The following is a 262,859-nucleotide window of genomic DNA, read 5'->3' on the forward strand; positions in this document are numbered from 1 at the left end:
TCCAGTTGCAGTGGTGGAGTTTTTAGGTTGGATATTAGGAAAAACTTTTTCACCAGGAGGGTGGTGAAGCACTGGAATGGGTTACCCAGGGAAATGGTGGAATCTCTTTCCTTAGAGTTTTTTAAGGCCCGGCTTGACAAAGCCCTGGCTGGGATGATTTAGTTGGGGATTGGTCCTGCTTTGAGCAGGGGGTTGGACTAGATACCTCCTGAGGTCCCTTCCAACCCTGATATTCTATGATTCTCTCTATATACCAGGAGTCGGCAATTTTTCAGAAATGGTGAGCTGAGTCTTCATTTATTGACTCTAATTTAAGGTTTTGAGTGCCAGTCATATATTTGAACGTTTTTAGAAGGTCTATGTGTATAAGTCTATAATATATAACTAAACTATTGGTGTATGTAAAGTAAATAAGGTTTTTAAAATGTTTATGAAGCTTCATTCAAAATTAAATTAAAATGCAGAGCCTCCTGGACCGGTGGCCAGGACCCGGGCAGTGTGAGTGCCTCTGAAAAGCAGCTCGCATGCCACCTTCAGCACACGTGCCATAGGTTGCCTACCCCTGCTATATACAAACATATAATTTATTAATTATTTAGCAAAGTTAAACACACACTTAAACTCAACAAGGCAGACAGAGAAAAAACAGAAAGTACACATGGACGTCCATACTTACACCCTTATCTTTCATACTTAACCATTATCTTTCTCATCACTGTTATCATCCTCCTCTTCCCCGGTGGCGGTCATCCTGGCCCCTTCCTAGGTCTACATTTCTCCAGCCTATCTGCTGCCCCTGAAATGTTACTTATATAGTAGCTTACACTGCTGCTGCCATGACCAAGGCATATTTAATAAAGGTCCTTATTTGTATGTTCTTCCCTTAAGGGGTCCGTTTTCTATAGGTTAGTATATGTATGATGCTACCCTATTGGCCTACATGTCAATTTGCATTCATGGCAGCTTTCCGGCCAAAAGTTCTGTCTGGAACTTTCCGGATGCTGGTGTCAGCGATGTTCTTTGTGGGGCTGACATCCAGAGCCACCCAGAGGATTCAGGGGCCCTGGGGTCTTTGGCGGCAGGGGGCCCCTGCTTCGGCAGTAATTCGGCAGTGGGAGGTCCTTCCACTCAGGGACCCGCCACCGAAGTGCCACGAAGACCTGTGGTGGGATCCCCCTCCGTCGAATTGCCACCGAAGACCTGGCACTTCAGCGGCAGGTCCCACTTTGGTGGTAATTCAGCGGCGAGGGGTCCTTCCACCCCAGAGCGGAAGGACCCCCCGCCGCTGAATTGCCGCCAAAGATCTGGAGCAGAAGAAGCTCCGGGGGCCCCGGCCTTGCAAGAGTTTTCCGGGGGCCCCAGAGTGAGTGAAAGACCCTGCTGCAGGGGCCCTGAAAAACTCTCATGGGGGCCCCTGCAGGGCCCGAGGCCTGGGGCAAATTGCTTCACTTGTCCCCCGCCCAGGCGGCCCTGCTGACATCAGTATTCTGGACAAAATTCTTCCTCTTGCATGCTACTTTCAGTTCCCTATAACTTATGAGTTACTTACGTTTATCTATACCATAGGTTATAGGCCTCAGGCCTCACACTGTATTCTAAAGCCAAATCTTACAGGATAAAAGCCTGTAGGCTCCTTGTGTTACTACTAAATATAAGAAAGCAGGATAACAAAGCAATAAATATAATACAGGTAAGCTGGCCCACTGCTCTAAGTCATTAGGCCCCATCTCCAGAGCTGAGGATAGAACCCAGGCGTCCTGGCTTCCAGCCCCCCTGCTCTAACTGCTACACCCCACTCCCCTCACAGAGCTGGGGATAGAGCCTGATGAGCAGTTTTAAGTACTGGACCCCACTCACCTTTCTATGGACTGAGGGACCCTGATTTCCAGTCCCAACCCCATGTTGCTCTAACTACTACACCCTACTCTCCCCTCTGCAGAACCCAGGAGTCCTGGCCACCCCATCCCCCAATCCTCTAACCTACAGCTCGCCACTTCTCCCAGGACCCAGAAGACCTGTCCTTAACCCATATGCCCTTAGCAAGCCAGGAATAGGACCAGGAGTCGTCCCACCCCATCCAGGGTGTGACCCACTTCCTCAAGTTGCCCCCCATCACCCATGATTTAAAGAGGAGGCAGTTTCACTCATCTCTGTGGTTTTTGTTTCTCAGCAGGAAGGGTGGCGAATTTGCCAACATGCTCCTGTGTCCAAATTGTGTCACCGGTGGGTGGGGGCAGGGCTGGAGAGGGGTCTAGGAACTTACGGACTCAACCAAACAAAAGTGCATTACATCAGCGCGTGTACCAGAGCCCTGCCATAAAAGGAGGCAAGAGGCAGATATTGGCAAATCGTTTCTGCTTCACTGAACTATCCGTCTGCTCCAGCCCCAGCAAACGTTACTCAGCCTGAAGCCCCCAAGGAGTTTTGGTAAGTCACAGCCCTCTGTTCTGTTGGTGCTCTAACTGCTAGATCTCACTTCCCTCCCAGAGCAGGAATAGAACCAAAATATTAACAATAGGTTCCCTCCTCCTCACCCCACGACGGTGTTGTGGCCCCCTGCCTGGGACTCCTGCCCCATCCAACCCCCCACATTCCTTGACACACACCCCTGGGACCCCTGGCCCATCCACCCCCCTTCCCTGTCCCCTGACTGCCCCCTGCCACCCCATCCAACCCCTCCTCTCATTCCTGATGGCCCCCCAGGACCCCTACCCCATCCAACCACCCCTCCTCTCTGTCCCCTGACTGCCTCTGGAACCCCTGCCCCTGACTGCCCCCCACTGCCCCATTCAACCCCTGCTCCATCCTGACTGCCCCCCCAGGACCCTTTCCCCCATTCAATCCTCCTGTTCCCTGCCCTCTGACAGCCCTGACCCCTATCCACCCCCCTACAACTCTCTAAACTCCCCTGTCCTCTTCCAACACCCCCCCCCTTCTCCCTGCCCCTTACCGTGCTGCCTGGAGCCGCTCGGAAGGGGCCAGCTCAGAGCCGCTCAGCCAGTGCCGGGGCCAACACCTGGCCGGAGCCACTTGGCTGGGACCAGCACCAGCGCCACAAGGCCCGAGCTGGGCCGAGGCCAGAGCCAGGGACGTTCAGTCGGAACCAGGCTGGGGCTGGAGGGCTCGGCCGGCGTCGGGCGTTGTACAGACAAAACTACACGGGATCTTTTTAGGGGGCAAGACAAAGATGCCACATTTATTATGATAACAATCTGATTTATGACCAATAACTAATATCTTAATTCTTATACACACACATTATACCTAATACCTACACACACACACACACACACACACACACCAGATGTTCTGCAGCTGCTGCATAGTTACCAGTCCTGGACATAGCTTGAGTTCGTGGCTTGATTTTGCAGCTTGGGTTCGTAGCTTGTGGCAGTAACTGGCCAGGAAAGCCGGGCACAAGAACGAGCTGGCTCTCTGTCGGGCCTGCACCGATGTCCTTCCATGTTGGCAGCAGAATGTTACCCTCCAAAGTCTCCCATCTCACCCATCCTTTCTGTAGGCTTTAGTTTGAATCTAGGGTCTATAGGTCTTGCTGTGTCACGCTGCCTCTGGGTTTGGTGATTGATCACCCATCAATTGCAGGCCTGACTTTCAGCCTTGAACCTGGCTTTGATCTTCCTTCTGTTGTTCTTTTGTCCTTTTCTTTTTAGGGTGGATGCTTCTTATTTTGTTTAGGGCTGTTTTCTAGGTCTTCAGTCATTGGTATTTGAACTTTATCTCATCAGGACAGGCTGGGGCTGGAGGTTGATTCCATCATCCATGCATGCCTCATTCACACATGTAAACTAAACTAATAAGATTACAGCAGGGTTTGCAAAAATGAAGGTTGGAGGAAGCTTTTACAAAATGGGATGAATGTTTTAAAATGGGGTTTGAATTACAATATGGCAAACAGTGAACAGAAGTTACAGTGTAGGCAAGTGTAGTGTGGATGGTGAACAGAAGTTACATTAATAAAGTGAATAATTAAAAACAATTTCATTTATCAGTTCTACATTGTCCCCCTTTTGACCCTTCAATCCAGGGGTATTGGGGTAATGGGTCACACTTTATGTAATTGTTTTAAAGCAGAACCAACATAACAGGTAGGGTTACTAATAGAACAATGAGGGGATGAAAAATTATATTTAGAACTGCTGGCCAGGTGGGCTGCTCCTACAACACTCTGCCCTTTGATCTATGATTATTACAGTAGCTGTTGACATTGTAGGGCAAGGTGATCTGTTGCAAACAAACCAAACAATTATAACTAGGTGAATATAACTAAAACCATTACAATGGACTAAACACCAGATATAACCTACACACAAATGAAAACAATTATAGTTATAATAATTGGGAATACAATAAAACCATAACCATTATAATTATTGGGTACATTGACAAATAAAATGAGGACCAAGTTTGATGCTGCAATAGCCATCAAACAATAAAAGTTACTGAGGTCGGGACCTCCTAAAGCACACACAGCAAATTAGATTTTGTAGGAGGACCACAGTTGTCATGCAAGGTTAAGCTGATTTGGACTTAAACTAACATTTTCTTGCTAAAATGTTGCAGAATCCCCTATTTTTAACAGTTGTTCTCAAGAAGTTTCTGGGGACCTGAAAGATGGGGCCCTACAATTATGGGCCAAGGTTTTACAAGTTATGAGGGCCCAAGAACTATCCTTTAGGGCTTGAGGGAGTAGAACCAGAGTGCATAGAGGAACGTGTGCAGTTAACAATATAAGCAAATGTAACTAACAATACAAATGTATCAATAACAAAAATTAACAACAAAATGACCATTAGATAACCTAACAAAAAATAAACCTGATGCACTGGGGACCAAAGTTTTTTGGACACAAGTGGTGATTGCTAAGTTGGATGGACTTGGGGGAAGTAGAGAGAGGAAAAGACATTTGTCCTGTCTAGTGTAGTATTTCTTTTTTTCTGGACCCAATGGTAGCACAGGACACCACTAGAGACAGACACAGAACATGCAACACAGAACACTGAACACAGACTTTGTCAGGACACTATAACCATGGGATTTTATAACTCTTCAGCTGGTACCAGCTCTCCTGATATTCTGGTTCAGAGCCTGAAAAATAGAAGCTTAGAAACAAATTAGCACAGTGCTCCCACATGGCAGACCCTGCTCCGTCTCTGCCACAGTGTGTTCGGTACTTGGAGCTGCACATATGCTAATTAAGTGGTGCATTTCTTTGAGTTTAAATGTTTTTATTTTAAAATCCCCAGCCACTTTGCCATGGCCTGGAGGTCTGAGGCAGAAGCAGGCACTGTGGTCACTGTTGCAATGGCATTCTGGCCCTAGGAGGAGGAATCTACCCAAATATTCCCCTTTCCACTCTCCAGAGGTGTCCCAAAAATTTGCCCCTTCTGGGGTCTCAAATGTTCCTTTTTCTGACATTACTGCTGCTGTAAGATGTGAGGGCGCTGTTTTAACTCTCTGTACTCAACCTTAAGGGCATCTAACTAGGTTTGAGTACTACATGCATTTTCATTTCTCTGCTTTTGCAGCAGAGGTTTGTAAATCTTGGTGCAGTTTTTTATTTTTACCTTTAGCCAATTGAAGGAATACCTCATGACAAGTTTTCCATAGAAGCCAAACTGCGGCTGCTTCCTTTTTCATTGGAGTTGAGGGTTTGTATACCTAGGCGATTTGTTGTTTTTAAGAATATCTTTAGACAGTGGTTTGTGTTTTTTAAAAACATTTTCCCCAACAGGTTGTGAGCAACGACCAACCACAACAAAAGCAAATTGATAAATATCAAGCACTATAACCCCCAATTCCTAAAAGAGCAGCTTACAACTTCTGAAAGAGCAGTTCCCTTTTTAACTCCCGGTAGAGCAACTTAACCCTCTCTGGGCCAGAGGCAGAGACACTAGCCTCCCTCTGTATCACTCGGCCTACTACCACCAAGGGTTCATACACCAACTATACAAATCCTTCCCAGGATCAGAGCGAGAAGCACGGAGTTCTCCTCTTTAGCTCAGTCTTGCTACGGCTGAGGGTGTCTGCACCTAGGATTTTTCAGTGTGGAGCGAGGATCTCTAAGTCCTCCTCCGGTTGCCCGACCTTACTACGACCGGGGGTATACCCACCTCCAAATATTTCCCCCCAGCAGTCTGGGGTGGAGAGAGGGATGCTAAATCTCTCCCCTTTTTCTCAGCCCTGCTATGACCGAGGGTGTGTATACCTTTTAATCATCAAAATTCTTAATGCCTAGTATTTTACTATTTGAATAAGATTCAAACCTAAACTCCTATTTCCTTCAGAGTCTGTGGTTAGTTAACTGAAAGTTACAATCTTTTTCCTATAGTGCCAGGCTCACTAGAGCTGACGGGGTGCACACCAGTTTTTATAATAACGGTGGATTCTATGCTTGCTCTTCCTTTGCATTCTCCACCAATAACGTTGTACAGACAAAACTACACGGGATCTTTTTAGGGGGCAAGAGAAAGATGCCACATTTATTATGATAACAATCTGATTTATGACCAATAACTAATATCTTAATTCTTATACACACACATTATACCTAATACCTACACACACACACACATATCAGATGTTCTGCAGTTGCTGCATAGTTACCAGTCCTGAAGGTAGCTTAAGTTCATGGCTTGATTTTGCAGCTTGTGTTCGTAGCTTGTGGCGGCTAACTGGCCAGGAAAGCGGGGCACAAGGACAAGCTGGGTAATGTTACCCAAAGTCTCTCTTCTCACCCTTCTTTTTTATAGGCCTTCTGTTGTTCTTTTGTCCTTTTCTTTTTAGGGTGGATGCTTCTTACTTTATTTAGGGCTGTTGTCTAGGTCTTCAGCCCTTGGTATTTGAACTTTATCTCATCAGGACAGGCTGGGGCTGGAGGTTGATTCCATCATCCATACATGTCTCATTCACACATCTAAACTAAACTAATAAGATTACAGCAGGGTTTGCAAAAATGAAGGTTGGAGGAAGCTTTTACAAAATGGGGTGAGTGTTTTAAAATGGAGTTTGAATTACAATATGGCAAACAGTGAACAGAAGTTACAGTGTAGGCAAGTGTAGTGTGGATGGTAAACAGAAGTTACATTAATAAAGTGAATAATTAAAAACAATTTCATTTATCAGTTCTACACGGGCCAGAGGGAGCCACTTGGCTGGGACCAGACGGGGCCGTGCTGCGCATCTCTGGAGCCCTCCTCATGCCCCCACACCCCAGCTTACCTGCCTGCTGCTTGTTTCAGGCTTCCCGCGGAAATCTGATTTGCGGGAAGTAGGGGAGGGGGAGAAGAAGGGGGGCAGAGTGTTCAGGAGAGGAGGGGGATGTGAGCTGGTGCCAGGGGTGGGGTGGACAGCTGCCTGAGCCTTTGTTAAATACAGCCATTTTAGAACCAGTTGTCCTGGAACAACCGGTTTTAAAAGGGTTTCTAAATTTAACAACCGGTTCCTGCGAACCAGCTCCAGCTCACCACTGACTAGAACCCAGGAACCCCAGCCCTAGCCCCAGCCTTAGCCCTCCCTGCTCCAACCACAAGGTTGCACTCCCTTCCCAGAATGAGGGACACAGCCCAGGAGTCCTGGCTCCTGGCCCTGCTTCTCTAACCACTGGGTTCCAGTCCCCTCTTGGAGTCAGGAAAAGAAGCAGATTGGGCGAGCTGTAGGGAGCAGCCTTCTTTGACACCTTCTGTTTACAGAGTGAACAGCTTTGTCTCTCACCTTCAAACGGAGCAGCCTGTTTTGTCTCTCTCTTGTTTTTGGTTCTTGTGCGTACTTTCACCGTATTCGAGGAGACAAAGTCATGGTATGTGGCAACCTTCCAGCAGGAGTATTTGAGGCTTCCCTCTGACTTCTCCCTGTATGTGCCACAAAAAACCAGCCATGAAGATGTCAGAACTGTCGCTACCCCAGAACTGTGGCAAATATCACTGTGGCTCTCCTCATCCTTTCGGCCCAATCATGCGTATGCAAGTTCCCTTCTGATCTGATTTCAGCTCTCCAAAGATCCCAGGGTGGATCTATTGCTGCCACATCACCATGAAGTCTTTTCTTGCTGTCTGCACCCTCGCTGCTCTCCTGGCTACGGGTGAGTGGGGTCTGTTCCTACAGGGGCTGATTTCCTAACTTCTCCAATGTCCCAACAGCTCAGAGCCAGCTGTTGGGTGAACCTGCTAATGAACGTAACTGAAAAGCAGCCACAGGATAACGGGGGCTGAGCTGGAGCATCTCAGTGACAACGTCCGAGGAGGAGAGGGCTGGAAGTCACAAAGTCCCATGACAGCTAGTGAAGCAATTGTAGAAATGGGAGGAAATATTTACAGTTTAAATCACGAGAACCGAGTCGTGACTGGGCAGGATTCAGAGCTGGCCAGAGGCTAAAGGCATTTCGAATGAGGATTGTCTGTTGTGTGACAGGCAGCGGATCTGAATTTCAGCAGCAGGAGCTCAAGGCAACATGAAGGGCCAGTCAGTGTGATCCCCAGCCAGTGTCAGGGGGGCGCAGCTGCACTGGAGTCAGTGGGGCCAGGGCTCAGCCGGTGTCAGGGGGGCGCAGCTGCACTGGAGTCAGTGGGGCCAGGGCCCAGCTGGTGTCAGGGGGGCGCAGCTGCACTGGAGTCAGTAGGGCAGGGCCCTGCCGGTGTCAGGGGGGCGCAGCTGCACTGGAGTCAGTGGGGCCATGGCCCAGCTGGTGTCAGGGGGGCGCAGCTGCACTGGAGTCAGTAGGGCAGGGCCCAGCCGGTGTCAGGGGGGCGCAGCTGCACTGGAGTCAGTGGGGCAGGGCCCAGCCGGTGTCAGGGAGGTGCAGCTGCACTGGAGTCAGTGGGGCAGGGCCCAGCCGGTGTCAGGGGGGCGCAGCTGCACTGGAGTCAGTGAGGCAGGGCCCAGCCGGTGTCAGGGGGGCGCAGCTGCACTGGAGTCAGTGGGTCAGGGCTCAGCCGGTGTCAGGGGGGCGCAGCTGCACTGGAGTCAGTGGGGCAGGGCCCAGCCGGTGTCAGGGGGGCGCAGCTGCACTGGAGTCAGTGGGGCAAGGCCCAGCCGGTGTCAGGGTGGCGCAGCTGCACTGGAGTCAGTGGGGCAGGGCCCAGCCGGTGTCAGGGGGGCGCAGCTGCACTGGAGTCAGTGGGGCAGGGCTCAGCCGGTGTCAGGGGGGGCGCAGCTGCACTGGAGTCAGTGGGGCAGGGCCCAGCCGGTGTCAGGGGGGCGCAGCTGCAGTGGAGTCAGTGGGGCAGGGCCCAGCCGGTGTCAGGGGGGTGCAGCTGCACTGGAGTCAGTGGGGCAGGGCCCAGCCGGTGTCAGGGAGGTGCAGCTGCACTGGAGTCAGTGGGGTAGGGCCCAGCTGGTGTCAGGGGGGCGCAGCTGCACTGGACTCGATGGGGGCAGGGCCCAGCCGGTGTCAGGGGGGTGCAGCTGCACTGGAGTCAGTGGGGCCAGGGCCCAGCCGGTGTCAGGGAGGTGCAGCTGCACTGGAGTCAATGGGGTAGGGCCCAGCTGGTGTCAGGGGGGTGCAGCTGCACTGGAGTCAGTGGGGCCAGGGCCCAGCCGGTGTCAGGGAGGTGCAGCTGCACTGGAGTCAGTGGGGCAGGGCCCAGCCGGTGTCAGGGAGGTGCAGCTGCACTGGAGTCAATGGGGTAGGGCTCAGCCGGTGTCAGGGGGGTGCAGCTGCACTGGAGTCAGTGGGGCCAGGGCCCAGCTGGTGTCAGGGGGGTGCAGCTGCACTGGAGTCAGTGGGGCCAGGGCCCAGCCGGTGTCAGGGGGGCGCAGCTGCACTGGACTCGATGGCAGGTGTCAGTCAGCTCTTGCTGAGAGCGAGACCAGCTCTCACCCGCTGGGGAATCTCTCTGGGGTTTGTGAGGTGGGAAACCCCCCTGGGGAACTAAAATCTGCAGCAAACCTGGGGAGACGCAGCCTGCGAGCAGCGTGCAATGTCTGTAGCCAGCTGGGACCAGGGATGGAACTGGGGCAGAGCGGTGAATGAGGGACCCCAGGGCGCTGAACCCGGAGCTTCCCCGCCGAGCCAAGGGAGGGACAAATCCAGGTGGCTCCTGTTTTCTCTCCGGCTCCAGGGGCCTGTCTGCAGTGTATGCGTTGTGAAGGAGAAGGAACCAGCTGCACGGGGACCATACAGACCTGCCCTGCTGGGCACAACTCTTGTGGCGTCGTTCTAACAAATTTGACACTTGGTAAGTGAGATGGACCCTACCCAACGTGGGTCAGGGAACAGTCTGGGGAGGCAGGACGCCTGGGTCCTCTCCTAGTCCCAGCTCTGGGAAGGGAGTGGGGTGGGTGGGTCTGAGCAGCGGTCAAGGAGCCAGGACACCTGGATTCTATGCCAGACCCTGTGGCTAGATCCCCGCGGCTCAGCACTGCGATGCCGAACTCCCAGGCAACTCGCCAGCCAGTGGGCCGGGGCCCGGTTCCCCGTATGGTGCATGGGGAGAGGGAGGCATCTGAGACGGGGACGCAGCAGAGACCATTGAGTGGAAGCCACCTGAGCCAGCCAATAGGAAGTGTCGAGGAAAGAGGAGTGACCGAAGCCCTGTCTCTCACCCAAAGTTTGGCCACAAAGTCCCACCTGTGCAGAGACGCCCAGCTCTGCTTGGGGTCCGTAGCCCGGAGCCCCTTGCTGGGAGTCCGGTATCTGAACCGGGTCAGCCCTTTCTTGTCAATGCCAGCAGTTGGGGAGGGGCTGCCAGGGGACCACCAATGGCTTAGTGCCAAGCTGAGCCCTGGGGGAGGCAAGTTTGAATCCACACTTGGCCCGAATTGGGGACTTCATCCCAGATCTCTCCCTCCTACAGTCATGCTAGGCCCCTGGCCTCCGGGCGGGTCTCTGTACATCTCCCCTATTGAAGCCGCCCTACATAGTGTGAAATAGTTAAACATCCCCTGGTGGGCCACTGGGACTATCTGACCCACTGGGCTCCTGGGTATGCGGGGGCAGGAGGGATCAACCTTCCCCCCACTCCCCCGGCCATCTCCTCCCCCCGGCTGTGCATTGTGCAGGGCCTGATCCGGTGGGCGTGCTCCGAGGGCAGCTCCTGTGTCAGGCCCTGCAGGTGAGATCAGCAGGGAAACAATGAGTCTGTGAATCCCACCACGGCTCAGGGGTGAGCTGGACTCCCAGTGGTGGGATTTCAGCAGCCCAGCATGTAGCCACTGGTGGGAACTTTGGCAGGAGATTCGTGGCGGCTGGGTGGGGAGCAGGACGATCTAAGGGCTGGGTTTAGGTGCTGAAATTGCTTTCTTTAGCCCTGGGCAGGACTTTGAATGAGTCACTTCCCCTCCATGTGCCTCAGTTTCCCCATGGGTAGAGGCAGGCTAATGGCACATGGGCATCATTGTGACGTGGGCGTCAATGGGCTGGGAATGGACGGGGGAAAATCTCTGTCTTCTCTGTGCAGCTGGAGAGGAGACCCAGACCATTATCAAGGGCTGTGCGACAGCCAGCCAATGTAACGCTGGCTTCGTCTCGACGAACTTTGGGAGGGGAATGATGACAAGGACGAGCATCTCCTGCTGCCAGACCGACTCCTGCACACCGGCACCTGCTCCAGGTACATCGCCCATCTCCTGCACCTCCCCCATTACCTTCCTGAGCCTGGTCCTCCTGCCCTGCAGGGGCGCCCCATGGAATAACACTGAGTCCCTGGCTGGGTGGAGTTTCGTGGGTGGGGCTCTAGGCTCCCACCAGGTGTGAACCCAGCTGGCCCCACCTGGGGCAGGGTCCAGGGCTCCCTGCTGCAAACCCCTCCCCTGCCCCTGCTGCCCCCGGCGTCCCCGGAGCTACAGCTCCCCCTGCAGGGGGCACCCAGGGCTGAGCTGTGCAGCCCTCAGCTGCTCCCCCTGCCCCGACGCCTCCTGGGGCTCGTCCCCCGAGCTGACTGTGTTTGCTCTGCTTCTTCCCAGTGCCCCCGGCTGACCCCAAACCCAATGGCCGGCGCTGCCGAGCCTGCTACGCTGCGTCCTCTGAGCACTGCCATGAAGAGACCATACAGTGCCGTGGATCCGAGACCCAATGCATGGATATCGCCGGGCCCCTAAAATCTGGTAACTTCCCTTCATTCGTTCTGGAGTTATTTTTCCTTTGCTGTCCCGTCCCCTTCCCACCTCCGTCCTCCGCCCACCCCCAAGGGCAGAAGCGAGATGCTGTTGTGTGTCGCCCACTAAGTAAAGGGGTCGGCTGCAGATCGGGACACCTGGGTTCTTTTCCCAGCGCTGGCCCCCGTGTGACCTTGGGCCAGTGTCTCCCCCTCCCTGGGCCTCTGGTTCTCCTCCCTCCATTGCCTGTCAATAGTTTAGTCTCTAAAGTCTTCAGGGCAGGGACTGGTTTAGTATTGGGAGACCCAGTCATGCTAGGCACTGACCAGACCCCCAGCGAAGATAAGGGACCCATACTCTGCTGGGCGCTAAAGACTTATAGGGAGATATAGTCCATGTCCCAAAGAGCCTGCAACTGTAGCCCACCCATCTCCTGCGTGTGGTGTCCTGTCCCCTGTAGGGGCACCAAGAGCACTTACCAAGAAAGAGTTTGCTCTGCGGCCTTAGCTAACAGCCAGTTGGCTTTTGGCTCATGCGCTAAGCCCCAGAGGCCCCAGGTTCGATCCTGCCTGGCGGCTGTCGGCATTGCACAGTCTCTGTAGGCATAGTGAGGCTCACTCTCCCAGTTTCAGAGACTGGGAAAGTGAGGCACAGAGTGGTGCCATGACTTGCCCAAGGTCACACGGGAAGGCTGTGGCAGAGCTGGGAATTGACTCCAATTTTGCAGGACCCCATCATGGTGCCTTAACTCATTATGAAGCCACCCTTTCTAAAAGATCCCACCGCTCCCACCAACAGGGAGCCGCTGATTTGCAGCATGAGTGGTGTGGCTAAGACAGGCCGAATCCAATCTGGGTATCCTCAGTGTGCTCTAGATCGGGGCTGCAAGTGACTTATTCAAGGACACACAGTGATTCTGTGTCACAGTCAAGGAGAAGGGGGAGACATGTTGGGGCAGCAGGGGTGGGGGGCCTCGGCGGGGCGCAGAGGGGCAGAGCTGAGGAGAGGCAGGGTGTTGTGTCCTGGTCCAGTTCAAGGAATGGAGCTGCACCCCTCACACTGATCACCTCCTTTCCTCCCCCGCATGCAGGTGGATCTGCCACGAAGACCATCATGAAGGGCTGTGGATCTGAGTACGTCTGTACGCAGGTCAATGCGGGTTCTGGGATCTTTGCAGGGATCAATGAAGAGGTAACCACGGCCAGATGCACACTAGCCACCAGCGCGGCCAGCACAGCTCTGGGACCCGCCGGGCTCCTCTTCCCAGCCCTCGCTGGCCTCCTCCTGCTGAAGATTCTCTCCTGATTCCCCACCCAGTGCAGTGGCCTCGCCGCACTCAGCAACACCCCGGCCTCCTGTGTTAGCCCCTGTCGGCAGCCGCTCTCCCCTCCCAGGCGCCCTGGGCTCCCGCCTGGATTCGCTTCCCCTTCATATTGTTCCGCTTAATAAAACAAACTGGAGACCAAAATCCTTAGAAATCTGTGGGGGGCGGGGAATTTCAATTCCCGTGGGTGGGGCTGTCAAGGAGCCAGTTAGTCAGTGACCCCTAGTGGTGAAATGAGACAGCACAGGCCAGGAGCTACAATCCGCCAGGGGGACCACAGGCTCAGTCCGGGTCCAGCAGACACAGTAAAGAACGTCCCTTTATGGTCATCACAGCCAAGTCCTGCCCCTATTGCCCCCGGCAGCGCCCCCTACAGCAGGCCCACCCAAATTACAGGCTACTTTGGAAACTGTTGGCCAAACCTGTGAGGGAGATTGTGTGGCCCAGCTGGGAACAGAAGCCTGGTCTCAAAAGCCCTGATCCAACACACAAGTACATGTTGAACTGTAAGCACATGAGCATCTGGGGCTAAGTCAGGTGCTTAAAATTAAGCACCGTGTTTCAGCGCCTTGCTGAATCGGGGCCTGTGCTGGCAGGAACCACGTGTGGGCTGTGAACGTTGGCATCCCTGCAGAATTCGGGGCATTTGTCAGGGATAAGGAGAAGGACTTGATCGTCCCACACAGTCCCTCAAAACAGCAGAAGGAGGGATAGAGGTGAGGATGAATGGAGAGAAGTGAGGATGCTTCAGAGATGGGTGGGGAAGCAAATCAAATACAATTTGTCCTCGGCCTCTTTATAACAGCCCTGAATGTCTTTGAGGACAGTTCTCAGGTCCCCCCTCATTCTTCTCTCAAGGCTAAACGTGCCCGTTGTTTTTAAACCTTTCCTCACAGGTCGGGTTTTCTAAACCTTTGAGCTTTTCTGCTGATCTCCTCTGGACTCTCTCCAGTTTGTCCCCATCTCTCCTAAAGCGCAGTGCCCAGAACTGGTCCAGCTGGGACCTCCCCAGTGCCGAGCAGAGCAGGACAATGACCCCCTGTGTCTGACCTGCGACACTCCCAGTACTACACCCCAGAATGAGATCAGCCTTTTTTGGAACTGCATCACACTGTCTGCTCCTGGTCAGCTTGTGATCCGCCATCACCCCCAGATCCTTTTCACTGGTACGACTGTCTAGCCAGTTATTCCCCCTTTGGTGGTACTTGTGCATTTGATGTTTTGCCTTCCTGTGTGTCGTAATTTCCACTTGTCTTGATTGAGTTTCATCTTGTTGAATTGAGACCAATTCTCCAATTTGGCAAGGCCATTTTGAATGTTTCTCCTTCCCTCCTGAGTGCTTGCAACCCCTCCCGGCTGGGTGTCATCTGCAAAACACAGTCTCTGCTCCATTACCCAGGTCATTAGTGAAAATATTGAATAACACCAGACCCAGGACTGGCCCCGGGACCCCATACGATACACCCTCTAAGTCTGAGAGCGAACCACTGATAACTACTCTTTGAGGAGGGTTGTAGCAGGGCAGTTACCCTGCTCCTAGGAGAAAAGGTTAAAGGCAGCTGAGGTAGGTGGCATGGGGAGGCAGGCACAGCTGGGGCCACACCCAATCAGGCCACAGCTGGCCTTGATATAAGGGCTAAGGGGTTAGTCTCACTCCAGCCTTGGAGTGGGAAGGGGCTGGCTGTCTGGGAGCAGGGTACCTTGGGCAGGGCCGCCCGGGGGGGGGGCAAGTGGGGCAATTTGCCTCAGGCCCCGGACCCCGCAGTTGCCCCCACGAGAGTTTTTTTGGGGTCCTGTTGCGGGGTCCTTCACTTTCTCTGGGGGCCCTGGAAAACTCTCGCAGGGCCCAGACCCCCGGAGCTTCTTCCGCTCTGGATCTTTGGCGGCAATTCGCCAGCGGGGGGCCCTTCCGCTCTGGGACCTGCCGCCAAAGTGCCGGGTCTTCGGCGGCAATTTGGTGGCAGGGGCCCCTCGCTGCTGAAGACCCCAGGCCCCCTGAATCCTCTGGGCGGCCCTGGTGCTGGGGATGGGCAAGAGGATCTGGGGAGCTCCAGCCTGGAAACTCCCCAGGCTGAGGTCTTGGTAAAGGCCTAAGGAGGTATTGAGGTGCAGAAGTGTAACCCGGGGATTAGGCAGAGGCAGCTGATCCGACCCCCTTGCCAATGATGAGTGGCCATTACAGAGTGCGTCTGCCCCAGGGAGCGGGGACTAGATGATGACTGGCAGTAGTCACTGAGGCAAAGTGGGCATAGAGGGTTGGGGGTTCCTCTGGGATGGGACACCCTGAGTCGGGGGGGGCGCTGCTGTGGTGCAGCACCCCAAGACAAGAGGGCACCAGGGTCTGGGAAAAGTCAGACCAAATCTCTCAGCTGGCTCTCCTCCTACCTCGTCCTGTTTGCCTGCTGCCCCACCGGACCGGGTGAGTCTTTGAATTGAGTCGCTCTGGGACCAGCGAGCAACGTGTCCCCAGGAAGCTGGTTTTCCCTTACCAAAGGTCTCAGCTGATTGTGCTCATGTAAAATTCACCCTTCTCATCACGCAATCGCTTGGCTAACCGTATCGGGGAATCTCCAGGTACCAGGGATAGCTCCAAGAAGAAACCGTAAGCAGGGAAGGGTGGGGGGGCTTGGTTAATGCTGGGTTAAGGCTGCCTGGTGATAGGACCTGCCCTGGCAGAGCTTCCAGTTCAGCAAAACACAAACATCTTTAATACAGGAAATAGCAGTTATGGCAAAGGCCCGCGCAGCACCACTCTGCCCTCTCCCAGTGACACTCCACAACGCCCTGGGGACACCACCTCACCCACTGCCTTTTCACGGCAATGGCCAGGGGCTCCCCGTACTGCCCCTACCTCCCGACACTCAGCTTCTGCCCCGACGTGTGGAAAATGTCACAGCTGCTTCGTCCCCTTTTCCGGCCCCTCCACATACCAACTTGGGAACCCACCTAACCCTCTACCTGCCAACTCCCCTGGGCCCTGCTACGGATATGACCCACCCAATCATGTATTGACACGTGTGACAACGTTGGGGAGTTTTGTAGCTTTTTACACGACTATCGTGCGTGTGCCTCAGTTTCCCTGTGTGCAGCATGTTTCACAAGGTGGTGGGAGAGGGTTTGTTGTTGCAGAGGACCAGGGTGACCTTGCCTGGCAGCAGGGACCCCCAGACAATCACCTGGAGATGGGGAACCCTAACAACTTGTGACCTGGTGACTAGGATTCCCACGCCAGGTTGGCAGCCAGCAGCAGGAAAAAAAATAGCTGTGATCGGACGCACTTTGGCGGCAGGTCCTTCCCTCCAAGAGGGGTTGAGGGACTTCCTGCCAAAGAGCCCTACGTGCTGCCCCTTTCTGTTGGCCGCTCCAAGCACCTGCTTGCTGTGCTGGTGCCTGGAGCCTGCCCTGCACTCGGGCAGAGGGACGAGTGAACCCAGGGGAGGAGCCTGACCACTGGACTAGTGGATCCAAGGGATGCCACCGCTGCCACCAGCTCCTCCTCTGTTGGGCATGGAGCCAGTTCTGAGCACCTCCCGGATTGAGCTCAGCAGGCAAGATCGGGGCTCCTCTGTCTGTCTTCCGCTGGCTCACGGCTCTTGCTGGGATGCAGATGTCAGGCTCTTCTGGGGCATAAACTTGAGGTGTGAACCTTCACGGTACAAATGTCGAGGCTGAATGATGCTACTGCCCAGAGGGCTTGGCAGAAGCCAGAAGCAGGGGAATGTTTGTGAATGCCAGCGGTGCCTAAATCTGTGTGGCCGGGACTTGCGGTAGACGGGAATCTAGACTTAGGCCTGTATGTATTTTGTTGCAGGGCTGTTATTTCCCCCTCTGTGGCCCCATGCAGTTTAACCACCATGTGGGGACACTGCAAGGCTGTTTCCTTTAGGAGGAGAACTCCATGATGCAAGGCAGGTCTCTCTGTAGTGCAAAGACCGCGCACCCCTCAGTGTCCTGCGTCTTGGAGAGCAGCAGGGACAAACAGCAGCAGCCTGTTCCCATGCTCAGAAATCCCCGCACCTGCCTTTCTGGTGGGCTCTATGCCCCAGAAGCTCTCTCTCCCTGCTTCCTCCCTGGGTCCTACCCACCGCTGCTACTCCCACCTTCCCTCCTTGCCCCTGAGTGTGCAACCAGGCAATCCAGTCTGCCCACGCGGCTCGGCTCTGAGCTGCAGGGTCTGTGAGATGGGCGCCATAGCAGGATAGCTAGGGCAGAGTGTAACCACAGGTTGTGGGGTGGTGGTGGTGGGGGAATTCTGTGGCTGTCGGACCTCCTGCTCCCCAAGCAATGGCAGCTTCCATCAGCCTAGCTGCCTCTCCACTGGGGGCAGGTTGGCATAGTGACAGGGCTCAGTCCCTAGCCCCCACTGCTCTAACTCACTAGGCCCCACCCGCACAGCTAGGGATAGAACCCAGGAGTCCTGGTTCCCAGCCATCCCCCTGTAAGCTACTAGCCCCCACTCCCCTCCCAGAACTGTGGATAGAACCCAGGAGTCCTGGTTCCCAGACCTCCCCCAGCTCTAACTCACTAGACCCGACTGCCCTCCCAGAACTGTGGATAGAACCCAGGCACCTGGGCTCCCAGCTCCCCCAGCTCTAACTCACTGGACCCCACTCCCTTCCCAAAGCCTGGAACAGAACCCAGGAGTCCTGACAGCCAGTTTTAACGACTGGACACCACTCAACTTTCTATGGAACCCAGGAATCCTGACTTCCAGTCGCAACCCAACCCTGCTCTAAGTGGTACACCCTAATCCCCACGCTGCAGAACCCAGGAGTCCTGCCCACCCTTTCCTCCTCTAACCACTTCCCCCCACTTCTCCCAGGGGTGGGAAAGAGACCCCAGAATCCTACACTTGATTCACATGCCCTTAGTAAGCCAGTCCTGCCAAGTCATCCATTGTGTGACCTGCTTCCCCATGGCCCCCCAAGATTTAAAGGAGAGGTGCTTTCATGTATCCCTGTGGTTTTTGTTTCTCAGCAGGAAGGGTGGTGAATTTCTCAACATGCTCCTGTGTCCAAATTGTGTCACTGGTGGGCGGGGGCAGGGCTGGCGAGGGGACTAGGAACTGATGGAATGAAGCATGTGGGGATTTTAAAGTTTCCGTATAACATCAGCGCGTGTACCAGAGCCCCTCAATAAGAGAAGGCGAGAGGCAGATATTGGCAAATCATTTCTGCTTCACTGAACTATCGGTCTGCTCCACCCCTGGCAAACGTTACTCAGCCTGAAGCCCCCAAGGAGTTTTGGTAAGTCACAGCCCTCTGGTCTGTTGGTGCTCTAACCACTACACCCCACTTCCCTCCCAGAGTAGGAATAGAACCCAGGAGTCCTGGTCCCAGGCATGCCTGGTCCAACCATGAGACCCCAATCCCCTCACAGAGCTAGTGAGAGAACCCAGGTGTCCTGGCTCTGGGCCCCACTTCTCTAACCACTAGGTCCCAGTCCCCTCCTGGAGCAAGGACTAGAATCAAAGTGGGCAAGCTGTCTCTTCCTGCCGTCGGGAGCAGCCTGCTTTGTCATCCTCTGTCTAGAGAGCCACCGGCTTAGTCTCCCTCTGCCATACAGAGCAGCCTGCTTCGTCTCTCTCTTGTTTTGGGGTCTTGGGTGTAGTTTTGCTGGAGTCTCATAAAGTAAGTCATTTTACACTGCAACTTTCCAGCAGGAGTATTTGATATTTGTCTGTTACTTCTCTGGGTGGGTGCCACGAACATACCAGCCACAAAGGGGTCAGAGGTGCAGCTACCCCAGAACTCTGGCAAATGGCTCCGTGGTTCCACTCACCCTGTCAACTGGCTCGTGCATGGGCAAGTTTCTTTCTGATCTTATTTCAGCCCGTCTATGACAAATTCTCCAACTGGAGAATTGGCTGTATCACAGACCCCAGCGCTGATCTACTGCTTCTCCATCACCATGGAGGCTTCTCTTGCCGCCTGCATCCTCGCTGCTCTCCTGGCTACGGGTGAGTGGGGTCTGTTCCTACAGGGGCTGATTTCCTAACTTCTCCAATGTCCCAACAGCTGTTGGGTGAAACTGTTAACGAACGTAACCGAAAAGCAGCCACAGAATAACAGGGCTGAGTTGGGAGTGTCTGAGTGACAATGTCCGAGGAGGAGAGGGCTGGAAGTCACAAAGTCCCATGACAGCTAGTGAAGCAATTGTAGAAATGGGAAGAAATATTTACAGTTTAAATCACGAGAACCGAGTCATGACTGGGCAGGTTTCAGAGCTGGCCAGAGGCCAAGCGCATTTCGAACGGGGATTGTCTGTTGTGTGACAGGCAGCGGATAGGAATTTCAGCAGCAGGAGCTCAAGGCAACATGAAGGGCCAGTCAGTGTGATCCCCAGCCAGTGTCAGGGGTTGCAGCTGCACTGGAGTCAGTGGGGCAGGGCCCAGCCGGTGTCGGGGGGGCACAGCTGCACTGGAGTCAGTGGGGCAGGGCCCAGTCGGTGTCAGGGGGGCGCAGCTGCACTGGAGTCAGTGGGGCAGGGCCCAGCCGTGTCAGGGGGGTGCAGCTGCACTGGAGTCAGTGGGGCAGGGCCCAGCCGGTGTCGGGGGGGCACAGCTGCACTGGAGTCAGTGGGGCAGGGCCCAGTCGGTGTCAGGGGGGCGCAGCTGCACTGGAGTCAGTGGGGCAGGGCCCAGCCGTGTCAGGGGGGTGCAGCTGCACTGGAGTCAGTGGGGCAGGGCCCAGCCGGTGTCAGGGGGGTGCAGCTGCACTGGAGTCAGTGGGGCAGGGCCCAGCCGTGTCAGGGGGGTGCAGCTGGACTGGAGTCAGTGGGGCAGGGTCCAGCCGGTGTCAGGGGGACGCAGCTGTACTGGAGTCAGTGGTGCAGGGCCTAGCCAGTGTCAGGGGGACGCAGCTGCACTGGAGTCAGTGGGGCAGGGCCCAGCCAGTGTCAGAGGGGTGCAGCCGCACTGGATCCTGTTCTCTCTCCATCTCCAGGGGCCTGTCTGCAGTGTGAGGTTTGCGATGGACCAGGAATCAGCTGCTCGGGTGACTCAGATACCTGCCAAAACACAGAAGACTCTTGTGGCATCACTCTGACAGAAGACACAGTGGGTAGGTGAGAGGGACCCTACCCAACATGGGTCAGTGAAGATGGTGGGGATCCAGGATGCCTGGGTCCTCTCCTAGTCCCAGCTCTGGGAAGGGAGTGGGGTGGGTGGGTCTGAGCAGTGGTTAAGGAGCCAGGATGCCTGGGTTCTATGCCAGACCCTGTGGGTTAGCTCCCCAAAGGGGCCTTCATCTCAGCACTGCGATGCCGAACCCCCAGGCGACTCACCAGCCAGTGGGTCAGGGCCTGGACCCCCCATATGGTGCATGGGGAGAGGGAGGTGTCTGAGGATGGGATCCACAAAAGCTAGCCAATAGGAAATGCTGAGGAGAGGGGTGTGGCCTAAGCCCCGCCCCCTCACCCTAAGTTTGGCCCCTGAGTTTCGGCGGCACCGAGGTGCCCAGCTCTGCTTGGGATCCACAGCTGGGGACCCCTCACCGAGAGTCCAGCGTCTGGACCGGGTCTACCCTTCCTTGCCTATGATGGTGGTGGAGGAGGGGCTGCCAGGAGACCTCAGCGGCTGAGTGCTCAGCTAGGCCATGGGGGAGCCAAGTGGGAGCCGAATTTGGCTGGGGTCTTCAGCCCAGATCTCCCCTCCTTTGGTGGTGCCCAACCCCTTGGCCTCTGGGTGGGTCTCTCAGTCTCCCCTGTTGAAGTTGCCCCACAATGTATGAAAAAGTTAAACATTCTCTGGACCCTGATTCCTCCACATCCATGGGGAGCATCCGACCCACTGGGCTCTTGGGTACATGGGAGCAACCCCCCCGCCATCTCCTGCCCTGGCTGGGCTTTGTTCAGGGCCTGATCTATTGGTTGTGCTCTGAGAGCGTCCCCTGGATCAGGCCCCGCAGGTGATACCATCAGGGGAACACCGAGTTTGTGAATCCCGCCGTGGCTGAGGGGTGAGCAGGATGCATGGTGTTGGATTTGGGTGGCCCTGCACATACCCACTGGTAGAAACTTTGGCATCAAAAGGACTTTATGGGCAGGAGAATCGGGGGGCCCAGAATTAGGCATCAGCTGAGTAGGGAGCTGGAGGATCTAAATGCTGGATTTTGTTCCTGAAATAGCTTTGTCTAGCCCTGCGGCACGCGGGGTGAGTCACTATGTGCCTCAGTTTCCTGATGGGTAGAGGAAGGCTAATGGCACAGGGCCGTCGTGAAAATGGCAGTGATGTGGTGGGAGTGGGAGGGGAATAAATCTCAGACTTCTCCTGTGCAGCGGGAGTGAAGACCCAGAACGTTCTCAAGAGCTGTTTGTCATCCAGCCAATGTAAAGCTGGAGCCATCTCTATGAATTTCGGGACAGCAAAGGCCAGAAGGATGAGCATCGCCTGCTGCCAGAGAGACGACTGCACACCGGACCCTGTTAAATGTACATCTCCCCATCTCCACCTCTCCTTCGCCATCCCGTGCACCTCCTGCTGCCCAGAACCTGCCCCGCATTAACTTCCTCACGTGGTCCTCCCTCCCTGCAGGGGGCGCCCCATCGAATGACACTGAAACCCAGGGTGGGTGGAGGTTAGTGGGTGGAGCTCACCAGATGTGAACCCAGCTGGCCCCACCCAGGGCGGGGTCCAGGGCTCCCTACTGCAAACCCCTCCCCTGCCCCCGGCATCCCCGGAGCTACAGCTCCCCCTGCAGGCGGCACCCAGGGCTGAGCTGTGCAGCCCCCAGCTGCTCCCCCTGCCCCGACGCCTCCTGGGGCTCGTGCCCCGAGCTGACTGCGATTGCTCTGCTTCTTCCCAGTGCCCCCGGCTGACACCAAACCCAACGGCCGGCGCTGCCGCGGCTGCTACGCGTTGAACGCTGATCATTGCAATGAGCAAACCATACATTGTACTGGAGCCGAGACCCAATGTTTGGACGTCGCCGGGCCCCTAAAATCTGGTAACTTCTGTTCATTTATTTTGAGGCTATTTTTCCTCTGCTGCTTTTCCCCCTGTAGGGGAGAAGCGAGACGCTGGGTGGAAGCCACTAGTGAAAGGTGCCGGCTGCAGATCAGAACACCTGGGCTCTGTTCCCAGCACTGGCCCTCAGTGTGACCTTGGGCCAGTGTCTCCCTCTCCCTGGGCCTCTGGTTCTCCTCCGTCCATTGCGTGTCTATAGTTCAGTCTCTAAGCTCTTTGTGGTAGGTCTGACTTAGTATTGGGAGCCCCTGTCATGCTGGGACTGCGCAGACCCCCAGGAAAGAAAAGGGGCCCAGGCTGTTCTGGGTGCTAAAAACTCATAGGGAGATACAGTCTGTGCCCCAAAGAGCCTGCAATCTCTGTAGGCTTAGTGGGGATCATTCTCCCCATTTAACAGATGGGGAAACAGAGGCACTGAGCAGTGCCATGACTTGCCCAAGGTCACACCGGGAGGCTGTGGCAGAGCTCGGATCTGAGCCTAGTTTTGCAGAGTCTGATCATGGTGCCTTAACTCACTATGAAGCCCCACTTCTTAGAGATCCCACTACTGCCACCAACAGGGAGCTGCTGCTTTGTTAGATGAGCTGTGGGGATAAAATGGGTGTGAGTCAATCCAGGTGGTGTTGGCAGGATCTAAGTCGGGACTGCAAGTGATTTGTTCATGGGCACAGTGAGACTGTGTCACATTAAAGGAGAAAGGGGAGGCCATCCAGGGCCAGACATGCTGGGGACAGCAGGAGATGAGGAGAAGGAGGCTGTGGGGAGCCTAGGTGGGGGTCACGGGCAGAGTTGAGGAAGGGGGATGTTATTTCTTAGTCCAGTTAAAGGAATGGAGCTGCACCCCTCACCCCGATGGCCTCCTTCATCCTTCCCCCCATACAGGTGGAAGCACCACTAAGATCATCATGAAGGGCTGCGTTACCGAGTCCGTCTGTGCCCAGGTAAATGCGGGTTCTGGGACCTTCCTGGGGATCAGTGGAGATCTACCCAAGCACAGATGCACACCAGCCACCAGCGCAGCCAGCACAGCTCTGGGACCAGCCGGGCTCCTCCTTCTCGCCCTCACTGGGCTCCACCTGCTGAATTTTTTCTCCTGATTCCTTACTCAGTGCAATGGCCATGCCGCACTCGGTAACACCCCGACCTCTCTCTGCAGCCGCTCTCCCCTCCCAGCGGCCCTGGGCTCCCGCCTGGATTCACTTCCCCTTTATATTGATCTGCTTAATAAAACTAACTGGAGACCAAAGTCTTTGGAAATTTTAAATTGATTTTGTGGGGGAAATTTCAATTCTAGTGGGCGGGGCCATCAAGAAGCCAAATTAGTCTGAGAGTGGCCTCTAGTGGTGAAATGAGGCAGCACAGGCCAGGAGCTACAATCCCCAGGGGGGCCACAGGCTCAGTCTGGGTCCAGCAGACACAGTAAAGAACGTCCCTTTATGGTCATCGCAGCCAAGCCCAGCCCCTATTGCCCCCGGCAGCGCCTCCTACAGCAGGTCCGTCCAAATTACAGGCTACTTTGGAAATTGTTGGCCAAACCTGTGAGGGAGATTGTGTGGTCCAGCTGGAAACAGAAGCCTGGTCTCGAAAGCCCTGACTCAAGATGTAAACACGTGCTTAGCTTTAAGCACATGGGGGCTAAGTCACGTGCTTAACATTAAGCACCATGCTTCAGTGCCTTGCTGAATCAGGACCTGTGGTAGCAGGACCCACCTGTTGGCTCTGCACACTTGCATCCCTGCAGAATTCGGGGCATTTCTCATGGATAAGGAGAAGGACTTGATTCTCCCGGCAGGGTCCCTCGAAGCAACAGAGAGAGGTAGAGGGGGGTGAATGGAGAGAAGTGAGGACACTTCAGGGAAGCAAATCAAATACAATTGATTAATAACAATGTTTGAGGATGGTTCTCAGGTCCCCCCTCGGCCTTCTTCTCTCCAGACCAACTATGCCCAGTTTTTTAACCTTTCCTCACAGGTCGGGTTTTCTAAACCTTTGATCATTTCCGTTGCTCTATCCGGGTCTCTCCAGTTTGTCCCCATCTCTCCTAAAGCGCAGTGCCCAGAACTGGACCCACTTCTCCAGCTGGGGCCTCCCCAGTGCCGAGCAGAGCAGGACAACAACCTTCCATGTCTCATATACGACACACCCATTACTACACTCCAAAATGAGATTAGCCTTTTTTTTCAGTTGCATCATGTTGTTGGCTCATGTTCACTTTGTGATCCACTATCATCCTCAGATCCTTGGCAGCGGTACAACCGTCTAGCCAGTGATGCCCCATTGGGTTGGTGTGCATTTAATTTTTTGCCTTCCTGAGTGTCGTACTTTGCACTTGTCTTGATTGAGTTTCATCTTGTCCAATTCAGACCAATTTTCCAGTTAGGCAAGGCCATTTTGAATCCTCATCCTGCCCTCCAAAGTGCTTCAACCCCTCCCGACTGGGTGTCATCTGCAAAGCACACTCTCCACTCCATTACCCAAGTCATTCATGAAAATATTGGAGAGTACCAGACCCAGGGCTGACCCTGGAACCCCACTAGAGACAGTCTGCAAGTCTGACAGTGAACCAGGGGGGGTCTTTCGACCAGTTGTGCACCCACCTAATATAGTAATTTCATCTCATCCTCATTTGCCTGTTTGCTGGGAGGATGTCATGGGACTGTGTCAAAAACCTTCTTCAGATCAAGATTTCTCATGTCTGCTGCTTCCCTCCGTCCACTAGGCCAGTTGATCTGTCAAAGAAGGAACCCAAGTTGGTTTGACATAATTTGTTCTTGTTAAATCCATGCCGGCTGTTCCTTACAACCTTCCCCCTGACTGAAAAATGGAAAAAGAGAAGGAAGGGGAACGTCAATTTTCAGTTTTCCTTGTGGCTGGAACTGAAAATATTTTCTAAACTCGTGTACGATATAGACTCTGTCCATCCTGTCCCAACTTCCCTGGTGTTAGTAACATCCAGTGTTTCCACTCCGAATTCAGTTCCACCCACAGCAGTTTCCAATATACCGGTGGGGTCCTTCCTATGGATTTTTCCACATACCATAATTTTAACCAGGCTGCCAAGCCCTTATGAAGAGTCTGTACATCTGGGACGCCTTGAGGTACGACCTCAGATACCTTTAACCTGGCGAGGTCCAACTCAACTTGTTTTAGGGATCGTATTGGGGTTACAATAACTTGTTCCCTATAATTCAGTTTTACCACACATCGTCCATTTGATGGGTGTCTTCTTGGGGTTTTCTTTTTTTTTTAATATCAGATTCAGTTGCAAGTACCTTAAAGTTTAATTGTACCCAAATACTTAGCCATGTATATTTACCTAACTGGGTAGGGACAGTATGAAGGAGTGATCAGACACTGATATTGTAAGTGAACTTTAGGCTGAGTCTTAATACATTTACTGCCTTGGGTTTCTCTGATTCGTTCTGGGGGTTCCATTTTTCCTATATTCCTAGGATCTGTTTGCCAATGTCCATTGGTACAATCCCCTAACACTCAAAACACTCCCAGATGGAAACCAATCTTACATTCATTGAATTCCATGACTACCCGGATGTCCGTGTCCCCTCCTGGCTGCCAAGCACATTCAATAACCTTCAGTATTTCCCACTGGGGTTGTACTGGGGCAGTTGTACCTGCAGTGCAGGGGCAGCAGGTTTGTATAATTTTTGGTGGTGCCCAGAATGGGTCCAAGTCCCGCCCCCCCAACACCTGCCTAAGGCTCTGGGACGGGGGTTGTGTGCTGGGTTCAGGCTCCAGGCTGGGACAGGGGGTTAGGGTGCAGGAGGGGGGTTGGAGTGCTGGGGGTGGGCTCTGGGAGGGGGTTAGGGTGCAGGAGGGGGGTTGGAGTGCTGGGGGTGGGCTCTGGGAGGGGTGTTGGGTGCTGGGTTCAGGTTCCAGGCTGGGACAGCAGGTTAGGATGCAGGAGGGGGTTGGAGTGCTGGGGGTGGTCTCTGGGAGGGAGTTAGGGTGCAGGATGGGGGTTGGAGTGCTGGGTGTGGGCTCTGGGAGGGGGTTAGGATGCAGGAGGGGGGTTGGAGATCTGGGGGTGGGCTCTGGGAGGGAGTTAGGGTGCAGGAGGGGGGTTGGAGTGCTGGGGGTGGGCTCTGGGAGCGGGTTAGGATGCAGGAGGGGGGTTGGAGATCTGGGGGTGGGCTCTGGGAGGGAGTTAGGGTGCAGGAGGGGGGTTGGAGTGCTGGGGGTGGGCTATGGGAGGGGGTTAGGGTGCAGGAGGGGGGTTGGAGTGCTGGGGGTGGGCTATGGGAGGGGGTTAGGGTGCAGGAGGGGGTTGGAGTGCTGGGGGTGGGCTCTGGGAGCGGGTTAGGATGCTGGAGGGGGGTTGGAGATCTGGGGGTGGGCTCTGGGAGGGAGTTAGGGTGCAGGAGAGGGGTTGGAGTGCTGGGTGTGGGCTCTGGGAGGGGGTTTGGGTGCAGGAGGGGGGTTGGAGTGCTGGGGGTGGGCTCTGGGAGGGGGTTAGGGTGCAGGAGGGGGGTTGGAGTGCTGGGGGTGGGCTCTGGGAGGGGGTTAGGGTGCAGGAGGGGGGTTGGAGATCTGGGGGTGGGCTCTGGGAGGGGGTTAGAGTGCAGGAGGGGGGTTGGAGTGCTGGGGGTGGGCTCTGGGAGGGGGTTGGGTGCTGGGTTCAGGCTCCAGGCTGGGACAGCAGGTTAGGATGCAGGAGGGGGGTTGGAGATCTGGGGTGGGCTCTGGGAGGGGGTTTGGGTGCAGGAGGGGAGTTGGAGTGCTGGGGGTGGGCTCTGGGAGGGGGTTTGGGTGCAGGCTTCATGCCTATGGTGATGCGTTTTTCATGGCCGTGAATGTGGTAGGGCCCTACACATTGGGTGATGTCCAGCCACCAGGAATAAATCCAAGAATGAAACGTAAGCGGGCGTGGCAGGGCGGGAGGGAACTTGGTTAAGGCTGGGTTAAGGCTGCCTGGTGATAGGTCCTGCCCTGGCAGAGCCTCCAGTTCAGCAAAACACAAACGTCTGAAAAACAGGAATTTGTGAGTTAAGACAAATGCCTGCACCGTCATGGCTGTCTGTGATCTCTCCCAGTGACGCTCCAGAACGCCCTGGGGACACTTCGCCCGCTGCCTTTTCACGGCAATGGCCAGGGGCTCCCCGTACTGCCCCTACCTCCCGACACTCAGCTTCTGCCCCGACGTGTGGAAAATGTCACAGCTGCTTTGTGCCCTTTTCCGGCCCCTCCACATACCAACTTGGGAACCCACCTAACCCTCTACCTGCCAACCCCCCTGGGCCCTGCTGCAGACCTCACCCTGCTCTAAGGGGTGCACGGTCCTCCCCACTCTGCAGAACCCAGGAGTCCTGCCACTCCTCCCCACCCCACTGCTCCCAGGGGCGGGAATGAGACCCAGAAAAACCCCACATGCCTTAGCAAGGCAGAAATAGAACCCAGGAGTCTGAGTCCTGCCCCCCTGCTCCGTCCATTGTGTGACTCGCTTCCCCACATTGCCCCCTCCCACGATTGAAGGGAAGGCGGTTTCACTCATCCCTGTGGGTTTTGTTTCTCAGCAGGAAGGGTGGCGAATTTGCCAACATGCTCCTGGGTCCAAATTGTGACACCGGTGGGTGGGGGCAGGGCTGGCGAGGGGACTAGGAACTTACGGGCTCAACCGAACCAAAGTGCATTACATCAGCGCGTGTACCAGAGCCCTGCCACTCGCCAGCCAGTGGTTCAGGGCCCGGCTCGCCCTAGGGTGCATGGGGAGAGGGAGGCGCCTGAGGATGGGATCCATCAGAGCCAGCACGCAGAGCAGACAGCCACCTAAACCAGCCAATGGGAAATGCCGAGGAAAGGGGTGCGGCTTAAGCCCCGCCCCTCACCCCAAGTTAAGCCTCTAAGTCTGGGCTGAATGTAGGCGCCCAGCTCTGCATGGGATCCAGAGCCGGGAACCCCTCGCCGGGAATGCGGGGCCTGGACCGGGTCGGCCCTGCCTTGCTAATGATGGTGCCGGAGGAGGGGCTGCCAGGAGACCCCAGCAGCTGGGGCTCATCTGGACCCTTAAGGAGACAAGTTCAAATCCCCACTCGGCCCGAATCGGGCTGGGGTCTTCAGCCCAGATCTCTCCCCTCTTACAGTCGTGCCTGGCCCCCTGGATCCAGGTGGGTGTCTCAGGAGATTCGGGGCCCCCTGGGTTAGGCAGCAGCTGAGTGGGGAGCTGGAGGATCTAAATGCTGGATTTAAGTGCTGAAAGCTTAGTCTAGCCCTGTGGGACGTTGGGTAAGTCACGTCCCGTCTCCGTGCCAGGGTGGAGAGAGGGAGGCTAATGACACAGGGGTGTCGTTGTGAAGAGGACGTTGATGGGGTGGGAGTGGAAGGGGACTAAATCTCAGACTTCTGCTCCTGTGCAGCTGGAGAGAAGACCCAGAGCATTATCAAGGGCTGTGCGACATCCAGCCAATGCAACGCCAGCCCCTTCCCTATGAACTTTGGGATGGGAAAGACAAGGAGGACGAGCTTCACCTGCTGCCAGGGGACGCCTGCACACTGTCCTCCATTTCAGGTGCATCGCCCCATCTCCACCTCTTCTCCGCCATCCCCTGCTGCCTGGAACCTGCCCCAAGTTAACTTCCGCAGCCTGGTCCTCCCGCCCTGCAGGAGGCGCCCCATGGAATAACACTGAGTCCCTGGGTGGGTGGAGTTTAGTGGGCGGGGCTCTAGGCTCCCACCAGGTGTGAACCCAGCTGGCCCCACCCAGGGCGGGGTCCAGGGCTCCCTGCTGCAAACCCCTCCCCTGCCCCTGCTGCCCCCGGCGTCCCCAGAGCTACAGCTCCCCCTGCAGGGGGCACCCAGCGCTGAGCTGTGCAGCCCTCAGCTGCTCCCCCTGCCCCGACGCCTCCTGGGGCTCGTGCCCCGAGCTGACTGCGTTTGCTCTGCTTCTTCCCAGTGCCCCTGGCTGACACCAAACCCAGCAGCCGGCGCTGCCGCGGCTGCTACGCTGCGTCCTCTGAGCAATGCTGCGAAGAGACCATACAGTGCACTGGATCCGAGACCCGGTGTGTCGAGATCACCAAGACCCTAAAATCAGGTCACTTCCGTTCATTTATTCTGGGGTTATTTTCCTTTGTTCTGCCCCCGCCTCCCATAGGGCAGAAGTGAGATACTGGGTCGGGGGGCTGCTAGGTAAAGGGATCTGCTGCGGATCAGGACACCCTGGGTCAGTGTCTCCCCCCTCTCTGTGCCTCTGGTTCTCCTCCCATCTGCTGCTTGTGTATAGTTTAGCCTGTAAACTCTTTGTGGTAGGGCCTGGTTTAGTCCTCGGAGCCCCTGTCATGCCGGGCACTGCACAGAACCCCAGGGAAGATCAGGGATCCATGCTGCACTGGGCACTAAAAGTCTCATAGGGAGATTTAGCCCAGACCCCAAAGAGCCTGCAATTTCAATAGGTGTAATGGGGAACTTTCTCCCCATTTTAAAGGTGGGGAAACTGAGGCACAGAGCATTGCCGTGAGCTGTCCAAGGTCACACAGGAAGGCTGTGGCAGGGCTGGGGAACGGACCCCAGTTTTGTGAAGTCCCATCGTGGTTGCTTAACGCACTACGAAGCCACCTTCTTTGAGATCTCACTTCTAGACGAAGAAGGGGGATCAAACAGGCCTGATCCAATCTGGATGCCATGGGTGGGCTCTAGATCGGCCTGCAAGTGACTTGTTCAAGGACACACAGTGAGTCCGTGTCACAGTACAGGAGAAGGGGGAGGCCGTTCAGGGTCACACATGCTGAGCGGAGTGGAGCCGAAGGGGAGATGGAGGGCGGGGGGGGGGGTCCTAGGCGTGGCAGAGCTGAGGAGGGGGCTGGTGGTTGTGTCCTCATCTGGCTCAAGGAGTCGAGCTGCGCCCCTCACACCAGCCACCTCCTTCTCCCCCTCGCCTGCAGGTGGAACTGCCAGTAAGACCGTCATGAAGGGCTGTGCTACTGAATCCGTCTGCGCCCAGATAGAAGCAGGGTCTGTGACCTTCGCAGGGTTCAGTGGAGACCTAACTATGGCCAAATGCACAGCGGCCACCAGCGCGGCCAGCACAGCTCTGGGACCCGCCGGGCTCCTCCCTGCCCTCGCTGGGCTCCACCTGCTGACGCTTCTCTCCTGATTCCCCACCCAGTGCAATGGCCACACCGCACTCGGTAACACCCCGGCCTCCTGTGTCTGCCCCAATCTGCCTCCACGCTCCCCTCCCAGGGGCCCTGGGCTCCCGCCCGGATTCACTTCCCCTTTATATTGTTCTGCTTAATTAAACAAACTGGAGACCAAAGACTTTGGAAAGTTTTAATTGATTTTGTGGAATTTTCAACTCTAGTGGGTGGGGCCGTCAATTAGTCTTAGAGTGGCCTCCAGTGGTGAAATGAGGCAGTGCAGGCCAGGAGCTACAATCCCTGGGGCTGACGTTGAAGCCTGAGCAATTTAGCGTTGCGATGCCACTTCCAACCTGGGGCCCTGAGCAATTGCCCGGCTTGCTGCCCCCTAACGCCGGCCCTGGCTTTTAGATGCCGAAAACCTGTTGTTGTGACACAGCTGGGTTGTGGAGTTTTTATAGCATGCTGGGGGCGGGGGGCTCAGAATGAAAAAGGTTGAGAACCCCTGTCCTATACGACACCCCCATTACTACACCCCAGAAGGAGGTTTGCCTTTTTGGCAGCTGCGTCACATTGTTGGCTCCTGTTCAATTTGTGATCCACAATCACCCCCAGATCCTTGTCAGCGGTACGACCCCCCAGCCAGCGATGCCCCATTAGGTAGGGGTGCATCTGATATTTTTGCCTTCCTGAGTGTCGGACTTTGCACTTGTCTTGACTGAGTTTCAGCTGGTTGAATGGAGACCAATCTGGCACGGCCGTTTTGACTGCTCATCCTGCCCTCCAAAGTGGAAAACCTTCCTTTCCTTGCGCGCGCGCCCGCCCGCACGCACGCACGCACACACACACACACACAGACAGTGTTTTTCCAGCCAGCTTCAGCCCCCATCTCTGCCAGTTCAAAATGTAATAATCAGCAGAGCTTCCTGGGCTCTGAATTATTTGTCCGTTGTCCCAGGTTTTATTTGACTGGAAGCTCGTGTGGGGCAGGGACTGTCTCTTTCTTTGGCTCTACAGCGCCTAGCAGAGTGGGGTCCTGGGCCATGACTGGGGTGCCTGGGGGCTACCGTAATACACCTAATAAATAGCAATCACAATCTACAGCACCTAGCGCTGTGGGGTCCTGGGCCATGACTGGGGTGCTGGGGGCTACCGTAATACACGTAATAAATAGCAATCACAATGTACAGTGCCTAGCGCAGTGGGGTCCTGGGCCATGATTGGGGCACCTGGTGGCTACCATAATACACCCAATAAATAGCAATCACAATCTACAGCACCTAGCGCAGTGGGGTCCTGGGCCATGACTGGGGTGCCTGGGGGCTACTGTAATATACCTAATAAATAGCAATGACAACGTACAGCACCTAGCGCTGTGGGGTCCTGGGCCATGACTGGGGCGCGTGGGGGCTACTATAATACACCTAATAAATAGCAATGACAACATACAGCTCCTGGCACAATGGGATCCTAGCCTGTGTTGCCTGTTTTCCCCACTGGCATCTTTCTGAGCCTAATCTCAGGGCATGGAGCAGTTTCCATATAAGGCGAGACTCTAGCTTAGGGCTGTTCAGGTTGGCAAAGAGACGACTCGGGATGGAGGGGGGTGATAGTGTATAGGAAAGACGACCGTCTGTGTCTCTGCTGCTGCCACGGTTATACAGTTGTAACACATCTTGTCCAAAGGACGTCCAGGCCGGTGTCACTGGAACCGGTGCGATTTGCTACGTATGATTATCCCATTGACGTGCCTGGCTTAGCCTTGTGGCTGAAGTAGAGGACCCTGCACTCTAACAATGGGCCATTGAAGAAACTCCTCCAGCCCTAAGGAGCCAATGGCCAACCCCTGCAATTCAGCAAACCATGTGAAGCCATGTGATAGGCTCACGTGACCCTGGACTCCATCATGGGCCAGTAACTTTCCACAAACAGGGGCCATGGCCTTCATTTGGGTCAGTACATTTCTGTGCACACGATACAAAAAGGCACTTGAGAAATCTCCATACCGTCTTTGCGTCCCTACCTCATTTCTCTGGGCTTGCTTTCTACCATGGAAGCTCTTAACAAGGGCTGGCGACCCCCAAGCTGTTTGGGTGAGTCCAGAGAGACCTGTGACCGCTAGCGGTTTATCCCATCCCTGCTATGATCCTGATCTATGAACACTGAAAATCGAGGAGTCCGGTGGCACCTTAAAGCCTAACAGATTTATTTGGGCACAAGCTTTTGTGGGTAGTGGGATTTTTAACCCATGAAAACTTACGCCCAAATAAATCTGTTAGTCTTTAAGATGCCACTGGCCTCCTGGTTTTTGGTGTGGATACAGGCCCACACAACAACCCCCTGATGCTTGTGGGTATATGATCCACTAACCACTTATAAGTCTCGCCCTATTATTAAACCTGTAGGTTCTAGTTACTATAAGGATCGGCAGACACATGCTTACTGGGTAAGATCTGACTCATATTGAGCTGGCTAAGTGGCTAATCCATTTGGAGCGGAAGGACACTAATTCTGGTGAAATTGGTTTTCAGGAGCAATTCATCATAAAGCCTAAAAAGTATCTGGGTGGTGAGCCAAGGGCTGGCCTGCCTGCGGGGCCTGTGTTTGTGGCTTCTTGTTAACCAGTGTGATGACACACGAGCCCATCTCTGTTACTGGCTTGGTAAGCTCTAATGATAGAATCACCAGGCACGTGGAGCGTGTCTGTCCTAGTTGTCAGCAGTGTGTCCTGAATGTGGTATTCTCAGCCTTGGGGGACAGCGTCAGGGGGATGTGACAGATGGGGAGAAAATCGTGCCAGGCCATTGAAAAAGTGACTGAAAAACTGCTATTTCCCCTGTCCCACAACACCAAAACCAGGGGTCGCCCAATGAAATGAACAAGCAGCAGGTTTCATACAAACAAGAGGCTGTACTTTTCCCTTCGCCACACAATTAGCCTGTGGAACTCCTTGCCAGGGGACCAGCAAAAGTACAGCAGGGTTCAGGAAAGAGCTAGAGCCATTCCTGGAGATTAGGGCCATCCATGGCTATTGGCAAAAACGGTCAGAGACAATGCCACACTCCAGGTGTCCCTACCCCACCAATGGCCACAAGCTGGGAGGGGAAGCCAGGGGTGGGTCTCTCCAAAATCGCAGCGTTCTGTGCACTGCCCATGAAGTTCTGGGGGTGACCCTGTCGGACACCGGGCCACCTGCACCATTCACCTGACCCAGTGCAGCCGCGCTTCTGTTCTTAACTGGCTTCTTGCTGACTCCACCGGTGAGAATGAAAATTTCCTCACTGAAATAAAGAGAGAAATAACAAATCCAGACTTTGCTCTCCCGTGTGTTTTATTCAGTGCAATATAAAGGGAGATGTGAGTCCACGCAGGAGCCGGGAAGCGCTGCGGGAGAAAGGGGCTAACGCAAGCTGCAGGGTGTATTTCAGTGTGATGTCGCTCTTGCACCGGGTCGGAATCAGGAGAGAAGCTTCAGCAGGAGAAGCCCAGTGAGGGCCGGGAGAAGCCTGGCTGGTCCTGGAGCCCCGTCCGCCGCACCAGATTCCACTGTGCATTTGGCCGTGGTTAGACTTTCATTGACACCTGCAACGCTTCCCAAACCCACTTGTAGCTGGTCGCAGATGGACTGGGAGACGCAGCCCTTCATGACCATCTGCATTTGGTTTCGACCTGCAGAGGCGGGAGGGAAGCAGGCGATTGTGGTCAGGAGAGCAGCTCCGCTCCTCAAGCTGGACTAGGACACAACGGCCTCCCCCTCCTCAGGGCCCCGCCAAGCTCCCCCCCAGCCTCCATCTCCCTGTCTGCTCTGCTCCCCGCAGCCTGTCTAGGCCTGGATTGCCTCCCCCTCCTCCAATGTGGCAGACACATTGTGTGTCCTTGAGCATGTCCCTTAGCACCCACCAAGAGTATTCATAATGGATCAGGCCCGTATTAGCCCCGTTACTCATCTACAAAGCAGCAGCCCAGTGCTGGTCGGAGAACTGGGATCTCTAAGCAGGGTGGCTTTGTAGTGAGTTATAGCACCATGGTGGGACTCCACAAACTAGGTTCAATTCCCTGCCACAGCCTTCCTGTGTGACATTGGGCAAGTCATGGCACTGCTCTGTGCCTCGGTTTCCCCATCTTTAAAATGGGGGAGAACGACCATTCTTTTGTCTTTGGCAGCAGGGACTGTTTCTTATGAGTATCTGGCAGAAGAGGGGACTCTGATGTTAGGGGTCAGTCCAGTGCCTGACACAACAGGGCATCCCAGGGCTAAGCTAGGCCCCTGCCATTAAAAGGTTAGAGACTGAACTATAGACACACAATGGAGGGAGGAGAACCAGAGGCACAGGGAGGGGGAGACACTGGCCCAAGGTCACACTGGAGGCCAGCGCTGGAAACAGAACCCAGGTGTCCTGATCTGCAACCGACACCTTTACCTAGCGTAGCAGTTCTCAAACATCATTGCACTGCGACCCCCTTCTGAAAACAGAAATTACTAATGACCCCGGTAGGCCGGGGGTACTGAGGCCTGAGCTCGCCCGAGCCCCACTGCCCTGGGGAGGGGGACATGCAGGGGGGCAAAGCCGAAGCCCAAGGGCTTTAACCCTGGCACGGGGGAGAAGGGGCTGTAAACTGAGCCCCGTCACCCAGGGGTGAAGCCCTCGGGTCCCGGCGACCCCATTAAAACAGGGTCATGACCCACTTTGGGGTCCTGCCCACAGTTTGTGAACCCCTGACCTTGTGGAATCGACACAGCGTCTTGCTTCTGCCCTGGGGGGGCTGGGGAGAGAACCGAAGGAAAAATAACTCCAGAATAAGTGAACTGAAGTTACCAGATGTTATGGTCCCAGTAGCGTCGAGACATCGGGTCTCGGATCCAGTACAATTTATGGTTTGCTCATTGCAGTGATCAGCGTTCAACGCGTAGCAGCCGCGGCAGCGCCGGCCGTTGGGTTTGGTGTCAGCCGGGGGCACTGGGAAGAAGTGGAGCAAACACAGTCAGCTCGGGGGACGAGCCCCAGGAGGCGTCGGGGCAGGGGGAGCAGCTGGGGGCTGCACAGCTCAGCCCTGGGTGCCCCCTGCAGGGGGAGCTGTAGCTCCGGGGACGCCGGGGGCAGCAGGGGCGGGGGAGGGGTTTGCAGCAGGGAGCCCTGGACCCCGCCCTGGGTGGGGCCAGCTGGGTTCACACCTGGCAGGAGCCTAAAACCCCACCCACTAAACTCCACCCAGCCAAGGGCTCAGTATTATTTCATGGGGCGCCCCTGCAGGGCAGGAGGACCAGGCGCAGAAAGGTAACGTGGGGCAGGAGGTGCAGGGGATGGAGGGGGAGAGGCGAGATGGGGATAGGTACCTGCAACTGTGGTTGTTCTGCAGGTGTCTCCCAGGCAGCAGGCGACACTTGTCCTTGTTGTCATTCCATACCCAAAATTCATCGAGATGAGGCCAGCTCTACACTGGCTGGACATCACACAGCCCTTGTGAATGCTCTGGGTGTTCACTCCCGCTGCATAGGAGAAGACAGATTTATTCCCCTTCCACTCCCACCCCATTGACGCCCTCTTTACAATGATGCCCAGGTGCCATTAGCCTTCCTCTAGCCAGGAGGAAACAGAGGCACAGAGAGGGGACGTGACTCACCCGAGGTCCCACAGGGCTAGAGAAAGCCATTTCAGCACCTAAATCCAGCATTTAGCTCCCCCAGCTCCCCATGCAGCTGCCATGTAACACTGGGCACCCCCACACACAACTCTTCTGCCCATAAAACCCTTTCGCTGCCAAAGTTTCCACCAGTGGGTATGTGCAGGGCTGCCCAAATCCTGACGTCATGCATCCTTCTTGCCCCGAGCCATGGTGGGATTCCCAAACTACGTGTTCCCCTGCCAATGTCACCTGCGGGGCCTGATCCAGGAGACGCCCTCGGAGGATACCCACCGGATCAGGCCCTGCATAAAGCCCAGCTGAGGGGGAAATGGGGGCAGGGTGGCCCTCCAGGAGCCCAGTTGGTTGGATGCTCCCTGTGGACATGGATGATCGGATTCCAGGGCATGTTTAACTATTTCAAACAATATGGGGCAGCTTCAACAGGGGAAACAGAGACACACACACACCCCAGAAGCCAGGGAGCCAGGCACCACCATAGGAGGGGAGGGAGCTGGGGGGTGCCCCAGAGGAGGGACTAGTCTAGAACCCAGGCGTCCTGGCTCCCCAGCCTGTTCGCTGACCTGGGTTGGTTAGGGTCCATCTCACGTACCCATTGTGGTTACTGTCACAGCGATGGCACAAGAGTCCTCCCCAGCTGGGCAGGGCCGCATGCTGCCCATGCAGCTGGTTCCTTGGCCTTCGCAAACCTCACACTGCAGAGAGGCTCCTGGGGAAGGAGAGAGAACATGACGTGTCTAGATTTGTCCCTTCCCTTGAATTGAACTGAGCCCAGCTGGGATCTGGCCCCACCGATACCAACAGAGCTATGGCCGACTGACCCCGAGTGGGGATCCTGCCAAAATGCCTTTTATATCGTCTTGAGCTCACGTTACTGAAATTCAGATCTGCCTTTCGGAGCAGAGACAATCCCCTGTCAGAAAAGCCCTTGGCCTCTGGCCACCTCTGAACCATGCCGTCAGGACATTTCAGTGATTTAAAGAATAAAAATTTCCTTCGTTTGTTTCACTCACTGTCATGGGGACTTTGTGACTTCCAGCCCTCTCCTCCTCAGACACAGACGCTCCCAGCTCAGGCCCCGTTATTCTGTGGCTGATGATCAGTTACATTAAATTAACAGTTTCACCCAGCGGGTGGCTCTGAGTTGATGGTACATTGGAGAAGTAAATATCAGCCCTGTAGGAACAGACCCCACTCACCCGTAGCCAGGAGAGCAGCAAGGATGCAGATGACAAGAGAAGCCTCCATGGTGATGGAGAAACAGTAGGTCGGCACTGGGGTCTGTGATGCAGCCAAATCTCCTGCCAGGGGATTTATCACAAGATTGATTTTATTTCAGCCAGAGGAGGGATGGCGCGTGCACGAGCCGGTTGACAGAGTGGGTGGAATTACAGAGCCATTTGCCACAGTTCTGGAGTAACGGCACCTCTGACCTGCTCTGTGGCTGGTATATTCACAGCACCCACCTGGAAAAGTCAGAGACAAACCTCAAATACTCCTGCTGAAGGTTGCAGCCTAAGGTGACTCTGTTTCTGGGGATCCAGAACAATCCTACACAGCAACCACATACAAGAGAGACACAAAGCAGGCTGCTCCCTATGATAGTGAGAGAACTCAGTCCACCTTTCTCTAGGCTGGTTTCTTCCAGGCTGCTTCTGGTCCCATGCTTCCCCATGGAGCCCCCAAGACTGGCAGCAGGACGAGGAAACTCCACTCCCTGCCCCCATTCTTAAAGCGACAGCTTTCCATTGCAATCGGGCCTCGATACACAACGTCCAACTCCCTGCAAAGCAGCTCTCAGCCACGCACAACTTTTAACAGCAGAGGGATCCCTTATCCCTCCTCCAGAGCCAAACTCTTCGTGTGCCCCAGCGCCCGCCTCTTGTGCATGGCCCCTTTTCTCTGGCCGATAGTGCCTGCAAACACAGTTCTTCCTGGGGGTGGGGCACCCACCTCTCGTGGCTGGCCCCCTTTCTCTCAGTTAGGTGTGACCTGCTTTGCTTTTTCAGTCTCACAGCAGGATGGCAGCTGCCTCTTGCAAGCGCCCCCCAGCCACTGGTTCTCTCGGCTGGTCTTCGCAGCTCAGTCTCCAGCCGAGCCACACACGCTGCCGCCCACTTTCAGGATATACAGTCCTGAGTTCTTATCACGGCCCTGCTATGGGGCTGTAGCTCAGAGACTTCTTCCCCGAGGCACTGCCTTCTTCAACCACCCAGCCGGGGTCCAGTCGGTACCCGCAGCCGGTGACCTTTTCGGCAGCCCTCCCTGGGCTCAGTCCACAACCAGAGCAGCAGGGCCCATCTCGGTTCCCTCCTCAAGTCCGGCGAGGTCCTGGGCTCAGTTCCCTGGGCTCAGCCTGCCTGCGCTGACTTTTTCATGGTCCTGCTGCTGCTTTATCCAGCCAGCCGGTCTCTGGCAGCCTTCCCTGGGCTTGGTTCTGCCTGGAGAGCTGCCCATGGCCTGCTGCTCATCTAGCCAGACAGGCACCCAGTCCTCCCCCACTGAGCTCCAGGCAGGAACTGAACTTCTCTGCTCTGCGGCTCGTCTTATATAGGGCCCTTCTGGTCCCGGATTGGCTGCTCCATCAGCCCCTCTGATTGGCCGCGCCTCTGCAACCACTCTAGGCTGCCTGGAGGATTTCTCTCTGCTCTGTTCTCGGGCAGGGTGAGGCAAGGCCACGAGGCCTCCAGCGAGGGACCTCCAGACCTACCCCACCCTGCCACAGCCCCACTCTCCAGAGATCAGGGCCTGGGGGCCCCCGCAGCATCACCCCAGGCTCCCCAGGGGGAGGGGAAATCTACTGACCCTCCCCACAAGGAGGTGGGGTTTTGCTTCCCACACCACACAGCAGCGGTGCCGCCCCCACTTCCTCAGGGTCACTCATGTTGCTACAGACTATCAAGCAGACGGGGGGGGAGACATTCCCTCTCCCTCCTGGTGGCAGCTGCCTCTGCCCTCTGCCCCCCACCCCTGTGCACTGCGCTTGGGCACCTCCCGCCCTTGGAGGGTGTCATGGCATTGCCAGTGCTCTGCAGCTGCCTCAGTTTCCCCCATGTATCTGGGCACTCAGCTGCTCTCATGCTTTGTTCTGCCCCAGGCTCCCTGGCAAGGGCGGGGGCTGTGGTGGGAGGCTAAAGGCAGGTTGCCCACAGGAAGGAGTTTATGACCCACAAACCCAGAGGAGCGGGGAGAGTTAGGAGGTAGCAGAAGGCTCCAGGGGAAAGCAGTGAGGAATGGGATGGTGCCGAACTTGGCTGCTGACTACACGGTCCCTGAGCTGGGAGCTGGCTTAGAGAGTGGGCCTGGGTCCCCCTCCCGGCTGCTGATGCTGAGCGCATTGCTCAAGAGGGAATTTGATACCCTGGAAGAGGGGGGAACATCTACAGTGACCCAGCTGGAGGGCTGAGTCGTGAAGAGGACGCTGCGGTTCCTGGAGAGAAAGACGCTGGAGGAGAACCTGACGCCTGGCAGAGCTAGTCCCCAGGATGGCCAGCAGGAGGCACCACTAGCAGGGACTGAACCTTGTGACGGGGGGACAGAGCAGATCTCCCTGGTCCCAGCTGAAGCAGTCCAAGAACTGACCCGGGAGTAAATTTACCCCGTGCAGCAGCGGGCGGCTCTCTCACCCCCACACCCCAGGCTTAGGCAGCTGTTCGCACTTGCTGGTGCTTTCCCTTTGAGACAACCCCACCACACCCATCAGCTGCAGAACTGCAAGCCGGCTCTTGCCTTCATTACAATGTGTGTGGTGGAGGAGTGGGGCTGGGAGCCAGGACTCCCACCTTCTACCCCTGCCTCTGGGTGGGGAGTGGTGACTCGTGAATAGAGCAGGGGTGGGGCCTGGGAACCAGGACTCTTGGGTTCTATCCTCAGCTCTGGAAAGGGAGTGGGAACTAATGGACAGTGTGGGGAGGGGACACCAGGAGCCAGGACTCCTGGGTTCTCTCCCTGGCTGTGGGAGGAAGTGGGGTCTAGTGTGTTAGAGGAGGGCAGAGCTCCAAGCCAGGACTCCTGAGTTCTATTCCTGGCTCCAGCAAGGGAGTGATTTCTAGTGGTTAGAGCAGGGGTCTAGGAGCCAGGACTGCTGGGTTCTGTCTCTGGCTCTGGGAGGGGAGTGGGGTTTAGTGGTTAGAGGGGGGGGGCTGGGAGGCAAGACTCCTTGATTCTATCCCCAGCTCTGGAAAGGGAGTGTGAGCTAGTGGATAGCATGGGGAGGGGAGGCTGGGAGCCAGGACTCCTGGGTTCTATCACTGGCTACAACAGGGGAGTGATGTCTAGTGGTTAGAGCACCAACAGACCAGCAGGGTATCACTTACCAAAAGCTCCCTGCAGTAAAGTGTGTCTGGCTGAAGTCGGTGGTTAGTTCTGCAGAGTGGAAAAGCTGCACCCGTCTCTCGCTCTGTTCTTTCTCTGTCTCTCTCTTTTTATAGATGGGCTCAGTTAGGTGCTGTGATGGCAATATGAGAACTTTGATTTGCACACTTCTCCCGGGAGAGTCTATAAGATTCTATTCCCCTCGCCAGCCCTGCCCACCCATTGGGCGTCTGTGCACACTGAGAAATCCTCCTCCCTTCCTACTGGAAAATCGAGTTAGAGGGATGAGTGAAACCAACTCCCCTTGGAAGGCTTGGGATGCAACTTAGGAAAGCTGGTCACACCAGGGACAGGGTGGCAGGACTTCTGGAAGACACTCAGACACTACAGTGATAGACATGGTATAAAAACCTATAGAGACTAGAATAATGCCTTTTACACACATTATGCCATCTGGCACACACCTCTCAACTCAACTGTTCAGCTTTGCCTTAGCCAAAGAAAAAGAGATCCACTGAAATAAGAATTACAAAATGCTGTACAGACGATTTACGATCCCAATCCTTTCACAATAGCATTCAGTTGTCTTGCAAAGTTTCCTGAAATAAATTGAACAGCGTGGAAAAACCAACCCACCAGCCAACCAACCAACCAACCAACCAAAATGCTCATCCAAACACTTTACCAAATGCAATTTAAGCCCATCGTAGGCTCGGTATTTGTAACTTGTGAAGAAAATTTTCCATTACAGGGTAAAACCCCCTCATTTACAACTGGGTGGGTTTTTTTACAATTACAAAAGTAAAATGTGAAAAGAGCCGTCATAGCTTTCTAACTACTTGCAGGGCCGAGATAACAGCATCCTCTGACACTTCGAGCTACTGTCTTCAAAAACCATGTCTGCCAAACCTCCTCTCTTTTCCTGACCTTTTTTAGATGGTTCCTAAAACTGCATCTTCTCCAGTGTCTTCTGCTAAACATGAGGTTTCTAGTCAAAGGTCTAATGCAATAAAAAATTACACAAAAAGAAACTTTACAAAAATTATTTATCCTAAACCATCCAATAATAAACTGAAGAACAGATTGCAGTGATTGGTGAAGTGAGGGAAATCGAAAGTTACACAAACACATCCCAAAAGCATGCAAAGAGGCAAAGGAAAAATGGCTAGAACAAAGAGGCCTTGAAATCAAAGAATACCAGATACAATCACAAAGAGATTTACTGAACCACAAAAAGAACCATGAGACAAATAGAAAAGTTAAGAAAAGGAACAAACTATCAAAACTAATGAGTCGGAGGATGCCACAAAGCCAACAACATCCTAGGAAGATGGATGGAATATGTGACAGAATGTTTGATGATCTTGGAAAACTGGAAGATAGAGACATTGAAATCGGAGAAGAAAAAACACTGGCTATTCCAATGTGGAGACTAGAAAGAGCACTAAAAAGTATAAAGTGAGGGGAAGTAGCTGGGGAGGAATGGATCATGGTTGAAATGCTACAATCCCTGAAGGACAATTCAGAAACTTACCTGCCAGAACTTCTCAATCAGATATGCACACCAGGAGAACTTCTGGAGGGCTCCAAGAGGTATTCCTCTGCTGAAGTTTGATAATGCTAGAGACTTTGAAGAACATACAACTATAAACCCAAGAAGCCACTCACTCACAGATCTGTGGAAAGTTGTTGGCACATGGACACATCTTGAGACAAGAATTAGCAGAAGCCAGCAGGGTTTCACCTAGGAGTGGCTATGAGAGAGGCAATTTTTGCCCAGAGGATCTTATGCTAGCGTGGGAAAGAAGTACTTTGTAGAGTATGGGAAGGGATTTCATAAGCTCCAACACAACAAGATGATACATATTCTTGAAGAATGTAGGATTGACTTCCAAGATCTGTAATTAATAACAAGCTCGTCCTGGGGACAGAAAGCAGCAATCCGAACGAAGTGTGAACTGCGTATTACAGCATTACAGAGGTAAATGCCATGGTTGCATTGTATAATTCCAACTATTTAGCATATACGTAGAAGTCAGAATGAGGGACCGTTTAGAAGACACCAACCAGGGCATGCAGGTCAATAGCACAGATATCAACAATGTAAGACACGCCAAGGAACCAATTCATGGCACTGTTTCCTTTTGGGAGCAATGGCAGCAAGAAATACGGAACAAGGATTAACGATATGATTATATCTATGATGAGATAACTGGCTCTGTGGACATGGGAAAAGCAATGGACATGATATATCTTGACTTTAGCGAAGCTTTCAATATGGTGCCTGCATTCGACGAAGTGGGTATTCACCCACGAAAGCTCATGCTCCAAAATGTCTGTTAGCCTATAAGGTGCCACAAGTCTCTTTGCTGCTTTTACCTGAAGAGGTTTCCAAAGAGGATGGAGCTCGGCTGTTCTTAGGGGTGGCAGAAGACAGAACAAGGAGCAATGGTCTTAAGTTGCAGTGGGGGAGGTCGAGGTTGGATATTAGGAAAAACTATTTCCTTAGGAGGGTGGTGAAGCACTGGAATGGGTTCCCTAGGGAGGTGGTGGAATCTCCTTCCTTAGAGGTTTTTAAGCCTGGCTTGACAAAGCCCTGGCTGGGATGATTTAATTGGGGTTAGTCCTGCTTTGAGTAGGGGGGTTGCACTAGATACCTCCTGAGGTCTCTTCCAACCCTTGTCTTCTATGTTTCGATGATAGGATGACAAAAAGTATGGTAATACATAAAATGCACATGGAAGGCAACACCTGTGTCTTGGTGCTCAAGTGGTGAAACAAACGAATAGTTTCCCCTATTTAGGAAGTTAATAACATCCGACTGAAGACGTGAGGAAGAAACCAGGAGAAGGCCACAGCTTGCAAAAACTGCATCCAACAGCTTCCCACAACTTCTGTGTCATTAAAAGGGCAACATCTGCACTAGATTGCACTAGATGTGGTCGACCCTTCTGTCCAGACATCCTTAGAAAGAACATTGAGAGATGACTCCAGAATTAGAGTTTCGGAATGACAGAAGAAGGATAAAAATTAGCTGGATAACCCAAACTATGACTGACGGGGTGACAAGAAGGATGAAATCTACAACAGCACAATCAGTTGAGACGCTTGGTGAGAGAATAACAGCTTTCTGGGGACATCTCACTTGCTGATCCCTGAGTGATTCCATTCAAAGACACCCACGCTCTGGCCGGACAGGAGGCAATCCAGGAAGAGGTGGTAAGGAGAGCCAGGTAGGTCGGAACCATCACTGGATGAGCGGTCTCCAAAGCAAAGGGGAAGTTTTACCCCCATCCCAATAATGGAAGAGATCGTACCATGCTGCCAGGCAGCTGAGTTGGCTTTATCCCTGCCTCCAAGTGGACCTGTGTCCATTCTACCTCCCCCCACCCCAATGCTTACTCAAACAACGTTCAGCAACCCCCCCTCCAGCCCTAATCAGAAAACTCCAAGTCAGGTTCACACCCACATACGTTTTAGCTTGCAATTCACCCCTCCTTGGGTCGGGAGCTGATCTCCTGCCACGCTCTGTCCTGTCCCCGGTTCCCTGCTAAGGGTGCGGCAGAGATCTGACCTCCCGGGTCAAGGACAAAGACATCCAAGAACATTAACTGGAGCCAGGGAGAGTCACATCTCCAGTGCGGGAGCAGGGGACTTTGAAATTCCAGCCCGGTCCAACATTAACCGCAGCTGAACTTTGACTAGCTGCTCAGGCGGGAAAGGGGGAATTGCATCAGCAAAGCCCCTGATCTTGCTGCTCTGCAGCAGCGCTGGCTGGAGGGCCCCCGGGTTCATTTGGAGACTTCAGCGTTGGCGTTCTTGGAGCTGCTGGCATCTGTCCCAGCTGTTTCCAGGAAAGGGCTTTCCCTGCCCCACCCCTGCCATCTGTCAGCAGTTGTTACCTGATGCCCCAGGCCCTGCATTTTGCAGATAAGGAAGTGGCAGTGAGGGCTTGTTGTTGAGCAGCACCTGGGTGAGGGCAGTGGGCATTGTACTGTTCCCCTGGGATCCCCCGTCACAGCCATTGACCCACACTCCTCACCCCATGGCAGGGAGAGAACCCAGCAGCCACAACTCCCCTTTGGAAGTGTAGACACAGTCCCCCACCCACTCCACTTCACTTTCAAACCGCTGCCACCTGCGGTGCTGTTGGGGAAATGGAAGTGGGAGCCAGCTCATACCCTTGGCTGGGCCTCAGTGTGGTCGGATGCAGCAGCCGGGCTGTGGGCATAGTGCTGGGGGAGGGGAAGGGGTGACAGCCACCAGACCCCCAGATCTTTCTGTATGGAAACCAGGAGTCCTGACTCCCAATGCCCCCTCCCCTAACCCAATACACCCCACTGCCCTCCCAGAGCTGGGGATAGAACCCAGGAGTCCTGGCTCCCAGTGCCCGTTGGAGGCTGAACTGATGTTCTCCTGGGCTGTGTAACCCTCAGCCTGTGCTGCCTGATTTCCCCGCTGGGGTCTTTCTGAGCCTAATCTTCAGGCACGGAACGGCTCCCATATGAGGCGAGACTAAACAGATTAGAGCCGTTCAGCTTGGCGAAGAGATGAGTCAGGGGGATGTAGTGGTGTGGTGGTAGTTCCTCCCCCTCTGAGTTGTACGGAGGCCACACCGCCCCGCTACACCGTTGGGACCACCACCGAGTATCAGAGGGGAATTAGCAAATTAACTCGGAGTTAGCGTCCTGACCGGGCTAACAGGGCTGGGCCCCCAAACAGGGAACAGGCTCCGGCCCCGAGGCAGGAGCAGGGTCCCCCAGGAGTCCCTAAGCTCCAGTCCTTGATCTGGGCAGAGCAGCCAACTGTCTCTAGTCCCTGGGCCCATTAAGCACGGGCAGAGCAAACACCGTAGTCAGGCATCCCAGCTCCTGCGGGTGGCCGACAAACCCAGGCCTCTTGACCTGGAGAGGGGAGGCTGCCACCTCGGGGTGGGGTGGCGGGGGGGGCCTGGGCTGACCCAACTCCACTGGGCCCCGATCCAGGGCCCCAGCACTGGTGGAGAAGCCGCCACTGAGTCAGCGGGGAATCCGGCCACAAGACGCCGACTGTGCTTCCGGCAGAGCTATAGCCAGACTGTGCCGTTTACCCCCTGCCGGTGGGAGGGGCGAGGCGGATCTGGCTCCACCCACCTGGGCACAGAGAGTGGTTCCCTCCTCTGGGTCGGGGGGGCCACACCCCCTCACAACAGGGGGGTGCAACAGAGGGCTAGAAAATCATGCCATGGGGTGGAGAAAGTGAACAGAGAACTGCTATTTCCCCTGTGCCACAGCACCGGGACCAGGGGTCACCCAACGAAACGAACAGGCAGCAGGTTTAACACATATAAGGGGCAGTGCCCTTCTGCACACTGCACAATTAACCTGTGGAACTCATGGCCAGGGGATGTGGGCATGGGCAACAGTATAAGTGGGTTCAGGAGAGAATTAGAGAAGTTCCTGGAATAAGGCCAGAAATGGCTGTTAGCCAGGATGAGCAGGGACACAACCCCCTGCTCTGGGCGTCCCTAAACCTCTGACTGCCAGGAGCTGGGAGGGAAAGATAGGGCTGGGTTTCTCCAATATGGCTGTGTTCTGGGCACTGCCTGTGAATTCTGGGTGTGCCACTGTCGGAGACAGGACACTGGACTAGCTGCACCATTCACCTGACCCGGTGAGGCCGTGCTTCTGGTCTTACCTGGCTTCTCACATCCCCACCCACGAGAATGAAATTTTTCCACATTGAAATAAACAGAGACATAACAAAGCCAAAGAGTTTGCTCGCCAGTTTGTTTTATTCAGTGCAACAACATCAAGAGGATGTGAGTCCATCCGAGAGCGGCTAACGCAGGCTGCAGGGTGCATTTCAATGTGGCGTGTCCGTTGCACCCAGTGGGGAATCAGGAGAGAAGCTTCAGCAGAAGCCCAGCGAGGGCCGGGAGGAGGAGCCCGGCTGGTCCCAGAGCCACGCCCGCCACGCCGGAGGCCTCTGTGCATTTGGCCGTGGTTAGATGTACACTGGTATCTGTGAACATCCTCGAGGCCACTTGTGCCATGATGCAGATGGACTCGGAAGCGCAGCCCTTCATGATAGTCTGCATTTCACGCCCATCTGAGTGGGGAAGAGGGGAGGAGGCAATTTTTGTCAGGCTATTCAAGCTGGATTAAGACGAAACACCACTCTCCCTGCCTCAGGTCCCCACCAAGGTGCCCCATAGCCTACATCTCCCCATCTGCTCTGGTCCCCCCGCAGCCTGTCTGGGCCTACATGGCCTCCCTCTCTCCTGTGCTCTCACGCAGGCTTGCAGTGTGTCCGTGAACAAATCATTCACAGCCCCAATCTAGAGCCCACCGACAGAACGAATGAACAGAAGTTACCAATTGTTATGGTCCCGGTGGCATCAATACACTGGGTCTCAGATCCAGTACAATTTATGGTTTGCTCATCGCAATGATCAGCGTTCAACGCGTAGCAGCCACGACAGCGCCGGCCGTTGGGTTTGAGGTCAGCCGGGGGCACTGGGAAGAAGCAGAGCAAACGCAGTCAGCTCGGGGCACGAGCCCCAGGAGGCGTCGGGGCAGGGGGAGCAGCTGGGGGCTGCACAGCTCAGCCCTGGGTGCCCCCTGTAGGGGGAGCTGTAGCTCTGGGGACACCGCGGGCAGCAGGGGCAGGGGAGGGGTTTGCAGCAGGGACCCCTGGACCCCGCCCTGGGTGGGGTCAGCTGGGTTCACATCTGGGGGCAGCCTAGAGCCCCGCCCACTAAACTCCACCCTGCCAGGGACTCAGTGTTATTCAGTCGGGTGCCCCCTGCAGGATGGGAGGACCAGTCTCAGAAGTTAACATAGGTGGGTTCCAGGTAGCAGGAGGTGCCATGGGATGGAGGAGGAGATGCAGAGATGGGAGAGGTACCTGTAATATTGGTGGTCCTGCAGCCGTCTCCCACGCAGCATTTGAAGCTCATCCTTGTCATTGCGTTGCCAAAGTGTGCGAGAAGGGGCTGGCTTTACACACGTCGGAGGACACACAGTTTTTGATAATTGTCTCAGTCTTGCTTCCCACTGCACAGGAGGAGAAGACAGAGATTTATTCCCATTCCACTCACACTCCATCAACGGCCCTGTGCCATTAGCCTTCCTCTACCCATGAGGAAACTGAGGCATGGGGCGGGGAAGCAACTTAGCCAGGTCCCGCAGGGGTAGACAAAGTGATTCCAGCACCTAAGTTCAGTATTTAGATCCTCCAGCTCCCCACTTGGCTGCTGCTTAACCCTGGGGGCCACAGATGTCCTGCCCATAAAGTCCTTTCGTTGCCACAGTTCCCACCAGTGGGTACATGCAGGGCCTCCGAAATCCCAACACTGTGCGTCCTGCTCACCCCTTAGCCACAGGGGGATTCACAGACTAGGAGTTCCCCTGCCGATATCACCTGCGGGGCCTGATTCAGAGGAGGCCCTCGGGGCACGCCTACCAGCTCTCACCCCACACAAAGCCCAGGCACGGGAGGAGGTGGAAGGGTGCCCCCATATACCCAAGAGCCCAGTGGGTTAGAGGCTCCTCACGGATGTAGGAGGCTGAGAGAGACCCACCAGGAGCCAGGGGGGCAGGCACGACTGTAGGAGGGGAGAGACCTGGGCTCCAGTTCCTACTTTGATTCGGAACGAGTGAGCATTTGAACTTGGTTCCCCCACACCCTAGCTGAGTGCCCCAGCCTCTGGGGTCTCCTCCACTGCCATCTTTTGCAAGGAAGGCCTGATCCAGCTCATACGCCAGAGTCCCGGCGAGCAGTTCCTGGCTGTGGATCCCAAGCACACCTGGGTGTCTCCATGCAGCCGGGACTTTGGGCCGAACTAAGGGGGAGGGGTAGGTCTTAGGCCACACCCCTCTCCTCAGCCTTTCCTATTGGCTGGCTTAGGCAGCGGATCACTCAGCCTGCTGCCTCTGGTGGATCCCAGCCTCAGTGGGGCCCCGGCCCCCTGGCTGGCGATTCGCCTGGGGGGTCGGCATTGCAGTGCTGAGCCGAAGGCCCCATTGTGGAGCTAGCCACAGGGTCTGGCATAGAACCCAGGTGTCCTGGCTCCTTAACCGCTGCTCAGACCCACCCACCCCACTCCCTTCCAGAGCTGGGACTAGGAGAGGACCCAGGCGTCCTGGCTCCCCAGCCTGTTTGCTGACCCATGGTGGGTAGAGTCCCTTTCACCTACCCAATGTGGAGTCTGTCCAGGCGATGCCACAAAAGTCCTGCCCAGCAGCGCAGGTCTCTAGGTCGCCCCTGCATCTGATTCCTGGTCCGTTGCAAACCTCGCACTGCAGACAGGCCCCTGGAGCCGGAGAGAGAACAGGAGCCACCTGGATTTGTCCTTCCCTCGCCTTCCCCTGGGCTCGGCGGGGAAGCACCGGGTATGGCGCCCTGGGGTCCCTCATTGACTCTAATGCAGCCGCACCCCCCTGAGACTGACTGGGCCCTGCCCCACTGACTCCAGTGCAGCTGCACCCCCCTGACACCAGCTGGGCCCTGCCCCACTGACTCCAGTGCAGCTGCACCCCCCTGATACCAGCTGGGCCCTGCCCCACTGACTCCAGTGCAGCTGCGCCCCCCTGACACCGGCTGGGCCCTGCCCCACTGACTCCAGTGCAGCTGCACCCCTGTGACACCAGCTGGACCCTGCCCCACTGACTCCAGTGTAGCTGCACCCCCATGACACCGGCTGGGCCCTGCCCCACTGACTCCAGTGTAGCTGCACCCCCATGACACCGGCTGGGCCCTGCCCCACTGACTCCAGTGCAACTGCACTTCCCTGACACCAGCTGGGCCCTGCCCCACTGACTCCAGTGCAGCTGCACTTCCCTGACACCAGCTGGGCCCTGCCCCACTGACTCCAGTGCAGCTGCACCCCCCTGACACCAGCTGGGCCCTGCCCCACTGACTCCAGTGCAGCTGCGCCCCCGTGACACCGGCTGGGCTCTGCCCCACTGACTCCAGTGCAGCTGTGCACCCCTGACACCGGCTGGGCCCTGCCCCACTGACTCCAGTGCAGCTGCACTTCCCTGACACCGGCTGGGTCCTGCCCCACTGACTCCAGTGCAGCTGCACCCCTGTGACACCAGCTGGGCCCTGCCCCACTGACTCCAGTGCAGCTGCACCTCCCTGACACCAGCTGGGCCCTGCCCCACTGACTCCAGTGCAGCTGCGCCCCCGACACCGGCTGGGCCCTGCCCCACTGACTCCAGTGCAGCTGTGCACCCCTGACACCGGCTGGGCCCTGCCCCACTGACTCCAGTGCAGCTGCACTTCCCTGACACCGGCTGGGTCCTGCCCCACTGACTCCAGTGCAGCTGCACCCCTGTGACACCAGCTGGGCCCTGCCCCACTGACTCCAGTGCAGCTGCACCTCCCTGACACCAGCTGGGCCCTGCCCCACTGACTCCAGTGCAGCTGCGCCCCCGACACCGGCTGGGCCCTGCCCCACTGACTCCAGTGCAGCTGCACCTCCCTGACACTGGCTGGGCCCTGCCCCACTGACTCCAGTGCAGCTGCACCTCCCTGACACCAGCTGGGCCCTGCCCCACTGACTCCAGTGCAGCTGCACCCCCCTGACACCAGCTGGGGATCACATATAAATGCCCTTCAAATAGTCTTGAGCTCTTTTTCCGGAAGTTCTGATTTGCTTCCTGTTATAGAATCACAGAATATCAGGACTGGAAGGAACCTCAGGAGGTATCTAGTCCAACCCCCTGCTTGACGCAGGCCCAATCCCCAATGCCAATGCTCAAACCACTGAGCTATCCCTCTCCCCCTCCAGATGACAGGAATGTCCTTGTCCTCGTTTGAAATGTCCTTGTCCTCGGCAGCTCTGAAACGTGCCCAGTCACGACTCCGTTCTAGTGATTTAAAGAATAAATATTTCCTCTCATTTCCACAGTTGTTTCACTCGCTGTCACCGGGACTTTGCGTCTTGCAGCCCTCTCCTCCTCGGACGTTGTCGCTCAGACGCCCCCAGCTCAGCCCCCGTTATTCTGTGGCTGCTTTTCAGTTATGTTCGTTAATAGTTTCCCCCCGGCAGGTGGCTCTGAGCTGTTGGTACATTGGAGAAGTTAGGAAATCAGCCCCTGTAGGAACAGACCCCACTCACCTGTAGTCAGGAGAAAAGCAAGGATGCAAGCAGCAAGAGAAGCCTCCATGGTGATGGGGAAAACAGTAGATCGGTGCCGGGGTCTGTGATGCAGCCAAATCTGCGGCTGGGGGATTTATCACAGATGTGCTGAAATGAGATAAGAAGAGAGATTGCATATGCCACATCCAGTTGATAGGGTGGGTGGATCCTCAGAGCTATTTCCACAGTTCTGGGATAACCACATCACTGAGCCCTTCGTGGTTGGTATGTTCGTAGCGTCCACCTGGAGAAGTCAGAGACAAACTGCAAATGCTCCAGCTGGAAGGTTGCTGTCTTAAAAGACTTTGTTTCTGAGAATCTAGGAAAAATATCAAGAACCCAAAAGAAGAGAGACAAGGCGGACTGCTGCGTATGGCAGAGAGACAGAACTCACCCACTTTGTTCTTGGCTGGTTCTTCACAGATGACCTGTGGTCCCACGCTTCCCTTCTGAGCTCTTTGGCCGTCTGACAGGACCAGAAACCACCCCTGCCCCCATTCTTAAACACGGTCCTCAATACACAACGTCCGGCTTCGTATGAAGTGGCGTGAAGCCACACTCTACTTTTAACGGTGGAGAGGCTGCATCTCAGGAATTGCCCCCATCCCGAAACGATGCTCCTTTAAAGGTGCATGGATTTTCAGGAAGATCCAACCATGAATGTAGAATCTGGAGCACTTGACAAATGCTCGTTTATGCAATTTCCTGGAAACCCGGATCCAGAATTGCATGTGGTAGCTTAAAGTTGCAAAAAGAGACGGGGGGAAACAGCTTTCGCAATTTGTTTTTGAGGAACGAGGCGTTGTTTTCGAGAAGGAGATCCTTTTTCTTTGCCTTTCGGTTTTTTTAACCCCCAAAATTTCACCAAAATATTCCTCAAAAATGTTCTCCACATTTCTCATTTCCTCTCCCAATTATTTTCTTTTCTACGTCCCTCTATCCCCCTCACCCCCAAAATTGGTTTCTGGTTTGGTTGGGGAAAAAAAGGTGGAAAATTTTTTCAACAAGCCCTGATATTTTTTAGAAGAAAACATAATTGCAAGAAAAGCTTTAATTGAAAGCTGGATTTTAAAAGGTCACAGACCTGCCATGAACCAGATGCCAAAAGTAACTTAGCTTCTATTCCTGGCCTGCTAAGGGTATGTTGGATTAAACGAGGTGCCTTGCATTCTACTCCTGGCTCCTGGAGGGAACTGGGACCTAGTGGTTAGAGTAGTGGGGCCAGCAGCAGGTTTCCCGGGTCCTATCCTTGGCTCTGGGAGGGGAGGGGAGTGGAGGGGAGGGAAGGGGAGTCTAGTGGGTAGAAGCTGGGGCACAACTAGAATTTCTTTAAGGAAGGAGCCCAAGATTTCTCTTCACCTAGCGTTAACCAAGTTTTCTGCCATCCCTTAAGTTTCATTCTTGGATGTATATCTGATTCTTGGAGACTCATCCCTCTCCCGGGCGGCAGGGAACCACTCCGTCTCGCTACACTTACCTTGAGTCAATAAATCCTTTAACAGTTTGCACCTTATCCCTTTGTACGTTTTGTTTTGTGGGACTTAACAAACCCGTTGATAGCTGTAGGATCAGGGGGACGGATCTTCTCACTCTCTGCTAGGTACCATGTGGAAGCAGGAATAAAGCCAATGCAGGCACCTGCCAGCATGGTACAGTCTCTTCCACCATTGGGAAAGAAGGGTAAAACTTCCCCTCTGCTTTGGAGACCAGCCCATCTGCTGATGGTTCCAACCTAGCTGGCTCTTTTTCCAACTCTTCTTGGTTTTCCTGACATCTTGTCGAACTGTCCATGCCCTTGAATTGAGCTGATCTGCAATCACCAAGCTACGTGTCCACAGAAAGATGTTATTCTCTGTGGTTCAATGGGGCTGACCGCTTGTAGCACTGCAGCAATCCAGTGCAGATGCACCATTTTAACTTTTGATGACACAGAAGTCTTGGGAAATTGTTGGATGCATTTTTTGCAAGCTGTGTCCTTCTCCTGATTTCTTCCTCACCTCCTCAGGTGGATGTTATTAGACTCCCTAAATTGGGAAAACTATTCATTTGTTTCACCATTTGGCTGTCAAGATACAGGTGTTGCCTTCCATGTGCACTATGACCGTATTTTTTATCTTCCTATCGTTAATCGTCTTTCCATATTTCTTGCTACCATTGCTCCCAAAAGTAAGCATGTTCTGAAATTCCTCAAAGTGAAATGAATTGGCTCCTTGGCATGTCTTACGTTGTTGATGTCTGCGCTATCGACCTGTATGCCCTGCTCGGTGTCTTCTAAACATTCCCTTATTCTAACTTCTATGTATATGCTAAATAGTTGGAATTATACAATGCAACCATGGCATTTACCTCTGTAATGCTGTAATATGCAGTTCACACTTCGTTCGGATTGCTGCTTTCTGTCCCCAGAATGAGCTTGTTACTAATTACAGATCTCGGAAGTCAATCCTACATTCTTCAAGGATATGTATCATCTTGTCATGTTGGATGTTGCCAAATCACTTTCAATAGTCCATTTACAAAGTACTTCTTTCCCATGCTAACATGGGCATGAACTAGGAGCAAAAACTGCCTCCCTTGTACTCACTTCTGGTCGAAACCCATCTGACTTCTGCTAATTCTTGTCTCAAGATGTGTCCATGTGCCAACAGTTTTCCACAGATCTGTGAGTGAGTGGCTTCTTGGGTTTATAGTTCAATGTTCTTCACAGTTTCTAGCATTATCAGGGGGCCTGGGGCAAAGCAATTTCGGGGGCCCCTTCCACACAAAAATTACAATACTGTACAATGCTATATTCTCATGGGGGCCCCTGCAGGGCCCGGGGCAAATTGTCCCACTTGTTCTGCATCCACAGGCAGCCCTGGGAAAAATAAACCTTCTGCACCTTGGCACAAACCCAGTTTTGAGAAAAATTCTTAAAAGGTATCACTGGTTCTCAGCATCAGCTAGTGCTAAAAGGCACTAAAGCCCATTAAAAGGGTTGGACAAATATTTTCCATCAAAACTTTTTTCCATCAAAATATTTTCCATCAAAAACTAGGGGTGTTTAAAAACCAGAAGAAAATCACGGACAATGTCTGCTTTCCTTCAAAATTTGTTGTGTTCTTTTTAATTGAAAAGCTGAAATTAGTCTGCCAAACCCTGAATATAGTTTGAGGTTTCAGAAGTGTGTGACCAAATATTTACTGTGTGCTGTGTTTGGTTGTTTAAAGAAACAATAAAAAAATTCTGCTTAAAAAAAATCCAAAACTTTTGAACCACCTCAGCATGTGGCCAAACGCCTGAGCCCATCCAGTCAGAGATTTTTCCAGGTTCTGGATACTCTGCTGGCTTCCTTGACTCATATCTTTCTCCATAACTTTGGGTTCATTTAGGTTAGAACATAAGGGTCAAACCAAAGGTCCAGCCAGCCTAGTATCCTGTCTACCAACAATGGCCAGTGCCAGGTGCCCCAGAGGGAGTGAACCTAACAGGCAATGATCAAGTGATTTCTCTCCTGCCATCCATCTCCACTCTCTGACAAACAGAGGCTAGGGACACCATTCCTTACCCATCCTGGCTAACAGCCATTAATGGACTTAACCTCCATGCATTTATCTGTTTCCTAGAGACTGGCTCCATGGGGTCCCTCACAAACTGGAGATGGTTACTGTGGGTTTGTCTTTAGTATAGCTTGTGTACATACTCCATGAACTGAGCATTTGAGTTTGGTCCAGAATCTGGGATGAGCCTATGTTGTGAAAACTGAAATGCACAAAATGGCACATGCATGTGAATGGACACAGGGTGCTAAAATTAAATTAACCCAGGGGGTCTCAAATTGGGGGCCAGGACCCCTCAGGGAGTCATAAGCTTATTACTGGGGGTTGCGAACTGTCAGCCTCCATCTCAATCCCTGCCTTGCCTCCAGCATTTATAATAGTGTAAAATATATTTTAAAAAGTGTTTTTAATTTATAAGGGAGTGGGGGGGGGTCTCACTCAGAGGTTTGCTGTGTGAAAGGGGTCACCATAGATACCACTGAATTAACCCCTCTGGACCCTCAGGTAATACAGGGGAGGGGGGTCTCCCTTGGTAGGGTTGGGAAGGAGGTAGGTGGTGTAGGATATTGCTCTTCTCATGTGATCCCTCCCTCAGTAGCTAATTTTAAATGAAGCTACCCTCCCCTGACATGAATCTCCCTATGGCACTGAAATTAAATATAGACTATAACTTGGCATTTGAGACGTGAAAGAGATGGTAGCCCTAATGGAAAAGTAACAGCTTGGTTCTTTTGCAAGCCTCAAACTGCTGAATGAGCTTTAGGGTAGGGAAGGCTGTGCCTCCCAAACAGCCTGGCCCTGCCCCCTATATGACCCCCACTCACTTCCTGTCCCCCAACTGCCGGCCCCCTCTCAGAATCCCCGACCCATCCTGCTCCTTGTCCCCTCACCATCTCCCAGAGACCACACCCACAACCACTACCCTGGGACCCCACCCCTGCTCCCTGTGCCCTGACTGCCCCGACCCCTGTCCACCACCCCGATGAGTCCTGACAGACCCCCGGAACGCTCACAATCCAATCCTGCCATTCCCTGTCCCGTGACCGCACCCCCAACCTCTGCCGCCTCCCTGTGCCCTGACTGCCCCGACCCCTATCCACCCCCTGCTGAGTCCTGACAGACCCCCAGAACGCTCACAATCCAATCCCCCCATTCCCTGTCCCCTGACCGCGCCCCCAACCTCTGCCACCTCCCTGTGCCCTGACTGCCCCGACCCCTATCCACCCCCTGCTGAGTCCTGACAGACCCCCAAAATGCCCACTATCCAAACCCCTCGTTCCCTGTATCCTGACCATGCCCCCAACCTCTGCCACCTCCCTGTGCCCTGACTGCCCCGACCCCTGTCCACCACCCCAATGAGTCCTGACAGACCCCCGGAACGCTCACAATCCAATCCTGCCATTTCCTGTCCCCTGACCATGCCCCCAATTTCTGCCCCCTCCCTGTGCCCTGACTGCCCCAATCCCTATCCACCCTCTGCTGAGTCCTGACAGACCCCTGGAATGCCCACGATCCAAACCCCTCATTCCCTGTATCCTGACCGTGCCCCCAACCTCTGCCGCCTCCCTGTGCCCTTTCTGTCCCTGGGACTCCCTGCCCCTTATCCAAACCCCCGGCTCCCCTTTTTCCTGGAGCCTCAGTGCATCCAGAACCATCCCTCGACAGAGGCAGCGTGGCTTCTGGGCTTTAGCCCTGCCCCACTCAGAGCTGCGTGGGCAGGGGGCAGGGCCAGAGCCTCTCCCCACTCAGAGCCACGTGGTCAGGGGGTGGGGTTGTGAGCTCCAGGCTGAGCTCAGCTCAGCTCCCTCTGCTCGGCCCGGAGCTTGCAGCCCTGTCCCCTGACCACCTGGCTCTGAGTGGGGCAGAGCTCAGGGGCCCCGCTGGAGCCATGCTGCTGCTGTCCAGGGACACTCCTGGATGCACTGAGGCTCCGGGAGAGGAGCAGAGATGGGGTCTGGCTGGGACCGGGATGGGAGGCTCAGCCATTCTCATGGGGGCCCCTGCGGATCCTGGGGCCTGGGGCAAATTGCCCCACTTACCCCCCCCCCCTTGGTCGGCCCTGAGAAGGTCTCCTGGTGTGTATCTGATTGAGAACTTTTAGCAGGTAAGAATTTGAATTGTCCTCCAGGGATTGTAGCATTTCAACCGCAATACGTTCCTCCCAAGCTACTTTACCTCATTTTATATTTTTTAGCACTCTGCCTAGTTTCCGCATTGTAATAGCCGGTGTTTTTATCTCTCCAGTTTCAATCTCTATATTTTCCAGCTTTTCAGGCTCAAATGCTCCTTTACATATTCCATCCTTCTTTCAGGACGCTGTTTGCTTTGTAGCATAGTCTGACTCATTAGTTCTGATATTCTTAACTTGCTTTCCTTAACTTTTTTGACTCATGGTCTTTCCACGGTGCAATGAAGCTTTTTGTGGTTGTGTCTGACTTCATATTCCTTGATTTCAAGGTCTCTGTGTTCTAGCCATTTTTCATTTGCCTCTTTGCATACTTTTAGGATGTGTTTGTGTATCTTTTGATCTTCCTCGCTCCTCCGGTCTTTTCATTCTGTTCTTGCATTTATTATTGAAAAGTTTATGATAATTCATATTATACAACCTTTTCATGTCATTTTTGTTGCATTAGAAACAATGTGTTTAGCTGGAGAAGATGCAGTTTTAGGAACCATCTGAAAAAGTCAGGAAAAGAGAGGAGATTTGAGAGAGATGTTTTTTGAAGATAGTAGCTCAAAAGTCAAGCAGACAGGTAGGTGCTGGTGAAGGTGTCACATGGTGCTGGTATCTCGGCCCTGCCAGCAGTTAGAAAGCTAAGACAGCTCTTTGCACATTTTATTTTTGTAACTGTAGAAAGCCCTGTGTAAATGAGAGGTTTTTACCCTGTAATCTATAATTTTCTTCACAATTTACGAATACTGACCCTAAAATAGACTTTTACTGCATTTGGTGAAGAGTTTGGTTGAAGGATTTTGGGGGATTTTTGCACACAGGTGAAGGCTATTGGGAAAAGCTTGGGACCGTATATGAAAAGTTGTAGATGATTGCCAGAAATTTAATTATTTGGAGCTGTTTCAGTGTCATGATGAATAAAATGGGTATGTGCTGGGGGTGGAGGGAAATTGTTTTGCAGGTAGCTCTATAAAAAATCACTTCAAATGTATCAGGTGGGTAGCCGTGTTAGTCTGTATCCACAAAAACAACAAGGAGGCCGGTGGCACCTTAAAAACTAACAGATTTATTTGGGCATCAGCTTTCATGGGTAAAAAAACCCCACTTCTTCAGAGTCTTTAAGGTGCCACCTGACTCCTTGTGGGTTTTGTTACTACAAATGTAGACACCTTGATGTATTTTCATAACGGCACAGGCTTTTTTAACAGTCAAGCCATGGCTGGGCCTGGAGTTTCGCGCAGTGCTGCTAATGGCTGCGGACCTCCTCATGCTTTCAGGTGGCACATTTAGTTACTGCCGTTAAGTGTCCCATATACGTTGTGGTAGCTTCTGCCTTCTGTAGCCAGAGTCTAAAACTGCCACCGTCTCCAGATCCTTCGGCTGAACAGAATGTTTTAAATCAAAGGTCCAGTTCCATTCAAAAAAGACCGGTTTCAGAGTAGCAGCCGTGTTAATCTGTATCCACAAAAAGAACAGGAGGACTTGTGGCACCTTAGAGACTAACAAATTTATTTCAGCATGAGCTTTCGTGGGCTTCAGCCCACTTCATCAGATGTATAGACTGGAACATGCAGCAAGAAGATATTTATACCCTTTTCATGTTCTCTTTATGTATAAATACCAGATTCATCAGAATACACAACGTAAATAGGAGAGGAAGCGACACAGAATCATAGAATGATATAATTGTAGGACTTGAAGGGACCTCGAGAGGTCATCTAGTCCAGTACCCTGCGCTCAAGGCAGGACTAAGGATTATCTAGACCATCCCTGACAGGTGTTTGTCCAACCTGCTCTTACAAACCTCCAATGATGGAGATTCCACAACCTCCCTGGGAAATTTATTCCAGTGCTTAACCACCCTGACAGCTAGGAACTTTTTCCTAATGTCCAGCCTAAACTACCCTTTCTGCAGTTTAAGCCCATTGCTTCTTGTCCTGTCCTCAGAGGTTAAGAAGATTAATTTTTCTCCATCCTCCTTGTAACAACCTTTTATGTACTTGAAAACTGGTATCAAGTCCCCTCCAATATTCTCTTCTCCAAACTAAACAAACCCAATTTTTTCAATCTTCCCTCCTAGGTCATGTTTTCTAGACCTTTACTCATTTTTGTTGCTCTTCTCTGGACTTTCTCCAGTTTGTCCCCATCTTTCCTGAAATGTGACACCCAGAACTGGACACAAAACTCCAGATGAGGCCTAATCAGCGTGGAGCAGAGAAGAATCACTTCTCATGTCTTGCTTACAACACTCCTGCTAATTTAGTCCAGAATGGTTTGCTTTTTTTGCAACAGCATCACACTGTTGACTCATCTTTAGCTTGTGGTCCACTATGACCCCAGATTCCTTTCTGCAGTTCTCCATCCTAGGCAGCCGTTTCCCATTTGTGTGTGCAACTGATTGTTCCTTCCAAAGTGAAGTACTTTGCATTTGTCCTTATTGAATTTCATCCTATTTACCTCAGACCATTTCTCTAGTTTGTCCAGACATATCCATCTTCAGGGTCTATGTTAATCACAGACCTCTAAAAAGTCAGCCCAAATTGCTTTGAATTTATCAGCCTTTCCCTCTCTCATTAGCTGCAAGGGCAACCGTCCTACCGAGCCGGGTGGGCACCAATATTTGGTGGAGAGCGACTTTCCCTTTTTGCAAGATGTATATTTTAGTGACCAAATCTTCACATTGGAACCATCCTGCCTTGTTACCAGGTCATCCTCAAACAACACTCAGCAAAAACACCTCTGGCCCTACTCCAAAAACTCCAGGTCAGGTTTACACCCACTTACGTTTTAGCTGGTGATTCACTCCTCATTGGGCTGGAAGCTCTTCCCCTGGCATGCTCTGCCCTGCTCCGGGTTCCCTGCTAAGGGTGGGGCAGAGATCTGACCTCCCAGGTCATAGCCAAAGACATCCAAGAACATTCATTGGAGTCAGGGAGAGTCACGTCTCCAGCACGGGAGCAGGGGACTTTGCAATTCCACCCGGTCCAACAATAACTGCAGCTGAATTTTGACAAGCTGCTCATGTGGGAAAGGAGGAACAGCATCAAGAAAGCCCCCGACCTCGCTGCTCTGCAGCAGCGCTGGCTGGAGGGCCCCCGGGTTCAGGTGGAGACGCCAGCATTGGTGTTTTTGGAGCCGCTGGCGTCTGTCCAGCTGTTCCCAGGAAAGGGGTTTCCCCGCCAGGGTCAGCAGCTGTTAGCAGATGCCCAGAGTGCTCGATCATGCAGACAGGGGAACGGAAGTGAGGGCTTGTTCCTGAGCAGCGCCTGGGCGAGGGCAGTGGGCACCATGCTGCTCCACAGGGGTCCCCCGTTGTTGCCGGCAGATAACTGCCTGAGGCCAAGCAACAGCGGGAGGGTCCGTCGCCTGGTGTGCCGCGCCAATAAACACACCAGGGTGGAGAAGCAAACCAAGTTTATTTGAGATCTCAAAGCGGTGCAGGGAGATTGACTCAGATCAAGCACACCTAAAACAAGCAGTCTGTTCCTTTATATCCATGAGAACTTTTCTCACTGACTAGCAATCCCCCGTTTCCCCTCCCTCCTCCTCCTTCCTCCCCCTGTAGCAATTACGTAAGCGCAGGTGCATTAAGTAATCTTGGCGGCGGCAGCTCGTTAGTAAGTTTTCCTTCTGCAAGTTATCTTGTCCTTCTGCTAAAGGTGCACAGGCCTTATTATTTCTGCTTTAGACCAGTTAGAACTGTTGCAACTGATAACGGCTGTTACACCTGGCCTTTTAGGTCGATTAAAGTTCAAACATGGAGGGACTCTTGTCTGCTGAGGCCTAAAACCAGGAAGGCTCCATACTCTTGTGGCCTTCCACCCTCCCGAGTTACGTAGGGTTATGCTTAGTGACACCAACACCGTCACAGCCATTGGCCCGCACTCCTTGCCTCACTCCAGGGAGAGAACCCAGCAGCCACAACTCCCCGCTGGAAATGTAGACGCAGCCCCCCACCCACTCCACTGCACTGCACTTTCACACCAGTGTCATCTGTGGTGACTCTGGGGAAATGGAAGTGGGAGCCGGCTCACACCCTGGGCTGGGTCTCGTTGTAGTCGGATGCAGCAGCCTGGCTGTGGGCTGTGGATCGGTAAGAAAAGGAGACTGACTGAGGAAGGGAAAGAGAAGCCTGCTCCCTGCATAAGAATAGTTTAAACTCAGCTGTTCCCTGATGGTTCAGCCCCCAGGGCTAGGTTTCTGGCCTCCTTGTTAATTTCACTCACAGTAGCTGGGGGAAGGGGGTTGAGGGGAGGGTGTGTTTGACCATGGCAGGGGCAGTCCCTGTCTGCCCCCGGGGATGAGGGGATCTCTCCTACTAATATACACAACAAATACAAGCATTTGGCTGCACAGCTTAAATCCTGAGCTAATAAAAGCAGGTGGAAGAGGAAAACTCACTGTCACATTGGATTCTCATCTCCTCCCTCCCCCTCCTCCAGCCAGGCTGCAGACAAGGCTCTGAATTCCTCCCCACTCCCCCCAGCAGGGGTTTTCCTCTAGGCTCTGGCTTGCAGTAGACTGGCTGGGACACTTAACAGCAGTAACTTTCACCCCTGCCCAAACCCCAGGGCTCCCAGCCCCCTCTGCAGCTGGTAGCTCTGGGGTTAATTTAAAGGGCCTGGCTCCTAACTTCAGCCGAATCCCTGAGCCCTTTAAATCCTGATTTAAAAGCCTCAGGATTTAAAGGCCCCACCTCTGCAGATAGAGGCCACGCCTCTTCCAGTTGAGGCCCCTCCCCCTCTGCAGGACTCTGGAGTACCAGTAAGTCCTTTAAGTTACTTTCACCCCTGCAGAAGAGGGCAGATTGATGACTCTAAAAGCTGGGACAGGCACCTATCAACGGGCACAAGATAGCTGTGATCACAGCCAGGCTTGGGTAACTCCCTGAGAGACAGATGAGAGAACACGATCAAGGATGAGAAGGACAAAGTAAGAAGACAAGCACTCGTCAAACAACAATTGATCACAGCTTGACGATGCGAAACTCATTGGTCCCAATGAAGGAAGGTCACTGTATAAACAAGGTGCCTTGGATAGTAATAGGGGCTGTTCCTCTGAGGGGCTGAAAAGATTGTACCGCCCAGACAGCTGCTAGACATTCACATTCACAGGGATCAACATTTATTTCTGCTCCTTGTAATTTCCTAGATTCGTATGCTGCTGGCACTGGCTTTCCTTCTTCATTGCTTTGCAATAGCATAGCAGCCAAGGCCATGTTAGTGGCAGCCAAACGAATAACAAAAGGCTGTGATTCATCAGGGAAATGCAGGGCTGGGGCTGCGAGGCCCTTGTGTTTCAGCAGGGTTAAAGCAGAGTCCTGCTCTTTCCCCCAGTCACAGCCTGTCTTTTCCTTTAGCAGCCTCCACAAGGAGGGGAGTGATTTCAGCATATTTATAAATGGGTGGTCGAAGGAAATTGAATCCTCCTAGCAGAACTCTTAAAGAAGAGTGAGCGTCAGCAGGGGCCGGTGTTTCTACCAGTGCCCTGACCTTCCTCTGACCTACCTGTCTTGTCCAACCACTATGCCCAGGTGTGTAACCGGAAGTAGCACCAACAGAGCCTTGTCTCAGGCTACTTTGAACCCTGTTTCCTGAACTAGCACCCAAACTTTTTCTGTTACTGTTTGAGTTTGTGCCTTGGTTTCCCCCAAAATCAAAATGTCATCTACATATGAAAACACAAAAGGCCTTTCTTGTGGACTCAACTGACCTAGAGTATCCACAAATAGCTGATGAGCTATTGTGGTATCCCTGGGGTAACCGACAAAAGGTCCATTGTTGCTCCTTTATTGTAAAGGCAAAACCGACCTTGGGAGTCCGGATGTAGGGGGATGGCAAAGAAACACTTGACCAAATCAGTAACCGAGAAATGGTTAGATGTGGCCTGCACTGTTTGTATGACCTGTGTCACAACGACCACAATAGGAGCCATAGGAATGGTGCCCATACTGATTCTTCTGTAATTAATTGTTAGATGCCAGGATTGGCTGTCTGCCTTCAGCACTGGCCACGCAGGGGGGTTAAAGGGTGATTTTGTTTTTCAAATGACCCTTTGTTGCTCCAATTCCTGGACGGTTTGCATCAGTTGGGCCTCTGCCTCTCTTGGAGGAACAAATTCCCCAAGAATCTTCACACAAGCGTTAATTTTGCTGCTATCTATTGTCTTTTGAGTCCATACTGATGGGAATTTTAAGCACCGCTCTTCAGCTAGTTGGGATGTAAGTACGGCTACTGGTCTCTCTCGCCCTTTTGTTAATATAACATCCTGCCCAAATTTTTCTGAATGTGGAGGGGGAATTTCTAACTTCCCAAGGATGCCTCTAGACATATTGATCACCATGATCGCAAACTTGGCTAGGGGTAACAATAACAGGAAAAACCGTATATGGAAAACTAATTATTAAGCTTGCGCTTGATTAATGTTGTGTTCCAGATAAAGCAATTAAAAATGTATCTAGCGTATTACGTGCTTGCGGTTTTAGCCTTTATAAACTTGGTAAAATTTGTGGAGAGCAGAGCAGTCTGCCTCTTGCGTGGGGCCATGCTGACTCTCTCTGCATATATGCTTGTATGAAATAAAGGAACCTCAGGCTGACTGATCCAAAATCAACCGTGTGATTAATTTTCCACAACAATACGGTGGAAGAGTGGGCTGGGAGCCAGGTCTCCTGGGTTCTATACTGGCTTGGGGAGGGGAGTGGGGTCTAGTGGTTACAGCACCAACAGACTGGAGTTGTATCACTTACCCAAACGGTCCTTAGAGTGAAGTTTGCCTGGGCTGAAGTCAGTGGCTGATTCTGCAGAGTGGAAAAGCTGCACCCGTCTCTTGTTCTGTCCTGTCACGCCCGGGCTGTGTCTGTCTCTTTTTATAGAAAGGCTCAGTTATCTGCTGTGATGTAATATCGAAATCTGTGAGATTTGCACCCTTTACTAGGTGGAGTCTATACGTTTCTATTCTTCTCACTGACCCTGCCCACCCTTTCGACAGCTGTGCACATGGACAAATTCTCCTTCCTTCCTGCCAGGGAATCAAATGAGAGGAAGGAGCGAAACCAACTCCCCTTAAGAGGCTTGGGGTGGCAACGTAGGCAGTGGGTCACACATGGGACAGAGCGGCCTGACTTCTGGATCCTGTGCTTGGGAGAAGCAGGACGCCTGGGTTCCATAAAGTGGACAGTGGGGCACAGTGGAGTAGGGTTGGGTGGGCCTTGGAAATCTGGGTCCCATAAGGGCATGGGGTCTAGTTAATGCAGGAGGAAGGAGGCCTGCCGGTCAGGACTCTTGCGTTCCATAGGGGTGGAGAGGGAGGGAGGCTAGTAGTTAAAACTGGTTGCCAGGATTCCTGAGTTCTCTCTCCAGCTCTGGGAGGAGACTGAGGGCTAGTAAAGTAAAGCAGGGGGGCTGGAAGGCTGGACTTCCATGTTTTGCCACCAGTTGAGTGGTCCGGTGGATTGAAACAAAGGTCTGGGAGTCGGGATTCCTGTGATCTAGGCCCAGCTCTCAGGTGGAAACAGGATCTCCTGGGTTACAGCAGGGCTAGGAGCCTGGGTTCCCTTTTCAGCTCTTCCAATCACTCTGTGTCCTTGGGAAAGTCACAGGGCCCATCTCTCCTTTTCGTTGCACATGTTAACAATATTCTCCCCCTCCACCAGATCTCGTAATAACCTTGCAAAGTCCTTGGTACATTTGGGCCTGAGGGCCAAAGCTCTGAGGGTGTTTTTGATCCTTTTCCCCGTCCATTCCATTGACACACAATTTAAGTCCCAATTTAAATGCAGAACGGAACAGAGGCACCTGCGTATGGAGAGCATCCAGGGCCCTGCAATGCAGTTGAGATTCTACCGGCCTGGCAAACCTCATCACCCTCCTAATCACCTTGACAGCAGCTCCGATTTCAAGCTGGTTGTAATCTGAGCTTGAGCTCTGCAGCTCTTCCTCCTGTCCCTCAGCCCCAGCTCCCTCACCCTGTGTCACAAACGTTGCGGACGAGTAGAGATGGATTCCCGCCCCCAGTCCCAAAGTAACACACACGCAGCCCCGCCGAAAACCTCACAAATCTGACATGGGGTGGGGAAAGTGACTTGAGAACTGCTATTTCCCCTGTCCCACAGCACCAGAACCAGGGTCACCCAATGAAACGAACAGGCAGCAGGTCTCATACAAACAAGAGGCTGTACTTCTTCCCACAGTGTACAATTAACCCGTGGTACTCACTGCCAGGGGATGTGGGGATGGTCTAAAGTACAACAGGGTTGAGAAAAGAACTAGCTCTCTTCCTGGAGGATAGGGCCATCAATTACGGCAATTAGCCAAGATTGTCAGGGACACTGTCCCCTGCTCAGGGTGTCCCTAAACCTGTGACTGCCAGAAGCCGGGAGGGGAAGACAGGGTTGGGTCTGTCCTAAATTACCATGTTCTGTGCACTGCCCTGGAAGTTCTGGTTGTGCCAGTGTTAGGGACATGGCACCGGACTAGCTGTGGCCATTCTTATGTTCTTACCGGTCTTTTTGATAGTCCCACCCATGAGAATCCCATTTTCCCTCCTTTGAAATGAATAAATAAAATCCCAGAGCGTTTGGTCTCCAGTGTGTTTTATTCAGTGCAACAATATAAAGGAAATGTGAGTCCATGCGGGAACCGAGAACCCCTGGAGGGGAGAGGGGCTGACGCAGGCTGCAGGGGTGGATTTCAGTGCGGAGTGGCCATTGCACCCAGTGGGGAATTAGGAGAGAAGCATCAGCAGGAGGAGACCAGTGAAGGCTGCAAGGAGAAACCCGGCTGGTCCTGGAGCCACACCCACCGCGCTGGAGGTTGTGGTCTTTGAAGTCACGCCTGCTGCACGGGAGGTCATGGCTGCTGGAGCCACACTCGGAGCGTTGGAAGCTTCGGGTCCCGGAGACGCATCCGTCGTGTTGGAGGCCCCAGGTCCCGGTGGCACGTCTGTCGCGTTGGAGGCCCCGGGTCCTGGAGATGCGTCCGTCGCGTTGGAAGCTCCAGGTCCCGGAGACACGTCCGTCACGTTGGAGGCCCCAGGTCCCGGAGACACGTCCGTCGCGTTGGAAGCTCCGGGTCTCAGCGGTGCGTCCGTTGCGTTGGAGGCTCCAGATCCCAGCGGCACGTCCGTCACGTTAGAGACCCCAGGTCCCGGAGAGGCATCCGTCACATTAAAGGCTCCAGGTCCTGGTGTCGTGTCCAACGTGTTGGAATCCCCGGGTTCCAGAGGTGTGTCCGTCGCATTGGGGGTCCCGGGTCTCGGAGGCGTGTCCATCGCGTTGGAGGCCCCGGATCCCAGCGTTGCATCCGTCGCATTGGGGGCCCTGGGTCCCGGAGATGCGTCCATTGTGCCGGAGGCCGCAGAGCCTGTCCAGGAGGGGTGACCTGGAGAGGGGCAGAGACCCATAAGGAGGTGCTGACGGACGGGCTGGCGCTGCATCCCGGGCCTGCACCATCCACCCTGCACAGTGACAGGGAGCAACACTGCCCCCCACCTGACAGGCCGCAGGTATCCCCAGCATCCCCCAGATACCCCCTCCCAGTACACACCCCCTTCAACATCCCCCAGGTACCCCCTGACAGTATAACCCCCCCTTCAGCATCCCCCAGATACCCCCTCCCAGTACACCCCCCTTTCAACATCCTCCAGGTACCCCCTCCCAGTACAACCCCCCCTTCAGCATCCCCCAGATACTCCCTCCCAGTACACCCCCCCAGCATCGCCCAGATACTCCCTCCCAGTACAACCCCCACTTCAGCATCCCCCAGATACCCCCTCCCAGTACACCCCCCCTTCAGCATCCCTGATACCCCCTCCCAGTACACCCCCCCTTCAACATCCCCCAGGTAACCCCTCCCAGTACAACCCCCCCTTCAACATCCCCCAGGTACCCCCTCCCAGTACACCCCCCCAGCATTGCCCAGATACTCCCTCCCAGTACAACCCCCCCTTCAGCATCCCCCAGATACTCCCTCCCAGTACGACCCCCCCTCAGCATCTCCCAGACACCCCCTCCCAGTACACCCCCCCAGCATCCCCCAGACACCCCCTCCCAGTACACCCCCCCTTCAACATCCCCCAGATACCCCCTCCCAGTACACCCCCCTTTCAACATCCTCCAGGTACCCCCTCCCAGTACAACCCCCCCTTCAGCATCCCCCAGATACTCCCTCCCAGTACACCCCCCCAGCATCGCCCAGATACCCCCTCCCAGTACACCCCCCCTTCAGCATCCGATACCCCCTCCCAGTACACCCCCCCTTCAACATCCCCCAGGTAACCCCTCCCAGTACAACCCCCCCTTCAACATCCCCCAGGTACCCCCTCCCAGTACACCCCCCCAGCATTGCCCAGATACTCCCTCCCAGTACAACCCCCCCTTCAGCATCCCCCAGATACTCCCTCCCAGTACGACCCCCCCTCAGCATCTCCCAGACACCCCCTCCCAGTACACCCTCCCAGCATCCCCCAGACACCCCCTCCCAGTACACCCCCCTTTCAACATCCTCCAGGTACCCCCTCACAGTACAACCCCCACTTCAGCATCCCCCAGATACCCCCTCCCAGTACACCCTCCCTTCAGAATCCCTGATACCCCCTCCCAATACACCCCCCCTTCAACATCCCCCAGGTACCCCCTCCCAGTACACCCCCCCCTTCAACATCCCCCAGGTACCCCCTCCCAGTACAACCCCCCCTTCAGCATCCCCCAGGTACTCCCTCCCAGTACACCCCCTCAGCATCCCCCAGATACCCCCTCCCAGTACACCCCCCCAGCATCCTCCAGATACCCCCTCCCAGTACACACACACACCTCCAGCAGCCCCAATTACCCCTAAAGCACCCCCCAATTGTACCCCCCAGGTCCCCTCTCCCTGGCAGTGTCCCTTATTTGGGAACTGGAAATATGGCAACCCTAGCATCAGGGACCCCTGGGTCCTGCCCTGGGTAGGGCCAGCTGGGTTCACAGCTGCTGAGACCCCTGAGCCCCAACCCCTAAACGCCATCTACCCAGGGTCTGAGTGTTATTCCAAGGGGCGCCCCCTGCAGGACAGGAGGACTGTTCCCAGGTATCAGTGTTATTCCATGGGGTGCCCCCCTGCAGGACAGGAGGACTGTTCCCAGGTATCAGTGTTATTTCATGGGGTGTCCCCTGCAGGACAGGAGGACTGTTCCCAAGTGATCAGTGTTATTCCATGGTGTGCCCCCTGCAGGACAGGAGGACTGTTCCCAGGTATCAGTGTTATTCAATGAGGTGCCCCCTGCAGGACAGGAGGACTGTTCCCAAGTGATCAGTGTTATTCCATGGGGTGCCCCCTGCAGGACAGGAGGACTGTTCCCAAGTGATCAGTGTTATTCAATGAGGCGCCCCCTGCAGGACAGGAGGACTGTTCCCAAGTGATCAGTGTTATTCCAAGGGGCGCCCCCTGCAGGGTCAGAGGAGCAGTCTCAGGAAGTTAACACCAGGTAGGTTCCAGGCAGCAGGAGGTGCAGGGGATGGGGCAGGAGAGGCAGAGATGGGGAGATTTACCTGTGGTTGTTCTGCCGGCCTCTCTCATGCAGCAGGTGAAGTTTGCACTTATTTCCATTCCATTCCCGAAATTCACAGAGATGGGGCCGGATCTACATTGGCTGGATGTCACACAGCCCTTGAGAACAGTTTGGGTCTTCATTCCCGCTGCACAGGAGGAGACATTTCAGATTTATTCCCCTCCCATTCACACCCCATCAATGGCCCTGTTCCATTAGCCTTCCCCTACCCATGGGGAAACTGAGGCAAGGGGCATGGAAGTGACTCACCTGAGGTCCCGCAGGGCTAGACAAAGCAATTTCACCACCTAAATCCAGTATTTACGTCCTCCAGCTCCCCACTCTCCTGCTACGGGGGAATCAGGTTCCAGGGAATGTTTATTTCATATAATATGGGGCGGCTTCAACAGGGGAGACTGCGAGACACACACACACACCCCGGATCCAGGGGGCCAAGCACGACCGTAGGAGAGGAGAGACCTGGGCTGAAGACCCGAGCCTGATTTGGGCCGAGTGAGGATTTGAACTTGTCTCCCTCAGAGTCCAGCTGAGCGCCCAGCTGCTGGGATCTCCTGGTAGCCCCTCCTTTGCTGACGTCATTAGCAAGGCAGGGCCGACCCGGTCCAGGCCCCAGATTCCCGGTGAGGGGTTCCTGGCTCTGGATCCCACGCAGAGCTGGGCGCCTCCATTCAGCCCAGATTTAGGGGCTTCACTCCGGGTGAGGCTTAAGCATTTCCTATTGGCTGGTTTAGGTAGCTGTCTGCTCTGCATGCTGGCTCTGATGGATCCCATCCTCAGGTGCCTCTCTCTCTACATGCACTAAATGGGGGGTCCAGGCCCCGACCCACTGGCTGGTGAGTTGCCTGGGGGGTCGGCATCGCAGTGCTGAACCGAAGGCCCCATTGGGGAGCTAACCCACAGGGTCTGGCATAGAACCCAGGTGTCCTGGCGCCTTAACCGCTGCTCAGACCCACCCACCCCACTCCTTTCCCAGAGCTGGGACTAGGAGAGAACCCAGGTGTCCTGGCTCCTCAGGCTGTTCCCTGGCCCAGGCTGGGTAGGGTCCCTCTCACCTACCCCATGTCATTTCTGTCAGAGCGACGCCACAAGAGTCTTGCCCATCAAGGCAGGTCTGTAGGTCGCCCGTGCAGCTAGTCCCTGATCCGTCGCAAACCTCACACTGCAGACAGGCCCCTGGAGATGGAGAGAAAACAGGAGCCGCCTCAAATTCTCCCTCCCTCACCTTCCTCTGGGCTCGGCGGGGAAGCTCCGGGTTCAGCGCCCTGGGGTCCCTCATTCACCGCTCTGCCCCAGTTCCGTCCCTGGTCCCAGCTGGCTACAGACATTGCACGCTGCTCGCAGGCTGCGTCTCCCCAGGTTTGCTGCAGATTTTAGTTCCCCAGGTGGGTTTCCCACCTCACAAACCCCAGAGAGATCCCCAGCGGGTGAGAGCTGGTCTCGCTCTCAGCAAGAGCTGACTGACACCTGCCATCGAGTCCAGTGCAGCTGCGCCCCCCTGACACCGGCTGGGCCCTGCCCCCATCGAGTCCAGTGCAGCTGCGCCCCCCTGACAACAGCTGGGCCCTACCACATTGACTCCAGTGCAGCTGCACCTCCCTGACACCGGCTGGGCCCTGCCCCACTGACTCCAGTGCAGCTGCGCCCCCCTGACACCGGCTGGGCCCTGCCCCACTGACTCCAGTGCAGCTGCACCCCCCTGACACCGGCTGGGCCCTGCCCCACTGACTCCAGTGCAGCTGCACCTCCCTGACACCGGCTGGGCCCTGCCCCACTGACTCCAGTGCAGCTGCGCCCCCCTGACACCAGCTGGGCCCTGCCCCACTGACTCCACTGCAGCTGCACCCCCAACACTGGCTGGGCCCTGCCCCACTGACTCCACTGCAGCTGCACCCCCCTGACACCGGCTGGGCCCTGCCCCACTGACTCCACTGCAGCTGCACCCCCGACACTGGCTGGGCCCTGCCCCACTGGCTCCACTGCAGCTGCACCCCCTGACACCGGCTGGGCCCTGCCCCACTGGCTCCAGTGCAGCTGCGCCCCCCTGACACCGGCTGGGCCCTGCCCCACTGACTCCAGTGCAGCTGCACCCCCTGACACCAGCTGGGCCCTGCCCCACTGACTCCAGTGCAGCTGCACCCCCGACACCGGCTGGGCCCTGCCCCACTGACTCCAGTGCAGCTGCGCCCCCCTGACACCGGCTGGGCCCTGCCCCACTGACTCCACTTCAGCTGCACCCCCCTGACACCGGCTGGGCCCTGCCCCACTGACTCCACTGCAGCTGCACCCCCCTGACACCGGCTGGGCCCTGCCCCACTGACTCCAGTGCAGCTGCACCCCCGACACCGGCTGGGCCCTGCCCCACTGACTCCACTGCAGCTGCACCCCCAACACCGGCTGGGCCCTGCCCCACTGACTCCACTGCAGCTGCACCCCCCTGACACCGGCTGGGCCCTGCCCCACTGACTCCACTGCAGCTGCACCCTCGACACTGGCTGGGCCCTGCCCCACTGACTCCACTGCAGCTGCGCCCCCCTAACACTGGCTGGGCCCTGCCCCACCAACTCCAGTGCAGCTGCACCCCCTGACACCGGCTGGGCCCTGCCCCACTGACTCCAGTGCAGCTGCACCCCCCTGACACCGGCTGGGCCCTGCCCCACTGACTCCAGTGCAGCTGCACCCCCCTGACACCGGCTGGGCCCTGCCCCATTGACTCCACTGCAGCTGCACCCTCGACACTGGCTGGGCCCTGCCCCACTGGCTCCACTGCAGCTGCACCCCCTGACACCGGCTGGGCCCTGCCCCACTGGCTCCAGTGCAGCTGCGCCCCCTGACACCGGCTGGGCCCTGCCCCACTGACTCCAGTGCAGCTGCACCCCCTGACACCAGCTGGGCCCTGCCCCACTGACTCCAGTGCAGCTGCACCCCCGACACCGGCTGGGCCCTGCCCCACTGACTCCAGTGCAGCTGCGCCCCCCTGACACCGGCTGGGCCCTGCCCCACTGACTCCACTGCAGCTGCACCCCCCTGACACCGGCTGGGCCCTGCCCCACTGACTCCAGTGCAGCTGCACCCCCCTGACACCGGCTGGGCCCTGCCCCACTGACTCCAGTGCAGCTGCACCCCCGACACCGGCTGGGCCCTGCCCCACTGACTCCACTGCAGCTGCACCCCCAACACCGGCTGGGCCCTGCCCCACTGACTCCACTGCAGCTGCACCCCCCTGACACCGGCTGGGCCCTGCCCCACTGACTCCACTGCAGCTGCACCCTCGACACTGGCTGGGCCCTGCCCCACTGACTCCACTGCAGCTGCGCCCCCCTAACACTGGCTGGGCCCTGCCCCACCGACTCCAGTGCAGCTGCACCCCCTGACACCGGCTGGGCCCTGCCCCACTGACTCCAGTGCAGCTGCACCCCCCTGACACCGGCTGGGCCCTGCCCCATTGACTCCACTGCAGCTGCACCCTCGACACTGGCTGGGCCCTGCCCCACTGACTCCACTGCAGCTGCACCCCCCTGACACCGGCTGGGCCCTGCCTCACTGACTCCAGTGCAGCTGCGCCCCCCTGACACCGGCTGGGCCCTGCCCCACTGACTCCAGTGCAGCTGCGCCCCCCTAACACCGGCTGGGCCCTGCCCCACTGACTCCAGTGCAGCTGCGCCCCCCTGACACCGGCTGAGCCCTGGCCCCACTGACTCCAGTGCAGCTGCACCCCCCTAACACCGGCTGGGGATCACACAGAATGACCCTTCATGTTGCCTTGAGCTCCTGCTGCTGAAATTCCTATCCGCTGCCTGTCACACAACAGACAATCCCCGTTCGAAATGCGCTTGGCCTCTGGCCAGCTCTGAAACCTGCCCAGTCAGGACTCGGTTCTCGTGATTTAAACTGTAAATATTTCCTCCCATTTCTACAATTGCTTCACTCGCTGTCACAGAGACTTTGTGACTTCCAGCCCTCTCCTCCTCGGACGTTGTCACTGAGATGCCCCCAGCTCAGCCCCGTTATTCTGGGGCTGTTTCGGTTTCACTCATGAAGAGCTTCACCCGGCAGGCGGCTCTGAGCTGTTGGTATGTTGGAGAAGTTAGGAAATCAGCCCCTGTAGGAACACTGCCTCACTTGTGGTAAAGAAAGCGCCAGGAGCACAGGGTCTGGGGTAAGACTGGTGGCTGGACCCAAAGTCAAAACATGGGTTCTCCTGAGAAGTACCAGGCACCAGGAATTCATATAAACACATTCCAGAGGGCAAGGACAGGGCCACCCCAACATAAAACTACAGATAAACACCGTCCAGGGAGCCGGAGCAGGGCCACACCGACCCCCAGGAAAGCCAAAGGTAGGAGGACAGAGTGATGGATGGACCTGGTGTCCTTGAACCAACAGGAGAAGGTCCAGGGTGGAGGCTCACCCCGTCGGGAGTGTGATACACAACTGACTGAGCTGATAGGAGGCTGTAACCACGCATCCGGGAGGCTAGGACGGTGTTTCCTCGAGCCCCTTCGCCGCCGAACCGAGTCTGGATCTTTCTGGGTAATACCATCCAGGTCTGCTGTGCCCGCAGAGCTGGGACAGCACACGGAAAGACCAGGCACGCAGGACAACTGCCAACCCCACTCACCCGTAGCCAGGAGAGCAGCGAGGATGCAGGCGGCAAGAGAAGCCTCCATGGTGATGGAGAAGCAGTAGATCGGCACTGGGGTCTCAGATGCAGTCAATTCTCTGGCCATAGGATTGATCACAGAAGGGCTGAACTGAGATCAGAAGAAAGATTGCACATGCATGATCCAGTCAACAGGGGTGTGGAACCACTGAGCCGTTTGCCACAGTTCCGAGGTAGCCCCACTTCTGACCCCTTGGTGGCTGGTATGTTCGTGGCACCCACCCAGAGAAGTCAGAGACAAATCTCAAATGCTCCCACTGGAAGGTAGCGGCATAAGGTGACTCTGTTTCTGGGAATCCAGAATGATCACACAGAAGAACCAAAAACAAGAGGGAGACAAAACAGGCTGCTCCCTATGGCGGCGAGAGACAACTCACCCACCTTGTTCTAGGCTGGTTCTGTGCAGGCTGCCTCTGGTCCCACACTTCCCTGCAGAGCCCCCATGACTGCCAGCAGGACCAGGAAACTCCACGCCCCCAACCCACACACTCTTAAAGTGGTAGCTTGATATTAACAATCCTCAATACACAGTGTCCAGGTCCCTGCAAAGCAGCTCTCAGCCATGCACTGCTTCTAACAGCGGAGGGATCCCAGGGCCCGGGCCAGGACAAACCCTAATCCCTCTTCCAGAGGGAAATTCCCTCTCTGCCCCCTGCCCACAGATCAGGGCCTGGGGCCGTGCACCATCACCCCAGGTTCCCCAGGGGGAGGAGGAATTTGACTGACCCCTCCCCCACACTGAGTGGGGGTTTTGCTCCCCACGCCACCCAGCTGTGACACCTCCCGCACCCAGTTGGGCTCATGCATGTTCCCACAGACCATCAGGCAGCCATAGAGTGGTGGGAGATGTTCCCCCTCCCTCCTGGGGGCAGCCACCTCTGCCCTCTCCCTCCCACTCCTGTGCACTGCGCCTGGGGGCTTCCCACCCTTGGGGGGTGTCACGGCATTGCCAGGGCTCTGCAGCTGCCTCCATTTCCCCACATTTAGCTGGGGGCTCAGCCACTCTCAGTCTCTGTTCTCCCTCATGCTCCCTGCTAAGGGGGGGACAGAGCTGATTTCCTGGGCCCGGCTGAAGCAGTCCAAGTGTCTACACGGGAGACAGAGTCTCACCTCTCCGGTGTGGTGAGCGGCTCTCTCACCTCACCCACCCCTCAGTCTCAGGCACTCGCTGGAAGGAGGACCGGAGCACAATGGTGCTTCTCCTTTGATGCAAACCCACCGCACCCATCAGCTGCCCCGTTCGCATGCTGGCTCTTGCCTTCATCAGCATTCATACGGTGGAGGAGTGGGGGTGGGCACCAGGACTCCTGGGTTCTATGACTGGCTCTCAGAGGGAAGTGGTTAGAGCTGGGGGGGTGAGGGACTGGGAACCAGGACTCCTGGGTTCTCTTCCCAGCTCTGGGACGGGAGTGGTGTCTAGTGGTTAGAGGGGACTGGGAATCAGAACTCCTGGGTTGTCTCACCAGTTCTGGGAGGGGAGTGGTGTCTAGTGGTTAGAGCGGGGGGGTGGGAGCCAGGACTCCTGGGTTCTCTCCCCAGCTCTGGGAGGGGAGCAGGGTCTAGTAGTTAGAGCACCAACAGATCAGAGGGGTATCACTTACCTAACGTTCCTAAGAGAGAAGTTTGCCTGGGGTGAAGGAGGTGGCTAATTCTGCAAAACAGAAAGGTGCACCTGTCTCTCTCTTTTTATAGACAGGCTTGGGTAAATGCTGTGATGTAATATAGAAATGAATGGTTTAGCAAGTTTCTTCTGGTCATGCCTGTACATTCCTGTTCCCTTTGCCAGCCCTGCCCACCTGTGCACCCTGACAAATACTCCTCTCTTCCTGCCGGGAAATCCTATTCGCACAGGGGTTTCCAGACTGGGGAACACGTACCCCGAGGGTGTACCAGCGCTCTCATCGGGGGTACCTGTGAGAAATCCTGTAACGGTGGGTAACTGTAGGAGTAGTTGGACCCCTGTCTTCGGAGGGGCAGGGCCCCCGGCCAGCAGCCACCGCTCTTTGGCTGCCCAGCTCTGAAGGCAGCACCACTGCCCGCAGCACCGCAGAACTTCAGAGATGGGCCAGACCTATAACGGGGGTTACAAAAAGAACTAGATAAATTCATGGAGGACAGGTCCATCAATGGCTACTAGCCAGGCTGGGCAGAGATGGTGTCCCCAGCCTCTGTTTGCTAGCAGCTGGGAATGAGCAGGGCAGCGCTCGGGGGGGTTGTTACAGCGGGACAGCACCTTTTTTTTTTTTTGCTTGGGGCGGCAAAAAAGTTAGAGCTGGCCCTGGTGACAGGGGCTGGATCTCTTGATGATTCTCTGCTCTGTTCATTCCCTCTGGGGCACCTGACACTGGCCACTGTCGGAAGACAGGACACTGGGCTAGATGGACCTTTGGTCTGGCCGTTCTTATGTTCTTATGCATCTCTGCTTCCCCACGCAAAGCAACGAGAAACCTCCCCCTTTGCAAAGTTCTTAGTACCTTGCAGTGCTGGGCATGGGGAGGGCAAAAGCTCTGAGGGTGGTTTTGTTCATTTCCCTCCGTCCTTCCATTGACACCGACGTTCAGCCCCGTTTAAACGCAGAGCAGAACAGAGGGAGAACCCAGGCTCAGCAGTGCAGTCGAGACACGACACAATGAGCAAAGAAGGGGACTGAGCCTCCCAGCCGGGGTAAAACCGTCGCCTTTCTAATGACCTTGACCACAGCTCGCTTTCAAGCTGGTTGTGAACTAGGTGTAGCCTCGGCGCCTCTTCCTTCTGTCGGTCAACCCCAACTCCCACACGCTGTGTTATAAATATTATACAAGCACAGAGGTGGGTTCCTGCTCCCAACCTAGAGATAACATCAGATTTAATAACTAAAACCCTGACAACCTCAAAACCCTTAGAATTAGAAACCTTTTGATGGGAAGTTGTGGAGGGGGGGTGTATGAATTTCAGCTAAAAAATGAAAATGCTTCAGATGAAAAGAAAAAATAGAAGTTGAAAAGGGGCTTAAAACTGGCTCCATTTTGGCTACAAACAGCTACTAAGTGAACAATTATTGGCCTAAACGTGAATCATTTTCCAACCAAATCCCAAAATCTTTTGACCTCAAACTCTGAAAACACAAACTCTTGTCAGCAAAAATGGCCGCGGGCATTACGGGGAGGGACGGGAGCAGGATTAGAGAAATTAATTCCCCCACGATGCAAATGACATGAACCCCCTGGCCAGCCACTGCTGCTCTCCGGCCGCCCAGCTCTGAAATTCGGTGCTGCTCACGGTAGACTGCGTTATTTGGAAACAAGTAGAAAAACCAATGAATTAGAGGAATGAGTGAAAGCAACTCCCCTGGGAAGACTTGGAGTGGCAATGTGGGGTAACAGATAAAGCATGAGACTTTGTGGCAGGACTCCTGGGTTCTGTTCCTGGAGCCATGTAGATCAAGGGCAGGACCCTTGGGTCCCACTCCGTCTCCTTGGTGAAGTGGGATTCAGGGGTGAGGGAAGTGGGGGTGAGAACCAGGATGCCTGGGTTCTATAGAGTGGACAGTGGGGCACAGTGGACTAGGATTGGGAGGACCTTGGAAATCTGGTTTCCATAAGGAGGTGGGGGTCTAATAGATTAATGCAGGACGAAGGGGGCCTTCAGGTCAGGACTCCTGGGTTCCATTGAGAAGTGATGGAGGGGGCTAATAGTTAAAACTGGTTGTCAGGACTCCTGACTTCTCTCCCCAGCTCTGGGAGGGGAGTGGGTTCTGGTAGGTTAGTGCAGAAGGACTGGAAACCAGGACTCCTAGGTTCGGGTTCTCTTCCCAGCTCCACCAATCACCCCTGTGTCCTTGGGAAAGTCACAGAGCCTGTCTCTCCTTTTCATTTTATACATTATAACAATATTGCCAGCCTCCAGCGGATCTCATAATAACCTTTGCCAAGTTCTTGGTACATTGCTGTGCTGGGCATGGGGACGGCTAAAACTCTGCGGGTGTTTTTGGTCCTTTCCCCATGTTTGGTCCACTGACACTCACGTTAAGCCCTGTTTAAATGCAGAGCAGAACAGGGGGACCTGGGCATGAAGAAGAACCAGGGCCGTGCAAAGCAGTTGAGATTCTATCAGGCTGGCACCTGGCAAAATCATTCCAGGGGTTTCCATCACCTTCCTAATGACCTTGGCAACAGCTCTGGTTTCAAGCCAGCTGCAAATTGGGTGTAGCCTCTGGTTCTCTTCCTTCTATCGGTCACCCAAACTCTCTTACCCTGTGTCATAAATGTTATGACAGAGTAGAACTGGATTCCCACCCCTAACCCATAGGAAACGTCAGATTTCATTTAAAAAACAACCACCACCTTGAAAAGCTCAAAAATCTGGGAGTCATAAAACTTTTGGTGGGAAGTTGCAGGGGGAGGGGGATGATTTCAGCCAAAACATGAAAATTGTTCAGATGAAAATAAGAAATAACATGGGGTGGAAAGGGCTTAAAACTGGAGACTTTTTGGCTACAAACTGCTACTAAGTGAGCAATTATTGGCCCAAAGTGATTCATTTTCAACCTAAACCCCAACATATTCTGTAAATTGGGTGTGGCCTGTTTCTCTTCCTTCTATCGGTCACCCATACTCTCTCACACAGTGTCATAAATATTATGCAAGAGTAGAACTGGATTCCCCCAACCCAGAAGAAATGTCAGATTTAATTTAAAAAAACAAAACAAAACCTTGAAAAGCTCAAAAATCTGAGAGTCATAAAAGTTTTGGTGGGAAGTTGTGGGGGGAGGGGGGATTATTTCAGCCTGGGTGAGAACTGAATTGCCATAATCCAGCCCCATGTGAGACTTTAGGCCCAAACCTTTGCTGGCAGAATAAATATTTGGGGATCCCACTTCTAGCACCAATGCCTCTCCTGCAGAGCATTGTCATTGCCTCATTGTCCTTCCAATTGGGGGAAGGGCAGGGTTAGAGCGGGGGGGGGGGTGTAAAACCACTGTCATAAGGCACCAGATTCCAACCCACAAGATGGGCGCATGGGGTGGCTGTGGGAATGCACTCAAGGGAATTCTGGGTAGGGAAAATGAACCACACCTGGTGACCACTGTGCATCCTTGCCGCTGCTATGGGATTGTTCCAAAGGGGTATCTCTTCTTGGTGGAAGCTGCCAGCCAAACTAGGAAAGACCTGACAAACAGCCTTTGATATTTATACAGCCATGCCTTGGATTCAGACCAACAAATGTAGGGTGTGGAAGAGAGTGTCTAAATCAGCTGGGCAGTCAGGGCTCCTGGGTTCTTCTCCTGCCTCCAGGAGGGGTGTGGGGTAATGAGTTAAAGGAAAAGGAGCCAGGAGGCCTGGTTTCTATTCATGGCACCAAGATGGGAGTGGGGTCTAGCAGTTGGGGAAATGAAGTCAGAACTCCTGGGTTCTGTCCTTAGCCCTGGGAGCGGAGTGGGGTCTAGTGGGTTAGAGTGGGGAATCTGGGAGCCAGAACTCCAGGGTTCTGTCCCTAGATCTGGGAACGGAGTGGGATCTAGTGGGTTAGGGTGGGGGGTCTGGGAGCCAGGACTCCTGGGTTCTGTCCCTAGATCTGGGAGTGGGATCTAGTGGGTTAGAGTAGGGGCTCTTGAGTAACCAGTGAGATAATAGAGAAGCTGTTTTATGCTGGCTTGGTAAATCTAAGTGTTGGAATATCCATCAGCTTTATGGGGATTGTCTGTGTGACCCTGCACCCCATAAAGCTTTATGGAAATATGCTTATGAATGTACATACGACATAACTGGAATATGTTTTATGCTACATATGCCATGTAACATATCTCTGCAAAGGTTATGATCCACTGAATCTATTCCTCCTATTTGTATGCACGTGTCATTTGTGTGTTTGAAGTTATGAATATTGGCTGTGTACTGGTTTCATTTTAAGTAGCCTTAGTAAAGCATTTAGGCAGCTTCTTGAGAAAGGGATTGGCAAGTTAAGTGCCCAATCAAGAAACACTTAAGCTAATAATGAACTTGAAGATGCCAGTCCACATCGGAGCTTTCCCAGGAATGTGGCCTGGCTGGTAAGGAACTCAGTCATGTATAGACATGTGACATGCCCATGCAACTCCAAAACTCCATCTTGGAGCTGGATTTTGCATAAGAGAGAGGAGAGGTCTCCACCCACAAGGGAAAGTCTATTTAAGCCCCTGGGGGACTCCTCCATTTTGTCTTCAGCTGGCTAAAGGGAGAGCCTTTCCACCCCCAAGGTTACCTGAAAGAGACTGGAACGAAGGACAGTAACCACAGGGGTGGGAGTGATTGCTGGACCCAGACTAGAAGGAGGCTAGTCTGTAAAAGAAGCTTCCTGGAACATCTCTCAGGGTGAGATTTCATCGGTAATCACATGTGTGTTTTCTTTTCTTTTCTTTGGTAAAATAAAAAAATAAAAGTATATGGCGCTATACCTATCTCCTGAACTGGAAGGGACCCTGGAAGGTCACTGAGTCCAGCCCCCTGCCTTCACTAGCAGCACCAAGTACTGATTTGCCCCAGATCCCTAAGGGGCCCCCTCAAAGGCTGAGCTCACAACCCTGGGGTTAGCAAGCCAATCACTCAAACCACTGGCCTATCCCTCCCGCCTAATTCACTTGGTTCTGTCTGTTACTACTTCGAACCATTTAAATCCTACTTCTCCTATTTAACAAAATCACTTTTTACGTATTAATTAACCCAGAGTAAGTAATTAATACCTAGGGGAGCAAACAGCTGTGCATCTCTCTCTATCAATGTTATAGAGGGTTGTAAGCTGGCGGCGTCGGGGCTCATCCCTCTCAGGCGTGGCAGGGAGCCAGGGCGCCTCCTTACACACAGCAGTCCGGGTAGGCCTAACCCCTCAGCAGACGTTGAGGGAATAAAGGGTCTGCAAACGACGTGTATCAGCCCAGGCCCTTGGGCAGGGCGGGGCAGTAAGCAGTGCAGGCTCAGGCCTCCAGCAGGCTGAGCAAACACAGTATATCGTACGTCCACCCAGAAGGCCTCCTCAGGCCAGGGAGAGGGGGTGTCTGCCACCCTTGGGGGGGTGGCAGGGGGACCGCAGGCCCTCCCACTCCACTGCGTTCCAGCCCGGGGCCCTGGCAGCGGCCAAGACATGCTGCGGTCAGTGGGGATCCTGGCCGCAACACACTGACATGGGTTCAGGCTCTTCCGGAGCCAAACCCGGGTCGGCTACCCCCGGGCCACTTCCGACCTCCACCTCTCTGGGTACCTGTCTCTCGCCAGCTTCGTCTGGGGGGTCCCAGACCATAAGCTCCTCCGGGTACCGGTCGTAGGGAAGCTCAGGCCGCTCCTCGGGATACCGAGCGCAAGGCAGGTCCGGCCGGCGCTCCACCAGGTAGCGGGCGCGGGGCGGGTCCGGCCGGCGCTCCTCCGGGTGGCGGGCGCGGGGCGGGTCCGGCCGGCGCTCCTCCGGGTAGCGGGCGCGGGGCGGGTCCGGCCGGCGCTCCTCCGGGTAGCGGGCGCGGGGCGGGTCCGGCCGGCGCTCCTCCGGGTAGCGGGCGCGGGGCGGGTCCGGCCGGCGCTCCTCCGGGTAGCGGGCGCGGGGCGGGTCCGGCCGGCGCTCCTCCGGGTAGCGGGCGCGGGGCGGGTCCGGCCGGCGCTCCTCCGGGTAGCGGGCGCGGGGCGGGTCCGGCCGGCGCTCCTCCGGGTAGCGGGCGCGGGGCGGGTCCGGCCGGCGCTCCTCCGGGTAGCGGGCGCGGGGCGGGTCCGGCCGGCGCTCCTCCGGGTAGCGGGCGCGGGGCGGGTCCGGCCGGCGCTCCTCCGGGTAGCGGGCGCGGGGCGGGTCCGGCCGGCGCTCCTCCGGGTAGCGGGCGCGGGGCGGGTCCGGCCGGCGCTCCTCCGGGTAGTGAGCGCGGGGCGGGTCCGGCCGGCGTTCCTCCGGGTAATGGGCGTGGGGCAGGTCCGTCCAGCGCTCCTCCGGATACCGAGCGTGAGGCAGGTCCGGCCAGCGCTCCTCCGGGTAGTGAGCACAGGGTAAGCTGGGCCCAGCAGGAGCTCGGGCTGTAGCATCTGTCCTCTCCGGCAGCCGGCCACCAACTGAGCGCTTGGGCCGGGCTTTTATACTTCCTGTCCCGCCCCTTGACTTCCGGGGGGCGGGTACAGGCGGCGGTGGCTCCACCCACTGAGGCATCTGCTCTGGCTCGTCCCTCTCAGGCTCGCGGGGAGCCAGGGCGCCTCCTTACAAGGGTGAACAATTTATGAGTTTATCCTGTATAAGCTTTATACAGGGTAAAATGGATTTATTTGGGGTTTGGCCCCCACTGGGAGTTGGGCATCTGAATGTTAGAGACAGGAGCACTTCTTAAGCTGCTTTCAGTTAAGCCTGCAGTCGTTGGGGGACGTGGTTCAGACCTGGGGCTGTGTTACAGCAGGCTAGCGGGTCCGGCTCAATCCAGGCAGGGCATTGAAGCTCCAAGCTGGCAGGGAAAACAGACTCCGAGGTCGTCAAAGCACATTAGGTGGCAATTCCCAAAGGGGTTTCTGTGATTCAGCCCATCACAGTCTGCCCCATTCTCTGCAGTTCACCCTAACTGAGTGACCGCAGCTGGCCCCCACTGGGACCCCGGTCACAGTCAAGGAGACATGTGCATTGATCCACTTGCCGGTAGTGGTAGCTGGCTGGGATTCACTGATATTGGGCCACATAAACACAGAGATTCCCTGGGAGCCTCCGAAGAGATTATTAGTCTTACAGACACTCCATGTACAGCAGCCTCTGGCTGAGGAATGAGCCACTGGGAAATTTTCAAGCAGATCTATTAGAAATTTATTATTTTTTTTAATTAAAACTGAAATTTTCACCTAATACCATGACTCCTGGAGCAGGGTCTCTAAGCCAGGCACCAAATATCAATAGTTTTGGCAACACTGTCTTTGCACTTGGCTCTTGGCTGTTGCTCTTTCTCTTGATATTATCTGCAGGTTGGTCTCTCCCAGAGTCTTGCTCGCTGCTCCTCCTGGCTTCCTGCCTCCTATGCACGGCAGCTGCAGCCCATCTACTAGTGCCTGGGTTCCCCTCAGCCCACGGGGCTCAGCTCTGAGCAGCCATGTGCCTTGGGTGGTCACCTCCATTTTCCTAGCTCTTTCTGCTATTTACAGGGGCTTAATTGCTCCATGCTCTGAGCCTGAAGGCAGGTGCTTGCCACAGCCATCGGCTCTCATGAGGTCTGGGGTTGTCTGTGCATTCAAGAGTCACCCATTGGCAGCCCTTAGCAACCTTCAGCATAACAACACGTAAACAGTGAATAGGGGGAACTCCAGAATATCGTTAGGGCAGGCGAGGCGTCACCAGCTGGCGCTGTTACACTTAGCCTGGGCAGGACTTTTTTCTAATTGTGCGAGCAAGTTTTGACTCGCAGGGAGATGTGCTGGGGTTCTGCTGGTTCTGGGGTGGGAGAATTGTGCAAGGGTTTTGTGTGGAGGGAGGTGTGCAAACAGCAGGTGCATTTGTTGTGCCCTGCAGCCTCTGATTGGAGTCAGTTCTGGAGGCAGAGTTGCTCCCTGAAGCCCTGGTGTTTGGCAGAGACACACGAAAGCAGAGCAGACACGGTCAGCTCTGGTACACACAAACACACGTGCATGCACGGACACTCTTGGGTGATTGCATCTCTGATTGTGCTTTATTCAGAGCAGTTTGAAACGCACAGGGGGACTCGGACCATTTCTGGAGTCTCTGGGGAGCTGAGAGCCAGGACTCCTGGGTTCTCTCCCTGACTCTGGGAGGCGAGTGGGGTCTAGTGGTTAGAGCAGGGGGGGGGCTGAAAGTCAGGAGTCTAGGGTTCTGTTCCCTCCCAGGGATCTTTGAAAGGCTGGAGGAGAAGCTGTGAGGGGATATTAATAATACACAGCACTTTGCTCCAAACTCCAGTGGAATTAGCAGAGAGTCTCCTCTTGGCTGCATGGGACTCTGTCTCAAGCCCCTGCCAATCCAGGGATCCCAAAGACCTTTGCAAGGGAAGCTCACCAATGTTATACCACTTACAGAGGGGGGAAACTGAGGCACAGTCAGGCATGGGGAAGGGCAGAGCACTTTGGTTATACTGAGACACCAATGGCAGCCAGTCACGCAGATGGGGCATCAGCAGAGGAATAGCCCCAGAAGGGCAGGGAGGAAAAGGGGGACATGGGGGATGATGATGCTCAGGGTGAAGGGACCCCAGCCCAGAGTCCGGGAGGTGCTGCTGGTCTGTGCTTTGGGTGCTGGGCTGCACTGTGTTTTGGTCAGTTTGTAGGTGAACACCCCCGATTCCAGTGTCTTGATTTCACAGGCCGCCTGGGTAGCGCAGCCCCGGGCTGCAAACGGGATCGCGACACCATCTGTGTGGGGAAACCAGAGCAGATCAGAGGCGGCACGGCCTACCCCCCTTCTGTGACGCTATGATCGGGCCCCAGCTGGTTCTCCAGGGACCTTGTCTCCAAGCCCTAGCGGCCTTGGGATAGCTCCTGGCCCAGTTTATATATTCTCAGGCCAGGAAGGACCCTGTGATCAGCGAATGTGGCGTCTTGCGTAGCGTAGGGCCCCGGCCTTTAAAGCCAGGTTTTCCATGCCTTGGCTCATTCTCATGGCTCTTCTCTGACCCCCCGACCACGGCTCCTATTTACCATCACGCTCCGACACCAGCACTGGCCACAGGATTCCAGCAGCAGTGGAACAGGTATCAAGCACGGAGGTAAAATAAACCTCGGGGGGTTGGGGGAACCCCACTCTTCTTCCAGCGTGGTCCTCAAGATGCACCCACATTTCTTGGCAAGATGCCCAGGCCTGTGAATCGTTATCACTGGCCTAGCAAAGGGAGGTCCTGCACGCTGTATGACAGCCTCTCTGCTATGGCAAAAGGGGCCATACAGAGCCCCTGGCCTGGGGGTACCCAGGTATGGGGGGCACATGGAGTAAGGAGGAGTTGCAGGGAGTTCCTGAGGCACAGGGGGCTCTTAGAGGGTGCAGTGTGCTCATTTTACAGAAGTAATGACCCTCCGGGCAGATGTTTCACCTAGTCGGACAAGCGTGTGGTCCGTTTTTTTCATGCAGTATCTTTCTAGGGCAGCTGTGGCAAGTAGCAGAAGCAATTGCTCTCTGCATAAATCTCTGACTTCAAAAATATTCCCTGAGAGCCCCTTGAGTTTGAACAGAGATTAAGGGAACAGCCTGCATGCCATTTGCACCCACCTCTGTTCCAGGACTAGTGGAAACAGTGTAAACAAGCAAGCTGCCCTGAGGAAATACTAGACTTTGCCCCACAGATTTCTTCCCCAGTGGGAAACTGACCTACAAGGCCCCAGAATTCTGCTGCTGCTCTGCAAAGGGAGTAAAATATTTTTCCCCTTTTGACCAGAGCGGATCACCAAAAATATGCAAAGGGACACCAAGTCTTGCTGGAATCTCCAGGGGGGCTGGGAGCCAGGACTCCTGGGTTCTATCCCTGGCTCCAGATGGGGAATGAGATCTAGTGGTTAGAGCGGGGGGGGGGCTGAGAGCCAGGACATGTGGGTCTAATGGTTAGAGAGAGCTGGTAACCAAGACACCTGGGTTCTATCCCTGGCTGTGGGGGAAGAGTGAGGTGCAGTGAGTTAGAGTGAGGGAGTGGGAGCCAGGACACCTGGGTTCTATCCCTGGCTCGGGGAAGGCTGTGGTGTCTAATGGTTAGAGCGGGAGCGCTCAGAGCCAGGGCACAGCCTGATCATGCAGCTCTTTGTTTTGAGCGATGGCCTCTATTGTTTCAGCTGTTGCTAATCAAAGGGGCGCTTCCCAGCTCAGACGGCGCAGACGAGCCCCGGGACACCTCCCAGCTCCCCAGGGGTTTAACGCACCCCAGAGCGAAGGAAGCCACACCTTGCGCCAGCGTCCCGACAACGACAGCACATTGGTTTGCCCCTCCCATGCAGCGCAGGTTCCCATCACTTTCGCAGCTCTCAGAGCCCGGGGCATAGCAGGCCGGGCACTGCAGCCCGTTGTGGACACTGCTGATAGCCATCCCTGAAAGGCAGCCAGGGAAAGAAAGTTTTGATCCAAGAAGAAACCGCGGCAGGAGAACATAGGGCAGGCAGGACCCTCCCGGGCCATCAACCTGGCACGTCGTCCCACTCAGCCAGCTAGCTCGGTTATTTGGCCCCACTCCTCCAGCGGGCAGCTGTCCTGCCACCCCTCCCCTCTGGCCACTAGAAACATCCTGACTTGCAGCCTCGGTCACTTCCTGGCCAGTGTGTTCCCATGCCCGCGTCTTCCACCAACTTCAATCGCTCTTCTCCCTTGGGGCTGCTTCCCCCCGTTGTGTTCTGGGACACACGCCGGACCAGTCAGGGCTTGCGCCCCCCTTGCTCCGCACGCGTTTGCTCCTTTCAAGAGACAAAACACAGCAGTTTCCAGGGGCTTCAACCCACCTTGGTGGAAGGACCCATCTCGCTCCGCATGCAGGAGCTCTGGCCCACTGGGGCCTGTCCAGCGACGGAGGCCGAGATGGATTCTTCAACCAAAGGGATTGAAGAAAAGGGTCAGTAAGAAATGGACCTCAACCCAAAGCAGTGGCTGGTTGAGTCTGAGCCATTCAAACATGTCTTTTTACCTCAGTTTCTTTGTAACCCTCCCTAACTCCAGTCTTGTTACTTGTCCGCGTTGCGTAGGCCCTCTTGTTAAGAAACCGGTTTGACTTTTCACCTAAATCAGTGGCTTGCAACCTTCATCTGTTTGCGGGGCCCTAAAGAATTCTGAATGGAGGTGCGACCTCCTCTGGGCATCTCAGGATAAAAACCACTGATCTCAGCCAACTCAATGCTGTGTTTGAACAGAGGCGATGGCTAACTGCCAGTACCGTGGCAAGCTGCTGGGTCTCTTTCAAGGAGCAAACAAACCAGATTGTGCCTCTGACAAGGGGGCGTGGGTTGGAGTCACCTCTGCAAGCAGCAGCCATGGAGGGAAGGTACCAGGGGCAGAGCGCTGGACCCCTGCTGCCCAGCCCACAAATGCTCAGGGGACCGCAGGCTGCAGGTATCCGGGCTGTAAGCTGCAGAAGTAGGACACTTTAGGGAACCCATGGTCACAGGGCAGGCAGTGACCCCTCACTGGTCTGGTTTGCACCTCAGAAGATGCCCCCTGAGAGCAATGAGGTCTCCTCTCAGCCTGCATTATCCCAGGCTAAACAAACCCAGCTCTCCCAGTCCCCTCTCAGAAATCCGGCTCCCCATGTCTCTGATCAGCCCAGTAGCCCTGCTCTGCACCTGGCCCAGTTTGAATTCATTTGCCTTGAAGGTGGGGGACCACTGCTGGACACAGTGTGCAAGGAAAGTTCTTACCAGGACAAAGGCATGAAAACGTCCCTCTCTCCCCTGGACATGTCTCATCCACATTTGCTTCCCATGACAAATGACTTCCCCCCAAGCCACCTGCTTGCCCCAGGGTCCTCGGAAATCTCCTGGCTTTTCCCCAAGGCCGGGAATAGCAGCTCCTTGGAGGTTTGGGGTTCGAGCCGGCGGCTTCCCCACGCCCACGAATCAGACCCGCGCCAGAGATACGTACTGGAGGGCGTGGACTCGGCACTGCAGTCGCCGCTCTTGCAAATTTCTGACCGGATCTCCACAGCCACCTTGTCCCCAAAGTAAAAAGCCAGGAAACCCGTGAGGCTCTGGCGGGAGTCAGCGCAGGACTGGTACATGCCTGAATTCTCCGCACCTGTTGGAAAGGCAGCGAAGCGAGAAGGGGACGTCTTGTGTCGGTTACACTGACGGAGCCACTGCAGCTGCATGGCCCCCATTAAATATTGGCATGAGCAGATCCTCAGAGGTGGGTCTCCCACAGCCAGGTGAGTGCGCTAACCCCGGGCCATACAGCCAATTTCTCCCCAGCCCAGGGACCATTCCGCTAGCTGCCCCAGTCTGAGCAGCTCCCAGAACAGAGACCAGACAGGCCTGGGGGTCTCCCTTGTTTCTTTCCAAACGAGAAATGCCTGGCCTGACTTGGGCACCCCGCTCCAGGGGAGACGTCATCCCAGGCAGAGAGAGGGGCCTCCTGCCCAAGGCCCCGACCTAGGAGAGTTGGGCACCTCAGGGGATTGGGCCCTGAATCTCAGCTGTTCCCTCTACATCTTCTTCCTTGGCTCCTCGCTCAGCAGGATGGCCCCAAGAGCGGTCTTTCCAAGGTGTTCCCCTCTTCCCCCCATCACCTTATAACCATCAGCAGCCATCTCTGTAGGGCCGCAGGGCTGGAAGCAGTGGGGGGGGTTGTCCCTGCTAGGCTCAATTCCGGGGTCCTGACTGGCGTTGCCCCCCCCGAACCACGGGGGGGTGGCATCATCCCACTGGGGGGGCTGCCATCCCTGGGCCATGACGCTGAGTGGGGCAGGCACTTCCCTTTGGCTGTCATATCGTCCCTGGGAACAAGAAACAGTCCCAGGCCTGGGGGGCTCCTCGCTGCTGGGGTCTCCCTGCGATCACCCAGTGAGCCCCCCCATGCCGCCGCCAGTTGGAAGGGACCTCATCCAGCCCAGCCTCTGGTGCTGAGGGCGGACCAAGGCAACCTAGACTAGCCCTTACTGGTGTTCATCCAGCCTGGTCGAGGAACCTCTGCTGACGGGGACCCCACGACCACCCTCGGGAGCCAATTCAGGCAGCTAGGGATCCGCGTGGCAAACGCATGCAGGAGCAGGGTCCTGTGCCTCCCGCAGCCACCATGACGGGACTCACCAAGCGTGTTGTGTTCTTGAACGATGATGCAGGAGTCCTGGGGTGAGAAGCAGGTCTGGGGGATGGTGTGACAGCTTTGTCCAGATTTGCAATAGAAACAGGCCAGAGGCATCCCTGAAAAGAGGCGGGGGGGGGAGGCAGGGAGAGAAACTCATCTTTGTACCCAATCCTCTGGCTTCCCAATTTTGCTTGCCTCAGTTTCCCCAAGACTTGGTACTGCTACCCAGTGGCTCAGGGGAAAGGGTTGAGTGTGCAAAAGCACTTGTAAGTGTGTAACAGGCTCGCTCACCTACAGCCACCCTGGCTCAAGGGGGCACTATTCCACCCCAGGGGCTGCAACGTCTTCAGCGTTCACCCAATAATAACCTGCAAACGTTACCCCTCTGGGTCCCGACGGTGGCAGAAAATTTCCCATCTCGGCCATTCGTGGATGGAAAATGGACCTCGGCACAGGGCTGAATATTCTGATTGCCTGGGGACACAGCTGCCCCAGAAACGGAGGTGAGGAGCAGACAGGAAAGCAGAGGATGCAGCAGTTCTTACAATTCAGGAGTGCATCAACAGAGCTTTCACCATCATCTGCAGCCGTTTGCTTCGGGCCCATTTCCCCGTGAGTTCTCTGTGCACCGGTCTCTTCACAGAGGCTCTGAGCGGTACCAGCACACGGCACCATCTTGCTCAAGGAGCCGCAGGTCAGACCCAGCTCTGGCGCTGTCTCTAGGGCTTGCAGCTGAGCGATGCCTTCTGCCGTGGGTCACCTCTCGCCCCACAGCCCTCCTGGAGTGCGCAGGGTCCAACTCATATAGCCTTAAGGCTCCGCCCACTGCCCACAGCCTCAGCAGCGATTGGTGGTTGATCAGAGCCAGCTGGGCCACACCTCCTGCTGATTGGCTGGGCCAGTTCCCCACCCACAGCCCATTGGGTAGCTGGAGGGATTGTTCTGTCTTTGTTTTTCCCCACCCGCAGGACAGTGCATTCTGCCACACCCCGCCTGCGGCTGAAATGCTGAACAGCCAGAAACTGAATTGATCTGGGGGGCCCAAAACCATCATATTTGAAGCCAGAAATGGCACCTGGTGCATCATGGGAGATGAAATTCAGTTGCCTTCTGCTCCCATTCTCCTGCCTGGAATATGTGTCTCATGACGCACCTGGCTCCCAGCACCCCTGCCCTAACCACTAGCCCCCATTCCTCTCCCAGAGCTGGGGAGAGAACCCAGGAGTCCTGGATCACAGCTCCCTCTGCTCTAACCCACCAGCCACCACTTCCCTCCCAGAGCTGGGGAGAGAACCCAGGAGTCCTGGATCACAGCTCCCTCTGCTCTAACCACCAGCCCCCACTCCACTCCCAGAGCTGGGGAGAGAACCCAGGAGTCCTGGATCCCAGCCCCACCCTGCTCTAACCACTAGACCCACCTCTCCTCCTAGAAAGAGCACTAGGTCCCTGAACTACAGCTCCCATGAGGCACCACAGCAGCGTTTCAGGATTGAAATTTTGCATGTTTCAATTTTCCATGGGCAGCTTGAAATTTCCATTGGGAGGGAACCCCCTGCTGCTGCCCATTTTCCAACCAAAGTTATCCTCAAACGACCCAGAGTATGGGGCTGTCTCAATCACAGAACACAGTGAGCTCTGCTACAGGGCTCACAGGCTCTTTAAAGCAGGCCCACACCCCTCCTGTCCCCCATGGGGTGGCCACAGCTCCGGCTGCCGGCCCCCACCACCAGCGACTCACCCGTTTCGTTCTGAGCTGCCACAGTCACTTGGAGAGCACTGAGGACGCAGAGGGTGGCGAGCATTTTCGTCATGACGGAGGAGAGCACAGGGTTGTGATCAGCACAGAGCAGGGCCTGTGGGACAGCAAGCGCTGACAGGTCAGGTGATTAGCAGGCAGACACCGGGGCTGGGAGCCAGGACTCCTGGGTTCTTTCCGTGTCTCAGCCACGGACCTGGTGTGTGTGAGTTAGGACCAATCATGTCTCTGAGCCTCAGGGACCTGAACTGAGAGTTACAATGTGGATGAGACTAGAGAGAAAATGAAATGAGTTAAGACCCCTAGAAAATATATCAGCATCACCAGAGTAATGGCCTCTCTAGCCCAGGGTCCTGTGTCTGGCCGGGTGCCCCAGAGGGAATGAACAGAACAGGACAATTATCAAGTGATCCAGCCTCTGTTGGCCACCCCCGGCTTCTGGTAGTCAGAGGTTTAGGGACACCCAGGGCAACGGTTTGCTTCCCTGGCCACCTTGGCTAACAGCCATTGATGGATCTGTCCTCCAGGAACTGATCTCATTGTCTTCTGAACCCAGTTATACTAATGGGTTTCACAACATCCCCTAGCAGGGGCACCATTTAGAGAAGGCAAAGGGGGATTCTGCCTCCCCCCACCCCCCCGAGTTTCCCACCACAGCCAGGTGCAAACAGGAAAATGATCCGCTGCCCGGTGCTCTCGCCGGAGGAACCCACAGCCCTTAGCTGGGGTCGGAGTGGGACGTGGCTGCTGGCTGACAGGGCTGTCCCCCAGGAGCTGCACCTACAGCTCCCCCCCCCCCCGACTCGACTCCGGGCTGTGGGCTGCTGCTGCTCTGTGGCCGGCAGTGGGGAGCTGTCCGTTTGGGTCTGTCTGCCCCCACCCTGAGCAGAGCGGGTATAACAAGATCCCCACATGTCCCCTCCAGCTGGGTGGCTGAGAGTCTGGGTGCCCATTAGTGCCCCCCCCCGCCAGCCCGCAGCAGCGCTCGCAGCCCCAGCACCAGAGGGCACTCAAAGCCCTTCCTGTGGGGAAATAGCTCCTCGGTCCCCCGCTGGTGGGATGGGCAGGTCCTGGCTTGCCTTGGCCCAGAGAAGGGAACCTGGTCAGGGTTGAGCTCCAGGAGTCTCCCCCACAAAGCCAGGCAGTTTTATTTCTGTGACGAACTGGGAAAGTTCTTAATGTTTTCTCTGAATACGGTGTTGGTGCCTCAGTGTCCCCATGGCAGTTTTTAAGTATCTGGCAGAGCAATGGCCAGTGCACCTAAATGCCTGACACTCTGTCTCCTAGCAACTGATGGCCTGGGCCCCTCCCCTGCAAAGGTACCAGCTGAAGGTGTTGGAGACAAAGGGATCAGGTGACCTCCTGGCCCAGGAAAGGAGCTGAGCAGAGGAGGGGCTGGGAGGGGTTGTTAGTCTGGAGCTGGCTGGGGTCAAGGGTGGAGGGCAGACCTGGGGGTCTGGCTCACTGCCCCCCAGAATGGACCCAGCCGAGGGGTCCGGTTCGCTGTATCTACAAGCTCTGTTTTAGACCCTGTTTCTGTTATTGAATAAACCTCTGTGTTACTGGCTGGCTGAGAGTCACATCTGACTGCAAAGTGGGGGTGCAGGACCCGGTGGCTTCCCCAGGACCCCGCTGGGGTGGACTCGCTGTGGGAAGCGCACGGAGGGGCAGAGGATGCTGAATGCTCCAAGGAGAGACCCAGGAGGTGAAGCTGTGTGAGCTTCTTGCCCTGAACAAGTCTGCTCCAAGGGAGAGGAGGCTCCCCAAAGTCCTGACTGGCTTGGTGGGGAGCAGTTCCAGAGCATCGCCCGGTGACTCCGTGACAACTGGTGGCAGCGGCGGGACGTACTGCACCCCATGAATGGCGCTGCTTGCAGTAAGTGACTGGGGAGCAGTAAAACAAAGGAGGGATAATGAGGACCAGGCATGCTGAAGGCTCAGAGTGGGACGGTTTCAGGGGGCGGTTAACCTCTGGGAATGTGTGACCAGCGAGAAGGACTGTTGGAGTAACGGGGTCCCCCTGAGGACTGCAGCGAGCAGTCTCAGGGGCGGAGGACCTTGCCGCTCGACCCTGGGAGAGAGAAGGATTTTGCAGTAGCAGGGTTCCCCTGGGGATTGCAGGAGCAGTCCCAGGGGCGGAGGAGTCTGCAGCTCGACCCTGGCAAAGAGGTGGTGATCACGAGAAGGGCTGGCACACCAGGGGTTCTTCCTGGAAACCATGGGGGAGCCAAGAGCACACAGGCCTGTGAGTCCAGAGCCACTTGGGAACGGTGAAGTGATGGCCTATCACCATCTCCTTGAGAAGGACATTGTGATCCTGTGCACAAAGAGAGGGTTACACATGAGGAAATTCACCAAGGCACAGTTAATCGTGCAGTTGGAGGAGAAGGACCGCTCTGAGGAGCAGATTCCTGGCCCAGATGGGGCTACAAGAGGATCGGAGAGCAGCTGGAGCATCAGCCAGGCATCCCCGGGAGTCTGGTCCCCAATCAGACGAGGGTCTTCACGATTGGGTTCCCCATCAGGAGATTGGAGACGGATGGGATGGGAGCAGAGCCCGAGAGAGCGAGAGGACCGTGAGAGAGAGCAAGAGCCCGAGGAAAAGCTGCAGGAGAAGCAGCAGCAGCGTGGACTGTCGATGGTGGAGCAGAGAGACATAGGGGGCTGCCCAGGGGTCAGTGGGGAAACACGCCTGCGAGGGCGAGACCCTGGGACAGAGAGAACTGTAGTGGTGCAGCCCCAGATGCTGAGGGACTGTGGGACCTGGGTGAAGGTCCCTGGGGTGAAGCCTCTCGCCCTGCCTATGGCCCAGATCCCTGTGCAGACCCAGGAGGGGTCGGGCTGGCTGGTAGTTGGGGTTCTCCAGGATGTCAGCTGGGAGGCCCTGTTGGGGGGTAACTGTCTCCCCATGGGACAGGATCCAGGCCCCGCTCCTGTAACGGCCGAGGGTTTGAATTTAAATCCAGGGAACCAATTGGTTAGGATGGAAATGGTCAGTGAAAATGCAAATGACCTGGCTGGCAGGGGGGAGGGGCTGCTGGGCTCAGGATACCTGCCTACCTGTAACCAGCCCCCTGGGGCTGAGTGGGAGGGAGAGATGCTCCCCGCCCCCCTGCACACCGGAGAGGGGGCTCACGCTGGCTCTGATGCTGGGACCGGAGCAGAGAGCTCGCTGCCTGGCCCCACTGGGACAGCAAGGGCAGCGCTGAGCACGGGGGGAGCTGAGACCCCAGCTGAGTGCAGGGACACCCGGGCAGGGCAGGTCGGCTGCCAAACAGGAAAGTCCTGACTGGCTTGGTGGGGAGCAGTTCCAGAGCATCGCCCGGTGACTCCGTGACAATTTCATGTCACAGTCGGTGCTGCCCTGAGACCTTTCAGTCGCTCCTGATGGAAACCAGAGGCTGTTGTTGTCTGTACCTCGGCGTCTCAACCAGCAAATACAAATGGTTTCTTTCTTCAGTTAGTCTATGGACCCAGGGACTTTTTCGCAGTTCCTGGAGGGCTCTTAATCATACCAGGTTGTTACAGCCTGGGAACAGGTCTCTTTCCTAACTTCCTTAATATCTGAATGTGCCCTAAAAATGACATTGCTTAGAGGGCATATGTTCTTGATAACATTTAACACTTCTAGTGTCAGATTGTATTTTCCTTATGGCACATTGAGAATCATCCAATTGGGTCACTGTAGATACGACTCAGGATTCCTATAGTACATTATAAAACTGCGAGTTCTTGTGGCACCCAGTCTCCAGAGGCTAAAACCAGCTTTTAGATCAGTCCTTTGTAAATACAAGTTCAACTTATACATTTGATTTTATGTTTTGAATCTTTATACCTGGAGTTCCTTGGACTAGAGGGTGTTTCATTTGTGCTGGAGAACTATCAAATGCATTGTATAAATAGATTACAATGTTTTAGACTTTATTTCTAGTTATTGAGTAACTTAACAAGAAAAGAAAACACATCACCATTGGGAAAACCATTGTTAACTACTGGAAATACACCTTCAGGTTTCCTAGAGCTGATGGGAAATCCATGTTGGCCATTTTATTGTCATATTTTCTTTCCAATTATCACCTGAAAAGCTTTTTGTTCTTCCTTTTTTTAAGCTAGTGCCAAAACGAACATCTCTAATTTATTAGTTATTCCATGTTTTAAAAGAATGGTTGAGGGAAAACTCAACTACTTTTGACTCAGCTTTTTCAGGAGAAATGAGATACACAAATTAACAGTGTGTATATTTGCTTGCTTATCATTTTCCAAAAGGTAATATAAATGAAAATGTTAGTTTTGTATTAAGGCTCCAAAACTGATATAGGAAAGTTCATGCAAAGTGATGCATACCGGAAAACACAATCCCAACTATACATATGCAATGATGGGGTCTAAATTAGCTGTTACCCCTCAAGAAAGAGATCTGGGAGTCACCATGGCTAGTTCTCTGAAAACATCCACTCAATGGGCAGCGACAGTCAAAAAAGGGAACAGAATGTTGGGAATCCTTAGGAAAGGGATCAATAACAGGACAGAAAATAAAATATTGGATCTATATAAATCCATGGGATGCCCACATGGTGAATACCGTGATCTGGTCACCCCATTGCAAAAAAGATCTATTGGAATTGGAAAAGGTGCAGAGAAGGGCAACAAACATGATGAGGCGGATGGAACGGCTGCCGTATGAGGAGAGAGTAAATTGACTGGGACTGTTCAGCCTGGAAAAGAGACAACCGAGAGGGGATATGAGAGAGGTCTATAAAAAGTTTTCAGAGATAGTGGAGATAGTGGTTAAGGAAGTGTTATTTACTCCTTCTCATAACAGAAGAACTCAGGGTCACCCAGTGAAATGACTAAACAAAAGGAAGTATTGCTTCACACAGGGCACAGTCAGCCTGTGGAACTCCTTGCCAGGGTATGTTATGAAGGCCAAGACTTTAACAGGGTTCAAAAAAGAACTAGAGAAGTTCCCAGAGGATAGGTCCATCGGTGGCTATTAGCCAGGATGGGCAGGGATGTGACCCCCTGCTCTGAGTTTCCCTGGCCTCTTTGCTAGAAGCTAGGAGTGGATGACGGGATGGGTCACTTCATCAATGCCTGTTCTGTTCATTCCCTCTGATGCACCTGGCATTGTCTTCTGGTAGTAGCCAGGGGACTGGGCTAGATGGACCATTGGTCTAACTCGGTTTGACTGCTTTTATTCTCTTGACCTCTCCAAGCTTGAGGGTGGAGATATCTTGCTGTGTTAGCTCCTGATTGTTCTAAATTTACACACATATAAAATGGGGCTTTCGCTGGGGTTTGTATCTATAGTTTTCTATCTTCATATAGGAATTAGATGCAGAGCGCCTGCCACCTAATTCTAAGTTATTATCTGCCAAAAAACTGGAGTTTTCAGCTGCCTACATAGCTCCTGGAAAGATGGTTTAAGTTTCCCTCCTTCCCTCCCGATCTGAAACAGTGCCCCTGGCCCCTGGCAGCGAATGCCACAGGCTGTCTGGGCGCTGGGTGAAGTAGTGCGTCCTTCTGTTTGTTTTAAACCTGCTGCCTAGTAATTTCATTGGGTGACACCTGGTTCGTGTGTTATGTGAAGGAGTAAATAACACTTCCTTGTGCACTTTCTCTGCTCCCGTCATGATTTTATAGACCTCTCTCCTGTTCCCCCTTAGCCATCTCTTTTCCAAGCTGAAAAGTCCCAGTCTTGTTAATCTCTCCTCATATGGAAGCTGTTCCATCCACCTCATCATTTTTGTGGCCCTTCTCTGCACCTTTTCCAATTCCAATAGATCTTTTTGAGATAGGGTCACCAGATCTGCAGGCAATATTCAAGGTGTGGGCGTCCCATGGATTTATATGGAAGCACTATGATATTTTCAGTCTTATTATCTATTCCTTTCTTAACGATTCCCAACATTCTCTTCGCTTTTTCGACTGCGCTGCACGTGGAGTGGATGCTTTCAGAGAACTATCCACAATGACTCCAAGATCTTTCTTGAGTGGTAGCAGCTAATTTAGTCCCCATCACTCTATACGTATAGTTAGGATGATATTTTCCAATGTGCATTACTTTGCAGTTATCAACCTTGAATTTCCTCTGCCATTTTGTTGCGCAGTTTGGTGAGATCCCTCTGTAACTCTTCGCAGGCAGCTTTGGGCTTAACTCTCTTGAGTGATTTTGTATCATTTGCAATCTTGGTCACCTCACAGGTTTTTCCAGATCATAGAATCATACAATATTGGGGTTGGAAGGGACCTCAGGAGGTATCTAGTTCAACCCCCTGCTCAAAACAGGACCAAGCCCCAACTAAATCATCCCAGCCAGGGCTTTGTCAAGCCTGACCTTAAAAACCTCTAAGGAAGGAGATTCCACCACCTCCCTAGGTAACCCATTCCAGTGCTTCACCACCCTCCTAGGGAAATAGTGTTTCCTAATATCCAACCTAGACCTCCCCCATTGCAACTTGAGACCATTGCTCCTTGTTCTGTCATCTTCCATCACTGAGAACAGTCTAGATCCATCCTCTCTGGAACCCCCTTTCTGGTAGCTGAAAGCAGCTATCAAATCTCCCCTCATTCTTCTCTTCTGCAGACTAAATAACCCCAGTTCCCTCAGCCTCTCCTCATAAGTCATGTGCCCCATCCCCCTAGTCATTTTTGTTGCCCTCCGCTGGATTCTCTCCAATTTGTCCACATCCTTTCTGTAGTGGGGGGCCCAAAACTGGACACAGTACTCCAGATGAGGCCTCACCAATGCCGAATAGAGGGGAATGATCACGTCCCTCAATCTGCTGGCAATGCTCCTACTTATACAGCCCAAAATGCCATTAGCCTTATTGGCAACAAGGGCACACTGCTGACTCATATCCAGCTTCTCATCCACTGTAACCCCCAGGTCCTTTTATGCAGAACTGCTGCCTAGCCACTCGGTCCCTAGTCTGTAGCAGTGCATGGGATTCTTCCGTCCTAAGTGCAGGACTCTGCACTTGTCCTTGTTGAACCTCATCAGGTTTCTTTTGGCCCAATCCTCTAATTTGTCTAGCTCCCCCTGTATCCTATCCCTACCCTCCAGCGTATCTACCATTCCTCCCAGTTTAGTGTCATCTGCAAACTTGCTGAGGGCGCAATCCACAGCATCCTCCAGATCATTAATGAAGATATTGAACAAAACCGGCCCCAGAACCGACCCTTGGGGCACGCCACTTGATACCGGCTGCCAACTAGACATGGAGCCATTGATCACTACCCACTGAGCCCGACGATCTAGCCAGGTATGGCCATGTTGAGCAGTATCAGTCCCAGTGGGACTCAGGACACCCACGTTCTATTCCCGGATCCGCCACAGACACCGTGCTGAGTCATATCATTGCTCTGTGCCTCAGTTTCCCCCATCTGTTAAGTGGTGAGACTAATCCTTCCTGGGTCTATCTAGAGTGCAAGCATTTTGAAGGCAGGGACTGTCTGTCACGCGCTGCTTATGCAGCAGCTGATCTCAGTCAGGGTCTCCACAGTGCCTGGTACAAAGGGGCCCTGGTCTCAGCTGGGATCTGTGCAGCACCCGGCACAACAGAGACAATATTGGAGTCTGTGCACCGCCTGGGACAACAGGAACCCTGATCTTCTACTGCGAGATCTTTTCAGTACACGCGTACAGCACCCGGCGCTCCTGGATGCCCATCGCTAACCGGAGCCACCGGCTGCTACCGCAGAATGAAGAATAATAAACGTACCTTTGGTTATCGTGGGCTTCAGCGGATCCAGGCTCTTCCCTCTCTGAAGTCTCAGTCACCAGCTATGGCCACAGCCCCCACCCTTCCTTCCTTTATAGCAGAACCAAAGGCTGGTTCAGATAGAGAACAGAAGCAGCGAGAGAAATAAGACGCAGCAGCAAAACCTCAAGATCCTGGTTACTGCTCGGCACTGGCAGCGTAACTAAGGGAATCAAAATAATGACTGAAATGTGTGGGGAGCAGCTGACACCCTGGGCAGCCCCATGAGAGGTGTGGGGCTGGGTGTTTCTGAAGATGGACAGTATTCCTGGCCTAACGCACAGGGGAGATGCTAAGGTGGGATAGAGCTTGATTTTCGTTTGGTTTTTGACATTCCCATGAGCAAGCCAGGGAAATGAGGGCTCAGAGAAATCAGCACTAGGTGGATGCACACCTGGTTGGAAGACCCTCCTCAAAGAGTAGCTAGTAATGGTCAAACTGGGAGGGCGTCTAGTGGGGTCCCGGGGCCAGTCCTGGGGCCGCTACTCTTCCATATATTTAGTAATGACTCGGATAACGGAGTGGGGAGCACGTCTCTAAGATCCGCAGCTGACTCCACACTGGGAGGGGTTGCAAGCACTTTTAAGGGCAGGCTGAGAGTTCAAAACAACCTGGACAAGTTGGAGAATCGATCCGAAATCAACAGGAGGAAATTCTGTCACGACAAGAACAAAGAACATCACTTAGGAAGGGCGAACCTGATGCACAGCTATAAACAGAGGAATTGCTGTATGGCTGGGAAGGAACTGGGGGTCAAAGAGGGTCACAGATTGAACCTGAGTGACAAAGCCATGCTGCAGTAGCATCTAGGATGCACTCACTGGGGTGTCGGGGGTCAGACACGGGAGGTCATTGTCCCACTCTGCTCGGCACTGGAGAGGCTCCAGCTGGAGAACTGGTTCCACCCTCGGCACTGCGCTGTAGGAAAGATGGGGACAAACTGGAGAGTCCTGAGAAGATATCATCTCTGGGACCCCCTGTGATGAAGTGGGACTGTTCTTAATGTTTCCTCTGAATACAGTGTGAGGGCCTCAGTTTCTGGCCGACACTCTGTCTCCTGGCAACTAATGGCCCAGGCTCTTCCCCCCAGCAAGAGGATGCTGAAGGTGTGGGAGAACAAAGAGGTCAAGTGGCATCCTGGCCCAGGAAAGGAACTCAGCAGAGAAGGAGGGGCTGGAGGGGGTTTCAGTTTGGGCTGGCTGGGGATGGGAAGTGAGGGCAGATGGGGTCGTCTGCCTCGCTGGGCCCCAGAATGGACCTGGCTGAGGGGTCCCGTTCTCTGTACCTACAAGCTCTGTTTTAGACCCTGTTCCTGTCATCTAATAAACCTCTGTGTTACTGGCTGGCTGAGAGTCACGTCTGACTGCGAAGTGGGGGTGCAGGACCCTGTGGATGCCCCAGGACCACGTCTGGGGGGGACTCACTGTGGGAAGCGCACGGAGGGGCAGAGGATGCTGAATGCTCCAAGGAGAGACCCAGGAAGGTGAAGACGTGTGAGCTTCTTGTCCTGAAAACAGTCTGCTCCAAGGGAGAGGAGGCTCCCCAAAGTCCTGACTGGCTTGGTGGGGAGCAGCTCCAGAGCTTCACCTGGGAACTTTGTGACACACCCATCACGCCGGGTACTGCACAGACCCTGACCAACTTAAAGCCTCCCCTTATGCCAGGCGGGACAGACACCTTGACCTAGATTAAAGAGCTCATTGTGCCAACACTGGGCATGTGGAAGACGTCACACCTCGGGCTTGTAACAAAAGCCAGTGAGCAAGGTGGTAACTGGGCCCAGACGCAGACAGGTGGCACTTTAATAAATAGAGTTTCATAGAATCATAGAACCATAGAATATCAGGGTTGGAAGGGACCTCAGGAGGTCTAGTCCAACCCCCTGCTCAAAGCAGGACCAATCCCCAACTAAATCATCCCAGCCAGGGCTCTGTCAAGCCTGACCTTAAAAACCTCTAAGGAAGGAGATTCCACCATCTCCCTAGGGAACCCATTCCAGTGCTTCACCACCCTCCTAGGGAAATAGTGTTTCCTAATATCCAACCTGGACCTTCCCCACCAAAATGTTTCCTTGACAAAGACACACAGGTTGGAACACGCGTTCCCTGGGAAGGAAACTGAGACCAAGAGCTCTTGAGTTTGATAAGGGACAGGGAGTCGGGAAACCCATCTAGCTTAGGAGCCCTTAGTGCACTAGCTGTCGCTGGCCCTTACTACTGCGCACTAAAGGTTTCCTCTTGCACGTTGATCTCCTCCCACTGCAAAGCAGGTGTTCATGTCTCTACATAGCCAAGCCCTTAGCTTGGAGCGAAATGTATTGCAGATGCATAGAAGTGGCCGAGTCGGCTGTGTGTTGTTTGGAAATCTGTTTCTCTGCTGCCTTGTTCTATTTGCTAATAAACCTCCTTGTTTTAAGAGGGCTCGTTACGGGATAGAAGCTATCACAGCTTCCCAAAAGAAAGAGAGGCAGGGCTGTGCAGGAATGGGAATTGCCAATTCATGGGAAAATTGGTGACTTTGTGTTTCTTTACAAATCCAGATGCAAATCATTAATGTCAACACTTCCTGCTAGATGGGTATTTGGGGGGAAATATTCGTTGTGGGTCAATCAAAGCATTTGGGTTTGATTTTGATATTTTTTTACATAATTTTAATACAAAAGAGATCAAAATCTTTCACAAAGAAATGAAAAATCAAAACGTTCCCTCCCAAAAAGTCAAAGCTGCAGTCGTATTGAAATGCTTTTGTTTGTTTTCCATCTTTCCTCCCTAAATGAAATTTCATCAAAATCAGCGCAGTCCCATGGGGAATTTTGTTGTTGCTGAAATGGTGTTTTCCAGCAGAAGAACATTCCCCCTAGCTCTAAACAGATGCCTAGTTGGAACAGGCTAGGAATAGATGGTCGGTACACATGGGTGTTGTGCCCATACTTGGTCCACGAGTGGGAAAATGGCAAAATTCCACTGTAGATAGATAGAGGCACGAGACCGGATACCTAGGGAAAGACCAAGGATCCCACTACTGCCACCAATCTAAGGGGGAAATGTTTGGGGCTATGAGGGAGCTATGAATGCCCATAAACCAGCTCTAGGTGAGATATTATGCACAGACCAGAGGGATATCACTTCACACAGAGCTGTTGTAGTTTCAGTGAGGCAGTCTATTAGCCCATGAAATACACGTACTCTCCAGCTCCCCTCCTAGCATGTCTGTTCTTTACATCAACTGATTCATACAGAAAGCGGGAAGTAGCAAGATGCGGTTTATTAAAAATGCCAGGCACCTCACAGTGATGGCAATAGAAGCTACAGCTGCAACAACAGACCAGAAGCCAACACCCAGTGCGGAGTAGCTTTATGGATCATTTCATTTAATATAGTCAAAAAAACAGGATAACAGTCTACTGAAAGATTTTGCCACTCAGGCATGGCCAATTCTTTCAATGTTTGCTGATTTTCTTCAAGCCCCAGTTCCTGGAGTCAGGTGAATATGTGACAATCTCCACTTTTGTCAAATTAAAAAAAAATGTTTCTAGCTCTTGTGACCATGAGGAACAGTTCTAAACTGGGACTTCAATGTCCCATTCTGGCTGTTGAAAAATGGAGGAGGGGTCAGAGAAGAGCCACGAGAATGATTAAAGGGTTGGAAAACCTGCCTTAGCGTGAGAAACTCCAGGAGTTCAATGCATTTAGTGGGACAAAGAGAAGGCGAAGGGATGACTTGATTAGAGTCTTTAACGGGGAAAAGAAATGTGGTCATGGGCTCTTCAATCCAGCAATGGTCAAACACAATCCAATGGCTGCAAGTTAAAGCCAGACAAATCCAGATGAGAATTAAGGCCCAATTTTTTAACAGTGAGAGTAATTACAGCTGACCAAGCACTCTGGTGGATTCTCCATCCCTAGTGATTTTAAAAGCAAGATTGGCTGTTTGTCTAGAAAATCTGCTCATGTCCAAAAGGGGATTATATTGGCAAATCCTACGGCCCGTGTTGTGAAGGTCAGGTGAGGTGAGTGCCGCTGTATCCCCTGGCCATCACATCTATGAAAACTGGAGGCTTGGGACAGTCCTTTCCAGTGGACATTTCCTGCAAAATTCCCCCATGAAATTCTGCTAAGCATCACATCTTATCGGCCCAACTTCTGTTGGTGAGAGAGCTTGTCCAATCAAAGCTGTTCCTTCCCCCACCTTGTCTCTCTAACATCCTGGGACCAATGCAGCTACGGCTACGCTGCAGACAAAATCAAGGTGAAGGTTTTCTGTCACCCACGGGTGCCAACTTTCTCATTTCCCGGAGGGTGCTAGACCCCTGCTCTGCCCGAGACCCTACCTCCACTCCACCCCTTCCTCCAAGGGCCACCCCACCCTGCCTCTTCCTTCCCCCACCCCGCCCCAACCCCACCTCTTCCCACCCTTGCTCCACCTCCTCTCCCAGCGCCTCCTGCAGGCCACTGAACAGGTGATCTTGGTGAGCGGAAGGCGCTGGGGGGAGGGGGAAAAGCTGATCGGCAGGACTGCCAATAGGTGCTGAGCACCCACTGTTTTTCAGCCCTGGAGCACCCACGGAGTTGGCGCCTATGCTGTCACTATTATTTTCGCTAGTGACTCTGGTTCCAGAGGGTGGGATCCCCTCCAGGACCTACTTCCGCTCAGCTTCCCCAGAGCACCTGGTCCCATTCCGGGAGGAAACTTCGTCCAGTTCTCTGGGGTCTAAACCTCCCCTCGGTTTGAGTCTGGATTTCGTCCCCCGGGTGCCGCTGTTTGGCCGACGGCGACACGATGCTGAGTTGCTCTGAGTCAGGCATCGGGCGGGGGGGTGCAGGGCACGGCACACACCCGAAGTGACACATCAAACCACTTCCTTGATGTGCGTTTCCTGCACATTGCATCGCTTGTTTGGGGACTGGCTTGGTGACAGTGCAGCAATCACTCCCTGTGCATGCCACAGGTGGGTCTGGGGGGAGGTGGGGAAGCTACACGCTGAGGTGCAGTTGGGGAGGTTGCATTTTACGGGGGTGGGAGCTGCATGTGTGACGGGTGCGTTTGAGCAAGAGAATCTATGTTTAAAGTTGTACCGCCTAGTGATGCTCACAGCCTAAGTGTGACTCTGTGTGTGTGTGCGCTGCCCCCTGCTGCAGGGATAGGCCCTGCTCTGTGTGTGTGTGTGTGTGTGTGTGTGTGTGTGTGTGTGTGTGTGTGTGTGTGTGTGTGTGTGTGTTGCCCCCTGCTGGAGGGGTTGAGCCCTGCTCTGTGTGTGTGTGTGTGCTGCCCCCTCCTGGAGGGGCTGAGCCCTGCTGTGTGTGTGTGTGTGTGTGTGTGTGTGTGTGTGTGTGTGTGTGTGTGTGTGTGTGTGCTTCCCCCTGCTGCAGGGATAGGCCCTACTCTGTGTGTGTGTATGTATGTGTGTGTGTGTGTGTGCGCGTGCGCTGCCGTCTACACAGAGCTCTGACCTGCGATGCTGGCCCTGCACTGTCTCCAATATACAACCAGCCACACATGGCAAGCACAAAGCAAACACCGCAAGACATTTCGCGCTGCAACAGCCTTCGGTCCGGGTGGGTTGACCCTCTGTTCGCAGCCCATGCTGGAGCAGCCTTGAATCAAGCCTGCGTTTTCTTAACATAGAACATTCGTTTGGTGAGAGCCGCCTTTGCCTTTAGCAGCTTAACCTTCTGGAGTTTAAAACACGTCATTTCCCTTATTTACAAAAAGAAAACGCTCCCAAACGTTCAACCCACAATGGCTTCACCTGTCATCACAGAAAACCACAAACCGCTGAATAACCAGGAGAAAAGAGAAGCAGACCCAACTGTTTGTTCCTGAGTTAAAAACCTGACTCCACTCTGGTGTTTTGGAAGCTGAGTGTAACGGATTTGCTTTGCCTGCTTAACCCAGGCAAACTCAACACATTCAAAGGCTTTTCCACAACTCTTTGTTTTAGGGAAGGGTGGCCACGTACGATCCAACAGGTCAGGTGTGGCTGCTTGGTAAGTCTTTGGATGCTGCAGACCAAATGAGATGGAGTAGATCCACAGCTCAACCAGCATTTTGGGGGGGACCCACAGTTCAGCTGGGGGAGCAAATATTTCAGCCCACCCAGAGACACTGTGTTTGTTCCATTGGAAAGGGGCTTCTGAGTCCTAGTGAGGATAAGGTGCTTATGAAACCCATGTTCCCTGTTACGACACCACGATCTGCACTTTATTTAACTCTCCGCTGAAATTTCTCAGTTCTTCCTCCAGCCCCACTCAAACAGTCAGAATGCGGCAATTGTAGTGCTGGCCACATCTTCCTCTCTGCCTTCAAGTCTTGCCAATAAACCTTCTCCTAATCCAACCATTGGAGGCGACCTGCTTCTCACGGGCTGCATCCAACGCTCCCACGGGCAGTTTGGTTTTTCCAGCAAATGTTGTGATGCCAAAGATGACTCCCGTTGCTTTCCCAAAGGCTACAGGTCCAAGTTTTGTTTTTCCAACACGTTCCCCTGAGTCAATAGCCCAGTCATTCCTCTTGGCCAATCCCTCTTGTGTCTCCCCAGGTTCCAGTCCCTTGCCCTTTTCTCCTCCACACCGTGCCCTTGTTCCATTTGCTTCCCATTGGGCTGAAGTTTTCCTCCAGGAAACCATCTAATGCCCCCACCGTGGCCTGGACCAGGGCTCTGTTCTCCATCCAATCCAGCAGTTCCCAGCCACCATCCTCCAACGCAACGGTGGCCAGATGTTTCTCCTTTTTGCACAGATGGGCTTTTCCAATGGGGCAGAATTCCTCGCAATGAAATCCCCTGCTCCTAGCTCCCTTCTCCATGCAAACTATTCCTCTGTGGGGCCTGAACCCCTTGGGATGCTCCCATGCACCCACAACAGCTTATCCTGCTCCTTCTGCAGCATGTTCCCCGTTCAGCTCATCGTCCTTGCCAGGAGGAACAGCCTCAGCAGAGCAAAGGCTGCTGCCCCCCACCCCAAGTCCTTGCCCATTAATGCCTATGGGGTGTGGGGGGGATAGAGGAGTCAGGTCCCCCAGTGCTCTGGCAGGGAGAGAAGTGTCCCATGGTGAACGTGGCTCTTTGGAAGGGTCATATCTGGGTGATATTTTCCCTTGTGGATGCTGCAGCTGGCCTGAGACAGAGACCAAACCCACAAACATCGGAAAGCATCACGGGGCAAAAATTAAAGCGGGGGGGAGCAGAGGGGAGAATGTCAAGAGACGGTTGCAGCGAGGGGATCCCCCAACCTCAAAGGTGTGTGAAACAGCGGAGGGGGGTTGGGATCCTGGGATGGAGTGTTCCCCCCGCTGGAGGGGCTGAGCCCTGCTCTGTGTGTGTGTGTGTGTGTGTGTGTATGTGTGTGTGCTGCCCCCTGCTGGAGGCGACAGGCCCTGCTCTCTGTGTGTGTGTGTCCCTCTGACCCACTGGGCATGGGGCCACAGGGTGTCTTTCCTGCCCTATCTCAGACCTAGGTACTTTGAAGCAGTGTGGGCTGGCCCCCACCTAGTGGCAAACAAGGAAACACAGCAGGACAAGTCAGGCCTTATTTGCATTTTTATCACCCAGCATCCCCATGTGACCATTTCAGCCATGTTGGTTAAACATTCATGGAAGTTGTGAGTGTAGAGGCACTGAAATGTCATTGTCCTTAGTGTGGGACCCAAGGGCAAGAGACCTGCAGAGATTATGCTCTGGGGTGAGGGGGTCACCCTAAACAGAAAGTCATTTTTGCGTTCTTGGCTAGTGGCATAGTCATCCCACAACAGGAAGTTGATTTCATGGTTTGAAGAGAGGACCACAAATAGGGATGATTGTGCTCAAGGGGCCTCTATGCTACTGATTTTTTTTTCTTGTAATAACTTAGCAGGAGCTGTATGATGGTAAGAAATGACCCCTGGCTGGCTCTTGATTGATGCTGTAGGGGACAGTAATAGATGTGATTGGACTCTGGGTTTCAGCCATTCCCTTGTGCTAAAGGGTTCTGCCACAGAGAGGAGTCATCAGGTTTAATGACCCTCCTTTGCCTTTGGGCTGGGAGATACCTGACACAGTCCTGGCAACACAGGGCTGATTCCACATCCCAGAGGCATTCCACGACATAGCAATTTCCTAGGATCACCCAGCACAGACCAACAGGCCCATCTAGCCCAGTATCCCGCCTTTGTCTCTGCCCTGCTCTAGCCCATTAGGTCACGTTCCTCCTTCCTCAAAGACTTTCTTTTCCTTCTCTGCTGCCATCAGTTTTTGGGTTAAAATCTGGGTTTCTCTTGAAAAGCCACTTTTAGTTGCAGGCAAAAAAATTTGACTGACCCCAGACAGCCCCTCAATGGGCTCACCTGCTTCATTCTCTCCTCTCACACAGGTAGCGCCCCATGTGTAACAGCCTCCTAGTATTTACCCACAATACCCTTTGACTAAGGCTGTTAATCTGTGGATTGGAGGTGAGAGAGGACCCAGAGTGTAGGCTGAGCAGCGTGGAAAGAGGAACTCTAGAAGCAGCTGGGTCTCAGGAGAAGGTAAGAGCTGGACTTCATTAGGTTATCAATGAGTTTGGAGTTAAGAAAGCCAATCCAGGGGTACCTTTGGATTCCATTTAGTGCATGGAGCGTCTCCCATGACCGGCTGGTCCACAGCCCACTGCCACAGCTCCTAGCACGATACAGCTCTTTAACGCCACTGGGAACTGCTCACGCTTTGATTTCTGAAGCGCTAGGAGTCAAATCCAGAGCCCAGGGCAAGGCGGGGCCTGTAATGAACAGTCTCACTCGCTCGATCGGTGGGTCTTTTACGGCTGCTAGGCCCCTGTGCCATGAGAACCCCATTTATTTAACGTTTCCCACTAGTCAATGACAGGATATTAGCTTCATTGTTTGGCCGGGGAACTGGGATGCAAAGAAGCTGCATGATTCCCTGAGTGGCTGGGGCAGAGGAAGATGCTGAAATCCAGCCACACGTTAGCAGCACAAGGCCAAACCAGCTGACCTCCCTTTGGGAACATCAATGAACCTAGTATGGCATGAAAGAGATTTGCACCGGACATTTATTGTTTGTGAAAAGTGGCTTTTGCCGCCTCTCTGAAACAGCTGCGGTTTGGGAGTGAGGGGCACGGGCAGAGCTCAGGCAGGCTGAGTTCCTGGCACTCGCAGCTGGCCCTGCCCGAGAGTCAGGTTCTTCTACTGTGGAACAATCCTTGTTCTCTCCCCAGGAGGCTCGATCAGGTTGCTGGCACCTGGGGAGATGTGAGAGATGCTGGGTTTGGGGTCCTGATTCCCAGGTCCGCTCTAACCCACCAGACCCCCGCTCTGTTCCCAGTGTTGGGGATAGAAACCAGGAGTCCTAGTCCCCAGCGCCCCCTGCCCCACTTTCACCCACCTGACCCCATTGCCCCGTCCAGAGCTGGGAAGAGAACCCAGAGCCTTGCCCCTAGTTCCCCCTGCTCTAACCACTAGACCCCACTCCCCTCCCAGAGCTAGACCTCAGGAGTCCTAGCTGCCCTCACAGGGAAGCTCCCAGCTGTACCTGAGTCGCGACGTCTCTTACACAAGATAAAAGTCACCAGCAGGGCCACACACACTAGAACTGCCAATGGCACGCCCACAACGAGAGCCAGGAACCCGGGTAACGGTCGGACTGGGGAAAGAGAGAGGGAACCTGTAATAACCAGCCCCCACACCCTACCCCAGAGGTGATTGCATCTCAGTGCCAAGTGAAGGGTCCCCGTATAACCAGCCCCCATGCCCCACCCCAGAGGTCGTTGCATCTCAATGCCAGGTGAAGGGTCCCCGTATAACCAGCCCCCACACCCCACCGCAGAGCTGGCTGCATCTCAGCGCCAGGTGAGGGATTCCTCTATAACCAGCCCCCGTTCCCCACCCCAGAACTGGCTGCATCTCAGTGCCAGGTGAGGGGTCCCCGTATAACCAGCCCCCATGTCCCACCCCAGAGGTGGCTGCATCTCAGCCTTTCTCGTGCCAGCAGGCGGGTGACACTGACCGGAGAAGGAGATGCTCATGGAGATGGCCTGGTTGTACCCGGGCCCCTGTACAGTCAGGGTGTAGCTGCCGACGTCGGTCCCCCTGAGCCCTGTGATGTGCAGGGAGCAGTTGGGCCCCACCGTCTCCCGCCCCGTGTGTGCCGGGCCGTAGAACTTCTGGGGGCTGGCCGACGGGGCATAGCTCAGGATCCAGTTTGCGGCGATGCCGGCTTCTGCCCCTCGGTACCAGCTGCAGACCAGGAGGGTCTGGGGGATGCCCAGCACGACCAGGGTCATGTCCCCCCCCACGTAAAGGGCCGCCGGCTCCCGCCTGATGGTGACGCCGTCCCAGGCTTGTGCCAGCTGGAGGCAGGAGCTCAAGAGGGAGGCTGTTGGGGGATGGGAGAGGATGATGTTAACTGGTGCCCCTCACTCCTGACATGCAGCCCCATGCTAGCCCCGCTCTGCCCCCCCCTCCAGCTCTGCTGGTGCCCCTCACTCATGACCCACAGCCCCCTGCTAGCCCCGCCCTCCTCCCCGCTTTGCTGGTGCCCCTCACTCTCAACCTGCAACCCCCTGCTAGCCGAGCCCTGGGCTCCCCCCTAAACCCCTGCTCTGCCAGTGCCCCTCACTCCTGACCCGCAGCCCCCTACTAGCCCAGTCCCCTCCCCGCCCCCTCTTTGCCGGTGCCCCTCACTCCCGACCCTCTGCCCACCCCACACCTGCCAGGATTAGACCCATCCATGCTCTGTCTGGGCTGGGCCGGTTCCGTCTCACGGGGAGAGGCCCCATCCCCTGCCACCCAGCGGCTCTGGGTGTCCAGTCGCAGCCTGCGCGGTGTGGGGTTTGGTGGGGGGTTCCTCATGCTACGTCGGCTGGGAGGAAGCAGGGCGGGGCTATGGCTGCTTGGCAGAGGGGGGAGCCATTGCACAAGCCCCCCCACGAGGTCCCTACTTCTGCTTCTGCTTCCTCTCCTGTGGCTGGGGGTGTTGAGTCCTGGGGAGAGGGGCTGCCAGGCATGAACCTGTCTCCCCACCTCCCTGCCTCCCCATGGGGTCATGGCCCCATTGTGTACCTTCCTGGGCCCCCTGCTCCCCTTCCCCCAGGAGCCAATACCTCATCTTCCAGGACCCCCACCTCTTGGGGGTCACAGGCCCATCTCCCCCCTTCTCAGTGGGGCACAGTCCCGCTTCTCCCCACTGGTGTCATCGCCTTGTTTCCCCTCCCCCCACCCCTGAGTGGTCACGATTCCCCCATCCTCTTGGGATCACAACTCCATCTCTGCCCCCCTCAGAGGAGGGGATCCAGGCCCCTCTCTCCCCTTGCCCATGTCCTTTGGGGGAGGGGTCACTGCCCCACAGGTAATGACCCCACCTCCTTCCCTTGCGGTTCTGAATCCCTCACTTCAACTGGGGCTGAACTGCCCCCCCTTTCCCAGGAGCCATTGGGACGTTGGCTCTGACCCGGCCGGGGGGGGCTTTGCCCTGTGACATCTGCAATGGAAATCGTCTCCCAGAAATGACCCCTCCAGACAGCCAGGTTCACACGGGCCCCTCCTCTCCCTGCCAGAGCCTGGGAGGAGGACCCCAGCGGCCCCCTCCTCCCTGTCACCCCACCAGCATTAACAGGAGGCCCAGCAGCCTGGCAGGGACAATGGGGTGACCGGGAACATGATGCTCGAGCTGGACAAGCATCCCAAGGGGTTCGGGCCCCGCGGAGGAACAGTGTGTGCGGAGGAGGGAGTGACGCGCGGTGGGGGGGGGTTGCATTGCGAGGAATTCTGCCCCATTGGGAAAGCTCCAGCTATGCAAAAAGGAGGAATGTTGGACGGGCGTTGGGTGGCGGACGCTGCCAGACACTGAACAGGAACCCCGCGCAGGCCGGGACAGGGAGTTCGACTGTTCGGTGCGGAGCAACCGCAGGGGAAGGGGAAATACAGCCACCGGGCCATGGGGAGGAGGATAGATGTTGCGAAAAGGGGTAAGCGAGCAAAGATCAGGCCGGCGGCAGGTGAAAGGGCCATAGGAATAAGAGCTTGGGTCCGCGGAGTCCTGGGTGGGCATGGGCGGGAGAGAACCAGGAAAACACTCAGGAAAAGGCAGCGGGAACGTGAGCCAGGGGCCGGGGCTGCGCTGCTGCAGCCAACGGGCGAATCTCTGGCCCAGCTTGGTTTAAATCTGCCGAGGGGCCGAGGGAAGGGTCAGGCGGGCCTGGGGATTTTGCAGCTGGAGGAGAAGATCCGTGGGTTGACCCAAGCTTAGCCAGGGGAGGGAGGCGGCTCCACAGCGGGATGCCATGGGCAGGGCCGGCTCCAGGGGTTTTGCCGCCCCAAGCAGCCAATAAATAAATAAATAAATAAAAGCCGCGATCGCGATCTGCGGCAATTCAGCGGCAGGTCCTTCGCTCCAAGTGAGGGACCCTCTGCCGAATTGCCGCCAAATACCTGAAAGTGTCGCCCCACTCTGGAGCTGCGGCCCCAGGCACCTGCTTGATAAGCTGGTGCCTGGAGCCGGCCCTGGCCATGGGAACATCGCCTGAGCCTCTGAAACGGCCCTGAGGGGAGCCCGGGGGGAAGGGAGTGAAATAATGGGCCAGGTGCAGCGACTTGACAGCCAGTGAGAGTTTCCTTGGCACCCCGGCCCTTGTCTGCCCCTTTCCCAGGCAAAAACTGGGGGGTCTCCAAGCCGAACCTTGTGTCCCCCTCTAGCCGAACCAAGGGTCCCCCGCCAGTCAAACCGAGGGTCCCTCACCAGCCGAAGCATGTGTCCCCCTCTAGCCGAACCTAGGGTCCCCCGCCAGTCAAACCAAGGGTCTCCTGCCAGCCAAATTGAGGGTCCCCACCAGGCAAACCATGTGTCCCCCACCAGCCGAACTGTGTGTCCCCCACCAGCCAAACCGAGGGACCCCACCAGCCGAAGCATGTGTCCCCTGCTAGCCGAACTGAGGGTCCCCCGCCAGTCAAACCGAGGGTCCCTCACCAGCCGAAGCATGTGTCCCCCATCAGCAGAACCATATGTCCCCCACCAGCCAAACCGAGGGACCCCACCAGCCGAAGCTGGTTCCACGCTGGGTCACTGGCTTGGGGCAGCCGAGGTGCGAGCTGTGGGGGAACAGGGACCAGGCAGCGTAAGCAGCCGCCGGCCTCTGATACACAGGCTGGTTTGTCGTGGATTCATCGACTCCCTGGCCAGGCATGACCATTGGTCCCATTGACCCCCGATAACCACGAGTGACCCCAAATTCTGCTGCCACTGCCTCGCCCACACTTTCTTTATTGGAAATAACGTGGATAAAGGAGCGTCCTCTTTAAGGTTTGCAGAGATGCTGGGTTTACAGCAGGCTTTCTGGGTTCTCTCCCCAGCTCTGGGAGGGGAGTGGGGACTAGTGGTTAGAGCAGGGCGGGGCTGGGAACCAGGAATCCTGGGTTCCATTCTTAGCTCTTAGGCCGCATCCTGACACCACATGGGGCTCAAAGCAGCACCCAATTTCATTCACTAACTGGCAGCTTCCTCAATCCCCTGGCAACCCCCCCCCCACTGCGGTCTCCCCCGGCATGTGCGGTGAGTCTGGCGTCGCCACCCCGGCGAATGGAAGCGCTCGGCTCCCGTGCAATGGACATTTGTAGCTGTGCCAGTGTCCCGGATTGGGCAGCATCAGGCGGGTGGCTGCAGCCGTGCACGGCGATGGCTGTTGTGAACCGAAGCAGAAGGAGACAGACCTGGGCTGGCCCCGATGCCCCAGTGTGGCGCTAGGGGGCGCTGTGCTGCAGGGAGCAGGATGGGGGGGTCTCCCTTGGCAGTCAGGGCTGGTGCCAATGCCCCAGGGCGGCACTAGGGGGCGCTGTGCTGCAGGGAGCAGGGTGGGGGGGTCTCCCTTGGCAGTCAGGGCTGGTGCCAATGCCCCAGTGGGGCGCTAGGGGGTGCTGTGCTGTGGGGAGCAAGATGGGGGGATCTCTCCCTGGGCAGTCAGGGCTGGTGCCGATGCCCCAGACTGGCACTAGGGGGCGCTGTGCTGCAGGAAGCAGGATGGGGGGGTCTCTCCCTTGGCAGTCAGGGCTGGTGCCGATGCCCCAGTGGGGCACTAGGAGGCGTTGTGTGGCAGGTAGTGGGCGGGGGGGTCTCTCCACTGGCAGTCCGGGCTGGCCCCGATGCCCCAGGCTGGCACTAGGGGGCGCTGTGTGGCAGGGAGCAGGGTGTGGGGGTCTCTCCACTGGCAGTGAGGGCTGGTCCCAATGCCCCAGGGTGGCACTAGGGGGCGCTGTGCTGCAAGGGGCGGGGTGGGAAATCTCCCCTGGCACTCAGGGCTGGTACCGATGCCCCAGGGCGGCACTAGGGGGCGCAGTGCTGCAGGGAGCAAGATGGGGGGTCTCTCCCTGGGCAGTCAGGGCTGGTGCCAATGCCCCAGGCTGGCACTAGGGGGCGCTGTGCTGCAGGTGTAGGGGATCTCCCCTGGCAGTCAGGGCTGGTCCCAATACTCCAGGCTGGCACTAGGGGCGCTGTGCTGCAGGTAGTGGGGTGGGGTCTCTCCAGTGGCAGTCCGGGCTGGCCCCGATGCCCCAGGCTGGCGCTAGGGGGCGCTGTGCTGCAGGGGGCAGGGTGGGGTCTCTCCCTTGGCAGTCAGGGCTGGTGCCGATGCCCCAGTGGGGCGCTAGGGGGCGCTGTGCTGCAGGGAGCGGGTGTCTCTCCCCTGGCAGTCAGGGCTGGTGCCAATGCCCCAGGGCGGCACTAGGGGGCGCTGTGCTGCAGGGAGCAGGGTGGGGGGTCTCCCTTGGCAGTCAGGGCTGGTGCCAATGCCCCAGTGGGGCGCTAGGGGGTGCTGTGCTGCAGTAGGCAGGGTGGGGGGTCTCCCTTGGCAGTCAGGGCTGGTGCCAATGCCCCAGGGCGGCACTAGGGGGCGCTGTGCTGCAGGGATAGGGGATCTCCCCTGGCAGTCAGGGCTGGTGCTGATGCCCCAGGGTGGCACTAGGGGCGCTGTGCTGCAGGTAGTGGGGTGGGGTCTCTCCAGTGGCAGTCCGGGCTGGCGCCGATGCCTCAGGCTGGCGCTAGGGGGCGCTGTGCTGCAGGGGGCAGGGTGGGATCTCTCCCTTGGCAGTCAGGGCTGGTGCCGATGCCCCAGTGGGGCGCTAGGGGGCGCTGTGCTGCAGGGAGCGGGTGTCTCTCCCCTGGCAGTCAGGGCTGGTGCCAATGCCCCAGGGCGGCACTAGGGGGCGCTGTGCTGCAGGGAGCAGGGTGGGGGGTCTCCCTTGGCAGTCAGGGCTGGTGCCAATGCCCCAGTGGGGCGCTAGGGGGTGCTGTGCTGCAGTAGGCAGGGTGGGGGGTCTCCCTTGGCAGTCAGGGCTGGTGCCAATGCCCCAGGGCGGCACTAGGGGGCGCTGTGCTGCAGGGATAGGGGATCTCCCCTGGCAGTCAGGGCTGGTGCTGATGCCCCAGGGTGGCACTAGGGGCGCTGTGCTGCAGGTAGTGGGGTGGGGTCTCTCCAGTGGCAGTCCGGGCTGGCGCCGATGCCTCAGGCTGGCGCTAGGGGGCGCTGTGCTGCAGGGGGCAGGGTGGGATCTCTCCCTTGGCAGTCAGGGCTGGTGCCGATGCCCCAGTGGGGCGCTAGGGGGCGCTGTGCTGCAGGTGTAGGGGATCTCCCCTGGCAGTCAGGGCTGGTGCCAATGCCCCAGGGTAGCACTAGGGGGCGCTGTGCTGCAGGGATAGGGGATCTCCCCTGGCAGTCAGGGCTGGTGCTGATGCCCCAGGGTGGCACTAGGGGGCGCTGTGCTGCAGGGGAGCAGGGTGGGGGGTCTCCCTTGGCAGTCAGGGCTGGTGCCGATGCCCCAGTGGGGCGCTAGGGGGTGCTGTGCGGCAGGTAGCGGGCGGGCGGAGTCTCTCCCCTGGCAGTCAGGGCTGGTGCCGATGCCCCAGGCTGGCACTAGGGGGCGCTGTGCAGCAGGTAGCGGGGTGGGGTCACTCCCTTCTCTACAAATACCCAGCCCAGGGGGACCAGCGAGGAGGACTGGGGTGGTTAGATCCAGGCACCTATTTTTGGCCCTGCGCTGTGGCTATTCCCTGCCCCCCAGGGCCCAGCGGTGGGTGGCTGTGGTGTTGCAGAGCTGTGAGACCCACATCTGTGCTGCAGTGGACGTGCTGGCAGCAGGAGGCACTGTTCCCCCAGCAGTTGTCTGCTGACACCCTCAGCCCCAGGCCAAGCCAGCTGCTTTCATGAACCTTGTCATAAACATACAGCTAAGGGTAGCATCAAATCCCTCCTTTACCTGTAAAGGGTTCAGAAGCCCAAGTAACCTGGTTGGCAGCTGACCAAAAGGACCAACGAGGGGAAAAGATACTTTCAAATCTGTGGAGGAAGGTTTTTCTTGTGTGTGTTCCTTTCTTCTGGGTCAGTGAGGAACCGGTGCAAGGAAAATACATCTCCCTAAGCCGTATCTGAACTAAGCATCTAATCTTACAGAAATAGTAAGTAATAGCAAGGAAATACGTTAGCTTATCTTTTGTTTTAGCTTGTGAATTTTCCCTGTTTTAAGTGGGAGGTTTATCCCTGTTTTTGTAACTTTAAAGTTTTGCCTAGAGGAGAGATCCTCTGTGGTTGAATCTTTTTGTTAACCCATAAGTTATCTCCCATCCTGATTTTACAGAGGTGATTCTTTTATCTTTTTTTTTTTAAATAAACGTCTTTTAAGAATCTGTTTTTCAGTGTCCTAAAGATCCAGGGGGATTGATCTGTGCTCACTTTGTAACCAATTGGTCAGGATATTATTCTCAAGCCTGCCCAGGAAAGGCGGTGTAGGAGCTTGGAGGGATGTAAGGCTCCAAGTGGCTCTCCCTAAATGTTTGTTAAATCACTTGGTGGTGGCAGCAATACCAAGGGCAAGGAAGGAATTTGTGCCTTGGGGAAATGTTAAGCCTCAACTGGTAGAAATAAGATGGGGGTCCCCACATCTGTACCCCAGAGTTCAGAATGGGGAGGGAACCCTGACAAGACTTCTGAAGCCCTGGGCCAGGGTGGATTCTTCATCGCTGGTGATTGCTAAATCTGCATTTCCTCAAAGACCTACTGTGGATCAGCAGGAATTAGTGCAGGGACGTTCTGTGTCCCTTGGGAAGTCGGACACAATGGCCATACAGGTCCCTTCTGGGCAGGGAGGTCTAGGAATCGCCAGAGCACTGCAGACTCTGGTTGGATTGATTGGGAGGCAGGCCAGGGCTAGTCACCCCCTTCCATAGATGAGGAGACTGAGGCATGGGAAGGTGAAGGGACCTGCCCAAGGCCACAAAGGGAATTCAGTGCGGCTCCCCTGACTGCCAATCTGATGCTCTCACCACTAGACTGTGCTTCCTACTCCCTGGTGCAGGCCACCAGCACAGAGCAACCTGCTGACAAATCCCTTCTGTACACAGACCCTGAGCTCATGGAAACCAGCATCACTTCAATGAAGCGACGGCCCATTGACCCCCAACTGGGGGTCTAGCCCCATTGACTCTAATGGAGCCACGGCCAATGGACACCCCTGGGGATCCGACCCCATTGACCCCAGCCAGAATTCCTGGGTTCTAGGCCAGGAGATATCCCTATGCTCAGCTGGTCTGACCTGTGCCATTGAGCCTGGGGGATTTACCAACATTAAATCACTGTTGAATTAGACCCGATCTTTATCTCTCCTCCACTTCTCCAGCAGTGACCCTCGAGAAACTACGACCCCAGCAGGACTCAGCTCCTGCCTCGCTGCCCCCAGCCGTCGATCAGCAGCTGCGTACAGAAGAGCCCCTTGCCACGTGGGCTGGGTGTTACCCCGGCTGCGGGACGACGCCAGAGATGGGAATTGCAGCGCAGTGGAGCCTATAAGGCTGGCCTGCTTGCTTGTCTGCCTGCCTTTTCTTATGGGTTTCCTCTGGGTTGATTGTTTGTTTCACTGTACTAGGTTTCTAGGTTTATATTAGAATATTTTTGGCTCTCACCCGAGGAACATACGGGCCACATCCGGGATGCGGAGCCAAGGCACAGGCAGCGAAAACCTGTTCTAGACCTTTCACCTACTTGGCTGATAAGCTAAAGCGCACGCTCCGTATATGGTGGCGACTTTGAACACACCTCAGTGAGGATGAGTTGAAGCAAGTTAGTATGGGGGAGGGGGGTACCTATGTCCAGATGCTCTTTAAACGTAACAGGCAGACGGCAAAGAACGTGGGGAGAACCGGTTAGGCCAGAAATAGCAGAGGTGAGACTGAGCTAATGGCATTGGTAGGTCCGTACGTGGCATTACTACGTACAAACCTTCCAGCCTAGGGAGTGACCGTATCCTGATACTTTGTGGAAACTATCTCAGGTGCTCAAGCTCTCTGGAAGGGGTGACCCACCAGGCTGGAGTCGTTCTCACTCTTCATTGTTAGTTTGTCTTAGTCCCTCACCAAAGGCTCTTACGTAAATTAAGCTGTCATGGGATAAAAGGGAAGGTCCTTTCATGGGCTGAGAAATGGTAAACTCAGGTATACAGGGTAAACTCATACATTGTTTGCCCTCTAGACCACTGTTAGAGAGATATGCATAGCTGTTCCCCCCCACCCCCTGCAGGTATTAATCCACACCCTGAGTCAATTAATAAGTAAAAAGTGATTTTATTAAGTACAGAAAGTAGGATTTAAGTGGTTCCAAGTAGTAACGGACAGAACAAAGTGAATTACCCAGTAAAATAAAATAAAACACGTAAATCTAAACCTACTACAGTAATGCAACTGAATACAGGCAAGATCTAACCCTTCGAGATGTTCCAGTAAGTTTCTTTTTTCAGACTGGAGACGCCTTCCAAATCTGGGCCCAATCCTTCCCCCAGTACAGCCCTTGTTCCAGCTCAGATGGTAGCTAGGGGATTCCTCATGATGGCTGCTCCACTTTGTTCTGTCCCACTCCTTTATATATATTTTGCATAAGGCAGGAATCCTTTGTCCCTTTCTGGGTCCCCACCCCCTCCTTCTCAATGGAAAAGCACCAGGTTAAAGATGGATTCCAGTTCAGGCGATGTGATCACATGTCACTGCAAGACTTCATTGCCCACTTGCCAGCACACACGTATACAGAGAGACTTACAGGTAAAACACCCGTCTGCAGACAATTGTCCTGGTTGATGGGAACCATCAATATTCCAAACCACCATTAATGGCCCACACTTTGCACAATGACAAAAGGCCCTCAGTGTTATAGTTCATATTTCTAGTTTCAGATCCAAGAGTGGCACATTTATACAAACAGGACGACCACACTCAGTAGATTATAAGCTTCGTAATGATACCTTACAAGAGACCTTTTGCATGAAGCATATTCCAGTTACATTATATTCACTCATTACCGTATTTTTATAAAATCATATCGACTGTAATGTCACACCCACGTCCAGCCCCCGGCGCTGAGGCAGGGCCAGGTGAGCCCAGACCAGCCCCAATGGGGGTTTGTCCAACCTGGTGCTAAAACCCTCCAGTGCTGGGATCCCACAGCTCCCGGGAGCCGATCCTAGAGCTGAGCTGCCCTGGGAGTTAGAGAGTTTCCCGCCTCCCACCTCCACCTCCCCTGTGGCACCTGAGCCGGCTCCTGCTTCTCCTTCCTCCAGGACCTGGAGAACAATCGCTCCCTGGCCACAGTATAAAAATTCGAGGGCTGTTGTCAGGTGTGTCCCCGTCTCCGAATGAACACATCCAGTTCCTTCAGCTTTTCCTCCTGGGGCAGGTTTCCGAACCTCGGAGCACTTCTGTTACCTGTCTGGGCCCCCTCCAGCTTCTCCACATCTCTCCTAGAGCACGGTGCCCCGAACCAGGCCAGGCTCCAGCCGGGCCTCAGCAGCACTGAGCGGAGCGGGACAACGACCTCCCGGGCCGTACCGACGACAGGCCTGTTAATACAGCCCTCAGTGGCATTGGCCTGGTTCGCAACAGCTGCCAGCGTTGACACAAGCAGCCTTCCTGGCTTGGAGCTGGGCCAATTTCCATCAATGAGGTTGAAATTTGCCCCTCTACAGAGAGTTTCATTTCGGGGGCATGGGGGAGACTTTGTGCCGGCCCCTCTCCACAGGAGGGGCGGGTTTCACAAGCAGGTTCTGGAGAGAGTTTGGGAGTTTCTGGCTGATGTCTGGGTGGTGGGAGGCCCACAGCTGTTGTGGCTGGTAAAATCTAGAGGTAGGCACGGAGCCACTGCAGGGATGGGCCCGATGTGAAATAGAGAGAGAGAGAGAGAGAGAGAGAGAGATTGCCTGGTATCCCACCGCTGACACCAGTGCTACCCTCTCTGCTGAGTGGTACAAAAACGTATGACCTTGAAAGCCAGTTTCCCATCATTCTCCACAGCTCTGGTTGTTAGTGACTCTGAGGACAGCAGTATTTTTCATTTTCCATTTCCTGGGCACCTGGATTTTCCCCTGAGTTGCTGAGCAAGGATCATGTCAATACAAGGGACCATAAATGAGATAAGGGCGGAGTGGAAGCTTCACCCCTGACTCCCAGTAACCAGGCAGTTTCCTCTTATTTGTCTTTGGCCTCAAGCCAGGACTGTTTCCTGTAAATATGACAATTGCCCTGAGCTCCTGTGTAATGTTGTTCCACAGCTGACAATCAGCTCCCAGGCCTCACCCCCTCGTGACGCTGGTTGAAGCTCGCGCTGCACTCGGCTCTCCCAGCCCCCGACCAGTGCAGCTGCCCGGGGGTTAAACCTCAAAGTAAATGTTCTGCATCGATTCCAGCCCCATTTCACAGTTGTGGCGTCATCTGCACTGCAGGTCAGTACAGTGCCAAACCAAACCTGCAGGAAGACAGGGCCTGTGCTGCCCCACCCTAGAAGTGGCTGCATCTGAGCTCCGGGTAAAGGATCCCTGTATAAACAGCCGCCATACTTCAATGGTTTGCATGCAGAGGGGGTGGGACTCAGTGTCCCTGGGTCTCACTGATTTAACGAGGTGAGGGGAAAAGGAGTTTGTTGTTCCAGAGGACCGGAAAGGGAACTCGGACCCCAGCCGATGGCCTGGAGGATGGAGACCCCAGTGACCTGGTGACCCGGAGACCCAGCTCAAGAGTCACAGCTAGTTCTGGCCAGTGGGGACAATGGGTTGCGGGGAGAGGACGTCGATGACCTGACCAGCTGGTTCCAGCCAGAGGGGGCCACAGGACAGAAGAGGGGAAGAGGCCCAGGCGCCCCTGTTTATGACCCTGTTTCCCTGCAGAGAAGCCAATGGACAGAGGGGGCTTGGGGCCGGGGATATCGGAGGCCCAGCTGGGAAGCAGGGGGGCTCAGGGCTGGAGAGGGGGAGCAGGCAGAGCCCCCCTGGCTGCAGGGGGACTGGGACGTGCTGGGCGGAGGGAGGCCAGGCCTGAGGCTCTGAGAGTTTCCTGTGCTGGGTTCAGATGCTCAATAAACCCTCCTGTGTTACGCTGGGGGAGAGTCGCTCCGGGCTAGAGAACAGGGGGCATCAACTCTTTTGGGGGTGAGGAGGCCCCAGGGCCCCAGAGCGAGGGGATTCCCTGAGGGGGCCCACGGCACAGACAGACGTGCTGGGGCTCAGAGAGGTGCGGCTCCAGGAGGTGGAGGGGCCTGACCCCGAGAGAGAGTGTACCCCCGAGAGGGGCTGTCGCACTGAAAGGGGCACCCCCCACGGACCGCACGGGACCACGATTGGGTACGATCTGTGAGTCCGTGACACAGCTGCAGCTCAGAGCTGGGTGACCAGCAGTGTGGATGTTGCAGGGGAGACCCCACAGGGTCCCAGAGCCCAGGATTCAGCACAGGTGCAAAATAAAACCTACGTTCTACGTTCCCAGAACCTCATGTGGGTTGCCCAGGGTGTGTACATACACAGAGCCGAGCAAATTCTTCTGTGTCTAATGCATTTGACAGCACCCCAGTCTCATGCAAACCGGCTCAGCCAGAGGAACCGACTTCTCGAGTTCCTGTGGAGTGCTCCCCTGCCTCTGCCTGAAGGCCCGCCCCCCACTCCGCCCCTTCCCTGAAGCCCCCCCCTTCCTCTTCCCACCCCCACTCTGCCCCTGCCCCTTCTTGTTCCTGGTCCTTCCTGCCCCCGCTCCCCCACTTCCCCCCAGCACCTCCTGCACTCCACTGAACAGCTGAGCACCGGTGGGCGGGAGGGCTGGGGGCGAGAGGGAGAAGCTGATCTGCGGGGCTGCCAGTAGGTGCTCCAGGGCTGTCGGCGCCTATGGGATCAGCAAAGGGGCACCAGAACACAACAACACACCAAAGTCCTTTATTTCGGATCCTGATTTACTCAGTGAATTTGCTAATGCACAGAGAGATTCCAGCCAGCCGTGAGGTACCGGGACAGACACACCCATACGCTGGGCAGACCCTTGGCTATGCAGCGGCCCCTTTTCATAGCTCAGCAGCACAGAGGGGCCTCGGAGCGAGGGAAGCTGAGAGTTCAGGCCTTTATTCTGTCACCCATCGAGCCAGTTTTAGCATTCATTTCATTCAGCTGCAACACAAGGAACCCCCAGGCCTGCCTCCCGTAAGACGTTGGCTGCAGCAGATACCCTAAGGCTTGCGGGGGCCTATGAACTTTGGCACAGACAAATGGCCCAATAGTCACCCCTAAGTTTTGGGGGCCTGGGAACAGAGTGTTTAAGGGGGAGGTTTCTCCGTAACAACACCAGCCAGCCACAAGGGCGTGAGCTAACACCAGCTTTGGGATATTGTAGGATGGGAACGTCTGCAGATGTCTGACCACAAGCCGGCCATGGCAAGGAATTGACATGTCTGAGAATAAGCTGAGATCAGTAACATCCTAACCTACAGGAGAAGGGACCCTGACATCGGTAGGGTGAGGAGTTACAGATAAGGAGGAGGGGAGAACCCCCTACTGAATAGGCATTAGGCACAGTGGCGTCAGCGTAATATTACAAAAGTTGCACCCCAGCCTGTGGGCAAGAGGCGAGCAAGATGCAGCATTTGGGGGGGGTCCGGATCACAGCCCCGCGTGATGAGGAGGAAGGTGCTGGTGAGGAGGAAGATAATGACTAACATTTCCGGTTGTTCTGCAAGGGGCAGTGTGAGAACGGGGCGGTTCAAATGGACATTCTGTATTACCGCTGTCCCCCAGGCTGGGCTGGAGCGTTTGGGACTCTGCTAAATGAGCTGATCAACAGTTAGAAACACAGAAGATTCCTCCAGTGCGAGGGCAGCAACCAACCCCATGGGGGTTCCCAACTGAACAGCAATTTTATAATACCAGCCCCGATCTTAGAACTAGAGCCTGTCAGACCTCTGAGTGATCCCTGGGAATTTGTAAGTAATCAATAGAATTAACGTACGATTCAGAGCTCGGGCTGCAACGCGCAGGAATCAGGTGCTGCGTGGGCCGTGCCGGGCGGGGGTCAGGAGAGCAGCTTCACCAGCAGCAGCCCAATCAGGCCAGGCAGGTAGAGGGCAAAGGAGAATTTCCCCAGAGCCAGGCTGGCCCCACTAGTGGTGGCGGGTGGTTTGGTGGTGGCGGGTGTTTTGGTGGCAGTGGGTGTTTTGGTGGTGGCGGGTGTGTTCTCTGCAGGTTTGGAGGTCGCGTTTGTGAAGTTGTACGTGTAGACTGCAGAAACCAGGGAGGTGCCAGCTGTAATGTCTTTTGTGGACTCAGTAACGCATCCTTTTCCAACAAGGGCTGAACAGTTGTACCTGAGGGAGAAAACCAGCCTGTTATTAGGCGCAGGCAGCTCTGGTTCCTTCTTTGCCCCCAGAAACTCTGTCTCCACCATCCAGTGGTTCCCACCTCTGCCTCCCGTTCCCACCCCCCCGGTGCTCTCCCTGCTCTCACTGTAACCAGCCATGGCAGGGTGGGCATCTGGTCCTCTCCTGCCTCCCCCGCGCCCCTTTCTGCAGCTCCACACGAGACTGAAGCTGGAGTTTGGAACCATCTGATCTCCGGGGGTGGCTCCTTCCCCAGTGCCCGGCCCCCCGAGGAACATGCCCGGCTCTCACTGTCCCCGGCAGCCCCAACCGTTCGATTCAGTTATTTTATAAACACCCCAAAGTGCTGGGAGTCCTGGACACACACTGAGAACAGGAGCTTCCGCACTGAGCAATAGCTTAGCTCCACCTTAAACATACCGGGGGGGTGGGGTCTAGTGGTTAGAGCAGTGGGGACTGGGAACCAGGTCTCTTGGGTTCTCTCCTCAGTTCTGGGAGGGGGCAGGGTCTAGTGAGTTAGAGCGGGGGAGGGCTGGAATCAGGACTCCTGGATTCTCTCTCCAGCCCTCACAGGGAACTAGGGGCTACTGGTTAGAACAGGGGGGCTTGAGCCAGGACTCCTAGGTTCTATCCCCAGCTCTGCGTCATTGACATAACAACCCTTCCCATGGCAAGAGATGCGTTGTCGTAACTCCAGGAGCAGGGCGGCATCAGTGAGATGGAGGAGCTGGTCTGGAAGGAAAAACTTCCTAATTCCTCTCTCCTTCACTCCTGCCAAAATCCTCAGCACAGCCCGAGGGTCTGGGAGACTCTAGGGGCCTGTCTATACTACACTTGGGTCACTATGTCGCTCAGGGGTGCGAAAAAGCCACGTCCTTCAGCGATGTAAGTTACGCCATCCGAAGTGCCAGGTGTGCACTTCCCGCTCCTGGAGGTGGATTTATTGTGCGGACAGCAGAGCTCTCTCCCATGAGCACAGAGCGTCTTCACCAGATGTGGTACAATGGCGCAGTGGAGACTGGCCCTAGGTTTCACCAGCCCTTTGGGGAGTTCCTGAGCCATGAGATTCCCGGGGCAGCTCCCGCACTGCAGCCAGCTGGCAGAATTTACCTCTCCGTATCGTCCCAGCGAAATCAATGCAATAGGTCTCGTCCCCCGTACAAGGGGTGACTGAGCTGTTGCATGGATCAGCGTTCAGAGAAAAGCAGGTTGGGCACTGCAGCCCGTTGGCAGTGGTGCTCCCCGTGGGCACTGAGAACCGAGAGAGAGAGAGAGACAGTCACAGGGTGGGTTAAACCTCGTTCAAATGGCAGGGCATGCCTGCTGACCTGCATTGGTCAAGCATGTGAAGACTCCACCCCAGCCCAATGGTATTGCTCTGTCTGTCAAACGGCAACCTCTGAACCTGGCGACCGATCAATTCCAGCATTTCCAGGTACTTCTTAGGCCAAGGGATTCTCAAACTGGGGGTCAGGGCTCCTCGGGGGGTTACAAGGTTATTACTTGGGGGTTCGTGAGTTGTCAGCCTCCACCTCAAACCCTGCTTTGCCTCCAGCATTTAAAATGGTGTTAAATATATAAACAAGTGTTTTAATGTATAAGTGGGGGTCACACTCAGAGGCTTGCTAGGTGAAAGGGGTCACCGGTACAAAGGTTTGAGAACCACAGTTCTAGGCACCTACAGCCAGAAGCCTGCTCCTTTTGGGGAGAAATCAGAATACACCCCCCCCACCAGCTGATCAGCCCAGCCACCTCTGCGATTGTCTCAGATCAAACACTGGGTCGATGGCCCCACTGACACCCCATCTCTGCTCTGCCCAGTGTGTCTGGGGGTGTAACACAGTGACACCCACAATGACTGATCTCCCAGATAGAAAGGAGGAGGATGGGGGGGGTGTGACAAAGTGGGGCTTTTCTTAATGTTTCCTCTGAATACTGTGTGGGTGCCTCAGTTTCCCCTATGCATTTCTTAAGTCTCCAGTGTGCATAGATGGCCAACACTTTGTATCCTGGCAACAAACTCCTGGGGCCCTTCACCCCTGCAAGGGAATAGCTAAAGGTGAACAAAGAGGTCAGGTGACCTCCTGGCCCGGGAAAGGAATGGAGCAGAGAGGAGGGGCTGGAAGGGGTTTCAGGCTGGAGCTGGCTGGGGACATGAAGTGAAGTGCAGATGTGGGAGTCTGGCTCACTGCCCCCAGAATGGACCCGGCCGAAGGGTCCGGTTCTCTGTACCTACAAGCTCTGTTTTAGACCCTGTTCCTGTCATCGAATAAACCTCTGTGTTACTGGCTGTCTGAGAGTCACGTCTGACTGCGAAGTGGGGGTGCAGGACACTCTGGCTTCCCCAGAACCCCGCTGGGGCGACTCACTGTGGGAAGCGCACGGAGGGGCAGAGGATGCTGAATGCTCCAAGGAGAGACCCAGGAGGTGAAGACGTGTGAGCTTCTTGCCCTGGAGACTGTCTGCTCCGAGGGAGAGGAGGCTCCCCAAAGTCCTGCCTGGCTTTGTGGGGAGCAGTTCCCGAGCATCACCCGGGGACCCAGGGACAGGAGGGGGAATGGAGGAAGAGGGGTATGGGGCTTGTGCCAGGGGCTTGTCCCAATGAACCATTCGACTGTAGCAAGGGGGCCCAGGGTGTAAGGATCTGCCAGGATGTGAATCGACCCTGCACCAGCCTGCCACGGCCCAGCTGGCCACGTGCTCCCTGCTGACGTGCGTGAACTGTTCGTTAATGTGCTTTGAGCTAGTGCCCTTCCCAGGCGCTCGAACGAGCTGTTCACGAGCATCAGCAGGGGGCATGCGAGGAGCTGGATTCGCACCCCAGCCCAGTGCCATTTAACTGTTCATGTGGACAAGCCATGAAACAGGGACAGTAAAAACAGACCCCTGCGTACCGTCCAGTACAGGTGAGTTGCACGTCTCTGTGCTGCACTGTGTGATGTTGATCCTCACATACTTGCCATTCCCAAGAGTGACAGTGACAGGGCCTTTTGTGACACCAGTGAAGTCATTCAAACAGCCTCTGGAGAGGCCCGTGGTCTTTGTCCCCTCTATTGTAAAGAAAGAAAACAAAGAACAGAACTGAGAGGCTGGGATGGGAACCTTGAGGAGGAGCAGGGAGGTTATTTTACCTCCGTGTCTGGCCCTGGGGCGACGCTGCTGGGAGCCTGTGCCCAGTTCTGGGCCCCACCATTCAGGAAAGAGGTTGGTCAGTGGCGGAGAAGAGCTGCGAGGATGATTGAAGGGTTAGAAAACCTGCCTTAGTGCGAGAAACGCCAGGAGCTCGATCCATGGAGCTGAACACAGGGACGGTTCAGGGGCGACTTGGTCCCCACCTGCCAGAACTTACCCGGGGAACAAACGTTGACTGACGGGCGCCTCAGTCGGGCAGCGGAAGGTCAGACGCCATCCCATGGCTGGGAGTTGGAGCTGGACAGACTCAGACTGGGAATAAGGGGGAGGTTTTTCACAGGGAGGGTCATTAACCACTGGGACGATCTCCCCGGGGCTGTGGTGGATTCTCCATCAGGGACAATGTGTAAAGCCAGAGGGGAGGTTTCTCTCCCAGCTCTGCTCTAGGGATGATCTGGGGCAGGTCTCTGGTCTGTGCTGAGCAGGGGTCAGACGAGACGATCCCAATGGTCCCTTGTGGCCTGGGGTCTAGGACTCGGTGGCTGTGTCTGTGCTGCAAAGTGAACCCGGGTTAGCCATGCCCTGGGGTGAGCGTCCGCGCTGTGAAGCCTCCCAGGGGTTAGATCCACCTGGACACCATCCAGCCGGTGCTGCACTAACCCAGGGGCAGCTCTAGGCCTTTGGGGGCATGTCCCAGGGCTCCTAGTGCTGCCCTGAGCTGGGCCGTTCTCTGCCACGAGTCTCTGCGACAGCGTCTCTGCCTGAGAGCCGGGTAGAGCCGGAGCCGGCTTCCGGGAACGTGGAGTTTGAAACATCACCAAGGGCCGTGTAAACCGGCAGGTGATTTCAGTGCAGCAAAAGTGAGTAGGAAGGAGGGCAGGAAAACACGGCCCCGAAGGAATTATGGGAAAGCGTTGGAGGACTATCAGCAACTGTGTTTAATAACCTAGTTTACAGCTGCGTCCTCACGGCAAAGTCAAAGTGGAACCCGGGTCTAAGCTACAGCTGGAACAACACAGCTGGCCTGAGCTCACAGCTCGTATCCTCTGAGGTTAAAGGGTTTTGTGGGTGGATAGTAGGGGCAGGTGTGAGGGTTAGGCCTAAACTTCGGGTCACATCCTACATTAACTGCAGTGAAACCGCACCCTGAGTGGGTGGAAGTTTTAATAAACCCATTTGTGACTGTGCTGGGAAAATTTCCTGAGTGTGGTCACAGAGAGAGAGAGAGAGAGAGAGAGAGAGAGAGAGAGAAAAGGGTGTATGGGGATAAATAGATAGACAGACAGACAGATAGATAGATCACATTAAAGCTCATTTGTGCTATGCATCCTTCCTAAAGGGTAAATGAAAGGAAACATTAAATCTCTTTAATTCAAAGGAAGGATGAACAAAACCAGATCTGTAACTAAAGTTTTCAATTTCAAAAGGGCAAAGGTTGAGAAGGGAACTAGTGAAATCTGCCGGCCTGAGGACCTCAGGGAATTGAACATGGAGAAGGTTTGGAATCTCTTTAAGTCAAATTGGCAGAAGCTATCTTGAATTTGCATCCCAAGCGAGGAGAAAAATTTTGTAAGGCAGGGCTCCAGCCCTGAGCAGGTGACTAACACCTTCAGACAGGACATTGGGAGCCCAGCAGTGTACAAGAGATCTCAGCACCAATTTCCCTTTTTTAACATGATTCAGAAGGTGCATTTCCACCCAAAGCAGCTTTGCTTGTTGCAGCCCAGCCGTCCATTGTGGAGATGAAAACTTAGTGAATAAAAATCAATAACTAAAGCCCAAGGGGAGAGATCCTGACCCCACTGAAGTCAACGGGAGATCTGCAACTGGCTCCCATGGGGCAGGATGTCAAACCACTGAGTCTTCCGGTCGCAACACCGTAATGTTGCCTGAATAAATGAAGCATCGAGCACAGACTGAGTGTTCTGTGCTGTGTGAATGCTCCTTGCCGATGGCCTGTTTGGGGTTGGCCTTAGCGACGAGGATGGTGACAGACTGTGAGGAAGGATGTGACTGGGTTGATGGCAATGTCACCTACGCAGTGTGTTTTCTTCTGCCACCGTAATGCAGCCGCCTTTAGCCGTCTCTGCTGTGCAGGTCCCTGCTGGAGGCTCGCAGGAGTCTGCTGAGCCGGAGCACTGCTGGCACGTCACGGTTTGTGCTGGAGTAAGAAGAACCAGTGTTTCCTTTTTACTGTGGTGTAACAGTGTCCCCTCTGGCACGTCCCTTACCCCAAGTCTTCCCCCTCTGCTCCAAACAAGCTGAGGGGTTAACAGACCCAATCTCCTCTGGTACACTCGGCAATCGCACAATTTCAGCCCTGGCCCAGCGGTACCCAGGGGGTGAGTATGGGGAGCGGTGAAGGGATGGTGCTCTTCCCAAGCTCCGCTCACAAATTAGGCTCCGCCTACCCAAGATCTCATTCCTCTTTTAAAGGTATTCACAGTGCTGGAGAGTTGCTCACTTCTCAGTGTGCCTTGGATGAGGCCATTGCACGATCCAGGTCTCCTGGCAGCCTCCCATTGCCCTCTCCCATCACCTTCTATTGCAGGGACACCAGGCTAACCCTCCCACCCCCTACCTAATGTCAGGGGCTCTGTGTGCCCCCCATTCCCATCCCCCATACCAGGGTCCCCCATTCTCCCCCCATGCCGAGACCACTGTGTGCTCCCCCTCTCCCACCACCACCCCCATCATCCGTCTTTCTGTCTGGGAGATCAGCTGCTCAGGGTGTATCATGTTAAACTCCATGGGGACGCTGGACAGCGCTGGGCTGGGAGGGGTTGATGGGCTGGAAGGTGTCAGTGGTCCTATCAACCAGTTCTTTGACGTACACACAGTTACAGAGGGGGTTGAAAGTGTGGCTGGGCTGGCCAGAAGCCAAGGGGCTCTGTGTGTCCCCGATTTCCCTCTTCCTGTTTTCTGATTTCCCCCAAAGTCAATGTGATTCTGTCCAGCGATGTCTAGAACAGCCCCTGAAATTATGGAGTTGATGGAACGCAGCATTCAAAAGTTACTTCATTGCACAGAAATAGGGAAATACCACTGAGGTGAGTGCGACCAGCCCTCTGGGCTGCCAGCTGGCCAGCAGAGGGGTCTGACGGAAAGGTTTGGGGTGCAGAACCCAGTGTCTTGGCCCCTAGGCTCGTGGAGATTGCCCCCCATTGGGAAGGCTCTGTGATGGACTGGACCCCAGGTTTACAGCGGTTGCACAGACCTTAGCTTAAGTTAAAGCCAACTTTGCCCACATCCCTCTGGATCAGCCCAGCCATTCTCAATCTATGGGGGATGGGAAGGATGGAAATTGCCAGGCAAAAAACTGCATTAAACAGCACAAAGGGACGTTCATTGTCCCTTGTTCCCCAAATTACAATTGATACAGTCTCGTTAACCACAGCGTGTGGACACACACATACCTCTTGGAGACATGTAAATGAACAATCTCTGCCCTTCAGTCCTCATGTACAGCACCCTGCACACAAGCTGTGTAAGTGCAGCAGCTTTGCACCTTTTCTTTTAGAGAGGTGGAGATTTTCAGGCTGTGATGCTGATCTAGTCTGAGCTCTTGCATAGCCCAAGCCAGAAAACCTCACCCAGCACTTCCTCCATCCAGTCCATATCTGATAGCTGAGCTACAGCCGATCTTTCAGAAGGATGTCCAATCTCGGTGTAAAGACTCCAAGGGATGGTGTAAGGAGGCGCCCGGGCTCCCCGCCACTCCTGAGAGGGACGACCCAGAGCAGGTGCCTCAGTGGGTGGAGCCACCGCCACCTGTTCCCGCCCCCTGGAAGTCAAGGGGCGGGACAGGAAGTATAAAAGCCCGGCCCCAGCACTCAGTTGGCGGCCGGCTGCTGGAGAGGACAGATGCTGGTGCTGGAGCTCTCGCCGGGCCCAGCCTGCCCCGCGCTCCCTACCCGGAGGAGCTGCTGGGCCTGCCCCGAGCTCGCTACCTGGAGGAGCTGCCGGACCTGCCGATCGACCCCTGCCCCGAATAGCCCATGGTGCTGGAGCCCGCAGAGGACAACACCCTGATGCAGGTACGGCCCGAGGGGGAGTGTGGAAGTAGCCCAGGGCAGCCGACCCCAGTCTGGCTGCAGCACTGCCAGAGCCCATGTCGGTGTGATGCGGCCGGGATCCCCACTGACACAGCAGCGGCTTTTCTGCCGCTGCCAGGGGCCCAGGCTGGGACACAGTGGAGTGGGAGGGCTTGTGGCCCCCCTGCCACCCAACTCCTGGGTGCCCCTCTCCCCCTCCCCCAGGCCTTTGGAGGCCTGGGCCTATCACTATTACTCAGCCTTGCCTGAGGGCCTGAGCCCCTGACTCATTGTTGCTCCACCCCGACCCAGGGCCTGGGCTTATGGTCCTTATTCCAGTTCCTGCAAGGGCCGCCAGGAAAAGCTCCCGTGGCCGGACTAATTCCCCAAACCTCAGCAGTGTGCAGTGAGCTGGTGCAGCTCCCCACCGCCCCAGAGAAGGTTGAGCCCCGGCCAAAACCTCTACACTCACCATCTGGTCATTTTGCGCTAAGGCGCTAGAACGCCCTTTTAAAATCTGGTCAAAGATCAACCCTTGCTATGGCGGTGTAAGGAAAACACACAGGGACAGCTGCAGCCGACAGAGCAGGGGTCTTGTGATTGGGTTTGCCCACCTCACAAACCCTCAGTTCTTGCCACCCAGCCCTGTTGCTCCATGTTGCCCGGGATTGTCTTTGGAAAAGAGGCCGGTGGAAAATTGTGTGGCGAAGGTGTGGTCGCTGTAATTGAGCACCAAGTCTATAAAGACCCTGTGATGGTAACAGTTGTTGCTTTTGCTTATAAGAACATAAGAATGGCCAGACTGGGTCAGACCAAAGGTCCATCAAGCCCAGAGTCCTGTTTGCCAATGGTGGCCAATGCCAGGTGCCCAAAGGAAACGAACAGGCAGGTTATCATCCAGTGATCCATCCCCTGTAAACCAATCCCAGCTTCTGGCAAACAGAGGCCAGAGACACCATCCCTGCCCATCCTGGCTAATAGCCATTGATGGACATATCTTGCATGAATCTGTATAGCTCCCTTCTCAACCCTGTGATAGTATTGGCCTTCACAACACCCTCCGGTGGCCACCCAGACCGACATCCAACTGCCTGAAAATAAACTCCATGGGATAATTCACCAGGCCCATCTCAGCCCTCCGGTGAGTTCGGTTCCATCTCCTTTCGCAATCTCACAACAAAGCTACAGCAGCGGGCTGTTTAATATAATCAGTGCCATTCCCTGCTATAAAAACATCCATGAGGGCAGACTCCGTAACGGCTCTTAGAGGCGACATCTCGATGTAGATGCTTTGCTCGATGCTGGTCTACGTAGGGGCTATTTGGAACAAGTTTAATTTGGATTTGGGGCACTCTTCAGACCCGCAGGGAACAGAAGCCATGTTGATTAAAATCTCTTTCTTTTACCAGGTGGAGAGCGTCTCCTCTTTCTCCTAGGCTTCCTCTTGGACTTTTGCTTATGGCCGGCCTTGCACGTCAAAGCCCTTCTTTGAAAGGGTTTTGGGGGACCTGTGCATAGCAGGTATGACACATTTCTCTCTCTCTTCCTCCTTTAATGTACATCAGCCCCGGTCCCTCCTGCACATCTGGATTCCCCACCTTCTCCAGAACGTCACAGGAGATGTAGCCTACCATGTCTCTAGCTATGTTTTGAGCAGCGGATTTTACGTGGGTTTTAATAATCTCCAGCCCCCTCCTCAAAAGCAGTACAACTTTTCGAAAGAGGCTACAGACATCATGATATCCAGGAAGGGTGTATGCAGCCTGGGCTTTATCATAGTTGCTATAGACGGTGGGGTCACCATAGTTTATTAGGGTCACCATAGCATAGTGAGACGTGTCTGTTCTGGTCTGTCTTTATTTTGAGGGGATTGTGTTGATGTGACGTTTACTGACAGGCATGTAATGCGGTTTATCATAGGGGATGGTGACAAACTTGTTCCTTTCTTGGACGGCGCCACAGTGTAACAGGGGAATGGAAAAGTCCTCCACAAACCTTTTTCAAAAGTTCTTCCGGTTGCGTTTTCTAAAAGGGGCAACAACCAGGTTTAAAACTGTCTCTGTCAACTGTTTTCCATACTGTGGCAGGGTGCTCTAGGTCTGGAGGCCCCCGCTGTCCTGTATCACCTTGCCCCAGAATAGAGCAGAGAGAAATCCTCCAGGCAGCCTAGAGTGGCTGCAGAGGTGCGGCCAATCAGAGGGGCTGATGGAGCAGCCAATCCGGGACCAGAATTGCCCTATATAAGACGAGCTGCAGAGCAGAGAAGTTCAGTTCCTGCCTGGAGCTCAGTGAGGGAGGACTGGGTGCCTGTCTGGCTAGATGAGCAGCAGGCCATGGGCAGCTCACCAGGCAGAACCAAGCCCGGGGAAGGCTGCCAGAGACCAGCTGCCTGGCTGGCTGGATAAAGCAGCAGCAGGACCATGCAAAGGTCAGCGCGAGCGGTCTGAGCCCAGGACCTCGCCAGACTTGAGGAGGGAACCGAGATGGGCCCTGCTGGTCTGGTTGCAGACTGAGCCCAGGGAGGGCTGCTGAAAAGGTCACTGGCTGTGGGTACCGGCTGGGCCCCGGCTGGGTGGTTGAAGAAGGCAGTGCCGTGGGGAAGAAGTCTCTGAGCTACAGCCCCATAGCAGGGCCGTGATAAGAACTCAGGACTGTATATCCCAGAAGAGTGGGGCAACGTGTGCGGCTTGGCCGGAGGCTGAGCTGCGAAGACCAGCCGAGAGAGCCAGTGGCCGGGGGGCACTTGCAAGAGGCGGCTGCCACCCTGCTGTAAGACTGAAAAAGAAAAGCAGGTCACACCTAACCGAGAGAAAGGGGGCCAGCCACGAGAGGTGGGTGCAGCCCCATGAAAAAGATTGTGATTGCAGGTATATTGGCCAGAGAAAAGAGAGCGCTTGTGAGAGGCTGACCCATTACACATGCCTTCAGAGAATTTGAGGGGTTGACATCAGCAGGTCTGGTACATGGAGTTTGGTGACAGCTCCAGCCGTCACTCTTTATAAACTCAGGGAACACGTCGAGGGAGCAAACAGTTTGGTGGGATGCAAAATATCTCCACAGCCGAGATTTTAAAGTTCTGTTAAATGGCTCCACAACCCCAGCTTTGACTTCATTATTAGTAACCAAATGGGGCGCGCCATTAACGCCGCTTCAACAATCGGCTTGAAGGTTTGTTTAAAAATTCTTTCCCCGAACGGTTTGTCATTTTTGAGGCACGTGAGCTTTGCTGAAAATAGCCTTAAAGGCGGTGGATACTTCACTGCCCCTCTTGTCGTTTAGGCCTAAAGCCCAGGCTTATTTAGACAGAAAGTCTGTTGCTGTTAAGACGTACTTAAAATCACTTTCAAACTCCAGCGATCAGGAGGTTCCAGCCTAGACCCTCACCCTACACCTATTCTAATTGTACGTTTCCCTGCTGGGACGCCCTAAGGGGGGCTGAAACCCCCTTGGTAGAGGGTGCTGGGAGGAGGTCTTAGAGGGGTCACAGAGTCCCCTTTTAGGATGGTCACCTCACCCCGGAACCTGTCCTGATTGGTCAAATCTTCCCTCAGGGACATCCTATGGGCTGAAACCGACCCCACTTGGTAGAGTTCTTAGAGGGGTCACATGCCACCCTTTGCTTCTGGTCATGTGTCCATCTTGACCCCTGAAGTAATACCCCAGGGAGTGAGTCTTATGGTGACAAGAGAGTGGGGCCTGAGGGGGGAAAGGGCGGGTTCAGTGTTTGCACTACCTCTCTGTCCCCACACACCCCTCTGGCTAGTGTGTTTAGATGTTCATAGAGTTTGGTTGCATGGGTGTGTTCCCCCTGTGCCGCCCCAGCCCTGCGCATGCAGCTGGCACAGCAGACCTTGAGTGAACTGCCCAATGACCACACGATCCATGAAGGGACGAAGGCACCCGACCAGCTTATTGTTGATGAAGCACGGTACCATCCTTGATATACTCCCTCTGAGATACATCTTTACACCCCAGATATATGCCAGCTTCTGGGAGCAGGTCCTGCCTCATACCAGGTAGAGGTGGAGAACATACAGTGTGTGACCGTGGAATCAAAGGCTGTAGCACAATACAAATGCACCGGGGGTTGAATTAAGCTTGTTCTGGTGTAACGCTGACAGACCCCAGGCGCTGGCAGGCGGGATCGAACTGGGGAACCTCTGGAGCTCAGAGCATGAGCCTCTATTGCATGAACAAAAGCCAACTGGCTGGTAACTAAGGCTGTAAAGCAGATTCATTTGATCTCTCTCTCTAAGTGGTCTCAGTTCCACTACATGGGACACACACACACACACACACACACACACACACACACACACACACACACACACACACACACACACACACACACACACACACACACACACACACACACACACACAGAGCGCCATGCATATTCTTCAGTGGCTAATGCATCTGTCAGCTCCCCAGTCTCAGGCAGACGGGCTCAGCAGCGGGCAGCCCGCACACAACACCACACCGAGGGCTTTTATTTCAGATTCTGATTTATTCAGTGAATTTACTAATGCACAGAGAGATTCCAGCCAGCCGTGAGGTACCGGGACAGACACACCCATACGCTGGGCAGACCCTTGGCTATGCAGCGGCCCCTTTTCATTGCCCAGCAGCATGCAGGGGCCTCGAAGGGGGTGCAGCTGGGACTTCAGGCCTTTATCCACAGGCACCAGGTGCTGTGTGGGCCGTGCCGGGCGGGGGTCAGGAGAGCAGCTTCACCAGCAGCAGCCCAGTCAGGCCAGGCAGGTAGAGGGCAAAGGAGAATTTCCCCACTGCCAGGCTGGCCCCACTGCTGGTTGTTTTGGGGAGGGTGGTGGGCTTAGCGGGGTTGGTGCTTGTGGGAGGGGGACTAGGGGTATTAGCAGAGGTGGCATTTGTAGGAGGGGGGTTGGTGGTCTTACGGGGGGTGGTGCTTGTGGGAGGGGGGGTGGTGGGTATTGCATCGGCCGGAACAGAGCTCCCCCATAAAAAGACGTATCTGTAGACTGTAGAAATCAGGGTGGTTTCAGGTTTAATGTCTTTTGTGGACTCAGTAGCACAGCCTTTTCCAACGAAGCCTGAAATACCTGAATCTGAGGGAGACAATCAGCCTGTCATTAGACGGGGGAACCTCTGGTTCCTTCTCTGCCCCAGAACCTCTGTCTCCACCATCCAGTGGTTCCCATCTCTGCCTCCCGTTCCCAACTCCTCCCTGCGCTCGCTGTAACCAGCCACGGCAGGGTGGGCGTCTGGTCCCCTCCTGCCTCCCCCACGCCCCTTTCTGCAGCTTCACACGAGATTGAAGCTGGAGTTTGGAACCAGCTGATAACCCGGGGAAGGCTCCTTCCCGGGCGCTCGGCCCCCCGAGGAACACGCCCGGCTCTCACCATCCCCAGCAGCCCTGACCACTCGGTTCAGTTATTTTGTAAACACCGCAAAGCGCTGGGAGTCCTGGACACACACTGAGAACAGGAGCTCTGCACTGAGCAATAGCTTAGCTCCCGACTAAATATACCAGGGGGTGGTGTCTAGTGGTTAGAGCAGTGGGGCTGTGAGCCAGGACTCCTGGGTTTTCTCCCCAGCTCTGCATCATTGACATAACAACCCTTCCCATGGCAAGAGACCATGTTGTCATAACTCCAGGAGCAGGGCGGCATCACTGAAAGTGGGGAGCTGGTCTCGAAGAGAAAACATCCCAATTCCTCTTTCCTTCCCCCAAGGCAAAAACCCCACTTGGCCACCTCCACCCGCCCAAGTGCTCAGCACAGATTCCAGGTTTCACCAGCTCTTTGGGGAGTTCCTGAGGTGTGAGATTCCCGGGGTAGCTCTCGCACTGTCCCCAGCTGGCAGAATTTACCTTTCACTAGGTACCCAGTGAAATCCATGCAATAGGTCTCATCCCCGGTACAAGGGGTTGTTTGAACATTGCAGACAGTGAAGTTCAGAGCAAAGCAGGTTGGGCACTGCAACCCGTTCTTGGTGGCATTCTCCTTGGGCACTGAGAACCAAGAGAGACAGAGAGACGGTCACAGGGTGGGTTAAACCTTGTTCAACCTGTAGGATGCGCCCACTGCCGTGCATTGCCCGAACCTATGAAGACCTCACCCCCAGCCCGACGGCATTTCTCCATCTGTCTGTGACCCAACTATCTGTGAACGCCACATCCGATCAGTTCCAGACCCCGGCGAGTTTGAAGGTGGAGCTGACAGGTTGAGGGAGGTTTAGATTGGAGCCCATCCCAGCTGCCGCCCCCTCTCTCGCGTGCAGCCCTCGCCCGTCTGGTTTCACATGGGTCCCAACTGTTCCACTCCCTAGTTTGGGGACCCGCCAGCGACAGGCATTTCAGTGGCGACAGAAATGACATTTGAGTGAATGGACAATAAAGGGGAGAAATAGTAACACATACAGTTGTGACGGAGCTTGTCCACATGAACAATTCAACTGTAGTAAGGGGTGGGGGAGTCTAAGGATCCTCTGGGGTGTGAATCTACCCTACGCCAGCCTGCCACGGCCTAGCTGGCCATGTGCGCCCTGCTGACGTCCCTGAACCGTTCATTAATGTGCTTTAAGCTAGTCCAATTTCAAGCCGCGCTAACGAGCTGTTCACATGCATCAGCGGGGGGCACATGGAGATAGGGCCAGCTCTAACTTTTTTGCTGCCCAAGCAAAAAAAAGATTGCCCCCTCACTATAACACGCCCCCACAAGCACCGCCAACCCCCCGAATGCCACACTGCACCGCCCAAGCCCCCTGCACCCATGAGAGCCGTGCCACCCAAGCCCCCACGTCCCCCAGCACCACGCCACCCAAGTCCCCACCCCCCCGAGCGCTGCACCACCAAAGCCCCCCACCCCCCGAGCGTGGTGCCACAGAAGCCCCCCACACCCCCGCTCCTCCCCAGCACCATGCCGCTGAACCCCCCCATGCCCCCGAGCACTGCCAAAGCCCCCCACGTCCCCGTCCCTCTTGAGCACCATGCCGCCCAAGCTCCCCACCCCTCCAGCACTGCGCCACCCAAGACCTCCCCCACCCCCGAAGCACTGCACGGCCAAAACAAAAACAAACCAAAAAAACCTCCAGTGCCGCCCAGCCAAAGCAAAAACAAAAAGAACACCCCAGTGCTGCGCTGCCCCAAGGTGCCACCCCAAGCACGTGGTTGGTTGGCTGGTGCCTGTAGCCGGCACTGCATGGAGAGCTAGATTCACACCCCAGCTCACCATCACCTAACTGTTCCTGTCGACAAGCCATTAAACGGGGACAGTAAAAACAGATCCACAACGTACCTCCAAGTACAGCCGAGTTACAGTTATCTGTGTCGTTGCATTGTGTGATGTTGATTCTGAAATACTTGCCATTCCCAACATTGAAAGACATGGGGACTTTGATGTCACTTTTATAGGTATTTAGACACTGTTTGTAGAATGAGGTCCTTGTCCCATCTTTGTTAAAGACAGAAAACGAGAGACTCAGAGGGAAATCTCATGTAACAGCAGGGAGGTTATTTTACCTCCATGATTGGCCCTCGGGTAACAGCTGCTGGGATCCGGTGTCCAGTTTGGGACCCACAATTCAAGAAATTAAAGAGGAACCTGGATCTAAACTCCACCCCAAATTGCATCAGCTAGCCTGTGGTTAAAGGGTTTTGTGGGTGAATAATAGGGGGAGGCGTGGGGGTTATGGCTAAACCTCGGGTCATGGCCCACATTAACTCTGCAGTGAAGCCAAACCCTGAGTGGGGGGAAGTTTGAATATACCCATTTGTGACTGTGCTGGGTAAATATCCTAAGTGTGGTCAGAGAGAGAGAGAGAGAGAGATGGGTGTATGGAGATAGATTTGATTAGATAGATAAAGACAGAGCACATTAAAGCTGATGCTGTGCTATACATCCTTCTTATAGGGTAAATGGAAGGAGCCATTAAATCTCTTTAATTCAATGGAAGGATGAACAAAAAAGAGTCTGTAACTCAGGTTTTCATTTTCAAAGGGCAAACATTGAGAAGTTAAGGGAACGAGTGAAATCCGTTGGCCTGAAGAGCTCAGGGAGCAGAACACAGAGAAGGTTTGGAATCTCTTTAAGTCAAGTGGGCAAAAACTTCCTTGAATTTGCACCCCAAGCAAGGGGGAAAACGTGTAAGGCAGGGCTCCAGCCAGGGCTGGCGCTTCCATTTAGGAGACCTAGACAGTCGCCTAGGGCACCAGGATTTGGAGGGGCAGCATTTTGCGGCTCTCAGCGGCAATTCGGCAGTGGGGGGCCCTTCCGCGCTCCGGGTCTTCGGCGACAATTCTGCGGTGGGTCCTTCACTCGCTCCGGGACCCGCCACTGAAGTGCCCTGAAGAGCGGGAGCGCAGAAGGACCACCCCCCCCGCCGCAGAATTGCCACTGCCTACCGGAACCACGGAAGGAGCCCCCACCTAGGGCGCCAAGAACCCTGGCACCACTCCTGGCTCCAGCCCTGAGTAGGGGACTAACAGCTTCAGACAGGATCCTGGGAGCAAGCCGACAGTCTACAAGGGATCTCAGTGCCAATTTCCTGTTTTTAACACATTTCAAAACGTGCACTTCTACCAAAGCAGCTTCGCTTGTTGCAGCGCAGCCGTCCATTGTGGAGATGAAAACTTAGTGAAATCCTGGCCCCACTGAAATGAATGAGAGATTTGCAATATGAGGCCAGGATTTCAAACCTCCACATCTTCCAGTCACTACATAAGACAAAGTAACGTTGCCTGAGTGTCAAATGCAGACTGAGTGCTCTGTGCCGGGTGAATGTGCTTTGTTGATGGACTGTCTGGGGTTGGCCTTAGCGATGAGGATGGTGACAGACTGCAGGGTAGGATGTGCCTGGGTTGACGGTAATGTCACCTACCCAGTGTAATATCTTCTGCAACGGAGAGGCAGCCACCAGTAGCATTGTTGTCTTGGCAGGTTCCTGGAGCAAACTCGCAGTTCTCCGTTAGGCCAAAGCATGTGTCACATGTCAGGGTCGCAACTGGAGGAAGAAGAAGAAGAAGTGTTTCCTTTTTACTGTTGTGTAACAGTGTCATGTCTGACATGTCCCTTAGCCTGAGTCTTCATAAGAATGGCCAGACTGGGTCAGATCAAAAGTCCATCTAGCCCAGTATCCTATCTTCTGACAGTGGCCAATGCCAGGTGCCCCAGAGAGAATCAACAGGTAATCATCAAGTGATCCATCCCCTGTTGTCCGTTCCCAGCTCCTGGCAAACAGAGCTAGGGACACCATCCCTGCATGTCCTGGCTATTACCATTGATGGACCTATCCTCCATGAAGTTATCTAGTTCTTTTTTTAAACCCTGTTATAGTCTTGTCCTGCACAACGTCCTCTGGCAAAGACTTCCACAGGTTGACTATACGTTGTGTTTGTTTTAAAATGCTGTCTGTTAATTTAATTCAGTGACTCCTAGTTCTTGTATTATGAGAAGCAGTAAATAACACTTCCTTATTTACTTTCTACACGCTTTTATAGACCTCTGTCATATCATAGAAGATTAGTGTTGGAAGGAGGCCATCCAGTTCAACCCCCTGCTCAAAGCAGGACCAATCCCCAACTAAATCATCCCAGCCAGGGCTTTGTCAAGCCAGGCCTAAAAACCTCTAAGGATGGAGATTCCACCACCTCCCTAGGTGACCCATTCCAGTGCTTCACCACCCTCCTAGGGAAACAGTTTTTTCTAATATCCAACCTAAACCTGCCCATTACTCCTTGTTCTGCCACCTGGTACCACTGAGAACAGTCTAGATCAATCCTCTTTGGATCCCCCTTTCAGGTAGTTCAAAGCAGCTATCAAATCCCCCCTCATTCTGCTCTTCTGCAGTTCCCTCAGCCTCTCCTCGTAAGTCATGTGCCCCAGCCCACTGATCATTTTCATTGCTGTCCTCTGGAGTCCCCAATTTGTCCACATCCTTTCTGTACTGTGGGGCCCAAAACTGGATGTAATACTCCAGATGTGTCCTCACCAGTGAGGAATCGAGGGGAATAATCACTTCCCTCAATCTGTGAGCAATGCTCCAACCGATACAGGCCAATATGCCATTATCCCCACTAAGTCATCTTTTTTCCAAGCTGAAAATTCTGTTTTTATTAATCTCTCCTCATACAGAACCTGTCCTATATCCCTAATCATTTTGTAGCCCTTTTCTGAATCTTTTCCAATTCCAATACACCTTTTTTGAGACAGGGGTACCACATGTGCATGAAGTATTCAAGATGTGGGCATAGCATAGATTTATACAAAGGCAATATATTTTCTGTCTCATTATCTATCTCTTTACTGATGATTCCCAACATTCTGTTTGCTTTTTTCACTGTAGCTGCACATGGAGTGGATGTTTTCAGAGAACTATCCACAGAGACTCCAAGATCTCTTTCTTGAGTGGTAACAGCGAATTTAGACCTCATCATTTGATATGTAGAGTTGGGATGATGTTTTCCAATGTGCATTACTTTGCATTTATCAACGCTGAATTTCATCTGCCATTTTGTTGCCCAGTCACCCAGTTTTGAGAGATCCTTTCATAGCTCTTTGCAGTCTGCTTTAGACGTAAGTATTGTGAGTAATTTTGCGTGATCTGCAAATTTTGCCACCTCATTGTTTACCTCTTTTTCCAGATCATTTATGAATATATTGAATGAGACTGGACCCAGTACAGACCTCGGGGGGACACCACTATTTACCTCTCTCCATTCTGAAAACTGACCATTTATTCCTACTCTTTGTTTCCTATCTTGTAACCAGTTACTGACCCATGAGAGAACCTTCCGTTTTATCCCAAGACAGCTCGCTTTGCTTAAGGGCCTTTGGGGAGAGACCTTGTCAAAGGCTTTCTGAAAATCTAGGTGCACTATATCCACTGGATCCCCCTTGTCCACATGTTTTTGACCCCCTCAAAGAATTTTAGTAGATTAATGAGGCATGATTTCCCTTTACAAAAACATGTTACTCTTCCCCAACAAATCATGCTCATCTATGTGACTGACTATTCTGTTCATCATTATAGTTTCAACTAGTTTGCCCGGTATTGAAGTCAGGCATACGGGCCTGTAATTACGGGGATCGTCTCTCGAGTCTTTTTAAAAAATTGGCGTCACATTAGCGATCCTCCAGTCATCTGGTACAGAAGCTGATTTGAATGATAGGTTACAGATGACAGTTAGTAGTATAGCCGCAATTTGGCATTTGAGTTCCTTCAGATCTCTTGGGTGAATCTCGTCTGGTCCTGGTGATTGTTACTGTTTAGTTTGTCAGTTTGTTACAAAACCTCTTCTAAAGACACCTCAATCTGGGACAGTTCCTGAGATTTGTTACCTAAAAAGAATGTGGTGTGAGAATCTACCTCACACCGTGAGCTATGAAGACTGATGCAAAGAATTCATTTAGTTTCTCTGCAAAGGCCTTATTGTCCTGAGTGCTCCTTTAGCATCTCGATCTTCCAGTGGCCCCACTGGTTGTTTAGCAGCTTCCTACTTCTGCTGTTACTTTTGGAGTCTCTGACCTGCTGTTCTTCAAATTCCTTTTTCAGCGTCCTAACTATATTTTTACATTTCACTTGCCAGAATTTATTCGCTTTTCTATTTTTCTCATTAGGATTTAACTTCCACATTTTAAAGGATGCCTTTTTGCCTCTCACTGCTTCTTTTACTTTGTTCTTTAACCATGGTGGCTCTTTTTTTCGTTCTCTTAAATGGCGCCACCAGCTGGTTCTTTGATCTACACACAGTCACAGAGCTGGATGAAAATGTGGCTGGGTTGGCCAGATGCCAATGGCTCTGTGTGTCCCCGATTTCCCTCTTCCTGTTTTCTGATTTTCCCCCCAAATCAATAGGGTTCTGCTCAGTGATGTCTAGAACATCCCCTGAAATTATGGAGTTGATGGAATGCAGCGTTCAAAAGTTACTTTGGTTGCATAGAAATAGGGAAAGGCCACTGATGTGAGTGCAGCCAGGCTCTCTGGGCTGCCAACCGACCAGCGGAGGGGTCTGACAGAAAGGTTTGGGGTGCAGAAGCCAGCTGTCTTGGCCCCTAGGCTTGTTGGGATTGCCCCCCATGGGAAGGCTCTGTGATGACTGGTCCCGAGGTTTACAACCAGTTACATGGCCCTTAGTCTTTGGGATATAAAGGTGGCATAAGGTAAAGCCAACTTAGCACCCATCGCTCTGCCTCAGCCCAGGTGTTTGCAATCTGTGGGGAATGGGAAGGATGGAAATTGCCAGACAAAACACAGAACAAAAGGACGTTTGTTGTCCTGTGTCCCCAAAATTACCGTTGATACAAGTGACATTAACCACAGCTCGTGGACATGCTGGGGACCTGAAAGTAAACAATCTCTGCCCTTCAGTCCTTATGTACAGCACCCTGCTCACAAGCTGTGTAAGTGCAGCAGCTTTGCACCTTTTCTTTTAGAGAGGTGGAGATTTTCAGGCTGTGATGCTGATCTAGTCTGATCTCCTGCATCGCCCAAGCCAGAAAACCTCCCCCAGCCCTTCCTCCATCCAGCCCATATCTGATGGTTGAGCTACAGCCAATCTTTTAGAGGGGCGTCCAATTTCCATAGACAGTGTCCGAGGGATGGAGAAGCCACCCTACCTCTTGAGAAGCTGCTGCCAGAATTAATTCCACCTTCAATTGGTCTAAATTCAACTCCCAGTCATTGGATCTCATTCTGCCTCTGTTTGATATAACTATGGTGCTTGGGAGGAAGGGGAACCACACCCTGAGTGGTGCATTGAGGCCAGCCCAACCCCTGGAGTAGATGCAGCTCAGCTGATGGGTGAATGCTTTCCTCGGCCTGGCTACCAGCTCGGGGAGGTGAGTTCCTAGAATGATGGAAAAACCCCGTCCATTGGGACAGGCAGCGTCTTCACTACGGGGTTCTGCCGGCCCAGCTACAATGCTGTGGCTAAGCTACTACAGTAGCCATAGTGCAGACAGGGCCCTGTACCCCACCCAGAGCTAATCCCCCCTCCCTGCACAGACTGAATGTTCCCCTGACTGGGGATCCATTGGGTGTAAAGTCTCCAAGTCCGGGGGGGGGTTACATGGCCACAGCAGCGGATGACTCACCTTGTGCACTCGTTGTAGCTAGGAGAGCAGGGAGAAGGCAGAGGATGAAGGAAACCATCCTGGTGCTGGGAGGCCCACAGGGCCGGGCTCGGAGCTGAACGGAGCTTCTCACGGCTGACACAGCGAGCTCTGCCAGAGGGGAGGAGGAGAGACTCAAGACCGAAATGAGGATGGAAAGGGAATAACAGCCGAGATTTAGGGGGGAAGCACCAGGCAACAGAGCTCACAAATAACCAATTTTGTGCTTCACTGGCAATTCCAAAAGATAAGGGGGAAAATCATTTTTGGTTGACTCAAAATTCTCGTCCCACTGAAAAACCAAACAAAAAGTGGTTTTGATTCATTTTCAAGCATTTAGAAAGATTGTAAAATTGGATTAAATAGAAATGTTGCCAACATTTTTAAATGAAAAGATATTTTGAGTTAAAAAAAATCAACAAGTCTAATTCTGGAAATGCCCAGACCAAACTTTTCCATTTTTTCAAGATTTTATTTTTCTAGGCTATTTTTTTCAGCTGAAACAGGGCAGAAAAATTGACACAAATTTGCAAAATGTTTCAGTCTCTTTGAACCTGCATTTTTCACTGGAGAAACGTTTTGGTCAAAACATTTCTCCCAGTTCTCTCATGCCACCGACATGCCCAGAGATAACAGAGTGGGAGTCCTGGGGTAGAGCCCTGCGTGGGGCTATTTTTTAAATCCCACTCCCACCCGCTCCTGAACTGTTCCTTGCATTTTTATTTCACTCCCATCCGCCAAAACCTTTGATCCTGCAAATCCCACAAGAGATACAGAGTCCCTCAGGCTACTTTTAAACAAAACAGTCTGGTTAATATATTATACATATAAAGGGAAGACAGACATCATTTTTACCACTAAAAGTATCAAACTAATCTTACTTAAACCATGTAAAAAGTAGTTTCACTGCTGTTATAATGGACACCAAATCTCTTTCTATCCCTCACTTAAATTTAAGGGTAAAAACCTTTATTTTTAAAAAACCAACTTGCTTTATATTGCTGAACTTCTATTGAAGACAAGCTGCTGCCCTATGATTTCCCACATATTACCACAGTCGGCTTTCTTTGCCCACCCAATCCCATCTGCAACAAAGTACTTTTACCCGCTCCCTCTATTGTGGTAGCAGGTCCTGCGGGTCCCGTGGGATCCCAGTCCCGCTGCAGGGCTCTAGCCTGGCCCAGGTTTCACTCCCTCGTCCATGTTTGCTCCAGGACTGCACCGTCCCTTCTGACATGGGGCGACTGGCACGGCCTGTGGGGCACCGGGGTCAGAGCATCCTGCTGGTCTGCAGAGGGTCACTGCAGTGTTTTCACATTATCTCTACCCCCTTGGGCAGCCCAACGGCTTCTTCTCTTTTCTCTTCTGCAGCCGCACAGCGAGCTGAGGTGTCCATTGATCCTCCTGCGGGGATGCTCAGGTCCCTTCTCTGAATCAGCTGGGTTCAGTTAGAACCGGTCAGGTCTGGGAGGCTTCAAACCCCTCAGCCTCCATGTGCATTACTTTGCATTGATCAAAACTCAACTTCATCCGCCATCGCGTTGCCCATTGACCCAGCTCCGTTCAATCTCGCTGAGGTTCCCAACTAACCTCAGTAAGTTGCCTCCTCTGCAGATTTCACCACCTACTTGCTAACCTCCCATCAGACCATTTCAGTCACTTGAATGCTGGATTTAGGACAGAGCTTGGAGGCCTCCACTTTTAAGCTTTTGTCATCACACAAAATTACCATGAATTCTCTCTCTGTTTTCTAGAGACACAAGGTGGGGGAAAGAGAAGAGTGTCCGAGCGACACAGAGCTCTTCTGCGGGTCAGCAGAGCTCCAGAGCTTGTGTCTCTCCCCAGCAGAAGTTGGTCCAATAAAAGCTTTTCCCTCACCCATCTTGTCTGTCTAGTATCCTGGGACCCACAAGGCTACAACAATGCTGGAAACTCCTCTGTTCTCCTCTGTTCTCTGGCTGTTGTCCTGTTTCTGCTCCATGACAGTCCCTTGCCTCCCCACCCAGCACTGCTTCGATTCCTTACTGCCCTGCAGTGAGGGAGTTTGCCAAAGGCTTTTTAACAGTCCAAATCAAGTACATCGACTGGTTCTTCTCTTCTCCATAAGCCTGGGACATTCAAGGCAGCTGGAGGAAGTCTGAGGCCCGACTCCCAGAGAGTTTCAGCAGACGCTGGCCTCCTCGCTGCGGGTTTTGCCTTTGAAAATCTCCCTATTTCGCTCACACACCATTCCACGAGTGGGTCTTCTTTTCCTTTTCACAAACTGAGCTGCTTTATCCCTGCTCTGTTGTCGTCGTGAGGTTTCCCCATTTACAATATATCTCCAGCCTTTACGCATTTTGCAGCAGATCATGGAAGATTACAAAGGATAATATAACATGGCATTAAAAACTCTTACCTTTAGCCACGCAATGATTCCATTCACCTCCAAGTTCTCTGTGAATTGAAGAGATGCACTAATCTCTCTGGCATGGCCACTTTCTTCTCTATATAGGCCAAAAATAGAATTAGGAGTAATGATTTACTAAAATGTAGCATGTTATATGATCCTCACATCTGGCCACTCCCTCTCTAAGTGCAATTCAGACCAACTATTTCTCAACCCATCAGCTTCTGTTTTATAAAATTTGTCTCATAAAGTCTGCTAGTTCGTGCAACAGAGATAAGAGGTGATACTCAGCTCAGTCACGAGGGTAGAGGTGCCACTGTTTTGCACATTAGAGGTGTTTAGCCAGATCATGGGATGGGGTAGATCATAGAGCGACAACAAATTGACAGAAAATGAGGATCAGACCCCACTGACTCCAATGGGGATCTGGTTCCATTAACTCTAATGGAGCGACTGCCGCTTGACACCAAATGGGGGATCCTGTGAAACTTCCAAGGTAAATAAGGTTGGCCATGGAGTTGGTTCCCTCCCATTCCCAGAACAGGGTTGCTAAAGTCCTTCTCATTAAATTGTGTAAATATTCATTGGTGACATATTTTCTTCCTCGCCCCATGTCAAGGGCATTGCAGCAAACTGGGTCTCATGCACGTGACGTCACACCCAGCTTGGGGAATTTAGTTATAGAATAACTGAGCGGAGAAGAGCATTTCGGCCTTGGTTGTATTTCAAGCCAGTTTTGCTCCCAGAGGTTGTCGAGATGAGTAGGGGGCTTCCAAAGAGAAGCCAGATGTTAGGATCACCAGGAGTCTAAAGAGAGAGACTGTTGATGAACAGTGCAATGGAAAACCTGGGGATTAGGTAATGCAAGGCTCAGATTCAGCCATTTGTATCAGTGCCTCGCCAAATTTGCAGCCTTGTTCTCGAGAATCTCGGCTGTCATTGAAAACACAAGAGTAAGGAAAATGGAAAAGTCCCGCACCACCTTTTTCAAAAGCTCTTTCGGTTTTAACTAGTCCGACGCTGTCACCTTTTCTAAAAGGAGCAACATCTGTTGTTTTTTTATTCAACTGTCTCCTTAAAACATTTTCCATCTCTTCAGAGAATTTGAGGGGTCGACATCAGCAGGTCTGGTACATAGAGTTCTGTGAAAGGTCTGGTTGTCACTCTTTATAACATGTTGAGGTAGCCAACAGGGTGGTGGATGCAAAATGTCTCCACATTCAAGTTTGTAATGTTCTGTTAAATCACTCCACAACCGACACATCGTGCCACTTTAGCATTCTGCTTGAAGTTTTGTTTAGAAATTCTTTTCTCTGACCTGTAATTTTTGATGCAGGAAACCTTCACTGAAAATAGCTTTGAGGCCATGGTACTTCACTGGCCCTTTTATCTTTGAGGCCTAAGGCCCAGGCTTATTTAGAGAGACTGTCTATTGCTGTTAAGATATACTTGCAATCACTGTCAAACTCCAGAGATCGGGGGGTGGGGGAGGGTACCAGCCTAGACCCTCGCATTACACCTTTCGTGATTAGTACACGTTTCCCTGCTGGGATGCCCTAAGGGGGGCTGAAACCCCCTTGGTAGAGGATGATGGGAGAAGTTCTTAGAGGGGTCACACAGCCCTCTTTTTGGGTGGGTCACTCCACCTCAGAATCTGCCCTGATTGGTCAAATCTGCTCTCAGGGCGGTCCTATGGGGCTAAACCCCATCCCTATTGGTACAGGGTGGTGGGAGGAGTTCTTAGAGGGGTCGCATGCCACCCCTTGCTTCTGGTCATGTGTCCATCTTGACCCCAGGAGTAATACCCAAGGGGGTGAGTCTTAGAGTGACAAGTGGGTGGAGCCTGAGAGTAAAAGAGGCGGGTTCAATGTTTGATTGATGTTGTCACCCTTGTACTACTTATCTCTCCCCATGCACCTCTGTGTCTATCTGGAAAGATCTTCAGGGCAGGACTGTGCCAATATGTCTGTGCCGCGCCTGGCAAAATGGGGGCCTCGATCTTGTCAGAATCTGGGCAGCACTTGGGACAATGCATCCCTGATCTCTAGATACCACACTAGTGTACATTTATTTCTGTCTTGCATGCCAAGGGACCTCAGATCTTTCCAGGCCAGGATAGCACTGAAATGCAGCCACTTCTGGGGTAGGGGTGAACCCCAGATTGGGGAATGTCTAAGGACAGCAGCATTTAGGAAATTTGCCTTTGGAGATTAAATATCCTCAGAGAGGAGCCAAGTGGCTTTAACAGAGACAAGGGTGGAAATTGGCAACTGCTCTGCGACTTCCACTCATCCTCTGCCTCTGGTAGCTCAGCTAGACTGCTGCCGAAGGACTTTTCCGCAAGGGTTCCCTCCACTTTCCCAGTGGCTGCTCCCCTCCTCTGGCCCTACAGCCTTTTCTCTCCCCAGCTGTGGGAGGGCCACTGGTCTCCCTCTATTAACCATTTAGGATGTATCCACACTGCAACTGGGAGGAGTCTGGCCCAGCTCAGGGAGAGGGACCCAGGCTATCCTGACTTAAGTACCAGGCAAACAGGTTGAAACTATAGTGAGGAACAAAATTGTCAGACATGTAGATGACCATAATATGTTGGGGAAGAGTCAACATGGTTTTTGTAAAGGTAAATCATGCCTCACCAATCTACTGAAATTCTCTGAAGGGGTCAACAAGCATGTGGACAAGGGGGGTCCAGTGAATATAGTGCACTTAGATTTTCAGAAAGCCTTTGACAAGGTCCTTCTCCAAAGGCTCTTAAGCAAAGTGAGCTGTCATGGGATAAGAGGGAAGGTTCTCTCATGGGTCAGTAACTGGTTACAAGATAGGAAACAAAGAGTAGGAATAAATGGTCAGTTTTCAGCATGGAGAGAGGAAAATAGTGGAGTCCCCCATGGGTCTGTACTGGGACCAGTGCTGTTCAACATAAATATTCTGGAAAAAGGGATAAACAGTGAGGTGGCAAAATTTACAGATGATACAAAACTACTCAAGAGAGTTAAGTCCAAAGCTGACTGCGAAGTGTTACTAAGGGATCTCACAAAACTGGGTCACTGGGTAACAAAATGGCAAATGAAATTCAATGTTGCTAAATACAAAGTAATGCACATTGGAAAACATAATCCCAACTATACATACAAAATGACGGGGTCTAAATTATCTGTTACCACTCAAGAATGAGATTTTGCAGTCATTGTGGCTAGTTCTCTGGAAACATCCACTCAAAGTGCAGCAGCGGTCAAAAAAGCGAACAGAATGTTGGGAATCATTAGGAAAGGGATAGATAATAAGACAGAAATATCACATTGCCTACACATAAATCCATGATACACCCACATCTTGAATACTGCATGCAAATGTGGTCTCTCATCTCAAAAAAGGTGTATTGGAACTGAAAAAGGTTCAGAAATGGGCAGTAAAAATGATGAGGGGGATGGAACGGCTTCCGTATAAGGAGAGATTAATAAAACTGGGATTTTTCAGCTTGGAAAAGAGACGACTAAGAGGAGATATGACAGAGGTCTATAAAATATTTAAGGATGTGGAGAAAGTGAATAAGGAAGTGTTATTTACTCCTCATAAGACAAGAACTAGGGGCCGCCAAATGAAATTAATAGGTAGCAGGTTGAAAACAAACAAAAGGAAGTATTTCTTCACACAGTGCACAGTCAGCCTGTGGAAATCTTTGCCAGGGGATGTTGTGAAGGCCAAGACCATAACAGGGTTCAAACAAGAACTAGATAAATTCATGGAGGATAGGTCCATCAATGGCTATTAGCCAGGATGGACAGGGATGGTGTCCCTAGCCTCTGTTTGCCAGAAGCTGGGAATGGGCAACAGGGGCTGGATCACTTGGTGATTCCCTGTTCTGTTCATTCCCTCTGGGGCACCTGGCACTGGCCACTGTCGGAAGACAGGATAATGGGCTAGACAGCGCCCCAGTCTCAGGCAGACAGGCTCAGCAACGGGCACCCCGAACACAACAACACACCGGGGGCTTTTATTTCAGATCCTGATTTATTCTGTGAATTTACTAATGCACAGAGAGATTCCAGCCAGCCATGAGGTACTGGGACAGACACACCCATATGCTGGGCAGACCCTTGGCTATGCAGCTGCCCCTCTGCATTGCCCGGCAGCGTGGAGGGGCCTCGGAGGGGGTGCAGCTGGGACTTCAGGCCTTTATTCACAGGCACCAGGTGCTGCATTGGCTGTACAGGGCGGGGGTCAGGAGAGCAGCTTCACCAGCAGCAGCCCAGTCAGGCCAGGCAGATAGAGGGCAAAGGAGAATCTCCCCAGAGATGGGCTGCCCCCACTGGTGGTGGAAGCAGTTGGTTTGTTGGTGGTGGGTGATTTGGGTGGAGCAGTGGGTTTGTTGGTGGTGATGGTTGTAGGGGTGGGTGTTGTTTTGGGGATGGTGGTTGTTTTGTTTGTGGTATTTGTGTCGGGGGTGGTGGTTGTTGTAGGGGAGGTGGTGGTTGTATTGAGGGGGGTGGTTATGTTGGGGATGGCGACGGTGGTTGTGTTGGTAATAGCAGGAGTGCTGGTGGTTGTTTCAGGGATGGTGGTTATGTTGGCTGTGGTGGTGTTTGTGTTGGGGGTGGTGTCAGTTGCAGCGGGAGTGGTGGTGGTGGTGGTTGTTTTGGGGGTAGTGGTGGTTGCGTTGGGGGTCGTAGTGGTGGTGGCTGTAGCAGGGGGTGTGGTAGTGGTTTTATTGGGGGCAGGGCTGGTTTTTTCTAGAGAGACAGCAGTTGTAGGTGGGGGGTTGGTGGGTATTTTCTCCGCTGGAACAGAGGCCCCCCAAAAAAAGTCAAATGTGTACAGTGCCGTAGTCAGGATGGCTCCAGGTTTAATGATCTGAGGAGACGCTGTAGTGCAGCCTTTTGCTTGAAATGGTGAATGAGATGAACCTGAGGGAGAAAACCAGCCTGTTATTAGGCAGGGGCAGCCCTGGTTTCTTCTTTGCCCCCAGAACCTCTGTCTCCACCATCCAGTGGTTCCTACCTCTGCCTCCCATTCCCACCCCCCGGTGCTCTCTCTGCTCTCACTTTAACCGGCCATGGCAGAGTGGGGGTCTGCTCCCCTCCTGTCTACCCCGCACCCCTTTCTGCAGCTCCACACGAGACTGAAGCTGGAGTTTGGAACCAGCTGATCTTTGGGGGTGGCTCCTTCCCCAGCATGCGGCCCCCTGGGAACACGACCGGCTCTCACCATCCCTGGCAGCCCCAACCACTCGGTTCAGTTACTTTATAAACACTCCAAAGCGCTGGGAGTCCTGGACACACACTGAGAACAGGAGCTTCCGCACTGACCAATAGCTTAGCCACGTTAAACATAAAGGGAGTGGTGTCTAGTGGTTAGAGCAGTGGTGCTGGGAGCCAGGTCTCCTGGGTTTTCTCCCAGCTCTGCAGCACTGACATAACAACCCTTCCCATGGCAAGAGACTGTGTTGTCATAACTCCAGGAGCAGGGTGACAACACTCAAAGAGCGAGGAAAGGAAAGGAAAGGAAAGGAAAGGAAAGGAAAGGAAAACTTCCCAATTCCTCTCTCCTTCCCTCTGGCCAAAAACCCCACTTGGCCACCCCCACCTGCCCAAGGTCCCAGCACAGACTAGTTTTCACCAGCTTTCTGGGGAGTCCCTGAGATGTGAGATTCCTGGGGTAGCTCCCACACTGCAGCCAGCTGACAGCATTTACTTTTGTATAGAAACCCAGTGAAATCCATGCAGTAGGTCTCATCCCCGGTACAAGGGGTGACTGAGCTGTTGCAGACAGTGAAGTTCAGAGCGAAGCAGGTTGGGCACTGCAGCCCGTTCGCGGTGGTGCTCCCCGTGGGCACTGAGAACCGAGAGAGAGAGAGAGACAGTCACAGGGTGGGTTAAACTTCGTTCAACCTGTGGGATCTGCCCTGCATTGCCTGAGCAGGTGAAAGCCCCACCCCCAGCCCGACAGCATTTCTCCATCTGTCTGTGACCCAACTATCTGTGAATGCCGCATCCGATCAGTTCCAGACCCCGGCGAGTTTGAAGGTGGAGCCTGACAGGTTCAGGGAGGTTTAGATTGGAGTCCATCCCAGCTGCCACCCCCTCTCTCATGTGCAGCCTTCGCCCGTCTGCTTTCACATGGGCTCCGACTGTTCCACCCCCTGGTTTGGGAACCCCCCAGCTACAGGCATTTCAATGGTGACAGAAATGACGTTCGAGTGAATGGACATTGGGGGCAGTAAAAGGGAGAAATGGGAACAATTGTGCCGGGGCTTGTCCACATGAACCATTCGACTGTAGCAAGGGAGGCCAGTTTGTAAGGATCTGGCAGGTGTGAATTGACCCTGCACCCGCCTGCCACAGCCCAGCTGGCCACGTGCTCCCTGCTGACGCGCGTGAACCATTCATTAATGTGCTTTGAGCTGGTGCCCTTCCAAAGTGCTCGAACAGTCATGTGGATCAGCAGGGAACACACTGAGAGCTGGATTCACACCCCATTAAAGAGGGACAATAAAAACACACTCATAACTTACCTCCAGGTACAGCCAAGTTACAATTATCTGTGTTGCATCGTGTAGTGTTGATCCTCACGTAATTGCCGTTCCCAACACTGAAGGAGATGGGGACTTCTATGTCACTCTTGTAGCTACTCAGACACTGTTTGTAGAAGTATGTGTTCTGTGTCCCACCTTTGTTAAAGACAGAAAATCAGAAAAGAAAATGAGAAGCTGGGAGGGGAACCTCAAGTAACAGCAGGGAGGTTATTTTACCTCCATATTTGGCCCTGGGGCGACGCTGCTGGGCACCTGTGTCTAGTTCTGGGGCCCACAATTCAAGAAATTAAAGAGGAACCCGGATCTAAACTGCACCCCAAATTGCAGCAGTTAGCCTGAGGTTAAAGGGTTTTGTGTGTGGATAATAGGGAGCGGTGGCGGAGCGGGTTAGGGCTAAACTTTGGGTCACGGCCCACATTAATTCTGCAGTGACGCTGCACCCTGAGTTGGGGGAAGTTTTAATAAACCCATTTGTGACTGTGCTAGGAAAATTTCCTGAGTGTGGTCAGAGGCAGGTTGGCACGTATGGGGATTAGATAGATTAGATAGATAGATAGATAGATAATGACAGACCATGTTAAAGCTAATGCTGTGCTATGCATCCTTCTTCCAAAGTAAATGGAAGGAGCCATTTACTCTCTTTAATTCAATGGAAGGATGAACAAAACCAGGTCTGTAACTCAGATTTTCAATTGCAAAGGGCAAATTGAGAAATGAAGGGAACTAGTGCAATCCACCAGCTTGAAGCGCTCAGAGAGTTGAACGTGGAGACGGTTTGGAATCTCTTTAAGTCAAACGGCAAAAAGTATCTTGAATTTGCATCCCAAGCAAGGTGAAAAACGTGTAAGGCAGGTTTCCAGCCCTCAGAAGGTGACTAACAGCTTCAGACAGGATTTGGGAGCAAGGCGGCAGTGTCCAAGGGATCACGGTGCCAGTTTCTTTTTTTACATGATTCCGAACATGCCTTTCCACCGAAAGCAGCTTCACTTGTTGCAGCGCAGCCATCCATTGTGGAGATAAAGTTCAAGGGGCGAAATCCTGACCCCACTGAAGTCAATGGAAGATTTACAACTGACTCCAATGGGGCCAGGATTTTGAACTGCCGTGTCTTCCAGTCACTACGTAAGACACAATAATGTTGCCTGAATGAATGAAGGGTCGAGCACAGACTGAGTGCTCTGTGCCGGGTGAATGTGCTTTGTTGATGGACTGGTTGGGGTTGGCCTTAGCGATGAGGATGGTGACAGACTGCAGAGTAGGGTGTGCCTGGGTTAATGGCAATGTCACCTACCCAGTGTAATATCTTCCGCCACGGAGAGGCAGCCACCAGTAGCCTTGTTGTCTTGGCAGGTTCCTGGAGCGAAATTGCAGGTCTCCGTTTGACCAAAGCATGTGTCACATGTCAGGATCGCAGCTGGAGAAAGAAGAAGTGTTTCCTTCTTACTGTGGCATGACAGTGTCACTCTGTCACGTCCCTTAGCCCCAGTCTTCTCCCTCTGCTCCAAACAAGCCAAGGGGTTAACGGACCCGATTTCCTCCCAGCAATTGCACAATTTTAGCCACTGGGCCAACGGTACCCCGGGGGGTCAGACTGGGGACAAGTGAAGGGGATGATGCTCTCCCCAAGCTCCGCCCACAAGATAAGCCCCGCCCACCCCAGCTGTGGCTCCCGTTGTGCAGGTATTCACAGTGCTAGAGAGTCGCTCATTTCACAGTGTGCATTGGCTGAGTCCGCTACACTCTGGGCCCTAGTGGCGCCACTAGGGCCCAGAGTGCAGAAAATTGTGTCTGCTGCTGGTGCACATGTGTTCTCTCTGCTCTTGAGAAAGGAGCAAATCACCAGAGAGATTTCCACAGGTGGAAAGAGCTTGAGATGAGACTAAGGTTAAAGGCCACCATAGATGATCAGCATCAAGAGAAGACTGCATCAGTCTCCCTTTGCTGGCAAAATGTTCTGAAAAGGCTCACTGGCATTGTGAGAATGCTTGCTACCCCAAACCTAGCACTGCCTGGCACTTCAGATCCGCTGTATGTGCCAAACAATGGAAGCGTCCTTAAAATTGTGGAGCTGTGGGCTGAGCTGGAGAGCCCTGATTCCAGGTTACACTCAGTCGCTTAGCAGTGTCATTTAGTCCTATATTTAGTCCCCTTTGTGCTGCCAAAGCAGGGCAGAGGGGCCTTCATGGGAATAAGAATTCAGGGCAGTATCCAGTAATGGTGTCCCTCAGGTCTGGTCTCTACTAACCAGGGTGATATAGATACAGTGCTCAGGGGGGTTGAAAAGTCCACACCCTGAGCACCGCAGCTAAGGCCGATCTAACCCTTCGAGGAGATGCAGGTCTATGGGTGAACACTTCCCTCGGCCTGGCTACTGGCTCAGGGAGGGGAGTTCCCACAGGGATGGAAAAACCCCATCCATTGGGATAGGCAGTGTCTTCATTACAGGGCTCTGCCAGCCCAGCTACAGCACTGTGGCTAAATGGCTACAGTAGCCGTAGTGTAGACAGGGCCCTGTACCCCACCCAGAGCTAATCCCCCCTCCCTGCACATGCTGGATGTTCCCCTGATTGGGGATCCGTGGGGTGTACAGGGTCAAAGTCCAGGAGGGGTTACATGGTGACAGCAGTGGATGACTCACGTGCGGTAGTTTGTGCACTCGTTGTAGCTAGGAGAGCAGGGAGAAGGCAGAGGATGAAGGAAACCATCCTGGTGCTGAGAGGCCCACGGGGCTGGGCTCGGAGCTGAATGGAGCTTCTCACGGCTGACATGGTGAGCGTTGCCAGAGGGGAGGAGGAGAGAGACAAAGACCAAAATAAGGAGGGAAAGGGAATAACAGCCGAGACTGGTGGGGAAGCACCAGGGAACAGAGCTCACAAATAACCGATTTTTTGGTTCACTGGCAGTTCCAAAAGATCAGGAAATAAAAATTGTTTTCGGTTGAACCAAAATTCTCATCCGACCGAAAAGCCGAACAAAAAGTGGTTTTGGTTTGTTTTCAGGCATTTAAAAACATTCTTAAAGTGGTTTAAATATAAATGTTGCCTTCAATTTTGAAAGGACATTTTGAGTTGAAAAAATCAAAACATTTAATTCTGGAATTGTGAAGACAAAACATTTCCATTATTCAGGATTTTTTTTCCCTTTGATTTGTTTTTGCTGCCGCAGTAATGTGGTGAAATTGACACAAATTCACGAAATGTTTCTGTTGCCCCAAACCTGCATTTTTGGGTGGAGAAAAGTTTTGGTGAAAACATTTCTCTCAGAAACAACAAGGAGTCCAGAGGCACCTTAAAGACTAACAGATTTATTTGGGCATCCGCTTTTGTTTTACCCACGAAAGCTGATGCCCAAATAAATCTGTTACTATTTAAGGTGCCACCAGACTCTTTGTTGTTTTGTGGGTACAGACTAACACGGCTACCCCCGACACCATGCATTTCTCTCAGCTCTTTCATGCCACAAACATGCCTAGAAATAACAGAGTGGACCTCCAGGGTAGACCCCGGTGGGGGACTGTATCTCCTGAGATACATAGACACAAATCTTCACGGTGAGCCTTCTGGCCCCAGTGAGGATGTGAGTGGTGAGAGGATGCCTGATCTTCCAGTTAGTCAGAGTGCAGGTGATCTGGCAGCTACTGCAGCATCCATATCTCCATCTCAAATGGAAGTAACCGTGCACATTCCTGAAGAAAAGTGTAGATCAGAGAAGTGTGGTGGAGGTGCAAGAAACAGCTGCTGCTGAGTTTAATTCCTCAAGTCTAGATGATCCAGGACTGTGGACCTGCATGAGCAGTAGCCTGAGGGACTTCCTTGTACTGCCTGGGCCACAGCACGTGAAAAACTTCATGTTCCCCAAAGACAATGAAAATAGAAGTTTCCATCTAACATGTTACTGGCGTGAAATCCCCAATGATGACAAAGTGGAGAGGCCATGGCTTATGTACTCAAAAACCCAGAATGCTGCATAATGTTTTTGTTGCAAAATCTTCTAGTCTAATGTTCCAGCCACATTGGGTTCTACAGGAACAAAGAACTGGAAAAATCTGGCTAGAAATCTGGCATGCCATGAGAAGGCAGAAAATCACCAGAGAGCATTCCGTAGGTGGAAAGAGTTTGAGATGAGACTACAGTTAAAGGCCACCAGAGATGATCAGCATCAAGAGAAGATTGCATCAGAGTCTCTTTACTGGCAAAATATTCTGAAAAGGCTCATTGCCATTGTGAGAATGCTTGCTACCCAAAACCTAGCACTGCATGACACTGCAGATCAGCTGTATGTGCCAAACAATGGAAACTTCCTTAAAATTGTGGAGCTGATGACTGAGTTTGATGCTGTACTCCAGGAGCATCTAAGAAGAGTCACCACCCAAGAAATGTACACACACCACTACCTTGGAAAAACAGTTCAAAATGAGATCACACAGTTACTGGCAACAAAAGTCAATCAGAAGATTGTGGCACATATGAAGTCAGCAAAATATTACTCTTTTATTCTGGACTGCACATCTGACACTGGCCATACGGAACAAATGACTTTAATGATGCATTTTGTAACAACAGAACCTAGTGAAAACGCCCCTGCGGTAGTGATTGTCAGAGAGCATTTTCTAGAATTTATTGACATTGATGATACTACAGGAGCTGGTATGACAAATGTGCTTCTTAAAGAGCTGGAAGATACAGGGATTGCATTAGCTGACATGAGAGGTCAGGGCTACGATAATGGTGCCAACATGAGAGGAAAGAACAGAGGAGTGCAGACACAGATCCAAGAGTTAAACCCTTGAGCTTTTTTTTGTCCCATGCAGTTCTCATTCATTGAACTTGGTGGTCAGTGATGTAGCATCAGCTTCTAGTGAGGCTGCTGAATTTTTTAATGTAATTCAAAGCATCTCTGTATTTTTCTCTGCATCAGCTCATCCATGTCAAATTTTGAAGCGACATCTGGGAATTTCCTCTTTGACAGTGAAACCACTGAGTGCCACACGCTGGGAAAGTCGAGAGGAGGCGATAAAGCCTATCGAACACCAAACTGGGAAGATAGGTGATGCCATAGTTGCCATTATGGAGGATAATGCTATGACAGGAACTGTTCGTGGGCGAACAGTGGCAGAGGGAAATGGAATCACCAGAAACATATATAAATTCACATTTCTGTGTGGCTTAGTGTTGTGGTGTGACCTACTGTTTGAAATAAATGTTGTAAGCAAGAGACTCCAAGGTGTTGATCTTGCTATATCTGGAGCAATGGAACAACTGGACAAAATAAAGTCATACCTAGTCTGACCGGTCAGATGAGGGATTTCAAAACATTCTGAAGAACGCACAGAAGTTGGCAGAGAAACTTCACACTGAAGCTATTTTCCCACCCATTCAAGAATACAAGAGTCACTGAAGAAGACATTTTGATTATGAGGCACAGGATAATCCCATAAGAGACCCCGAACAACAATTCAATGTTGAATTCTTTAACCAGGTGCTAGATTGTGCAATAGTCAGTTGAAGAACATTTCATGCAGTTCAAGGAACATAGCAATATATTTGGGATGTTGTATGATATTCCAAAACTCCTCGCTATACCTGAAGAAGACCTACACCAGCAATGCAGGGCACTAGAGACAGTGTCGACACATGATGACATGTGCAATATTGATGCGAGTGATTTGGGTGATGAACCGAAAGCCTTTTCAAGATACATTTCAGCAGGATCAACTCCAAAGGCTGTTTTGGAATATATGTGCACAAATAAGATGACCACCTTCTTTCCAAATGCTTTTGTTGCTCTGTGCATAATTCTAACACTTTCTGGAACTGCTGCCAGTGGAGAAAGCAGCTTCTCCAAACTGAAGTTAATAAAAACACATCTATGCTCCAGAATGACACAGGAGAGGCTAGTCGACCTTGCAGTCATCTCAGTAGAGCAAGAGCTGGCCCAGACTGTGGACCTTCAGCAGGAAACAGTTCAAGTCTTTGCAACCAAGAAGGCATGGAAAGCACCACTTTGATTATTCAAACAGATATAAATGTCAGTGTTTACTATGCAGTGTGATGGGGCAAGGCCAGATGGCTACAGTAAAGTACTGAGGAACAGGTATGTTAGCCCCAGGCCAAACAAATCCCTAGTACCGTGGTAACCAAATGGCAGTTGCTCCAGGTTAATCAAAGCAGCAAAGAATCCTGTGGCACCTTATAGACTAACAGACGTTTTGGAGCATGAGCTTTTGTGGGTGAATACCCATTTCGTCAGATGCATGCACGAAAGCTCATGCTCCAAAACGTCTGTTAGTCTATAAGGTGCCACAGGATTCTTTGCTGCTTTTACAGATCCAGACTAACATGGCTCCCCCTTTGATACAGGTTAATCAAGGCACCTGGGGCCAATTAAGATCTTTCTAGAAGGCAGTGGAGATAACTACATTGATTAGAACACCTGCAGCCAATCAGGGAAGGCTAATCAGAGCACCTGGGTTTAAAAAGGAGCTCACTCCAGTCAGGCAGAGAGGAACCAGAGGAGAAGGAGTGCGTGTAAGGAGCTGGGAGCAAGAGACACAAGGAGCTGAGACTGAGAGGGTGTGCTACTGGAGGATTGAGGAATTCAGACAATCAAGCATTATCAGACACCAGGAGAAAGGTCCTGTGGTGAGAATAAAGGTGTTTGAAGGAAGCCATGGGGAAGTATCCCAGGAAGTTGTAGCTGTCATGCAGCTGTTACAGGAGGCACTATAGACAGCTGCAGTCCAGAGGGCCCTGGGCTGGAACCCGGAGTAGAGGGCGGGCCCGGGTTCCCCCCAAACCTCGCAACTCCTGATCAGACACAGGAGGAGTTGACCCAGACTGTGAGGGGAAGATCACTGAGGTGAGCAAATCCACCAATAAGCGCAGGACCCACCAAGGTAGAGGAGGAACTTTGTCACAGCAGACAAGAAAAGTTACATTTGCTGTTCAGGCATTTGAAAGTTAAGTGTTACTTAAACTTAAAATTAACAAGGTATTTTAAGTTGTTAGTTCTCCTTTATTGGGGTAGGTAGCAGAACCATACCATGAGAGGAGTAGAACAGGAAGAAGGCAGGATTGAGACCTTTCAAAGTTTTGACCCAAGTGAAGGGGAATGGGGGCATCATTTGAGCTCCCCGTCTCAGGTACCAAAATGTTGTGGGCCAGTCCTGTTACTGCCCTACGGTGAGGGAGTTTGCCAAAGGCTTTTTGACAGTCCAAATCAGTTATGTTGACTGGTTCTTCTCTGTTTCATAAACCTGGGATGTTCAAAGTAGCTGAAGGTAGTTCGAGGCCCGACTCCCAGTGAGTTTCAGCAGATGCTGGCCTCCTCACTGCTGGTTTTGCCTTTGAAAATCTCCCTATTTCACTCACACACCATTCTATGAGTGGGGCTTCTTTTCCTTTGCACAAACTGAGCCGCTTTATCCCAATTCTGTCATCGTCGGGGGGGTTTACAATGGGAGCTGGCACTTGAAATATATCTCCAGCCTTTACACGCTTTGCAGCAGATTGTGAAAGATTACAAACAATAATTTAACACGACTTAAAAACTCTTACCTTCAGCCACGCAACGGTTCCATTCACCTCCAAGATCTCTGTAAACTGAAGAGATACACGGCCCCTTTCCTCTCTATATAGTCCAAAGGCAGAATCAGATTCACATATACATAGGGAGTAACAGTGAATGATTTACTGAAATGTAATATATTACACCACCCTCAGGCCTGGCCACTCCGTCCTTAAATACAATTCAGACTAACCCTTTCTCAGCCCGTCACCTTGTGTTTTATAGAACTTGTTCCATACAATCAGCTGGTTCGTGCAATAGAGATAAGAGGTGATACTCAGATTAGTCACAAGGGTAGAGGTGCGACTGTTTGCACATTATAGTTGTTTAGCCAGTTCATCAGGAGCTGAAAATCACACAATAATGGCAAATTGACCCAGTGGGGGATCTGGGCCATTTACTCCAATGGATCAATGGCCTATTGACACCAAATGGGAGAGTCCACTGAAACTATCCCAAAGAAACTAAGAATGGCCGTGGAGTTCATTCCATTACGACAGCTCCCCTTCCATTCCCAGAACAGGTTGCTAAATTCCTTATCATTATATTGTGTAAATATTAATTGTTGACACATTTTCTTCCTCGCCCCATGTCAAGGGCGTTGCAGCAAAATGGGACTCACGCACATGACGTCGCACCCGGGTTGGGGAATTTAGTTACAGAATAACTGAGCGGAGAAGAGCCTTTCGGCCTTGGTTGTATTTCAGGCCAGTTTTACTCCCTGAGGTTGTCAAGATGGGTAGGGGGCTTCCAGACGCAATCAAGGTGTTAGGATCTCCAAGATGAAAGCCAAGGACAGGGTAGGCGCATTACTCAGTGAAGGGAGGAAAGACAATAACAGACAATGGAAATGGCAGAGGTGCTAAATGACTTTATTATTTCAGTTTTCACCAAAAGGTTAGTAGCAATCAGACGTCTTATGTAGTGAACATCAGTGAAAATTAGGTAGGATCACAGGCTAAAATAGAGAAAGAACAGGTTAAAAAATGCATAGACAAGTTAAATGTCTTCAAGTCAGCAGGGCCTGATGAAATACGTCCTAGAATACTCAAGGAGCTGACTGAGGAGATATCTGAGCCATTAACAATTATCTTTGAAAAAGTCATGAAAGACAGGAGAGATTCCAGAAGACTGGAAAAGGGCAAATATAATGCCAATCTATAAATAGTGAAATAAGGACAACCCGGGGAATTACAGACTAGTCAATTTAACTTCAGTACCCGGAAAGATAATGGCACAAATAATCAAGCAATCAGTTTTCAAACACTTAGAAGATAACATGGTGCTAAGTAACAGCCAGCATGGATTTGTCAATAATAAATCATGTCAAACCAACCTGATAGCTTTCCTTGACAGGATAACAAGTCTTGTGGAAAGGAGAGATGCAGTAGATGTGGTATAACCTTGACTTTCATAAAGTTTTACATACTGTCTCACATGACCTTCTCATAAAAAAGCTATGAAAATACAACCTAGATGGAGCTACGTATTATAAAGTGGGTCCAAAACCAGTTGGAAAATTGTTCCCAGAGAGCAGTCATCAGTGGTTCACAGTCATACTGGAAGGGCATAATGAGTGGGGTCCTGCAGGGATCAGTTCTTGTCCAGTTCTGTTCAGTGTCTTCATAAATGATTTAGATAATCACTTAGAGTATAGATAGTATACTGATAAAGCAGCAAAGAATCCTGTGGCACCTTATAGACTAACAGACGTTTTGGAGAATGATGCATGCATCCGACGAAGTGGGTATTTACCCACGAAAGCTCATGCTCCAAAACGTCTATTAGTCTATAAGGTGCCACAGGATTCTTTGCTGCTTTTACAGATCCAGACTAACACGGCTACCCCTCTGATACAATACTGATAAAGTTTGTGTATGATACCAAGTTGGATGGGGTTGCAAGTGCTTTGGAGGATAGGATTAAAATCCAAGATGAGCTGGATAAACTGGAGAAGTGGTCTGAAGGAAACTGGATGAAATTCAATAAAGACAAATGTAAAGTCCTCCACTTAGGAAGGCACAATCAGTTGCGCACACACAAATGGGCAATGACTGCCTAGGAAGGAGCACTGCGGAAAGGGATTGGGGGTCATACTGGATCACAGGCTAAGTGTGAGTCAACAGTGTAACGCTGTGGCAAAAAAAAGCAAACATCATTCTGGGCTGTATTAGCAAGAGTGTGGTAGGCAAGACACAAGAGGTAATTCTTCTGCTCTACTCTGTGCTGATTAAGCCTCAAGTGGAGTGTTGTGTCCAGTTCTGGGTGTTACATTTCGGGAAAGATGTGGACAAATTGAAGAAAGTCCACAGAAGAGCAACAAAAATGATTAAAGGTCTAGAAAACATGAGCTATGAGGGAAGATTGAAAAACAGGGGTGTGACATTGCACTCCATATGCTTTATGGAAGTATCCTCATGAATATGACATCACTGGAACATGCTTTATGCTAAATACCCCTTGTATGATGTCATTAGAAAGCTTGTAATCTACTAAGTATGTTCATCCTATTTCTTTTCATGTATTATTTCTATATCTGGAGTTAGGAGAATAAGATATAAACTTGTATCACTGATGTAAATATATTAAGTGGAGCCATTAATGTTGTAAATGGCCTTAGTTACTTGAAAGCCTCCCTGTGTACGTGTGGGCCAGCCCATGGGGAATGGAGACTGAGGGCTTGTCTACATCACAAAGTTGCAGCGCTGGTGAGGGGGTTACAGCGCTGCAACTTAGGAGGTGTACACATCTGCAGGGCATCACCAGCGCTGCAACTCCCTGTTTGCAGCGCTGGCCGTACTCCCGTTTTGTCTCGGGTGTAGAGGATCCAGCGCTGGTGATCCAGCGCTGGTAATCAAATGTAGGCACTTACCAGCGCTTTTCTTGACCTCCGTGGAATAAGCAGGTATCCCAGCATACCTGAGGAAGCGTCTGGTAATCAAGCAGGTCTCCTTCCCTGGTTTGCTCTCGCGTTCCCCGAACCCCGAGCAAGCAGGTCTCCTTCCCTGCGGTTTGCAGGGGGGTTCGGGGAACGCGAGAGCAAACCGCGGCGAAGCTGGTCTCCTTCCCCGGTTTGCTCTCGCCTTCCCCGAACCTCCGTGCAAGCAGGTCTCCTTCCCTGCGGTTTGCAGGGTGGTTCGGGGAACGCGAGAGCAAACCGCGGCGAAGCTGGTCTCCTTCCCCGGTTTGCTCTCGCGTTCCCCAAACAAGCAGGTCTCCTTCCCTGCGGTTTGCAGGGGGGTTCGGGGAACGCGAGAGCAAACCGCGGCGAAGCTGGTCTCCTTCCCCGGTTTGCTCTCGTGTTCCCCGAACCTCCGTGCAAGCAGGTCTCCTTCCCTGCGGTTTGCAGGGGGGTTCGGGGAACGCGAGAGCAAACCGCGGCGAAGCTGGTCTCCTTCCCCGGTTTGCTCTCGCGTTCCCCGAACCCCCCTTGAAGCCGCCCAACAGCGCTGCAGTATGGCCACATCTAACACCACTTGCAGCGCTGGTTGCTGTAAGTGTGGCCACTCTGCAGCGCTGGCCCTATACAGCTGTACTAATACAGCTGTAACAACCAGCGCTGCAAAATTTTAGATGTAGACATACCCTAAAGGTTTTACAGTGACATGTGATTGTGTCACATGATACTGGAATCAATCTTAAATCTGATACTTTTCCATTTAGAAGGAGGGATGGGGACCAGGCACAGACAAAAGATTCCCGCCTTGTGCCAAAGCTATAAAAGGGGGTGGAGCAGGACAAAGGGGGCTGGCAGTCATGAGAAAACCCCTTCCTACTACCTGAGATGTTTGCTGGAACTAACAAAGACTCCACCTGGGGAAAGAATTGGATCCAAATTTGGGAGGAATCCAGTCTGTGAAAGAAGCTTATTAGACCATTCTTGAGGGTGAGATATTACCTGTAATAAGCTTATTAATGTATTAGGCTTAGACATGCGTGTTTTTGCCTTATTTTCCTTGGTGATTTACTCTGTTCTGTCTGTTATTTCTAGAAAGCACTTAAATCCTACTTTTTGTACTTAATAAAATCACTTTTGTTTATTAATAAACCTAGAGTAAGAGATTAATACCTAGGGGAGCAAACAGCTGTGCATCTCCCTCTATCAGTGTTGTAGAGGGCGAACGATTTATGAACTTACCCTGTATACGCTTTGCCACACCCTGTATAAACTTTATACAGAGTAAAATGGATTTATTTGGGATTTGGTTCCCATTGGGAACTGAGTGTCTGGGTGCTGGACACAGGTAACCTGCTGAGCTGTTTTCAGTTAAGTCTGCAGCTTTGCGGGCATGGTTCAGACCCTGGATCCATGTTGCAGCAGGCTGGCCCGTCCGGCTCGACAAGGCAGGGTTCTGGAGTCCCCAGCTGGCTGGTAAAACAGGCTCAGAGGTAATTTCAGCACATCGGGTGACAGTCCCAAGGGGATCTCTGTGACCAAACCCATCACAATGGGTTTGTTTAGTCTGGAGAAGAGAAGACCAAACAGGGACATGATAATAGTTTTCAAGTACATAAAATGTTGTTACAAGGAGGAGGGAGAAAAATTGTTCTTGTTAATCTCTAAGGACAGGACAAGAAGCAATGTGTTTAAATTGCAGCAAGGGCAATTTGAATTGGACATTAGGAAAAACTTGACCTATCTAGTCAGGGTTGTTAAGAACTGGAATAAATTACCTAAGGAGGTTATGAACGCTCCATCATTGGAGATTTTTAAGAGCAGGTTAGACAAAGACCTGTAAGAACGTAAGAATGGCCATACTGGGTCAGACCAAAGGTTCATCTAGTCCAGTATCCTGTCTACTGACAATGGCCATTTCAGGTTCCCCAGAGGGAATGAACAGAACAGGGAATCATCAAGTGATCCATCACATGTCCCCCATTCGCAGCTTCTGGCAAACAGAGGCTAGGGACGCCATCCCTGCCCAGCCTGGCTAATAGCTATTCATAGACTTTTCCTCCATGAATTCTTCTAGTTCTTTTTTGAGCCCCGTTATAGTCTTGGCCTTCACAACATCCTCTGGCAAGGAGTTCCACAGGTTAACTGTGATTTGTATGAAGAAACACTTCCTTTTCTTTGTTTTAAACCCCCTGCCTATTAATTTCATTTGGTGGATACTAGTTCTGGTGTTATGAGAAGTAAATAGCACTTCCTTATTTACTTTCGCCACACCAATCAGGATTTTATAGATCTCTATCATATCCCCCCTTAGTCATGTCTTATCCAAACTGAAAAATCCCAGTTTTATTAATCCCTCCTCATCTGGCAGCAGTTCCATACCACTAATCATTTTTGTTGCCCTTTTCTGAACCTTTTCCAATTCCAATAGATCTTTTATGAAATGGGACAGCCACCTATGCAAACAGTATTCAAGGTCTGGGTGTACCATGGATTTATACAGGGGCAATATGATCTTTTCTGTCTTATTATCTGTCCCTTTCTTAATGATTCCCAACATTCTGTTTGCTTTTTTGACTGCTGCTGCACATTGAGTGGATGTTTTCAGAGAACTATCCACAATGACTCCAAGATCTTTCTTGAGGGGTAACAGCTAATTTAGATCCCATTGTTGTATATGTAGAGTTGGGATTAAGGTTTCCAATATGCATTACTTTGCATTTATCAACACTGAATTTCATCTACCACTTTGTTACCCAGTCACTCAGTTTTGTAACACTTCACAGGCAGCTTTGGACTTAACTCTCTTGAGTCATCTTGCCACCTCACTGTTTACCCCTCTTACTTTGCTTAAGGGCCTTTGGAGAGGGACCTTGTCAAAGGCTTTCTGGAAATCTGAGTGCACTGTATCCACTGGATCCCCCTTGTCCACATGCTTGTTGACCCCTACAGAGAATTCTAGTAGATTGGTGAGGCATGATTTCCCTTTACAAAAACCGTGTTGACTCTTCCCCAACAAATCATGTTCATCCATGTTTCTGACCATTCTGTTCGTTATTACAGTTTCAATCAGTTTGACCAGTACTGAAGTCAGGCGCACTGTCCTGTAATTACCAGGATCACCTGTCAAGTCTTTTTTAAATGTTGGCGTCACATTAGCGATCCTCTAGTCATCTGGTACAGAAGCTGATTTGAATGATAGGTTACAGATGACAGTTAGTAGTATAGCCGCAATTTGGCATTTGAGTTCCTTCAGACCTCTTGGGTGAATCTCATCTGGTCCTGGTGACTTATTGCTGTTCAGTTTATCAATTTGTTCCAAAACCACCTCTAATGACACCTCAATCTGGGACAGTTCCTCAGATCTGTCACCTAAAAAGAATGGCTCAGGTATGGGAATCTCCCTCACATCCTCAACAGTGAAGCCCAGTGCAAACAATTCATTTAGTTTCTCCTTGATGGCCTATCATCTTTGAGTGCCCTTTTAGCATCTCAATTGTCCAGCGGTTGTTTAGCAGCTTCCTGCTTCTGATGTTTTTTTAAAAAAAAATGCTATTTCTTTTGGAGTCTTTGGCTAGCTGTTCTTAAATTTTTTGGTCTTTCTAATTATATTTTTACACTTCATTTGCCAAGAATTTACGCTCCTTCCTATTTTCCTCACCAGGATTTAACTTCCACATTTTAAAGGATGCCTTTTTGCCTCTCATTGCTTCTTTTACTTTGTTGTTTAACCACGATGGCTCTTTTTTAGTTCTCTTACTATGTTTTTTTTTAATTGGGGTGTACATTTAAGTTGAGTCTCTGTTACAGTGTCCATAAAAAGTTATCATGCAGCTTCAAGGGATTTCACTTTGGGTGCTGTACCTTTTAATTTCTGTTTCACTACCCTCCTCATTTTTGTGTAGTTCCTCTTTCTGAAATTAAATGCTACAGTGTTGGGCAGCTGTGGAGTTTTCCCCACCACAGGGTTCTTAAATTTAATTATATTATGGTCACTATTACCAAGTAGTCCAACTATATTCAGCTCTTGGACCAGATCCTGTGCTCCACGTAGGACTAAATCAAGAATTGCTTCTCCTCTGTGGGTTCCAGGACTAGCTGCTCCAAGAAGCAGCCATTTAAGGTGTCTAGAAACTTTCTCTCCGCATCTCGTCCTGAGGTGACATGTACCCAGTCAGTAGGGGCTAATTGAAATCCTCCATTATAATTCAGTTTTTTATTTTTATAGCCTCTCTAATCTCCCTGAGCATTTCACAGTCACTATCACCAGCCTGGTCAGATGGTCGGTTATACATTCCTACTGCTGTATTCTTATTATCCAAGCGTGGAATTACAATCCATGGAGATTCTACGGGACAGTTTGGTTCACTTAAGATTTTTCCTTCATTTGACTCTACGCTGTCTCTCACATATAGTGCCCCTCCCCCGCCAGCACCATCTGCTCCGAATGAGCCGAGAGGTCAATGGACCCGTCTTCCTCCAGGACACTCAGGAATTGCACAATTGCAGCCACTGGGCCAGCGGTACCCAGTGGGGGGAAGGGGCAAATTGGGGAGAGGTCAAGGGGATGGTGTTTTCCCCAAGATCCGCCCACAAAACAAGCCCCGCTCACCCCAGATGTGGCTCCCGTTGTGCTGGTATTCACAGTACTGGAGAGTCGCTCGCTTCGCAGCCTGTATCGGCTGAGTCCATTGCACGGCCCGGGGATCCTGACTACCCCTCACAGACTCCTCGGGTGCCCATCCCACCCCCTTCTATTGCAGGGACATCATGTAAGTCCCCCCCAATTTCATAATAGGGGCTGTGCTCCCATTTCGCCTCCCCTGTACCAGGGTGTAGCGGGTTGGTCACCCGCTCCTGCCTTAAAACAGCCCGGGGAGAGGGCTGCGGCAGGGAAGGAAAAGTGGGGCTGATTGGGGAAAGCAGCCTCAGCTGGGGGCCAGGCCCCAATCAGGCCAAGGCTGGCTGAATCAGGGCCCAGCTGGCCCTTATGAGGGGCAGTGGGCCAGGAGCAGGCAGTCTCCCTCCAGCTGAGGAGGGGGATGGACGTGGCTGCCTGAGTGCTAAAGGGTTCTGGAGTGAAGTGGGGCTGGGGAAAGGCAAGAGGAGCTGGGGAGCTCTGGGCTAGCAACTCGCCAGGCTGCAGGGCCTTGCACAAGGTCCCTGGGGGTCCTTGGTTGCAGGGAAAGGCAGCAGGTCCAAACCTCCCTTGCCTATGATGGCTGGCTCGTACAGACTGCAGTCAAACCCAGTGAGTGGGGACTATGTGAAGATGCAGATCTGTAGGGTATTGCCTGGAGGGGCAGCACCCCAGGTAAAAGGGCACCGGGGTCCAGGAGGGACACGGGGGGGGGGGCAGCAGCAAGCAGGACACAAGCCTGCAGAGGGCGCTGTGATGGCTGGAGAGCTAATTCCTGCAGACAACCAGCAGGAGGCACCGCAGAGGTGAGTGCTGCATCCGCCACACAGGGTCCCCCCCCTTTCCCCTCATGCCAGGTGCGCTGTGTGCCCCCCATTGCTCCCCCACTCCACCATCATCCCTGTTTCTGTCTGGGAGATCAGCCTCTCAGGGTGTAACATGTTAAGCTCCGTGGGGACGCTGGACAGACCTGGGCTGGGGGGGTTGATGGGCCGGAAAATGTCAGTGGCACCAGCAGCTGGTTCTTTGATCTGCACATAGTCACAGAGCTGGCTGAAAGTGTGGCTGGGCTGACCAGACACCAACGGTTCTGTGTGACAGAATTGTCAGACACATAGATCAGCATAATTTGTTGGGGAAGAGTCAACATGGTTTTTGTAAAGGGAAATCATGCCTCAACAATCTACTAGAATTCTTTGAGGGGATCAACAAGCATGTGGACAAGGGGTATAATGTACTTAGATTTTCAGAAAGCCTTTGGCAAGGACGCTCACCAAAGGCTCTTAAGCAAAGCGAGCTGTCATGGGATAAGAGGGAAGGTTCTCTCATGGGTCAGTAACCAGATACAAGATAGGAAACAAAGGGTAGGAATAAATGGACAGTTTTCAGAAAAGAGAGAGCTAAATAGTGGTGTCCCCCAGGTATCTGTACTGGGCCCCGTCCTATTCAACATATTTATAAATGATCTGGAAAATGGGGTAAACAGGGAAGTGGCAAAATTTGCAGATGATACAAAACTACTCAAGAGAGTTAAGTCCAAAGCTGTTTGCAAAGTGTTACTAAGGGATCTCACAAAACTGGGTGACTGGACAACAAAATGGCAGATGAAATTCCATGTTGATATATGCAAAGTAATGCATATTGGAAACCACAGTCCCAACTCCACATGTAAAATGATGGGGTCTAAATTAGCTGTTACCACTCAAGAAAGATCTTGGCGTCATTGTGGATAATTCTCTGAAAACATCCACTCAATGTGCAGCAGCAGTCAAAAAAGCGAACAGAACGTTGGGAATCATTAAGGAAGGGACAGATAATGAGTCAGGAAACATCATGTTGCCTCTACATAAATCCATGGTACATCCACATCTTGAATACTGCTTGCGGATGTGATCGCCCCATCTCATAAAAGATCTATTGGCATTGGAAAAGGTTCAGAAAAGGGCAAGGGGGATGGAACAGCTTCTGTCTGAGGATTAATAAGATTGGGACTTTTCAGCATGGAAAAGACATGACTAAGAGGGGATATGATAGAGGTCTATAAAATCCCAATTGGTGTGGAGAAAGTAAATAAGGAAGTGTTATTTACTCCTCATAACACAAGAACTGGGGGCCACCAAATGAAACTAACAGGCAGCAGACTTAAAACAAAGAAAAGGCAGTATTTCTTCATACAACGCACAGTTAATCCGTGGAACTCTTTGCCAGAGGATGTTCTGAAGGCCAAGACTATAACAGGGTTCAAACAAGAACTAGATAAGTTCATGGAGGACAGGTCCATCAATGGCTATTAGCCAGGATGGGCAGGGATGGGTCCCTAGCCTCTGTTTCCCAGCAGCTGGGGATGGGTGACACGAGATGGGTCACTTGATGATTCCCTGTTCTGTTCATTTCCTTTGGGGCACCTGGCACTGGCCACTGTTGGAAGACAGGACACTGGACTAGATGGACCTTTGGTCTGACCCAGTATGTTTGTTCTTACATTCTTACGCTCCAGAGTGGATAGCAGTGTGGCCACATGCATGGGCAGATGCATATCAGGACTCCCTGTGTGGAGCCCTGCCGTGCATCAGTTTCCCGGGTCCCACAGGGCTGTTGCACAGACCAAGTCATGAATGTTTGTGACACCCTCAGATCCTGTGGTGAGAACTGCACACAGCGGCCCAGGAGGTGACATAAATCATTCAGCGCAGCACAGGCTAGGAACGGCGGGTGGGAAATACGACCTGGGGTATTGCTCCAACGAAAAGGAAAAGACGTATTGCCTGAGGAATTGCCTGCAGTGGAGAACACACAGTGTGTGACCATGGAATCAAAGGCTGTAGCACAATGCAAACATGTCGAGGGATTGGATTAAGCTCGTACTGGCGCCGTGTGTTTGGACATTTTCTAACTCTCAGTGGGCAACCTCCATGGTGTGCTTGGAATGTAGATTTTTTTTGCAGATTTTATATTTATACACACACAGAGACACACACACATACACGGAAAGACAAGGAAATTCTTCCGTGGCTAATGCATCTGTTAGCGCCCCAGTCTCAGGCAGACGGGCTCAGCAACTGGCAGCCCGCACACACCGCCACACCCGGGGGCCTTTATTTCGGATCCTGATTTATTCAGTTAATTTGCTAATGCACAGAGAGATTCCAGCCAGCTGTGAGATACCGGGACAGACACACCCACACGCTGGCAGACCCTTGGCTATGCAGCGGCCCCTTTGCATCGCTCAGCAGCGCAGAGGGGCCTCGGAGGGGGTGTAGCTGGGACTTCAGGCCTTTATTCACAGACACCAGGTGCTGCGTGGGCCGTGCAAGACGGGGGTCAGGAGAGCAGCTTCACTAGCAGCAGCCCAGTCAGGCCAGGCAGGTAGAGGGCAAAGGAGAATTTCCCCAGTGCCAGGCTGACCCCACCGCAGGTTGTTTGGGTGGGATTGGGGGTGGTGGTGATGGTTGTAGTAGGGGTGGTGGTGCTTGTAGCAGGAGTGGTGGTCGTTGTAGAGGAGGTGGTGGTGGTTGTAGCAGGGGTGGTGGTGGTTGTAGGGGAGGTGGTGGTGGTTGTAGCAGGGGTGGTGGTGGTTGTAGGGGTGGTGGTGGTTGTGGCAGGGGTGGTGGTGGTTGTAGTAGGGGTGGTGGTGGTGGTTGTAGGGGTGGTGGTAGTGGTTGTAGCAGGAGTGGTGGTGGTTGTAGCAGGAGTGGTGGTGGTTGTAGGGGTCGTGGTGGTTGTAGTAGGAGTAGTGGTGGTTGTAGTAGGGGTGGTGGTTGTGGGAGGTGGGGTGGTGCGTATTTCCTCTGCTTCAACAGATTGCCCCCAAAAAAAGGAGAATTTGTAGGGTGTAGAAATCAGGTTAATTCCAGGTGTAATGAGCGCAGCAGACTCAGAAGCGCAGCCTCTTGCTTGAAATGGTGACGAAGATGGACCTGATGAGGTAAATCAGCCTGTTAATCCACCCGGCAGCTCTGGTTCCTTCTCTGCCCCCCGTAACCTCCATCTCCGCCATCCAGCGGTTCCCATCTCTCCTCCTGTTCCCACCCCCCGGTGCTCTCCCTGCTCTCGCTGTAACCGGCCACGGCAGGGCGGGCGTCTGGTCCCCTCCTGCCTCCCCCACGCCCCTTTCTGCAGCTTCACACGAGACTGAAGCTGGAGTTTGGAACCAGCTGATCTCTGGGGCGGCTCCTTCCCCAGCGCCCGGCCCCCCGAGGAACACGCCCGGCTCTCACCATCCCTGGCAGCCCCAACCACTCGGTTCAGTTATTTTATAAACACCCCAAAGCGCTGGGAGTCCTGGACACACACTGAGAACAGGAGCTTCCGCACTGACCAATAGCTTAGCCACATTAAATATATAGGGAGTGGGGTCTAGTGACATAACAACCCTTCCCATGGCAAGAGTTGTCGTAACTCCAGAAGCAGGGCGGCATCACTGAGAGGGGAGAACTGGTCTGGAAGGGAAAACTTCCCAATTCCTCTCTCCTTCCCCCACAGCCAAAAACCCCTCTTGGCCACCCCCATCTGCCCAAGGTCCCTGCACAGACTAGTTTTCACCAGCTCTCTGGGGAGTCCTTGAGGTGTGAGATTCCCAGGGTAGCTCCCACACTGCAGCCGGCTGGCAGCATTTACCTTTGTATAGAAACCCAACAAAATCGATGCAGTAGGTCTCATTCCCGGTACAAGGGGTGACTGAGCTGTTGCAGGAATCGAAGTTCAGAGCGAAGCAGGTTGGGCACTGCAGCCCGTTCATGGTGGTGCTCCCTGTGGGCACTGAGAACCCAGAGAGAGAGAGAGAGAGAGAGAGACAGTCACAGGGTGGGTTAAACTTCGTTCAACCTGTGGGATCTGCCCTGCATTGCCTGAGCAGGTGAAGGCCCCACCCCAGCCCGACGGCATTTCTCCATCTGTCTGTGACCCAACTATCTGTGAATGCCGCATCCGATCAGTTCCAGACCCCGGCGAGTTTGAAGGTGGAGACTGACAGGTTGAGGGAGGTTTAGATTGGAGCCCATCCTGGCTGCTGCCCCCTCTCTCGCGTGCAGTCCTCGCCCATCTGGTTTCACCTGGGCTCCGACTGTTCCACCCCCTGGTTTGGGGACCCGCCAGAGACAGGCATTTCAGTGGCGACAGAAATGACATTTGAGTGACTGGACATTGGGGGCAGTAAAGGGGAGAAATGGGAACAATTGTGCCGGGGCTTGTCCACATGAACCATTCGACTGTAGCAAGGGAGGCCAGTGTGTAAGGATCTGGCAGGTGTGAATTGACCCTGCACCAGCCTGCCACAGCCCAGCTGGCCACGTGCTCCCTGCTGACGCGCGTGAACTGTTAGTTAATGTGCTTTGAGCTGGTGCCCTTCCAAAGCGCTCGAACGGTCACGTGCATCAGCTGGGGGCACACGGAGAGCTGGATTCACACCCCAGCTCAGCACCATCTAACTGTTCATGTCAACAAGCCATTAAAGAGGGACGGTATAAACAGACCCATAACTTACCTCGAAGTACAGCCAAGTTACATTTATCTGTGTCGTTGCATTGTGTGTTGGTGATCCTCACGTAATTGCCGTTCCCAACACTGAAGGAGATGGGGACTTTGATGTCACTCTTATAGCTACTCAGACACTGTTTGTAGAAGTATGTGTGCTGTGTTCCATCTTTGTTAAAGACAGAAAACCAGAAAAGAAAATGAGAGGCTGGGAGGGGAACCTCGAGTAACAGCAGGGAGGTTATTTTACCTCCATATTTGGCCCTGGGGCGACGCTGCTGGGATCCTGTGTCTAGTTCTGGGACCCACAGTTCAGGAAGTTAAAGAAGAACCCAGATCTAAACTGCAACCCAAATTCCAGCAGTTAGCCTGAGGTTAAAGGGTTTTGTGTGTGGATAGTAGGGGGATGTGCGGGTGTTAGGGTTGAAACTCGGGTGGCAGCCCACGTTAACTGCAGTGAAGACCGTAGCAGGGCAGTAATCCCGCTCCTGCCCTGACGGGCTTAAAACAGCCCTGGGAGCGGGCTGTGGCAGGGAACCAGTAACAACAGGCTGACTGGGGGAAGTACCACAGGTGGGGCCATGCCCTATAGAAGGCTGTGGGCCAGGAGCTCAGGCAGATTCTCTCTGGCTTATGAGAGAGACGGGCCTGGCTGCCAGCAAGCTGAATAGGGTGCCTGAGTGGAGCAGGGCTGGGGAACGGCTAGAGGGGCTGAGGCGCTCCAGCCAGGCAACCCCCAGGCTGCAGGCCTTGAGAAGGACCTAAGGGAGGCACTGGGGCTGCAGAGGTGCAGTCCGGGAGTTAGGCAAGGACAGCAGGTCCAAACCCCTCTTGCCTATGACGAGTGGCGCTTACACTGCAGTTGGCCCCAGGGAACGGGGCTCCTTGATGACTGGCAGTGACCAAAGGCTGGGGCGAGGTGGGGGGAGAGGGTTGGGGGTTCCCCGGGAAGGGGAGACCCAGAGAGCTGCAGGGGTACTGCTACGGCAGCTCCCCAGGGAAAAGGGGCACCGGGGTCCGGTAGGGTCACGGGGGCCAGCGATAGCTGAGACACAGGCCTGCAGAGGGTGCTCCAGAGCTGGAGAGCTAATTCCCAGGATGACTAGCAGGAGGCACCATGCCAGTGAGTCACTGCTCGCTACAAAGACATTCCCTGAGGGTGGGGGGGCGAGTTTTAATAAACTCGTTTGTGACTGTGCTGGAAAAATTTCCTGAGTGTGGGCAGAGGCAGGTGGGCATGTATGGAGATAGATATGACAGAGCACGTTAAAGCTGATGCTGTGCTATGCATCCTTCTTACAGCGTAAATGGAAGGAGCCATTCACTCTCTTTAATTCAATGGGAGAATGAACAAAACCAGGTCTGAAACTCAGGTTTTCAATTGCAAAGGGCAAACGTTGAGAAATGAAGGGAGCTAGTGAAATCCACCGGCCTGAAGAGCTCAGGGGTTTGATTCTCTTCAGGTCAAACAGGCAAAAAGTATCTTGAATTTGCATCCCAAGCAAGGGAAACTCCAGCCCTGAGTAGGTGACTAACTGCTTCAGACAGGACATTGGGGGCAAGCAGATCTCAGCATCCATTTCCTTTTTTTAACACGATTCAGAACGTGCATTTCCACCCAAAGCAGCTTCGCCTGTTGCAGCGCAGCCGTCCCTTGTGGAGCTGAAAACTTAGTGAATAAAAATCAGTAAATAAAGCTCAAGGGGTAAAATCCTTGCCCCACTGAAGTCAATGGGAGATTTGCAACTGACGCCAGCGGGGTCAGGATTTCAAACCGCCGTGTTTTCTGGTCGCTATGTAAGACGCAGTAACTTTGCCTGAATCAATGAAGCGTGGAGCACAGACTGAGTGCTCTGTGCTGGGTGAATGTGCTTTGTTGATGGACTGTTTGGGGTTGGCCTTAGCGATGGGGATGGTGACAGACTGCAGGGTAGGGTGTGCCTGGGTTGACAGTAATGTCACCTACTCAGTTTAATATCTTCCGCCACGGAGAGGCAGCCACCAGTAGCCTTGTTGTCTTGGCAGGTTCCTGGAGCAAACTCGCAGTTCTCCGTTTGACCAAAGCATGTGTCACATGTCAGGTTCTCAGCTGGAGAAAGAAGAAGAAGTGTTTCCTTCTTACTGTGGTGTAACTGGGTCACCTCTGACATATCCCTTAGCCCCAATCTTCACCCTCTGCTCCAAACAAGCCACGCGGTTAACGGACCCAATTTCTTCCCAAACACTCAGGAATTGCACAATTTTAGCCACTGGGCCAGTGGTACCTGGGGGGTCAGATTGGGGATGGGTGAAGGCGATGGTGCTTTTCCCAAGCTCCGCCCACAAAATAAACTCCACCCACCCCAGCTGTGCCATTGTGCAGGTATTCACAGTACCAGAGAGTCGCTTGCTTCACAGCACGCGCTGGCTGGGTCTGTCACACCATCAGGGCTCCTGGCAGCCCCCATGGTCCTAACAAACACCTTGGGTGCCCTCCCACTCCCTTCTAGTTCAGGGGTGCTGTGCAACCCCCTCCAACCCCTACCTCATTCCAGGGGCTCTGGGTGCCCCCCATTTCCCCATCCCCCATATCAGGGTGCCCCATGCTACCCCCACCATGCCAGAGCTGCTGTGTCCCCCCCTTCCCAGTCCCCCAAAGCAGGACTGCCCATTGTCCCACTATGTCAGAGACGCTGTGTGCTCCCGCATTCCCCACCTCCCATACCAGGGTGGGGGGTGTTGATGATCTGGAAGGTGTCAATGGTGCCACCAACCGGTTCTTTGATCTATACACAGTTACAGAGGGGGTTGAAAGTGTGGCTGGGCTCTCCAGAAGCCAAGGGGCTCTGTGTATCCCCGATTTCCCTCTTCCTGTTTTCTGATTTCCCCCAAAGTCAATAGGGTTCTGCCCAGTCATGTCTAGAACATCCCCTGAAATTTTGGAATTGATGGAACGCAGAATTCAGAAGTTATTTGGTTGCACAGAAATAGGGAAATGTCATTGAGTTGAGTGCAGCCAGGTTCTCTGGGCTACCATGTCACCGGCAGAGGGGTCTGACAGAAGGGTTTGGGGTGCAGAAGCCAGCTGTCTTGGCCCCCTAGCCTTGTGGGGATTGCTCCCCTTTGGGAGGGCTCCACTGGACTGATCCCCTCAAGTTTGCAGCCCAGTTACACGGCCCTGAGCTTAAGTTAAAGCCAGCTTTGCCCACATCCCTCTGGATCAGCCCAGCCATTCGCTATCTGTGGGGAATGGGAAGGATGGAAATCACCAGGAAAAAAACAGAACAAAAGGACATTCATTGTCCTGTGTTCCCCAAATTACTGTTGATACAAGTGGCATTAACCACAGCACGTGGAGACGCACAGACCTCTTGGGGATATAAGTGGAGAATCTCTGCCCTTTAATCCTTATGTACAGCACCCTGCACACAAGCGGTGTAAGTGCAGCAGCTTCACAACTTTTCTTTTCCATCCAGCCCATATCTGATGGTTGAGCTAGAGCCAGTCTGTTAGAAGGATGTCCAGTGTCTCAATCCCTGCCTCTTGAGAAGCTGCTGTCAGGGTTAATTCTGCCTTGGATTGGTCTAAAATCAACTCCCAGCCATTGGATCTCATTCGGCCTCTGTTTGCTCGGTTGGCGAGCCCTGATTCCAGGTTACACTCAGTCCCCTATACTGTAATTTACTCCTATATGGAGTCCCCTTTGTGCTGCCAAAGCAGGGCAGAGGGCCTTCCTGGCAGTGTCCAGTAAAGGTGTCCCAGGCCTGGTCTACACTAACCAGGGTGATATAGATACAGTTCTCAGGAGGGTTGAAAAGTCCACACCCTGAGCACCACACCTAGGCCAATCTTGCCCCAGCAGTAGGTGCAGGTCGACAGGAGAATGCTTCCCTCGGCCTGGCTACCGTCGCTCGGGGAGGTGAGTTCCTGTAGAAATGGAAAAACCCCATCCATTGGGACAGGCTGTGGATTCAGTACAGGCCTCTGCCAGCCCAGCTACAGCGCTGTGGCTAAGCGGCTCCAGTAGCCGTAGTGTAGACAGGGCCCTGTACCCCACCCAGAGCTAATCCCCCCTCCCTGCACATGCTGGATGTTCCCCTGACTGGGGATCCGTGAGGTGTGAAGTGTCCAAGTCGGGGAGGGTTACATGGTGTGGAAGTAGGGCACAAACTGACAGGGATTTCAATTCATGACAGTCTCTGTTAGCAAGACTCAGGCTAGCTGTAACCCCACTAATGAGAGATTTGTAGAAGCGAGGATTGCATGAGGTGAGTGGGAAAGAACTGTGGGAGAAGCTATTGCAACCTTGTGTCGATAATGAGGAATGTAGACTGGCATCTCTTTAGAAGTGAGAAAAATAAGATATCAAGATGGCCTCTGTATAAACAAAATGCAGCTGTTGCTTATTATTGTCTGTAACAAAAGGTATAAATGCTGCTGGAATTATTTACCTGTGGAGAGACCTGCCTGGGACTGGGACACACCTGTGTCCTAGGGCACTCCCTCCCTCTATACAATTGTAAAGAGAAAACAAAGTATCTGACTCTGCTGCACCCAACCAAAAAGTGAGAACTAAGTTTTTCTCCAACAATGGTGACAGCAGCGGATGACTCACCTTGTGCACTCATTGTAGCTAGGAGAGCAGGGAGAAGGCAGAAGATGAAGGAAACCATCCTGGTGCTGGGAGGCCCACGGGGCCGGGCTCGGAGCTGAACGGAGCTTCTCACGGCTGACACGGCGAGCGCTGCTGGGGGCGGGGGGAGAGTCAAAACCAAATCGAGGATGGAAAGGGAATAACAGCCGAGGATGGGGGGGCAGAAGAAGGGCTCAGAGCTGCGCAAATAACTGATTTTTTGGTTCATTGGCAGTTCCAAAAATCATTTTCAGTTGAACCAAAATTCTCATCTGACCGAAAAGCCGAACAAAAAGTGGGTTTTTCGTTCATTTTCAGGCATTTAAAAACATTCTTTAAATGGTTTAAAAATAAATGTTGCCGTCAATTGTGAAATGACATTTTGAGTTGAAAAAATCAAAACATTTCATTCTGGAAACGTGAAGACAAAACATTTCCATTTCTCCAGGACTTTTTTTTCTAGGATTTGTTTTTGCTGCTGCAGCAATGTGGTGAGATTGACAGAAATTCATGAAATGTTTCAGTTGCCCCAAACCTGCACTTTTGGGTGGAGAAAAGTTTTGGTGATTAAATTTCTCACAGCTCCCACATGCCACAAACATGCCTAGAAATAACAGAGTGGGAACTCCAGGGTAGAGCTCAGCATGGAATATTTTTTTAATCCCATTCCTACCCACTCCCACATTGTTTTTTGCATTTTTATTCCTTTCACACTCGCAAAAACCTTAGATCCTACAAATCCCGCAAGAGAGACAAAATCCCTCATGCTACTTAAAAAAATTGAAAAAAAGTTTGGTTACTGTCCTATATCTATAAAGGGAAGTCAGACACAATTGTTTCTACTAAAAGTATAAAACAAATCTTGCTTAAACCACCTACAAAATACTTTAACTGCTGTTATAATAGACGTCAAACCTCTCTCTATCTCTCTCTTAAATTTAAGGGTAAAAACCTTTATTTTTAAAAAACCAACTTGCTTTATATTGCTAAAATTCTCTTGATGACAAGCTGCTGCCCTGTGTTTTCCTGCATATTACCGCTGTCGGCTTTCTTTGCCCACCCAATCCCGCCTGCAACAAAGTACTTTTACCCGCTCCCTCTAATGTGGCAGCAGTTCCTGCGGGTCCTGTGGGATCCCAGTCCCACTGCAGGGCTCTAGCCTGGCCCAGCTTTCACTCCCTTGTCCGTATTTGTTCCAGGTCTGCACCATCCCTTCTGACATGGGGCGACCGGTGCTGCCTGTGGGGTGCCAGGGTCAGAGCATCCCTGGTCTGCAGAGGGGCACTGCAGTGTTTTCACATTATCTCTACCCCTTTGGGCAGCCCAACGGTTTCTTCTCTTTTCTCTTCTGCAGCTGCCCAGCGAGCTGAGGTGTCCATTGATCCTCCTGCGGGGATGCTCCGGACACTTCCCTGAATAAACGGTCAGGTCTAGGAGGCTTCAAACCCCTCCACCCCCATGTGCATTACTTTGCATTGATCAAAACAACTTCACCTGCTATCGTGTTGCCCATTGATCCAGCTCCGTTCGATCTCGCTGAAGTTCCTGACTAACCTCAGTAAGTTGCCTCCTCTGCAGATTTTACTACCTCCTCACTCACCCCCCTTCAGATCATTTGAGTCACTTGAACGCTGGGTCTAGCATAGAGCTTAGAAGCCTCCACTTTTAAGCTTTTGCCATCGCACAAAATTTCCATGAATTCTGGCTCTGTTTTCTAGAGACACAAGGTGGGAGAAAGAGACAAGCGTCCGAGTAACACAGAGCTCTTCTGCGGGTCCGCGGAGCTCCAGAGCTTGTGTCTCTCCCCAGCAGAAGCTGGTCCACTAAAAGCTTTTCTCTCACTCACCTTGTCTGTCTAGTATCCTGGGACCCACACGGCTACAACAACACTGCAAACTCCTGTTCTCTGGCTGTTGTCCTGTTTCTGCTCCATGACACTCCCTTGCCTCCCACCCCAGCACTGCTTCGATTCCTTACTGCCCTGCAGCGAGGGACTGCGCCGAAGGCTTTTTGACAGTCCCAATCAAGTACATCAACTGGTTCCTCTCTGCTCCCTAAGCCTGGGATATTCAAAGCAGCTGAAGAGAGTTTGAGGCCCGACTCCCAGGGAGTTTCAGCAGATGCTGGCCCCCTTGCTGCCGATTTTGCCTTTGAAAATCTCCCTATTTCGCTCACACACCATTCCATGAGTGGGGCTTCTTTTCCTTTGCACAAACTGAGCCGCTTTATCCCAGCTCTGCCATCGTCGGGGGGGTTTACAATGGGAGCTGGCACTTGAAATATATCTCCAGCCTTTACACGCTTTGCAACAGATCGTGAAAGATTACAAACAATAATTTAACCCGGTTTAAAAACTCTTACCTTCAACTGCAAAATGGTTCAGTTAATTCTCCAGTGTCTCAGTAAAACTGGTAAAGAAATGCTCTAACCTGTCTAACACGGCCCCTTTCTTCTCTATCTAGGCCAAAGACAGAATCGGATCCATATATACTTTGAGAGTCACAGTGAATGATTTACTGAAAGGTGACATATTATACGACCCTCATACCTGGGAACTCCCTCTTTAAATATAATTCAGATTGACTCTTTCCTAACCCATCAGCTTGTGTTTTATAGAACTTGCCTCATCCAGTCTGCTGGTTCATGCAACAGAGATAAGAGGTGATACTCAGCTTAGTCACAGGGGTAGAGGAGTGACTGTTTGCACATTAGAGGTGTTTAGCCAGATCGGCAGGTGCTGGAAATCACACAACAACGGCAAATTGACACAGTGGAGGATCTGGGCCATGTACTCTAATGAAGCGACGGCCGATTGACACCAAATGGGGGATCCACTGAAACTATCCCAAGGGAACTAAGGATGGCTATGGAGTTGGTTCCGATATGACAGCTCCCCTCCCACTCGCACAACAGGTTGCTAAATTCCTTGTCATTAAATTGTGTAAACATTTATTGGTGACGCATTTTCTTACTCTTCCCCTGTCTAGGGCGTTACATCGAACTGGGTCTCATATACATGACATCGCTCCCAACTGGGGGAATTTAGTTACAGAATAACTGAGCAGAGAAGAGTGTTTCAGCCTTGTTTGTATTTGAGGCTGTTTTTTCTCCCTGAGGTTGCTGAGATGGGTAAGGGGCTTCCAAATATAATAATAGGAGCTCTACCTATCTCCTAGAACTGGAAGGTTATTGAGTCCAGCCCCCTGCCTTTGCTAGTAGGACCAAGCACTAATTTTTGCCCCAGATCCCTAAGTGGCCCCCTTCAAGGATTGAACTCACAACCCTGGGTTTAGCAGACCAATGCTCAAACCACTGAGCTGTCCCTACTGAAATCTAGGTATTAAGATCTCCAGGAATCTAAAGAGTCAGAGAGGTTTGTGATTGACTGATGAAAAGTATGATGGAAAAGCTGAGGATTATTTATATCTATGTATTAAAGACAGCTGGCAGTTTTTCAAGGGGACGTTATTGAAGGCACAGGAGCAAACTATCCCACCGCTTAGGAAGGATGACAAGAGACCACTCTGGCTAAACCAGGAGATCTTCAATGATCTGAAACTCAAACAAGAATCCTACAAAAAGTGGAAACTAGATCAGATTATGAAGGATTAATATAAACACACAACACAAGCATGTCAGCACAAAGTTAGAAAGGCCAAGGCACAAAACGAGATTGAACTAGCGAGAAACAGAAAGGGTAAGAAGAAAACTTTCTGCAAATACATTAGAAGTAAGATGAAAACCAAGGACAAGATGGGCTCATTACTCAGTGAAGGGGGGGGAAAGGCAATAACAGACAATGGAAATGGCAGAGATGCTAAATGTCTTTATTGTTTCAGTTTGCACCTAAAGGTTAGTACCAATCAGACGTCTTACGTAGTGAACACCAGTGAAAATGAGGTAGGATCACAGGCTAAAATAGAGAAAGAACAGGTTGAAAATTGCATAGACAAGTTAAATGTCTTCAAGTCACCAGGGCCTGATGAAATACATCCTAGAATACTCAGGGACCTGACTGAGGAGATATCTGAGCCATTAGCAATTATCTTTGAAAAGTCATGGAAGACAGGAGAGATTCCAGAAGATTGGAAAAGGGCAAATATAGTGCCAATCTGTAAAAAGTGAAATAAGGACGGTCTGGGAATTACAGACAAGTCAGTTTAACTTCAGTACCCGGAAAGATAACAGCACAAATAATCAAGCAATCAGTTTGCAAACACCTAGAAGATAACAAGGTGCTAAGTAACAGCCAGCATGGATTTGTCAATAATAAATCATGTCAAACCAACCTGATAGCTTTCCTTTACAGGGTAACAAGTCTTGTGGAAGGGAGGGATGCAGTAGATGTGGTATAATCTTGACTTTAGTAAAGCTTTAGATACTGTCTCACATGACCTTCTCATAAACATACTAGGAAAATACAACCTAGATGGAGCTACTATAAGGTGGGTGCAAAACCAATTGGAAAATAGTTCCCAGAGAGTAGTCATCTGTGATTCACAGTCAAGCTGGAAGAGTATAATGTGTGGGGTCCTGAAGGGATCAATTCTAGGTCCGATTCTGTTCAATGTCTTCATAAATGATTTAGATAATCGCATAGAGAGTATACTGATAAAGTTTGTGAACGATACCAAGCTGAGAGGGGTTGCAAGTGCTTTGGAGGATAGGATTAAAATCCAAAATGGGCTGGACAAACTGGAGAAATGGTCTGACGTAAATAGAATGAAATTCAATAAGGACAAATGCAAAGTGCTTCACTTAGGAAGGAACAATCAGTTGCACACATACAAACTGGGAAATGGCTGCCTAGAAAGGAGCACTGAGGAAAAGGATCTGGGGGTCATAGTGGATCACAAGCTTAATTATGAGTCAACAGTGTAACACTGTTGCAAAAAAAGCAAATATCATTCTGGGATGTATTAGCAAGAATGTGGTAGGCAAGACACAAGAAGTCATTCTTCAGCTCTACTCCGCTCTGATTACGCTTCAGCTGGAGTTTTGTGTCCAGTTCTGGGTGCCACATTTCAGGAAAGATGTGGACCAACTGGAGGAAGTCCAGAGAAGAGCAACAAAAATGATTAAAGGTCTAGAAAACATGAGCTATGAGGGAAGATTGAAAAACATGGGTGTGACATTGCACTCCAAATGCTTTATGGGAGTATGCTTATGAATATGACATCACTGGAACATGCTTTACGCTAAATATCCCTTGTATGGTGTCATTAGAAAGCTTGTAATCTTCTAAGTGTGTTCATCCTATTTGTTTGCATGTCTTATTTCTATATCTAGAGTTGGGAGACTAAGATATAAACTTGTATCACTGATGTAAACATATTAAGTGGAGGCCATTACGGAAGCTCCAGAAACTATCAGTTGTAAATGGCCTTAGTTACCTGAAAGCCTCCCTGTGTACGTGTGGGCCAGCCCATGGGGAATGGCGACTAGGGGTTTTACAGTGACATGTGACCATGTCACGTGATACTGGAATCCATCTTAAACCTGGTACTTTTCCATTTAGAAGGAGGGGTGGGGACCAAGCACAGACAAAAGATTCCCGCCTTGTGCCAAAGCTATAAAAGGGGGTGGAGCAGGACAAAGGGGGCTGCCACTCATGATAAAATCCCAGCTTACCACCTCAAATGTCTGCTGGAACTAACAAAGACTGTACCCAGGAAAGGATTGGGCCCAGACTAGGAAGAAGTCTAGTCTGTGAAAGAAACTTATTGGAATATCTCTCAGGGTACGATATTACCTGCAATCGATTTCTTAATGTATTAGGCTTAGACTTGCGTGTTTTTGCTTTATTTTCCTTGGTGACTTACTTTGTTCTGTCTGTTGTTACTTGAAAGCACTTAAATCCTACGTTTTATACTTAATAAAATCACTTTTGTTTCTTAATAAACCCAGAGTAAGTGATTAATACCCGGGGGAGCAAACAGCTGTGCATCTCCCTCTATCAGTGTTACAGAGGGTGGACCATTTATGAATTTATCCTCGTGATAGTCCCAGGCCAGCTGGGAACAGCAGAGTAGTAGAAGGCAGATATACTGGCCACTGGATAAGCAGTTCCCTGTTCCCGGACTGACCAGAGTGGGTGCTCCAGGCTGGGGTGGATACATTACTCCAGTTAGCCTGTAAAGAGTCAGGGCAGGCCGTTAGGCTAAGGTGAACACCTGACTCTAATTAAGGCCCCTCTGATACTATAAAAGGGCTTGCTCTGGTCAGGCCTGGGAGAGGAAAAGGGAGCCAGAGGAGAGGAAGTGTGGCTGAAGGGCTGGGTAATGAAGACACCCTCAAGCCATTGGAAGGGAGTCCTAGGGTCAGGATGAAGAAAGCATTGAGACAGAGAAGCAGGGGAGCTGTGAGGAAGTGACCCAGGGAAGTGTAGCAACTCTGGCAGTGAAAAGTCAGCTGCCAACAGCTGCTGCCACTAGGGCCCCTGGGCTGGCACGCGGAGTAGAGGGCGGGCCCGGGTTCCCCCAACCCGCCACTAAAGAAACGTCTCCTGGGAGGAGAAGACAGCATCTGTCGGGACAGGAGGCTAAACGGTTCTTGAACAAGCCCCTAGGGACAGCAGAGACTGTGGGAGTTCTCTCACCATCCTCCTTGATGGCTTATGATGAAAAGGGCTCAGTAGACTGTAACCCTGGCCCTGGAGGGAGAAGGGCTACGTGGAGGGTCACAGTGAGCCTCTGAGGCTAGCGAAACCCCCTGGAAGCATGGGACCCACGGGGACAAGGTCAGAGCTTTGCCATGCCCTGTATAAGCTTTATACAGAGTAAAATGGATTTATTTGGGGTTTGGATCCCATTGGGAACTGGGTGTCTGGGTGCTGGACATAGGTAATCTGCTGAGCTGTTTTCAGTTAAGTCTGCAGCTTTGGGGGCATGGTTCAGACCCTGGGTCAGTGTTGCAGCAGGCTGGCGTGTCCAGCTCAACAAGGCAGGGTTCTGGAGTCCCAAGCTGGCTGGTAAAACGGGCTCAGAGGTAATTTCAGCACATCGGGTGACAGTCCCAAGGGGATCTCTGTGACCAAACCCATCACAATGGATTTGTTTAATCTGGAGAAGAGAAGACCATGGGGGAGCAAGAGAACAGTTTTCAAGTACATAAAACGTTCTTACAAGGAGGGGAGTTAACCTCTGAGGACCAGGACAAGAAGCAATGGGTTTCAATTGCCACGATGGCCATGTAGTGGGTTGGTTACCTGCTCCTGCCCTGAAGGGTTTAAAAAGTGGCCTGGCAGGGCTTGAAAACTGCAGCTCTAAAAGCTGGGCTGACTGGGGAAATGGCTGCAGCTGGGCCACACCCTAATCAGGCCACAGCTGGCCTATATAAAGAGGCTGTGAGCCAGGACCCCAGATAGTCTCTTTCTCCCTGTAGAGGGAGAATGGCCTGGCTGCAGGGAGCTAGAGGCAAAGTACCTGAGTGCAGCAGGGCTGGGGAAAGGCAGAGGAGCTGGGGAGCTCCTGGCTGGAAAGCCCCAGGCTGTGGCCTAGCATTAGGCCAAGAGGTACTGGGGGTTGCAGGGGGCAGCCCAGGGGTAGGCCAAGGCAGCAGGTCCAAACCCCTTTGCCGATGATGAGTGGCTGATACGGCAGTCTGCCCCAGTGAACAGGGGCTAGATGGAGACTGAGCAGTAGCCAATACTGAGGCAAAGTGGGGATAGTGGGGTGGGGATTCCCCTGGGAGGGGGAGATGTAGTTAAAGGGGCAGCAGGATCCCAGGAGGGACACAGGGGCCAGTAGCTGGAAGGCGGATCACCAGCCTCCAGAGGGCGCTCCGGGCTGGAAATTGAGCTAATTCCCAGAAGTCACCAGCAGGAGGCGCCGCAGGGCCTACAGGCCATTTGAATTGGACATTAGGAAAAACTTGACCTATCTAGCCAGGGTAGTTCAGCACTGAATAAATTACCTAAGGAGGCTGTGAACTGTTCATCATTGGAGATTTTTAAGAGCAGGTTAGACAAAGACCTGTAAGAACGGCCATACTGGGTCAGACCAAAGGTTCATCTAGTCCAGTATCCCGTCTACTGACAATGGCCGATGCCAGGTTCCCCAGAGGGAACGAACAGAACAGGGAATCATCAAGTGACCCATCCCGTCACTCATTCCCAGCTTCTGGCAAACAGAGGCCAGGAACCCATCCCTACCCAGCCTGGCTAATAGCCATTGATGGGCCTGTCCTCCATGAATTTATCTAGTTCTTTTTTAGCCCTGCTATAGTCTTGGCCTTCACAACAACCTCGGGCAAAGAGTTCCACAGATTGACTGTGCGTTGCGTGAAGAAATTTTTCCTTTTGTTTGTTTTAAACCTGCTGCCTATTAATTTCATTTAATAGTTGACCTCGCAAGGTCCCTTCCAGCCCTACATGTCTAAGTTGCTATGGCTACACTACGGGATCTGTAGTGGTGTACCTCCATTGCCAAAGCCAGGGGAACACCACCTCTCCGGGTGATGGTGGCTGGGTCTCCAGCCAGTAGGGGCAGAAGCAGCTAAAAACATTTCACAATTTTCACTAGACTTTCTCTTCCCGGTGCTGATTGATTGTTCGTTCCAATCCTCCCTCTTGCTCAGTCTCTTCCTCTTGGCTCACTCCACGCCAGCCCCTCTGCCCTGACCACCTAGACCCACTTCCCTTCCCATTTAGCAGATCCCCTCCTAAATAACCCACCTGCCCCCACAAAAAACGATCAAGGCATTAACATGCCATTCACTGCTACCATTGGTCACTCCGCTGTGTGTTGTACCCTGTCCCAGCTTTGCTTTTCTAGTTACATTGTCAGCTCTCTGGGGCAGAGGTTTCCGTTACTTGGGTTTGTACAGACTTACACAGGATTCCACCTGCCACCAAATGCAGCCAGCTCTGGGGCACTGCCTGGCAGTTGTTTGGCGGCAAAGAATGACAATATGCAACCGTGTGTTTCCCAAATAGACATTCACACAACTCGCCTGTGAAATGTTGTCTTAACAAGAGGTGGTTTTGGGCTTGTCTACATGTCAAACATGGCACCTGCACAGCTGTAGCGCTTCAGTGTAGACGCCACCTACACAGGCCTAGTTGAGAAAATGGGCATGATTTGGGGGATGTTTTTCCATAGACAAACTTTCACTGTGTTTGAAACGTTGTGAGGGATTTTCTGATGAAGCGATTCAAAAAAATAAAATGAGGAATTTGAGCTGGGATTTGAAATTGGGGTGAAAATCCAGCAGGGTTTGTCTCCCTAACCCCGTTGAGACTCTGTTTCTTTCAAATTAGTTCATGGAGCCTTTCAAATGTTGCAAACATTTTTTCACCACAATTGTTGTCTAGTGCAAAATGTTGTCATCTGCAAAACAAAAACGTTTTTGCAAAGCCCTAGGAAAAAGGGAGAGAGAAAGAATATGGGCTTGTCTACACTATTAAGACACTACAGCAGCAGAGGGATTTTCCAATCCATGTAGCTAATCCATTTCCCCAAGCTGAAACAGCTAGGTCAAATGATGCATTCTTCCATGGGCCTAGCCACATCTACACCAAGTGTTAGGTGGGCATATCTATGGTGCAGCGGAGTGTGAATATTTTCACATTCCTGAGCAAAATAGAGTAAGAAGGGGGGAAAAAGAGAATTCACTCCCATGAGGCACCATGGTTAAGTATTCCAATGAAGCACAAGAGGAGTAACTGTGTTGTATCATGGGAGATGTAGGCCTACCAGCGAGACCAGTCTCTAGAGAGTGGATGAGAGAGGCACGTGTACTAGAACTCCCATGAGGCGTCACGGCAACGGAAATATTCCAGCTTCCAAATCTCCATCTGAAAAAAGAAATCAATTTTCTGCCAAACAAAATTTAAAATTCGGTGCCCAAAAAATTGAGAATTTTTTTTGTTTTCACATTCATCAAATTTTCTAAGGAAACGCCGACTTGCTTTTCACTCTGACAGGAAAGTAAGGGTGAGAGGCAGCTTGGAAAGACCTGGGTCTGGACGATGGGATGGCTCACTCGCTAATTGCTTTGTTCTCTTCATTCCCTCTGAAGCATCTGGTAGCCAGGATGGGCAGGGATGGTGCCCCTAGCCTGCATTTGCCAGAGGCTGGGAATGGGTGACAGGGGATGGGTCACTTGATGATTCCCTGTTCTGTTCATTCCCTCTGGGGCACCTGGCATTGGCCACTGTCGGAAGACAGGACACTGAGCTAGATGGACCCTTGGTCTGACCCAGTGGGGCTGTTCTTATGTTCGTATGGTACTGGCCATTGTCAGAAAACAGCAGATTGGGTGTGATTGACCTTTGTATGGCTCGTTCTTATAGGGTTATGCAGAGGGAGAGACCCCCACAAAACAGTGCTGTGCATGCTGGGAAAATCCTTCCGCCACCTTCCCTTGACAAGAAACAAGCAGACACCTGAATGATTTCAATACCATTTTTATTCAACCCACTGGATTCATTGATTCACCCATTTTAAGGCCGTCTATGGCTGATGTCCCACATAACTGACTCACACCCCTGTATAGAGCCCGACAACCTGTGATGAACTCATCTCTCCAAAGGCACCCTAAATCCCAAGGGGTGGGGAGGGGGGTTCTCCAGGATCTTGCAGACAGAGCGCAAATCAGGACAGCTGTTTCACCAGGAGTAGCCCGGCCAATGTTGGGAAGAACGCCAGGGTATGAACAGCAGCGTTAGAGCCCTTGCTGGTAGCCAGACGGCAGTCGGCTTTGGTCAGCATATACTTCTACTGGGAATAGTAGAAGCTGCCATTGACTTTCAGCTCACAGGCGCTCTGGGTAGCGCAGCCTTTCAAGATCAATGTGGTGTTGGTGTTGTTAACTGCAGATGGAAATAAACAGGAGATAAGAATCAAGAATGGCCTGGCCTTTTCGTCTCGTCCCCTTCCCCACCAGCCTGGGCCACAGAGCTTTGCCAATAGCCCATTTTTGGGGGGGTCGGTTTCCAGTCTGACAAACGGTTGGAAACACTTGGTTTTGAGTTGACCCAGAATGGGCGGTTTTCTGCAAAATGGAAACAGTGACAAAAGTGAGTTACCTTTGGGGTTGAAAGGGAATGTTTTGTTGGAGGTTTTTACCAAGGGGCTCTTAATGCTTTTTTAAAATATAAAAACTGAATTGGAACGTTTTGGTTTTTTCCGGCAAAAACAATTTGGCAAATTTGACACAAATTCTCTAAATGCTTCAGTTGGCCCGAATCGGCCCTAACCCACTAGACCTCACTCCTGTCCCAGAGCTGGTGATAGAATCCAGGAGTTCTGGCACCCAGCCCCCAGCTCTAACCACTAGATGCCACTTCCCTCTCACAGCTCGGGATAGAATCCAGGAGTCCTGGCACCCAGCCCCCTGGCTCTAACCACTAGACCCCATTTCCCTCTGACAGCTTGGGATACAACCCAGGAAAAACTAGGACTCCAAATATTGAATCTCATAAACCTTCAGTGCTGAAAAACAGGGGCCCGTATCAATGAAAATAAAGGTGTCACTCGATAAACTTCACCAGTTGTACGATTAGGGAATTCTGGATTTCACCAGCTCTGGTAGGAATTCCCAACTGCCTGGGAGAGCTCAGGTCAGTTCCCAAGATCCAGCCAGACTATATGTTCGGCAGAATTACCAGGTGTCCCAGCAAAGTCGATGCAACGATCCTGAGAGCCCATGCAGGCGACGTTCACGCTGTTCTTGCACTAGTCAGCGTTTGGCTCATTGCAGGCTGCGCACTGCAGCCCATTCTTGGGTGAGCTCTTTGGCGGCACTGGGAACAATCAGAGAAGGAACCATGGGTCAGAATTTCAGGACACAAAGAGGCTCATGATGGAGAATCAACAGAACTATCCACCCCCATGGCTAGACCTCGCAGCCAGGATCTCCTCATCTCTCTTCTCGATTCCCGCAACAGCCTGCTCTCTGGCTTTGACCAATGCAACCTGGCCCTGTGTCAAGGTTTTTTCCCCCACTTTGAACTTTAGAGTACAAAAAGTGGGGACCTGCATGAACACTTCTAAGCTTATTACTAGCTTAGGCCTGGTACGCTACCACCAGCCAGAATTTAGTGTCTGGCACACTTTCTCTTCCCCCAAAACCTTCCCTGGGGAACCCAGATTCAAACCCCTTGGATCTTAAAACAAGGAGGAATTAACCATCTCCCTCCTTTTCCCCCCAGACTTTCCCCTCCCTGGGTTGCCTTGAGAGGCTTCACACCGATCCAAACTCCTTGGATCTTAAAACAAGGAGGAATTAACCATCCCCCCTCCTTTCCCCTCACCAATCCCTGGTGAGTTCAGACCCAATCCCTTGGATCTTAAAACAAGGAAAAATCAATCAGGTTCTTAAAAAGCAGCAAAGAATCCTGTGGCACCTTATAGACTAACAGACGTTTTGGAGCATGAGCTTTCGTGGGTGAATACCCACTTCCTCAGATGCATGGTTCTTAAAAAGAATGCATGGTTCTTAAAAAGAGAGCTTTTAATTAGAGAAAGAAAAGGTAAAAATTATCTCTGTAAAATCAGGATGGAAAATGCTTTGCAGGGTACTCAGATTCATACAGACCAGAGGGACCCGCCCCCGCCCCCAGCCATAGATTCAAAGTTACAGCAAACAGAGGTAAAAATCCTTCCAGCAAAAAGACACATTTACAAGTTGAGAAAACAAACATAAGACTAATCCTCCTTGCCTGGCTACTACTTACAAGTTTGAAACATGAGAGACTGATTCAGAAAGATTTGGAGAGCCTGGATTGATGTCCCGTCCCTCTCAGTCCCAAAAGCGAACAACCAACGAAAAAAAAAGCACAAACAAAGACTTCCCTCCACCAAGATCTGAAAGTATCTTGTCCCCCTATTGGTCCTCTAGTCAGGTGTCAGCCAGATTCACTCAGCTTCTTAACCCTTTACAGGTAAAAGAGACATTAACCCTGAACTATCTGTTTATGACCCTGTTCGACTGCTGCTGCAAAAGTTCTCCAAGCCTGTCGCTTGGCCCATGGCACCCAATTCTTTATGTCACTCCCTTTTTCCCATTGCATCAAGCATAAGCCAAATGTCCCACTGGAAAATCCATTTTTTTTCTATGGGAAATTCCTAAATGAACATTTTCAATTTGCTGCCACCTGATTTTCATTCTGGTTTTCGAAAGCTTTTCAGCTTTCGAGGCCAGCGGGCCGTTTTTTGCCAGCGAATGTAATAGACAGAATGAAATCTGTGTTTTCGGATGGTTTTTCCTGTAACGTTTCCAAACGTCTCCAGTTTCGGGAAAAGGTGCAGAGCAGTTAAAGGAATAAAAATGAAATGAGGCATCTCTGGCACTTCGTAAGTTTGCCAGCATTGGTGACATTTGGAAGCGTTAGAGAGAGGAAAAAGGAGAAAATTGGAAATAAGTCAAACAACCCCTGGGGTTTATTTAGTTACAAAATGCCAGAGGAAGAGAAAGAAGAGGGGGTGGGATGTGTGAGTCCCAGGTTCAAAAGGGAACGACCAACATTGACTTTTTAAATTTCCAGTAATGTCTGCAAATATTTTAGCTTAAGCTCGAGTTGAAACAAAATTTGTTTCCAATTTTTCTGCACTGGCACTGAACCGGAAAAACAAAGTCAGTCTCTCTTCATTATGGCAGGGGATGAAATGGGGCTAGTCTGAGTTTTTGTCAAACAACATTTCATACAAGCAAAAATGTAAAGCTCGAGTTTGAACCCAGTGAAACAGAAACAGTTTTAAAATTTCAAACGTTCGCAGGCAAATTGTTTTCCCGCTTGTCAAGCAGCTGTGCATGTGAATGGCTGCGCCTGGCACGTACCGGCCATGGTTATATTCAGGCTGCAGTTGGTGCTTTGAAAACACATGGAGCTGGTCCTCACTTGTTTGTCGGGCCCGACGGTCAGGCTGATGAAGTTTGCACGGCAGGTAGTGCTGTCCTCTATGCAAGCTTTGACGGTCACGTTGTCCTTTCCTAGGTGCAGGGGAAAACGAAAACAAAATCAGCCTGCGTGTGTGTGCGCACATGTGACCCACAACTCCGTCCACACTCCCAACAAGACCCACCCACTCAGAACACCCACCTTTCCTCACACAACCCTCCTTCACCACACAAGCCCTCCACAACACACACACACAGACACAAACACCACAACTCTCTCCACAATGCACACACACACCCTGCAACCTTTCCATCCACACACCTGATACAACCACACTCACACCTTTCCCCACACAGCCCTCCCCCACCATACACAAGCCCCTGCCCCACAACAAACCCCACCCCACACACAGCACCCACATACGCAACCCTCTCCTGACCATGCACAGCCCCCCACAACACCCACACACTCACCCCCCAACCACCCCAATACACACAACTGCACCTTACACAACCCACTACTACATAACCCCATACCTGACATAACCCACCCCCATAATACACATCCCCCACCCACAACAGCCCCCACCACTCAACATGTACCCCACCCCACAGCACCCAACCCATACACTCTACACAACCAACCTCGAATATCCGCACACCCAACTCTCCCCCACAGCACGTACCCTCACACCACACAGCCCATACCAGACACAACCCTCTCCCAACACACACACACACACACACACACACACACACACACACACACAAGCCCTCACACCTTATTTATTTCTCACCTTAATGAAGCAACCCAAAAAGGCCCTGAATTTCGACTAATCCATTTGGGGTAAGAGCATCATGGGCTGGCTGAAAGTTAGGCAGGTTTGTGGGAGGGAAAGGGGAGTGCCAGGCCCCTCTCTCTCACCTGAGAAGACTGTTTCCAGAGTGAGGATGCAGGTCCCCTCCTTGCAGTTCTGCACACTGGTAGGACAATTTGCCTGGGACTTGAAGACTGGGCAAACTGAACATAGATCTGTATGAAGAAACACCAAAGGTCCAAGGTTAATTCTGGTGGAAAGATCCTGCCCTTCTTCCCTTGTTTCCCTAAGGGTTTATCCTCATTGGGGAATTTACAGGTGTCAGTAATCCAGATTAGTTGAACCAGATTAAGTCCCAGTGTAGACACTCAGTAAATTCAATTTAGGTGACTTTACGGTGGAGGTGAACAAAACTGAATTAAAGCCACTTTTAATCTGCATTAACCAAAAGGGTGAATTTAAACTGGTTTGGTTAAAGTCCTCTGTGTACACTTTCTTTTGGGATTAAAGTGGCTTCATTCAGTTTAGTTTAATTCACTTTGGAGGTAAATTAGGGGCTTGTCTACATCAGAAAGTTGCAGCGCTGGTGAGGGAGTTACAGCGCTGCAACTTTGAAGGTGTACACATCTGCAGGGCACCACCAGCGCTGCAACTCCCTGTTTGCAGCGCTGGCCGTACTCCCGTTTTGTCTCGGGTGTAGAGGATCCAGCGCTGGTGATCCAGCGCTGGTAATCCAATGTAGACAGTTACCAGCGCTTTTCTTGACCTCCGTGGAAGGAGGAAGCCTCTGGTAATCAAGCTGGTTTCCTTTCCCGGTTTGCTTTCTCGGTCCCGGAGCCACCCAGCAAACCGCAGGGAAGGAGACCTGCTTGCTCGGGGTTCCGGGACCGAGAGAGCAAACCGGGAAAGGAGACCAGCTTCGCCGCGGTTTGCTCTCGCGTTCCCGGAGCCACCCAGCAAACCGCAGGGAAGGAGACCTGCTTGCTCGGGGTTCCGGGAACGAGAGAGCAAACCGGGAAAGGAAACCAGCTTCGCCGCGGTTTGCTCTCTCGGTCCCGGAACCCCGAGCAAGCAGGTCTCCTTCCCTGCGGTTTGCTGGGTGGCTCCGGGAACGCGAGAGCAAACCGCGGCGTTCCCTGTTTGCTCTCTCGGTCCCGGAACCCCGAGCAAGCAGGTCTCCTTCCCTGCGGTTTGCTGGCTGGCTCCGGGACCGAGAGAGCAAACCGCGGCGTTCCCGGTTTGCTCTCTCGTCCCGGAACCCCCCTTGAAGCCGCCCAACAGCGCTGCAGTGTGGCCACATCTAACACCACTTGCAGCGCTGGTTGCTGTAAGTGTGGCCACTCTGCAGCGCTGGCCCTATACAGCTGTACTAATACAGCTGTAACAACCAGCGCTGCAAAATTTTAGATGTAGACATGGCCTAAGAAACTGAATTAAGGTCATCTATATTCCAAATTAAATGGGTTTAATCCAGGTTAAAAATCACACCTTTGGTTAATTTGGATTAATTTTCCAGAGTGTCCGCCTGTAGGCAAGGCCTTTGATGAGAGAATGATCAGGGGGAACTTGATAGAGGGTTACAGAGCAATGGCTGAAGGGTAGGTGGCGCGGCTGGTCAGTCTGAGCCTGAGCGGTTTACACAAAGGCCATTTGCACAATTGGCACAAAGGAGCCATAAAATGGGTATGAGTTACTGGGGCCAATAGGGTGACGCTGGAGTAAATCAGGAGTGACCCTGCTGGAGCCAGTGGTTGAAAAGGATAATTGTGAAATGCGCGGCTCGGAGACTTACATTGGCCATTAGCTGCAGCTAGGAGCACGGCCAGAAGGCTGAGCATGAGGGAGCCCTGCATGGCAACTGGGAGAGTGTGGTGCTGGGCTCGGAGCTGGACTGGACTCTTGTTTGACTTGGATGCACCAAACTCTGCAGCCACTGTGAGCACGTGCTGGGGGGGAAACACAGGAAGTGGAGAGCTCCGGGATTCCATGCCCTGGGGGGCTGTAGGATTTACTAGAGAAGCTGTCCCTCTCCTGCCCAGTCTAAGCTTGTGACTCATGGCAATGAACGAAAATGGCATCTCTAGCCCTGGGAACCGGCCTTGAAGGAAGCTGAGTCTGCAGCAAGGAGACAGGTGCTAACAGCACCAAATCCTCTTGCTGGGAGGTGGCACCGTAACATGACTTTACGGCTTTGAATCCAGAACAATCACTCGCAAGAACTGAAAGCAGAGGGAGACAAAGCAGGCTGCTCGCTAAGGTACAGAGAGCCAACCTATCCCACCTGACTCTAAGCCAGCTCTCCATGGACCGCCTCCAGTCACACACGCTGCCCTGCAGAGCCCCTTCCCTGCCACGGGACCAGGAAAGCCCCTTCCCCAGGGATAGCAAATCACTGAGCATTGCAACACCGTTTCAATACAGCCCAGCAGACGCCAGCTTGGCGAGATGCAACCTGCCCCGTGTGTGTGTGTATATTGATGTGTACAGGGTATCCCAGCCACTAAGGGGAACTGGGCCCAAAGGGGGTGTCGGCCCTGCAGGGAGAGGGGTGAGGTCCAGTTCTGGTCGATGGATATGTACTGGCTTTGACCCAGCTAGTGCACTACAGATAGAAATGACACACACACACAACTTCCACACACCCCTCCCATACACAACCGACACACGGACAGTCTCCCCTGTGACCCCTCCCACACACAACCTCCTCTACTTCCCCGCAACCCCCACAGCCCTCCCATACACCCCTCCCACACACACCCCTCTGTCTCTTCCCTAGCAATCCCCCACACACCTCCCTATTACACAACCCACCTACTCCTCTTCCCACCCACACACCCCATGCACCCACTGCCCCACACACAACTTTCCTCCCCCACACATAACCTCCTCACACACTCCCACGTAACCCTCCCCCACACTCCTCCCCTGCCTCACCCCACATAACCCTCCCCCACTTCCCGCACGTCTGCCCCCTCAGCCCTCCCAGCTGCAGTGTGGACGAACCCTGAAGAATTAACAGGGGAAGACCGGTGGCCCTCCCACAGCTGGGGTGAGAAAAGGCTGCAGAGCCAGAGGAAAGAAGCAGCCACTGGGAAGGCGGAGGGACCCCTGGGGGCAGAGTCTTTGGGCAGCTGCCTGGCTGGGCTGCAGACGCAGAGAGTTAGGAGGCGTCACAGAAGCAGGCTGCAAGGTTGTACCCAGCACCCTTCTCTGTGGTCCTGGGGCACTTTCCAGTCAGGCATCAAGTGATGTGAATACACCCCTGTTCCGTGTCATTCTTTCTCCCCTCCTCACCCCATTCTGTCATCAGTAGGGTCCAGAGTCAACAGGCTGAAGCCAGAGTCTCTCAGACCTTCACTAACGTTCCTGGTCCTGACTCACTAGAGTAGCTTCTGCCCCAAAAGGGGAGAGAATATTAAAGATCCAGGTGGAATCCTAGCAAGGACCTACCAGACATGAGGCTAAAAGGTCACTGGCCAAACAAAGGGGAAACTGAGGCAGTCTCAACTGCAGGGGGCACCAGCAGCTAAAAACAACTGCAGACAGCAGGTTAACTCTGAACCCTACTGATAGCCACTTTGCTCGCAATTTCAAAGCTGAAGCAGGTGCCTCCAGCCAAATGGGCCCTTTGAATTGCCCTGGTAGTAGAAAGTAGCTTTAAAGGGTCGGGAAGCAGCCGAGAATGCAGATCTCATATTTTCCTCCTGAGAACTAGCTGGGAATGAAGGATGAGCCAAACCCAGGGTAACTTATTCAAGTGCCTGTAGGTGGAAATTTTAAACTCTGAATGGAGTCAGGCTCCTAATTCCCAATGAAACCAAGGGAATTAGGCACTTTCTGAGACGCCACTAGGTTCCTGAGACTTTAAATCCGGCTCCTATTTGTGTTACGAGACAGAGAAAACTAAAACTGCCAGTTTCTTTCTTCTTATTGCATCGTATCTTATCTGCCAGATAATGGGACAAGAAAGAACCTCGGTTTTGCCCAGTCTGGCAAATCCCATGGATGAAACCTCACAGCCTTATCCAACAATTTGGCAGGATAACGGGGATTTTGCCCTCTGGAATTTCCCTAGGATAAAAAATCTCTGGTCAGAATATTTCCCCCTGTCGGGAGATAACATTTTTTCCCCATATGGAAATTTGAAAAAAGTAAGAAAGCAGGGCAGGGAGGAGGGGGGGAAATCGACCTTTCCTCACTTCTTGTCTGGTTTCCCCAGTTAGAAAACAGCAACAAATTGTGAAAGTTTGAGTTAATTCCCCCCCCCATACACCTTCTCAGCCCTTTTGCAACCAGAAAAAAAAACAAAACGATGTGTTACTTTTGCTCACTTAAAGAGACAATTAATCAGGGAGACAAAGCAGCAGGGTGGATTGGACAGAGCCCTGCGCTTCGGAGGACTGATAAACTACTCATCAGGCTGCTGCTTGCAAAACCCTTCCCCATCTTGCCTCGGTTTCCCCATCTATAAAACAAGGGTGATGACACTGACCCTTCTTGGTCAATCGCTTTGACAGCTGGGGGCTGTGATTAGTATTATTTTAAAACAATCAGTTACTTTCTCTTGTTTTAATTTTTGAAAACTAGGAAAACTTCAAAAAAAATTAACAGAGGGTGGGCATTTTCCTACCATTTCCACAGGAACAAATTCTGGATCCCGTCTGAGATCCAGGGGGGTTCCCTGACATGTCAGGTGCCCCACATACCCTGTCCGAGACACAAAGGGTCTTCCCATTTTGCCATGCGTGCCTGGACCCTATCCAAAATCACGGGTGGTGAGTTCCCCATCGTGCCAGGCACCACCTGGGCCCCAACTGAGATCCAGAGACGTTCCCCATCGTGCCAGGCACTGCCCAGGCCCCATCTGAGATCCAGAGATGCTCACCATTGTGCCAGGCACCACCTGGGCACCACCCCCGAGATCCAGAGATGTTCCCCATTGTGCCAGGCACCACCTGGGCCCCACCCGAGATCCAGAGACGTTCCCCATTGTGCCAGGCACTGCCTGGGCCCCACCCGAGATCCAGAGACGTTCCCCGTTGTGCCAGGCACTGCCTGGGCCCCACCTGAGATCCAGAGACATTCCCCGTTGTGCCAGGCACTGCCTGGGCCCCACCCGAGATCCAGAGACGTTCCCCGTTGTGCCAGGCACTGCCTGGGCCCCACCCGAGATCCAGAGACGTTCCCCGTTGTGCCAGGCACCCGAGATCCAGAGACGTTCCCCGTTGTGCCAGGCACTGCCTGGGCCCCACCCAAGATCCAGAGATGCTCACCATTGTGCCAGGCACCACCTGGGCACCACCCCCGAGATCCAGAGATGTTCCCCATTGTGCCAGGCACCACCTGGGCACCACCCCCGAGATCCAGAGATGTTCCCCATTGTGCCAGGCACTGCCTGGGCCCCACCCGAGATCCAGAGACGTTCCCCGTTGTGCCAGGCACCCGAGATCCAGAGATGTTCCCCATTGTGCCAGGCACTGCCTGGGCCCCACCCGAGATCCAGAGACGTTCCCCGTTGTGCCAGGCACCCGAGATCCAGAGATGTTCCCCATTGTGCCAGGCACCACCTGGGCACCACCCCCGAGATCCAGAGATGTTCCCCATTGTGCCAGGCACTGCCTGGGCCCCACCCGAGATCCAGAGACGTTCCCCATTGTGCCAGGCACTGCCTGGGCCCCACCCGAGATCCAGAGACATTCCCCGTTGTGCCAGGCACTGCCTGGGCCCCACCCAAGATCCAGAGATGCTCACCATCATACTGGGCAATACAGAGACCTCAAGTGAGATTCGCAATGGAATTTACGTTACATCTTAACCCTTTTATCAGCGGCAGAGCTGGTCAGAAATGGGAAGAGAAAAAACCCAATAAGATCCAGCTGCTTTTCATGTTTCAGAAATCTTCTCACTGTTTTATTTTTGGATTTCTTCAAGAGAATTCTTTTGTGTCCCTCTGGTTCTCAATTGAAATTGCGTCTCGGGCCTTTTCCCATTTCGCAATGGTTTACACACGCAGTTTGCCGCCCTCTGATTGGCACGCAAAGAGACACCATATTTCCAAACTCAGAGGGAATTCATTGTGTGAAATTGGGGGGCTCCGGGACGGAAAAGGGGAACATTTACTCCCCATTCAAAACACCCTCACGGTTTGGTTGAAGGGACGTCAGCACGGGTGTGAAAATTTTCTCAGCTGGGTTGAAAAACTTTGTTTGGCTCCTAAGTCCCAGTTTCGGACAATCCTCCCGCGTGTGAATTTGGGTCTCATGGGCGAGGAGAGGGCAGGGGGCCAGGGGCAGCTCTTACCTTCAGCATACCAGGGCCGGCGCTGACGAGGATGGGGAAGCAGGTTGTCTTGCTATGCAAACTGGGCACCTCGTGTATATAGATGGAGGAAGCAGCATGGAAGGTTCGTGATAAGGGCCCAGGTGGCAGAAAGCTGCAAATTCTCTCACTGGACTGTGCTCAGATTAACCCTTTGCTCGCTCACGGGACCTATCCGATGTTATTGTTTGTTTCTCTCTCGGTTCTCTGTGCTTCTGACAGTCGCCGATCTCCGCCCATGTCTCTGTTAAAGCAACTGGGCCCCCTCAGAGGATATTTAATCTCCCAGGGCCTGTTTCCTAAATGCTGCTCTCATCGGACATTCCCCAGGCTGAGGTTCACCCCCACCCCAGAGGTGGCTGCATTTCAGTGCTATCCTAGCCCAGGGGGATCTCAGGTCCCTCGGCACGTGAGAGAGAAAGGAACATACCAGAGTAGTACCTAGAGATCAGAGACCCATTGTGCCAGGCGCTGCACAGATGTGTCAACACTGTCCTGCCCTGCAGAGAGAAAGAGAGAGAGATTAGATAAAGGGCGTGTCTGGGGATAGATAGAGAGGGTGTGTAGGGATAGATAGATAGATAGATAGATAGATAGATAGATAGATAGATAGATAGATAGATAGATAGATAGATAGATAGGAAGGGGTCTATGGGGATAGATAGATAGATAGATAGATAGATAGATAGATAGATAGATAGATAGATAGATAGATAGATAGAGGGGGTGTCTGGGATAGATAGATAGATAGATAGATAGATAGATAGATAGATAGATAGATAGAAAGGGGTCTATGGGGATAGATAGATAGATAGATAGATAGATAGATAGATAGATAGATAGATAGATAGATAGATAGATAGATAGATAGATGATAGATAGATAGATAGATAGATAGATAGATAGATAGATAGATAGGAGGGGGTCTATAGGGATAGATAGATAGATAGATAGATAGATAGATAGATAGATAGATAGATAGATAGATAGATAGATAGGAGGGGGTCTATAGGGATAGATAGATAGATAGATAGATAGATAGATAGATAGATAGATAGATAGATAGATAGATAGATAGATAGATAGATAGATAGATAGATAGATAGGAGAGGGTCTATGGGGATGGATAGATAGATAGATAGATAGATAGATAGGAGGGGGTGTATGAGGATAGATAGATAGATAGATAGATAGATAGATAGATAGATAGATAGATAGATAGATAGATAGATAGATAGATAGATAGGAGAGGGTCTATGGGGATGGATAGATAGATAGATAGATAGATAGATAGATAGATAGATAGATAGATAGATAGGAGGGGGTGTATGAGGATAGATAGATAGATAGATAGATAGATAGATAGATAGATAGATAGATAGATAGATAGATAGATAGATAGATAGATAGATAGGAGAGGGTCTATGGGGATGGATAGATAGATAGATAGGAGGGGGTGTATGAGGATAGATAGATAGATAGATAGATAGATAGATAGATAGATAGATAGATAGATAGATAGATAGATAGATAGATAGGAGGGGGTCTATAGGGATAGATAGATAGATAGATAGATAGATAGATAGATAGATAGATAGATAGATAGATAGATAGATAGATAGATAGATAGGAGGGGGTCTATAGGGATAGATAGATAGATAGATAGATAGATAGGAGGGGGTCTATAGGGATAGATAGATAGATAGATAGATAGATAGATAGATAGATAGATAGATAGATAGATAGATAGATAGATAGATAGATAGATAGGAGAGGGTCTATGGGGATGGATAGATAGATAGATAGGAGGGGGTGTATGAGGATAGATAGATAGATAGATAGATAGATAGATAGATAGATAGAGGGGGTGGCTGGGGATAGATAGATAGATAGATAGATAGATAGATAGATAGATAGATAGATAGATAGATAGATAGATAGATAGATAGATAGATAGATAGATAGATAGATAGATAGATAGGAGAGGGTCTATGGGGATGGATAGATAGATAGATAGGAGGGGGTGTATGAGGATAGATAGATAGATAGATAGATAGATAGATAGATAGATAGATAGATAGATAGATAGATAGATAGATAGATAGATAGAGGGGGTGGCTGGGGATAGATAGATAGATAGATAGATAGATAGATAGATAGATAGATAGATAGATAGATAGGAGGGGGTCTATGGGGATGGATGGATAGATAGATAGATAGGAGGGGGTGTATGAGGATAGATAGATAGGGGATGTGGGGAGTTGGAATGGGAGAACAAGTGAATGTTTCTACTCCCCAAGCCTCAGTTTTCCTCTTTCTTCCTCCAGTCTCCTAGTTCCTCCCGCCCCCGGCTGGTTGCTTCAGACTCCTGAGAAATTCCATTGCAAGTGGCCGTTCCCCAGAAGCGGCCGGACATACTGAGCTGTCTGATCAAAGACTAAATAAATGCAAAGGGCCATAAATAAGAAAAGGCGGGAGTCAAGCTGCCGAGGGCGAGAGCCGTGCCATGGGGGGAGCGGTGATGTTAGACCCCGGGATAGTCAGGAATAGATTTAGTACTCAAGAAGTGCACATTGCCAGTTGACACTGAGTGCACTCCATCCCTGCCGATGCTTGTCTGGTTCCTGCCCCTGTGATGTCTGAATGTCCCATCACCGCTTCTCTTGGATAAACGAAATAGACTCAACTCCTTGAGTGTCCCAGCAGGTCAGGTTTGCAGACCTCGAATCATTCCTGTAGCTCTTTCCAGCGGGCTGCAATCAAAAATTAGCTCAGCCCAGCTCCGTCACTCAGGACAGGAGCATGAAAAATCCACCCCCCTGAGTGATGTAGTTAAACCGACCTAAGTCCCTGTGTAGACAGCACTGGCTCGACGGGAGACTTTGTCTTCTGATCTGGCTGTCACCTCCTGGGGAAGTGGGTTAACTAGGCCCACAGGAGAACCTCTCCCGTCGGCGTAGATGGTGTCTACACTGAAGCACTACCACTGGGCCACTGCAGTGTTTGAAGTGTAGACAAGCCCTGAACCATCTCTCATGAAGGTGGCATTTCACAGACCTGTTGTGTGAATGTCTGTTTGGGAGACAAACGTTGCATATTGTTGCTCTTCGCTGCCAAAGAACAGCCAGGCTGTGCCCCAGAGCTGGCATCCTCTGGAAGGCTGTACAAACCCAGGGTCGTGCACATCCTCTGCCCCCAAAAAGCTGACAATGTAACTAGATGAGAGAGACCCAGGGCAGGGGACTAGGGTGCAAAACACCTGCGGAGCGAGCAATGGGTGGGCAGCGAATGGCATGTGGGTGCCACGATGTGGGGGAGGGGTAGTTAGGAGGGGATCGGCCAAATGGGAAGGGAGCTAGAGGAACAGGGCAGGATAGGAGGGGTCGGCGTGGGGGGAAGCCAAGAGGAATAGAAAGCTAGAGGGAGGGTTGGAAGGAATAGTCAATCAATCAGCACCGGGAAGAAATCAATCAGCACCGGGTAGAAAACGATATGAAAACTGTAGAAATGTCTCTGGCTACTTCTGTCCCAACCAGCTGAGACCCGGCCACCGTCACCCAAGGAAGCGGCATTTCGGCAGCAAGGTGAACCCCTCCCATCGCTGTGGGCTGCTTTGGCAATGGATCTACGTTGCTACAGACCCCATAGCCATGGCCAGAGGGGGTCAGCTGGTAGACAAGAAAAGCCTTCGACACTGATATAAATTCGTCTGACGCTGTCCCAGGCTCAGCTGTGTGGACGGGATCTTCAGTGAAACAAACACACTCAGTCCCAGGGTATTTTCATTTTAAGATCCTGCTTTATTCGGTGCATTTACCTCAATAAAGACACAGAGAGACTCCAGCTAGCTGCCTCCCCACCCCAAGGATTTTATCCAGTGGGTGCCTGGATTGTCTACGGGTGACACAAATGGGGCATCCGTCAGGAGAGGTATTTGAGCAGCAGGAGACTGGGCAAAAGGAAGGCAGAGGAGCTGGGCCCCGGGATCCGGCTGGCACTGTTTTGAGCTGGTGCGCAGGTATCCACTGTGCTCACTGTGTACGTGAATAATCCAGCGAACACAGGGAAACCCTTCTTCAGGGCACATGCACTCTTAGTCGCGCAGCCTTGCACTGTGAGTGGTGTTTCCAGAAGGTAACCTGCATGGAGAGACAGACGGGGGATCAGCCTGGTGTGGGGGGGGGCTCTGAATCCTGCCCCCCCCCCATCCCATCCGCCAGCAGCATCTTAATTCTCCTCCTGACTGCCCACTGCTGGCTACATCTTGTGATGGACTCAGGCCAGAGGGATATCAGCCTCAGGATGAGCAGGTCCCTGTTCTCTGGAGAGCCAAACAAGGGCTACTCCAGGCCAGTCAAGACACCTGACACCAACTTAACCCATTAAGGTCATTAGGCTAATGCCTGCACCTGACCTTAATTAACTGACAAAGGGTCAGCTAAGGCTGCTAGGCTAATGGAGACAGCTGGGACCAATTAAGTCCCAGGTACACTGCTTAAAAGCTCTCCCTGCCAGTCCTCTGGAGAGGTGCCCAGTGAAAGGAGCTGGAGGAGAGGAAGCGTTGCTGAACCCTGAGGTAAGGGTGAAGCTTTGAAAAGGGAAGCACGGGGAAGTGACCCAGGGAATCAAAGCAGCGTCAGTGGAGGAGGGAAGCTGCCAACAGCTGCTACCATTAGGGTCCCTGGGCTGGAACCCGGCTGGAATAGAGGGCAGGTCCGGGTTCTCCCCTTTCCCCCCCCCCCACTCTACAGAGGTCCCTTTGGGAGGGGAAACAGGCTTTGGTCCAGACAGGAGACCAAACGGTGCCTATGGAGCAACAGAGCCTGGGGGTATTCCACCTTCCCACCTCTCATACCGGCCTGTGATGAAAATAGCTCAATAAGCTGTAACCTTTGCCACCATCCTGAGAAGGGAGGTCAGATTGAGGGCCTCAGTGAGCTTCTGGGACCACTGAATCCGGCAGGAAGCGCGGGACCCACCCATCCAGACTTGGAGCTTTGTCCCAGTCTACACAACACACCGGTGTCAGCGGCGTGGAGGGTGCGTGTCACTAAACCCCGCAGGGAAGGGTGTAGATGGGGAGGCACAGCTGGGGTCAGCAGAGAGGGCGTAGGGTTTGTACACACCCTTCTGGTGCATCTTTATTTGGTCCAGCTGTGCCTTGCCGGCTACCCAGCTACCTCACCCCGTACCAGGGGGGCTTCTCCCGTATGTACTCTGCATGCTGCCCAAAGGAGCGGGCCTGCAGACTTAGCTTTTGATTGGGAACAAGTTTTTGGTGTTGCCTCAGAACGGCCTCGGGCCCCTTCCCTCTACCCCTCTCTGATTTCCCCAGACACTGGAGCCCTCTGAACACCCGCTGCTCTGTGGTTCACCCCACGACAAGCGCCAGGCCTGGGGGTCAGGTCACAGCACGATGAACAGCTCTGTGCTGTCATATGAAATAGGGTGCGGGGACTCCAGAGGCCGAATTCCAATTTCCCAGCAGGTGGGCGAGCGACAGGGAGGGAGAAAAGCAGGTCGGCGGGGTTTTCTCAGCCCAGGGAGACCAGATGTCCTGGTTTTAAAGACAGTCTCATATTTAAACCCTCCTGCCAGTTTCAAGACTTTTTTTAAAACATGGGCAAATTGTCCCATAATTACTATCTCCCCCATCAGCACTGGCGGGTGCTGCTGCTGGCTAGATCCCTGCTCACCAGCTGCCCACCCACCAGCGGTGAGGGGAGGGTCCCACGGCCGACGATGGGGGTGGGGTGCAAGACTGGTGGCGGGGGGAAGATGCAGAGTGCGGGGCTGGCCGCTCTCCCTGTTGGTCTGTCAGTGCAGCCCCAGCCGCGTGTCGGCTCTCGGCCAGCAGGACCCCACCCTCTGCCTTGTTTCCGGCGGGCGCTGGCTGCGAGCTGCGGTGGCTGCTGAGTGCGGGCAGGCACCAGGCACCAGCTGGTTCTGTGTCACCTCTGCTGCCCACCCAGCAGCTCTTTTCATGCTCCCCCTCTTGCTGTCCTCTCCCTGCTTTGCCCCTTTGCCCACCCGCCCCGCTGCTCCTCCATATCCCCCTCGGCAGGGCGGGTCCCGCTCCCAGCGCTGTGCAGAGAACCAGCCCCCGGTCGGAGCACTCAGCTCACCACAGCCTGGCCGGCAGCTCCTTCCTCTGGCTGGGCCAGTGCCCGGGAAAGCCAGAGACCCTCCGGCTCGGGGCGCTGGCCAGGAGGAGCCAGCCGAGCCCTGCGTGTGCCAAAGCCCCGCACAGCGCTGGCACGGGGAAGCCTCTCCACCCCTCAGCTAAGCTCTGGAGGTGGAGGGAGAAGCGATTTCCAGCCCATTTGCACCTTGACCCTGCAGGCTCCACAGCAGTCCCTGGAGCAGGGGCTTAGCAACCTCTTCACCTGTCCCCTCCACCCCGCCGTGGGTCCTGCCCCACAGGGAGTGTGGGGCTGCTCCAGCTCCCAGGCACCGTTCTCTGCTCTGCTGAGCCTCCTCTCTGGGCGGGTTCACTAAAGCCCCTGCAATCAGGTTCCCTGGCCTGGGTTCAAAATGCACCCTTGGGGCTTAACCCCTTCCTGTCCATGCTGTAGCCTGGGGACAGGAGGCAGCTGGGTTACATCGGTGACCAGCAGCAGCCTGGAGGAGTTAGCTGCCTTTTGTCACTACGCGGGCAGGAAGGGACCAGCTGCTTCCAGCCACAGGGGTGGGGGGTTGGGGAAAGAGAAGAGCTCTGCAAAGACATGGGCCAGGTCATCTTTCCCCCTACCCCTTCCTTGTAACTGGAAGCCGTCCTTTCCCTACTGCACAGTGCTCAAGGGCTTCTGCTGGCCACGTTCTGGTGTGAACCCTGGCAGAAACCTGGAGGAGGGGGCAAGTGATGCTGCATGCTCCCCCTTGCCCCCCTCGCCCCCACCCCATCTGTTGCCTCGGGAGGACATGTCACTAGGTAACAGGAGATGCGGGTCTGTCCCAGGGGCTCAGCCAGGCAGGGAGGGTCAGGTCGGTCAGTCAGTCACCCCCCCACCATGTGAGAGAGGTATACGGGAGTGTGTGTGTGTGTCACGTCTCCCCGTGTGAACCCTGCAGCCTTACAGATAAGAAGGTAAATAGAAAGAATCCAGCTACGCCGTATTTCATTTTACTGGGGCTCAGCCAACTTGATGTTAATTTGAACGTCTGTACTGCCCAGTTCTGACTGATTGTCATTGAACTCGCTGGAACACGAGTAATTCTACCAGGTGTCCTGTATTCAGCACAGGGAAATATGGTCACCCTATCTCAGCCCCCTTTGTTCTCCCAGGCCAGCGCCCACATAGGCCAGGGCTGCTGTTATTTAAACTCTGGCCCCTACGGGCCCTGGGGGGCAGGGAAGAGTCACAGTGCAGTACCCCCTGGCTGTGTCCCTAATCCCCCCCCTTGGGCCCTGGGGGCAGAGAATAGCCCCACCTTTATGCCACCAGAAAGGGTCAAAGGGGTCTCAGATGTGACTGGAAATCAGGCCCTAGACTCCAGCTAGCTCAGTGGGGTTTCTAGACACCCAGGCAGCTCCAGGAAGGCCTAGAATGGCCCCTGTCCAGCAGCGTGTGAGCATTACCTTCATTTGTTCTTAGCATCCCAGCCCTGCTGATACAATGGTCCTCAGCTCCGGTGCAGCGCATGGTCTCCTTACTCTCACATTGCACGGAGTCCCTAACGTAGCACACGGGGCACTGCAGCCCGTTCCGGGTGGTGTTGACCGGAGACACTGGGAACAAAGCAGACAGACACCATCGGGGAAGGCAAGAGCCAGACAGGAGTGCGGGGAGCATACTGAAGCCGAGTGCCCAGCATAGAACTGTGGAGCTCAACAAAAGGAGCCAGATTCATTTACACACCGCTTTTAAACCAGAGTGACTCTGTTGACTCTCACCGGGACGTAGGTCCTAGGTCATTGAGTCCAGTCCCTGCTTCACACTCCATTTTATCATCCCCTTCGGAGACTCATCATGTTCTGTCTTCACACTAGTTAGGCTGCTTTGCCTACTACTGCTCCAGATCATCCACCTCTGATGGTCAGAAACCTGCAATGCGGCACCAGAGCCGGAAAGAACAACAGGTGCAAAACCTGCAGCTGTATCTCCACTGCTACCATGACCAACACACCTTCCCCCACAATGCACCCTCCCTGGGTCCTGCACACGCCTATCACAACATGTGGGGAACCTCATCCAGCGCACTAAATGCCCCAGCAACCGCTAGGTGGGTGAACCCAGTCCCTACGCTCTCAAATGAACTCACACAGAGAACTGATAAAAGACCCTCTCACTCACGGGCGAATGCTTTTCACTCAGTGATCACTCCATAGCTGACCTCTCAGTCCTCGTCCTCACGGGAAACCTGCACCACACCTTCCAAAGACCAGCCTGGGAGCTTAAATTCATAACTCCACTAGACACCAAAAAGCACAACTCAATAGAGACACCAGTTTTTTGGCCCATTACAACAATTTCTAACGCACTCTTCTGCCTGCTGCCCTCAATGGTCCACTTCATTGCAAGCGTCTCCTTGTGTGTAGCTCAGAAACTCTGGTTTCCTGCCCCAGCCCCGAGGAACAGCTCAGTGACGCTCGAGAGCTCGTCCCTTCCTCCACCAGAAGCGGGTCCCGTAAAAGACATTCCCTCGCCCACCTTGTCTGTCTCAGAAACCTGCTTCTCATTTCCAGCTTCACTTCATTCCTGGCCAGTTTGTTTTCATGCCAGCACAAATAGCTCTTCTCTCCCCGAGAGCAGTCAGAGAATCTCTCGGCCGGAGCTTTAGGCTAGCGAGACCAAGCTCATTGAGTGTCCTCTGGTCACATTGGCCCCCCAGTCCCCTGAGTATCTCACCAGCTCTGGGCCATCCCTGCGTCGGCAGCAATTCCTCATTCTTCAACATGGGTGCCCGGAACTGGAGGCAGGCTGCCAGATGAGATCTTCCCAGCAACCTGTCCTATGGCATTAATGCCTCCCTGTCTCTCTGGGAATGACCTCCACCATGCAGAGCGTTCCCATGACTTTGCTGGTCAAGTTATACCCTGAGCCCGTCCCGGCCTTCAACTCAACCTGCTACTTTGACTCCGAATGGCCTCGTAAAAGCCCAGGGCGGACCTCACGTTAGCTAACTCGAGTGAAAAACGCACCTTTTCTCCCCCAGCGAAGGTGCCAGGCCCCTTGGAGACAGTTCACCAGGTGGGCACCCCGAGGGACAGAAGAGCTGGCGAACGGACCAAGAGCAAGAGAGGAGCAGGGGAGACAGATATGGATACATACGTGTGGGTGAGTCGCTATTGCATCTGTCTTGCTAGCAACACTGAACCGCACTCCTCAGGGTGAGCGAGGATCCAACGGTCACAGTAACCGTGCCTGCGCTGCAGAGAGTAGAGGTCACGCAGCCCCTCAAAATGCCCTTGGATTTCAAAACCCCTGTGTGCAGACGAGGAGGAGGAAGAGCAAAGGGGAACGTTATTTAGTGAGCAACCTCTCCCCTTCCCTTCCCCACCTGCGGCTGAAAATCTGGAAGAGCCAGGGGTTGGCACAGAACAAGCCCAGAAGTGGAATGTGTGACCACAGGCAGTTTTTCATCTGCACGAAGGCCAGAAGAGACCATCTGTCCTGAGCTTCTGCAGAACCCTGGCTGGGATGTGGCTGCACCAAATGCTGATGCTTTAGCTGAAGTTGTAGGAGCTGTTAGCCCCCAGTTCTATCCCCAGTTTCTCAGCCACGGTGAGGCCTGTCACCCTTCCATGCCGGAAACTGAAGCACCCAGCTGCCCCGACCAGAGTCCCTGCTTTTAGCAGGCAATGCAGCCTGAGTGAATAAACACAGACATCCGCTAGGCATTCTTCGTGGGACTGCCCACCGTTTGAATTAGAAAACCCGGAACAATCAGGGATGAGCAGGGCATGCGTCGCAGGGTGTCATAAACAGATAGCTAAGGGTTAATGGCTCTTTCACCTGAAACACCTGACCAGAGAACCAATCAGGAAACCGGATTTTTTCAACTTTGGGTGGAGGGAATTGTGTGTCTGAGTCTTTTGTCTGTCTGCCTGCTGTCTCTGAGCTTTGGAGAAGTAGTTCTATTTTCTAGTCTTCTGTTTCTAAGGGTAAGGACAAAGAGATCAGATAGTAAGTTCTATGGTTTCTTTTCTTTGGTATTTGCATGAATATAAGTGCTGGAGTGCTTTGATTTGTATTCTTTTTGAATAAGGCTGTTTATTCAATATTCTTTTAAGCAATTGACCCTGTGTTGTATCATCTTAATACAGAGAGAACATTTGTATTTTTTCTTTCTTTTTATATAAAGTTTTCTTTTAAGACCTGTTGGAGTTTTTCTTTACTTCAGGGAAATTGAGTCTGTACTCACCAGGGAATTGGTGGGAGGAAGAAATCAGGGGAGTTCTGTGTGTTGGATTGCTAGCCTGATTTTGCATTCCCTCTGGGGGGAATAGGAAAGTACTTTTGTTTCCAGGATTGGGAACAGAGAGGGGGGAGTCTCTGTGTAGTTTCACAGAGCTTGTGTCTGTGTATCTCTCCAGGAGCACCTGGAGGGGGGGAAGGGAAAAGATTATTTCCCTTTGTTGTGAGACTCAAGGGATTTGGGTCTTGGGGTCCCCAGGGAAGGTTTTTCAGGGGGACCAGAGTGCCCCAAAACACTCTAAATTTTTGGGTGGTGGCAGCAGGTACCAGGTCCAAGCTAGTGACTAAGCTTGGAGGTTTTCATGCTAACCCCCATATTTTGGACGCTAAGGTCCAGATCTGGGAATAAGGTTATAACACAGGGGGTCAAAGCTGATGAGGCGTCAGGTCTCGAAGGATTTAGTGACGTGGTGCAGCACTGGTGCCAGCATGTAGGGTCCATCTGTCCATATTGCTACCTGCCACATAGAAAAGATATCGGTGTCCCCATGGTGGTGGATAGCTCCACGCGGCAGCATGAGGCTCCCATGGCAGGAAGGGAGCAGACCGCTCCGCTGCTAAAAACAGCTGCTGGGGCCTGCAGCGAGCCGTGTACGGTATAGGCCCTAGGGCTCAGGGTGTCATACTGGCACTGGGGGAGGGATAATAGAGGCACATAATGTGCCTGGCATGGGGAGAATAGGGGGGCATAATGCCCCTGGCACGGGGGAGGGAGCAGGGAGGTTGCAGGGGGTCCTTCACACAGAGGGAGCTAGGAGGGATACCCAGGAAGCTCTGGGCTGTAGGAAGCTCCTGAGGGGGTTAATGAGCTCGGCCAAGAGGAGAAATGGGTGGAAGGTGAAAAATACAGCTGCCCTCAGAGTCTCTAACAACCGGAGCTGGCGGAGAACGATGGGAAACTGGCTTTCAAGGTCATACGTTTTGCAACCACTCAGCAGAGAGGGTAACACTGGTGTCAGAAGTGGGATCCTGGGGCGAGTGGTGGGACACTGGTGCTAGCGGTGGGATACTGGTTTTAGCGGTGGGATACTGGTGTGAGTGGTGGGATACTGACGTCAGCAGTGGGATACTGGTTTTACTGGTGGGATACTAGTATGAGTGGTGGGACACTGGTGTCAGTGATGGGATACTGGTGTGAATGGTAGGCAAATTCTCTCTCTTTACCCCCACTAGCCCAAGGTTTCACACCCTGCCCATCCCTGCAATAGCTCAACACCTACCTTTAGATTTTACCAGCCACAACAGCTGTGGGCCTCCCAGCACCCAGACAGCAGCCAGAAACTCCCAAACTCTCTCCAGAACCTGCATGTGAAACCCACCCCTCCTGTGGAGAGGGGCCAGCACAAAGCCCACCCCCCCTCGCCCCCACACCCTCAAAATGAAACCCTCTGTAGAGGAGTAAATTTCAACCTCGTTGATGGAAATTGGCCGAGCTCCAAGCCAGGAAGGCTGCTTGTGTCAACGCTGGCGGCTGTTGCGAACCAGGCCAATGCCACTGAGGGCTGTATTAACAGGCCTGTCGTCGGTACGGCCCGGGAGGTCGTTGTCCCGCTCCGCTTGGTGCTGCTGAGGCCCGGCTGCAGCCTGGCCTGGTTCGGGGCACCGCGCTCTAGGAGAGATGTGGAGAAGCTGGAAGGGGCCCAGACAGGTAACAGAAGTGCTCCGAGGTTCGGAAACCTGCCCCAGGAGGAAAGGCTGAAGGAACTGGGCGTGTTCATTTGGAGACAAGGGAGTGGGGGGCACCTGACAACAGCCCTCGAATGTGTGAGAGGTTTTTATACCGCGGCCAGGGAGCGATTGTTCTCCAGGCCTCGGCTGAAGGAGAAGCAGGAGCCGGCTTAGGTGCTGCAGGGGAGGTGGAGGTGGAAGGCGGGAAACTCTCTAACTCCAGGGCAGCTCAGCTCTGGGATCGGCTCCCGGGCACTGTGGGATCCCGGCATTGGAGGGTTTTAGCACCAGGTTGGACAAACCCCCATTGGGGCTGGTCTGGGCTCACCTGGCCTTGCCTCAGCACCGGGGGCTGGACGTGGGTGTGACATTACAGTCGATATGATTTTATAAAAATATGCTAATGAGTGAATATAATGTAACTGGAATACGCTTCATGCAAAAGGTCTCTTGTAAGGTATCATTAAAAAGATAATAATCTACGGAGTGTGGTCATCCTGTTTGTATAAATGTGCCACTCTTGGATCTGAAACTAGAAATATGAACTATAACTCTGAGGGCCTTTTGTCATTGTGCAAAGTGCAGGACATTGATGGTGGTTTGGAATCTTGATGGCTCCCATCAACCAGGACAATTGTCTGCAGACGGGTGTTTTACATGTGAGTCTCCCTGTACGTGTGTGTGCTGGCAAGTGGGCAATGAAGTCTTGCAGTGACATGTGATCACATCACCTGAACTGGAATCCATCTTTAACCTGGTGCTTTTCCACTGCGAAGGGGGGGGAGGACCCAGAGAGGGACAAAGGATTCCCGCTTTATGCAAAACAGATATAAATGGGTGGAACAGAACAAAGTGGAGCAGCCATCATGAGGAATCCCCTAGCTACCATCTGAGCTGGAACAAGGGCTGTACTGGGGGAAGGATTGGGCCCAGATTAGGAAGGCGTCTCCAGTCTGAAAAAAGGAACTTACTGGAACATCTCGAAGGGTGAGATCTTGCCTGTATTCAGTTGCATTACTGTAGTAGGTTTAGATTTAAGTGTTTTATTTTATTTTACTGGGTAATTCACTTTGTTCTGTCTGTTACTACTTGGAACCACTTAAATCCTACTTTCTGTACTTAATAAAATCACTGTTTACTTATTAATTAACTCAAGGTATGGATTAATACCCGGGGGGGGGGGGGAACAGCCGTGCATCTCTCTCTATCAATGTTCTAGAGGGTGAACAATATAAGAGCTTATACAGGGTAAAATGGATTTATTTGGGGTTTGGCCCCCACTGGGAGTTGGGTATCTGAGTGTTAAAGGCAGGAACACTTCTGTGAGCTGCTTTCAGGTAAGTCTGCAGCTTTTGGGCACTTGGTTTGGACCCTGGGGCTGTGTTGGCGCAGGCGGGAGTGTCTGGCTCAGCAAGACAGGGTGCTGGGGTCCCAGGCTGGCAGAGGGAAGGCAGGGGCAGAAGTGGTCTTGGCACATCAGGTGGCAGTTCCCAAGGGGGTTTCTGTGATCCAACCCGTCACAGCGGGCACCTCGCGAGGTCCCTCCAGCCCCACATGTCTCTGATTCTGTGCCCGTTTCTTCGCCATCCCTCGCATGGACCCCTGCCCCGCAGCCCGGTCGGCCGGACTGAAACCCAAACCTCCTGTCACCACCAGGCCTGGTGTTCTCTCCATTTCGCCAGCCTGGATTCGATCGCCCCAGCCTGGAGCGGACTAGCCCCTGCCCGGCGCCTCTGGTGTGGGGCAGAGAAGACCAGGGGGGGGATCAGTTGTTGAGAAGGCAGCGAGGCCTTTGTCCTGCGGGGTAGCGAGTCCCCGGCCTGCCCCCGCCTCGTTCTGATGGGTTTCTTAGCTGCTGCACAGGAGACTGGCCCACGGGAACCACGCCATCCGGGTGCTCGGCGGAGACAGTGAACGATGACTCATGGCTGAAGACAGGCCTGGAAATTCACCCTCATGCGCCGCTCCCGGACATGGCTTACATAGGGGCCAATTCCCACCGCATGGGGCATGGAACAAGGTCTGTGGACCCTAAAAGCCCAGGAGATCCAGCGATGTCTGCTGGGGTGGGGGGTCCATTTCCCTCTGAAAGCAGCAGTTCAGTGCCCTTTTGTGGCATTTTGTGGTAAAGCTTTTGATACTGTCTGGCATGACCGTCTCATAAACAAACTGGGGGAATACAACCTAGATGGAGCTACTATAAGGTAGGTACATAACTGATTGGAAAACCATTCCCAGAGAGTCATTATCAGTGACTCACAGTCAGGTTGGAAGGACATAACGAGTGGGGTCCCGCAGGGGTCGGTTCTGGGTCCGGTTCTGTTCAATGTCTTTCTAAGTGGTTTAGATCATGGCAGAGAGAGCCCACTGAGAGAGTTTGCAGACAACCAGGGGTGGCTCCAGGCCCCAGCAGGCCAAGCACATGCTTGGGGCGGCATGCCACGGGGGTCGCTCTGCCGGTCGCCAGGAGGGCAGCAGGCAGGGCTCTGGTGGACCTCCCGCAGGCGTGCTTGTGGAGGGTCCGCTGGTCCCGCGGCTTCGGTGGAGCATCTGCAGGCACGCCTACGGGAGGTCCACCGGAGTCGCAGGACCGGCAACCGGCAGAGCACCCCCCGCTGCGTGCTGCCGTGCTTGGGGCGGTGAAATGTCTAGAGCCGCCTGTGACATTATTGATATAAATTGGGACCATATAGAACATGGTTTGCAACCAAGGTCCTGTAGTGGCACCAAAACTTATGTAAAGGGGTTCATATAAGGTGTCTAAGACCAGGTTCTGGGTTGCTGGTTATGATTATCTGTCTGTATGTCTGTATCATTTTGTAGTTGAAGTTATGAGTATTGGCTCTATACTGTCTGTATTTCAAATTTGTGCTGTGCTTCTGAGAAAAATCCCAGACAAGTGGGTGTTAGCTCTGCCTAGCCTGCTTGATGGCCCATTAAGGACCATCAGCTACACAATTGACCGATTGTCACAAGGCAGATACGCCTTGTGACTCAGCAGGGTGTGCAGAAACTGGCCCATGTGACTGCAAACTCCATTTTGCTGTAATTTTCCACAGTAAGAACAAAGAGGTGTTCTTACACCTGGAAAAGCCTATATAAGGCTGATGCCTCATCTCCATCTGGTCTTCAATCCTGCTTCTTACCTCTGGAGGGACTTTGCTACAAACAGAAGATCTGCATAAAGGACTGAATGACCCATCCCAGCTGGGGATGTTCCAGAGACTTGATTTGAACCTGCAGTTTACTCCATCACTGCTACAAACCTGAACCAAGAACTTTGCCATTACTGCACGTAACTGATTCCATTTAAGCAATTCTAGCTCTCAGCTCTATCTTTTTCCCTTTATAAATAAACCTTTAGATTTTAGATTCTAAAGGATTGGCAACAGCGTGATTTGTGGGTAAGATCTGATGTGTATATTGACCTGGGTCTGGGGCTTGGTCCTTTGGGATCGAGAGAACCTCTTTTCTTTTACTAGGGTGTTGGTTTTCATAACCGTTCATCCCCAGGACGAGTGGGACTGGTGGTGATATTGGGAGACTGGAGTGTCTAAGGAAATTGCTTGTGTGACTTGTGGTTAGCCAGGGGGGTGAAACCGAAGTCCTTTTTGTCTGGCTGGTTTGGTGCCTTAGAGGTGGAAAATCCCCAGCCTAGGGCTGTGACTGCCCTGTTTGAGCAATTGGTCCTGAACTGGCACTCTCAGCTGGGTCCCGCCAGAACCACATAGTCACACTGCCCCTGCAAATAACAGCAAGCTGGGAGGGGTTGCAAGTGCTTTGGAGGACAGGATTAAAATCCAAAGTGAGCTGGACAAACTGGAGAAATGGTCTGATGTAAATAGGGTGAAATTCAATATGGACAAATGCCAAGTACTCCACTTAGGAAGGAGCCATCAGTTGCGCACACGGAATGGGAAACGACTCCCTAGGAAGAAGTCTGGGGGAAGGGATCTGGGGGTCAGACTGGATCACAAGTGAAATGAGTCAACAGTGTGACGCTGTTGTAGAAAAAGCAACTGTCATTCTGGGCTGTATTAGCAGTAGTGTTGTGAGCAAGACACGAGAAGTCATTCTGCTCTGCTCTGCGCTGATTACGCTTCGACTGGAGTTTTGTGTCCAGTTCTGGGTGCCACATTTCAGGAAAGATGTGAACAAAGTGGAGAAAGTCCAGGGAAAAGCAACAAAAAGATTAAGGGTCTAGAGAACATGAGCTATGAGGGAAGATTATAAACATTGTTTCTTTAGTCTGGAAAAGAGAAGACTGAGAGGGGCCATGATAACAGTTTTCAAGTATGTAAAAGGTTGTTACAAGGAGGAGGGAGAAAAAAATTGTTCTTCTTAACCTCTGAGGGCAGGACAAGGAGCAATGGGCTGAAATTGCAGCAAGAGCGGTTTAGGTTGGACATTAGGAAAAAATGTCCTAACTGGCAGGGTGGTTAAGCACTGGAATAGATTCCCTAGGGAGGTTGTGGAATCTCCATCATGGGGGATTTTGAAGAGCAGGTTGGACAAACCCCTGTCAGGGATGGTCTAGATAACGCTGAGTCCTGCCTTGAGTGCAGGGTACCGGAGCAGATACCTCGCGAGGTCCCTTCCAGCTCTATAATTCTATGATTTTGGCTCCTCCCAGCACGGGAAACCAGGCCTGGGGAGACAGAGAGAAGGGCTCGCCCAGGGGGTCCGGAGCAGAACCTGGTGCAACGGGACCTGATCTCAGTTGGGGTCTGTACAGCGACTGGCGCAACAGGGCCCTAATCTCAACCAGGGTCTGTCAGTGCCGGGCGTGATGGGGCCCTAATCTCAGTCAGGATCTGGGCAGTGCCCAGCGTGACAGAGCCCCAATCTCAGTCGAGGTCTGTACAGCTCCTGGCGCAATGGGGCCCCGATCTCAGTCGATGTCTGTACAGCACATGGCGCTACAGGGCCCTGATCTCAGCTGGGGTCTGTGCAGCGCCCGGCGCGATGTGGCCCTGATCTCAGTTGGGGTCTGTGCAGTGCCTGGCGCAACAGGGCCCTGATCTCAGCCGGAGTCTGTCAGTGCTGGGTGCGACAGGGCCCTAATCTCAGTCAGGGTCTGGGCAGTGCCCAGCGTGACAGGACCCCGATCTCAGTCGATGTCTGTACAGCTCCTGGCGCGACGGGGCCCCGATCTCAGTCGAGGTCTGTACAGCTCCTGGCGCGACGGGGCCCCGATCTCAGTCGAGGTCTGTACAGCTCCTGGCGCGACGGGGCCCCGATCTCAGTCGATGTCTGTACAGCTCCTGGTGCGACGGGGCCCCAATCTCAGTCGAGGTCTCTACAGCTCCTGGTGCGACGGGGCCCCAATCTCAGTCGATGTCTGTACAGCACCTGGCGCGAGGGGGCCCTGATCTCAGTTGGGGTCTGGGCAGCACCCGGAGCGACAGGATCCTGATCTCATATTTGGGTGTCCTCCAGCCCAGGTGAAAGCGCTCGCCACTGGACTTTTGGCTAGTCTGGTGGGGGAGGGTGGTTGGGGGGAGGGTCTTTCCGTCTAGTGTTACCCAGACTTTCCGTCTTAGCTCTGAGAAATCTTCCAGACAAAAGTTTTGTCGAACCTGAGACATTTTGGGCAAACGTTTCAATTTCAACTGTAATTAGATGTTTGGTTGTGTGTGTGTGTTTCGCCTGTGTGCTGCCCCAGGTCTGCACAGGCAGCCGGCACAGCAGACCTTGAGCGAAGTGCCCAACGACCATAAGATCCGTTAAGGGATGAAGGCACCTGGCCAGGCTTATTATCCACAAAGCACAGTACTAGTATCCTGCAGACTCTACCGGATCACTAATACAGGTATGCCCAAATGTAGCAGGGTGAGCACCCGCTCCAGCCCTGAAGGGGTTAGAAATGCCCTGCAGAGGGCTGGGGCTGGGGGAGGGAGCAAGGCCCTGGCTGATTGGGGGAAGTGGCTGCAGCTGGGGCCATGCCCCAAACAGACCAACCGGGTGTTATAAGAAGACCAGGGCAGGCAGAAGCTCAGGACTCTCTCTCTGCTGATAGAGGGAGAAGGGCCTGGCTGCAGGGAGCTGAGCAGGGTCCTGGGAATGGAGCAGAGCTGGGGGAAGGAGCTGGGGATCTCTGGCCTAGGAAAGCCCCGGGCTGTGGCCTAGCACAAGGCCAATGGGTACTGGGGGTTGCAGAGGGCAGCCCAGCTAGAGAGAGAGGCAGGAGGTCCAGCCCCCCCTTGCTGGTGATGAGTGGTGGACACTGCAGTCTGCCCCAGGGAGTGGGGCCAGGTGGGGACTGGCAGTAGCCTTACACTGAGGTAAGGTGGGGTTAGTGGGGTGGGGGTTCCCCTGGGTGGGGAGACCCAGAGTGTGGGGCTACTGCTGGGGGGCAGCAGCCCAGAGAAAGGGGCACTGGGGTCCTGGGAGGGACACAGGGGGGTCAGCGAGAAGGTGGATCACCAGCCTTCAGGGGGCGCTCCAGGATGCTGGAAGAGCTAATTCCCATGGATGACCAGCAGGAGGCACTGCAGGGGTGAGTCCGCTCCCTTATACCATAACAATGGACCAGCCCAGTGAACGGCGGGACTTTCCGTTCCTCCCTGGGCTAGACAAAGACACCCCCTGAGATACATGCTTGTACCCTGATACAAACCAATTACGTGCTGCCCCTCTGGCGTGGCTAGTTCTTACCGATCACCTTGTACGTGTTGGCTTGATTAAAACATCTATTATGTACTGTCAGCCTGACCTGAGCTTTCAGGAGGGGTCACTGCATTCCTGTTATCCAGGGGGGACGGTTTTGTACCATCCTTGATATCGGGATGTTCTGGTACCTGATATCGGGGTGTGTTTGCATGAGCGCTCTGTGCCTAGCGCCCCTTAGCAATGTGTATTTCTGCAGCCCTGTTCTTGCCCGATTCTGTGAGCAGGTCCCGCCTCTTGCTCAGTTTGTCGTTGGTTTATAGTAGTAAAGTTTTGACTACTTTAGCCCAGGCCTCGGATACAAGGTCTTATGTCTCAGGCTGTCTTCCTACAACACCAACAAACCTACACTTTTTCCCTGTAGATCAAACAGCGTCGAAAAGTTCCTGGCTGGCTTGACCACCGTTGCTTTTCAGGGCTCGTTCGCTGCACTTGGGCTGAAGTTTCGCCCTGGTGGTGTGGCAGGACTCGCCGCTCGTCCCCCGAGCTGGTTGCCACTCAGCAGTGCTGCAGAGACAGCGTTTGGGTGGCCCTGCAAAACCTAGGTTGTCTCTATTTGTGTGGTTCTGTGGTGCCGTCTCTCCTGAGCAGTAAAAGGAGTTAAGACATCACAAAGGAACAAAAACGAAAGCAGAGACACTTAACTGAGATAAGCTTCTTGGTGCCTTTCCATTGGGCTGGGAGTCTGGACCCCTGGGTCCTGTTCCCAGATCTAGGAAGGGATGGAGGGTTTAGTGGGTTAGAGCAGGGGGCTGGCAGCCAGGACTCCTGGGTTCTCTCCCTGGCTCTGGGAGGGGAGTGGAGGCTGGTGGTTAGAGCAGGGGGCTGGCAGCCAGGACTCCTGGGTTCTCTCCCTGGCTCTGGGAGGGGAGTGGGGTCTAGTGGGTTGGCACAGGGCAGCTAGGAGCCACAGCTCCTGGGTTCTTTCCCCAGCTCTGGGCAGCACCCTGCTAACATCATAACAGCCCCTGATTCTCACTGCAATCTCCTGAATGAGTGAGTTTCCTTATTGGTTTTGAAGCATTTCATTTGTGTTTTGCAGATCAAGGCCTCAGGAAACTGGCAGTGGGTGGGTCCCAGGCAGTGCGGTGGGGCTATAAACAGGGCTATAAATAGAAAGGAGACGTTCAGAATAGCAACCCGGGGTGACTGAAAGGGAAAAACATCTATTTGCGGATGCAGCAGCTGCGCAAAGTGATGCAGCCGCCGGCAGCTGAGCGTGTGGCCAGGGGTGTCCAGGGCCCAGTGACTTCCAGCCCAGGCGTGACCCGAGGGACAAAGGAACCATTGTTGTGATCTGCCTGGCCCCAGAGCAGCCCTCTGGGGCTGGGTCCCAGCCACAAACCTCAGTGGCTACAACTTGGGGCCCTGGGCTGTGGCCTTGTTTCCGAGCCCTTCGGGCCAGAGGGGCCATTAGCTTCTCTCCTGGGCCGAGCTCCTGTAACCCCCCGGCTGCCCCACCACCGAGCCTGTTAGACCCGAGAATTCCAGGGAGCCTTCCCAGAATGCAATGGGACAGAAAGGGTAGGGGTTAGTGCCCTGGGAACCTTCCCAGAATGCAGTGGGGCAGATAGGATTATGGGGGCTAGCACCCCGGGAGCCTTCCCAGAATTCAACGAGGCAGACAGGTAGGGGGCTGGTGCCCTTCCCAGAATGCAATGGGGAAGATGGGTAGACAGGTTAGCATGCCAGGACTCTTCCCAGAATGCAATGGGGCAGACAGGGTTGTGGGCTGGTGCCCTGACAGCCTTCCCAGAATGCAATGGGGCAGATAGGTAGGGGGTTAGGTGCCCAGGAGCCTTCCCAGAATGCAACGGGGCAGTGGGGGGGGCCTCCAAGAGCCGTCCCAGAATGCAGTGGGGCAGACAGGGTTGGGGGCGGAAGGCAATGGACATGATGGCTGGTTAGAACCTGTGATTTGTTTCTTTGAGTCTCTTGTTCCTTCTAACCAGGGAAATGAGCCCCTGGGTGGCACCCTGCGGTGTCACTCCGACGCCCGCTCCTTTGCATGCTGCTCCGGATTTGCATGGCCCTATGCGTGAGACGCCCTGGCATCTCGGCACCGCCTGGCTCCGGGAGGAGCCCCACAGCTGGGCCTGTTCACCTCTGTCCTGCTGACCCTGGGCGGGGCAGGGGGGTGGAGGCTCCCCTACGCCAGGCCCAGCACACAGAACGGCTGAACAGAGATCACATGCATGGGAAGGGTCATTCAGATACCATGGGGGTGGATGGATGGATAGAGGGGGGTGTATGGGGATGGATGGATGGATAGTCAGTCTTCCAATGGTTTTTGCCCTGCTGTAGCGATGCTGGTCCCAGGATATGAGAGGAAAGGAGGAGGAAATAGCTTAGTGCTGATGGGCAGGACAAGCTTTTGAGCTCACACAGACATGAGGAAGAGCTCTGTAACACTCGGGAGCTTGGCCCTTCCACCAACAGAAGCTGGTCCAGTAAAAGATATTATACCCCGTGTCGCTTGTCTCTTGGATGGATGGGGTGTCAGGGAATGGGTGGGTGGATGGTTGGATGATTGTGGGTGTTGGGGATGGATGGATGGTGGTATCGGGATGGATGGATTGGAGTGTCAGGGCATGGATGGAGGATGGTGTCAGGGGATGGGGGTGTGGGGAGGGAGGGATAAATGGATGTTACAGAGATGAATGGATAGACAGACAGATGGGAGGTCTAGGGGGACAGATGGACGGATGACTGGAACGAAGCGCACGTAGGAAATCATGTCCTAGCCCTTCCCAAGCAGGGCCTGTCATGTTTTCCAGCAGCTCTCGGGAGGCCGGGCTCCACCCACAGCTCACAGCATGCCTTTGGCACCATCGGCTCTGCGGGCCGGTTAATGATTTCTGGCTCCTGCGTTTACGAGGGGTCACGCACCCAGCAGGCACTCATTCTGTCAGCAGGAAGATGCATCGGGGAGGGCGCGGCGTTCACTCTCGGTGTGCCCTGCAGGGAGGGCTAATGGGAACTCCGCTCATGGCAAGGTTGGGCTGTTGGTGTGAGAAGGGGACTCGGTTTCCCCACCTGCTCCCACTCCCTTCCCCTGTCACGCCGGCCATGCCAGGAGGCTGGCGATGGGATGGGGGGTAACAGAGAATTTGATCCTCTCTGAAATACCTGTCACCATGGCCTCTGGCTGCTCATGCACCATGCAGGAACCCCCTCTCCTGACATGAATTCACCCTTAGAAATTGATGTGAAAGTCTGATTATTCCAAGCAGGGCCAGGGACAAGCCATCTCAGGCCATAACTGGCCAGGCCGCAGCACTGCCGTCTAGGGAGGACGGCAGATCCCGAACGGTACCGGTACCAGCAGCATGACGTGGCTGCAAACAAGGCCATTGTCCTTCTGGGGCGGATTACCCAGCATGTTGGATGTTAGACACGGGAGGGAATTGTCCCACCCTGGGAGGGCCCAGCTGAAGTCCCATGTCCAGCTTGGGCCCCGCTCTTTGGGAGAGAGGTGGGCAAATTGGGATGAGTCCTGAGAAGAGAAACAAAAGGGATGAAAGGTTTAGAAAACCCGACCTGTGAGGAAAGGTTTAAAAAACTGGGCCTGGTTAGTGTGGAGAGAAGACAACTGAGGAGCGACCTGATATAACAGCCCCAAACACATCTGATGATCTAATGAGGACAGGGATCCATTGTTCTCCATGTCCCACGAGGGGGAGACAGAAAGAAATCATTTTGTTTTCTGCAAGGGAGATTTGGGTTCGATTTTAGGGATAACTCTCAGGGGAGTTCAGCTCTGGAGCACGCTTCCAAGGGGGGTTGTGGGCTCCCCATCATTGGAGGGTTATAAGACCAGGTTGGACAAATCCCCATCAGGGCTGGTCTTGGTTGGCTCGGTTCTGCCTCAGAGCTGGGGCTGGAGGTGACGATCTCTCTGGGTCCCTTCCAGCCCAATGATGCTGCATTCTGTAGGCTAAAAAGTTGGTGTCCACTGGTCAAAGACTTTGTCACCGGACCACGGGCCCTCATGCCCATCATGCAAAGCAGAGACGAATTCTGTGGCCGAGAAGATTTCCAGTCAAACAGTAAAAATAGAGACTGTGCTTTATTGTACCAGAAAGTCTGTTCACACCAACAGATCAATGGCTGATCTGGCTCCACTGACTCTCTTTGCTCGGTGAGAAGCTACATCTCCGAGACCTCCAAGGCGTCCTCCCGGGGAAACCAAAGGTCCCACTGCTGCAACTGCCAAGACAGAGGAAGGCAGCACAGATCCCCCGGCCTTGTGGGGCGTCTTTCCTGGGCGCGGGAGGCCCTTGGCCTGGTACAGTGGCTTCAGCTTTTACTATTTAACTTTTATGGCTTCTCGTGGCTGGTTCCTATTGTTTTACATTCCATTGTCTCCAGGGAGGTTCCCATTCTGGTGAAGGATCAATATTTGCGCAGTTTCCATGAGTCCAAAGTTCAGTCCCCTGGTTTCGTTTCCTTTCCTTTCCTTTTCCACAGGTGGTCACAGGGTGTGGGCATGGCCAGCTCTGTTTTTCAGGAAAACTGGGGCATTTCTGCCACTAGGGGCCTGGACTCCTGGGTTCTATTCCTGGCTGTGGAAGGGGAGTGGGATCCAGTAGTTAGCGCAGGGGGACTGGGAGCCAGGACTCCTGGGTTCTCTGCCCAGTCCTCAGAAGGGAATGGGGTTGGGGGGGGCACTGGGAGCCAGGACTCCTGGGTTCTCTGCCCAGTCCTCAGAAGGGAATGGGGTCGGGGGGGCACTGGGAGCCAGGACTCCTGGGTGCTGTTCCCAGTTTGGGGAGGGAAGTGGGGAAATGCAGTGCCCGTGGAAGTTGAAGAGGACCCAGAACTCCCTTGATCGGTGTAAAGAAAAACAGCCTCAGCTAAAGACCAGGCCCAGCCTGTAGCAGATTTGTTCAGTCCCGAGTCCCAGAGGCTCGAGGAAAGAGTTCCTGGCTGAATTTCTCTGGCCTGGGTTACACAGCAGCTCAGACTGGATGGCCAGAGTGGTCCCTTCTGGCCTGCGGATCTATGAGTCTGATCCTCAGTTGCTTTAAGGACTGACGGGTATGTCACTTTTGCCGGATTCAGAGGCCTCGGAGTGGGGGTCTGTGTATCTCAAAGTGGGGGTCTATGTTATATCATCCAGCTCTTATGTCATGTTTTGACTCAGGGCACCTTACACACCCCATATTCCAAATAGGGAGACTGAGGCCCAGAAAGGGGATGTGACCTGCCTGAGCTTGAACCAGCCATCCTGTGGCAGAGAACCAGGAGTCCTGCACCGCCCTCATGCAGGTGACACTGGCCCGGCCTAGAGGACCTGCACATTCAGGCCTGTAAATCCAGCACAGCCTCGCTAGCTTGGGAGAAGCCGTTTAACCCCCGGCACGGCCGGGGAGGTGACTGAGGACAGCTCTCCGGCCGACGCACCATCATGCCGGGACATGGTGGTCACCGGGCGTCCCCTGCTTCCAAGCCAGGCAGCCAAAGCTCAGCAAGGAGCCAGTGGAAATGCAGGGAGGGGGTTGAAATACAGTTACCCAGGGAGGAATTTAAGCCTCACAACGATTCGTGAAACACGCCTGGGGATCTGTGACCCGTCCCTAGCTGCTCAGTGGTGCCATGGGGCCCTCTGGTGACAGGCTGGTGCACGGGCCTGCACCACAGCCGGGAGTGCAGAGAGCGCCCTCCGCTGGGTCTCCAACACCGTAACCCCGACCGATTTCATTAGCCTTGCCAACTTTCTAATACCAGAGACCGAACACCCGGGCCCCGCCCCCGGCTCACTCCATTCCCCCCTCGCTCACTAGCTCATTTTCACGGGGCTGAGGGCTCCGGCTGGGGATGAGGGGTTTGGGGTGAAGGAGGAGGCTCCAAGCTGGGGCTGAGGGTTTGGGGTGAAGGAGGAGGCTCCAAGCTGGGGCTGAGGGGTTCAGGGTGTGGAAGGGGGCTCAGGGCTTGGGCAGGCGGTCGGGGTGCGGGAGGGAGTGAGGGCTCTGGTGTGGGGCTGAGGGATTGGGGCACAGGAGGGGGCTGCAGGCTGGAGCCAACAGGGTGGGAGGGGTCTCTGGGCTGGGGCAGGGGGTTGGGGTGCGGGAGGGAGTGAGGGCTCTGACTGGGGGTGTGAGCTCTGGCGTGGGGCTGGCGATGAGGGATTGAGGTGCAGGGGGGGCTCCAGGCTAGAGCCGAGGGGTTTGGAGGGTGGGAGGGGCTCCGGGCTGGGGCAGGGGATTGGGTGCGGGAGGGGGCTCGGGATGCAGGCTCCAGTTGGCACTTACCTCAGGCGGCTCCCAGAAGCAGCAATTTGTCCTCTGGCTCCTAGGCAGAGGCACAGACAGGCAGCTCCACACGCTGCCCTCGCCCGGAAGCGCCTCCCCAGCAGCTCCCATTGGCCACAGTTCCCAGCCAATGGGAGCTGCAGAGCCGGCGCTCGGGATGGGGGCAGCGCGTGGAGCCCCTGTGGATGCCGCTGCACCTAAGGGCCGCAGGGACATGCCAGCCACTTCCAGGAGCTGCGTGGAGCCATCTCGGGAGCCTGGGAGCCCCACAGTGCTGCCGGCTGGACTTCTAACAGCTTGGTCAGCAGTGCTGACAGGAGCCGCCAGGGTCCCTCTTCGAGCGCGTGTTGGCAGCCCTAGACTGATGGCTGGCTCGCTCCTTTCCAGAGGGGCGCCCCCCGGCTTGGGAGAGCTGGGCTCCGGGTGGTAACTCGACTGGCCACGGAGCTCATGTCGGCTAATAGCACAGGCCAGAGACCTGCCCCACAGTCATTCCCAGAGCAGATCTAGGCGTGGGTGGCACATGGGCCCTCCTTTTGGGGAGGCCGGCCCCCTGGCCCTGCCCCTTCTGCCCTCCCCCGCCTGCCAGAGCCCCACCCCCACCCACCCACCCACTGGGGCCAGAGGAGCCCCCGTCAAACCACCCCAAGCCCTGGGCGGCCACTGACTGGCCTAAGCACCAGCCCAGCAGCCCTGAGTCCCCGGCTGCCAGCCAGCCCCGAGCACCAGCCCAACTCCAGGGCCGGCCCAACCCGCCCCTGGCCTCCGACCGGCCCGAGCCACCAGCCAGCTGAGCACCGAGCTCCAAGTCGCCGGCCAGAGCTGAGCCCCCACCACCTTCAGGGGAGCGTGGGCGGGGCCACAGCATGGGTAAGGGGAAGCTTAGCCTCCCCTGGCCTATGATACCCACCCCCCGTGAGTCATTCTCGTGGCTCTTCGCTGAACCTTCTCCGATGTATCACCCTCCCTCTGGGACAGAGCAGAAGTCAGGGGAGACCGTTCGCTTTCCACATGGGACCATCCAGCTCAGGTCGGAAAATCCCATCTCGTTCTTCCTTCACCGAGCCCAGAACTTCTGGCTGACACTGATCATAGAACGTAAGACTGGACCTCCTGGGTCATTGAGACCAGACCCCTGTGACCCCGGCAAGCCCTGAGCTATTGAAAAGGGTTCAGAGAAAAGCAACCAGAATGATCCAAGGTCTGGAGATCCTGCCTGGGAGAGGCTTAAGGAGCTCGATCGATTAGAGCAGATCACACTTTGAACCGGGCGATGCAGCTGCGAAAAAGGCTGATCTCATTCTGGGGTGTAGTAACGGGCATGTCATAGGTCAGACACAGGAGGTCATTGTCCGGCCCTGGCAAGGCCCCAGCTGGAGAAGTGGGTCCAGTTCTGGGCACTGCGCTTTAGGAGAGAGGGGACAAACTGGAGAGAGTCCCGGGGAGAGCAACAGAAATGATCAAAGGTTTAGAAAACCCGACCTGTGAGGAAAGGTTAAAAAACTGGGCATGGTTGGTCTGGAGAGAAGAAGGCCAAGGGGGACCTGAGAACAGGCTGCAAATATGGTAAGGGCCGGTCTAAAGAGGCTTGGGATCAATTATTCTCCATGTGCACTGAAGACAGGACAAGACGCAATGGGCTTAGCCCGCAGCAAGGGAGACGGAGGTTGGAGATTAGGGAAAACTCTCCGCCTCCCAGGGCAGGACTCGGTTCCCAAGCCTGGCTGTGGGGTCCCATCGCTGGAGGCTTTGAAGACCAGGTTGGACAAACCCCAACCAAGGCTGGTTTCGGGCCTGCCTCAGTGCGGGGGGCTGGATGCGGGGACCTCTCGAGGTCACCTTCCGGCCCCACGTTTCTGTGATTTCTATTACCCAGAGAGGAGGCGACTCGATCCATCGAAACACAGGGCTGGGAGGGACCCCGAGAGCTCCCTGAGCCCAGCCCAGAACGGTGCAGCGTGAGCTCGTCTCACTCCGGTGTCCTTGTTACCCGATGGAGGTCAGAGCTTCCGAGTCACCTTCAGTCAGCTAGTCTGATCTCCCGTAGATCACAGGTCACCAAGAGCCAGCTACCCCGCTCCTGGGCCCGGCAACCTGGATTAGACTCCAGCACTTCAGCCGGAGATTAACCTCTTGTGTGCCATAGGCAGAGAACAGGAGGGACCAAGGTGTCACCAATGTGTGAGGCTGATGGGCCCACAGCCCCCACTGCAGATGGGGAACTCCCCCTGCCCAGGGTCTCAGCCAAACTGACCCGGGGGGAACTCCCTCCCAAGCCCAGGTCTGGAGATCCGCTAGCCCCTGAGCATGTGAGCAGGATTCGCTGGATCAGTTCAGCTCAGAGCACCAGGCCACTCCATCCTGTGTACCGTCTCCCACTGTGGCTGATCTCTGATGCTGCAGAGGAAGGAGGGGAAAAAAAAAAGCCTGGAATACATTGGGGGGGAGGATTTCCTTCCTGACCCCAAAAGGCAGATGCCCTGAAGCATGAGATTAGTTACACAAGACATAGCACTGGAAGGGACCCCTGGGTCACCAGTCCCAGCCCCTCATCACCGCAGGCCACACCGTCACACAACCCCACTCATAAATGTATCAAGCTCTATCTTTAAACCAACTAGGTTGTTTGTCACACACCTGTCCTAGGGGGAGGCTGCTCCAGAACTTTTCAATCACGTGGCAGCGAGTTCCACAGGCCAATTGCGTGCTGAAATGTATTCCCTTGGATTCGTTTTGAATTTTCTGCCTTACCTGTTGGAAAATCAGCCAGTTTTGATATTTTTCAGACCATTTTGTGCTCCAGCCATTCTGGATGCTCGGTGGCACAGTGGCCAGCGTCTGAGAAAAACAGATGCTTCAATAAACATCTGATAAAAATAGAGGTTTTATTTAATAAACATCCTTTGCTTTACAAAAATGAGCTATTTTGTTAGCACTGTCCAGTTAATGTAACAAGTGAGAGATCCAGAGGTTACCTGTATTATGGCTCTGAACTTGGGCTCTGACATCTGGATTTGAGGTGGCAATTCAAGCCACACCCTGGATACTGAAAGAGGAGCCTGATTCTCAGCCCCGTGAGAGCGACACAGCCTTTGTGAATCCTCTCCCTCCAGCATCTCTCAAGCCAATTCCCGTGGCCACGATTGGCTCCTCGTCAGAACTGCTCCAAAGTCAGAATTTCTGCTCCATGGGAAATGTGGATATTCTGAAAATTGGTTTTGTTCTGAATCAGGATGAAAATCAAAAATAAATTCTACAATTTCCCCATGAAACAAAATCATTGGGAAAAACTATTGTGGTTTGCGACTGATTGGAACATTCTTGTTCAATAACATTTTTTAAAAGATCTGATCAAATAAACTCCAATATAATCAATTTGAATAAAATAAAATCTGATAAAATCCAATAAAATAAATGCAAAATGTTTCCTTCTGGTTTTAACTTTTACAAACTTTAAAAGTCAATATAATAAAATATGCAATAAAATCCAATACGTTTCCTTCTGATATTGATTTTAAAAAAATTCAACATAATTGAAATGTTTCCTTCCACTATTGACTTTTTTAAAATTTAAACAAATCCAGTGAAATAAAATTCAATAAAATCAAAATGTTTCTTTCCAACACTGACTTTTTTGAAATCAAAACCAACCAACAAAACAAAAAAATCCAAGAAAATAAAACTGATAAAACCAAACCGTTTCCTTCCAATTTTGACCATCTACAAATTGTTAAAAATTGAAAACGACCAACCAGAAAACAAATTTTGAACCCAGACATCCAAACGCTCGTAGCAAAATGGGATTTTTTTCCTTAAATATTTTTCCCCAATGCACATTTTTGTGGCAATTTCCCACACACCGTTCCGATTCCAACAAGAGGTCATTTTCCGACAGAAGGCTGCTTCGCTGGGAAAGTCGCCCCCAACCTCTGCCTCCTGCAATCCCCTGGGCCGTGGTTACCCTACGGGGTGTTAGTGGTGTAGCTAGGTCACCATGGCGATACTGGCCTAACCCTGTAGCGTAGACGCACCCAACAGCGATGGAAGAGGTTGGCCATCGCCATAGGAACGTAACCTCCCAAGTGACGGTAGCTGTGTTAACGAAAGGTTCCTTCCATCAGCCTAGCGGTGTCTACACCAGGGTTATGTCAGCCTAGCCACAGAGGGTCATTCCCGCCCCCCAGCAACGTGGCTCCGATGACCTACATTTGATGTATAGACCAGGCCTTGGTTTTCACAATCCCACACCACAGCTGGAAGGAGACACAGCCCCCACCTCACCATGGGGAGCACATGGTGCCCATCCCATCAGCGCAGGAGACCACCACTGCGCCAGCCATCATCCTGCCCCGCAGGCCACCCCGCTCCCCTCCTGGGCACCTCCTCCCTCAACGCTCTGCTGAGGTCCAACCATGGTCGCACGTCCCTCCCAGGCCACCCACAATGCACCTCGCTCTCCAGGGAGCTGTGGGGTCCTGGTATTATCTGATCCCACCGGGAGTCCTCCCAGCCCTGGCCCCCCCACGGAGCTGGTGTGGGGATGGAGGGGGGTTATTGCTCTGTTAAGGGAGCCCCAAGGGGCCCGGTGAAGGGACAGAGGTGGAATTAGAAAGGGGGAGAGGGATAGAAGTAGGAGAGGGCTGGGGGTGGAGGCACAAAGCTGCCAGCAGCCCCCCTCACCTAGCAGGGCCCCTCCCTCAGTCATAGAGGAACCCGGGATCAGGGGGATCACAAGGCCCCCCCTCCTCCTCCATCCTGTATGCGGCCTCCAGCACCCGCTGGGCGTCCCTGGCGAAGTCCTCCAGGGCGCTGTGCAGCAGGAAGTAGGCGGCCACAAAGGAGATGCCGCCGGCCACCAGGTTCTCCAGCAGCGGCAGGCGGGCACGGGCCAGGCGGGCGGCCGCCTGCCCACAGAGCGCGGCCTGGCTCAGCACGTCCCTCACGGCCGCCGGGGAGAGCTCCCGGGCCAGCTCCGAGCGCACCTGTGCCCACAGCCACTGCGGGGACCTGGCACCCGCCCGGGCCAGCACCCCCAGGGACTTCTCATCCAGGCCGAAGCTGCGGCGGTAGGAGCCCAGCGTCTCCACCAGCATGGGCACATTGAGCTGCAGCGGGAGCCCCGGCAGCGCCGAGACCAGGGATGCCAGCAGGGCCTTTTTCCAGATGTGTCGCCGCAGCGTCTCCTTCCGGCGCCCCACGGCCTCAGCCGTCAAAGCCGGCAGGGCCAGGAGCAGCGCGTGGCGCTTGTGCCCGGCTAGCTCCTCCGCCAGCGTGGCCTGCAGCCGCGGGAAGTCGAAGCGATGCAGCTGGAAGGCAGAGAGCAGGAAAACCCGTGGGGCTGCCACGCCTCCCTTCTCCAGCTGGCGGGCGCAGTCCGCGCGGATCTCGCCCAGCACCTGGCCCTCCTGGAAGCGGCCCGGTCGGCGCCGGCGGGACGCCCGCAGGTCCTGATCCACCTTGGTGCGGATGAAGTAGAAGGGCCTGCCCGCGGCGGCCAGGGCCTGGGCCAGCTGGGCGTGGCTCTCCCGGAACCGCTCCGAAGCCACCAGGAGGAAGAAATCGAAGCGCATCAACCCCACCTGCTCCAGGTACCGCTCAGCCCGGAAGGTGGGGGTGCCGGTGCCAGGGAGATCCCAGAGCCGGACACTGGGGAGGCTGGGGTGGGGGTAGGGCGTGGGCTCGGCGGTGGTCTCCACAACGCCGGTGGGGGCGGCACGGGGGTCTGAGTCGCTCAGGCCACGGAGGGCGTTGACCAAGGTGGATTTGCCGGCGCCGGATTCGCCTGTCACAGCGATGTCCAGAGTGGCAGAGTCCAGCGAATCCAGCAGGGTTTGGACCTGGCTGGAAACCTCCAGCACCACACGGGATTGGATCAGGGAGCCCATCTCGGTCAGGTCCTGCTCCCGCAGCTCCAGGCTCTGCATGGCGGAGGAGCTGGCTTGGAAAAGGGCGAGGATTGAGGTTTCTCCCACTAGACTCCACTCCCCTCCCAGAGCCAGGGAGAGAACCCAGGAGTCCAGGCTCACAGCCCCCCCGCTCTAACCACTAGACCCCACTCCCCTCCCAGAGCCAGGGAGAGAACCCAGGAGTCCGGGCTCCCAGCCCCCCCGCTCTAACCACTAGACCCCACTCCCCTCCCGGAGCCAGGGAGAGAACCCAGGAGTCCGGGCTCCCAGCTCCCCCTGCTCTAACCACTAGACCCCGCTCCCCTCGCAGAGCCGGGGAGAGAACCCAGGAGTCCAGGCTCCCAGCCCCCCCTGCTCTAACCACGAGACCCCACTCCCCTCCCGGAGCCGGGGAGAGAACCCAGGAGTCCGGGCTCCCAGCCCCCCCGCTCTAACCACTAGACCCCACTCCCCTCCCAGAGCCAGGGAGAGAACCCAGGAGTCCGGGCTCCCAGCCCCCCCGCTCTAACCACTAGACCCCACTCCCCTCCCGGAGCCAGGGAGAGAACCCAGGAGTCCGGGCTCCCAGCTCCCCCTGCTCTAACCACTAGACCCCGCTCCCCTCACAGAGCCGGGGAGAGAACCCAGGAGTCCAGGCTCCCAGCCCCCCCTGCTCTAACCACGAGACCCCACTCCCCTCCCAGAGCCGGGGAGAGAACCCAGGAGTCCTGACTCCCAGGCCCTCCTGCTCTAACCACTAGACCCCGCTCCCCTCCCGGAGCCGGGGAGGGAACCCAGGAGTCCGGGCTCCCCACTCACAGCATTTCTCCGGAGGCTCCAGGGAGCTGTTGGCGGTTTCGCTCCAACCCCGGGAACGGGGAGGGGGAAACAGAAAGCGAAAGGCCCAGGCCGGCGGCCGGGGGAGGAGCCCAGGGCCGGATTAAGAGCAGCCGCCTGCACATCAGCACCGGGCCAGCAGCCCGGCTGGCACCGCACCAGGGCTCCTCCCCCGCAGGGCCGGCGGCTCTAGCCACTTCTCTGCCCCAAGCACGGCGGCCTCCCGGCAACCGGCAGAGCCCCCCGCGGCCTGCCGCCCCAAGCACACGCCTGGCGCGCTGGGGCCTGGAGCCGGCCCTGCTCCCCCGCAGCCCTGCCGGTGCCCCTCACTCCCGACCTGCAGCCCCCCGCTAGCCCCAGGCTCCCCCCCAGCCCTGCCGGTGCCCCTCACTCCCGACCTGCAGCCCCTACCAGCCCAGCCCTGACCCCCCAGCCCTGCCGGCGCCCCTCACTCCCGACCCGCAGCCCCTGCCAGCCCAGCCCTGCCCCCCCAGCTCTGCCAGTGCCCCTCACTCCCGACCTGCAGCCCCTGCCAGCCCAGCCCTGGGCTCCCCCCCCAGCTCTGCCGGTGCCCCTCACTCCCGACCTGCAGCCCCTGCTAGCCCCAGGCTCCCCCCCCAGCCCTGCCGGTGCCCCTCACTCCCGACCCGCAGCCCCCTGCCAGCCCAGCCCTGCCCCCCCCCCCTGCACAGCTCAGTTGGTGCCCCTCACTCCCGACCTGCAGCCCCTGCTAGCCCAGCCCGGGGCTCCCCCCCCCCCGCCCTGCCGTTGCCCCTCACTCCCGACCTGCAGCCCCCCGCTAGCCTCAGGCTCCCCCCAAGCCCTGCCGGTGCCCCTCACTCCCGACCCGCAGCCCCTGCCAGCCCAGCCCTGGGGGGTGCAGGGGGAACAGAGCCAGTGGCTCGGCTAGCAGGGGGCTGCAGGTCGGGAGTGAGGGGCACCAGCAGAGCCAGGGAGGCGGGGTGCTGCTCTCTCCCCCATCCCAGGCCTCCCTTGTTGCCATGGTTACCGGGGGGGCAGCGATGAGGAGGAGGGCCCCAGGAGGATGTGACAGACCCACAGCTCCCACCCCATTGGTCGAGCCCTTCCAACGGCCTCCCTGATTGGCTGTGGGGGAGGCGCCGTGAGCCCGGCCCCTGGGCCCTGGCTGAGCCAGTCCCTGCTCTGCTGGCAGACCCTGGGGGGGCGTGGGGGAAGGGGGGGTTCCCTGGCTGTGCGGGGTCCCTGCTGGGAAAGGGGATTCTCTGGTCCCTGCTGGGGGAGGGGGTTCCCTGGGGGTTCCCTAGCTGGGGATGGGATTCCTGCGGTGCGTTCCCTAGCTGGGGGGGGGGTGTTCTCTGGAGGGGTCCCTGGCTGGGGAGGGGGGTTCTCTGGCTGGGGAGAGGGGTTACCTGATGGGGTCCTTGGCTGGGGAGGGGGGTTCCCTGGAGGGGTCCCTAGCTGGGGGGGGGTGTTCTCTGGCTGGGGCGGGGCATTCCCTGGAGGGGTCCCTGGCTGGGGAGGGGCTAACATAGTGCCCCCATGGAGCCGGGGAGCTCTAGACCAGCCTGACCTCCATCCCTGGGAAGCCACTCGAGCAAGTATCCAACATTCAGTCTGCGAGTTCCCGGGGCGAACCAGCCCGGTGCCCGGCTTTGCCAGGGGAGTGGGTTTGGAGGAGGGGGGGTGCAGGGGATGTCATGGCCCAGGAGTGCAGCCGGGCTCCCGTCCCCGTCCGCATCCCACGGGACTACGGGTAAGATTTTGTCCCGGGTATTTTCAGTAAAAGTCACGGACGGGTCACGGGCCAGAAACAAAAATTCCCGGAAGCCTGTGACTTGACCTTGAGTGTTACTAAAAATATCCAGTGGGGGCGGGGGCGAGTACCGGGGGCCCTACCGGGGCCTTGAGCGCCGGCCACTGCTCTGGCCCCAGGGGCTGACCACTAGCCATTGCCCCAGTCCTGCCGCAGCTCCTGGCGCAGGGGAGCTGACAGCTGCTCCAGCCCGGCCGCTACAAAGGACTGAAGCCAAAGAAGTCACGGTCGGTCTGTGAGACCCGGAACCTGTGACCTCCGTGACAGGTCGGTCTGATAGGTCAGCTGGGGAAATGCGGCCATGAAGTGGGTAAAAATTGGGTTAAACAACCGCAAACAAGGAGTAACTGAATGGAAGGACATGTGAGATTGGAGGGAGGTGCCAAGTGGGGCTCCACAGGCTCTGTTGTGGGCTCCGTGTTGTTTAACATCCGCGTCAATGCCCTGGGTGTAGGACGAGGGAGGAGACTGATCAACTCTGCAGATGGCAACTCCCCCCCCCCCCCCGCCGGTTTGTGTCAACACTTTGGAGGATGCACCAGAATTCAGAGGGACCTCGATAAATTGGAGAACTGGGCTGTAGACGACAATGAAATTCAAGCCAGACAAATGGAAGGTTCTTCCACCTAGGGAAGAAAAGCCAAGTGCACCCATACGGACTGGGGGAGAACTGGCCTGGCTGCAGCCCCGCTGAGAAGGAACTAGGAGTCGGCGGATCACAACCTCGACACGAGCCAGCGGTGCGATGCTGGTGCGAAAGAAGCAAATGCATTGTTAGGTTGCATTAGTAGAGGCAGAGCATGCGAGTCGCGGCAGGTGACAGGACCGCTCTGTGCCTCAGCTGGAGGACAGCGTCCAGTTTTGGTCACCAATGCATAGAAAGGATGGAGAGAAACTGGAAAGGACCCAGAGGCAAGTGACAAAGATGATCAAAGGGACGGACCGCAGGTCATAGGAGCAAAGGCTGAAGGAACTGGGGCTGGTTTGTTTGGAAAAGAGATTAAGGGGGGACATGATCGGGGTCTTCAGATACTCGCAAGGCTTCCGTAAAGAAGATGGAAACAAGTTGTTCTCTCTGGTCACAGAGGACAGGAAAAGAGGCAACAGGTTCAGACTGGAGCAGAGCAGATTTAGGTTAAACCTCTGGACAAACTCCCCAGCTGTAAGAACGGCCAGTGGCCCAGACGCCTCCGGAGGTCCTGGAAGCTCCTCCACTAGAGGGTTTTGAGAGGAGGCTGGACAGCATCTGTCAGCAGTTCTCAAACTGGGGGTCGGGACCCCATTTTAACAGGGTGCCCGGGGCTGGCTCAGACTTGCTGGGGCCCAGGACTAAAACCCGATCCTCACGGGCCATCAGGGCTGGTTCCAGGCACCGGCGCAGCAAGCAGGTGCTTGGGGCGGGCCAGGACTCAAGCCAAAACCCGAGGGCTTCAGCCCTTGGCTGCAGGGCTGAGGCTACGGGTCCCCTGCGTCGCGGGGCTCAGGCGGGCTCAGGCTTTGCCCCCCCCCCGCCCCAGGGTCGTGTAGCAATGTTTATGGTCAGAAGGGGGTCACGGTGCAGCAAGGGTTGAGAACCCTGGTTAGACCCAACCGATCCTGCCTCTTGGCAGGGGCTGGGACTGGCTGACCCTTGTGGGCCCTTCCACCCCCGGGGTCTGTGACTCTGATTCCATGGGGCGGGGTGGTCCCTGGGTGGGGGGTTCCATAGCAGTTAGACACAGCGTGTCTGTCTGAGGGGGACCTGATGCCAGGACCCCAGAGCTCCCCCCCTCCGCCGCCCCACCCTGCCGGCTTGGGAGTCCACTAAGCACCGGCTGCTGCAGCAGGTCCCTGCCCCCATCAGGGTCCCCAGGCCCAGACAGGAGGGTGGGTAAAGGGGGCCTGAGCATGTGGGGGGAGGCTGCGCAGGGCAGAGATGGGAGGGGGAAATTGGCCATAAGAAAGTTATTGGAGGATCTGGGGGTTATTGGGGAGAGCAGATCGGTTTGGGGGATCTGGGGGATCATTGGGGGATCAGGTGGGGTTTGGGGGATCGGGATTAGGCCACATCTCAGCCGCAGGAGCAGAGATCTCTGTGCCAGCCAAGCCCCAGGGCAGCTGCTGCTGTTCATAGGCCACGATCCCACCAGGAGCTTTGTGCTGACAGAGTCAGTAACAGGCCTTGAAGGGAACACGGATCCAGGCCGGTAAACAGCTGATTGTGCCAGTTCCAGCCCCTCCCCCACCAGCTCTGCTGGTGCCCCTCACTCCCGACCCGCAGCCCCCTGCTAGCCCAGCCTAGCCCTGCCCACCCCCAGCTCTGCCTGTGCCCCTCACTCCTGACCTGCAGCCCTTGCCAGCCCAGCCCTGCCTCCTCCAGCTCTGTCTGTGCCCCTCACTCCTACCTTGCACCCCCCTGCTAGCCCAGCCCCGGGCTCCCCCTGGCACAGCTTAGCTGGTGCCCCTCACTCCCGACCCACAGTCCCCTGCTAGCCCAGCCTAGCCCTGCTGGTGTCCCTCACTCCCGACCTGCAGCCCCCTGCTAGTGCAGCCCTGGGATCCCCCCTGGCACAGCTCAGTGGGTGCCCCTCATTCCGGACCCACAGCCCCCTGCTAGCCCAGCCCTGGGCTGAGAGGCTGAACTCTGCCCCAGTTCTGCAGTGTCCTTCAGGGGGTTTTCTTAAGACTGGGAAACTCTTTTCACTTGTGACCTCTAACAGGATTTGAACCCAGCACTGCCTGGGGCCTTTCCCCTCTAGAGGGCACCAGCCCCAATCCGGTCACAGAGCGAGGAACTGGCTGGCTCAGGGGGGCAGGGAATGGGACACGGAGCCTTTCCCCTTTAGAGGGCGCTGGCCCCGATGCTCCCCAGGGCAGGGACGGGCTGGCTCAGGGGGGCAGGGAATGGGACACGGGGCCTTTCCCCTCTAGGGGCGCTGGCCCGATCCACCCACAAAGCAGCAGGCCCCATGGGGGAGTTCTGGGGAATGCACCTGCAAAAGGAGTTTGGAAGTTCTCAGCTTTCTCAGAACCTGCCTCCATGGGCCTGGAGGCTGGGAGGGGATTGACAAAGAAGGGGGAATTTGGCCAAGGGTCGCTGGCGGGTTGGGGTACTCTGGGGGCCATATTGGCTAGGGAGGGGGCTCCTTTTGCTGGGGAGGGGTTAACCAGCCCTGGAGCCCTCTCCATGCCAAGGCAAAGGGGAGGGCGAATCCGACCCCCACTTTTGTGTCACCTGCCCATTCCCGAAATAACCCCCTGACCGGGCCACAATTAGTCCCTCCCCCCGATGGGGCGGGCCGGCTCCCCAAAGCGTCCAGCCCGATGCCAATTCCGGCAGCTGCGTCTCCCCCCCCGCCCGGTGACGGAGCGGCCCAGGCCGGCCCCGATTGGCCCAGGCAGGCGGCCAAGTCCAGAAGCTTCTGCAAAGGGGCGGCGGGGGTGGGGGCCGGGCCCGTATATAGCCGGGGGGGCGCGCCGGGCCGGAGCGTAGCCACAGCTGGGGCGCACGGAGCCAAGGTAGCGGGGCGGGATTCGGGGCCGGGGGGGCCGGTTTGCTCACGCCGAGAGAGGTTTTCACCAGGATTGATTCACGTGCTGGTGCTCGCCGCTGGAGCCGGGCTGACGGCGGGGGAGGGTGCTAGGACTCCTGGGTTCTTACTTTGGGGAGGAAAGTTTTCCCCCCAGCTCTCCAGGAGAGTGGATGGGGGGAGGGGGCTGGGAGTCAGGACTCCTGGGTTCTCTCCCTAGCTAGGCTGCTAAGTGGCAGGGGGAGGGGAAGAGAAATCCCCTTGTGCCTCAGTTTCCCTGTCCCAGCAGAGCTAATAATTTGCCTTCCTGGGGCCGGTGAAGGTCTCCCCACCAGGACCCGGGCCATATACGGCACAACAGCGTCACCCCCATAAATAGTCTCTGGCGGGCGGCCCCTGGCCCAGCACCCAGGGCCCCTCTCTGGCTGGCGGCGGGGGGGGGGTGTTTCCTCCCCGTTCGGGGCAGGCAACCCCCACCTAGCCCCTGGCTCTCACCCCTCGCTGCCCCTCTCTGGGGACCCGCTAGCCTCTGGAATGTAACTCGGGGGGTGCTGCAGCCTGGGGAGGTGCCCTGTAAATAGGGGTAACCCCCAGGCACCCCCACCCTTGCCGCCAGAGGTCTGGGCATAATGTGGGGCACGGGGGTGGATTGCCCCCCGGCGGAGGGGTCTCTAGTGTGGGGGGGCAGGGGTTATCCCCAGCTGCAGGGGCTCTGTAGGACGGGCCCCCCCACTCGTCCTCCGGGAGCGCTGCCCCTCGTTTGCCACGAGCGGGGGATTAGGGGTTGCGTGGAGGGATCCACCCGGCTCGGAAGTTTCAGAGGCTGCAGAAACAGGACCTGCGAATCCCGGGGGGCGGGGGGGACCCTCCATGGGGGCCCCCATAGCTCCAGAGCCCCGGCTCCAAACTGCTTCAAACCCCCCGGAGCCTGCCCCGCTCCCCGAACCGCCCTGCCGAGTGGGGGCCCGATCGGCCTCTCCCCGGGGGCTGGAGTGGCGCAGCAGCTACTCCGGGGGCTGTCAGCGCGGCTGGGGCGGGACAGGGTTTGGGGCGCCGCTCGGTGCCCCCGTCACGGCCCCACTGGGGGGCTGGGAACAAACCGCGCCGGGGCGACGCCCTTGGGGCTGTAACGGGGGAGCGGATCCGAGCAAAACACTGAGCCACAAGCGCCCCGCCCCCCCCCTTATCTGTGTGCCAGACATGGACAGCCACTGCGGGGGGGGCTGTGAAGTAGGGTCCTTCCCCCCCCCGCACACACACACCCCCCACTGCTCAGCTTGCTGCATTGGCCGCAACTCCACCCTGCTCCCCTGGTGCCCCAACCCTCCTGCTTTAACCATTAGACCCTGCTCCCCCCCCAGCTGCAGAAAGAACCCAGGAGTCCTGGCTCCCAGCCCTGCTTTAACCACTAGACCCCACTCCCCTCCCGAGCTGGAGTGCAAATTAGGACTCCTGGGTTCTATCCCTTGGTTGCAGGGGCCTGGGCGAGGGGCGCCTAGTGGCTTAGAGCAGGGAGGGCTGGGAGCCAGGACTCCTGGGTCCCCGCTATCTGTTCGGACACGCAGCTCTCGTGCTGGCTGTCACGTTGGGGGCTGCGTTCTGTGCTGTCCGTTCCCGGCACTCCCCAGAGCCAGCGCCCGGAGACGGCTGGAGCGCCCTGTCCCGACCACTGGCGACTAGCAGAGCCTTTCACAACATCACTCAGGCAAGGGCACAGCCGGGCGGGGCTCTGAGCCGGGGGACTCCCGCGCCAGCCCCAGAGCGATAAGAGCTGGACGTCTGATAGCCGGGCTAGGGGAGTGAATAACTCAGGTCCTAACTCCAGTGGAGCATGAGCTGTGTGTGTGGCCCTGAAAACCAACCGGTCTCCTCTAGCGCCCTGCCAGGACCTGCATGTGGGGCCAGGTGGCCAAAACCGGACTCCAGGAGAGCCAAGGCCCATGGACCCCAGCCGGGGTCGGGCTCTGTCCCGAGTGCTGTGCTAGAATTGTCCCCAGCTGAGTGATGGGGGAGTGAGGTCAACTGGCTAGAGCCAGGACTCCTGGGTTCTCTCCCCAGCTCTGGGAGGGGAGTGGGGGCTGGTGGTTAGAGCAGGGGGGTCCCTACTTCACAGGGAGTAGGGATGAGCAGCTTCCCTCTCTGGGGTGCCAAAGGGGTGCTGGCAGTCTTGGCCAGGCTTTGGGATGGGGCGGGGGCATGGGCTGTACCCTGGGACCAGCAGGGTGCCCCAGGGAGATGGGGGTGTTAGCCCAGACCTGAGCTTGGAGGGCCCCCCTTCCTCTTGCGTAAACTTCCTGTCCCCCTGCCAGCTGGCAGCGCAGCCCCATGGATCGGCTGGGGGGGGGGGCACAGGGCCTGCGATTGGCTGGGCAGCCGGGCGGGCCGCCCCCTTGGGCTAGGGGCCAGTGAGGACTGTTTCTAGAAAGACCAGTGGGGGCACGGGGCCAGGGAAGGGTCTGCAGCCCCGACCCAGGCTGTTCACCAAATTCGCTCAGCTCCCTCCGGCAGAGGGCAGATGGGGCCACGCACATGCATAAGAATAGCCTGTCGATCTAGATACAGAATTTGGCAGAACTGGGGGTTTTATCATTCTGACCGATGATGTTGGTGTTTACAAAAATCTATTGAAATGTTCCCCGTTGCAGGAAATTTGAGGGGGGGGGGTGTCTCGAATGACCTGATGTTCGGGGCTTTGTCTAGGATCCTATTACCCGTCCCGATTTTTCACCCTCGCTCTCTGGTCCCTCTGGGTGGATCAGACGTGAACTATTTAATGACTGCCACTGAGATCGCCAGCCTCCCGTGGGAATCCGTGTCTCACTGGAGCTGGGTTTCCAGGTGCTTCTCGGGCAGCGGTGCTCTTCCTCGGCTGATGGGTCCAACAGCGAGATAAATGTGGCCGGGGTGGGGGGGGGGGTGTGGTGCCGGGCCGGGCCGGGGCACTGACCTCGGGTTTCAAAATCGCGTCCTTCCAAGACTCTAGAAAATGCCGCAGACTCAGGGCCCATCTGGCCCAGTATCTCCCCCCACACCCCTCAGATGGGACCCTGGAATTCAAGCTTAACAGTGGATCTTACTGAACTAAATTCTGTTAACTTTAGTATACCCATAGGAGCGGAGTGGGGTCTAGTGGTTAGAGCAGGAGGGGATGGGAGCCAAGACTCCTGAGTTCTCTCCCCAGCTCTGGAAAGGGAATAGGGGCTGGTGGGTTAGATCGGTGGGGCTGGGAGCCAGGACTCCTGGGTTCCCGCCCTGGCTCTGGGAGGGAACTGGGGGGTTAGTGGGTTAGAGCAGGGGGGGCTCGGAGCTCGGACTCCTGGGTTCTCTCCCCGGCTCCGGGAGGGGAGTGGGGTCTGTTGGGTTAGATCACTGGGGCTGGGAGCCAGGACTCCTGCATCCCATTTGACCCCCTCCCTTCCCCCTTTGCAGCCAAGATGTCGAAGGGCCAAGCTGTCGGCATTGACCTGGGCACCACCTACTCCTGCGTGGGGGTTTTCCAGCATGGCAAAGTGGAGATCATCGCCAACGACCAGGGCAACCGCACCACGCCCAGCTACGTGGCCTTCACGGACACCGAGCGCCTCATCGGGGACGCCGCCAAGAACCAGGTGGCCATGAACCCCACCAACACAGTCTTTGGTGAGCGCCAGGACGCGGGGCCTGTCCCCTGTAGGGGCGCTGGCTCCGATCTAGACCCCAGGTAGCGACTGGCTGGCTCGGGGGGCGGGGAATGGGGCCTGTCCCCTGTAGGGGCGCTGGCTCTGATCTAGACCCAGGGTCGGGGCTGGCTGGCTCGGGGGTGGGGAAGGGGATCTGGAGCTTTTCCCCTCCGGGCTAGTGGCCAAGGACAGTCTGGTCCCTGTGTGAAACAAGTTGGTGGGTTCTCATCCAGGCAGGACAGGGGTCCCTTTGCGGAAACCCCTGGGCGGGGGGTGGGTGGGGGATGCTATCTTTAGGGAGGAGCAAGGAGCCCGTTGGAGGGATCACCACGGGGGCCTCAGATCCCTAGGGGGAGGGCACAGAGGGGTAGCTTGACCCCTGAGGGGGCTTGGGGGGGTTCTGATCTGGGGAGGGGGTGTGGAGGCTGGAGCCCCTAGGGATTCCCCATCTGTCTCCCACTGACCCCCATTCCTCTATCCCCTCCCTCCCCCCCCGCCCAGATGCCAAGCGCCTGATTGGCCGGCGCTACGACGACCCGGTCGTGCAGTCGGACATGAAGCACTGGCCCTTCCAGGTGATCAACGACGGGGGCCGGCCCAAGGTGCAGGTGGAGTACAAGGGTGAGACCAAGACCTTCTACGCCGAGGAGATCTCCTCCATGGTGCTCACCAAGATGAAGGAGATCGCCGAGGCCTACCTGGGCAAGGTGAGGCCTGGGGGCGGGGCCAAGAGGTCTAGGGGTGGGGCATACCTGGAGGGTGGGGCCAAGAGGCTTGGGGGGCGGGGCATGCCTTGGGGGGGTGGGGCCAAGAGGCCTAGGGGCATGGGCCATGCTGGACCCTACTTTGGAAGCTGGGACGGGGAGTGGGGTTGAGTGGGTCAGAGGGGGTGGGGGGAAGAGGGGCTCGGAGGCAGGACTCCTGGGTTCTGTCCCCGGCTCTAGGGGGCGTCTAGTGGGGTAGAGCAGCTTCCTTCCCCCTCCTGCAGGGGGCAGCGACCTAAGCACCCAGTGCCCATATGCTGAGGCCTGCTAATCGGTTAACTCAGTGCCTGGATTGGGCCCCACAGCTGGGGCTCCTGTGCCCCTGGGGACCCCACCACCCCGGCCTGTCCCAAGGTGCCAGACACTCTCTCAATGAGCCTCTGGCAGGGTTTGAACCTTGGGCACCAGAGCACTCCACGTGGGCTGGAGGAGGCGCTCCGATAGCTGGCGGCAGTAGTAGATTGTTACCCTCTGGGGAGAACGGATGCGAAGGGAGCTTCCCCCAGGTCCTTTCTCCCCCACACACTCTCCTTTTGGGGGGGAAGGCAGGCCCTGCCTCCACTGACCCACCCCTCTCCCCGCAGACGGTCACCAACGCGGTCATCACCGTGCCGGCCTATTTCAACGATTCCCAGCGCCAGGCCACCAAGGACGCCGGCACCATCGCCGGGCTGAACGTCCTGCGCATCATCAACGAGCCCACGGCCGCCGCCATCGCCTACGGGCTGGACAAGAAGGTGAGCAGGGAACACGGGGCCCTGCCCCGGCCTCTAGGGGCGCCCATCCGGGACTCGCTGGCCCCAGGGTGTGGGGGGACGGGATATGGGGGTCCTGGCCCCTTAGGGGCACTGATCTGGGACCGGCTGGCCCCAGGGTGTGGGGGGATGGGATACGGGTGTCCTGGCCCCCTAGGGGCACTGATCTGGGACTCGCTGGCCCCAGGGTGTGGGGGGACAGGATACGGGGGTCCTGGCCCTCTAGGGGCACTGATCTGGGACCGGCTGGCCCCAGGGTGTGGGGGGATGGGATACAGGGGTCCTGGCCCCCTAGGGGCACTGATCTGGGACTGGCTGGCCCCAGAGTTTGGGAGGTGGGATATGGGGGCCCTGCCCCTGCATCCTGCTCTGACTGGCCCCATGGTGGGGGGCAGAGCGATGGGCTATGGGTCCTGGCCTGGCCTCTAGAGGTTGCCAATCCAGGACTGGCTGGGCCCGGTTGGGAGGGCGTGGGGACTGGCTGGCTAGCTGGGGGAGGGTTGGGAATGGGATCTGAGTTGGGGGTGGGAGGAGACGCCCAGAGGTCCCTGCCCCCTCGGCATGCTCCATCTCCCCCCCCCCCCCCAGGTGGGCGGGGAACGCAACGTGCTGATCTTCGACCTGGGCGGGGGCACCTTCGACGTCTCCATCCTGACCATCGAGGACGGGATCTTCGAGGTGAAGTCCACGGCGGGCGACACCCACCTGGGGGGCGAGGACTTCGACAACCGCATGGTCAACCACCTGGTGGCGGAATTCAAGCGGAAGCACAAGCGGGACGTGACGGGCAGCAAGCGGGCGGTACGGCGCCTGCGGACGGCCTGCGAGCGGGCCAAGCGCACCCTCAGCTCCTCCACCCAGGCCTCCATCGAGATCGACTCACTCTACGAGGGGGTGGACTTCTACACGGCCATCACCCGCGCCCGCTTCGAAGAGCTCAACGCCGACCTCTTCCGCGGCACGCTGGAGCCCGTGGAGAAGGCCCTGCGGGACGCCAAGCTGGACAAGGCCCAGGTGCACGACGTGGTGCTGGTGGGCGGCTCCACCCGCATCCCCAAGATCCAGAAGCTGCTGCAGGATTTCTTCAACGGGCGGGAGCTCAACAAGAGCATCAACCCCGACGAGGCCGTGGCCTACGGCGCTGGTGAGGGGCGGGGCCATGGAGGGGGCGGGGCCAGGGGCGGGGCTTGGAGGGGCTGGATGGGGGAGGGGAAGGGGGTGGAGCAGTGGGGGAGAGTCAGAGGAGTGGATGGGGGCTCAGAGGCAGTGGGGGAAGGATCAGGTGGGAGAGGGTCAGATGGGGTAAATGGGGGGAAGGCTTGGAGGGGCAATAATGAATAGATGGAGTGTGCTGGGGGGCTCAGAAGGGTGCGGGGAGGGTCAGGTTGAAGGGGGTAGGTGAGCTGTGAGGGAGGGGGCTTGGAGGGGCAGTGATGGGGTAGGTGGGGCACTGAGGGGACGGGCACTGGAGGATAGGTAAGACGGAGATGGGGCAGGGGAGGTGTTGATATGGGTCTGGAAGGGGCAGTGATGGGGCAGGGTCAGATGGGGAGGTGGATAGTGGAGGGTGTGAGGGTGGCGTGCCAGGGTAAGGGGGGGCTGGCGGTGGGGGGCTTGAGGTGATGGGATGATGCTGTCCAGGGCAGGGATGTGGAAGAGGGGGCTGGCTCCTGGCTCTGGAGGAGTCCGTCCACCCGCCTTCCCCCACGCAGAGATTGGGTGACGCCTGATTTTGGGCACACCCCCCCTCCCCAGCCCTGGGGAGACACCCACTGGGCAGGTGGTTTCACAGACCATGCCAAAGGGGTCCCGGGCACGTCTCTCAATGAGCCCCCCCCCCCCCTTGGCATAAATTATGGAAATGATCCTTTAGTGGGTGCATATATGATGCCATCTGGTGCCCCTCTGGTGGTGGATCCAATCCTGGGCCCAGGCTGGGGGGACCCTGGTGCCTCGCTGACCCCTCCCCACCCCTGCCCCCCAGCGGTGCAGGCGGCCATCCTGTCAGGCGACAAGTCGGAGAACGTGCAGGACCTGCTGCTGCTGGACGTGACGCCCCTGTCCCTGGGCATCGAGACGGCCGGCGGCGTCATGACGGCCCTGATCAAACGCAACACGACCATCCCCACCAAGCAGACCCAGACCTTCACCACCTACTCAGACAACCAGCCCGGCGTGCTGATCCAGGTCGGGGGGGTGGGCTGTGGGGGGCAGTCTGGTCATCGGGGGAGGGGGACGGAGAGCTCATGGTGTGTAGTGCCAAGCAAGGAGGGGGTGGGCACAGAGCTGGGGGCGCAGGCCAGGAGGGGGTGCAGATTTGGGGGCGCTCTTTAGGGGGTGCAAAGAATGTGCTCACCCATGTGTGTGGGGAGGGAATAAAGCACATGGGTGTGCAGCGAGATGGCTGTGTGGTTTGAGGGAGACTAGGAGACATGGAGGAGGGTGCAAACCGGGGTACACAGCTGGGGGGAGGAGGACGGGCATGGGGCACTGCAGCTGGGGGGAGGGGCATTGCCAAGCTGTAGGGCATCACCAGGAGAGTGGCTGGGGCAGGGGTGCAGAGAGCAGTGGGTGCCCAGAAATGAGCCCCCCAGAATGACAAGGGGGGAAGCTCGGGTGAGGGGGTGTCTGGCTGAGCAGTGGGGAGCAGGCTGGGTGGGACCCCATGCCTGTCCGCAGGCTGGTGCGGCCGGTCCCCTCCTAACCCCCTGCCTGGCGCTCACCGCAGGTCTTCGAGGGCGAGCGGGCCATGACCAAAGACAACAATCTGCTGGGCAAGTTTGAGCTGACGGGCATCCCGCCCGCCCCCCGGGGGGTGCCCCAGATCGAGGTGACCTTCGACATCGATGCCAATGGCATCCTCAACGTCTCGGCCGTGGACAAGAGCACGGGCAAGGAGAACAAAATCACCATCACCAACGACAAGGGTGAGAACCCAGGCGTCCAGCCCCCGGCCCTGCTCTAACCACTAGACCCCACTCCTCTTCCTGAGCCAGGGAGAGAACCCAGGCGTCCAGCCTCTCAGCTCCCCCTGCTCTAACCACTAGACCCCACTCCTCTTCCTGAGCCAGGGAGAGAACCCAGGCGTCCAGCCCCCGGCCCTGCTCTAACCCACTGGACCCCAGAACCAGGGAGAGAACCCAGGCGTCCTGCCTCCCAGCACCCCCTGCTCCAACCACTTGACCTCACTCCCCTCCCTGAGCCAGCAAGAGAACCCAGGCGTCCGGGGAGCCCCGTGCTGAGCTGGTCTTCTGCCCCTGCCAGGCCGGCTGAGCAAGGAGGAGATCGAGCGCATGGTGCAGGAGGCGGAGCAGTACAAAGCGGAGGACGAGGTCCAGCGGGAGAAGATCGCGGCCAAGAACTCGCTGGAGTCACTGGCCTTCAACATGAAGAGCACAGCCGAGGACGAGAAGCTGAAGGACAAGCTGGCGCCCGAGGACAAGCAGAAGATCCTGGACAAATGCAACGAGGTCATCAACTGGCTGGACCGGAACCAGGTGAGGGGGGGTGTGGCTGGGCCTCTGGGCTGGGCCGGAACTAGGGACAGGGATGAGTTGGAGAACCAGGCATCACTGGAGGCCCACGGTGAGGGAGAGGTGGGGACCAGAGCTTTAGGGAGCCCCTAGCTCCCCTTGCAGAGCTGGGGAGAGAACCCAGGAGACCTGGCTCTTAGCTCCCACCTCCAGCTCTGGTGGGGGAGTGGGATAGATTGCAGGTCCCCCTCCCCCATGACACAGTAAAAGGACCGTTCCCACCAGCAGCAATGGGGTGGACCGCTGGGTCACCCTGCGTGTTTCTCTTCTCCCCCCTTCCTCCCACACACAGCTGGGTGCCAGGCTTAGGGTGTTAATATTAATTTGGATAATACGAGTTTCAGGCTCGCCAATCTGTTTGATCAGAATATACAAGTTCTTGTCCCGAATCAGGCGCCACAGAATTTACAAAGCACTCTCGGGGGTATGGCAGGAGGCTCCCACTGAGACCGATACGGCCTTAAAGACTTTTGATTAGAATCAGTGAAATAGTAATTAAATGGTCAAATACTCAGAGTTAGACAGTTACAGTTGCATCACTGCTCTTCAGAAGACACACCTGGTGTTCCAGGCTCCGTCCCCGATAGCCTGGCGCCGAGAGACACAGGCCCAGCCTCGCCGGTCAGGTCCCTCAGTTCTGGAGTGAGGGATGCAGAGCCTGGAAGAAGCTACCGAAGCAAAGTTTGGGGTTTTCTTGATTTAAACTTAAAGTCAAAACCCAATAAAACTAGAAAGTGAAGAACAAGGACGCCCCACTAGCAGTAGCAGTCGCAGTAGGTAGAATGGAAGAGGACAAGGAATACTCCAGCGAGGTGGGTCACCTCCTTTACAGGCCGGAACCCTTCCTCCTCTGCCCAAATCTCATTCCACGCCCACAACGTGGTCGGGTGCGCTGAGCCCACAGGCTCGTGTGCTGGTGCGTGTCCGTGACCTGGACATACGCACACAAGTTAGTTCTGCTCTTCCCCGGAGGTGCATCTGTGAAGTCTGTGGGTGCCAACTTGGAAACCCCCTTGTACCTTTCTTCCAGTGTCTGTCTGTCTCGATAAAAGGTCTTAGACACGTGCATGGGCGCTTATCTAGGTAACAGATCTGCCTTAGCTTGACATCCGGGATCTGGGTAACAGATCTGCCTTAGCTTGACATCCGGGATCTGGCCTGTAAGCCCTTTGCATTACACCCAAACTTCCTTTGTGTGAATCTATTGCAATAACCAAATTCTTACGCTGTGCAAAGCTCCCTAGATCCAGATACTGGCAGCAGGTTGGGCCTGCAGCTGGGCGCCTCTCCCACCGGGGGCAGCAGAGAGCCGGGCCCGAGTTCGAGCATCTGCAGACCCCTCAGCCAGGGCTGGAAGCAGGGGCTGTGGGGGGGTTCCTGTTGCAGAGGCTGGAGGGGGATGTCTAGGCCTTGGGGCAGCCTCCCATGGGACCTCTGCAGGGCTGAATGGGGCTGACCCAGCATCTCCCCTGGCTCCTAGCAGCCTCCTCGGGGAGGGGGGGGGGGCAGACCATGAGATCAGCCAGGGCCCCGTTGTCCCCACCACCACCCCCCGCAGAAGGAGGATCCCTAGATCTGAGGCGACTCAGGGAGCAATGGGTGGGGCCGGGTGGACCTGCTGTGCTGTCCTGTATGAGTGGGAACAGCCACAGAGCCACCCCCCTCCATGAAGCCTGAGTTGATACCAGCCGGGGGGGGGGGGTGCATTAGGGCTGGCATGCACAGGATTAACTCTGCCCCCCTGTCCATCCCCCCCCAACAGATGGCGGAGAAGGAGGAATACGAGCACCAGCAGAAGGAGCTCCAGAACCTCTGCAACCCCATCATCACCAAGCTGTACCAGGGTGCTGGCGGCGGCATGCCAGGGGGGATGCCCGGGGGCTTCCCCGGGGCCGGCGGGGCTGGGGGAGGCTCATCAGGCCCCACCATCGAGGAGGTGGATTGAGAGACCCGGCCACGGACCCCGTCCCTCCCCAGCCAGGCCGACACATATCACACATCCACGGGGAAAGGGGCGGGTCATTGGCTGCCTTACCCCATGGCTTTCCCAGGAGTCTCTGCTCTAGCGAGGCCCCCACTCCCCCCAACTATGACTTGCTGTGTTTAGTGGGGGTCAGCCCCCACCCCCTGCCACTGCATTGAGAATCCAGCTCTGTCAGCTCAGAATAAATTATTGTGCCAGTTGAACATGCTGGGCCGGTGTTGCCTCATTCTTGGGGGCGGGGGCTTGGAGCTGAAATGCCAGTCCAGGGTGCAGCAGGGACCTGGGTGGATGTAGGGGACTGGGGACACCGGGCTGGAACCCAGGAGTCCTGGAGGAGAACACGGGCTCTTGGCGATGCTAGGCGCTCGAGCTATTCAGCTTAAGCCGAGGACGGCTCTGGGTGCTGCAATCACCGTGTCTCGGTACCAACGTGGGGGACACATGTCTGAACTCGGGCTCTGCGGTCGGGCAGGGGCAGATCTGACAGGATCTAACAGCCCGAGTCAGCATGGCACTAAGGCGTCAGTTTGTAACCGGGAGAGTAAGTGCCCCAGGACACTTTCCTGCAGGCCGGGGGGTGGATGCGACAGCGCTGGTGCCTTTTAAACCAGGCTGGGGTGGTTTTCTAACACTCCACTCGTGTTCCACCAGGCGTTAATTCAAGGCCTGGCTCTGGGCTGTGTTACACAGGGCATGTTACAGGATCAGCTCGGTTCCCTCCTGGGCGTGGAAGGGATGAGCCCTCAAGCCTGAGCTAAGGGGGTGCTTCCCTCCAGGATACTAGAGCAGTTAGCGCTGCAGAGTGGCGAAGAGAGGGGACATGGGGCTGGCAGCAGTAGTAGGGCTGGTACCCAGTGTGGGCCAGCCACTAGGCGATGATGCAGAGCTCGCTTCACCCTCATCTTCCCACGAGCTCCTCCCTGGCCCCCAGCTCTAAGTTGATCCCAGGTGGGCAGGTTGCTTCTTGCCAGGCTTAAGAAGGGGGTTTGTTGGCCGGCTGGAGTCGGGGGCTCTTCTTTTGCCTCCCGTAGGAGCAGCCCTGGTTGCGCTGGGCTCCTGCCCTGAGCTGCTCCAGGGAAATCCTCTTCCGGCGGCCGGCCAGGTTGTGTTCTCAAACTAAGCGCGGGACGTGGGACTGGGAAGGAATTCCCCCCCCCACCCCCAGCTCAGACTGATACCTGACCCCCCCTGCTCTAACCACTAGACACCACTCTCTTCCCAGAGCTGGGGAGCAAGCCCAGGCATCCGGGCTCTCATTTCCACCTCACCCTGCTGCTTTCAGGGGAGAGTTCTTCCTCTTGCCCCCACCCCAGGCCATACCCCTGGGGCTTCTACTTGGCTCTTTCCTGCCCCCACCCCACCCCACCCCAGAGGAGATGCCGACATTGGCAGGGCTGACAGCAGGGAAAGGCCAGCCCAGGTTCCAGGCCGCTCAGGTTTGTTGCCAGGTACCCTGATTCAGCCAGGGGCCAGAGATTAGGGTGGCCACTCCCAGCTCATTTTCTGTCCCGTCTCCCTTTTCCAAACATCTGCCCACGTAGGTGTCACAGGGCTCCCTGCTTGGGCCTAAGCTCTCTGGGGCATAGGGGGCAGGTTCTGCAGTATTTTCATGAGGCCAAGCTGTGCCTCAGTTTCCCTTTGTACCCTGTGTGGTTAGGCAGAGGAGGTAGGAATGTTATGGGTGCTCTGGGGCACACAGCAAGACATGGGTGGGGGTGGGGGACCAGACTGGCTGGGCTGCAGTGAATGGGGTCCTTGTGACCCCCCCCACCCCCCCCATCACGGCAGCATCCCAAAGAGATGAGGGGAAAGCCCTGCTCCCAGATGGAAGGAGGTTCCCCCACCCCTCCCAGCTGGAGTGAGATGGGGGCAGCAGGGGCTAAAGAGGGGCCGAGAGCAACAGAACGCACCATGGCTCTGAAAAGCTGGGGGTAGCCCAGGGCCTGCGGATCCCACACCCTCTGGCCGCTCCTCCCCAGCTGGGCTGGTCACACATCTGGGCTCACCCTGGATGGCTGTTTGGGGTCCGGCTGGGGCGCAGGGCGATGGGAGCCTCGGGGCAGACCCAGCAGGTGGAAAGGGGCCCCTCCCTCATCACAATGCACAGGGACTGAACAGGGAGGGGAGGAAAAGCAGGTATCGGAGCCTGGGGAGGTCCTGGGTGTAAATCAGGAGGGCTAAGCCAGAGTCACAGCTGTAAGGCCTGGCCCCAGCTGGGCTTCTGCATTCCTGGGGCGGGCGGGGGAAAGTCCCGGCGGGCTGCACGTGCGAGAGACGCAGGCCGGAGCTGGGGGGGGGCCTGAGGCAGGGGCTGAGTGTAGGGACGGTGGGGCTGGGGTGACGGTACCGGAGGGCATTTGAATGCGGCAGGTGCCAGCACCCAGGGTCGGTAACCCGGGGGATTGAGCTCACAGGGAAGAGCTGGGAGTGGAGATGAGCCCAGAGATGGCTGGGGGAGTTTGTGCAGCTCCAACGCTCTGTTTAATGCCACTGCAATGCAGCCAGCTCTGGGGAGGAGCCACGGAAGGTGGCAAAGGGGGAGACGGACCATGCTCCTCGGGGAGCTGGCAATGGAACAGCAGCGTGTCTGCCCGGAGGGTGAGCTCAACTGGGCGATAAATCGTAACAGCGGAGGGGCTGTGGGGGGCCGGGACCAGCACTCTGAGAGGGAGAAAGAACCACCCAGTGAATTCATTAGGAGCTCAGTCTTTCAAGGCTCCGCAGAGAGCCCCAAACGCCGACCCACTAGACCCCACGCCCCTCCCAGAGCCAGGGAGAGAACCCAGGAGTCCTGGCTCCCAGGCCCCCCCGCTGTAACCACTAGACCCCACGCCCCTCCCAGAGCCAGGGAGAGAACTCAGGAGTCTCAGCTCTCAGCTCCCCCTGCTTTAACCACTAGACCCCGCTCCCCTCCCCGAGCCAGGGAGAGAACCCAGAAGTCTTGGCTCCCAGCCCCTCCTGCTCTAACCACCAGACCCCACTCCCCTCCCAGAGCCAGGGAGAGAACCCAGGAGTCCTGGCTCCCAGCCAGAGGGTGGCTGGAATGCCCCCAGGCTCTCCCATGCAGTGAGAGGACCCTAGTGACTGAGGCCTGCTCGTGGAGCCCCATGTCCTGCCCCAGTTTCAGTGACCTGGTGAGGGTGCCCCAGGCAGGGGTGAGGCTGTTTTTGTCTCGCTCGGGCTCAACGTGGGGCTCAGACTCATGCTGGGGATAAAAGGGCCTGCTGCCCTTGGAGGGGCGAGAGAACCCAGGCATCCTGGGGCCCAGCCCCACCCTGTTCTATCCACTAGCTCCCACTCCCCTCCCAGAGCCATGGAGAGAACCCAGGAGTCCTCATTCTCATCCCCCCACACACACCCCTTCCCCACCCTGTTCTATCCACTAGCTCCCACTCCCCTCCCAGAGCCATGGAGAGAACCCAGGAGTCCTCATTCTCATCCCCCCACACACACCCCTTCCCCACCCTGTTCTATCCACTAGCTCCCACTCCCCTCCCAGAGCCATGGAGAGAACCCAGGAGTCCTCATTCTCATCCCCCCACACACACCCCTTCTAACCACAGTCTGGTGGAATGACAGAGAGAGCAACGGAGGAGTCTTTGAGGCAGAGGAAACGTCCTTGAGGCTGGGCACCAGAACTCCTGGGTTCTATCTGCGGCTATGGGAGGGAAGTGGAGGCTGGTGGTTAGAGCTGGGAGCCAGGACTCCTGGGTTCTACCCCTGACTCTGGGAGGGGAGTGCAGTCTAGTGGTTAGAGCAGGTGGGGCTGGGAGCCAGGACTCCTGGGTTCACTCCCTGGCTCTGGGAGGGGAGTGGAGTCTAATGGTCAGAGCAGAGGGGGGCTGGGAGCCAGGACTCCTGGGTTCTCTCCCTGGCTCTGGAAGGGAAGTGGGGGCTAGTGGTCAGAGCAGGGGGATGGGAGCCAGGACTCCTGTCATATTCTTCCTCTCTTGCCCCTTCTCTCTTTCTTTCCTTCCCTGCCTCTCAGGAGCTCTCTGGGGCCGGTCCCTACCCCCATCACATTGGGGAGTGGAGGGGTCACAAGGGACCAGTGAATAGCCCAGAGAATATCTCCACCCCTCTCTCCTTCCATCCCTCGCTCACATTTTCCATCCCAGCCGCCCCGCCACCTGCCCCAGCCGGCCTGCCTGGATTCCCCAACCCTGAGCCACCCGCTCAGCTCCCCTTTCTCCAGTGGGATGCGCCCAGCATCCATCCCTTCCCCGGTGAGTCACCAGGCCCCGGCTGTGCACCCCGCCCACTCTGGGCCCCGTCGTGCCCCCTGGCCCTTCCAACAAGCCATGTGGCGTCGCTGGCTGGGTGCCCACGGATCTGCCATGTAGGCCAAGCTGGGTGGCACCCGCGGAGAGGCAGAGCCCCGGCGTGGGTATTTAGGGGGTGAGTCGAGGCTGCTCTTAGGCTTGGCAGTAAAGGAGAGACGGACGCAGGACGGGCGACAGGAGCACCCGACGTTTCTCACCATGGCCAGGGTGCTGGCACTAATCCCGCTGCTGGCGCTCGTAGCCCCAGGTAAAGGAGCCCCGGGGCCCGGGGGTGGAACTGACCAGGAGGGCCAGGCAGGCGGGGGGGCATCAGGACGCCTGGGTTTGGTTCCCAGCTGCTCTCGGAAGAGTGACTGAGCCTTGGAATCCCCGTCTGTGAAATGGGGCGAGGGATCCTGCCCTTGGTTGCCTTGGAAGGTCTCCTGGGTAGGGACTGTCTCTCGCCATGTGTCCATGCAGCGCCCGGCATGGTCCTGACCTCTGTCCGGGATCTGTGCAGCGGTGGGGGTCCCAATCTCCACCTAGGGTCCATGCAGCACCCAGCAGGATGGGACCCCAATGGCACTCGGGTCCATTCAGCACCGTGGTCTCAGGTGGGGTCTGTGCAGCACCTGGCACAGTGGTGGGGGGGTCCCCAAACTTTTGATATGGGTGGGGGAGGTGAGGAGGAGGGATGAGAAAGCCTCCCTGAACATTGACAGGTGTGCGGGCCTGTAGGGGACCCTCCTGACCCTGGAGATGGGTGGGTGTTGGGTGGGTGTTAGCGACTCCCCCTCCTCAGCTGGGTTTCCAAGCTCTTGGGTGGGGGCAGGACTTTAGGGGCCTCAAAAGGTGCTGAGCTGGGGGGGGATGAGAGATCCCAGCTCTGGGAGGATCCCAAAGCACTTGGGAAACACTCATGACAAAAATCCTCTGGGAATTAGGGCCATGCAGCTCGGCTCACCTATTATGCAGGTGGGGAAACTGAGGCACAGGACAGCATCCCTTAAAGACTGAGGGAGGCACCTACCATGACTGGGAGCCGTAGATAGAACCCAGGAGTCCTGGCTCCTGCCTCCCTCCCGCCCCCCGAGCTGAGGATAGAACTTAGCCCATTCCCTCCCCCCGGAGCCAGCCAGTCGCACGCCCTGGGGCCGGATCAGGGCCAGCACCCCCTGATGGGGAAAGGCCCCGTGCCCCATTCCCTGAGCAGCCTGGGTGCTCTTGGGAGAACTTTCCCTCCCCCCTCAGCCAGCTCGGAGGCTTTGGGGTGGCCCCACCCCAGGAACAGGCTGTCCCGGATCCCAGATAAACACCCCAGCGTCGCCTCTCACCCCCTCCAGGGAGGTGAAACTGGTACAAATCGCCCAGAGAGGAGCAGAACTAGCAACAACAGACCCATGCCATTGCCAGCCCGTCCCGGACTCCTGGGTTCTCCCCACAGCTCTGGGAGGGGAGTAGAGACTGGGGGGGTGGCCTCGGAGCCAGGACTCCTGAGTTCTATCCCCAGCTCTGAGCGGGGAATGGGGTTTAGTGGTTAGAGCGGCGGTGGGGTTGGTGGTTAGAGGGCGGGGGGGCTGGGAGCCAGAACTCTTGGGTTCTCGCCACAGCTCTGGGAGGGGAGTGGGGGCTGGAGGTTAGAGCGGGAGGGGCTGAGACCCAGGACTCCTGGGTTCTCTCTGCAGCTCTGGGAGGGGAGCAGGGTCTAGTGGTTAGAGCAGGGCAGAGGCGTGGGGGGGCTGGTGGCCCGGACTCCTGGGTTCCTGGCTCTGATGTCCAGTCCTTGTCTATCTCCCCCCAGCCTCCTGCCTGCAGTGCAAGTCCTGCCAGGGGGAGTTCGGCTGCTCGATGGAGACAGACGTGACGTGCGGCGAGGGCGAATCCAGCTGCCGGACTGCGGTGCGCACCGCTGCCGTGTGTGAGTCCCTGGGGGGGCGCCTTCCCCGGGGTGACTGGGGGGGGGGGCAGGGACCGGCCCGTGGGCGCTGGGGAGGGGGGAGCTGCAGCAGATAGAACATGGGCTGTGATTGTATCAAAGCCTGTAACGTCCGAGGTGGGTGGTGGTGCGGGCGGCACTGACGGGCATGCAGAATGGGGGCACTGCGGGACAGGGAGCAGGCGGGGTGGGGCACTGGGGATGGGGGTGTGGGACGCACTGTTGGGCATGCAAGGCGGGGGGCACTGGGGCTGCCGGGGGCATGCAGGATGGGGGCACTGCGGGACAGGGAGCAGGCGGGGTGGGGGCACTGGGGGTGGGGGTGTGGGACGCACTGTTGGGCATGCAAGGCGGGGGGCACTGGGGCTGCCGGGGGCATGCAGGATGGGGGCAGTGCGGGACAGGGAGCAGGCGCGGTGGGGCACTGGGGGTGGGGGTGTGGGACGCACTGTTGGGCATGCAAGGCGGGGGGCACTGGGGCTGCCGGGGGCATGCAGGGAGGGGGTGCGGGACATGTAGGGTGCGGGGTCATTGGGCGCATACAGGTTGGGGGCAGGGACCAGGCAAGGCGGGGGGCACTGGGGGGCGGGGACAAGCAGGGTGGGGGCAGGGACATGATAAGGGAGGTAGGGGGCATACGGAGCCGGGTAAAATCTGGGGGGACCATGATCTGGAGGAGGGAGGGAACTGCCCCCCTTGCCCCATAGGAACAGTGTCTCGGGGGGAGGTTTCAGGCGCGGGGTGCCCTATTGGGGGGGATTCCCAGGGGAGGGGTGTCTGGCTGGTTTCTCCGGGGGGGGGGCTGGTCCCCTGGCGCGGAGCCAGGAAGGCTTTGGGGGTGTCCTGGGGGGGAGGGCAATGGACGGGTTGGGGCCGGAGGGGACAGGGGGCTGCCCAGCGGGGGGGTCTGAGAAGGGGCCCGGGCAGGATCTAACCAGTGCCCGACCCCCCCCCCGCAGCCTTCCTGCGCTTCCAGACCGTGTCCAAGGGCTGCGCCCGCCGCTCGCGGCCCGACGAGGCGCTGGCTCTGAGCTCGCACCTGCTGGCGCTGTCCTACCGCACCCGGCACTGCCAGGGGGACCGCTGCAACGACGAGAGCCTGGGTGAGCCCCCCCAGAGTCCCCCCAGCACCCCCCAGCGCCCCGAACCCCGCCCCCTGCACCCCCCAGCGCCCCGAACCCCGCCCCCTGCACCCCCCAGCGCCCTGAACCCCCCCGCACCCGGCACTGCCAGGGGGACCGCTGCAACGACGAGAGCCTGGGTGAGCCCCCCCCGAACCCCCCAGCGCCCCACCCCCTGCACCCCCCAGCACCCCGCCCCCTGCACCCCCCAGCGCCCTGCACCCCCCCGCACCCGGCACTGCCAGGGGGACCGCTGCAACGACGAGAGCCTGGGTGAGCTCCCCCAGAGCCCCCCCAGCGCCCCAGCCCCTGCACCCCCCAGCACCCCGCCCCCTGCACCCCCCAGCGCCCTGCACCCCCCCGCACCCGGCACTGCCAGGGGGACCGCTGCAACGACGAGAGCCTGGGTGAGCCCCCCCAGAGCCCCCCCAGCACCCCCCAGCGCCCCGAACCCCGCCCCCCGCATCCCCCCAGCGCCCCGAACCCGCCCCCTGCACCCCCCAGCGCCCTGAACCCCCCCGCACCCGGCACTGCCAGGGGGACCGCTGCAACGACGAGAGCCTGGGTGAGCCCCCCCGAACCCCCCAGCACCCCCCAGCGCCCCGAACCCCGCCCCCCGCATCCCCCCAGCGCCCCGAACCCGCCCCCTGCACCCCCCAGCGCCCTGCACCCCCCCGCACCCGGCACTGCCAGGGGGACCGCTGCAACCACGAGAGCCTGGGTGAGCCCCCCCAGAGCCCCCCCAGCACCCCGCCCCCTGCACCCCCCAAGCGCCCCGAACCCCGCCCCCTGCAACCCCCCAGCGCCCCGAACCCCGCCCCCTGCAACCCCCAGCGCCCTGCACCCCCCCGCACCCGGCACTGCCAGGGGGACCGCTGCAACGACGAGAGCCTGGGTGAGCCCCCCCCGAACCCCCCAGCACCCCGCCCCCTGCACCCCCCAGCGCCCTGCACCCCCCCGCACCCGGCACTGCCAGGGGGACCGCTGCAACCACGAGAGCCTGGGTGAGCCCCCCCCGAGCCCCCCAGCACCCCGAAACCCGCCCCCTGCACCCCCCAGCGCCCCGAACCCCGCATCCCCCCAGCGCCCCGAACCCCGCCCCCTGCAACCCCCAGCGCCCCGAACCCCGCCCCCTGCAGCCCCCCAGCGCCCCGAACCCCACCGCACCCGGCACTGCCAGGGGGACCGCTGCAACGACGAGAGCCTGGGTGAGCCTCCCCAGAGCCCCCCCAGCACCCCCCAGCGCTCCGAACCCCGCCCCATGCAACCCCCAGCGCCCCGAACCCGCCCCCTGCACCCCCCAGCGCCCTGCACCCTCCCCGCACCAGGCACTGCCAGGGGGACCGCTGCAACGACGAGAGCCTGGGTGAGCCCCCCCAGAGTCCCCCCAGCACCCCGCCCCCTGCACCCCCCAGCGCCCCGAACCCCGCCCCCTGCACCCCCCAGCACCCGGCACTGCCGGGGGGACTGCTACAATGCCGAGAGCCTGGGTGAGCCGCGCCCTGCTATCTGACCCCTGAACCTCCCGCCCCTCCCCTGTACTCCTGTGCCTCGAGCACCCTGCACCCCACCCATCGCCCCATGCTCTCCATGCACCCAACCTTGCCCCCCCATCCCTGTCCCCCTGCTTGCAGCCCCATCACCTGGCCCCCAGTGCCCAGCACTGCCAGGGTCAGTTGCAATGCCCCAAGTCTTGCCAGCGAGCCCCCCCTTCACCCCCAGTGCCCCCATCCTGCATCCCCATGCCCCTCCCGCCTGCAGTCCTGCATCCCAGAGCCTCCGTCCCACCCTGCACCCCCACTGCCCCCATCCTGCACCCCACCTGCCCCCAACTGTGCCCCCACCCTGCATCCCCTATGCCCTTGCTGCCTGCAGCGCCACCCCCTCAGCACCCCCACCCTACATCCCCGTGTCCCCCCACCTGTGGGCCCACCCTGCATCCCGGTGCCCCTCCCGCCTGCAGCCCTGCACCCCAGAGCCTCCGTCCCATCCTGCACCCCCCAAGGTCCCCACCTGCTGTACCCTCAGCCCATCTGCAGCCTGCCTCCCCAGTGCCCCCCACCAGTCCCTCAGTGCCCTGCCCCCTGAGTGCCCCCACTTGCATCCCCAGTGCCCCAGCCTGTCCTGCCCCACCCAGCACATCCCCCTGCCCTTCTCCCCCCAAATCCCCAGTGCCCCTCACCTCCCACCCTGCCCCCCATGTGAGCATTGTCTCCCCCCACTGACCCCTCCCTTCTCTCCCTACAGCCCCTGACCCGGCCACCCCCAACCAGCTGAGCTGTCACGCCTGCACCTCGCAGGGCACCTGGTGCCCCGTCTCCGCCCGCACCCAGCTGGGGTGCACCGGGACCCAGGACCAGTGCCTGGACCTGGACATCACCGGCAGCCTGGGTAAGGGGCGAAGGGGGGTGATGGGAGGGAGGGAGGCTGGGAGGATGAGAGACGGGGAATGATGGGGAGGGGAGAATGGGAGGCAGTGGGACCGGCTGGGGGAGGGGAGAACTGGAGTGCTGGGGGTGGAGGGCAGGAACAAGGCCGCCCGGGGTGGGGGCAGTGGGACAGGCCCTGGGCCCTGCAGGGGCTTCCATGAGAATATAGTATTCTATAGTATTTTTTTATGGAAGGGGCCCTCGAAATTGCTTTGCCCCAGGCCCCCTGAATCCTCCGGGTGGCCCTGGGGAGGAAGGCAGTGGGGGGAGGGGACAACCAGAGGCCCTGAGGGTGGGGGAGAACCGGAGTGCTGGGGGGGAGAAGGCAGTGGGGGAGGGGAAGGGAGGGGAGAACTAGAGGCGCTGGGGTTGGGGGGAGGAAGGCAGGGGGGAGGGGTAGCTGGGGAAGGGGAGAACCAGAGTGCTGGGGGGGGGAGAAGGCAGTGGGGGGAGGGGAAGGGAGGGGAGAACTGGAGGTGCTGGGGTTGAGGGGAGGAAGGCGGGGGGAAGGGTAGCTGGGGGAGGGGAGAACCAGAGTGCTGGTGGGGAGGCAGTTGGGGGGAGAGGAGGGGAGAACTGGAGGTTCTGGGGGTGAGGGAGAGAAAGGCGGGGGGAGGGGAGGTGGGGGAGGGGAGAACTGGAGTGCTGGGGGGGAGGCAGTGGGGGGGAGAGAGGGAGGGGAGAACTGGAGGTTCTGGGGGTGAGGGAGAGAAAGGGGGGGGAGGGGAGGTGGGGGAGGGGAGAACTGGAGTGCTGGGGGGAGGCAGTGGGGGGGAGAGAGGGAGGGGAGAACTGGAGGTTCTGGGGGTGAGGGAGAGAAAGGCGGGGGGAGGGGAGGTGGGGGAGGGGAGAACCGGAGTGCTGGGGGGGAGGCAGTGGGGGGGAGAGAGGGAGGAGAGAACTGGAGGTTCTGGGGGTGAGGGAGAGAAAGGGGGGAGGGGAGGTGGGGGAGGGGAGAACTGGAGTGCTGGGGGGAGGCAGTTGGGGGGAGAGGAGGGGAGAACTGGAGGTTCTGGGGGTGAGGGAGAGAAAGGGGGGGAGGGGAGGTGGGGGAGGGGAGAACTGGAGTGCTGGGGGGAGGCAGTGGGGGGGAGAGAGGGAGGAGAGAACTGGAGTGCTGGGGGGGAGGCAGTGGGGGGGAGAGAGGGAGGAGAGAACTGGAGGTTCTGGGGGTGAGGGAGAGAAAGGGGGGGAGGGGAGGTGGGGGAGGGGAGAACTGGAGTGCTGGGGGGGAGGCAGTGGGGGGGAGAGAGGGAGGAGAGAACTGGAGGTTCTGGGGGTGAGGGAGAGAAAGGCGTGGGGAGGGGAGGTGGGGGAGGGGAGAACCGGAGTGCTGGGGAGAGGCAGTGGGGGGGAGAGAGGGAGGAGAGAACTGGAGGTTCTGGGGGTGAGGGAGAGAAAGGGGGGGAGGGGAGAACTGGAGTGCTGGGGGGAGGCAGTGGGGGGGAGAGAGGGAGGGGAGAACTGGAGGTTCTGGGGGTGAGGGAGAGAAAGGGGGGGAGGGGAGAACTGGAGTGCTGGGGGGCGTATGAACATCCCTGATGGCTCTTCCCCCCCCCCCAGGTGAGTTCACCAACATGAAGCTCAAGGGCTGTGCCAGCCTCCCACGCTGCCAGGACGGGCTGGGCTTCCACGCAGGCTCCCGCGCCATCCACGCCCGCTGCTGCGACACCCCCCTGTGCAACCACCTGGACACCGGTACCCCCGGGAGACGGGCGGGGCAGGGAGGGGGCGGGACACCAGGGTGGATGGGCCCAGGGGGTTGATGGGGGGGGCAGAGAGGAGGTGGGACACCAGGGTGGATGGGCCCAGGGGGCTGATGGGGGGGCAGAGAGGAGGCGGGACACCAGGGTAGATGGGCCCAGGGGGCTCATCGGGGGGGGGCAGAGAGGAGGCGGGACACCAGGGTGGATGGGCCCAGGGGGCTGATGGGGGAGGCAGAGAGGAGGTGGGACACCAGGGTGGATGGGTCCAGGGGGCTGATGGGGGGGCAGAGAGGAGGTGGGACACCAGGGTGGATGGGCCCAGGGGGCTGATGGGGGGGCAGAGAGGAGGTGGGACACTAGGGTGGATGGGCCCAGGGGGCTGATGGGGGGGCAGAGAGGAGGCAGGACACCAGGGTGGATGGGCCCAGGGGGCTGATGGGGGGGCAGAGAGGAGGCGGGACACCAGGGTGGATGGGCCCAGGGGGCTGATGGGGGGGGCAGAGAGGAGGCGGGACACCAGGGTGGATGGGCCCAGGGGGCTGATGGGGGGGCAGAGAGGAGGCAGGACACTAGGGTGGATGGGCCCAGGGGGCTGATGGGGGGGCAGAGAGGAGGCGGGACACCAGGGTGGATGGGCCCAGGGGGCTGATGGGGGGGCAGAGAGGAGGCGGGACACCAGGGTGGATGGGCCCAGGGGGCTGATGGGGGAGGCAGGGAGGGGGCAGGACACTAGGGTGGATGGGCCCAGGGGGCTGATGGCGGGGCAGAGAGGAGGCGGGACACCAGGGTGGATGGGCCCAGGGTGCTCATCGGGGGGGGCAGAGAGGAGGCGGGACACCAGGGTGGATGGGCCCAGGGGGCTGATGGGGGGGCAGAGAGGAGGCAGGACACCAGGGTGGATGGGCCCAGGGGGCTGATGGGGGAGGCAGAGAGGGGGCGGGACACCAGGGTGGATGGGCCCAGGGGGCTGATGGGGGGGGCAGAGAGGAGGTGGGACACCAGGGTGGATGGGCCCAGGGGGCTGATGGGGGGGCAGAGAGGAGATGGGACACCAGGGTGGATGGGCCCAGGGGGCTGATGGGGGAGGCAGGGAGGAGGCGGGACACCAGGGTAGATGGGCCCAGGGGGCTGATGGGGGGGCAGAGAGGAGGCGGGACACCAGGGTAGATGGGCCCAGGGGGCTGATGGGGAGGCAGGGAGGGGGCGGGACACCAGGGTGGATGGGCCCAGGGGGCTGATGGGGGGGCAGGGAGGGGGCGGGACACCAGGGTGGATGGGCCCAGGGGGCTGATGGGGGGGCAGAGAGGAGGTGGGACACCAGGGTGGATGGGCCCAGGGGGCTGATGGGGGGGGCAGGGAGGGGGCGGGACACCAGGGTGGATGGGCCCAGGGGGCTGATGGGGGGGCAGAGAGGAGGTGGGACACCAGGGTACATGGGCCCAGGGGGCTGATGGGCGGGGCAGGGAGGAGGCGGGACACCAGGGTGGATGGGCCCAGGGGGCTGATGGGGGGGGCAGAGAGGAGGCGGGACACCAGGGTGGATGGGCCCAGGGGGCTGATGGGGGGGCAGAGAGGAGGCGGGACACCAGGGTGGATGGGCCCAGGGGGCTGATGGGGGGGCAGAGAGGAGGCGGGACACCAGGGTACATGGGCCCAGGGGGCTGATGGGCGGGGCAGAGAGGAGGCGGGACACCAGGGTGGATGGGCCCAGGGGGCTGATGGGGGGGGCAGAGAGGAGGTGGGACACCAGGGTGGATGGGCCCAGGGGGCTCATCGGGGGGGGCAGAGAGGAGGCGGGACACCAGGGTGGATGGGCCCAGGGGGCTGATGGGCGGGGCAGAGAGGAGGCGGGACACCAGGGTGGATGGGCCCAGGGGGCTGATGGGCGGGGCAGAGAGGAGGCGGGACACCAGGGTGGATGGGCCCAGGGGGCTGATGGGGGAGGCAGGGAGGAGGCGGGACACCAGGGTAGATGGGCCCAGGGGGCTGATGGGGGAGGCAGAGAGGAGGCGGGACACCAGGGTACATGGGCCCAGGGGGCTGATGGGCGGGGCAGGGAGGAGGCGGGACACCAGGGTGGATGGGCCCAGGGGGCTGATGGGGGGGCAGAGAGGAGGCGGGACACCAGGGTGGATGGGCCAGTTGGGCTGATCGCGGGGGAGGGGTCGGGGGTATCAGACCGAGAGGCTCATGGATTCCCCCCCACCCCCACCCAGATTTCCACGTGGAGGCCGAGCCGCACAACGGGCTGCAGTGCTACAGCTGTGTGGACGAGGACGGAGTCGGCTGCACCAGCAACTCGAGCACCACCGTGCCCTGCATGGGGCACCACAACATGTGCCTGGAGGGGATCGGCCGCACCCGCGCCGGTGAGCAGCACGCAGGGCCTTGCCCCTCCCTGGGGCACCAGCTCCCACCCGGCCCCCGGGGGGGGACCGGGATGTGGGGCCTTTCCCCTCCCTGGGGCGCCAGCTCCCACCCGGCCCCCGGGGGGGGGACCGGGACGTGGGGCCTTGCCCCTCCCTGGGGCGCCAGCTCCCACCCAGCCCCCGGGGGGGGGACCGGGACGTGGGGCCTTTCCCCTCCAGGGGGTGCTGGTTCCAATCCAGCCCCGGGGGCAGGGGGGGGGTGCTGTCTGGCTCTGGGGAATCCTGACCCTTTGCCCTCCTGCCTGCAGACGGTGCTGATTCAGTCCTGGTGACCTTCAAGGGCTGCGCCACGCCGGCCATGTGCCAGAGCTCGTTGCTGGCCCTGGTGCAGGAGCTGGACGATGCCCAGGTCTATTGCTGCACCGGGAGCCTCTGCAACACCCGCATCATGGACGGGCGGGTGGCCGAGGGGCGGCCCAGCCACCCCTCCCCCGCCGGCCCCGTGACCTGCCTCACCCCCTCCCCCAGCCACGCCCCCACCCCCGAGCCAGACTGCGTCCTGGAGGAAGACGAGGAGGAGGACGCGATCCCCATTGGCGGGGGCCACCCTCCGTTGGCAGGGAGCCATGGCGACCGGGAGCCGAAGACCACCGAGGAGGGGGGGGGCCTTTGTCACTGGGAACCATGCTACAGGCGGACAGGGCGTCACCCCGCACCCCAGCCACGTGGCAACAGGCAGCCACGGGAGCGCCTCTGCCGAAGACCGTGACAACGCCGGCTCCGGGGACAATGCCTTCGGTGCGGGCGGGGTCTATTCCGAGAGCAGCAGCGGGTCAGGCAGAGAGAGCTTCGTGGCTGAGGGCAGCGCCACCGTGGCCCCTGATGGCTCGGCCGCCGCCTCCGGTGGGGCCCGCAGCACCAACGGCCCGACTCCCGGCTCCCCCGGCAGCCGGATCGACACCGTAGTCCACATCCCCTATCTCGCCACCAGGCAGAATGAGAGCTTCTTCTCTGAGGACAAGGAGGGAGGTTCCAGCCAGCCCGGCGCCTCCCCAGCCAGCCCCACCGGCACCGTCCTGGCCGCCGGAGGAGCCAGAGCCGGTTCCCACCGGGGGAAGAATAAGACCCTCTGCACCAAACGCCCGGGAGTGGCTCCGGTTGGCCAGGGCCTGTCCTCCCAAGACATGCCAGCACGGGCCCATCCCGGCGCCCTGGAGACGGTCGCCAAGCCAGAGAGCTCATTGGAGCGCACCGAGGGCGACCGGGCCTGGCCAACCATCTCCTTCCCCATCACCGTGGAAACGCCCAACAGCTCCCTGCAAGGTCACCTTGGCAACACCAGCACGCCGGGGCTGGACCCGGTGGAGGGGCTTGTGAAGAACACCAGCAGCTGGCTGTACACCGACACCGCGGGGAAGCCGCGCCCACCCTACCCCAGTGGAGCCTTTGGCCTCGGCAGCAACTTTGGCCTCGTCACCCTCACACTCCTGCTCGCGGTACTGCTACATTGAGCCCTGCGCGGAACCCAGGAGTCCGGGCTCCCAGCCCCGCTGCTCTAACCCACCTAGACCCTGCTGCTCCCTGCCCAGAACCAGGGAGAGAACCCAGGCGTCCTGGCATCAGTTCCAGCCATGCGCCACCCTAGCACCTAGAGCCTGCCGCCAAGTGGAAGGAAAGCCCTGGCTGGTATCCGAGCAGGACACCTGGGTTCTTTGCACTTGCCTGAGGGTGCATCTGTGAAGGCAACACCACCGCCTCCTGCTGGCTGGAATTAAAACTGCTTCCCCATGTGTCATAGTCCCCATAGTGGCAGAGGGAGATTTCCCTTATGGAACAGGGGGCTGGGAGCTCCCGTAGTGGCTGCTGCTCCGAGGGGCCCTATCCGCTCTATCAGTAGATACGTATAGATTATCTAGCACTGTAGACTGCCCCGTAATAGATCCATTAACCCTGGAGATGCTGGAGGATTTGGGGTATTTTTTTGCCTGTTAAAGGCCTGGACTGGAAGAGGTGGTGCGACACAACATAACAACAGCACAACACAGCACTGCCAGACCGCACATCCGTATGGCCACACGGGCAGAAAACATACAAACCCACATGCACACTCCTGCTCCAATACACAAAACCACACATATGCACTATCCAAACACACACACCGAGCAGACATATAAACACAAGTACACAAAAGGCAGGCAGCCCCCACACACGCACACGCACACACACACACACACACACACAAGTTTATTTTGCTATCTATGCAGCCTGCTAGGGTGTAAATATTTATTCAAAAGCAATTTTACCCTGTCAGACAACAGCCCCTGGGGATGGAGGGGGAGGGGGTATCTCCCATTTGCCCCCTGCCCCTTAGACCCCCATGGTGGGGAGGAAAGGGGGGGCACAGACTCATCCCTCAGCTGGTTGGCTGCCACTGGGGCCAGTTTCTGCCCTAGGGGGGCGGAATACCCACCACCACCCCCAGCATCACCGCAGCCAGTTTAACGCCCCCCGCCCCGAGCTGATGTTTAATTTATTGTCCATTGGTGCAGGGAGGGGACCGGAGCCCTACTCTGCCCCCCTCACCAGCACCCCCTGCCTGCAGGACGCCCAATAAAGAGTTTTCCCTCCTACGCGTCCGCTGCCTTTGACTGACAGAGCCTGGGACGGGGCGAGGGAGGGTCCGTCCCTACCCCCCCCACTTGGAGACATTCCCCCCCGCCTCCCTTTCCTCAGCCCTGGGGCCCGCTTGTGCCCCCTGGCTCCACTGACACGGCCAGCGAGGGGTCCCTGGCCCTGGGCCGAGCCCCCGGCCATCTCGGACTCTGCCTCGGTAGGTGCCCTGGGCTGTGGCAGGTCAGTTCCTAGGAGATTAGTGGCCCTGGCTGAGTTTCGGGGGGTTGGGGGTTCCCATGAGGCCCTGGACACCCCCCACTCCGGCAGATTGCTTCAGCTCCCTCCTCGCCTCGTGTGGCAAGAGCTGCCCCACAAGCAGCCCAAGGCCCTGTGGGAGGGATTGCTGAAGAGTTCCTGGAAAGGCACAAGTGGGGGCTGCTGAGTGAACCCAGGAGTCCGGGCCCCCAGCCAACCCCTGATTTGATCCACTACACCTCACTCCCGCCCAGAGCTGGGGAGAGAACCCAGGAGTCCGGGCCCCAAGCTCCCCAGCTCTAACCACCAGCCCCCACTCCCGCCCAGAGCTGGGGAAAGAACCCAGGAGTCCTAGCTCCCAGCCCCCCCCCACACACACACACACTCTGGATCCCTATAGCTTGGCACAAGGAGCAGGGATGTGAGTCGCTGGGGCTGGGCTGGGGCCAGGAGAATTCCTGGGAGAGGCCAGGAGCCCCCCTCCCCCCATCCTGGCCTGCCATGGGGCACGGCCCTGGCTTGTCACCTGTGCCCCTCTGCGCACCCCGCCAGGCGGGGCCTGACTTTGCCGGCTGGCTTGTGGAGGGGGCGGGGGGCAGCCGGGGGCACACGGCAGGGGGCTGCTCAGGATTGCACAGGGCCATAGCAACTGCCTGAGGCTGGGGGTGGGCGGGCAGCAGGCACAGAGCCTGTGGGGAGAGGGCCCCTGGGCGCTGCCAGGCAGCATAGGGGGCAGGAGGCTGGCACTGATAGAGGGGACAGCGGAAGGAGCCCCAGTGGGGGCCAAATAAGGACCCTGCCTCCCCATCCCTGGGACTCCACCTCGATGGGGGGGGCTGGGTTCCCCATGGGAGGCAGCACGTGAGCAATGCCAGGGCGGAGGGTGGGGGGCAGATGTCACATCAGGAATGCTGGTGATTCAGTCTGACCTGGGTTTCGGGGAGGGGAGGGGCCTCTTGTAGGTGAGACGTCAGCTCTGTGGAGGGGAGAACCCAGGAGTCCTGACTCCCAACCTCGCCTCTCTAACCACCAGACTCCACTCCCCTCCCAGAGCTGGGATAGGGCCCAGGAGTCCTGGCTCCCAGTACCCCCTGCTCTAACCACTAAACACTACTCCCCTCCTGGGACCAGAGATAGAACCCAGGAGTCCTGGTTCCCAGCCTCCCCTCCCCACCCCCGCTCTAACCACTAGACCCCCACGTCCCTTCCAGACTATTTGCGTTATGAGGTCACTGGCTGACCCATCGCTTACCTCACCCCATGCTGGGCATTTCCTTCTCCTTTTCTGTTAGAGCCACGTCTCAATGATGCACATGGGCCTGGTGCCCTGGTGGGTGGAAATGGGGCAGGACAGTTGGGGGGGCTCTCCCCTCCCCTTTGCTTCCCACATCGGGGGCCTGGCTCCCTGGGGGCCTGTGTGGCAACTGGGGGGCTGATGGGCCCGGCTTGCGGGCAGGACCCCAGACTGGGCTGCAGGACACCTAGGTCCTTGTCCCATCTTGGCCGCAAACTCCCCTTGTGACCGGGAGCACAGGGAGGTAGGCCCCCTGCCTCAGTTTCCCCAGTTGTAGAACAGGGGAGAATGAGCCTCTTTAGGCTGGCAGCTCCTGGAGGCGGGGGCTGCTTTCGCCGTGTGGCCCGGCAGCGCCCAGAAGGATGGGGCTCCGATCTCAGAGGGGGGGGTGTCTGTGGGGCACCAGACATGACAGGGTCTGATCTTGGGTCAGGATCTGTGCTGGGGTTTAGCCATCCCAGCCACATCTCTCAGTTTTCTCTGCCCCACCTCTCACCCTGGCATCTGGCCTCCCACCGACCTGTCTAGCCCGGGGGTGGCACCGAAGCGTTGACCCCCTGTGAATTCAGAGGCCCAAGCTACATGGTGGAGAAAACCACTTGGGGTTAAAGACTCGGCGGCTCTCAGCTCTGCTGGGGAGAAGCCGGGGTTGGGGCAGCTCCCCCGGCCAGAGAGCCAGTCCCCGGCGAGCCAGGCTGGGCCCGTGGGGCAGCGCAATGGGGAAGCCAGACTGGGGGGTAAAGTCCTGTCGTTGGCTGGTCATTAACCCCCCCCCCCAGCCACATTGGGCAAGTGACAAGCAACCAGCCACCCCTGGCAGTGTCCTGATGGGGAGGGGTGGGAAGCGGGGCTGTGAGGGGAGGAGGGGGCAAGTGGGGCTGTGAGGGTGGTGGGAAGTGGGATGGGGGCTTGGCAGTTGTAGGGTGACAGGAGGGGGAATGGGGGCTAGGACGTGGGGCTGGGGGCTTGGAAGCTGTGGGGTGATGGGAGGTGGGGAAATGGGAAGGGGGGAATCGGGGTGGGGGGGCAGGAGCCTCACTAGTTTTGTCCAGCGCAGGAAGGGGAAGTGGTTTGTGGATCTTTTCGTCCGGTTTCCGTTGCCGAGTTGTGCTGAACACAGCCAGACATTTTTGCTTCATAAAACAAGTTGGGGGGGGGACAACAGGGGGAGTCTGTGTGCGTCAACCAGGGTGTGTGTGTGAGAGAGAGAGCTGGTGTGTGCGTCTGTGCGAGTGAGAACCAGGGTGTGTGTGCGCGCACAAGAATTGGTGTGTGTCTGTATGTGCAAGAACCGGGGTGTGTGTGTGTGTGTTGCTGTATGCAAGACCGGGGGGGGGGAATATGAGCTTGAGTGTGTGTGTGTGTGTGCGCGCACATGCACGAGAACCGATGTGTGTCTGGATGTGTGATTTTAAACAATCTCTCGCTCCACCCCAGTGGGCGGGAGGACGTCTAGGCCCGGTGCTGAATTTCTTCCAGATGTGCTCTGCTCAAATCAGCTGCATTTCACCAGCTAGCTGGGGATTTCTGTGAACGTGGCCATATGTCACACACACGC

General features: G+C 54.9%; 12 protein-coding genes and 1 pseudogene across 20 annotated transcripts; 3 read left to right on the forward strand and 10 right to left on the reverse strand.

Annotated features, from left to right (window-relative positions):
- The first annotated feature begins 2,187 nt into the window (after window positions 1–2,187).
- LOC115640538 (phospholipase A2 inhibitor subunit gamma B-like) lies at window positions 2,188–13,519 on the forward strand. The gene is made up of 6 exons (XM_030543379.1): window positions 2,188–2,427; window positions 8,007–8,098; window positions 10,077–10,193; window positions 11,415–11,567; window positions 11,920–12,060; window positions 13,142–13,519. Exons 2-6 carry the CDS (start codon window positions 8,050–8,052, stop codon window positions 13,354–13,356), a joined length of 675 nt encoding a protein of 224 aa, XP_030399239.1. The 5' UTR covers window positions 2,188–2,427; window positions 8,007–8,049; the 3' UTR covers window positions 13,357–13,519.
- Window positions 13,520–17,804: 4,285 nt separating this feature from the next.
- LOC115640535 (phospholipase A2 inhibitor subunit gamma B-like) lies at window positions 17,805–23,577 on the forward strand. Its single transcript, XM_030543377.1, has 6 exons — window positions 17,805–18,621; window positions 19,207–19,334; window positions 20,320–20,436; window positions 21,653–21,805; window positions 22,180–22,320; window positions 23,223–23,577. Exons 2-6 carry the CDS (start codon window positions 19,214–19,216, stop codon window positions 23,435–23,437), a joined length of 747 nt encoding a protein of 248 aa, XP_030399237.1. The 5' UTR covers window positions 17,805–18,621; window positions 19,207–19,213; the 3' UTR covers window positions 23,438–23,577.
- Window positions 23,578–33,740: 10,163 nt separating this feature from the next.
- On the reverse strand, window positions 33,741–44,160 carry LOC115640539 (phospholipase A2 inhibitor subunit gamma B-like). Of its 7 annotated transcripts, none has more exons than XM_030543381.1 (7): window positions 43,861–44,160; window positions 40,390–40,520; window positions 37,273–37,539; window positions 36,666–36,782; window positions 35,766–35,918; window positions 35,248–35,388; window positions 33,741–34,099 (listed from the first exon to the last, which is right to left on the reverse strand). In XM_030543381.1, the coding sequence occupies exons 3-7, from the start codon at window positions 37,319–37,321 to the stop codon at window positions 33,888–33,890; spliced, it is 672 nt and encodes a 223-aa protein (XP_030399241.1). In that variant the 5' UTR covers window positions 37,322–37,539; window positions 40,390–40,520; window positions 43,861–44,160; the 3' UTR covers window positions 33,741–33,887. The 7 variants fall into 7 exon arrangements, with proteins under 7 accessions (XP_030399241.1, XP_030399244.1, XP_030399246.1 ...); XM_030543384.1 differs by lacking the exon at window positions 43,861–44,160 and adding an exon at window positions 41,922–42,705; XM_030543386.1 differs by lacking the exon at window positions 40,390–40,520.
- A 1,981-nt stretch (window positions 44,161–46,141) lies between these two features.
- Window positions 46,142–73,777, reverse strand: LOC115640433. The gene is given in 12 exon segments (XM_030543169.1): window positions 46,142–46,477; window positions 46,744–46,884; window positions 47,276–47,356; window positions 47,359–47,424; window positions 48,567–48,683; window positions 50,496–50,556; window positions 50,558–50,685; window positions 51,172–51,254; window positions 64,954–65,608; window positions 67,756–67,902; window positions 68,832–68,948; window positions 72,394–73,777. Coding segments are annotated over 12 exon segments (1,917 nt in total). The 5' UTR covers window positions 72,503–73,777; the 3' UTR covers window positions 46,142–46,265.
- An 8,258-nt stretch (window positions 73,778–82,035) lies between these two features.
- On the reverse strand, window positions 82,036–97,776 carry LOC115640536 (phospholipase A2 inhibitor and Ly6/PLAUR domain-containing protein-like). Its single transcript, XM_030543378.1, has 6 exons — window positions 96,589–97,776; window positions 88,847–88,961; window positions 87,111–87,224; window positions 85,948–86,100; window positions 84,268–84,411; window positions 82,036–82,754 (listed from the first exon to the last, which is right to left on the reverse strand). Exons 2-6 carry the CDS (start codon window positions 88,917–88,919, stop codon window positions 82,516–82,518), a joined length of 723 nt encoding a protein of 240 aa, XP_030399238.1. The 5' UTR covers window positions 88,920–88,961; window positions 96,589–97,776; the 3' UTR covers window positions 82,036–82,515.
- A 7,895-nt stretch (window positions 97,777–105,671) lies between these two features.
- On the reverse strand, window positions 105,672–108,931 carry LOC115640534 (carcinoembryonic antigen-related cell adhesion molecule 16-like). Of its 3 annotated transcripts, none has more exons than XM_030543374.1 (4): window positions 107,310–108,931; window positions 106,604–106,972; window positions 106,130–106,240; window positions 105,672–105,839 (listed from the first exon to the last, which is right to left on the reverse strand). In XM_030543374.1, exons 1-4 carry the CDS (start codon window positions 107,641–107,643, stop codon window positions 105,784–105,786), a joined length of 870 nt encoding a protein of 289 aa, XP_030399234.1. In that variant the 5' UTR covers window positions 107,644–108,931; the 3' UTR covers window positions 105,672–105,783. The 3 variants fall into 3 exon arrangements, with proteins under 3 accessions (XP_030399234.1, XP_030399236.1, XP_030399235.1); XM_030543376.1 differs by having other exon boundaries at window positions 107,321–108,929; XM_030543375.1 differs by having other exon boundaries at window positions 107,306–108,927.
- An 11,168-nt stretch (window positions 108,932–120,099) lies between these two features.
- On the reverse strand, window positions 120,100–127,894 carry LOC115640434 (phospholipase A2 inhibitor and Ly6/PLAUR domain-containing protein-like). Its single transcript, XM_030543171.1, has 5 exons — window positions 127,884–127,894; window positions 126,971–127,161; window positions 125,416–125,697; window positions 123,140–123,295; window positions 120,100–121,496 (listed from the first exon to the last, which is right to left on the reverse strand). The coding sequence occupies exons 1-5, from the start codon at window positions 127,892–127,894 to the stop codon at window positions 121,270–121,272; spliced, it is 867 nt and encodes a 288-aa protein (XP_030399031.1). The 3' UTR covers window positions 120,100–121,269.
- A 4,205-nt stretch (window positions 127,895–132,099) lies between these two features.
- On the reverse strand, window positions 132,100–140,729 carry LOC115640598 (phospholipase A2 inhibitor and Ly6/PLAUR domain-containing protein-like). The gene is made up of 5 exons (XM_030543480.1): window positions 140,485–140,729; window positions 136,271–136,393; window positions 134,689–134,844; window positions 133,263–133,403; window positions 132,100–132,498 (listed from the first exon to the last, which is right to left on the reverse strand). The coding sequence occupies exons 1-5, from the start codon at window positions 140,540–140,542 to the stop codon at window positions 132,128–132,130; spliced, it is 849 nt and encodes a 282-aa protein (XP_030399340.1). The 5' UTR covers window positions 140,543–140,729; the 3' UTR covers window positions 132,100–132,127.
- A 6,164-nt stretch (window positions 140,730–146,893) lies between these two features.
- On the reverse strand, window positions 146,894–152,176 carry LOC115640597 (phospholipase A2 inhibitor and Ly6/PLAUR domain-containing protein-like). The gene is made up of 6 exons (XM_030543479.1): window positions 152,062–152,176; window positions 150,715–150,837; window positions 149,403–149,558; window positions 148,583–148,723; window positions 147,556–147,795; window positions 146,894–147,210 (listed from the first exon to the last, which is right to left on the reverse strand). Exons 1-6 carry the CDS (start codon window positions 152,126–152,128, stop codon window positions 147,113–147,115), a joined length of 825 nt encoding a protein of 274 aa, XP_030399339.1. The 5' UTR covers window positions 152,129–152,176; the 3' UTR covers window positions 146,894–147,112.
- A 15,654-nt stretch (window positions 152,177–167,830) lies between these two features.
- Window positions 167,831–174,751, reverse strand: LOC115640435 (phospholipase A2 inhibitor and Ly6/PLAUR domain-containing protein-like). Its single transcript, XM_030543172.1, has 5 exons — window positions 174,591–174,751; window positions 171,963–172,085; window positions 170,007–170,165; window positions 169,117–169,282; window positions 167,831–167,993 (listed from the first exon to the last, which is right to left on the reverse strand). Exons 1-5 carry the CDS (start codon window positions 174,646–174,648, stop codon window positions 167,846–167,848), a joined length of 654 nt encoding a protein of 217 aa, XP_030399032.1. The 5' UTR covers window positions 174,649–174,751; the 3' UTR covers window positions 167,831–167,845.
- Window positions 174,752–184,960: 10,209 nt separating this feature from the next.
- On the reverse strand, window positions 184,961–191,121 carry LOC115640381 (annotated as a pseudogene).
- A 33,094-nt stretch (window positions 191,122–224,215) lies between these two features.
- On the reverse strand, window positions 224,216–227,405 carry LOC115640601 (interferon-inducible GTPase 5-like). Its single transcript, XM_030543484.1, has 2 exons — window positions 227,300–227,405; window positions 224,216–226,529 (listed from the first exon to the last, which is right to left on the reverse strand). Exons 1-2 carry the CDS (start codon window positions 227,302–227,304, stop codon window positions 225,293–225,295), a joined length of 1,242 nt encoding a protein of 413 aa, XP_030399344.1. The 5' UTR covers window positions 227,305–227,405; the 3' UTR covers window positions 224,216–225,292.
- A 5,101-nt stretch (window positions 227,406–232,506) lies between these two features.
- On the forward strand, window positions 232,507–243,522 carry LOC115640455 (heat shock cognate 71 kDa protein-like). The gene is made up of 9 exons (XM_030543206.1): window positions 232,507–232,610; window positions 236,051–236,260; window positions 236,782–236,987; window positions 237,629–237,781; window positions 238,388–238,943; window positions 239,784–239,986; window positions 240,528–240,726; window positions 241,064–241,296; window positions 243,095–243,522. The coding sequence occupies exons 2-9, from the start codon at window positions 236,056–236,058 to the stop codon at window positions 243,275–243,277; spliced, it is 1,938 nt and encodes a 645-aa protein (XP_030399066.1). The 5' UTR covers window positions 232,507–232,610; window positions 236,051–236,055; the 3' UTR covers window positions 243,278–243,522.
- Window positions 243,523–262,859: the final 19,337 nt, after the last annotated feature.

The sequence above is a fragment of the Gopherus evgoodei genome, unplaced genomic scaffold (assembly GCF_007399415.2).
Source record: "Gopherus evgoodei ecotype Sinaloan lineage unplaced genomic scaffold, rGopEvg1_v1.p scaffold_31_arrow_ctg1, whole genome shotgun sequence".
Lineage (NCBI taxonomy): Eukaryota > Metazoa > Chordata > Testudines > Testudinidae > Gopherus > Gopherus evgoodei.

Coding starts and splice junctions, on each gene's coding strand:
- LOC115640538 (XM_030543379.1), top strand. CDS start 8,050: ATGAAGTCTTTTCTTGCTGTCTGCACCCTCGCTGCTCTCCTGGCTACG. Junction 8,099..10,076: donor CGCTGCTCTCCTGGCTACGG/GTGAGTGGGGTC, acceptor CTCCGGCTCCAG/GGGCCTGTCTGCAGTGTATG. Junction 10,194..11,414: donor TCTAACAAATTTGACACTTG/GTAAGTGAGATG, acceptor TTCTCTGTGCAG/CTGGAGAGGAGACCCAGACC.
- LOC115640434 (XM_030543171.1), bottom strand. Junction 125,698..126,970: donor CTGGATGGAGGAAGTGCTGG/GTGAGGTTTTCT, acceptor CCGCTGGGCCAG/GGCTGAAATTGTGCGATTGC. Junction 123,296..125,415: donor GGCAGAAGAAAACACACTGC/GTAGGTGACATT, acceptor TCTTTACAATAG/AGGGGACAAAGACCACGGGC.
- LOC115640597 (XM_030543479.1), bottom strand. CDS start 152,128: ATGGTTTCCTTCATCCTCTGCCTTCTCCCTGCTCTCCTAGCTACAACG. Junction 150,838..152,061: donor GAGTGCACAAACTACCGCAC/GTGAGTCATCCA, acceptor TTCTTTCTCCAG/CTGCGATCCTGACATGTGAC. Junction 147,796..148,582: donor CACTGGGTTTCTATACAAAA/GTAAATGCTGTC, acceptor TTTCTCCCTCAG/GTTCATCTCATTCACCATTT.
- LOC115640536 (XM_030543378.1), bottom strand. CDS start 88,919: ATGACGAAAATGCTCGCCACCCTCTGCGTCCTCAGTGCTCTCCAAGTG. Junction 87,225..88,846: donor GGCAGCTCAGAACGAAACGG/GTGAGTCGCTGG, acceptor GCCTCTTTTCAG/GGATGCCTCTGGCCTGTTTC. Junction 84,412..85,947: donor TGCCGAGTCCACGCCCTCCA/GTACGTATCTCT, acceptor GCTGCCTTTCAG/GGATGGCTATCAGCAGTGTC.
- LOC115640435 (XM_030543172.1), bottom strand. CDS start 174,648: ATGGTTTCCTTCATCTTCTGCCTTCTCCCTGCTCTCCTAGCTACAATG. Junction 172,086..174,590: donor AGCTACAATGAGTGCACAAG/GTGAGTCATCCG, acceptor TTCTTTCTCCAG/CTGAGAACCTGACATGTGAC. Junction 169,283..170,006: donor TAACTTGGCTGTACTTCGAG/GTAAGTTATGGG, acceptor CTGGGTTCTCAG/TGCCCACAGGGAGCACCACC.
- LOC115640455 (XM_030543206.1), top strand. CDS start 236,056: ATGTCGAAGGGCCAAGCTGTCGGCATTGACCTGGGCACCACCTACTCC. Junction 238,944..239,783: donor GGCCGTGGCCTACGGCGCTG/GTGAGGGGCGGG, acceptor CCTGCCCCCCAG/CGGTGCAGGCGGCCATCCTG. Junction 241,297..243,094: donor ACTGGCTGGACCGGAACCAG/GTGAGGGGGGGT, acceptor CCCCCCCAACAG/ATGGCGGAGAAGGAGGAATA.
- LOC115640534 (XM_030543374.1), bottom strand. CDS start 107,643: ATGACCCCATGGGGAGGCAGGGAGGTGGGGAGACAGGTTCATGCCTGG. Junction 106,973..107,309: donor CATGGATGGGTCTAATCCTG/GCAGGTGTGGGG, acceptor ATCCCCCAACAG/CCTCCCTCTTGAGCTCCTGC. Junction 106,241..106,603: donor CATGAGCATCTCCTTCTCCG/GTCAGTGTCACC, acceptor CTCTTTCCCCAG/TCCGACCGTTACCCGGGTTC.
- LOC115640598 (XM_030543480.1), bottom strand. CDS start 140,542: ATGGTTTCCTTCATCCTCTGCCTTCTCCCTGCTCTCCTAGCTACAACG. Junction 136,394..140,484: donor AGCTACAACGAGTGCACAAG/GTGAGTCATCCG, acceptor TTCTTCCTCCAG/TTGCGACCCTGACATGTGAC. Junction 132,499..133,262: donor CACTGGGTACCTAGTGAAAG/GTAAATTCTGCC, acceptor TGTCTCCCTCAG/ATTCAGGTATTTCAGGCTTC.
- LOC115640539 (XM_030543386.1), bottom strand. CDS start 37,321: ATGGAGGCTTCTCTTGTCATCTGCATCCTTGCTGCTCTCCTGGCTACG. Junction 35,919..36,665: donor TGTGACAGTAACCACAATGG/GTACGTGAGATG, acceptor TCTCCTATGCAG/CGGGAGTGAACACCCAGAGC. Junction 35,389..35,765: donor CAGAACAACCACAGTTGCAG/GTACCTATCCCC, acceptor ACTTCTTCCCAG/TGCCCCCGGCTGACACCAAA.
- LOC115640535 (XM_030543377.1), top strand. CDS start 19,214: ATGACAAATTCTCCAACTGGAGAATTGGCTGTATCACAGACCCCAGCG. Junction 19,335..20,319: donor CGCTGCTCTCCTGGCTACGG/GTGAGTGGGGTC, acceptor CTCCATCTCCAG/GGGCCTGTCTGCAGTGTGAG. Junction 21,806..22,179: donor CACACCGGACCCTGTTAAAT/GTACATCTCCCC, acceptor GCTTCTTCCCAG/TGCCCCCGGCTGACACCAAA.